Here is a 207,500-nt window from a genome sequence, read left to right on the forward strand (position 1 = left end):
CCTGTAAAACAACACATTTACCTGTTCCAGGGCCACTGTGCTACTATGGCTGACCCTGTAAAACAACACATTTACCTGTTCCAGGGCCACTGATGCTACTATGGCTGACCCTGTAAAACAACACATTTACCTGTTCCAGGGCCACTGTGCTACTATGGCTGACCCTGTAAAACAACACATTTACCTGTTCCAGGGCCACTGTGCTACTATGGCTGACCCTGTAAAACAACACATTTACCTGTTCCAGGACCACTGTGCTACTATGGCTGACCCTGTAAACAACACATTTACCTGTTCCAGGGCCACTGTGCTACTATGGCTGACCCTGTAAAACAACACATTTACCTGTTCCAGGGCCACTGTTTTACTATGGCTGACCCTGTAAAACAACACATTTTACCTGTTCCAGGGCCTGACTGTGCTACTATGGCTGACCCTGTGCTAAACAAACACATTTACCTGTTCCAGGGCCACTGTGCTACTATGGCTGACCCTGTAAACAACACATTTACCTGTTCCAGGGCCACTGTGCTACTATGGCTGACCCTGTAAAACAACACATTTACCTGTTACCTGTTGTTCCAGGGCCATCTATGGCAGAGAGCAACACGTTTACCTGTTCAGGAACTACTATGGCTGACCCTGTAAAACAACACGTTTACTGTTCCAGGGCCACTGTGCTACTATGGCTGACCCTGTAAAACAACACATTTACCTGTTCCAGGGTTCCAGGGGCCACTGCCAGGACCACTGAGCTACTATGGCTGACCCTGTAAAACAACACATTTACCTGTTCCAGGGCCACTGTGCAACTATGGCTGACCCTGTAAAACAACACATTTACCTGTTCCAGGGCCACTGTGCTACTATGGCTGACCCTGTAAAACAACACATTTACCTGTTCCAGGGCCACTGTGCTACTATGGCTGACCCTGTAAACAACATTTACCTGTTCCGGGGCCACTGTGCTCACATTTACCTGTTCCAGGGCCACTGTGCTACTATGGCTGACCCTGTAAACACATTTACCTGTTCCAGGACCACTGTTTTCTCATGGCTGACCCTGTAAAACAACACATTTACCTGTTCCAGGGCCACTGAGCTACTATGGCTGACCCTGTAAAACAACACATTTACCTGTTCCAGGGCCACTGTGCTACTATGGCTGACCTGTAAAACAACACATTTACCTGTTCCAGGCCACTGAGCTACTATGGCTGACCCTGTAAACAACACATTTACCTGTTCCAGGCCACTGTGCTACTATGGCTGACCCTGTAAAACAACACATTTACCTGTTCCAGGGCCACTGTGCTACTATGGCTGACCCTGTAAAACAACACATTTACCTGTTCCAGGGCCACTGAGCTACTATGGCTGACCCAGTAAACCATACATTTACCTGTTCCAGGGCCACTGTGCAACTATGGCTGACCCTGTAAAAACAACACATTTACCTGTTCCAGGGCCACTGTGCTACTATGGCTGACCCTGTAAACAACACATTTACCTGTTCCAGGGCCACTGTGCTACTATGGCTGACCCTGTAAACAACACATTTACCTGTTCCAGGCTTACACTGTGCTACTATGGCTGACCCTGTAAAACAACACATTTACCTGTTCCAGGGCCACTGAGCTACTAAATGGCTGACCCAGTAAAACCATACATTTACCTGTTCCAGGGCCACTGTGCTACTATGGCTGACCCTGTAAAACAACACATTTACCTGTTCCAGGGCCACTGAGCTACTATGGCTGACCCTGTAAAACAACACATTTACCTGTTCCAGGGCCACTGTGCTACTATGGCTGACCCTGTAAAACAACACATTTACCTGTTCCAGGGCCACTGAGCTACTATGGCTGACCCTGTAAACAACACGTTACACATTTACCTGACCCTGTCGCGAGCAGCACGTTACCTGTTCCAGGCCACTGTGCTACTATGGCTGACCCTGTAAAACAACTACCACATTACCTGTTCCAGGGCCACGTGAGCTGTTTCATGGCTGACCCTGTTAAAACAACACATTTACCTGTTCCAGGGCCACTGTACTACTATGGCTGACCCTGTAAAACAACACATTTACCTGTTCCAGGGCCACTGTTTACTATGGCTGACCCTGTAAAACAACACATTTACCTGTTCCAGGGCCACTGAGCTACTATGGCTGACCCTGTAAAACAACACATTTACCTGTTCCAGGGCCACTGTGCTACTATGGCTGACCCTGTAAACAACACATTTACCTGTTCCAGGGCCACTGAGCTACTATGGCTGACCCTGTAAACAACACATTTACCTGTTCCAGGGCCACTGTGCTACTATGGCTGACCCTGTAAACAACACATTTACCTGTTCCAGGGCCACTGTACTACTATGGCTGACCCTGTAAAACAACACATTTACCTGTTCCAGGGCCACTGTGCTACTATGGCTGACCCTGTAAACAACACATTTACCTGTTCCAGGGCCACTGTGCTACTATGGCTGACCCTGTAAAACAACACATTTACCTGTTCCAGGCCACTGTGCTACTATGGCTGACCCAGTAAAACAACACATTTACCTGTTCCAGGGCCACTGTGCTACTATGGCTGACCCAGTAAAACAACACATTTACCTGTTCCAGGGCCACTGAGCTACTATGGCTGACCCTGTAAAACAACACATTTACCTGTTCCAGGGCCACTGAGCTACTATGGCTGACCCTGTAAAACAACACATTTACCTGTTCCAGGGCCACTGTGCTACTATGGCTGACCCTGTAAAACAACACATTTACCTGTTCCAGGGCCACTGAGCTACTATGGCTGACCCTGTAAAACAACACATTTACCTGTTCCAGGGCCACTGTGCTACTATGGCTGACCCTGTAAAACAACACATTTACCTGTTCCAGGGCCACTGAGCTACTATGGCTGACCCTGTAAAACAACACATTTACCTGTTCCAGGGCCACTGTGCTACTATGGCTGACCCTGTAAAACAACACATTTACCTGTTCCAGGGCCACTGTGCTACTATGGCTGACCCAGTAAAACAACACATTTACCTGTTCCAGGGCCACTGAGCTACTATGGCTGACCCTGTAAAACAACACATTTACCTGTTCAGGGCCACTGTGCTACTATGGCTGGCCATTTACCTGTTCCAGGGCCACTGAGCTACTATGGCTGACCCTGTAAAACAACACATTTACCTGTTCCAGGGCCACTGAGCTACTATGGCTGACCCTGTAAAACAACACATTTACCTGTTCCAGGGCCACTGAGCTACTATGGCTGACCCTGTAAAACAACACATTTACCTGTTCCAGGGCCACTGTGCTACTATGGCTGACCCTGTAAAACAACACATTTACCTGTTCCAGGGCCACTGAGCTACTATGGCTGACCCAGTAAACAACACATTTACCTGTTCCAGGGCCACTGAGCTACTATGGCTGACCCTGTAAAAACAACACATTTACCTGTTCCAGGGCCACTGTGCTACTATGGCTGACCCTGTAAAACAACACATTTACCTGTTCCAGGGCCACTGAGCTACTATGGCTGACCCTGTAAAACAACACATTTACCTGTTCCAGGGCCACTGTGCTACTATGGCTGACCCTGTAAAAACACATTTACCTGTTCCAGGGCCACTGTGCTACTATGGCTGTTAAAACAACACATTTACCTGTTCCAGGGCCACTGAGCTACTATGGCTGACCCTGTAAAACAACACATTTACCTGTTCCAGGGCCACTGTGCTACTATGGCTGACCCTGTAAAACAACACATTTACCTGTTCCAGGGCCACTGTACTACTGTGACCCTGTAAAACAACACATTTACCTGTTCCAGGGCCACTCAGCTACTATGGCTGACCCTGTAAAACAACACATTTACCTGTTCCAGGGCCACTGAGCTACTATGGCTGACCCTGTAAAACAACACATTTACCTGTTCCAGGCCACTGTGCTACTATGGCTGACCCTGTAAAACAACACATTTACCTGTTCCAGGGCCACTGAGCTACTATGGCTGACCCTGTAAAACAACACATTACCTGTTCCAGGGCCACTGAGCTACTATGGCTGACCCTGTAAAACAACACATTTACCTGTTCCAGGGCCACTGAGCTACTATGGCTGACCCTGTAAAACAACACATTTACCTGTTCCAGGGCCACTGAGCTACTATGGCTGACCCTGTAAAACAACACATTTACCTGTTCCAGGCCACTGTGCTACTATGGCTGACCCTGTAAAACAACACATTTACCTGTTCCAGGGCCACTGTGCTACTATGGCTGACCCTGTAAAACAACACATTTACCTGTTCCAGGGCCACTGTGCTACTATGGCTGACCCAGTAAAACAACACATTTACCTGTTCCAGGGCCACTGAGCTACTATGGCTGACCCTGTAAAACAACACATTTACCTGTTCCAGGGCCACTGTGCTACTATGGCTGACCCTGTAAAACAACACATTTACCTGTTCCAGGGCCACTGTGCTACTATGGCTGACCCTGTAAAACAACACATTTACCTGTTCCAGGGCCACTGAGCTACTATGGCTGACCCTGTAAAACAACACATTTACCTGTTCCAGGGCCACTGTGCTACTATGGCTGACCCTGTAAAACAACACATTTACCTGTTCCAGGGCCACTGAGCTACTATGGCTGACCCTGTAAAACAACACATTTACCTGTTCCAGGGCCACTGAGCTACTATGGCTGACCCTGTAAAACAACACATTTACCTGTTCCAGGGCCACTGAGCTACTATGGCTGACCCTGTAAAACAACACATTTACCTGTTCCAGGGCCACTGAGCTACTATGGCTGACCCTAAAACAACACATTTACCTGTTCCAGGGCCACTGTGCTACTATGGCTGACCCTGTAAAACAACACATTTACCTGTTCCAGGGCCACTGTGCTACTATGGCTGACCCTGTAAAACAACACATTTACCTGTTCCAGGGCCACTGTGCTACTATGGCTGACCCAGTAAAACAACACATTTACCTGTTCCAGGGCCACTGAGCTACTATGGCTGACCCTGTAAAACAACACATTTACCTGTTCCAGGGCCACTGTGCTACTATGGCTGACCCTGTAAAACAACACATTTACCTGTTCCAGGCCACTGTGCTACTATGGCTGACCCTGTAAAACAACACATTTACCTGTTCCAGGGCCACTGAGCTACTATGGCTGACCCTGTAAAACAACACATTTACCTGTTCCAGGGCCACTGTGCTACTATGGCTGACCCTGTAAAACAACACATTTACCTGTTCCAGGGCCACTGAGCTACTATGGCTGACCCAGTAAAACAACACATTTACCTGTTCCAGGGCCACTGAGCTACTATGGCTGACCCTGTAAAACAACACATTTACCTGTTCCAGGGCCACTGTGCTACTATGGCTGACCCTGTAAAACAACACATTTACCTGTTCCAGGGCCACTGAGCTACTATGGCTGACCCTGTAAAACAACACATTTACCTGTTCCAGGCCACTGTGCTACTATGGCTGACCCTGTAAACAACACATTTACCTGTTCCAGGCCACTGTGCTACTATGGCTGACCCAGTAAAACAACACATTTACCTGTTCCAGGGCCACTGAGCTACTATGGCTGACCCTGTAAAACAACACATTTACCTGTTCCAGGGCCACTGTGCTACTATGGCTGACCCTGTAAAACAACACATTTACCTGTTCCAGGGCCACTGAGCTACTATGGCTGACCCGTAAAACAACACATTTACCTGTTCCAGGGCCACTGTGCTACTATGGCTGACCCTGTAAAACAACACATTTACCTGTTCCAGGGCCACTGAGCTACTATGGCTGACCCTGTAAAACAACACATTTACCTGTTCCAGGGCCACTGTGCTACTATGGCTGACCCTGTAAAACAACACATTTACCTGTTCCAGGGCCACTGAGCTACTATGGCTGACCCAGTAAAACAACACATTTACCTGTTCCAGGGCCACTGAGCTACTATGGCTGACCCTGTAAAACAACACATTTACCTGTTCCAGGGCCACTGAGCTACTATGGCTGACCCTGTAAAACAACACATTTACCTGTTCCAGGGCCACTGAGCTACTATGGCTGACCCAGTAAAACAACACATTTACCTGTTCCAGGGCCACTGAGCTACTATGGCTGACCCTGTAAAACCATACATTTACCTGTTCCAGGGCCACTGAGCTACTATGGCTGACCCAGTAAAACAACACATTTACCTGTTCCAGGGCCACTGTGCTACTATGGCTGACCCAGTAAAACAACACATTTACCTGTTCCAGGGCCACTGTGCTACTATGGCTGACCCAGTAAAACAACACATTTACCTGTTCCAGGGCCACTGAGCTACTATGGCTGACCCTGTAAAACAACACATTTACCTGTTCCAGGGCCACTGTGCTACTATGGCTGACCCTGTAAAACAACACATTTACCTGTTCCAGGGCCACTGTGCTACTATGGCTGACCCTGTAAAACAACACATTTACCTGTTCCAGGGCCACTGAGCTACTATGGCTGACCCTGTAAAACAACACATTTACCTGTTCCAGGGCCACTGTGCTACTATGGCTGACCCTGTAAAACAACACATTTACCTGTTCCAGGGCCACTGTGCTACTATGGCTGACCCTGTAAAACAACACATTTACCTGTTCCAGGGCCACTGTGCTACTATGGCTGACCCTGTAAAACAACACATTTACCTGTTCCAGGGCCACTGTGCTACTATGGCTGACCCTGTAAAACAACACATTTACCTGTTCCAGGGCCACTGTGCTACTATGGCTGACCCTGTAAAACAACACATTTACCTGTTCCAGGGCCACTGTGCTACTATGGCTGACCCTGTAAAACAACACATTTACCTGTTCCAGGGCCACTGTGCTACTATGGCTGACCCTGTAAAACAACACATTTACCTGTTCCAGGGCCACTGTGCTACTATGGCTGACCCTGTAAAACAACACATTTACCTGTTCCAGGGCCACTGAGCTACTATGGCTGACCCTGTAAAACAACACATTTACCTGTTCCAGGGCCACTGTGCTACTATGGCTGACCCTGTAAAACAACACATTTACCTGTTCCAGGGCCACTGAGCTACTATGGCTGACCCTGTAAAACAACACATTTACCTGTTCCAGGGCCACTGTGCTACTATGGCTGACCCTGTAAAACAACACATTTACCTGTTCCAGGGCCACTGTGCTACTATGGCTGACCCTGTAAAACAACACATTTACCTGTTCCAGGGCCACTGTGCTACTATGGCTGACCCTGTAAAACAACACATTTACCTGTTCCAGGGCCACTGTGCTACTATGGCTGACCCTGTAAAACAACACATTTACCTGTTCCAGGGCCACTGTGCTACTATGGCTGACCCTGTAAAACAACACATTTACCTGTTCCAGGGCCACTGTGCTACTATGGCTGACCCTGTAAAACAACACATTTACCTGTTCCAGGGCCACTGTGCTACTATGGCTGACCCTGTAAAACAACACATTTACCTGTTCCAGGGCCACTGAGCTACTATGGCTGACCCAGTAAAACAACACATTTACCTGTTCCAGGGCCACTGAGCTACTATGGCTGACCCTGTAAAACAACACATTTACCTGTTCCAGGGCCACTGAGCTACTATGGCTGACCCTGTAAAACAACACATTTACCTGTTCCAGGGCCACTGTGCTACTATGGCTGACCCTGTAAAACAACACATTTACCTGTTCCAGGGCCACTGTGCTACTATGGCTGACCCTGTAAAACAACACATTTACCTGTTCCAGGGCCACTGTGCTACTATGGCTGACCCTGTAAAACAACACATTTACCTGTTCCAGGGCCACTGTGCTACTATGGCTGACCCTGTAAAACAACACATTTACCTGTTCCAGGGCCACTGTGCTACTATGGCTGACCCTGTAAAACAACACATTTACCTGTTCCAGGGCCACTGTGCTACTATGGCTGACCCTGTAAAACAACACATTTACCTGTTCCAGGGCCACTGTGCTACTATGGCTGACCCTGTAAAACAACACATTTACCTGTTCCAGGGCCACTGTGCTACTATGGCTGACCCTGTAAAACAACACATTTACCTGTTCCAGGGCCACTGTGCTACTATGGCTGACCCTGTAAACAACACATTTACCTGTTCCAGGGCCACTGTGCTACTATGGCTGACCCTGTAAAACAACACATTTACCTGTTCCAGGGCCACTGTGCTACTATGGCTGACCCTGTAAAACAACACATTTACCTGTTCCAGGGCCACTGTGCTACTATGGCTGACCCTGTAAAACAACACATTTACCTGTTCCAGGGCCACTGTGCTACTATGGCTGACCCTGTAAAACAACACATTTACCTGTTCCAGGGCCACTGTGCTACTATGGCTGACCCTGTAAAACAACACATTTACCTGTTCCAGGGCCACTGTGCTACTATGGCTGACCCTGTAAAACAACACATTTACCTGTTCCAGGGCCACTGTGCTACTATGGCTGACCCTGTAAAACAACACATTTACCTGTTCCAGGGCCACTGTGCTACTATGGCTGACCCTGTAAAACAACACATTTACCTGTTCCAGGGCCACTGTGCTACTATGGCTGACCCTGTAAAACAACACATTTACCTGTTCCAGGGCCACTGTGCTACTATGGCTGACCCTGTAAAACAACACATTTACCTGTTCCAGGGCCACTGTGCTACTATGGCTGACCCTGTAAAACAACACATTTACCTGTTCCAGGGCCACTGTGCTACTATGGCTGACCCTGTAAAACAACACATTTACCTGTTCCAGGGCCACTGTGCTACTATGGCTGACCCTGTAAAACAACACATTTACCTGTTCCAGGGCCACTGTGCTACCATGGCTGGTAAAACAACACATTTACCTGTTCCAGGGCCACTGAGCTACTATGGCTGACCCTGTAAAACAACACATTTACCTGTTCCAGGGCCACTGTGCTACTATGGCTGACCCTGTAAAACAACACATTTACCTGTTCCAGGGCCACTGTGCTACTATGGCTGACCCTGTAAAACAACACATTTACCTGTTCCAGGGCCACTGTGCTACTATGGCTGACCCTGTAAAACAACACATTTACCTGTTCCAGGGCCACTGTGCTACTATGGCTGACCCTGTAAAACAACACATTTACCTGTTCCAGGGCCACTGTGCTACTATGGCTGACCCTGTAAAACAACACATTTACCTGTTCCAGGGCCACTGTGCTACTATGGCTGACCCTGTAAAACAACACATTTACCTGTTCCAGGGCCACTGTGCTACTATGGCTGACCCTGTAAAACAACACATTTACCTGTTCCAGGGCCACTGTGCTACTATGGCTGACCCTGTAAAACAACACATTTACCTGTTCCAGGGCCACTGTGCTACTATGGCTGACCCTGTAAAACAACACATTTACCTGTTCCAGGGCCACTGAGCTACTATGGCTGACCCTGTAAAACAACACATTTACCTGTTCCAGGGCCACTGTGCTACTATGGCTGACCCTGTAAAACAACACATTTACCTGTTCCAGGGCCACTGTGCTACTATGGCTGACCCTGTAAAACAACACATTTACCTGTTCCAGGGCCACTGTGCTACTATGGCTGACCCTGTAAAACAACACATTTACCTGTTCCAGGGCCACTGTGCTACTATGGCTGACCCTGTAAAACAACACATTTACCTGTTCCAGGGCCACTGTGCTACTATGGCTGACCCTGTAAAACAACACATTTACCTGTTCCAGGGCCACTGTGCTACTATGGCTGACCCTGTAAACAACACATTTACCTGTTCCAGGGCCACTGTGCTACTATGGCTGACCCTGTAAAACAACACATTTACCTGTTCCAGGGCCACTGAGCTACTATGGCTGACCCTGTAAAACAACACATTTACCTGTTCCAGGGCCACTGTGCTACTATGGCTGACCCTGTAAAACAACACATTTACCTGTTCCAGGGCCACTGAGCTACTATGGCTGACCCTGTAAAACAACACATTTACCTGTTCCAGGGCCACTGTGCTACTATGGCTGACCCTGTAAAACAACACATTTACCTGTTCCAGGGCCACTGTGCTACTATGGCTGACCCTGTAAAACAACACATTTACCTGTTCCAGGGCCACTGTGCTACTATGGCTGACCCTGTAAAACAACACATTTACCTGTTCCAGGGCCACTGTGCTACTATGGCTGACCCTGTAAAACAACACATTTACCTGTTCCAGGGCCACTGTGCTACTATGGCTGACCCTGTAAAACAACACATTTACCTGTTCCAGGGCCACTGAGCTACTATGGCTGACCCTGTAAAACAACACATTTACCTGTTCCAGGGCCACTGTGCTACTATGGCTGACCCTGTAAAACAACACATTTACCTGTTCCAGGGCCACTGTGCTACTATGGCTGACCCTGTAAAACAACACATTTACCTGTTCCAGGGCCACTGTGCTACTATGGCTGACCCTGTAAAACAACACATTTACCTGTTCCAGGGCCACTGAGCTACTATGGCTGACCCTGTAAAACAACACATTTACCTGTTCCAGGGCCACTGAGCTACTATGGCTGACCCTGTAAAACAACACATTTACCTGTTCCAGGGCCACTGTGCTACTATGGCTGACCCTGTAAAACAACACATTTACCTGTTCCAGGGCCACTGTGCTACTATGGCTGACCCTGTAAAACAACACATTTACCTGTTCCAGGGCCACTGTGCTACTATGGCTGACCCTGTAAAACAACACATTTACCTGTTCCAGGGCCACTGTGCTACTATGGCTGACCCTGTAAAACAACACATTTACCTGTTCCAGGGCCACTGTGCTACTATGGCTGACCCTGTAAAACAACACATTTACCTGTTCCAGGGCCACTGTGCTACTATGGCTGACCCTGTAAAACAACACATTTACCTGTTCCAGGGCCACTGTGCTACTATGGCTGACCCTGTAAAACAACACATTTACCTGTTCCAGGGCCACTGAGCTACTATGGCTGACCCTGTAAAACAACACATTTACCTGTTCCAGGGCCACTGAGCTACTATGGCTGACCCTGTAAAACAACACATTTACCTGTTCCAGGGCCACTGTGCTACTATGGCTGACCCTGTAAAACAACACATTTACCTGTTCCAGGGCCACTGAGCTACTATGGCTGACCCTGTAAAACAACACATTTACCTGTTCCAGGGCCACTGTGCTACTATGGCTGACCCTGTAAAACAACACATTTACCTGTTCCAGGGCCACTGAGCTACTATGGCTGACCCTGTAAAACAACACATTTACCTGTTCCAGGGCCACTGTGCTACTATGGCTGACCCTGTAAAACAACACATTTACCTGTTCCAGGGCCACTGTGCTACTATGGCTGACCCTGTAAAACAACACATTTACCTGTTCCAGGGCCACTGTGCTACTATGGCTGGCACATTTACCTGTTCCAGGGCCACTGAGCTACTATGGCTGACCCTGTAAAACAACACATTTACCTGTTCCAGGGCCACTGTGCTACTATGGCTGACCCTGTAAAACAACACATTTACCTGTTCCAGGGCCACTGTGCTACTATGGCTGACCCTGTAAAACAACACATTTACCTGTTCCAGGGCCACTGTGCTACTATGGCTGACCCTGTAAAACAACACATTTACCTGTTCCAGGGCCACTGTGCTACTATGGCTGACCCTGTAAAACAACACATTTACCTGTTCCAGGGCCACTGAGCTACTATGGCTGACCCTGTAAAACAACACATTTACCTGTTCCAGGGCCACTGAGCTACTATGGCTGACCCTGTAAAACAACACATTTACCTGTTCCAGGGCCACTGTGCTACTATGGCTGACCCTGTAAAACAACACATTTACCTGTTCCAGGGCCACTGAGCTACTATGGCTGACCCTGTAAAACAACACATTTACCTGTTCCAGGGCCACTGTGCTACTATGGCTGACCCTGTAAAACAACACATTTACCTGTTCCAGGGCCACTGTGCTACTATGGCTGACCCAGTAAAACAACACATTTACCTGTTCCAGGGCCACTGAGCTACTATGGCTGACCCTGTAAAACAACACATTTACCTGTTCCAGGGCCACTGAGCTACTATGGCTGACCCTGTAAAACAACACATTTACCTGTTCCAGGGCCACTGAGCTACTATGGCTGACCCTGTAAAACAACACATTTACCTGTTCCAGGGCCACTGTGCTACTATGGCTGACCCTGTAAAACAACACATTTACCTGTTCCAGGGCCACTGAGCTACTATGGCTGACCCTGTAAAACAACACATTTACCTGTTCCAGGGCCACTGAGCTACTATGGCTGACCCTGTAAAACAACACATTTACCTGTTCCAGGGCCACTGTGCTACTATGGCTGACCCAGTAAAACAACACATTTACCTGTTCCAGGGCCACTGAGCTACTATGGCTGACCCTGTAAAACAACACATTTACCTGTTCCAGGGCCACTGTGCTACTATGGCTGACCCTGTAAAACAACACATTTACCTGTTCCAGGGCCACTGAGCTACTATGGCTGACCCTGTAAAACAACACATTTACCTGTTCCAGGGCCACTGAGCTACTATGGCTGACCCTGTAAAACAACACATTTACCTGTTCCAGGGCCACTGAGCTACTATGGCTGACCCTGTAAAACAACACATTTACCTGTTCCAGGGCCACTGTGCTACTATGGCTGACCCAGTAAAACAACACATTTACCTGTTCCAGGGCCACTGTGCTACTATGGCTGACCCTGTAAAACAACACATTTACCTGTTCCAGGGCCACTGAGCTACTATGGCTGACCCTGTAAAACAACACATTTACCTGTTCCAGGGCCACTGTGCTACTATGGCTGACCCTGTAAAACAACACATTTACCTGTTCCAGGGCCACTGTGCTACTATGGCTGACCCTGTAAAACAACACATTTACCTGTTCCAGGGCCACTGAGCTACTATGGCTGACCCTGTAAAACAACACATTTACCTGTTCCAGGGCCACTGTGCTACTATGGCTGACCCTGTAAAACAACACATTTACCTGTTCCAGGGCCACTGTGCTACTATGGCTGACCCTGTAAAACAACACATTTACCTGTTCCAGGGCCACTGAGCTACTATGGCTGACCCTGTAAAACAACACATTTACCTGTTCCAGGGCCACTGTGCTACTATGGCTGACCCTGTAAAACAACACATTTACCTGTTCCAGGGCCACTGTGCTACTATGGCTGACCCTGTAAAACAACACATTTACCTGTTCCAGGGCCACTGAGCTACTATGGCTGACCCTGTAAAACAACACATTTACCTGTTCCAGGGCCACTGAGCTACTATGGCTGACCCTGTAAAACAACACATTTACCTGTTCCAGGGCCACTGAGCTACTATGGCTGACCCTGTAAAACAACACATTTACCTGTTCCAGGGCCACTGTGCTACTATGGCTGACCCTGTAAAACAACACATTTACCTGTTCCAGGGCCACTGCTACTATGGCTGACCCTGTAAAACAACACATTTACCTGTTCCAGGGCCACTGAGCTACTATGGCTGACCCTGTAAAACAACACATTTACCTGTTCCAGGGCCACTGTGCTACTATGGCTGACCCTGTAAAACAACACATTTACCTGTTCCAGGGCCACTGTGCTACTATGGCTGACCCTGTAAAACAACACATTTACCTGTTCCAGGGCCACTGAGCTACTATGGCTGACCCTGTAAAACAACACATTTACCTGTTCCAGGGCCACTGTGCTACTATGGCTGACCCTGTAAAACAACACATTTACCTGTTCCAGGGCCACTGAGCTACTATGGCTGACCCTGTAAAACAACACATTTACCTGTTCCAGGGCCACTGAGCTACTATGGCTGACCCTGTAAAACAACACATTTACCTGTTCCAGGGCCACTGTGCTACTATGGCTGACCCTGTAAAACAACACATTTACCTGTTCCAGGGCCACTGAGCTACTATGGCTGACCCTGTAAAACAACACATTTACCTGTTCCAGGGCCACTGTGCTACTATGGCTGACCCTGTAAAACAACACATTTACCTGTTCCAGGGCCACTGTGCTACTATGGCTGACCCTGTAAAACAACACATTTACCTGTTCCAGGGCCACTGAGCTACTATGGCTGACCCAGTAAAACCATACATTTACCTGTTCCAGGGCCACTGTGCTACTATGGCTGACCCTGTAAAACAACACATTTACCTGTTCCAGGGCCACTGAGCTACTATGGCTGACCCTGTAAAACAACACATTTACCTGTTCCAGGGCCACTGTGCTACTATGGCTGACCCTGTAAAACAACACATTTACCTGTTCCAGGGCCACTGTGCTACTATGGCTGACCCTGTAAAACAACACATTTACCTGTTCCAGGGCCACTGAGCTACTATGGCTGACCCTGTAAAACAACACATTTACCTGTTCCAGGGCCACTGTGCTACTATGGCTGACCCTGTAAAACAACACATTTACCTGTTCCAGGGCCACTGAGCTACTATGGCTGACCCTGTAAAACAACACATTTACCTGTTCCAGGGCCACTGTGCTACTATGGCTGACCCTGTAAAACAACACATTTACCTGTTCCAGGGCCACTGTGCTACTATGGCTGACCCTGTAAAACAACACATTTACCTGTTCCAGGGCCACTGAGCTACTATGGCTGACCCTGTAAAACAACACATTTACCTGTTCCAGGGCCACTGAGCTACTATGGCTGACCCTGTAAAACAACACATTTACCTGTTCCAGGGCCACTGTGCTACTATGGCTGACCCTGTAAAACAACACATTTACCTGTTCCAGGGCCACTGTGCTACTATGGCTGACCCTGTAAAACAACACATTTACCTGTTCCAGGGCCACTGAGCTACTATGGCTGACCCTGTAAAACAACACATTTACCTGTTCCAGGGCCACTGTGCTACTATGGCTGACCCTGTAAAACAACACATTTACCTGTTCCAGGGCCACTGTGCTACTATGGCTGACCCTGTAAAACAACACATTTACCTGTTCCAGGGCCACTGTGCTACTATGGCTGACCCTGTAAAACAACACATTTACCTGTTCCAGGGCCACTGTGCTACTATGGCTGACCCTGTAAAACAACACATTTACCTGTTCCAGGGCCACTGAGCTACTATGGCTGACCCTGTAAAACAACACATTTACCTGTTCCAGGGCCACTGTGCTACTATGGCTGACCCTGTAAAACAACACATTTACCTGTTCCAGGGCCACTGTGCTACTATGGCTGACCCTGTAAAACAACACATTTACCTGTTCCAGGGCCACTGTGCTACTATGGCTGACCCTGTAAAACAACACATTTACCTGTTCCAGGGCCACTGAGCTACTATGGCTGACCCTGTAAAACAACACATTTACCTGTTCCAGGGCCACTGTGCTACTATGGCTGACCCTGTAAAACAACACATTTACCTGTTCCAGGGCCACTGTGCTACTATGGCTGACCCTGTAAAACAACACATTTACCTGTTCCAGGGCCACTGTGCTACTATGGCTGACCCTGTAAAACAACACATTTACCTGTTCCAGGGCCACTGTGCTACTATGGCTGACCCTGTAAAACAACACATTTACCTGTTCCAGGGCCACTGAGCTACTATGGCTGACCCTGTAAAACAACACATTTACCTGTTCCAGGGCCACTGAGCTACTATGGCTGACCCTGTAAAACAACACATTTACCTGTTCCAGGGCCACTGTGCTACTATGGCTGACCCTGTAAAACAACACATTTACCTGTTCCAGGGCCACTGTGCTACTATGGCTGACCCTGTAAAACAACACATTTACCTGTTCCAGGGCCACTGTGCTACTATGGCTGACCCTGTAAAACAACACATTTACCTGTTCCAGGGCCACTGTGCTACTATGGCTGACCCTGTAAAACAACACATTTACCTGTTCCAGGGCCACTGTGCTACTATGGCTGACCCTGTAAAACAACACATTTACCTGTTCCAGGGCCACTGTGCTACTATGGCTGACCCAGTAAAACAACACATTTACCTGTTCCAGGGCCACTGTGCTACTATGGCTGACCCTGTAAAACAACACATTTACCTGTTCCAGGGCCACTGTGCTACTATGGCTGACCCTGTAAAACAACACATTTACCTGTTCCAGGGCCACTGTGCTACTATGGCTGACCCTGTAAAACAACACATTTACCTGTTCCAGGGCCACTGTGCTACTATGGCTGACCCTGTAAAACAACACATTTACCTGTTCCAGGGCCACTGAGCTACTATGGCTGACCCTGTAAAACAACACATTTACCTGTTCCAGGGCCACTGAGCTACTATGGCTGACCCTGTAAAACAACACATTTACCTGTTCCAGGGCCACTGAGCTACTATGGCTGACCCTGTAAAACAACACATTTACCTGTTCCAGGGCCACTGTGCTACTATGGCTGACCCTGTAAAACAACACATTTACCTGTTCCAGGGCCACTGAGCTACTATGGCTGACCCTGTAAAACAACACATTTACCTGTTCCAGGGCCACTGTGCTACTATGGCTGACCCTGTAAAACAACACATTTACCTGTTCCAGGGCCACTGTGCTACTATGGCTGACCCTGTAAAACAACACATTTACCTGTTCCAGGGCCACTGAGCTACTATGGCTGACCCTGTAAAACAACACATTTACCTGTTCCAGGGCCACTGTGCTACTATGGCTGACCCTGTAAAACAACACATTTACCTGTTCCAGGGCCACTGTGCTACTATGGCTGACCCTGTAAAACAACACATTTACCTGTTCCAGGGCCACTGTGCTACTATGGCTGACCCTGTAAAACAACACATTTACCTGTTCCAGGGCCACTGTGCTACTATGGCTGACCCTGTAAAACAACACATTTACCTGTTCCAGGGCCACTGTGCTACTATGGCTGACCCTGTAAAACAACACATTTACCTGTTCCAGGGCCACTGTGCTACTATGGCTGACCCTGTAAAACAACACATTTACCTGTTCCAGGGCCACTGTGCTACTATGGCTGACCCTGTAAAACAACACATTTACCTGTTCCAGGGCCACTGAGCTACTATGGCTGACCCTGTAAAACAACACATTTACCTGTTCCAGGGCCACTGTGCTACTATGGCTGACCCTGTAAAACAACACATTTACCTGTTCCAGGGCCACTGTGCTACTATGGCTGACCCTGTAAAACAACACATTTACCTGTTCCAGGGCCACTGTGCTACTATGGCTGACCCTGTAAAACAACACATTTACCTGTTCCAGGGCCACTGTGCTACACGTTTATGGCTGACCCTGTAAAACAACACATTTACCTGTTCCAGGGCCACTGTGCTACTATGGCTGACCCTGTAAAACAACACATTTACCTGTTCCAGGGCCACTGTGCTACTATGGCTGACCCTGTAAAACAACACATTTACCTGTTCCAGGGCCACTGTGCTACTATGGCTGACCCTGTAAAACAACACATTTACCTGTTCCAGGGCCACTGTGCTACTATGGCTGACCCTGTAAAACAACACATTTACCTGTTCCAGGGCCACTGAGCTACTATGGCTGACCCTGTAAAACAACACATTTACCTGTTCCAGGGCCACTGTGCTACTATGGCTGACCCTGTAAAACAACACATTTACCTGTTCCAGGGCCACTGTTGCTACTATGGCTGACCCTGTAAAACAACACATTTACCTGTTCCAGGGCCACTGTGCTACTATGGCTGACCCTGTAAAACAACACATTTACCTGTTCCAGGGCCACTGTGCTACTATGGCTGACCCTGTAAAACAACACATTTACCTGTTCCAGGGCCACTGTGCTACTATGGCTGACCCTGTAAAACAACACATTTACCTGTTCCAGGGCCACTGTGCTACTATGGCTGACCCTGTAAAACAACACATTTACCTGTTCCAGGGCCACTGAGCTACTATGGCTGACCCTGTAAAACAACACATTTACCTGTTCCAGGGCCACTGAGCTACTATGGCTGACCCTGTAAAACAACACATTTACCTGTTCCAGGGCCACTGAGCTACTATGGCTGACCCTGTAAAACAACACATTTACCTGTTCCAGGGCTACTATGGCTGACCCTGTAAAACAACACATTTACCTGTTCCAGGGCCACTGTGCTACTATGGCTGACCCTGTAAAACAACACATTTACCTGTTCCAGGGCCACTGTGCTACTATGGCTGACCCTGTAAAACAACACATTTACCTGTTCCAGGGCCACTGTGCTACTATGGCTGACCCTGTAAAACAACACATTTACCTGTTCCAGGGCCACTGTGCTACTATGGCTGACCCTGTAAAACAACACATTTACCTGTTCCAGGGCCACTGTGCTACTATGGCTGACCCAGTAAAACAACACATTTACCTGTTCCAGGGCCACTGTGCTACTATGGCTGACCCAGTAAAACAACACATTTACCTGTTCCAGGGCCACTGAGCTACTATGGCTGACCCTGTAAAACAACACATTTACCTGTTCCAGGGCCACTGAGCTACTATGGCTGACCCTGTAAAACAACACATTTACCTGTTCCAGGGCCACTGTACTACTATGGCTGACCCTGTAAAACAACACATTTACCTGTTCCAGGGCCACTGAGCTACTATGGCTGACCCTGTAAAACAACACATTTACCTGTTCCAGGGCCACTGAGCTACTATGGCTGACCCTGTAAAACAACACATTTACCTGTTCCAGGGCCACTGAGCTACTATGGCTGACCCAGTAAAACAACACATTTACCTGTTCCAGGGCCACTGAGCTACTATGGCTGACCCTGTAAAACAACACATTTACCTGTTCCAGGGCCACTGTGCTACTATGGCTGACCCAGTAAAACAACACATTTACCTGTTCCAGGGCCACTGAGCTACTATGGCTGACCCTGTAAAACAACACATTTACCTGTTCCAGGGCCACTGTGCTACTATGGCTGACCCTGTAAAACAACACATTTACCTGTTCCAGGGCCACTGTGCTACTATGGCTGACCCTGTAAAACAACACATTTACCTGTTCCAGGGCCACTGAGCTACTATGGCTGACCCTGTAAAACAACACATTTACCTGTTCCAGGGCCACTGTGCTACTATGGCTGACCCTGTAAAACAACACATTTACCTGTTCCAGGGCCACTGAGCTACTATGGCTGACCCTGTAAAACAACACATTTACCTGTTCCAGGGCCACTGAGCTACTATGGCTGACCCTGTAAAACAACACATTTACCTGTTCCAGGGCCACTGTGCTACTATGGCTGACCCTGTAAAACAACACATTTACCTGTTCCAGGGCCACTGAGCTACTATGGCTGACCCTGTAAAACAACACATTTACCTGTTCCAGGGCCACTGTGCTACTATGGCTGACCCTGTAAAACAACACATTTACCTGTTCCAGGGCCACTGTGCTACTATGGCTGACCCTGTAAAACAACACATTTACCTGTTCCAGGGCCACTGAGCTACTATGGCTGACCCTGTAAAACAACACATTTACCTGTTCCAGGGCCACTGTGCTACTATGGCTGACCCTGTAAAACAACACATTTACCTGTTCCAGGGCCACTGTGCTACTATGGCTGACCCTGTAAAACAACACATTTACCTGTTCCAGGGCCACTGAGCTACTATGGCTGACCCTGTAAAACAACACATTTACCTGTTCCAGGGCCACTGAGCTACTATGGCTGACCCTGTAAAACAACACATTTACCTGTTCCAGGGCCACTGAGCTACTATGGCTGACCCTGTAAAACAACACATTTACCTGTTCCAGGGCCACTGAGCTACTATGGCTGACCCAGTAAAACAACACATTTACCTGTTCCAGGGCCACTGAGCTACTATGGCTGACCCTGTAAAACCATACATTTACCTGTTCCAGGGCCACTGAGCTACTATGGCTGACCCAGTAAAACAACACATTTACCTGTTCCAGGGCCACTGTGCTACTATGGCTGACCCAGTAAAACAACACATTTACCTGTTCCAGGGCCACTGTGCTACTATGGCTGACCCTGTAAAACAACACATTTACCTGTTCCAGGGCCACTGTGCTACTATGGCTGACCCAGTAAAACAACACATTTACCTGTTCCAGGGCCACTGAGCTACTATGGCTGACCCTGTAAAACAACACATTTACCTGTTCCAGGGCCACTGTGCTACTATGGCTGACCCTGTAAAACAACACATTTACCTGTTCCAGGGCCACTGTGCTACTATGGCTGACCCTGTAAAACAACACATTTACCTGTTCCAGGGCCACTGAGCTACTATGGCTGACCCTGTAAAACAACACATTTACCTGTTCCAGGGCCACTGTGCTACTATGGCTGACCCTGTAAAACAACACATTTACCTGTTCCAGGGCCACTGAGCTACTATGGCTGACCCAGTAAAACAACACATTTACCTGTTCCAGGGCCACTGTGCTACTATGGCTGACCCTGTAAAACAACACATTTACCTGTTCCAGGGCCACTGTGCTACTATGGCTGACCCTGTAAAACAACACATTTACCTGTTCCAGGCTGTGCTACTATGGCTGACCCTGTAAAACAACACATTTACCTGTTCCAGGGCCACTGTGCTACTATGGCTGACCCTGTAAAACAACACATTGGCTGTTGACTGTAAAACAACCTGTAAAACAACACATTTACCTGTTCCAGGGCCACTGTGCTACTATGGCTGACCCTGTAAAACAACACATTTACCTGTTCCAGGGCCACTGAGCTACTATGGCTGACCCTGTAAAACAACACATTTACCTGTTCCAGGGCCACTGTGCTACTATGGCTGACCCTGTAAAACAACACATTTACCTGTTCCAGGGCCACTGAGCTACTATGGCTGACCCTGTAAAACAACACATTTACCTGTTCCAGGGCCACTGAGCTACTATGGCTGACCCTGTAAAACAACACATTTACCTGTTCCAGGGCCACTGAGCTACTATGGCTGACCCTGTAAAACAACACATTTACCTGTTCCAGGGCCACTGAGCTACTATGGCTGACCCTGTAAAACAACACATTTACCTGTTCCAGGGCCACTGAGCTACTATGGCTGACCCTGTAAAACAACACATTTACCTGTTCCAGGGCCACTGAGCTACTATGGCTGACCCAGTAAAACAACACATTTACCTGTTCCAGGGCCACTGAGCTACTATGGCTGACCCTGTAAAACAACACATTTACCTGTTCCAGGGCCACTGAGCTACTATGGCTGACCCTGTAAAACAACACATTTACCTGTTCCAGGGCCACTGAGCTACTATGGCTGACCCAGTAAAACAACACATTTACCTGTTCCAGGGCCACTGTGCTACTATGGCTGACCCAGTAAAACAACACATTTACCTGTTCCAGGGCCACTGAGCTACTATGGCTGACCCTGTAAAACAACACATTTACCTGTTCCAGGGCCACTGTGCTACTATGGCTGACCCTGTAAAACAACACATTTACCTGTTCCAGGGCCACTGTGCTACTATGGCTGACCCTGTAAAACAACACATTTACCTGTTCCAGGGCCACTGTGCTACTATGGCTGACCCTGTAAAACAACACATTTACCTGTTCCAGGGCCACTGTGCTACTATGGCTGACCCTGTAAAACAACACATTTACCTGTTCCAGGGCCACTGTGCTACTATGGCTGACCCTGTAAAACAACACATTTACCTGTTCCAGGGCCACTGTGCTACTATGGCTGACCCTGTAAAACAACACATTTACCTGTTCCAGGGCCACTGTGCTACTATGGCTGACCCTGTAAAACAACACATTTACCTGTTCCAGGGCCACTGTGCTACTATGGCTGACCCTGTAAAACAACACATTTACCTGTTCCAGGGCCACTGTGCTACTATGGCTGACCCTGTAAAACAACACATTTACCTGTTCCAGGGCCACTGAGCTACTATGGCTGACCCTGTAAAACAACACATTTACCTGTTCCAGGGCCACTGAGCTACTATGGCTGACCCTGTAAAACAACACATTTACCTGTTCCAGGGCCACTGAGCTACTATGGCTGACCCAGTAAAACAACACATTTACCTGTTCCAGGGCCACTGAGCTACTATGGCTGACCCTGTAAAACAACACATTTACCTGTTCCAGGGCCACTGTAAAACAACACATTTACCTGTTCCAGGGCCACTGAGCTACTATGGCTGACCCTGTAAAACAACACATTTACCTGTTCCAGGGCCACTGTGCTACTATGGCTGACCCTGTAAAACAACACATTTACCTGTTCCAGGGCCACTGTGCTACTATGGCTGACCCTGTAAAACAACACATTTACCTGTTCCAGGGCCACTGTGCTACTATGGCTGACCCTGTAAAACAACACATTTACCTGTTCCAGGGCCACTGTGCTACTATGGCTGACCCTGTAAAACAACACATTTACCTGTTCCAGGGCCACTGTGCTACTATGGCTGACCCTGTAAAACAACACATTTACCTGTTCCAGGGCCACTGTGCTACTATGGCTGACCCTGTAAAACAACACATTTACCTGTTCCAGGGCCACTGTGCTACTATGGCTGACCCTGTAAAACAACACATTTACCTGTTCCAGGGCCACTGTGCTACTATGGCTGACCCTGTAAAACAACACATTTACCTGTTCCAGGGCCACTGAGCTACTATGGCTGACCCTGTAAAACAACACATTTACCTGTTCCAGGGCCACTGTGCTACTATGGCTGACCCTGTAAAACAACACATTTACCTGTTCCAGGGCCACTGTGCTACTATGGCTGACCCTGTAAAACAACACATTTACCTGTTCCAGGGCCACTGTGCTACTATGGCTGACCCTGTAAAACAACACATTTACCTGTTCCAGGGCCACTGTGCTACTATGGCTGACCCTGTAAAACAACACATTTACCTGTTCCAGGGCCACTGTGCTACTATGGCTGACCCTGTAAAACAACACATTTACCTGTTCCAGGGCCACTGTGCTACTATGGCTGACCCTGTAAAACAACACATTTACCTGTTCCAGGGCCACTGTGCTACTATGGCTGACCCTGTAAAACAACACATTTACCTGTTCCAGGGCCACTGTGCTACTATGGCTGACCCTGTAAAACAACACATTTACCTGTTCCAGGGCCACTGTGCTACTATGGCTGACCCTGTAAAACAACACATTTACCTGTTCCAGGGCCACTGTGCTACTATGGCTGACCCTGTAAAACAACACATTTACCTGTTCAGGGCCACTGTGCTACTATGGCTGACCCTGTAAAACAACACATTTACCTGTTCCAGGGCCACTGTGCTACTATGGCTGACCCTGTAAAACAACACATTTACCTGTTCCAGGGCCACTGTGCTACTATGGCTGACCCTGTAAAACAACACATTTACCTGTTCCAGGGCCACTGTGCTACTATGGCTGACCCTGTAAAACAACACATTTACCTGTTCAGGACCACTGTGCTACAGGGCCACTGTGCTACTATGGCTGACCCTGTAAAACAACACATTTACCTGTTCCAGGGCCACTGTGCTACTATGGCTGACCCTGTAAAACAACACATTTACCTGTTCCAGGGCCACTGTGCTACTATGGCTGACCCTGTAAAACAACACATTTACCTGTTCCAGGGCCACTGTGCTACTATGGCTGACCCTGTAAACAACACATTTACCTGTTCCAGGGCCACTGTGCTACTATGGCTGACCCTGTAAAACAACACATTTACCTGTTCCAGGGCCACTGTGCTACTATGGCTGACCCTGTAAAACAACACATTTACCTGTTCCAGGGCCACTGTGCTACTATGGCTGACCCTGTAAAACAACACATTTACCTGTTCCAGGGCCACTGTGCTACTATGGCTGACCCTGTAAAACAACACATTTACCTGTTCCAGGGCCACTGTGCTACTATGGCTGACCCTGTAAAACAACACATTTACCTGTTCCAGGGCCACTGTGCTACTATGGCTGACCCTGTAAAACAACACATTTACCTGTTCCAGGGCCACTGTGCTACTATGGCTGACCCTGTAAAACAACACATTTACCTGTTCCAGGGCCACTGTGCTACTATGGCTGACCCTGTAAAACAACACATTTACCTGTTCCAGGGCCACTGTGCTACTATGGCTGACCCTGTAAAACAACACATTTACCTGTTCCAGGGCCACTGTGCTACTATGGCTGACCCTGTAAAACAACACATTTACCTGTTCCAGGGCCACTGTGCTACTATGGCTGACCCTGTAAAACAACACATTTACCTGTTCCAGGGCCACTGTGCTACTATGGCTGACCCTGTAAAACAACACATTTACCTGTTCCAGGGCCACTGTGCTACTATGGCTGACCCTGTAAAACAACACATTTACCTGTTCCAGGGCCACTGTGCTACTATGGCTGACCCTGTAAAACAACACATTTACCTGTTCCAGGGCCACTGTGCTACTATGGCTGACCCTGTAAAACAACACATTTACCTGTTCCAGGGCCACTGTGCTACTATGGCTGACCCTGTAAAACAACACATTTACCTGTTCAGGGCCACTGTGCTACTATGGCTGCCTGTAAAACAACACATTTACCTGTTCCAGGGCCACTGTGCTACTATGGCTGACCCTGTAAAACAACACATTTACCTGTTCCAGGGCCACTGTGCTACTATGGCTGACCCTGTAAAACAACACATTTACCTGTTCCAGGGCCACTGAGCTACTATGGCTGACCCTGTAAAACAACACATTTACCTGTTCCAGGGCCACTGTGCTACTATGGCTGACCCTGTAAAACAACACATTTACCTGTTCCAGGGCCACTGTGCTACTATGGCTGACCCTGTAAAACAACATTTACCTGTTCCATTTGGCTGACCCTGTAAAACAACACATTTACCTGTTCCAGGGCCACTGTGCTACTATGGCTGACCCTGTAAAACAACACATTTACCTGTTCCAGGGCCACTGTGCTACTATGGCTGACCCTGTAAAACAACACATTTACCTGTTCCAGGGCCACTGTGCTACTATGGCTGACCCTGTAAAACAACACATTTACCTGTTCCAGGGCCACTGTGCTACTATGGCTGACCCTGTAAAACAACACATTTACCTGTTCCAGGGCCACTGTGCTACTATGGCTGACCCTGTAAAACAACACATTTACCTGTTCCAGGGCCACTGTGCTACTATGGCTGACCCTGTAAAACAACACATTTACCTGTTCCAGGGCCACTGTGCTACTATGGCTGACCCTGTAAAACAACACATTTACCTGTTCCAGGGCCACTGTGCTACTATGGCTGACCCTGTAAAACAACACATTTACCTGTTCCAGGGCCACTGTGCTACTATGGCTGACCCTGTAAAACAACACATTTACCTGTTCCAGGGCCACTGTGCTACTATGGCTGACCCTGTAAAACAACACATTTACCTGTTCCAGGGCCACTGTGCTACTATGGCTGACCCTGTAAAACAACACATTTACCTGTTCCAGGGCCACTGTGCTACTATGGCTGACCCTGTAAAACAACACATTTACCTGTTCAGGGCCACTGTGCTACTATGGCTGACCCTGTAAAACAACACATTTACCTGTTCCAGGGCCACTGTGCTACTATGGCTGACCCTGTAAAACAACACATTTACCTGTTCCAGGGCCACTGTGCTACTATGGCTGACCCTGTAAAACAACACATTTACCTGTTCCAGGGCCACTGTGCTACTATGGCTGACCCTGTAAAACAACACATTTACCTGTTCCAGGGCCACTGTGCTACTATGGCTGACCCTGTAAAACAACACATTTACCTGTTCCAGGGCCACTGTGCTACTATGGCTGACCCTGTAAAACAACACATTTACCTGTTCCAGGGCCACTGTGCTACTATGGCTGACCCTGTAAAACAACACATTTACCTGTTCCAGGGCCACTGAGCTACTATGGCTGACCCTGTAAAACAACACATTTACCTGTTCCAGGGCCACTGTGCTACTATGGCTGACCCTGTAAAACAACACATTTACCTGTTCCAGGGCCACTGTGCTACTATGGCTGACCCTGTAAAACAACACATTTACCTGTTCCAGGGCCACTGTGCTACTATGGCTGACCCTGTAAAACAACATTTACCTGTTCCAGGGCCACTGTGCTACTATGGCTGACCCTGTAAAACAACACATTTACCTGTTCCAGGGCCACTGTGCTACTATGGCTGACCCTGTAAAACAACACATTTACCTGTTCCAGGGCCACTTGCTACTATGGCTGACCCTGTAAAACAACACATTTACCTGTTCCAGGGCCACTGTGCTACTATGGCTGACCCTGTAAAACAACACATTTACCTGTTCCAGGGCCACTGTGCTACTATGGCTGACCCTGTAAAACAACACATTTACCTGTTCCAGGGCCACTGTGCTACTATGGCTGACCCTGTAAAACAACACATTTACCTGTTCCAGGGCCACTGTGCTACTATGGCTGACCCTGTAAAACAACACATTTACCTGTTCCAGGGCCACTGTGCTACTATGGCTGACCCTGTAAAACAACACATTTACCTGTTCCAGGGCCACTGTGCTACTATGGCTGACCCTGTAAAACAACACATTTACCTGTTCCAGGGCCACTGTGCTACTATGGCTGACCCTGTAAAACAACACATTTACCTGTTCCAGGGCCACTGTGCTACTATGGCTGACCCTGTAAAACAACACATTTACCTGTTCCAGGGCCACTGAGCTACTATGGCTGACCCTGTAAAACAACACATTTACCTGTTCCAGGGCCACTGTGCTACTATGGCTGACCCTGTAAAACAACACATTTACCTGTTCCAGGGCCACTGTGCTACTATGGCTGACCCTGTAAAACAACACATTTACCTGTTCCAGGGCCACTGTGCTACTATGGCTGACCCTGTAAAACAACACATTTACCTGTTCCAGGGCCACTGTGCTACTATGGCTGACCCTGTAAAACAACACATTTACCTGTTCCAGGGCCACTGTGCTACTATGGCTGACCCTGTAAAACAACACATTTACCTGTTCCAGGGCCACTGTGCTACTATGGCTGACCCTGTAAAACAACACATTTACCTGTTCCAGGGCCACTGTGCTACTATGGCTGACCCTGTAAAACAACACATTTACCTGTTCCAGGGCCACTGTGCTACTATGGCTGACCCTGTAAAACAACACATTTACCTGTTCCAGGGCCACTGTGCTACTATGGCTGCTACTATGTTCCAGGACCCTGTAAAACAACACATTTACCTGTTCCAGGGCCACTGTGCTACTATGGCTGACCCTGTAAAACAACACATTTACCTGTTCCAGGGCCACTGTGCTACTATGGCTGACCCTGTAAAACAACACATTTACCTGTTCCAGGGCCACTGTGCTACTATGGCTGACCCTGTAAAACAACACATTTACCTGTTCCAGGGCCACTGTGCTACTATGGCTGACCCTGTAAAACAACACATTTACCTGTTCCAGGGCCACTGTGCTACTATGGCTGACCCTGTAAAACAACACATTTACCTGTTCCAGGGCCACTGTGCTACTATGGCTGACCCTGTAAAACAACACATTTACCTGTTCCAGGGCCACTGTGCTACTATGGCTGACCCTGTAAAACAACACATTTACCTGTTCCAGGGCCACTGTGCTACTATGGCTGACCCTGTAAAACAACACATTTACCTGTTCCAGGGCCACTGTGCTACTATGGCTGACCCTGTAAAACAACACATTTACCTGTTCCAGGGCCACTGTGCTACTATGGCTGACCCTGTAAAACAACACATTTACCTGTTCCAGGGCCACTGTGCTACTATGGCTGACCCTGTAAAACAACACATTTACCTGTTCCAGGGCCACTGTGCTACTATGGCTGACCCTGTAAAACAACACATTTACCTGTTCCAGGGCCACTGTGCTACTATGGCTGACCCTGTAAAACAACACATTTACCTGTTCCAGGGCCACTGTGCTACTATGGCTGACCCTGTAAAACAACACATTTACCTGTTCCAGGGCCACTGTGCTACTATGGCTGACCCTGTAAAACAACACATTTACCTGTTCCAGGGCCACTGTGCTACTATGGCTGACCCTGTAAAACAACACATTTACCTGTTCCAGGGCCACTGTGCTACTATGGCTGACCCTGTAAAACAACACATTTACCTGTTCCAGGGCCACTGTGCTACTATGGCTGACCCTGTAAAACAACACATTTACCTGTTCCAGGGCCACTGTGCTACTATGGCTGACCCTGTAAAACAACACATTTACCTGTTCCAGGGCCACTGTGCTACTATGGCTGACCCTGTAAAACAACACATTTACCTGTTCCAGGGCCACTGAGCTACTATGGCTGACCCTGTAAAACAACACATTTACCTGTTCCAGGGCCACTGAGCTACTATGGCTGACCCTGTAAAACAACACATTTACCTGTTCCAGGGCCACTGTGCTACTATGGCTGACCCTGTAAAACAACACATTTACCTGTTCCAGGGCCACTGTGCTACTATGGCTGACCCTGTAAAACAACACATTTACCTGTTCCAGGGCCACTGTGCTACTACTGACCCTGTAAAACAACACATTTACCTGTTCCAGGGCCACAGCTACTATGGCTGACCCTGTAAAACAACACATTTACCTGTTCCAGGGCCACTGTGCTACTATGGCTGACCCTGTAAAACAACACATTTACCTGTTCCAGGGCCACTGTGCTACTATGGCTGACCCTGTAAAACAACACATTTACCTGTTCCAGGGCCACTGTGCTACTATGGCTGACCCTGTAAAACAACACATTTACCTGTTCCAGGGCCACTGTGCTACTATGGCTGACCCTGTAAAACAACACATTTACCTGTTCCAGGGCCACTGTGCTACTATGGCTGACCCTGTAAAACAACACATTTACCTGTTCCAGGGCCACTGTGCTACTATGGCTGACCCTGTAAAACAACACATTTACCTGTTCCAGGGCCACTGTGCTACTATGGCTGACCCTGTAAAACAACACATTTACCTGTTCCAGGGCCACTGTACTACTATGGCTGACCCTGTAAAACAACACATTTACCTGTTCCAGGGCCACTGTGCTACTATGGCTGACCCTGTAAAACAACACATTTACCTGTTCCAGGGCCACTGTGCTACTATGGCTGACCCTGTAAAACAACACATTTACCTGTTCCAGGGCCACTGTGCTACTATGGCTGACCCTGTAAAACAACACATTTACCTGTTCCAGGGCCACTGTGCTACTATGGCTGACCCTGTAAAACAACACATTTACCTGTTCCAGGGCCACTGTGCTACTATGGCTGACCCTGTAAAACAACACATTTACCTGTTCCAGGGCCACTGTGCTACTATGGCTGACCCTGTAAAACAACACATTTACCTGTTCCAGGGCCACTGTACTACTATGGCTGACCCTGTAAAACAACACATTTACCTGTTCCAGGGCCACTGTGCTACTATGGCTGACCCTGTAAAACAACACATTTACCTGTTCCAGGGCCACTGTGCTACTATGGCTGACCCTGTAAAACAACACATTTACCTGTTCCAGGGCCACTGTGCTACTATGGCTGACCCTGTAAAACAACACATTTACCTGTTCCAGGGCCACTGTGCTACTATGGCTGACCCTGTAAAACAACACATTTACCTGTTCCAGGGCCACTGTGCTACTATGGCTGACCCTGTAAAACAACACATTTACCTGTTCCAGGGCCACTGTACTACTATGGCTGACCCAGTAAAACAACACATTTACCTGTTCCAGGGCCACTGAGCTACTATGGCTGACCCTGTAAAACAACACATTTACCTGTTCCAGGGCCACTGTGCTACTATGGCTGACCCAGTAAAACAACACATTTACCTGTTCCAGGGCCACTGTACTACTATGGCTGACCCTGTAAAACAACACATTTACCTGTTCCAGGGCCACTGTGCTACTATGGCTGACCCTGTAAAACAACACATTTACCTGTTCCAGGGCCACTGAGCTACTATGGCTGACCCTGTAAAACAACACATTTACCTGTTCCAGGGCCACTGTACTACTATGGCTGACCCTGTAAAACAACACATTTACCTGTTCCAGGGCCACTGTGCTACTATGGCTGACCCTGTAAAACAACACATTTATGGCTACTATGGCTGACCCTGTAAAACAACACATTTACCTGTTCCAGGGCCACTGTGCTACTATGGCTGACCCTGTAAAACAACACATTTACCTGTTCCAGGGCCACTGTGCTACTATGGCTGACCCTGTAAAACAACACATTTACCTGTTCCAGGGCCCTACTATGGTGACCCTGTAAAACAACACATTTACCTGTTCCAGGGCCACTGTGCTACTATGGCTGACCCTGTAAAACAACACATTTACCTGTTCCAGGGCCACTGAGCTACTATGGCTGACCCTGTAAAACAACACATTTACCTGTTCCAGGGCCACTGTGCTACTATGGCTGACCCTGTAAAACAACACATTTACCTGTTCCAGGGCCACTGAGCTACTATGGCTGACCCTGTAAAACAACACATTTACCTGTTCCAGGGCCACTGTGCTACTATGGCTGACCCTGTAAAACAACACATTTACCTGTTCCAGGGCCACTGTAAAACAACACATTTACCTGTTCCAGGGCCACTGTGCTACTATGGCTGACCCTGTAAAACAACACATTTACCTGTTCCAGGGCCACTGAGCTACTATGGCTGACCCTGTAAAACAACACATTTACCTGTTCCAGGGCCACTGTGCTACTATGGCTGACCCTGTAAAACAACACATTTACCTGTTCCAGGGCCACTGTGCTACTATGGCTGACCCTGTAAAACAACACATTTACCTGTTCCAGGGCCACTGTGCTACTATGGCTGACCCTGTAAAACAACACATTTACCTGTTCCAGGGCCACTGAGCTACTATGGCTGACCCTGTAAAACAACACATTTACCTGTTCCAGGGCCACTGTGCTACTATGGCTGACCCTGTAAAACAACACATTTACCTGTTCCAGGGCCACTGTGCTACTATGGCTGACCCTGTAAAACAACACATTTACCTGTTCCAGGGCCACTGTGCTACTATGGCTGACCCTGTAAAACAACACATTTACCTGTTCCAGGGCCACTGAGCTACTATGGCTGACCCTGTAAAACAACACATTTACCTGTTCCAGGGCCACTGTGCTACTATGGCTGACCCTGTAAAACAACACATTTACCTGTTCCAGGGCCACTGAGCTACTATGGCTGACCCTGTAAAACAACACATTTACCTGTTCCAGGGCCACTGTACTACTATGGCTGACCCAGTAAAACAACACATTTACCTGTTCCAGGGCCACTGAGCTACTATGGCTGACCCTGTAAAACAACACATTTACCTGTTCCAGGGCCACTGTGCTACTATGGCTGACCCTGTAAAACAACACATTTACCTGTTCCAGGGCCACTGTGCTACTATGGCTGACCCTGTAAAACAACACATTTACCTGTTCCAGGGCCACTGAGCTACTATGGCTGACCCTGTAAAACAACACATTTAATAACTGCAAGTAAGTCACTTGCATTTGAATTCAAGCATGGTTTAATATCATTGGGGGTAATATCTGCATTCTGCATCACACTATGCATATCTCTATCGTAGGATGAGAAGTGAGCAGACACTGTGTCAATCAATTTGCAAAAGGCATGGAGCTGCAGTGTGTGTGAAGAAGACGTGAAGGGAAAGATTGGAGTTGGGTCTCGTTCGTGTACTGTACTCGTCTCCCACACCAGACTCCCAGTTGAGTGGACATCTGCATGGAGTATCATTTATGACACAGAATATTATTCAAGGATGTCAACAACTGCTGTGTGCCATGCTCCAGTTGGCATTATGACAGGCTTATTACTCCTGTTCTACTGTATGTCCCAGCACTTCCAGACGGGAGGGTTAGCTTCTGCCTCCTGTCAATGTAGAGACACAGCTGCCTAGAGGTGCCAGGGTTCTGAGCTCTGCCATGGGACTCTGCCCTGCTCTAACCCTGTATCCCCCTTCTATCCATGTGGATGTGTTGCGTTCAATGGCTTTCCCTGTCGCCTCACACTTTTCCCTTTGATGCTGTCACAGCCTATCAGAGCACATTCCAGTGAATGTGACAGGCTGTTAAGTTGGACTTAATACTGAATGATAGCCAGACTCGTTTGAAGAGATTCAAGATTATTCCCCTCAGCCAACGCTGTGGCTTCAGCTTACATTTTTCTGTCGTTCACACCCTGAGAAGGAGTGGGTTTGTCATTTGGCAGGCTCTGCAAAGCACACCGACTTTGCTACGGCGAGAATATCCAGACATTCGCCAACCTTGAACGCAATAACACATATTACATTTGTAATTCCTGAGCACATTGTGTAATACGTCTCTAAACAGTTCAACTTCTTAAGCAAAGGCAGTTTTTTGTCATCCTTATCCCCCAAGGATAACATCTATCAAATATTTTGTGTGACACTTATTAGATTTCTCTCCCACAGCCCTGGACCAACAAGGCCTTATAATCCGTGTTAATTCCCCCACTATTCCAAGGAATACAGATTATTACTGTGCCTAAAAAAATGTACAAAGCCTATGTGGTGCCCCCAATAGTGGAGAGAACAGGGCAATAGGCCTGGGATGTGGAGGGAGAGGGGACCTATCAACCAGAATAAAAGGGTTTTCCTATGTAGGTCGAGTCTCAGGCACTTTTATGATTTATAATTGCAGATCCTTCACATATAAAGCGGCAATCAGCAGTTGAAACAATAACAAAGCGGTTTCCCCATCACTGTTTTGCTAAAAGGAAGAGAGATGGGACTGGAGAAATGTAGCCACTCTCAAATTCACAGACAGAGCTATGGATGCAAGGACGGACTATCCATCATATCACACTCATAGTGTTTGAGGCTATACAGTGTTTGTTTACATTTACTTTGTTTGTAAACAAGCTTATATTTTGGGTTCTGATGGGCTATAACAGTTGAACTAAGCTCATGAGGCATTCCTAAAGTATATTCTTCAATAATCAATGTGTACATATAACTATAACTTTTTAAGGCATCCACTCCGTGAATGGTGGTGTGTGAGAGACACAATTAAGGGTTGGCTCTTAGTTTTTTTACTAATACATGTTTTATAATGATTGCATCAAATTTCTTTCTCGTTAATCTGCAGACTCAGTGGGTATCGTCTATTAACTTCCCACAGCCAGAGGCTGGGAGCATTGCAGTAAGAGAGGTGTCTTTGAAGGGTGTAACTCGTGTTAAAGGTCCAATACAGCCGTTTTTATCTCAATATCAAATCATTTCTGGGTAACAACGTAATACCTTACTGAGATTGTTTTTCGATTAAAATGGTCAAAAATGTACAAAAATAGCTTCTTAGCATAGAGCAATTTCTCAAGCAAGAATTTTGCTAGGACTGTCTGGGAGTGGTCTGAGTGGGGGAGGGGGGGGGGGGACTAAAAACTAGCTGTTAGAGCTTTGGATCTCACTTTCTTATGAGTCTATTAACTGATTTACTGCCTGATGATGTCACCAGGCAGGTCAAAACTATTCCACCAAAACAGACTGAAATTTCAGGTTGTCTTTTCAAACAGCTCTTACACTAATAGGGCATTATCATAATTTTCACATGTATAAAACACAGGAATATCACATTTTGGACCACACTGGGCCTTTCAATATATTTGCCCTTTCACAGTGTGATGACTCATCGAGTGGTCTTCTACCTTGTCTGATAGATACCCTATACGTGTACGCAATGTTTCTTATTATATAGCTAAATAATTATTCAGACATTTTATCTCAGCGTAATACCCCCTTTTAATGGAGAGGCACGTGGAAAAATGTTATAAAACAAATACACTTCAATGCTAAGAAAAGTTTATCAGATTATTCACGAAAGAAAGCTTTTTCATTCTTCTTATTCTTCAATATTCATCAATTGTCGATAGACATTAGTCCTTGCATAGAATCACATGCATTAAATGTATCATGGCCAGGTCGCAGTTGCAAATGAGAACTTGTTCTCAACTAGCCTACCTGGTTAAATAAAGGTTAAATAAAAAAAATAAAAAAATAAAAAAAACATATTTACATGTAACACTAGATAAGTTGGGTTAAAACTTCTTAAGGCTGCAATCCCGTTAACGGGATGATATGACAACAGCCAGTGAAAGTGCAGGGCTCCAAATTCAAACAACAGAAATCTCATAATTAAAATTCCTCAAACATACATGTATCTTATACCGTTTTAAAGGTAATCTTGTGGTTAATCCCACCACAGTGTCCAATTTCAAATAGACTTTACAGCGAAAGCACCACAAACGATTATGTTAGGTGACCACCAACTCACAGAAAAACCCTGCCATTTTCCAGCCAAAGAGAGGAGTCACAAAAAGCATAAATAGAGATAAAATTCATCACTAACCTTTGATGATCTTCATCAGTGTCACGTTCTGACCTTTATTTCCTTTGTTTTGTCTTAATTCAGTATGGTCAGGGCGTGAGTTGGGGTGGGCAGTCTATGTGTGTTTTTCTATGTTGGGATTTTGAATTCAGCCTAGTATGGTTTTCAATCAGAGGCAGGTGTCGTTAGTTGTCTCTGATTGAACATCATACTTAGGTAACCTGGGTTTCACTTTTGAGTTGTGGGTGTTTGTTTCCGTGTGAGTGTTTGTTGCCACACGGTACTGTTTCGGTTTCGTTCATGTTCACGTTTATTGTTTTGTATTTCATAGTGTTCAGTTTATGTCTTAAAATATACGTTATGGACACTTAACACGCTGCGCATTGGTCCTCCGATCCTTCTCGCTACTCCTCCTCAGAAGAGGAGGAAGAATGACGTTACAATCAGATGACACTCATATGACTTCATGTTACACAATACATGTATGTTTTGTTTGATAAAGTTCATATTTATATAAAAAAATCTCAGTATACATTGGCGCGTTACATTCACTAGTTCCAAAAACATCCGGTGATATTGCAGAGAGCCACATCATTTTACAGAAATACTCATTATAAATGTCGATAAATACAATTGTTAGACATGGAAATATCGATATTCCTCTCCTTAATGCAACCGCTGTGTCAGATTTTTTTTTTAAAGCAAACCATGCAATAATCTGAGACGGCGCTCAGAAAATAAATAAAATTATCCGCCATGTTGGAGTCAACAGAAATCAGAAATTACATTATAATTATTCCCTTACCTTTGACAATCTTCATCAGAATGCACTCCCAGGAATCCTAGTTCCACAATAAATGCTTGATTTGTTCGATAATGTCCATTATTTATGTCCAAGTAGCTACTTTTGTTAGAGCGTTTAGTACACAAATTCAAACGCTCGTGCAGGTCCATCCGAACGTCAGACGAAAACTTCAAAAAGTTATATTACAGGTCGAAGAAACTTGTCAAACTAAGTATAGAATCAATCTTTAGGATGTTGTTATCATAAATCTTCAATAAAGTTCCAACCGGAGAATTCCTATGCCTGTAGAGAAGGCATGGAACGCAGGTCGCTAATAATCATGTGAAATGTGCATGACCAGGACCTGGCTCTCTGCCAGACCACTGACTCAAAGAGCTCCCATCCGGCTCCACAACACAGTAGAAGCTTCATTCAAGTTTCTAAAGACGGTTGACATCTTGTGGAAGTGCAACTTCATCCATATCCCACTGTGTATTCAATAGGAGCTGGGTTGAAAATCGACAACCCTCAGATTTCCCACTTCTTGTTTGGAGTTCTTCTCAGGTTTTTGCCTGCCATATGAGTTATGTTATACTCACAGACATAATTCAAACAGTTTTAGAAACTTCAGAGTGTTTTCTATCCAATACTAATGATAATATGCATATATTAGCAACTGGGACTGAGGAGCAGGCCATTTACTCAGGGCACCTCTGGGCACCTTTCATCCAAGCTACTCAATACTTCCCCTGCAGTTAACCTTTTACTGCAGTGGGCTAAGTCAGGGTCACACAGAGTGTTTCTTGGTAGTCTTAACCAAATCTAATATCAATGAAACAACAGTATACACACATAGTTATGGACTTAAAAAATGAAAACAGCTGTATAATGTCAGATATAGAGTTGACATGTATTTTGAGTTTACATCCCAATATTACACTTTATATGCATCACAGATGACTGAAATATAACAAAACCGTTTGACATAGAAACACATTCAGCAAAAAAAAAGAAAGTGTACTAATTCTGAAATTATAAAAAATATTATGAGGCCACTAGATGGCGCTTTGGTCATTAGACAGCAGGAAAGGGCTACTACATCACTTTTGCCTGAGGCTTTGTAAACCACAGAAATTAGATCCAATTATAAATACTCTATGTCTGGCATGGGAATTAACTCATTTCTGTGCTAGATCAAAGTTTCAGGGCTTAACCTTGCATTAGAATCTGGACATCATAGAAAAAAGATAGGTACTAAAAAAAACTAATGATTTTGTCTTCCATTTCATTGATTCATTACCTCATCTCTACATTACCATAAATTAAGATATAGCAGGCCCATATGTTACCTGCCCAATAAGCGTGCATACCGACTCAAACGCTTAGGTCGACTGATTATCGGTATTGAGAAAATCTTAACTACTCTTTGCTTTTGCTAAATATTCCAAAGCCAATGAAACTTCACAGCTGGTTTCCTTCCCATATCTTCTCTCCTTCATAGGCTTGCTAGATCTGATGGAAATGGATAGGCCAGCAAAATGGTTTGTGAGGTCTTCAGAGAGAGAGAGAGGAGATATACGTTAGGATGTAACCTTACCTCTATGTGAATGTTCATCAAAAATGGCCTCATCTCTACTGTACTGTGTGAGTGAAGGCCATGCTGTAGAGGACTGTGGAAACTACCATTACTATATCCATCAGTTCAATAATGGAACACCTGCGCTGTTCAGAAAGTGTGTGTGTGTGTGTGAGCATGTGTGCGTGCTCGACAAGCATGGAAGTAATCTGCCCATGCACCTGATTCCACGAATGTATTGACTTTTGTGTTTGTTTTCCAATGTTTTCCAATGGCTAATTGATGGTACTGTGAAATAATAACAACAAGAATGAAAGACACCTACTTGCTGCTCAGATAGAACTGACAGAATGTCGCAACTGCCATTTTGTCTTGGTCAAATATGCAATGGTTGTGTAATGAAGAAGGATGACAACACAATAACAAATGACAACTTTTCTGTCTGCCGTCCTGTCTGCTTTTTTACTTCTCAAAGCGGGCAAAAAAAGTTTGATAGTTGGGATGAAAAATTATCTGAAAAATAGTCTAGTTGGTCCTTTTTTAAGTGATTCAATGATTTTGTTGCAGTATATAGATGCGTAATGACGTTGGCAAATTAGTACAATTAATCAGGAGTGCAAACGCGTTTCAAAAGGAAAACATTACATTCTGGCGTTCTAGTGAGACGGCCATGAATCATGACAAAATGACCACATTGTTTACTTTACATTCCATGACTAATTCAGAATCAATTAACCATTATGTAATCATTTATTCATACATAACTGATCATAGCATGCCTCACCGAGAAAAAGTCAATTCTCGATTATGAATGTTTGCTTCAATGAAGACAAATGTGCTTTGCTTTATTGAATGTTAATATATCACGGTCACATAACCCACATAATAACGTCCATATTAAAATATCATGGCAATATGCACAGGTTCACGTATGAGATTTGCTTTTCCCATCATGGTTTCTATATAAGCACATTCTAGGAGGAGAGGAAATCTGAAATCTGTTTTATATTACGTTTAGAATGTTATGTAAGTGATCAACATCAAGGGACTGACACCCATAACTGTGAGAGAGGCATTACCACTGATGAGTTATGGACAACCATTGGGCGTTGATGATCTCAGTGCTGCAGAATATATCTTTTTTATAAAAATGTTAGATAGTTACAAACACAGGATAGTTGTAGTGAATTGTGTTTTTTTACAGGGTCCGCCATAGTAGTACGGCACCCCTTGAGCAAATTAGGGTTAAGTGCCTTGCTCAAGGGCACATAGACAGATGTTTTACCTCGAGTACTGGTCTAACACTCTAACCATGATATGCTCTATCAAAGTACTGAAGGGTAAAACAGACAGTAGAAATGCTTTAGTGCCATCTACTGGTAGATCTGGGAGGCACAGATTAAATTAATCAACATACTGTACTGTACCAATTAACAAACTGTTACAAAATTCAGGGGCCATGGATCCTAAAATTTGTATGAAATCTTCATGTATATAATGATGTTATACTGGATTTTATACTTTGTTATACATACTGTACTTTATTTGGATGGAAGTGATAGTTATGGCAGAGGACAATCATTGGACTTAGTAGTAAACAACATAGATGGTTTGTGTCCTCACTTGTCTGGGGATCATTATCAAATATGAAAACACTTGAATAAATTCAATCATGACATTGAGGTCTAGATTTTTCTTCCTAAATCTAATCACATTCTTACCCTCTCCTCTTTCACCTACTGAAAAGATGATTGTGACAGACATGTGCATGAATGAGCCTTAAGACTGCAAGGGTGGACCAGAATTGCTCACCAGGAACAGAATAAAAATGTATGTCCTGGTTTAAGGGAGTCTGTTATCCTCTAGCCACCAAGCTCATCATCTCTGTTAGGTTATGACAATCACATAATTATGCATAGTACTGGAATTATGTACAGACTGGTTTAAAGTTATATATGCCTACTATATACAGACTGGTTTAATGTTATATATGCCTACTATATACAGACTGGTTTAATGTTATTTATGCCTACTATATACAGGCTGGTTTAATGTTATATATGCCTACTATATACAGACTGGTTTAATGTTATATATGCCTACTATATACAGACTGTTTTAATGTTATATATGCCTACTATATACAGGCTGGTTTAATGTTATATATGCCTACTATATACAGGCTGGTTTAATGTTATATATGCCTACTATATACAGGCTGGTTTAATGTTATATATGCCTACTATATACAGACTGGTTTAATGTTATATATGCCTACTATATACAGGCTGGTTTAATGTTATTTATGCCTACTATATACAGACTGGTTTAATGTTATATATGCCTACTATATACAGACTGTTTTAATGTTATATATGCCTACTATATACAGGCTGGTTTAATGTTATATATGCCTACTATATACAGGCTGGTTTAATGTTATATATGCCTACTATATACAGACAGACTGGTTTAATGTTATATATGCCTACTATATACAGACTGGTTTAATGTTATATATGCCTACTATATACAGACTGGTTTAATGTTATATATGCCTACTATATACAGACTGGTTTAATGTTATATATGCCTACTATATACAGGCTGGTTTAATGTTATATATGCCTACTATATACAGGCTGGTTTAATGTTATATATGCCTACTATATACAGACTGGTTTAATGTTATATATGCCTACTATATACAGGCTGGTTTAATGTTATATATGCCTACTATATACAGACTGGTTTAATGTTATATATGCCTACTATATACAGACTGGTTTAATGTTATATATGCCTACTATATACAGGCTGGTTTAATGTTATATATGCCTACTATATACAGACTGGTTTAATGTTATATATGCCTACTATATACAGGCTGGTTTAATGTTATATATGCCTACTATATACAGACTGGTTTAATGTTATATATGCCTACTATATACAGACTGGTTTAATGTTATATACAGTATGCCTACTATTGTCATGGATTCCCCAGGTACTGCTGATTATTCCGTTCACCAGTTCCGGTGATCTACGTCACCGGCCTTCTGTCTTCACTGAACTGGATCATTACCACCAACCCTGGACTGTCTTGTCTCATTACGCACATCTGGTTCTCATTTCCTCCTGATTAAATCAAATCAAATTTATTTATATAGCCCTTCGTACATCAGCTGATCTCAAAGTGCTGTACAGAAACCCAGCCTAAAACCCCAAACAGCAAGCAATGCAGGTGTAGAAGCACGGTGGCTAGGAAAAACTCCCTAGAAAGGCCAAAACCTCTCCTGGCACTCCTGCGACCAACCCAGCAGTCTCCCCTCAGACCAGGAAACAACAGGGTTATGGCAACTCAACCAGGGGAGACCTAAAACAATGGGGTGCGTGGGGGTGTCTATAATCAAAACGGTGATCTGTTTTAAATGAGTGTCAGGAGTCAGCAGAGAAACGGGAACAGTGATGTGATGTACGATCCCTGTCCCTATTGGATGATTATCCTGGACTCGAACCGGAATGGGTGACTGTAGGGGAACCAAAGGAATGGTAATGTATTCAGGGAATTTAATGGAAAAACACACTGGTTGAGTTGACAGAAAAGGAAAGGAGATCTTGCATCCTCCCTGGGTTGGAGCTGGGGATGTCCCTGGCTTGTCCCCTCTCTGCCTATTAATGAATAGAGGGCAGGTCTGGGAGAAATGACTCTTTTCTCTACAATAGGAGCAGAGGCCCAGATTCCTCCTTCTCAAACGTGCAGAGCCCACCTCCATCAGCTCTGGCCACGGAGCAGGTGTTGCTATGAGCTCAGGAAAGCGCCCCGGGAGGGACAGGGTATCCTGCGTGCCGTCAAAGCGCCCCGGGAGGGACAGGGTATCCTGCGTGCCGTCAAAGCGCTCAGGGAGGGACAGGGTATCCTGCGTGCCGTCAAAGCGCTCAGGGAGGGACAGGGTATCCTGCGTGCCGTCAAAGCGCTCCGGGAGGGACAGGGTATCCTGCGTGCCGTCAAAGCGCTCCGGGAGGGACAGGGTATCCTGCGTGCCGTCAAAGCGCTCAGGGAGGGACAGGGTATCCTGCGTGCCGTCAAAGCGCTCCGGGAGGGACAGGGTATCCTGCGTGCCGTCAAAGCGCTCCGGGAGGGACAGGGTATCCTGCGTGCCGTCAAAGCGCTCAGGGAGGGACAGGGTATCCTGCGTGCCGTCAAAGCGCTCAGAGAGGGACAGGGTATCCTGCGTGCCGTCAAAGCGCTCCGGGAGGGACACGGTATCCTGCGTGCCGTCAAAGCGCCCCGGGGGGGACAGGGTATCCTGCGTGCCGTCAAAGCGCTCCGGGAGGGACAGGGTATCCTGCGTGCCGTCAAAGCGCTCCGGGAGGGACAGGGTATCCTGCGTGCCGTCAAAGCGCTCCGGGAGGGACAGGGTATCCTGCGTGCAGTCAAAGCGCTCCGGGAGGGACACGGTATCCTGCGTGCCGTCAAAGCGCTCAGGGAGGGACAGGGTATCCTGCGTGCCGTCAAAGCGCTCCGGGAGGGACAGGGTATCCTGCGTGCCGTCAAAGCGCTCCGGGAGGGACAGGGTATCCTGCGTGCCGTCAAAGCGCTCCGGAAGGGACAGGGTATCCCGCGGACTGGCTGAGAAGGGACGGAGGCAGGTAGTGGTGGTGTGGGTGCTGGAACCGGAACAGGTGCTGGAGACTGGAGGGACTGCACATTCCCCTCCAAACGCAGGATGGTTGCCAGTACGCTGTCCATGGTGTTGCCGAGTCTGGAGAGACAGTCCTCGTGATGCTGGACTGTCCCTACAATGGTCGCCAGCTCGGCCTTTCCCGCTGTCTCCATTAGATGGGTTGATTATTCTGTCACGTTGTATAATGATAGGAGACGCAGGAATGCGGAATAGTTTTTTACATTTCTCTACCAAAAATAGAGTACGTCATGAACATGACAGGGACGAAGCCCAAAACAAACACAGGACTGTAACCTGGCTGTAACCCAAACAAAGGGTGAGGTGTAAACATCTAATAAATACACAAGACGATACTAATCCAGTTTCAACTGTTCTGCCTTATTATTATTCGACCATGCTGGTCATTTATGAACATTTGAACATCTTGGCCATGTTCTGTTATAATCTCCACCCGGCACAGCCAGAAGAGGACTGGCCACCCCACATATGCTCTCTCTAATTCTCTCTTTCTTTCTCTCTCTCGGAGGACCTGAGCCCTAGGACCGTGCCCCAGGACTACCTGACATGATGACTCCTTGCTGTCCCCAGTCCACCTGACCGTGCTGCTGCTCCAGTTTCAACTGTTCTGCCTTATTATTATTCGACCATGCTGGTCATTTATGAACATTTGAACATCTTGGCCATGTTCTGTTATAATCTCCATCCGGCACAGCCAGAAGAGGACTGGCCACCCCACATAGCCTGGTTCCTCTCTAGGTTTCTTCCTAGGTTTTGGCCTTTCTAGGGAGTTTTTCCTAGCCACCGTGCTTCTACACCTGCATTGCTTGCTGTTTGGGGTTTTAGGCTGGGTTTCTGTACAGCACTTTGAGATATCAGCTGATGTACGAAGGGCTATATAAATACATTTGATTTGATTTGATTCATCATGGTGGTGGCGCCTCTTACCTCCCTGCTGAGAGGAGGTCCCCAGTGGCTTCATTGGACGGTAGAGGGGGAGAGGGCGTTCGAGATGCTGAAGGTAGTCTTCACCACTGCTCCTGTGCTGGCACATCCCGACCCTTCACTCCCCTTCATCGTCGAGGTGGATGCCTCCAGAAGTAGGAGTCGGGGAAGTGCTGTCCCTGTGCCTTCTAATCCAAGCAGCTGAGCTCCGCCCAGAGGAACTACAACGTAGGGGACCGGGAACTCTTGGCGGTCAAGAAGGCTCTGAAGGCGTAGAGACACTGGTTTGAGGGGTCCAAACATCCTTTCCTGGTGTGGATGAACCACCGCAACCTGGAGTACATCAGGGCAGTGAAGAGGCTTAAACCCAAGACAAGCCAGGCGCACTCTATTCTTCCCCAGGTTCCAATTCAGATTTCCTATAGGCCAGGCTCGAAAAATGTGAATGTGGATGCCCTGTCTTGCCTCTATGACGCAATGGAGAATCAGGGAGAGGAGACCCCCATCATCCCTCCGTTCCGTATCATTGCACCAGTGGTGTGGGACGTGAACACGTACGGAACCGTACGGAACCCTGCACAATGCCCGGAGAACCGCGCCTACATACCCACGGGTGTGCGGACCGCCTCCGTACCTGGGCGCACATGGCGCCAGTGTCGGGTAATCCTGGGATAGGCCATACTATCATCTGCCTGATTGATAAGTACTGGTGGCCCACCTTGGCAAGGGACGTCAGGGTCTCTTCCTGCTCCATCGGTGCCGTCTAAGACACCCAGACACTTCCCTTATGGAAAGCTCCTTCCGTTGCCGGTTCCACAATGAACCTGGTACGCACAGAATTTCCTTCGCCACTCCTCCGCTAACCTCATTCCTTTCTAGTGGGTGTTGGGGTATCAGCCGGCCCTGGCACCTTGGCATCCGAGCCAGACCGAAGCCCATGCGGTGGATGAGTGGTTTCAGCGTGCTGAGGAGATCTGGAACGCTGCGCACACTTGTCTCCAGCGGGCCATGCGTCGGCACATGGAACAAGCCGACAGCCACCGCAGTGAAGTGTCTGTATTCTCTCCAGGTGACTGGGTCTGGCTCTACATCCGGGACCTGCTCCTCCACCTGCCCTGCCGGAAGCTAAGCCCGTGGTTTGTCGGGCCATTTAAATTCCTGAGGAGGGTTAATGAGGTAACATAACATTTGCAACTCCCTGCTGATTACATCATTAACCCAACTTTTCATGCGTCTCTCCTCACGCTGAGGCTGGACCCAGTGACGCCCCGTCTCCTCCTCTGGACATCGAGGGAGGTCCGGCATACTTGGTCAGTGAAGTCCTGGATTCGAGGCATCTCCAGTACCTCATCGACTGGGAGGGGTACGGCCCAGAGGAGCGGTTCTGGTTTCCTGCAATGGCAATCCTGGTCGCTTCGCTGACCAGAGATTTTCAACGTCGACGCATGGACCGACCCGCACCTTGTCCCGGTGTCGTCCCACTGCTGGTACAGTGCGTCGGGGGTACTGTCATGGATTCCCCAGGAACTGCTGCTCATTCAGCTCACCAGCTCCTGAGGTCTATGTCACCTGCCTTCTAGGCTGGTTTAATGTTATATATGCCTACTATATACAGACTGGTTTAATGTTATATATGCCTACTATATACAGACTGGTTTAATGTTATATATGCCTACTATATACAGACTGGTTTAATGTTATATATGCCTACTATATACAGACTGGTTTAATGTTATATATGCCTACTATATACAGGCCAACACTGGAATTTCAATCAACCCTGCTGCCAGTGAACCAAGTCAGGCAAATGCCTGTGAATCTTAAGTGTGGCACGGACAGCTCCAGTGAACATGATGAATGGCCCTGTGCTGAGCTGCGTTCCACTGCTGTCACAGTTTGCCAGTTGGATGGCTGACCTGATGGACTAATAGGAACAGACAAAGTCTGGATTGTGGCTGTTAGCTACACTACAGCACAGCACAACTTTTGGTTAGGAGTTATAAAATATTCTACTCACATGTTCATCTCTTCAGGGGTACTGAATGGAGGGTAAACACAGAATTGATTACACCATGCACTACCTATTGTCAATGCTGGTGAGCATCAATCAGTTTTTTTAAGGGTATCAATCAGGTATTAAGAGGATCTTTCTATGTTTTCAAGGAGGAAGATAGAAAAAGATGGACACTGTCCTTATGCGAACACCAGTAGACAACTTTCTACGATGAGATTGTTTGCTCTGCTGTGCTTCTCTCGTGATCAGCTGCTGTGTTCACATACAGTAGTGCGTCTCTTTAGAAATATGTACAGCCCTTCCCTTCACATAAAGTCTACACATAATGGCTTGTTCCCATCTTTTGGCCACTGTGCTTCTAAGTTTGTTCAAAGCTCTGAAAATACATCTGTGAAATTCAACACTGCTCCAGCCTTTACACTTTCTTACCAGCTGTACTACCCTCATGAAAAAGTAATACTGAATTACTACACGAAGCCTATTGGCGCAGTAGTGACTATGTAGAGACTAGGGACTGTGAAGTGAATATGTAGTTTATGCCCTACTCAAGACACACAAGTAGAGTTGTGTAGTGCTCAGCAGGAAAACAGTGTTTCCATTAGTAAGCAGGTACTTGATGTTGGTAATAAATAAGTAGCCACAACACTACAGCCAGACAACACCAGAAGAAGTTGGTTGTTGTTTGCTAGCTACTGTTTTTGACAATCAGGAATGTAATCATGGTGATCTTCCAGCCATCATCAGGTCTTTCATAGCCCTTATGATGGCACCATCTATATGTTTAACTTTCCTTTATGTTTCATGAATATAAGTACTTTCATATTGTTCAGCCATGTAACCTCAGCAAAAAAAGAAATGTCCCTTTTTCAGGACCCTGTCTTTCAAAGATCATTTGTAAAAATCCAAACAACTTCCCAGATCTTCATTGTAAAGGGTTTAAACACTGTTTCCCATACTTGTTCAATGAACCATAAACAATTAATAAACATGCACCTGTGGAATGGTCGTTAAGACACTAACAGCTTACAGACGGTAGGCAATTAAGGTCAAAGTTGTGAAAACTTAGGACACTAAAGGGGTCGTTCTACTGACTCTGAAAAACACCAAAAGAAAGAAGCCCAGGGTCCCTGCTCATCTGCGTAAACGTACTTTAGGCATGCTGCAAGGAGGCATGAGGACTGCAGATGTGGCCTGGGCAATTCATTGCCATGTCCGTACTGTGAGACGCCTAAGACAGCGCTACAGGGAGACAGGATGGACAGCTGATCATCCTCGCAGTGGCAGACCACGTGTAACAACACCTGCACAGGATCGGTACATCCAAACATCACACCTGCGGAACAGGTACAGGATGGCAACAACAACTGCCCGAGTTACACCAGGAACGCACAATCCCTCCATCAGTGCTAAGACTGACCGCAATAGGCTGAGAGAGGCTGGACTGAAGGCTTGTAGGCCTGTTGTAAGGCAGGTCCTCACCAGACATCACCGGCAACAACATTGCCTATTGGCACAAACCCACCGTCGCTGGACCAGACAGGACAGGCAATGAGTGCTCTTCACTGACGAGTCGCGATTTTGTCTCACCAGGGGTGATGGTCGGATTCGCGTTACACCAAGGCCTGTACTCTGGAGCGTGATCGATTTGGAGTTGGAGGGTCCATCATGGTCTGGGGCAGTGTGTCACAGCATCATCGGACTGAGCTTGTTGTCATTGCAGGCAATCTCAACGCTGTGCGTTACAGCTGGCCATGGCAGAACACTGACATTCCTGTCTTGCAGGAAATGATGCACAGCATGAGCAGTATGGCTGGTGAAATTGTCATGCTGGAGGGTCATGTTAGGATGAGCCTGCAGGAAGGGTACCACATGAGGGAGGAGGATGTCGATCTCAATCCCATTGAGCACGTCTGGGACCTGTTGGATCAGAGGATGAGGGCTAGGGCCATTCCCCCCAAAAATGTTTGTGAACTTGCCTTTGGTGGAAGAGTGGGGTAACATCTTACAGCAAGAACTAGCAAATCTGGTGCAGTCCATGAGGAGGAGATGCACTGCGGTACTTAATGCAGCTGGTGGCCACACCAGATACTGACTGTTACTTTTGATTTTGAACCCCCCTTTGTTCAGGGACACATTATTCAATTTCTGTTAGTCACATGCGTGCGGCAGGGTAGCCTAGTGGTTAGAGCGTTGGACTAGTAACCGGAAGGTTGCAAGTTCAAACCCCTGAGCTGACAAGGTACAAATCTGTCGTTCCGCCCCTGAACAGGCAGTTAACCCACTGTTCCTAGGCAGTCATAGAAAATAAGAATTTGTTCTTAACTGACTTGCCTAGTTAAATAAAGGTACAATATATAAAAATGCCTGTGGAACTTGTTCAGTTTATGTCTCAGTTGTTGAATCTTGTTATCTTCATACAAATATTTAAACGTTAAGTTTGCTGAAAATAAACGCAGTAGATTGTGAGAGGAACTTTATTTTTTTGCTGACAAAATAGTCTTGGGTTAAGCCTAGCTGTTTTCTAACCCCATTGAAATGTAGCCTTTGTTTTCCTCATGCTAGCTAATACTGTAAGTATCTGTGTTTGTATGCAAATATACAGTACAGTATGTTCATATTGGTATACTTACCCATTCTACTTACCTCTTTTGACCTGTAGTCAAGGAGGCCCTCGACGTATGAAGATTGGAGGATTAACGTTGTTTATCAAATGTTTTTCAGTACCCAAAAAATATTCTGCAGTTACACACAACAGCTGAAATAGAGGGAATAGGCAGTTAAGTGCATTTCCCACTGCAGCAAAACGTAATCCCCTATGGAGAGGAGTGCATCACTGAGGAACTGCTGATTCATGGCCATTGGTTTGTAAGAGAACAACCTGAATGTTTGCAGACATATCTGCACCTCATCAGATATGTGGTTATGTGCCCAAGTCAATAGGCTTTTCAAAACTTTCCCACACAACATTTGTTCGTTATAATGTTGTCAAAGTGTTGTGTTGGTAACAATCAGAATTCAACAAATAATTACCTGTGTGTTCTACAGTATATACAAACCTCCCTCCCTCCACTCTCTACCCTCTATCTTCTAAACTAAAGAGCGACAGAACGCATCGATTCCTCATCTGTTTCTCTGTTGCTCATTAAAGATGCACTTGGCAGAAATCGCTCCACCATTTTCTGGTTGCTATAATTCTAATAGTTTGCCTAATTTCATGTTATGTGACAAAACAAGCAAGTATAGAGTAGATAATCATTGTACCATATAAACCTATGTGAAACATATTTTCCATAACCAAAAATATTGTATTTTCAGCTGTTCGAAGCTGGTGTACAAAACTGAAAATAAAAGACGGGGAAGCATAGAAATAGCGCATATGCTGTAGAATAGATCTACTGGTTCTTAGACTTGCTTTCAATGAGAATAACAGATCTATATCTTACATTCCTATGGAACTTTGGCCAGGTTGCTGAAAAATTAGCAAATTGCAGATTTAAGAAAAATGGGATTTCAGTCTTGGGGGTGTGATTCAATGTGGGAGTTGTTGATGTTTGTCCCCCATGAGACGGCATAGGAACAAAGCTAGTATTAATTCCTCAAAATTGTCAGAATGAATCTAAGATAAATTCATTTTGATGTTTTTGCAGAGGTTTTAGTTGCGCAATTTTACATATTGTTGTTTGGTGCAGCATTTCTCAAGTAAAAAAATATGTTGGACCGAATCAAATCAAATTCGAACAGTGAAATGCTTACAGTTGAAATCGGAAGTTTTACATACACTTAGGTTGGAGTCATTAAAACTCATTAAACCACTACACAAATTAATTGTTAACAAACTATAGTTTTGGCAAGTCGGTTAGGACATCTACTTTGTGCATGACACAAGGCATTTTTCCAACAATTGTTTACAGACAGATTATTTCACTTACAATTCACTGTGTTACAATTCCAGTGGGTCAGAAGTTTACATACACTAAGTTGACTGTGCCTTTAAACAGCTTGGAAAATTACAGAAAATGATGTCATGGCTTTAGAAGCTTCTGATAGACTAACTGACATAATTTGAGTCAATTGGAAATGGAAATGTGGATGTATTTCAAGGCCTACCTTCAAACTCAATGCCTCTTTGCTTGACATCATGGGAAAATCAAAAGAAATCAGCCAAGACCTCAGAAAGAAAATTGTAGACCTCCACAAGTCTGGTTCATCCTTGGGAGCGATTTCCAAATGCCTAAAGGAACCATGTTAATCTGTACAAACAATAGTACGCAAGTATAAACACCATGGGACCGCACAGCCATCATACCGCTCAGGAAGGAGACGCGTTCTGTCTCCTAGAGATGAACGTACTTTGGTGCGAAAAGTGCAAATCAATCCCAGAACAACAGCAAAGGACCTTGTGAAGATCCTGGAGGAAACTGGTAAAAATAACTATATCCACAGTAAAACGAGTCCTATATCGACATAACCTGAAAGGCCGCTCAGCAAGGAAGAAGCCACTGCTCCAAAACCGCCATTAAAAAAGCCAGACTACGGTTTGAAGCTGCACATGGGGACAAAGATCATACTTTTTTTATCCTCTGGTCTGATGAAACAAAAATAGAACTGTTTGGCTATAATGACCACCATTATGTTTGGAGGAAAAAGGGGGAGGCTTGCAAGCTGAAGAACACCATCCCAACCGTGAAGCACGGGGGTGGCAGCCTCATGTTGTGGGTGTGCTTTGCTGCAGGAGGGACTGATGCACTTCACAAAATAGATGACGTCATGAGATAGGAAAATTATGTGGATATAATGAAGCAACATCTCAAGACATCAGTCAGGGAGTCGCACATGGGTACTCCAAATGAACAATGACCCCAAGCATACTTCCAAAGTTGAGGCAAAATGGCTTAAGGAAAAGAAAGTCAAGGTATTGGAGTGGCCATCACAAAGCTCTGACCTCAATCCTATAGAACGTTTGTGGGCAGATCTGAAAAAGCGTGTGCGAGCAAGGAGGTCTACAAACCTGACTCAGTTACACCAACCCTGTCAGGAGGAATGGGCCAAAATTCACCCAACTTATTGAGGGAAGCTTGTGGAAGGCTACCTGAGACATTTGGCACAAGTTAAATCATTTAAAGGCAATGCTACCAAATACTAATTGAGTGTACATAAACTTCTTACCCACTGGAAATGTGATGAAAGAAATAAAAGCTGAAATAAATAATTCTCTCTACTATTATTCTGACATTTCACATTCTTAAAATAAATTGGTGATCCTAACTGACCTAAGACAAGGAATTCTTACTAGGATTAAGTGTCAGGAATTGGGCCCTTCCCAATAATGCAGAGAGAAAGAAAATATAAAATTTATAGAAAAGCAATAACACGTAATAATAAATACAATGAGTAACAGTAACTTGGCTATATACACAATGTACCAGTACTGAGTCGATGTGCAGGGACACAAGGTAATTGAAGTCAGTGGAGTAAAGTAATTAAGTCAAAACACTTGAAAGTACTATTTATTTTGTGGTTGGTATCTGTGTTTTACTTTACTAGTAATATTTTTGACAACGTTTACTTCATGACATTCCTAAAGAATATAATGTACTTTCTACTCATACATTTTCCCTGACACCCAAAATAACTTGTTACATTTTGAATGTTTAGCAGGACAGGAAAATTGTCAAATTCACGCACTTATCAAGAGAACACATGGTCATCCGTACTGCATCTAATCTGGCAGACTCACTAAACACAAGTGTATTGTTTGTAAATGTTGGAGTGCGCCCATGGCTATCCGTAAATGTTGGAGTGCGCCCATGGCTATCCGTAAATGTTGGAGTGCGCCCATGGCTATCCGTAAATGTTGGAGTGCGCCCATGGCTATCCGTAAATGTTCAAAACAAGACAATGGTCCCATCTGCTTTGCTTAATACAAGGAATTTGAAATAATTGATACTGTTACTTTGATACTTAAGTATATTTAAAACCAAATACTTTTAGGCTTTTACTCAATTAGAATTTTACTGGGTGACTTTCACTTTTACTTGAGTCATTTTCTATGAAGAGAACAGTCTATAACTTGGGTGGCTCTAGTCGTCGAAAAAAGCATGTTGTCTAAAAGACTCGTACATACCATAAATGGAACTTCTACAAGCACCTCTGTCCAACCACAAACCTCTTCCTGCAATACACACAATCAGAAGCACAACATTTTTTAGAGAAACAAAAGTGATTTTCAGTCTGCACCAAAGTGTGTGCAGCTAAATGGCAACAGCCATGGAATCAATCAGTTGTTCAATATGTCTGGATCTACTGAAGGATCCAGTCACTATTCCCTGTGAACACAGTTACTGTATGGGCTGTATTAAAGACTGCTGGGATCAGGATGATCAGAAGGGTGTCCTGATCAGCTGTCCCCAGTGCAGACAGACCTTCATCCCGAGGCCTGTTCTGAAGAAAAGCACCATTCTAGCAGAATTGGTGGAGAGCCTGAAGAAGACAGGACTCCAAGCTGCTCCTCCTGCTTACTATTATGCTGGACCTGGACCTGGAGATGTGGCATGTGATGTCTGCACTGGGAGAAAACTCAAAGCTGCCAAGTCCTGTCTGGTGTGTCTGGCCTCTTACTGTGAGTCTCACCTCCAGCCTCAATATTAATCTCCTGCCTTTAAGAAGCACAAGCTGGTCAAAGCCTCCACACAACTAGAGGAGAAGATCTGCTCTCGTCATGATTAACTACTGGAGATGTACTGCCGTACTGATCAGCAGTTTATCTGTTTATCTGTACCTGGACCACAGGACAGGAACTCTGTTTTTCTACAGTGTCTCTGACACAATGACCCTCCTCCACAGAGTCCAGACCACATTCACTCAGCCCCTCTATCCTGTTTTTATATCTTTCATGGATTTGTGAAGATACTGACACCGACACAGTGATTCACTTTGATAAGAATACAGACAGGCTATACATGACATGTTCAAGTAAGATTTTAAAATCACTGATCCATATTTAACATCCCAGTCCTCCTAAAATTTGGACCATAGACTCTGAGATTAGTCATGCAAGACATACTAGTAGGATTAACGTTTTGATTCTGATTTTGTCACTAAACATACACTACACTATTGGGGTCACTTAAAAATGACATAATGCAATTATGTTACCACAGCTGAAAAATGTTGTTCTGATTAAAGAAGCAATACAACTGGCCTTCTTTAGACTAGTTGGGTATCTGGAGCATCAGCATTTGTGGGTTCGATTACAGGCTCAAAATGGCCAGAAACAAAGCACTTTCTTCTGAAACTGGTCAGTCTATTCTTGTTCGGAGAAATGGAGGCTATTCTATGTGAGAAATTGCCAAGAAACTGAAGATCTCGTACGACGCTGTGAACTACTCCCTTCACAGAACAGCGCAAACTGGCTCTAACCAGAATTGAAAGAGGAGTGGGAGGCCCCAGTGCACAACTGAGCAAAAGGACAAGTATATTAGACTGTCTAGTTTGAGAAACAGACGCCTCACAAGTCCAACTGGCAGCTTCATTAAATAGTACCCACAAAACACCAGTCTCAATGTCAACAGTTGAAGAGGCGACTCCAGGATGCTGGCCTTCTAGGCAGAGGGGTGGGAGGCTTCAGGGGGTGTAGCCGTGGGGCTAGCGGAGAGGTCCAGGGCAAAGCCCCCAGGAAGACTTCCCGGGGCAGGCAAAGCTGACTACAGGCAATGAGTGTGGCAGAATGGTTTCGAGGCCACAATGGCACCAGTAGACCAGTCAATCGAGGGATTGTGTCGCTGGAGCCAAGAGAATCCCAATACCACGGGAACCTGTGGAGACTCAATTAACAGGAATTGGATCGTCTCGCTTTGGTTCCCTGATACTCGTAGGTTGATTGTGTGGTATGGTGGGTGACCCGGCCTATAGAGCGCCCGTCCAGCACTCTAACATTCATGGGAATGGAGAGAGGTTGAGTGGCTCCGAGTTGATGAGTATCTGGAGAGACTTGGACTGGTCCCCCCACAGCAAGGTGGCATGGAGAGGGGGGCGAGTAAGGGGAGAAGCAAAATTGTCCTTAAGACCCACCAGAGTACTCATTCCTACAAATGAGCTAGGTCTCCTGAAGGGACAGGTAGACACATAACGACTGGCAGCACTGCAATACAGACAACTCTGTGTCTGGGTCTGGGTGTTAAGTCTGCATACGCGTTTGGCTGTAGACCGCCTAGCCCTGCATCGGCTCGGGAAGAGGTAAATCGACAGTCTTGGAGGAACTTGGGTAAGATCGAATACTCTCTGGGATTTCCGGAGTTCATCAGATGCAGGGTGGGATCGTTGAGTGAGCGATTGGGACATCTTCTCCCTCCTACATTCCCGTAGACGTCCATTGATCTGGATGGTTAAGGCAATGAGTGATTCGAGATCCGTCGGTAGTTCCAGGGCTACAAGCGCGTCCTTTACTTCCTCCGATAATCATCGCAGGAGCGTGTTGAACAGCGCTTCCAGGTTCCAGGCACCCTACGCTGCTAGTGTGCGGAACTCCACTGCATAGTCTGTCACACTGAGGGAGTCCTGCCGAAGCTGGAGTAACTTCCGGGCAGCCTCTCTCCCTTACACCGGAGCCTCAAACTTTTGCGGAGCTGGTCCAAGTCTGGTCCATGTCTGCTGGGTCAAGCATGGCGAGTAAATACTATCATGTTTTAATGTATGACCCAGGTGCAGACAGTGTTGAAGAATTAAAATTTATACTTTAAACAGGGGCAGGCAAAAGACGGGTCAAGGCAGGCAGAGGTCAATAATTCAGAGATGGTATAAGGCACCGGAACAGCAGGCGGGCTCAGGGTCAGGTCAGGCAGAGGTCAATAATTCAGAGATGGTATAAGGCACCGGAACAGCAGGCGGGCTCAGGGTCAGGTCAGGCAGAGGTCAATAATTCAGAGATGGTATAAGGCACCGGAACAGCAGGCAGGCTCAGGGTCAGGTCAGGCAGAGGTGGGGAATCCAGAGTAGAGGCAAAGGTACAGGACGGCAGGAGGGCTCAGGGTCAGGGCAGGCAGGAAAGGTAAAAACATGGAAACTAGAAAACAGGGACAATAGCAAAGACAGGAGCAAGGGAAACCACTGGTAGATTTGACGAAGAAAATGAACTTGCAAAGGAACTCCTTGTTTCTTCAAGTAGAAAACACAGGTATAAGTACTCGGGGGATAATGGGGAAGATGGGCAACACCTGGAGGGGGGTGGAGACAAGCACAAGGACAGGTGGGACAGATCAGGGCATGACAAATGGCACATACATTAAAAAGCTCAGTCCCACTACCCCATTTGACATATAGCAACGAAAGTCTCTACTGTGTTTGTGAAAATCTAAGAATTTCGTCAAAAGATGACAGAGAAAATGTACATTTTGTAAAGACCAAAGTAAATGTTCCCACACCAAACCCAACTAAACCCAAACTACTTAACTTCTCTGTTATCCATCAAATTGATACTGATTGTGGAGCGGAAGGAAGGTTTACTCTGAAACATGTTGATATTTTCAAAAACATGGAAATAGGATGCAATTCTGTTAACAGTTATTTTAATTTATGCTAATATTTTCGGGCCAATGCCTCATGGGTCCAATATTAAATATTCGAATTCTAAATTAGAAGCCATTGTTGCTGCTTGCACATATATTTCAGTTCAGATTTGTGTTGAATGTTTAGTCCACCAGATGGCAAACCATGCCTAGTTTACAACAATATAGTAAGGCAGGCAGATCCCTCCAGTTACAATGTGTTTGTGTCGATCAAGGATTTAAACCTAATCTCATCTCTCATAATTTAAAGGTAATGATATACATTTACATTGGATTATCAGTTAGGGACATGCATACAACATGCAGAGTAGAGTGCTACTATAATTTGAGGACAGTAAAATACAGCAGATACTGTAGCCTAATTTTAAAAAAGATTAGTGGTTTAAACTCATACAAGTATTTGGAAGTATGGCTAGATGGTACACTGTCCTTCTCTCAGCACAACCGTGATTCAGATGACGCTCCTACCCATGCTAGATTACGGAGACGTAATTTATAGATCGACAGGTGAGGGGGTTCTCGAGCAGATGACGCTCCTACCCATGCTAGATTACGGAGACGTAATTTATAGATCGACAGGTAAGGGGGCTCTCGAGCGTCTAGATGTTTTTTACCATTCGGCCATAAGGTTTGCCACCAATGCTCCTTATAGGATACATCACTGCACTCTATATTCTGTAAACTGGTCATCTCTGTAATACCAGTTGCAAAACCCACTGTTTGATGCTAATTTATAAACCCCTCTTAGGCCTCACCCCCCCATTCTGAGATATCTACTGCAGCCCTCACCCTCCACATACCTCACCCGTTCTGCCAGTCACATTCTGTTAAAAGGTCCCCAAAGCGCACACATCCCTGAGTCGCTTGTCTTTTCAGTTTGCTGCAGCTAGCGACTGGAACGAGCTACAACAAACCCTCAAACTGGACAGTTTTATTTTTATCTCTTCATTCGAAGACTCAATCATGGACACTCTTACTGACAGTTATGGCTGCTTTGCGTGATGTATTGTTGTCTCTGACCTTCTTGTCCTTTGTTCTGCTGTCCAATAATGTTTATACCCTGTTTTGTGCTGCTACCCTGTTTTGTGCTGCTGCCATGTTGTGTTGCTATCATGTTGTTGTCATGTTGTGTTGCTACCATGCTGCGTTGTCATGTGTTGCTGCCTTGCTATGTTGTTGTCTTAGGTGTCTCTTTATGTAGTGTTGTGTCTCTTGTCGTGATGTGTGTTTTGTCCTTTATTTATTGCGAATGTATTTTTAATCCCAGCAGGAGGCCTTTTGCCTTCTGGTAGGCCGTCATTGTAAATAAGAATGTGTTCTTAACTGACTTGCTTAGTTAAATAAAATCAAAAACCTGATTAGGATTTATAAGTGATTCTTGGAAAAATATATATAATGGTAGCTATTCTTTTTCTGAACTTGAAGGTACTATTATTGACACCTGTGAAGATAATAGAGTGTGTTTTCAAATGGATGTTTAGAAGAGACAAGTGTCCACTCGTCAATGTTATGAAATGGCTCTCCAATGTACAGATGTCTGAAAAACTGAATAGATGTCTACTGATTTGCAAGCACCCACTGCCACTTAATGAATACAAACTTTATACGACATCTTTCTGAACTTACTAACTGCATGGCTTGGTCTCCTATGTGAATTAGTCACATGAATTAAATGTGAGGTACAACGCTGGAGATGAGAAGCAGGTACAGGGAGTGAACATTTAATTAACCACGGACATGGAACAGGACAGCATCTGGACAGGAACACACAACGACATGTATGCTGACACAGGGATCTAACCAAAGAAACAGACAGACATAGGAGGGGCAATAAACAAATTAAAGTTGTCCAGGTGAGTCCAATGATGCCCTGCTGTGCAAGATGGTGAGCAGTGATGAAGCGCAGGTGCACATAATGATGGTGACAGGTGTGTGCAATGAAGGCAGTCTGGCTCCCTCGAGTGCCAGAAAGGGAGAGCAGAAGTAGGCGTGACATTAAGCTAATCAACATCTGGAGATGTACTACCGTACTGATCAGCAGTTTATCTGTGTGTGGTGTGTGAACATAAAGGTCACGATACAGTCTCAGCTGAATCAGAAAGGACTGAGAGACAGGTAAGGATCATCTGTAATTGCTGCTCACTTCGAAAATACCATTCATTACTGAATATTAGTGACTACTGTACAATATAGCTTGGAAGTCAGCCAACACCCAATCATCTAGCTGTGCTAATATACACACTCACGTGATGTAACATTTACTGAGACCTAAAGAGTTGCATTGGCTCATTCAGTTAATACCTAGACTTTGGGTTAGCAGGCTAATGCACGTTTCTGGCATGCAGGAGACCCCGGATCGAACCCGATCTGTTACATGCATATAGACGCACACAGACACCTGCATTCCTTTTCCTCCATTATGCATAGACGGTGACCTATCATAAAGTTTGATATGTTTTAACTTAGATAGAATCACTTGCACAAATGAACCATAGATTGACATTTATATTTCATATAAAACACCCTAGTTCTCTAAAATATGGACCATAGACTCCGAGACAAACCCAGAACTGAATGGCCCATAGGTGACGCTACAATAAGCTGTCCCGTTTGTTTTCGAGCAACGCAAGACTATGCTTTGTTTGTAAAAAAAATTTAAAAAACATGAATTTCGTCAAAAGATGGCAATGTCAATTTTGTCAAAACAAAAGAAAATGCTCCCACCCCAATCCCAACTAAACCCAAACTACTCAACTTCTCTTTGATTTATCAAATTGATACTGATTGTGGGGCTTAAGGACACTACAAGCAAGGTTTATACTCAAAACATTATATTTTCAAAAACATGGAAACAAGATGCAATTCTGTTGTTAATTAACCTAAACTGTTAGCATTTATGCTAATTCATGCTATTATTTTTGTGTTATGAAATGGCTTTCCAATCTACAAATGGCTGGAAATCTGAAAAGACTACAACTACAGTAGATTCAGGGCCGGGCCTGGCTGTTCTGCCGCTCTAGGTGAAACAAAACCAATAGAACTGACAGAATATCTCAACTGCCATTATGTCTTGGTCAAATATGCAATGGTTGTGCAATGTATAACGATGACAACACTCAATAACAAATGACAACTTTTCTGTCAGTTGTCCTGTCTGCTTATGCACTTCCCAAAGTGGGCGACAAAAAAAGTTTGATAGTTGGGATGAAAAATGATCTGGAATCTAATCTAGTTGGTCCTTTTTAAAGTGATTCAATAGTTTTGTTGCAGTATATAGATGCGTAATGACGTTGGAAAATGAGTACAATTAATCAGGAGTGCAAACGACTTTCAAAAAGTAAACATTTCATTCCGGTGTGAATTAGGTGAGATGGCCATGAATCATGACAAAATTACCACCTTGTGACACCCCTTGAGCAAATTAGGGTTAAGTGCCTTGCTCAAGGGCACATCGACATATTTTTCATCTTGGGTACCGGGACAACGCTCAAACCATGATATGCTCCATCAAAGTACTGAGGAGTAAAACAGACAACTATAAATACTTTAGTGTCATCTAGTGGTAGATCTGGGATACACATTAAATTCATCAATACACTGTACCGTACAAACTAACAAACTGTTAGAAAATTCAACAATCATTGGACTTGCAGTAAACAACAGATGGTTTGTGTCCTCACTTGTCTGGGGATCATTATCAAATATGAAAATACTTGAATAAATTCAATCATGACATTGACGTCTAGATTTTTCTTCCTAAATCCAATCACATTCTTAATCTCTCCTCTTTCCCCTACTGAATAGATTATTGTGACAGACATGTGCAGGAATGAGCCTCAAGATGGCGAGGGTGGGCCAGAATGAATTGAATTGCTCACCAGGAACAGAATGAAAAATGCATGTCCTGGTTTAAGGGAGTCTGTCCTCTAGCCACCAAGCTCTCTGTTAGGCCATGACAACATCATCATTACATCCACTACTGGACATCAAAATGCTTTTCTTTGGCCACATATGTAAAATACCTAGGTGCCCTTCTGTAAGATCCATGAAGAGCAAATAAGGAAAGGAAATGATCTCATCTAAATAAACAAGTACTGTACATAGACTATCAATTTGTCTTTCACAATCTATATCACAAACACACACAGACACACACTCACGCACACACACTCTCTCATGCACATGACTCCATACACACATCCTTAAATCCAGCTCGCCTTGTTCTCTCTCTTTCCTCTTTCTCACGCCACGGTTTAATGTTCTATACAGTGGGGCAAAAAAGTATTTAGTCAGCCACCAATTGTGCAAGTTCTCCCACTTAAAAAGATGAGAGGCCTGTAATTTTCATCATAGGTACACTTCAACTATGACTGACAAAATGAGAGAAAAAAATCCAGAAAATCACATTGTAGGATTTTTAATGAAATTATTTGCAAGTTATTGTGGAAAATAAGTATTTGATCACCTACAAATAAGCAAGATTTCTGGCTCTCACAGACCTGTAACTTCTTCTTTAAGAGGCTCCTCTGTCCTCCACTCGTTACCTGTATTAATTGCACCTGTTTGAACGTGTTATCAGTATAAAAGACACCTTTCCACAACCTCAAACAGTCACACTCCAAACTCCACTATGCCCAAGACCAAAGAGCTGTCAAAGGACACCAGAAACACGATTGTAGACCTGCACCAGGCTGGGAAGACTGAATCTGCAATAGGTATACAGCTTGGTTTGAAGAAATCAACTGTGGGAGCAATTATTAGGAAATGGAAGACATACAAGACCACTGATAATCTCCCACGATCTGGGGCTCCACGCAAGATCTCACCCCGTGGGGTCAAAATGATCACAAGAACGGTGAGCAAAAATCCTAGAACCATACGGGGGGACCTAGTGAATGACCTGCAGAGAGCTGGGACCAAAGTAACAAAGCCTACCATCAGTAACACACTACGCTGCCAGGGACTCAAATCCTGCAGTGCCAGACGTGACCCCCTGCTTAAGCCAGTACATGTCCAGACCTGTCTGAAGTTTGCTAGAGAGCATTTGGATGATCCAGAAGAAGATTGGGAGAATGTCATATGGTCAGATGAAACCAAAATATAACTTTTTGGTAAAAACTCAACTCGTCGTATTTGGAGGACAAAGAATGCTGAGTTGCATCCAAAGAACACCATACCTACTGTGAAGCATGGGGGTGGGGCTGTTTTTCTGCAAAGGGACCAGGACGACTGATCCGTGTAAAGGAAAGAATGAATGGGGCCATGTATCGTGAGATTTTGAGTGAAAACCTCCTTCCATCAGCAAGGGCATTGAAGATGAAACGTGGCTGGGTCTTTCAGCATGACAATGATCCCAAACACACCGCCCGGGCAACAAAGGAGTGGCTTCGTAAGAAGCATTTCAAGGTCCTGGAGTGGCCTAGACAGTCTCTAGATCTCAACCCCATAGAAAATCTTTGGAGGAAGTCGAAAGTCTGTGTTGCCCAGCAACAGCCCCAAAACATCACTGCTCTAGAGGAGATCTGCATGGAGGAATGGGCCAAAATACCAGCAACAGTGTGTGAAAACCTTGTGAAGACATACAGAAAACGTTTGACCTCTGTCATTGCCAACAAAGGGTATATAACAAAGTATTGAGATACGTTTTGGTCAATAACAAAAGTTTATTTTCCACCATAATTTGCAAATAAATTCATTAAAAATCCTACAATGTGATTTTCTGAATTGTTTTTCTCATTTTGTCTGTCATAGTTGAAGTGTATCTATGATAAATTACAGGCCTCTCATCTTTTTAAGTGGGAGAACTTGCACAATTGGTGGTTGACTAAATACTTTTTTGCCCCACTGTATGCCTACCAGGGAGGTCGCTAGGCCTATTTTAGGGGGACTTTATCCCCCTAAAATATTCATTAGCCCCCCCTAAATAAATCAATATATCAGTCAACATATTTTCTCTCTGATTTTTTGCCGTCAACTGTTCCATCGCATCTTCAACTGTTCTATCGCATCTTAAACTTCTTACTGGGCGGACACTAGGACCTGGGGGAGGCTGCTGCTGCAGAGGCTGCTGCACACGCTAGTGACTGTCAGTCCTACTTGTAGCTCACATTTAGATTCTTCTGTGGCTTGAGACTGCTAACAGTAAATGGATAGGAAAAGGCTCAGACAGGACAGATTCATGCAGATAGGCTAAGATGTGAATGTGTGGTAAGTTAGAACAGAGAGAGAGAGAGAGAGAGTATTCACTACTGTAGACTTGGTTCATAATCAAAGCTTTGTTAACCAATAACTTTTTATGTGAGGCTGCCTGTAAGTTACAGTGTAACGGACGTTGTGAGCTAGCGAACGTTAACTTGTTGTTGAATTTAAAAGACACTGTTATGTGGCATTTAACTTTGTATTTAATGTAGTTTTGCTATCTGTGAGACAGATGACATAACATCATGCGCATATCTTTTCATACTCAATTGCTTTCATTCAGTAGGCCATTGGAAAACAATTATCAGTAGGTCATGTGTAGAAAAGGTGACATAGTGTTGATCACAGCTTTCTGCTTTGCATGTAGAGTTTTTGGAAAATCCATTCAATTTGATTATTTTGTCAGTAATGGCTGCAAAAATTTGAAAAAAAATATTTGTTTGTCTTGGTAAACATGAGATGGCACAAACACACAGAGACAGTGTTGTGGCATGGCAAAGCTACCAGGCAACTAGTAATCATGGGAACATTGCTCAGATTTTAACATCTGGCCATGCTAGTGATATTGCAGCGAGAAGAGAGTATCTGAGGAGAAGTGTTGCGGTCACCTCAATGTTAGGAAGACAGGGACTCTCCTTCCGTGCCAATGATGAATCTAGTAAAAGCACAAATAGAGGGAACTTTCTTGAATGTATGGAGCTTTTGAAGGAGTTTAACCCTTTCCTGCAAAGGTACAATACTCCATCAATGGACCGCATACCAGCTGCGGTCCATTAATGCAGTCGTGGACACTTTAACTGCTATTTTTGATTGTCTATCTGCCATTGGCTCCCCCATGGCTGTTGGTCTGAGAGTAAAGCTTCATAAGTTCTCCACTGTGTATTTGCTACTGATGTTTCAGTCCCTTCTTTCTATAACTGAGGGACGACACAAGTTCCTCCAGAAAGAGACTGTAGACCTGGCAGAAGCTTGTTTCGGCAAACAAGCTGTATGTGACACACAGCAAACGCACAGACTCATTTGCCACAGAACTTTATGACAGAACCAAAGCACTCACAAAGCACTCACAAAATTCACAATATTCCAGTGGCAGATGCCGCAAGAAAGTGCAAACAAAGGAAAATGGGAGATATTGTGGTGGAGACCTCCTTGGGTTGAGACACAGAATTGTCATGTTCCCAAACAATGAAAACAGGGTTGTTGCTCCCCTGCTTGGACATGATGGTTTGTGAGCTTGACCAGCGATTCTTAAGGTCTGCTCAAAGGCATACAGGCATGCAGTCCCAACTCAAAACTCTTCCTAGATACATCATGCTTAACTGAGTTTGCAAAGCACTACAGTATTGATGTTAAAACAGAAGAGATGTTGGTGGCAAGAAACGTTCTTGTCCGGAAAAGAGAGGCTGGACGTCCTTCCAAAGATATGGTTGCTGTGCATAACCTCCTGGATGATGATATGTTTCCTTCTCTGAAGGAAATCATTCAGGTTGCCCTCACAATCCCTGTGAGCAGCTGCTCCTGTGAAAAGTCCTTTAGTGCACTGCGCCGGCTGCACTCCTGGTTGCGGAAGACAATGGGTCAGAAAAGGCTTGCAAGTCTTGAGGGTGTCCATGTCCAGTGAGGATGAAGTGCTTGAGCCACTAAGCCACAATAGTGTCATTGATCGCTTTGCCACCTTTAAAAATAGGAGGTACACTTTGATGCATCCACCCACACAATAAGCATCAAAAGAAAGAAGCAGTAGGAGCAGTTCTGTAATATAGGTTGTAATATTTGTTTGGTATCGTTTAAAAAAAATCTGATTTGATTCCTAATTATTGTTCAGTGTTTTACATTTTATTTAGCTCATTAGTTGAATTTAGTTTTAGTCCCCATTGTGGATGATACTGTTTAATATGTTCCATGTGTCTGAATTATTGGGTTAATTTTGAGCAACAATTAACAGAATGAGTGAAATTTAAATAAAGATTTTTTTCTAATGGTATAATATGACCTGCATGTCTTCTCTCTCCTCTCGCTCTCTGTCTGTCTCTGTCTCAAAATAAAATCCCAAAAGTATTTGGGCAACGAAGTACAGCCATTTTTATGCCTTTTGCTGGTGTTGGATGGATGGGAACAGGGTGGACTTGAATTTCTTTATTTGGATAGAATTTAAGTGAGTTATATTAGATCAGTGTCTAACATAAACTATGAGACAGGTATACTTTTAGCCAACCTTGACCAAAAATGACCTTATTTTGATAGATTTTACACCCGTTGTTACACTAAAAATACATGATGAAAATACATTTTGAGGGCTTTAAAAAAAATCCAGGGAGAGAATGCCCAGACCCCCCTAAAAGAGGCTTAGCTCCCATATCCATGAATCTCTAGTGACGTCCCTGATGCCTACTATATACAGGCTGGTTTAATGTTATATATGCCTACTATATACAGGCTGGTTTAATGTTATATATGCCTACTATATACAGGCTGGTTTAATGTTATATATGCCGACTATATACAGGCTGGTTTAATGTTATATATGCCTACTATATACAGGCTGGTTTAATGTTATATATGCCTACTATTTACAGACTGGTTTAATGTTATATATGCCTACTATATACAGACTGGTTTAATGTTATATATGCCTACTATATACAGGCTGGTTTAATGTTATATATGCCTACTATATACAGGCTGGTTTAATGTTATATATGCCTACTATATACAGGCTGGTTTAATGTTATATATGCCTACTATATACAGACTGGTTTAATGTTATATATGCCTACTATATACAGACTGGTTTAATGTTATATATGCCTACTATATACACGCCAACACTGGAATTTCAATCAACCCTGCTGCCAGTGAACCAAGTCAGGCAAATGCCTGTGAATCTTAAGTGTGGCACGGACAGCTCCAGTGAACATGATGAATGGCCCTGTGCTGCGCTGCGTTTCACTGCTGTCACAGTTTGCCAGTTGGATGGCTGACCTGATGGACTAATAGGAACAGACAAAGTCTGGATTGTGGCTGTGTGTTTTCAAGGAGGAAGATTTTAAAAAGATAGACACTGTCCTTATGTGAACACAATAGACAACTTTCTATGATGAGATTGTTTGCTCTGCTGTGCTTCTCTCCTGATCAGCTGCTGTGTCCACGTACAGTAGTGCATCTCTTCAGAAATATTTACAAACCTTCCCTTCACATTAAAAGTCCACATGGAATGGCTTGTTCCCATCTTTTGGCCACTGTGCTTCTAAGTTTGTTCAAAGCTGAGAAAATACATGCCTGTGATTTTCACCATTACTCCAGCCATGACACTTTCTGACCAGCTAGACTACTGTGGTGGAATTATTGTAATCAAAAGGAGTGACTTTTAGATTTCTTAAAAACAATCAAACCTTTATTATTTAATAACTGCAGTAATGGAGGTGGTCAGTAATCAACCCCTGGAGGTGACCCCTGAGAACTCAACCAGCTGGTTTGAGCCACAGCATTTTATAGCAAAGTACATCCTCCTTCAGTCTACATAACACACAACAGATGTATGGAATAGGTCACAAGGTTAAGATTTGTATGAAAGATACACAACAGACAGTATCTGCTGTAAAAACAGTTTTCATTGTGTAGCGACCAGTGTCTGGCCCCCCAACTCCATACTGGAGCCATCTCCTCCTCGTACCACAGTACAGAAACATTTACTCATGCTCTGGACATCACAAAGACATCGTAAATCTCCTGTCAGTGTTATCTCCCAAAGGCCCACTTTCAGTTCACACAGACATAATAAAAATAACTCTCTATTCTGTTGCATAAAACAACCATTTTATGCAATAAAAGTATTATAACATAATTGTATAATTTCCACCATACTACCCCCATGAAAAAGTACTACTGAATTACTACACAAAACCTATTGGTGCAGTAGTGACATTGTAGAGACTGTAGGGACTGTGAAGTGAATATGTAGTTTATGCCCTACTCAAGACACACAAGTAGAGTTGTGTAGTGCTCAGCAGGAAAACAGTGTTTCCATTAGTAATCAGGTAGATTTTTACTACTTGATGTTGGTAATAAATAAGTAGCCACAACACTACAGTCAGACTACACTGGTTTTTGCATCCACAGAAGAAGACAAAGCAGGAACGGGGTGGCAGGTAGCCTAGTGGTTAGAGCGTTGGACTAGTAACTGAAAGGTTGCAAGATTGAATCCCAGAGCTGACAAGATAAAAATCTGTCATTCTGCCCCTGAACAAGGCAGTTAACCCACTGTTCCTAGGCTGTCATTGAAAATAAGAGTTTGTTCTTAACTGACTTGCCTAGCTAAATAAAGGTAAAAAAATAAAAAGGAAGTAGTTTGTTGTTAGCTAGCTACTGTTTCTGACAATCCCTAATGTGATCTTCCATCCATCGTCATCCTGTCTTTCATAACACTTATGCTGGCATCAAGTTTAACGTTCCTTTATGTTGTATACAGTGCCTTGCGAAAGTATTCGGCCCCCTTGAACTTTGCGACCTTTTGCCACATTTCAGGCTTCAAACATAAAGATATAAAACTGTATTTATTTGTGAAGAATCAACAACAAGTGGGACACAATCATGAAGTGGAACGACATTTATTGGATATTTCAAACTTTTTTTAACAAATCAAAAACTGAAAAATTGGGCGTGCAAAATTATTCAGCCCCTTTACTTTCAGTGCAGCAAACTCTCTCCAGAAGTTCAGTGAGGATCTCTGAATGATCCAATGTTGACCTAAATGACTAATGATGATAAATACAATCCACCTGTGTGTAATCAAGTCTCCGTATAAATGCACCTGCACTGTGATAGTCTCAGAGGTCCGTTAAAAGCGCAGAGAGCATCATGAAGAACAAGGAACACACCAGGCAGGTCCGAGATAATGTCGTGAAGAAGTTTAAAGCCGGATTTGGATACAAAAAGATTTCTCAAGCTTTAAACATCCCAAGGAGCACTGTGCAAGCGATAATATTGAAATGGAAGGAGTATCAGACCACTGCAAATCTACCAAGACCTGGCCGTCCCTCTAAACTTTCAGCTCATACAAGGAGAAGACTGATCAGAGACGCAGCCAAGAGGCCCATGATCACTCTGGATGAACTGCAGAGATCTACAGCTGAGGTGGGAGACTCTGTCCATAGGACAACAATCAGTCGTATATTGCACAAATCTGGCCTTTATAGAAGAGTGGCAAGAAGAAAGCCATTTCTTAAAGATATCCATAAAAAGTGTCGTTTAAAGTTTGCCACAAGCCACCTGGGAGACACACCAAACATGTGGAAGAAGGTGCTCTGGTCAGATGAAACCAAAATTGAACTTTTTGGCAACAATGCAAAACGTTATGTTTGGCGTAAAAGCAACACAGCTCATCACCCTGAACACCCATCCCCACTGTCAAACATGGTGGTGGCAGCATCATGGTTTGGGCCTGCTTTTCTTCAGCAGGGACAGGGAAGATGGATGGAGCCAAATACAGGACCATTCTGGAAGAAAACCTGATGGAGTCTGCAAAAGACCTGAGACTGGGACGGAGATTTGTCTTCTAACAAGACAATGATCCAAAACATAAAGCAAAATCTACAATGGAATGGTTCAAAAATAAACATATCCAGGTGTTAGAATGGCCAAGTCAAAGTCCAGACCTGAATCCAATCGAGAATCTGTGGAAAGAACTGAAAACTGCTGTTCACAAATGCTTTCCATCCAACCTCACTGAGCTTGAGCTGTTTTGCATTTTCAGTCTCTTGATGTGCAAAACTGATAGGAGACATACCCCAAGCGACTTACAGCTGTAATTGCAGCAAAAGGTGGCGCTACAAAGTATTAACTTAAAAATTAAGGGGGCTGAATAATTTTGCACGCCCAATCTTTCAGTTTTTGATTTGTTAAATATCCAATAAATGTCGTTCCACTTCATGATTGTGTCCCACTTGTTGTTGATTCTTCACAAAAAAATACAGTTTTATATCTTTATGTTTGAAGCCTGAAATGTGGCAAAAGGTCGCAAAGTTCAAGGGGGCCGAATACTTTCGCAAGGCACTGTATATACTTTCATGTCGTTGTTTAGACGTTTATATAACTCTTTACCAGATCAAGAAGATCGCAAGCCAAAACGGTCTTGTGTTTAGCCTAGCTGTTTGCTAGCCCCATTGAAATGTAGCTATGTAGTCTTTGTTTTGGTATACTAACTAATACTGTAAGTATGACTGAAGGCCATTGTTGGAAAGATGTAACATTTTATAAACATTGTTTTTCAGCACCTAAAGAATATTCTGCAATTTCAGACAACAGCTGAACTAGAGGGAATAGGCAGTTAAGTGCATTGCCAAGTGCAGCAAAATGTAATCCTCTATGGAGAGGAGTGCATCACTGAGGAACTGCTGATTCATGGCTTTGTAAAAGAAGAGCTTGAATATTTGCACCTCATCAGATATGTGGTTATGTGCCCAAGTCAATAGGCTTTTCATAACTTTCCCACACAATATGTGTACGTTATGTTGTCAAACTGTTGTGTTGGCAACAATCAGAATTCAACAAATAATTCCCTCTCTGTGCTACAGTATATACAAGCCTCCCTCACTTCTCCACCCTCTATCTATCTAACCTAACTTAAAGAGTGACTGAATGCATCGATTCCTCATGTTTCTCTGTCGCTCATTAAAGATGCACTCTGCCATTTCCTGGTCAATATATTTCTAATAGTTTGCCTAATTTCAGGTTGTGAGACAAAACAAGCATTTATAATTTAGAGAATCATTATACCATCTAAACCGTTGTGAAAATATTTTCCATAACCAAAAATATTATATTTTCAGCTGTTTGAATCTGGTGTACAAAACCGAAAGTAAACAGTGCAAAAACCAAACTTAAGACCGGGAAACATAGAAATAGCGCACATAAAATATATCTACCGCTTCTTAGACTTGCTTTCAATGCGAATAACAGATCTATATCTTACAGTATGTAGGATTACGGGCAACATCCGCACTGAGATAAAGGCTAGAGCTGCCGCTTTCAAGGAGCGGGACTCTAACCCGGAAGCTTCTAAGAAATCACGCTATGCCCTCTGACTAACCATCAAACAGGCAAAGCTTCAATACAGGACGAAGATCGAATCGTAATACACCGGCTCTGACGCTCGTCAGATGTGGCAGTGCTTGCAAACCATTACAGACTACAAAAGGAAGCACAGCCAAAAGCTGCCCAATGACACAAGCCTATCAGATGAGCTAAACTACTTCTATGCTCGCTTCGAGGCAAATAACACTGAAATATGCATGAGAGCACCAGCTGTTCCGGAAAACTGTGTGATCACGGTCTCCGCAGCCGATGTGAGTAAGACCTTTGACCTGTTAGTGATCCCTTCGCGCGTCAATCCCTTTAGCAGGATCGATTTGACAACATCCAGTGAAATTGCAGAGCGCCAAATTCAAACTACAGAAATATTAATATTCAAGATTCACAAAAATATACGTGTAATACATCAAAATAAAGTTTAACTTCTTGTTAATCCAGCCGCAGTGTCAGATTTCCAAAATGCTTTACGTCGAAAGCAGACCATGAGATTATCTGAGGACAGCACCCGCATACAAACACATGAAAATCGTTTTCAACCAGGCAGGTGGCGACAGAAAAGTCAGAAATAGTGATATAGGGGCCTCCCAGGTGGCGCAGTGGTTAAAGGCGCTGCACTGCAGCGCCAGCTGTGCCATCAGAGACTCTGGGTTTGCGCCCAGGCTCTGTCGTAACCGGCCGCGACCTGGGAGGTTCGTGGGGCGACACACAATTGGCCTTACGTCGTCCGGGTTAGGGAGGGTTTGGCCGGTAGGGATATCCTTGTCTCATCGCGCACCAGCGACTCCTGTGGTGGGCCGGGCGCAGTGCGCGCTAACCAAGGTTGCCAGGTGCACTTTGTTTCCTCCGACACATTGGTGCAGCTGGCTTCCGGGTTGGATACGCGCTGTATTAAGAAGCAGTGCGGCTTGGTGGGGTTGTGTATCGGATGACGCATGACTTTCAACCTTCGTCTCTCCCGAGCCCGTACGGGAGTTGTAGCAATGAGACAAGATAGTAGCTACTAAAACAATTGGATACCACGAATTTGGGGAGAAAAAGGGGTAAAAAAAATAATAATAATAATAATAATAATTTTAAAAATAGTGATATAATTCATGCCTTACCTTTCAAGATCTTCTTCTGATGGCACTCCAAAATGTCCCAGAAACATCACAAATGTTTGTTTTTTTAAATAAATTCCTTCTTTATATCCCCAAAATGTCAATTTAATTGTCGCGTTTGATTCAGAAATACACCGGTTCCAACTCGCCCAACATGACTACAAAGTATCTAATACGTTACCTGTAAACTTGGTCCAAACATTTCAAACAACATTCCTAATCCAACCTCTGGTATCCTAAAACGTAAAAAATCTATAAAATTTAAGACGGGATAAAAACTATGTGAAGCGCGTTCCAGTTCACGCGCACCAAACAATAGTCCAACAGGAGTCCACTTGGAGTGACACTTACAATGAAGAGCCCTACTTTTTCATTTCTCAAAAGAAAAACATCAACCAATTTCTAAAGACTGTTGACATCTAGTGGAATTGATAATCAACCGTAGCAACAGCATATGTGAGAAGTAATGTTCCCTATAATTATTTCAATGCTGAGAAAATTTCAGGTCTGCTGAGCGCAAACTTGAATGTTGTGAAAATTCTGTGCAACTTCCACCACCATTTACTGTGAATACTGAGTCTGTACACGCTTTAATTGACTGTTTACCAGTGGCCAAGTAAGCTACTGTAGCTATTTGATCGTAATATAGGCCTACCAGAGTGACCTACCATTGAAAACAATGGAGAAAATGCATCCCATACATAACATTTTAACATTTGAATAGCGGTTCTATCATTCAGCCTACAGTAGCAGCCAAAGTGTGGTGTTCAATGTAGGTCTACATTCCATGAGACTTTTGAAAAGAACATACAGGCCTTTGCATTAACCTGTTTATCCACTTGTCCCTCTGACAAGGAGGTGACTGAACATTTTGTTGCGTTGTTTGATGCAAGAAAACACTTTACAAAATAAAATACATTATTATTCCCATACAGTTTGATTGGGTTCAAATCCGGGCTCTGGCTGGGCCACGCAAGGACATTCAGAGACATATCCCGAAGCCACTCCTGCGTTGTATTGGCCATGTGCTTAGGATAGTTGTCCTGTTGGAAGGTGAACCTTCACTACAGTCTGAAGTCCTGAGCAGATTTTCATCAAGGATCTCTCCGTATTTTGCTCTGTTCAACTTTCCCTTGATCCTGACTAGTCTCCCAGTCCCTGCCGCTGAAAAACATCCCCACAGCATGATTCTGCCACCACCATGCTTCCCCGTAGGGATGGTGCCAGTGTCATGACTCCAAATAGGTCAGATCAGGTTTGCAATGAATAACTTCAATCAGACCCCTCTCCTACTAGAGGGGAAAGGAAATAACAGCTTGGGGTTAACAAATCCCACCTTGTTGTAAATCAAGGGAGAAGATTCAGGCCTGTGCTCTCAAGAGTCACCAAAGGAATGTTCTTAGTTTTGCTGAAACTCTAGCATGTTCAAAAGCGCATACTGGAACAATATTTCTAACGTGGAACGTGGGGAATGTTCAGAGGCGATCTATAGAACACGAATGGAATTTTATGTTATTTTGTGATGTCATTAAAAATGTTAAAGCAAATACTTTAACTTGGAAAGTATACCCACTACATAGTATATGAAGTTTCCATACTGTGCGTTGTGCATGTATTATTTTGTTTTTGCTAAGAGAGGGATGTGATTTGAGAAACTATAAGAGATAATTGTTTTACCTAACTTTGCACAATGAGCAGACACCACTCCAAAGTAAGGTCAGAGAGCATGTCAGTCTGCTGGAACCGCCCCTTTCGAGCATAATGTATTAATGATGGGCTAAGAAAAAACACGAGACCAGAAAAATGTGAAGCTGCAGCTGCACCATAAAGTGGTTTGAACTTTGAATCTCAACACAAGGTGGAGACGATAAACTCACCTCCGTGACAATCACTGGTAAGGCTGATTAGCTGCCCTATGTAAAGTATCTTTGAAAGTGAATTTAAGTAGGACCAACATGTTACTCTACTCTAACCACCGATACAGCTGGCTAGCCTATCTTCAAAGAAGCCTCTTCAAGAGTGAATGGAAGGAAAGTGAACTCTGTAGTTCTGTTCAGGAATACACAACAAGTCACTGGATACCGGACAACTACAAAGAAGGACAACAGTAGAAGACTTGTTGGAACCAGTTTGGACAATCAGAGCCTTATAAGCATGCTGTTAAAAGGCCCAACCCCCTTTTCCAAGGCTGCCCTGTTCACAGAGAGATCCCCGGCGAACCCAGGCATTTCACCTAAATATATTCACGATTTCTATATGGTTACTGTAGGTGAGAGTAGTTTCTGAATGTACCAATGTTAAGTGTCTCTGTCCCTCTCTCTCTCCCTCTCCATCTCTTCTTTAACAAGCAACCATGTTCTTGTCGCTAGGGATCTGTTTTCAGCATATTAAATCTCCAGTCAATAACCGGTGTAAAGTGTGTATGTTTATCCTGCGTTCCCATTTAACTAGCTAGTAAATACTTAATGAAACCAATTTGTGTAGTACTAAATCATAAGTAAGGCTCTGGTTTTTCCAGATGCAAGGAGGCTATGACTGTTCAGAATCATGATATGATACGAGGTTATGATTAATAAGTTGACTGTTTATAGATGTGATAGGTAAAGACCTTTTAGAGTTTAATTCGGGAGATGGTAACTCTTTAAAGAACTGCTCTCGTGGTGCCCCAGATCCTAATGAGTTAATTGTTACATGATTCATTTAATTGGGTAACAATTAAACATAGTTAGTTAATTATATAAATAACAGTCTTCTGATTAATGTTAAAGTTAAGTCACGACACTAGGTTTCCTCCAGACATGACCAGTGGGAACCCACCTGTTTTGAGCCCCACATCCTAGGCAAAAAAATAACAAATTATTTAAATATTTTAGATTTTTTTGGGCTTGCCTGTTTTGCATGTTAGTTTGGCATTAATGCGTGTCACATATCAGTTTGCAAACAATGTAAATATATATATATATATATATTTATATATATCTCATTCAGTTAATAAAGCTGCATACACACATGGTCTCTTTTTTTTCTTGAGTAAGGCAGCTCCAAAATGCAGGTGTTTCAGTCTAGCTCAGTGCTTTCTGTGGTAGTGGGGCGAGCCAGCAGAAAATATGGAGCGCAGTGCCGTGATTGGCTCAATGTTCTGTCACTCATGGGGACAGTACGTCATCGCCAAGTTTAAGTGCTTAGTAAAGGTAGACATCCCAAATTTCAGCCCTTTGGGTCCTGCCATAGAGTTATATTACAAGTGCCCTTCTAAGAAAGCTCAAGGTCATTGGCCACAGATAAAATGACGTCAAATCACGTTATATCTACAGTAGCTTTGATTGGACTTATCATGTCAAAATCTTACTTTCAAAGTCCTAGCTAGCAGTCATCACCATGAATCAAGTTGACAATCTACTTCCAAATCCTTTTTTTAATTATTGTCATATGAAGACAAATAATGAAGAGAAATTATAGATAAAACGTATCGGTGCTCATCGGCCATTGGACATAAAGATTACACAACAAATTGCAAATCGCAAATTCAACAATTAGTTATTTGGAAGGAATCAGTGGATAATTGCAAGTGTTGCAAAGAAACCACTAACGTTAGCCTGCTATTCAATGGAGTGACTGTGTTTTCTTTTTTTTTGAGTTCCCACCATAAATCCAAAGAATACGAGACTACGAGATTACAAAAATGACCGCTGCGTCACCTTCACAAAGTGAGTCCAACAATGTCTTGTATGCTGCTACATAAATGATCTAACATGCAAGGGAGATATGTATACTGTAGCTAAGAAAGTAATACTAAGTGTATGGTGTGTAGTAAGCTGTTAGTAGCCCATGTGCATCATCCTAATAATTTGGTCTATTTTCACCAACACGGTATTGTAAACCCATCGTTCGTGGCCGGTGTGTGCTTGTTTGCAACTTCTGTTGTACAGCTTTGACAGTGCTACCGATAGTAGTGGTGGCGCTTGGCTTGCACGTGCAAATTCAGCACGCACAACATTCTAGAATAGAATTGTATCATTTGACGTGTTAAATTAAAAGTTGATTTAACGCTTCAAATAGTGTTATATGACGTGTATCTTTTTTGACACGCAAAGACCCAAATGGCGTTCAATGTGCCTCACCCTGATAATTTGGTCTATTGTAAAGTCTTCTTGATATAATTACATGTTAGGGAGCTGTATATATCAATGATGTTGCTCTTGCTGCGGGCGATTCCCTGATCCACCTCTACGCAGACGACACCATTCTATATACTTCCGGCCCGTCCTTGGACACTGTGCTATCTAACCTCCAAACGAGCTTCAATGCCATCCTTCCGTGGCCTCCAACTGCTCTTAAACGCTAGTAAAACCAAATGCATGCTTTTCAACCGTTCGCTGCCTGCACCCGCAAGCCTGATCAGCATCACCACCCTGGATGGTTCCGACCTTGAATATGTGGACATCTATAAGTACCTAGGTGTCTGGCTAGACTGTAAACTCTCCTTCCAGACTCATATCAAACATCTCCAATCGAAAATCAAATCAAGAGTCGGCTTTCTATTCCGCAACAAAGCCTCCTTCACTCACGCCGCCAAACTTACCCTAGTAAAACTGACTATCCTACCGATCCTCGACTTCGGCGATGTCATCTACAAAATTGCTTCCAACACTCTACTCAGCAAACTGGATGCAGTTTATCACAGTGCCATCCGTTTTGTCACTAAAGCACCTTATACCACCCACCACTGCGACTTGTATGCTCTAGTCGGCTGGCCCTCGCTACATATTCGTCGCCAGACCCACTGGCTCCAGGTCATCTACAAGTCCATGCTAGGTAAAGCTCCGCCTTATCTCAGTTCACTGGTCACGATGGCAACACCCATCCGTAGCACGCGCTCCAGCAGGTGTATCTCACTGATCATCCCTAAAGCCAACACCTCATTGGCCGCCGTTCGTTCCAGTTCTCTGCTGCCTGTGACTGGAACGAATTGCAAAAATCGCTGAAGTTGGAGACTTTTATCTCCCTCACCAACTTCAAACATCTGCTATCTGCATTCTCCACGCATCGCGCCGACAGAAACAAACATCTTTCTGGTAAGAAGAGTGGCGGGGGCGTATGCCTCATGACTAACGAGACATGGTGTGATGAAGGAAACATACAGGAACTCAAATCCTTCTGTTCACCTGATTTAGAATTCCTCACAATCAAATGTAGACCGCATTATCTTCCAAGAGAATTCTCTTCGATTATAATCACAGCCGTATATATCCCCCCCAAGCAGACACATCGATGGCTCTGAACGAACTTTATTTAACTCTTTGCAAACTGGAAACCATTTATCCGGAGGCTGCATTCATTGTAGCTGGGGATTTTAACAAAGCTAATCTGAAAACAAGACTCCCTAAATTTTATCAGCATATCGATTGCGCAACCAGGGGTGGTAAAACCTTGGATCATTGTTACTCTAACTTCCGCGACGCATATAAGGCCCTGCCCCGCCCCCTTTCGGAAAAGCTGACCACGACTCCATTTTGCTGATCCCTGCCTACAGGCAGAAACTAAAACAAGAGGCTCCCACGCTGAGGTCTGTCCAACGCTGGTCAGACCAAGCTGACTCCACACTCCAAGACTGCTTCCATCACGTGGACTGGGACATGTTTCGTATTGCGTCAGATGGAAATATTGACGAATACGCTGATTCGGTGTGCGAGTTCATTAGAACGTGCGTCGAAGATGTCGTTCCCATAGCAACGATAAAAACATTCCCAAACCAGAAACCGTGGATTGATGGCAGCATTCGCGTGAAACTGAAAGCGCGAACCACAGCTTTTAATCAGGGCAAGGTGTCTGGTAACATGTCCGAATATAAACAATGCAGCTATTCCCTCCGCAAGGCTATTAAACAAGCTAAGCGTCAGTACAGAGACAAAGTGGAATCTCAATTCAATGGCTCAGACACAAGAGGCATGTGGCAGGGTCTACAGTCAATCACGGACTACAAGAAGAAACCCAGCCCAGTCACGGACCAGGATGTCTTGCTCCCAGGCAGACTAAATAACTTTTGCCCGCTTTGAGGACAATACAGTGCCACTGCCACGGCCTGCAACGAAAACATGCGGTCTCTCCTTCACTGCAGCCGAGGTGAGTAAGACATTTAAACGTGTTAACCCTCGCAAGGCTGCAGGCCCAGACGGCATCCCCAGCCGCGCCCTCAGAGCATGCGCAGACCAGCTGGCCGGTGTGTTTACGGACATATTCAATCAATCCCTATACCAGTCTGCTGTTCCCACATGCTTCAAGAGGGCCACCATTGTTCCTGTTCCCAAGAAAGCTAAGGTAACTGAGCTAAACGACTACCGCCCCGTAGCACTCACTTCCGTCATCATGAAGTGCTTTGAGAGACTAGTCAAGGACCATATCACCTCCACCCTACCTGACACCCTAGACCCACTCCAATTTGCTTACCGCCCAAATAGGTCCACAGACGATGCAATCTCAACCACACTGCACACTGCCCTAACCCACCTGGACAAGAGGAATACCTATGTGAGAATGCTGTTCATCGACTACAGCTCGGCATTCAACACTATAGTACCCTCCAAGCTCGTCATCAAGCTCGAGACCCTGGGTCTCGACCCCGCCCTGTGCAACTGGGTACTGGACTTCCTGACGGGCCGCCCCCAGGTGGTGAGGGTAGGCAACAACATCTCCTCCCCACTGATCCTCAACACGGGGGCCCCACAAGGGTGCGTTCTGAGCCTTCTCCTGTACTCCCTGTTCACCCACGACTGCGTGGCCACGCACGCCTCCAACTCAATCATCAAGTTTGCGGACGACACAACAGTGGTAGGCTTGATTACCAACAACGACGAGACGGCCTACAGGGAGGAGGTGAGGGCCCTCGGAGTGTGGTGTCAGGAAAATAACCTCACACTAAATTTCAACAAAACTAAGGAGATGATTGTGGACTTCAGGAAACAGCAGAGGGAACACCCCCCTATCCACATCGATGGAACAGTAGTGGAGAGGGTAGCAAGTTTTAAGTTCCTCGGCATACACATCACAGACAAACTGAATTGGTCCACTCACACTGACAGCGTCGTGAAGAAGGCGCAGCAGCGCCTCTTCAACCTCAGGAGGCTGAAGAAATTCGGCTTGTCACCAAAAGCACTCACAAACTTCTACAGATGCACAATCGAGAGCATCCTGGCGGGCTGTATCACCGCCTGGTACGGCAACTGCTCCGCCCTCAACCGTAAGGCTCTCCAGAGGGTAGTGAGGTCTGCACAACGCATCACCGGGGGCAAACTACCTGCCCTCCAGGACACCTACACCACCCGATGTTACAGGAAGGCCATAAAGATCATCAAGGACATCAACCACCCGAACCACTGCCTGTTCACCCCGCTATCATCCAGAAGGCGAGGTCAGTACAGGTGCATCAAAGCTGGGACCGAGAGACTGAAAAACAGCTTCTATCTCAAGGCCATCAGACTGTTAAACAGCCACCACTAACATTGAGTGGCTGCTGCCAACACACTGTCATTGACACTGACCCAACTCCAGCCACTTTAATAATGGGAATTGATGGGAAATGATGTAAATATATCACTAGCCACTTTAAACAATGCTACCTTATATAATGTTACTTACCCTACATTATTCATCTCATATGCATACGTATATACTGTACTCTACATCATCGACTGCATCCTTATGTAATACATGTATCACTAGCCACTTTAACTATGCCACTTTGTTTACTTTGTCTACATACTCATCTCATATGTATATACTGTACTCGATACCATCTACTGTATGCTGCTCTGTACCATCACTCATTCATATATCCTTATGTACATATTCCTTATCCCCTTACACTGTGTATAAGACAGTAGTTTTGGAATTGTTAGTTAGATTACTTGTTGGTTATCACTGCATTGTCGGAACTAGAAGCACAAGCATTTCGCTACACTCGCATTAACATCTGCTAACCATGTGTATGTGACAAATAAAATTTGATTTGATTTGATATCTGAGCAGCTAACCGATCGCTGCAGCTGTACATAGTCTATCGGTAAATAGCCCACCCATTTTTACCTACCTCATCCCCATACTGTTTTTATTTATTTACTTTTCTGCTCTTTTGCACACCAATATCTCTACCTGTACATGACCATCTGATCATTTATCACTCCAGTGTTAATCTGCAAAATTGTAATTATTTGCCTACCTCCTCATGCCTTTTGCACACAATGTATATAGACTCCCCTTTTTTTCTACTGTGTTATTGACTTGTTAATTGTTTACTCCATTCATCCTGGCCCTTTTAATAGTCCAAATTCATCCTGGAAGGAGAGGCGGCCAAAGAAATAATTGGTTCTGGGGGTAACCAGAGAGATATACCTGCTGGAGCGTGTGCTACAGGTGGGTGATGCTATGGTGACCAGCGAGCTGAGATAAGGGGGGACTTTACCTATCATGGTCTTGTAGATGACATGGAGCCAGTGGGTTTGGCGACAAGTATGAAGCGAGGGCCAGCCAACGAGAGTGTACAGGTCGCAATGGTGGGTAGTATATGGGGCTTTGGTGACAAAACGGATGGCACTGTGATAGACTGCATCCAATTTGTTGAGTAGGGTATTGGAGGCTATTTTGTAAATGACATCGCCGAAGTCGAGGATTGGTAGGATTGTCAGTTTTACAAGGGTATGTTTGGCTGCATGAGTGAAGGATGCTTTGTTGCGAAATAGGAAGCCAATTCTAGATTCAGCTTTGGATTGGAGATGTTTGATGTGGGTCTGGGAGATCGCAGGGATTTTTCAGTGCAAAAAAAGTGTCCCCTTTTTGGGCCCTCACCAGTTTGGATCCCTGCTTATGGATTAATAGTAGTAGCTAACTGTGTTGTGAGATCCTAACTAGAACAATAAGAAACTATTACTGCATATAGTCAATGGGATAGTTGTCAATAGCTTTGCATCGGAAGTGCCTGGGAGATCCCAATTACTTTTTATTTCGGTTGGATTGTCTTCGGATTTTCGCCTGCCATATCAATTCTGTTATACTCACAGACATTATTATTTTAACAGTTTTAGAGACGTCAAAGTGTTTCTATCCAATGCTACCAATTATATGCATATCCTAGCTTCTGGACCTGTGTATCAAGCAGTTTACTTTGGGCATGTCAGACAGGTGGGAATTCTGAAAAAGGGACCCTAGCCCAGAGAGGTTTGTCTAGGCTTTGGGTTAGCAGTCTAATGCACTTTTCTACCATGCAGGAGAGCTTTTATCATAAAGTTATATCTGTTTTCATTAAGACAGAATCACTTGTACAAAGGAGCCATGGATTGACATGTGTTTAACTGCAGAGCCAGCTGGGGGAGGAACAGCAGAAATCCAACCAGAGAATCCAGAGGAGAGAGAAAGAGATACAGGAGGTGAGACACTCAAGGTGAGTGTTGACCATTTATATGTATTCACTTAGCAGATAGTCCTTTCTAAATTGACTTACTCTTCCTAAACTAAACTTCAGTAAAACTGGAACCAGTGAGGAGTCCACTGCTGGGCCATGTTTCGATCACACTGAGCCCCACTTTGAGTAACAGGATGTATGGGGTCCCTCCTCTCTCTGATTGTTTCAACAGTACTCAGCACAAGCAGCAGTGGAAGAAGATCTCTACTAAGCTGATCCGCTACATTGAGAGAAGGTACTCTGGGGTGAAGGAGCAGATCAGAGCCCAGGAGAAGGCTGAAGTGAGTCGAGCTGAAAGACTCCTGAAGCAACTGGAGCAGGAGATGTCTGAGCTGAGGAGGAGAGAAGCTGAGCTGGAGCAGCTCTCACACACAGATGACAACATCACATTCCTCCAGGTGACATCACTGGATCTTTGTCCACAGCATCAGGTGTGTCTGATGAAAGTGAAATGTTTTTCTTCCTCAACAATAATATTTTCCCTGTTCTCTGATCTGTTACTGTAGAGTTTCCAGTCTCTCTGTGTCTCTCCTGGATCTGAGGCCTTACCCTGCATCACTGTCAACCAGCACATCTCATTTGAGGATGTTAAGAAATCAGTCTCTGGGCTGAAAAGTCAAGTTGAAAAGATCTGCTCTGGGGAAATTGCCAAAATCTCTGTAAAAAGTTGATAACATACACTATTTGGACCATGAAGCTCAAATGTGTCCATTTGGCTCTATACTCCAGCGTTTTGACTTTGAGATGCAATGTTTTATGAGGTGACAGTTCAGATTTTCACCATTTATTTTGGGATATATTCATACATACCTCTTTTAGAAATGAAAGCACTTTATGTATATAGTTAATTTTTTTATTTGGTTTATTTCACCTTTATTTAACCAGGTAGGCAAGTTGAGAACAAGTTCTACAAGTTTACAATTGCGACCTGGCCAAGATAAAGCAAAGCAGTTCGACACATACAACAACACAGAGTTACACATGGAGTAAAACAAGCATACAGTCAAGCATACAGTCAATAATAATCCAGGTAAGTATCACATTTTTCATTTCATTTCATTACAGTACAACGGCTTGATTTGTTTGATCGTAGCTAGCTACATAGCTAGCTACATAGCCGTCTTTGTATCAAAGATAATTGTGTAGTCTAGAGCGATTTCCTAGGTTAGCTAGCCAGCTATTGTCGTTCTTTTAACGCAACGTAACGTAATCAACACTGCTAGCTAGCCAGCTAGCCCCGAATAGCAGCACAGTAGAAACTATTACACTCAACGGAACGACTTGATTAGTGTAGTGTCAACAACGCAGCCACTGCCAGCTAGCCTACATAGTCAACAACGCAGCCTCTGCCAGCTAGCCTACTTCAGCAGTACTGTATCATTTTAATCATTTTAGTCAATAAGATTCTTGCTACGTAAGCTTAACTTTCTGAACACTCGAGACGTGTAGTCCACTTGTCATTCCAATCTCCTTTGCATTAGCGTAGCCTCTTGTGTAGCCTGTCAACTATGTGTCTGTCTATCCCTGTTCTCTCCTCTCTGCACAGACCATACAAACGCTCACACCGCGTGGCCGCGGCCACCCTAATCTGGTGGTCCCAGCGCGCACGACCCACGTGGAGTTCCAGGTCTCCGGTAGCCTCTGGAACTGCCGATCTGCGGCCAACAAGGCAGAGTTCATCTCAGCCTATGCCTCCCTCCAGTCCCTCGACTTCTTGGCACTGACGGAAACATGGATCACCACAGATAACACTGCTACTCCTACTGCTCTCTCTTCGTCCGCCCACGTGTTCTCGCACACCCCGAGAGCTTCTGGTCAGCGGGGTGGTGGCACCGTGATCCTCATCTCTCCCAAGTGGTCATTCTCTCTTTCTCCCCTTACCCATCTGTCTTTCGCCTCCTTTGAATTCCATGCTGTCACAGTTACCAGCCCTTTCAAGCTTAACATCCTTATCATTTATCGCCCTCCAGGTTCCCTCGGAGAGTTCATCAATGAGCTTGATGCCTTGATAAGCTCCTTTCCTGAGGACGGCTCACCTCTCACAGTTCTGGGCGACTTTAACCTCCCCACGTCTACCTTTGACTCATTCCTCTCTGCCTCCTTCTTTCCACTCCTCTCCTCTTTGACCTCACCCTCTCACCTTCCCCCTACTCACAAGGCAGGAAATACGCTCGACCTCATCTTTACTAGATGCTGTTCTTCCACTAACCTCATTGCAACTCCCCTCCAAGTCTCCGACCACTACCTTGTATCCTTTTCCCTCTCGCTCTCATCCAACACTTCCCACACTGCCCCTACTCGGATGGTATCGCGCCGTCCCAACCTTCGCTCTCTCTCCCCCGCTACTCTCTCCTCTTCCATCCTATCATCTCTTCCCTCTGCTCAAACCTTCTCCAACCTATCTCCTGATTCTGCCTCCTCAACCCTCCTCTCCTCCCTTTCTGCATCCTTTGACTCTCTATGTCCCCTATCCTCCAGGCCGGCTCGGTCCTCCCCTCCCGCTCCGTGGCTCGACAACTCATTGCGAGCTCACAGAACAGGGCTCCGGGCAGTCGAGCGGAAATGGAGGAAAACTCGCCTCCCTGCGGACCTGGCATCCTTTCACTCCCTCCTCTCTACATTTTCCTCTTCTCTCTCTGCTGCTAAAGCCACTTTCTACCACTCTAAATTCCAAGCATCTGCCTCTAACCCTAGGAAGCTCTTTGCCACCTTCTCCTCCCTCCTGAATCCTCCTCCCCCTCCCCCCCCCTCCTCCCTCTCTGCAGATGACTTCGTCAACCATTTTGAAAAGGTCGACGACATCCGATCCTCGTTTGCTAAGTCAAACGACACCGCTGGTTCTGCTCACACTGCCCTACCCTGTGCTCTGACCTCTTTCTCCCCTCTCTCTCCAGATGAAATCTCGCGTCTTGTGACGGCCGGCCGCCCAACAACCTGCCCGCTTGACCCTATCCCCTCCTCTCTTCTCCAGACCATTTCCGGAGACCTTCTCCCTTACCTCACCTCGCTCATCAACTCATCCCTGACCGCTGGCTACGTCCCTTCCGTCTTCAAGAGAGCGAGAGTTGCACCCCTTCTGAAAAAACCTACACTCGATCCCTCCGATGTCAACAACTACAGACCAGTATCCCTTCTTTCTTTTCTCTCCAAAACTCTTGAACGTGCCGTCCTTGGCCAGCTCTCCCGCTATCTCTCTCAGAATGACCTTCTTGATCCATATCAGTCAGGTTTCAAGACTAGTCATTCAACTGAGACTGCTCTTCTCTGTATCACGGAGGCGCTCCGCACTGCTAAAGCTAACTCTCTCTCCTCTGCTCTCATCCTTCTAGACCTATCGGCTGCCTTCGATACTGTGAACCATCAGATCCTCCTCTCCACACTCTCCGAGTTGGGCATCTCCGGCGCGGCCCACGCTTGAATTGCGTCCTACCTGACAGGTCGCTCCTACCAGGTGGCGTGGCGAGAATCCGTCTCCACACCACGTGCTCTCACCACTGGTGTCCCCCAGGGCTCTGTTCTAGGCCCTCTCCTATTCTCGCTATACACCAAGTCACTTGGCTCTGTCATAACCTCACATGGTCTCTCCTATCATTGCTATGCAGACGACACACAATTAATCTTCTCCTTTCCCCCTTCTGATGACCAGGTGGCGAATCGCATCTCTGCATGTCTGGCAGACATATCAGTGTGGATGACGGATCACCACCTCAAGCTGAACCTCGGCAAGACGGAGCTGCTCTTCCTCCCGGGAAGGACTGCCCGTTCCATGATCTCGCCATCACGGTTGACAACTCCATTGTGTCCTCCTCCCAGAGCGCTAAGAACCTTGGCGTGATCCTGGACAACACCCTGTCGTTCTCAACTAACATCAAGGCGGTGGCCCGTTCCTGTAGGTTCATGCTCTACAACATCCGCAGAGTACGACCCTGCCTCACACAGGAAGCGGCGCAGGTCCTAATCCAGGCACTTGTCATCTCCCGTCTGGATTACTGCAACTCGCTGTTGGCTGGGCTCCTGTCTGTGCCATTAAACCCCTACAACTCATCCAGAACGCCGCAGCCCGTCTGGTGTTCAACCTTCCCAAGTTCTCTCACGTCACCCCGCTCCTCCTCTCTCCACTGGCTTCCAGTTGAAGCTCGCATCCGCTACAAGACCATGGTGCTTGCCTACGGAGCTGTGAGGGGAACGGCACCTCAGTACCTCCAGGCTCTGATCAGGCCCTACACCCAAACAAGGGCACTGCGTTCATCCACCTCTGGCCTGCTCGCCTCCCTACCACTGAGGAAGTACAGTTCCCGCTCAGCCCAGTCAAAACTGTTCGCTGCTCTGGCCCCCCAATGGTGGAACAAACTCCCTCACGACGCCAGGACAGCGGAGTCAATCACCACCTTCCGGAGACACCTGAAACCCCACCTCTTTAAGGAATACCTAGGATAGGATCAAGTAATCACTCTCACCCCACCCCCCTTAAAAGATTTAGATGCACTACTGTTCCACTGGATGTCATAAGGTGAATGCACCAATTTGTAAGTCGCTCTGGATAAGAGCGTCTGCTAAATGACTTAAATGTAATGTAAATGTAATACAGTAGAAACAAGTCTATATACGATGTGAGCAAATGAGGTGAGATAAGGGAGGTAAAGGCAAAAAAAGGCCATGGTGGCAAAGTAAATATAATATAGCAAGTAAAACACTGGAATGGTAGATTTGCAGTGGAAGAATGTGCAAAGTAGAAATAAAAATAATGGGGTGCAAAGGAGCAAAATAAATCAAATAAATACAGTAGGGAAAGAGGTAGTTGTTTGGGCTAAATTATAGGTGGGCTATGTACAGGTGCAGTAATCTGTGAGCTGCTCTGAGAGCTGGTGCTTAAAGCTTGTGAGGGAGATAAGTGTTTCCAGTTTCAGACATTGTTGTAGTTCGTTCCAGTCATTGGCAGCAGAGAACTGGAAGGAGAGGCGGCCAAAGAAATAATTGGTTCTGGGGGTAACTAGAGAGATATACCTGCTGGAGCGTGTGCTACAGGTGGGTGATGCTATGGTGACCAGCGAGCTGAGATAAGGGGGGACTTTACCTAGCAGGGTCTTGTAGATGACATGGAGCCAGTGGGTTTGGCGACAAGTATGATGCGAGGGCCAGCCAACGAGAGTGTACAGGTCGCAATGGTGGGTAGTATATGGGGCTTTGGTGACAAAACGGAGGGCACTGTGATAGACTGCATCCAATTTGTTGAGTAGGGTATTGGAGGCTATTTTGTAAATGACATCGCCGAAGTCGAGGATTGGTAGGATTGTCAGTTTTACAAGGGTATGTTTGGCTGCATGAGTGAAGGATGCTTTGTTGCGAAATAGGAAGCCAATTCTAGATTTAACTTTGGATTGGAGATGTTTGATGTGGGTCTGGAAGGAGAGTTTACAGTCTAACCAGACATCTAGGTATTTGTAGTTGTCCACGTATTCTAAGTCAGAGCCGTCCAGAGTAGTTGTGTTGGACAGGCGGGCAGGTGCAGGCAACGATCGGTTGAAGAGCATGCATTTAGGTTTTACTTGTATTTAAGAGCAATTGGAGGCTACGGAAGGAGAGTTGTATGCCATTGAAGCTTGCCTGGAGGGTTGTTAACACAGTGTACAAAGAAGGGCCAGAATGGTGTCGTCTGCATAGAGATGGATCAGAGACTCACCAGCAGCAAGAGCGACATCATTGATGTATACAGAGAAGAGAGTCGGTCCAAGAATTGAACCCTGTAGCACCCCCATAGAGACTGCCAGAGGTCCGGACAACAGACCCTCCGATTTGACACACTGAACTCTATCAGAGAAGTAGTTGGTGAACCAGGCGAGGCAATCATTTGAGAAACCAAGGCTGTCGAGTCTGCCGATGAGGATGTGGTGATTGACAGAGTCGAAAGCCTTGGCCAGATCAATGAATACGTCTGCACTGTAATGTTTCTTATCGATGGCGGTTAAGATATCGTTTAGGACCTTGAACGTCATTGAGGTGCACCCATGACCAGCTCTGAAACCAGATTGCATAGAAGAGAGGGTATGGTGAGATTCGAAATGGTCGGTAATCTGTTTGTTGACTTGGCTTTCGAAGACCTTAGAAAAGGTAGGGTAGGATAGATATAGGTCTGTAGCAGTTTGGGTCAAGAGTGTCCCCCCCTTTGAAGAGGGGGATGACCGCAGCTGCGTTCCAATCTTTGGGAATCTCAGACGACACGAAAGAGAGGTTGAACAGGCTAGTAATAGGGGTGGCAAAAAAAAATGAAACTTTTAATCATTCGATGAACAACAGTCGTCACATGAACTAATACAACTTCACAACACAGGCATGTTGGAGCAATTGCACTATCGCTCAGCATTGGCCAGCAGAGCTAGGGTTGTTAATGATTCTACTAACACCGGTCACTTCTCTGGTTTAAATGTGGGTTCAAAACACTTTTGAATGATTTTTAAGCATTGCTAAGATAAAAATACTGAAACAGAACCATACATCCATATTGTTACATTGTAACCACTCCAACAAGTGGTTAGGAAATATTACCAAGTTAAATAAATGTATACATGAACGATCCTGACAGTCTTGTCCTTGTGCATTCTGTTATTAAGGATTCCATATACTAAAAGTCTTCCACAGTCATCATGAGCCCTCTACCAGACAGGAACACAGTGTCGTGTCTTTGGCTATGCCAGATTAAGTGATATGACATGCTATTCTATAAAATACTTTCTCTGTAATTAATATTACCTGATTGAGATAATCATGTAAATGTAATTAACTAGAAAGTCGGGGCACCAAGAAAGAGTGTTTATATAGCTGTTATCTTCCAAATAAACTCTTAAAGACCTAGTAATATTTTACATCAATAGCAGTCAATATTAATCATCATCTTATTTCAGTCTAATCTGAAAGTTGTAAATTCTTGGTTATCTTCACAATCCCTGGCTAACAAGTTGAATCAGCAATACAAAATTGGGTTCAATTATTTATTTACTAAATACCTAACTAATCACACAGAATTACATATACACAGAATGCAAATTATGTCATACAGAAAACGTCCCTGGTGGACAGAGCCGACATGACAGCTGGTTACACAAAGGAAAGGGGATTAGGTTTGAGTGAAAGAGCGGGAAGACTGAGGAACAAAGGGAGAAGCTATGCTATCGTAAATACAGAATCTTATTCATTCTAAATTATCACCCATTTGGAAAAGGAAAATGCAATAACTATTTTCTCTGAGCTGTGCTTTGGTATGTTGGTCGTAGATGCTGGCCGTGTTGGCCAACAGAGATCTTCCTGTCCTCGGAAAAATGTCTCTGTTGGTAAATTGGATACGTTGTAATATTGTCGTTGTGTGACAGACTGGATACGTCGTCCGTCTTTCCTAGCCCACGTTTACAGTGGCCACTGCTAACTCAATGGCTAGGGCGTATCGCTTCTGTAGTGAATAAGAGTTCAAAGTTCATACCATTCACAAGAAAAGCTCACGCTGAGGTTGGCTTCGTTCTGTAGTTATTATCTGAATCTTCTGATATCAGACATTTTCGTCAAGGGCTTATAGAGTGGAGGGAGAGAAGGGTGTGTTTCATAGTTTATAACCAATGTCTCTTCACAGGGGCGGGCCACTGATTGAGCAGAGCTCTAACCTTATGAAAACCCAATTCTCTCATTTGGAAGCTAAAATTACATTTAATCATTTCACAAATAGTTTCATATTTACACATTTAAATTGCACAACAATTCCATGTGTATCTGATAACTAGAATATGTAGACTTTCCCAGATACAGTTTATGTCGTCCTGTCATCAGTCATAATGTCTAGGATGACAACCGAACTGACATCATATTCATTAAGTACCAACGCATATTTTCCACTGGTTGGATTACCGAAATAGCCCCCCCCCCCCCCCCCGTTTGATGTTCCCAGACTCTCTATGTTTAACAAAGACTATTTAAGATTCCTTCAGTAGAGTCAAGAGAGAGAGGGAAGGGAGAAAGGTATTTATGGGGGTGGTCATAAACCTTACCCACAGGTCAACATCATGTCAACAGGCAGATACAGTTTGTAAAATAAAGACCTTGAATACAGTTGAATGGTTATATTGGAGGAGTAATTGGACTGTACAGGCTAGATATAGTTTAGTTAACTGTGATAAACTTTACAGCCAAATGGCTACTAGATCATTACTGTATAGTATAGTAGGTTATTTCCACTGACAGGTCATTGTCCTCCCAATGATGTGTTAATAATGCAAGTAGTCTGGGTAGCCATTTGATTAGCTGTTCAGGAGTCTTATGGCTTGGGGGTAGAAGCTATTTAGGAACGTCTTGGACCTAGACTTGGCGCTCCGATACCGCTTGCCATGCGGTAGCAGAGAGAACAGTCTATGACTAGAGTGGCTGGAGACTTTGACGATTTTTAGGGCCTTCCTCTGACACCGCTTGGTATAGAGCCCCTAGATGGCAGGAAGCTTAGCCCCAGTGATGTACTGGGCTGTACGCACTACCCTCTGTAGTGCCTTGTGTTCGGAGACCGAGCAGTTGCCATACCAGGCGGTGGTGCAACCCATCAGGATGCTCTCGATGGGGCAGCTGTAAAACCTTTTGAGGATCTTAGGACCCATGCCAAATCTTTTCAGTCTCCTGAGGGGGAATAGGTTTTGTTGTGCCCTCTTCACGGCTGTCTTGGTGTGCTTGGACCATGTTGGTTTGTTGGTGATGTGAACGCCAAGGAACTTGAAGCTCTCAACCTGCCCCACTACAGCCCCGTCAATGAGAATAGGGGCGTGCTCGATCCTCCTTTTCCTGTAGTCCACAATCATCTCCTTTGTGTTGATGACTCTGCAAATCTCCATCTGTATGCCGATGACACAATTATTTATTCTGGTGCATCTAATATTGAGAAGGCTTTTCAAGACTTACAGTTGGCATTTGATGTTATTCGAAGGTAGCTTTTTGAATTGAAACGTGTGCCTAATGCAAGCAAAACTACATTTATGCTTTTCTCTTCCCTTAAAGTAAACAGATGGAGTCACTTGCAGATTTTAACTATAAAAAGCGTCACCTACTATAAGTATCCTGGGATTTGGTTAGATGAAAATGTACATTTTAAGCACAGCACATTGATAATTTGACCAAGAAACTGAAGTTGAAATTGGGTTTCTATGTTTGGAATAAATCTTGCTTTTCAATGTTAGTCAGAAAGGATCTTGTTCAAAGCACCTTTTAAAAAAATCAGTGCTGGATTATGGTGATATTGCCTATATGTAGGCCTCAGCAAGTACCTTAAACTCTGGAAACAGTGTATCATGGTGCTTTAAGATCTATTATAAATGCTAGATCACTCACCCATCACTGTGATTTGTATGTTATGGTGCAATGGACCTCTCTCTCCACCAGGAGGCTAAAGCACTGGTACATTTTTGTGCACAAAGCATTGATAGGACAACTCCCTTTGTATCTCTGTTCCTTACTGACCAGAATAGTCACTAAATACCGTCTTCATTCACAGTCGCTGCTGTCCTTGTCTGTTCCTAAGGCTGGAACTGAGATGGGAAACAATATTTTTCCCATAATGCCCCTTCATCTTGGAACATGCTTCAAAAGATATTGAAGTTAGGGACTTAGCGTCCTTGCCTATTTTTAAGAATCTGATCGACAACACTGTTTGTGATAGCTGCAATTGTTTATAATATTCAATTGTATCCATAACTTGTATTTTTTTGTAATATTTTATGTACTGTACACGCTGCTATTTCCCTGTTTTGCTTTCTTGCCAGGTCGCCCTCGCAAAATAGGTTTTTAACCGCAATGTGTCTTACCTGGTTAAATAAAGGCTAAATAAAATTAAAGAAGATACGATTCTCGAATCCTTGGTAAATAAGCAATTTCGCTCTTTTTTTATCTGATTATGATATTTTGAATATAAATAAATCTGTGTATAGGCCAGGGCACAGCATCACAGCATCCATATTAGTTGTTAATGATATTGTCACTGCCGTAGATGCTAAAATGAATTGTGCTGCCTTGTTTGTGGACCTATTCATTCCTTTACATTGTGTGTATAAGGTAGTTGATGTGAAATTGTTAGATCACTCGTTAGATATTACTACACGGTCGGGACTAGAAGCACAAGCATTTCCTACACTCACATTAACATCTGCTAACCATGTGTATGTGAACAATCACATTTGATTTGATTGTTTTGTGAAAAATCATTGGATACAGTTGATTTTGCTATTTTATTGAACAAGTTGTCCTCGATTGGCCTGGGCTCTGACACCTGCTCTTGGTTTTATGATTATCTAAATGATAGAACTCAGGCCATAGTGATTGATGAGGTTAAGTCCGAATTCCTTGAAAAACATAAAGATGCTCTGCAGGGGTCGATTCCACAACCTGTTCTTTTCACTATTTATATAAATGCTGTTGGTCAATCTGTTAAAAGTTGTACATTTCATCTATATGCAGATTATACTATTATGGACGCAATTGCCCCAACTGCTGACCTGGATGTTACAGGACTACAGTCCAATTTTGTACAGTGTCATGACTTTCCCTCCTGGGTGAGGATCAAAGAGAGCCCCCCTCCCAGAGAGGAAGGGGGGTAAGTGGGCCGGTCTTATGACTTTAATGACCCAGCATAAACTCTCTCTCTGGACTTGCAGTTTTGAACAAAGGAAATTGATGTGTTTAGAGAGAATCTGCCACCAAAACTCCAACATGCAAAAGTGGATAATGAAATAATATTCCTAACATAAACAATGTGGGAAATGGTTGGTGGGGATCCAAACAATAAATCCTGTCAAAAGGTTATGGTTTTGTGATATCATTAAGGACGGTATAACTAAATAACTGTAACACTACAAATGTATATGTCCTGTTATCAGATTTACATCTAAATGTTGTAAAACTTATATGATAAAAAATGAAACTATGTGTGTGAAGATGAAATGGGATTTTAGCTTTCTAGATGATAATTGTTTTTCATGTAAGCTCTTGCCGAGTCCGTGACCACACCCACGTGAGCACAGACATTGTGGCAACATGATGGAACTGCCCTCCAAGGCGAGTGCTTAAATGGACCTGCTGAAGAATTAACATATCAGACTAGAAAGCTTGGAGCGGTGGCTACACGTTGAAATGGTTTAAAAATACAAGACCAGTATATGTGCAGCGCGAGCTGAATATGTTGAAAGGGTTTAAAACTATCAGACCAGAAAACGGTAACTCTCGAGTAAAGAAGTTAAAGACTACATTGGAACATTTAGTCTGCAGCTGTTTAAGTACCTCCGTCTAGTAAACTCGACGAAGACCACTGCGTGTGTACCTCTGATGTAACCAGTCTAACGAACACTCAGAGACAAAGAAGCCTATTACTACTACTACTGAGGATATTGTGACCTCTGGTGAACAACCAGAGACTTACATCGAACTACTCGCCATAGACGGATGCGTGTTTTCAACAGAGAGATGACAAAGGCATACAAGAGTAAATATATGTGTATCTTACCCCTCCCTTCCATTGGGTAACAAGTTGTCATATCGGGTTAGTCCACTAGAGAATGTTCATTGCATTATGTTAGTAATCAATTCAACGTGTACCGTGTGTGTGTTTATGTATTTCTGTGTGATTATTTAGTTTGTTAGTAAATAAATAATTAAGACAATTTGTGTATTGCTGAGTCATCATTTAGACTAGCGTTGTGCAGATATAAGAATTTTGCGACGTTTATTAATAAATTATAAGTTGTAATAAATGTAAATAATAATAATAATACATAATAAATTGGAGCTGCCTGGATAATGTCTTCCATAGCACCCATTGCTTTGTCACAGGTGACAAGTTTAATACTCACCACTGCGTCCTGTATCAAAAGGTTGGCTGGACCTCTTTAAAGTCATGTATATCACATCATTACACTCTTTTTGTTTACAAAACTCTGCTCCATAAGCTTCCAATTGACCTAACTTTACTGTTAAGATTTAAAATAGCAAGTTATCAAACCCGTTCACAGGGTTGGTTAACTCTGGAGATTTCTTTAGTAACTACAGATTTAGGTAAATCAACTTTTAACTTCCTTGCACCGTAAATTTGAAATAATCTCCAAAATACATTACGATTGGAAGCTTTGGTGTCCCAAAGGGCAATTAGACAGTTATTAGAGGATTTTTATAATGAAGGATGTGTTTGTTTTAATTGAATGTGTTTTGCATCCTAATGTGTATGTAATGTGTATAGTGTGTATATTTATGTTAATTGATGTGGTTTTTTTGTATTGTGCAGGGCTCATTTGCAAAAGAGACTCTAGTCTCAATATGACATTCCCTTTTGAAATTAAGGTAAATTATGTTGATTATGCCTAGAACCAGCCCTGGTTGTATGTGACCAAGTCAATAGGCTTTTCAAAACTTTCCCATGTTATAATGTTGCCACAGTGTTGTGTCAACAATAATAATTCAACAAAAAAATTGCTTGTGAAGTACAGTATGGAGAATAGGGTTTTACCATGTCTCCAGTGTTTGGAAGCCTCCCTCCTTTCTCCACCCTCTATCTTCTAACTAACCTGCTTGATAGGATCGGCTAAATAACTACACATGATCCCCTTGAACACATTGTCAGTCTATGATCATGGATTACCATTGATGCAGTACCAAGTGAAATGGAAGCCCAGTTCACATACTCCAGTGTCTCCCCCTGATCTTCCACCGTACCGCCTACTGAATTTGTTCTCTTGAATCGTCACTTCAGTGTTCCTCAATAAATGTTGTAATAACTATGTACTTGGAGGTGTGGTTTGTGTCTAGTGAATTGTCTATTGAGGAGTATACTTCCTCAACGACCTCTGTCCAGTCACAGCCACTATTTTCTGGTCTCTATCCAACGCCACACCCTGTATAAATACAGAGTACACACACAAAACCAGGAAATGTATCGACTCAGAAGCACAAACCATTCTAGAGAAACTATAGTCTGCACCAAAGTGTCTGCACCAAAGTGTGTGCACCAAAATGGCAGCAGCCATGCATTCAATCAGTTGTTCAATATGTCTGAATCTACTGAAGGATCCAGTCACTATTCCCTGTGAACACAGTTACTGTATGGGCTGTATTAAAGAATGCTGGGATCAGGATGATCAGAAGGGTGTCCTGATCAGCTGTCCCCAGTGCAGACAGACTTTCACCCAAAGGCCTGTTCTTAACAGAAACTCTATGTTTGCTGAATTGGTGGAGAATCTGAAAAAGACAGGACTCCCATCTACTCCCTCTGCTGACTATTATGCTGGACCTGGAGATGTGGCATGTGATTTCTGCACTGAGAGAAAACTCAAAGCTGTTAAGTCCTGTCTGGTGTGTCTGGCCTCTTAATGTGAGACTCACCTCCAGCCTCACTATGAATCTCCTGCCTTTAAGAAGCACAAGCTGGTCAAAGCCTGCACACAACTAGAGGAGAAGATCTACTCTCGTCATGACAAACTACTGGAGATGTACTGCCGTACTGATCAGCAGTTTAACTGTCTGCTGTGTGTGGTGTGTGAACATAAAGGTCACGATACAGTCTCAGCTGAATCAGAAAGGACTGAGAGACAGGTAAGGACAATCTGTAATTGCTGCTCTTTCAGAGTATCACTGTGAAAATACCATTCATAACTGAATATGAGTGATTACTGTGACAAATACAATTTGATTTGATTTGATAGCTTGGAAGTCAGCCAACCCCAAATCATCTAGCTGTGCTAATATTTACACTTCTGATGTAATATTTACTGAGACCTTAAGAGTTGCATTGCCTCCTTCAGTTAATGCCTAGGCTTTAGGTTTGCAGGCTAATGCACTTTTCTGGCATGCAGGAGACCCTGGATCGAACCCCGATCTGTTACATGCATATAGACGCACACAGGCACATGCATACCTTTTCCTCCATAATGTGTAGACTCTGACCTATCATAAAGTTTCATCTGTTTTAACTTAGGTAGAATCACTTGTACAAAGGAGCCATGGATTGACATGTGTTTAACTGCAGAGCCAGCTGGGGGAGGAACAGCAGAAATCCAACCAGAGAATCCAGAGGAGAGAGAAAGAGATACAGGAGGTGAGACACTCAAGGTGAGTGTTAACCATTTATCAATGGTGGAAAAAGTACCCTCTACTCATACTTGAGTAAAAGTAAAAATACCTTAATTGAAAATGACTCAAGTAAAAGTGACAGTCACCCAGAAAAATATAGTTTTAATAAAAGTCTAAATGTATTTGGTTTTAAATATACTTAAGTATCGAAAGTAAAAGTATAAATAATTTCAAATAACTTATATTAGGCAAACCAGATGGCACCATTTTCACCATCACCTGTTGATTTTTTCTCTCTTTCTGTTTGTCTTAACAGAACTCTGCACAAGCAGCAGTGGAGGACAGTGAGACGATCTTTACTGAGCTGATCCGCTCCATTGAGAGAAGGTACTCTGAGGTGAAGGAGCAGATCAGAGCCCAGGAGAAGGCTGAAGTGAGTCGAGCTGAAAGACTCCTGGAGCAACTGGAGCAGGAAATGTCGGAGCTGAGGAGGAGAGAAGCTGAGCTGGAGCAACTCTCACACACAGATTTTTTTTTAAATTTTAAAATCGTATTTTTATTAATATCAAATCAATACATAAAGCACATGAGGGAACACAAGCATACATAGATTACAAACAATAGACAATCGAGCTAGGGGGTACAATATCACATTACAATTACACAAGGACCTTAAGGGACATGCATATACTTACAATTCTAACAGCTTTTTTGTTAGTAGAGCATTTAACCGTCTTAAAACACAGATGACAACATCACATTCCTCCAGGTGACATCACTGGATCTTTGTCCACAGCATCAGGTGTTTCTGATGAAAGTGAAATGTGTTTCTTTCTCAACAATACTATTTTCCCTGTTTTCTGATCTGTTACTGTAGAGTTTCCAGTCTCTCTGTGTCTCTCCTGGATCTGAGGCCTTACCCTGCATCACTGTCAACCAGCACATCTCATTTGAGGATGTTAAGATATCAGTCTCTGGGCTGAAAAGTCAAGTTGAAAAGATCTGCTCTGGGGAAATTGCCGAAATCTCTGTAAACGGTTGGTAACATACACTTTTTGGACAGTGAAGCTAAAATGTGTAAATGTCTCTCTATAATCGAGCATTTGGGGTTTGAGATCAAATGTTTTATGAGGTGGCAGCTCAGAAATTTTAGGGCATTTTTATACATAGATGTTTCAGAAATGAAGGCACGTTATGTGTCTAGTCACCCATTTGATTTTTTTAAAAATCACAAGTATTTTGACAAATTCGCGATGAACACATCTTCAAGTAAGTTTTTAAAATACCTACAGCACATAGTTAGAAAATATTACCAAGTATAAATAAAGGTGTACCTGAATGAATCTTACTGACTAGTCCTTTCTTTAAAAAATATGTCATATAAAACACCCTAGTTCTCTAAATGTGGACCATAGACTCTGAGACTAGTCACGCAAGACATAGTGGTAAATTTACATTTTGATTATGGTTTTGTTACTAACCATACATTACAATATATTACTGTTGTATATTTAACTAATATAGATTTTCTTTCTCACAATTCTGTATTTAAACAAGCAACAATGAATATGAGCTGTAGAATTAAGGCTCCTAGACACATAGTGGCTGGTAACCTTATGGTTTGGGTTACAGTCTCCTTGCATGGGGCCAATATCTCAAGCCCAGATTGTCAAAAAGTTATACAAATATGCATACAAGCAGAACACCAATAGAGTCATTTTAGGGCTAAACCCTGAACTGAATGGCCCATAGGTGGCACTATAATAAGCACTTAAATTCAAAAGCTCAGCCCAGCCACATCATTTGACATATAGCAACTCAAGTCTATACTGTGTTTGTAAAAAGCTAAGAATTTTGTCAAAAGATGAGAGAAAATTTCAATTTTGTAAAAACGAGAGTAAATGTTCCCACCCCAAACCTAACTAAACCCAAACTACTCAACTTCTTGTTATCCATCCAATTGATACTGACTGTGAGAATTAAGGGCACTGCAAGTTAGGTTTATTCTGAAACATGTTGATATTTTCAAAAACATGGAAACAGGATGCAATTGTGGGGTGGCAGGTAGCCTGGCGGGTAGGAGCGTTGGGCCAGTAACTGAAAGGTTTCTAGATCGAATCCCAGAGTTGACAAGGTAAAAAATCTGTCGTTCTGCCCCTGAGCAAGGGAGTAAACCAACTGTTCCCCATTGCAGAAGTTGTGGACAACGATTAAGGCTGCCCTCCGCACCTCTCTGATTCAGAGTTGGGTTAAATGCGGAAGACACATTTCAGTTGAATGCATTCAGTTGTACAACTGACTAGGTATCCTCCTGTCTGTTGTGAACCTAAACTGTTGGCATATTTTGGGCCGATACCTCATGGGGCAATAATAAGTTATTAGAAATGTAATATATGTAGAACTCCCAGTGATTTTGTCATTCAAATTCAAATTATGTCGTGGCTAAGAGCCTTTGTTGCTGCTTGCAGCTACATTTCAGTTCAGATTTGTGTTGAATGTTTAGTCCACCAGATGGCAAACTATACATAGTTTACAACAATATAGTAAGGCAGGCAGAGCACTCCAGTTACAATGTTTTTGAAGTGCAGATCTAGGATTTAAACCTAAACCTAATCCCAATCTCATCCCTCATCATTTTAAAGGTAATGATATACATTTACATTGGATTATCAGTTAGTGACATGCATACAGCATGCAGAGTGCTGCTGAGCAGTAAGATACATTAGATAGCTGTGGCTTAATTTAAAAAAGATAAGTGGTTGAAACTGTGATTAGAATTTATAAGTGATTATTTGAAGAAAAAAATATATAATGGTAGCTAGTTTTTTTATGAATTTGAAGGTACAACTATTGACACTTGTGAAGATAATAGTGTAATGAGGTTTGTATGTAGCTTGTGTAGAGGAGTCAGGCGCAGGACAGCAGTAAATAAACGTAATTGACTCAAAATAGACAAATACACTACAATAGAGCGAGCCCACATAACAGACCGTATTACATACAAACAATTACTCCCAGACAAACATTGGGGAACAGAGGTTTAAATAATTAACGAGTAATTGGGGAATTGAAACCAGGTGTGTAAGACAAAGACAAAACAAATGGAAAATGAAAAGTGGATCGGTGATGGCTAGAAGGCCAGTGAAGTCGTCCGCTGAACGCCGCCCAAACAAGGAGAGGAACCGATTTCGGCGGAAGTCGTGACAAATAGTGTGTTTTCAAAATGATGTTTAGAAGAGACAATTGTCCACTAATCAATGTTATGAAATGGCTCTCCAATGTACAAATGGCTACTGATTTGCACCCACTGACAATTAATGAGTTCAAACTTTATATGACATCCTTCTGTACTCTTACAAGTAATGTTACAAGGTGCATTCCATGTTGGCACGATATGATTGTATCTGAAGTGATATAATGAAATCATGAGTGAAAAGGAAATGTTGAAGGGGTCTATAATCCATAATCATATAATTTTAGGGGCAACTTGATTGATCAACATTTCATAATAACTGATCAGAGATTCACATACAAGTGTCAGTAACGACAAATCTAACATATCCAAAACTGCTTAGAGTATCTTCTTTCACTGAATACTTCTACATCACATTACCTTACCTGACTACAGGAAACACAGGGAACAATGCAGGTAACATAGTGGTTAATAGCATTGAGCCAGAAATCAAAAGGTTGCTTGTTTGAATCCCCAAACCGACAAGTTGAAAAAGCTATTAATGTGCCCTTGAGCCAGGCACTTATCTCCAGTTGCTCTGGATAAGATTGACTGAAATGTAAATATATTGTAAAGCATGACAAGTTAACAAAACAATGACTACAAACCATATGGTATGTAGTAGCAGCAGCCATGCTTGCCTCAATTCCATAGGACCCCAAATGTTGTCACTTGTCTCTCTGGACACATTCAGTACATTCCTTTCCACTATGCCAGTTGCCTATTAAAGTAACTGCCAGTGCAGAGAAGGCTTGGGGGCATTGTTTCACAAAGAGGAATACATCACTATTGCAATGGCGCACCCCAATGCTTCATGTAATTGCATTCATGTTCTCAAGTGAGACAGTGGTTCTCATTCAGTCGATGTTAGATTATTTTTTATTTTTTTATTTAACCTTTATTTAACTAGGCAACTCAGTTAAAGAACAAATTCTTATTTCCAAAGATGGCCTACACCAGCCAAACCCGGACAACACTGGGCGTATTGTGCGCCGCCCTATGGGACTCCCAATAACGGCCGGTTGTGATACAACCAGGGTGTCTGTAGTGATGCCTCTAGCATTGAGATGTAGTGCCTTAGACCGCTGGGCCGCTCGAGAGCACACAATAGCTTTGTTGTGTCATGTTATTTAGTATTCTGCAACATGACTCTTTCTGTTAGGTTTCTTTTAGGCTTTCTAAGTCACCATCACTACTAGCTAGCGTGCGTGTGTGTGTATGTGTGTGTGTGTATGTGTGTGTGCACACACACATACACACACATCCATCTCAACAGTGTAGAAGAATTATGAACATGTATGGTGTAAGACAGAAAAAAATATGTTTGAAGGATTCTCTTCATGTGAGGAGCTATAGCCCAAACCAAGAGGTCAGGAGAGGACAGTAGTGAGGGTCTGTCGTTTGATATGGGTCAGTGAACTGGAGGTACGGTAGGGGATTTTATAGTATCAGTTCTGATTTTGTTCTGGAAATATGAGTTCTTTGTAACCATCATATTGATAATACATCTACCATATGAGAGTAAGGGCAGTACACCCTTACTTTAACATTGTTACCATACATTTTGATGTCTATTTGTTCTAAACATTTTGATGTTTATAATGTCTTATCATAGGCTTATCCTGTAACTACATGGTAATAATGTAGTATGTAGGCCTACTGTCCCTAGTTATTCCACTTTATGGGCTAGCTACTCTGTTATCACATATGTAATGTGTCAAATTGTGCAACATAAACAGATGACCATCATATCATCCTATGGCCATATGCCTTCACTTAATTAACATAATACAAGAAAAGCTTGAATGAGAGTGACGTAGCTAGAAGGAAGTACCTCCCTGAGTGGGAGTGTGTGGCTCGCCTACGAGGGAGTGGACGAGGGGAAAGCTGACGGCTACTGTAACTCAGAGGAGCGTCGCTGAAATCGTCTGAATACAATACACAAGTAACCTGCGCTTTTCTATCCGTATAAATCTTGGACCTTCTGTCTGGTGCTTCTGTTTGAGTTTTTTGTGCATTTCTCTGTGAAATAAGAGTAGGCTATTTCGAGAGCTGCCTTGCAAATCATTTCTCTTCCGTCTTTCTGGGACTTTGTAGTTCATGTCTGAGGATTCAACCCCAGAACGCAATAATGTAACGGAATCAAATACTTTTTCCCCCCGGGACAAATAGGCCTAGCTACACAGTGTTGATTGAAGCAACCGATTGAGACAGTCATACGCTCGTGTTCCAAGTGAGGATCAGCTCAAAGCATATCCAAAACGCATTACTGTTCTAATGGATTCCTGAAAAGGGGCGTACCATATGCAAGAACCAGACATTGCGGGCAGATCATTCTACTACATTCTGTACTGTAAAGTTGACTGGCTGCTGGAACTAGAAATGTATGTTAGAATAGCACCATTTCTTTGACCCGATTAAATATTTGAATGCGCATGTTTTTAAAAGAAAACACTGTTTCCACATGCTCTTTTTGGAATAGGTTATGTCATTTGGAAATACGATTTGATTACTTTGTATTATTTTTCTACCACGGCTGGAACAAGCGTTGCTATGCAGATCATGCACTGTTGGCCAATGTTAGCGATACATTTGATCGTCTGACACCATATCTCATTTTAGGGGATATCTTTTAGACTGTCTCAACCAACTATTGGAAATGTATTTTGCGTAAACAGCTTTTTGGATATTACAAAACCATGATGGCAAACGAGAATCCTTATAACAGTCGCTTTATTGTCGAAAAATACATCCATCACAAACTGTTGAAAATGGGATTTGTATGGACATTTCAAGGAGAAAACGATTCTCCAAATAATGGCTTTGGGGACCCCTCTACACCCAACTCCCCCTTAGTTTTTGCACGGAGGTCCCAGCCCACTGCCGCTGGAGAGGACACCGACTCTCCTTACCAAAACAGGAGTCCGCAACCTGACCCACATGCCAGGCTCCACAGGGTCCTGCGCGAGGCGGGTGGCGAGATTGAAAGAATGTATCAGCGGGACTTTGCAGAGATGTCGGGGCAGTTGCATTTTACACCCAGCACGGCACAGACAAGGTTTACCGCTGTAATAGATGAGCTCTTCAGCGACGGGGTAAACTGGGGTCGGATTGTGGCTTTCTTTGAGTTTGGAGGGACAATGTGCGTGGAGAGCGTCAACCGGGAGATGACGTCCCAAGTAAACAACATCGCTCGTTGGATGACGGAGTACTTGAACGGACCCCTACAGAACTGGATCCAGGAGAATGGTGGCTGGGTATGTTTGTTAATAAATCATTCCGCATTTGCTCAGCCTCTATCCACCTATTACACCTATAGGCATATATGCATCAGTTGCAAATGCATCAGTAGTAAGCACATAAACTTACAGTGGATCAATTCCTTCAGGGGAGCATGCACCTGACCCTACCATTACCTCTGTGTCAACAAATCAGACTACTACCATTGTCTAACATTTGGGTTCCAATGTCAGCCAACCCTGTTTTCACGATGGGGACAGTATAGGCCTACATGGATTGATAATTGTCTGTTTTTGCTGTCCCTATTCTCCTGGCTGATATTTCAGTCAGTCAAGGGAAACCCTACACCTAGTCTGACTGAAGGTCAATCACACACTGAATGAGCTTGACTGCATTTTACTCTGTAATTAGTTTGCCAGATGTTTGGAAACGGCTGACATAATTTCTCTCCCCCAACCTGTGTGCTTTGAGTTGAACTACTACACAGCATTATGTCTTCAAAGAGAAACTTGGCGTGTTTCCACCATTCCAGTTTGAATGAATGAACAGAGCGTTTCCCTATTTAGCTTCCACATCAAATGGAGAAAAAAAAGTCTCCCCTGTTTCAGTGTCTCCTCTTAGTTCTTTACATCCTGTCCGTCTGTTTTACTGCATCGCTCGAGCATTGAATAATTTATGGCTGAAATTAGAACAGGCACACCATGCTTTCATACACTCCCATCTTGGTGTAGTAGAATCTATGTCTAGGTTACCATAATCACGAATGCACTCCTCATTTGGTAGTTAATTCACCCTCTTTTTCTTTGATTGATAATTTGCATAATCACGGATGAGCAAATGAACTGCTCAAATAGAGAAGCAATGGTTACAGGGACATGATGACCAAATCAGTTCCATGGCTGCGACCCCGTGCACCATTATGCGCATGCTGATTTTATCTATCCTCACCAGGCGCATTCATGACACGCAGATTAAAACACCAAGACCAACTATGAACCAATAATATTAATTAAGGGAGAGGTCAAAACACATATGAAACATCCATGTACATTTAGATAACATTTAGCTAGCTTGCTGTTGCTAGCTAATTTGTTTCGGGTTGTTATTTTACCTGAAATGCATATGGTCCTTTTTTCCCCTGGATCTTTGTAGAATGTTGACCAATTTTGAGTCACACAAAATGTGTGTTTTCTACTCCGACAATTAATCCATGTATAAAAGTGCAAACCTAGTTAGTTTTAATTGTTTTCTTTGATTAATATTGCCTTGTACATTCTTATTCTATGGATTTTATATGGGGGTTGGCAACCAACTTTAAGGTGCATAACCGCCACCAACTGGACTGGAGTGGGGACCTCAGTTCATCTTTCAATCACCCACGTGTGTATATGCTGGTTTAAACCAATGAGTAGATGGGAGAGGTGGGACTTGCAGTGCGTCTAAAATATAACTATATTTTAGCGTCTGGCTGTGCAGTCGCCTGTTGGCGCGCTTGTTTCAATTAATTTATTGAATAACATGTATGTGTACATTTAGTTTGGTCAGCATGTTTACATTTGATTTAGAACTAAGTTTATTTAAATGTCATGATATTGATGAGGCAATATCTTTCATGTCCTCTTTACTTGACCTGTCGTCATGATTAATGTGGCATGTGTGGTTCCCAACACACAGGCAGATACTGTATGCATAGACTGCTGTGGAAAAGGAGAGTGGAGGTGGTAGCTGTCTGGACAGAGCAACAACTGGAGCAGAATAAATAGCAGGGGCCACACAATACAACCACCATCACCAGGGCTGCTAGGGAAATCACATTTTCATCATAAAGTTGCGTGTTATTTTGGCAGTTTCTTGGCGTTATTGAAGATGTGTGTGTGTGTGTGCATGCGTGTGTGCGTGTGTGTGTGTGTGCGTGAGCGTGTGCATGCGTGCGTGTACTTGTTCCATCAGAGGAAAATTAGGAAGCAATCAACACTGAGGTACTTTTTATTGGTTTGTATTATTCAGAAGGTTCCAGCACTCCCATCTCGAGCCAATCAATGATTCATTTATTTAATTTTGTCATCAAAATAACCATTTTGCATTTGTATTAAGACTATGTTCACAGAGGAAGACAAGTTCCAGTTAAAATATCATTTACACTCTTTGAATTTTCACCATGAATTACTCTTTCCAGTAACGTAAACTCACTCACTTTTGTACATCGCCTTGGTCCATACAATTGACCTTATTTTAGCGCCCCAAAAACGTAATACTTCCAGATCAACTGTAATGTCAATACCATTGTAAAGCACACTTTCTCCCCTTTCCAACAAAATAAATGACATGACCTAAACGATGCCCGTTTCTGCATGATTCAAGCAGGCAATGAACCCCGTCGGGTCTTTTTAAAAATGGCGGGTGGGGAAGCGAAACTAATGCGTGATAGTAAGAAGGAGAGATGTTGTGTGGGAAAATTGCATTTTTTCACTGGATCTGTCCAACTTATCACCTTATCGCCTCTAAAATGTAAATAAAACACTATAACGAGTTTATATAATGTGTGATTGCATTCCTATTTGAAGGTTTGTGTCGAATTTGAATCAGGTTTTTAGGACGGTGCTAAAGTTATTTTCAGAAGTAAACAGTTTTTTTGAGAGTCGTGATCGCTTGCAGTGACAAAGCAAAATATGACTAGGTATCCCCCCTTACCCGCGTCACTGTCCATTTCTTGTTTTTAAGTGATGAGAGAAGTGCTACAACTGGTGGAGAGAGATTGTAAGACGGAAGTAGTTGCTTTATGCGTGCTCTACGTTATGGCATGACACGTCACGATGTAACGGAGGGTCAGTTTTTTTCAACTTTTCTCCAACACTATAGAGCCCTTACCATGTCGATCAACGCTTGAATAGAAACGTAGTTCACACCCCCGGAATCGGTGCAGCAGGCTGGTTTCTTCACGCATCGCGCCGACAGAAACAAACATCTTTCTGGTAAGAAGAGGGACGGGGGCGTATGCTTTATGATTAACGAGACGTGGTGTGGTCACAACAACATACAGGAACTCAAGTCCTTCTGTTCACCTGATTTAGAATTCCTCACAATCAAATGTCAACCGCATTATCTACCAAGGGAATTCTCTTCGATTATAATCACAGCCGTATATATTCCCCCCCAAGCAGACACATCGATGGCTCTGAACGAACTTTATTTGACTCTATGTAAACTAGAAACCACATATCCTGAGGCTGCATTCATTGTAGCTGGGGATTTTAACAAGGCTAATCTGAAAACAAGACTCCCTAAATTGTATCAGCATATCGATTGCGCAACCAGGGCTGGTAAAACCTTGGATCATTGCTATTCTAACTTCCGCGACGCATATAAGGCCCTCCCCCACCCTCCTTTCGGAAAAGCTGACCACGACTCCATTTTGTTGCTCCCTGCCTACAGACAGAAGCTAAAACAAGAAGCTCCCGCGCTCAGGTCTGTTCAACGCTGGTCCGACCAATCTGATTCCACGCTCCAAGACTGCTTCCATCACATGGACTGGGGTATGTTCCGCACTGCGTCCAACAACAACATTGACGAATACGCTGATTCGGTGAGTGAGTTCCTTAGAAAGTGCATTGAAGATGTCGTTCCCATAGCAACAATTAAAACATTTCCAAACCAGAAACCGTGGAGTGATGGCAGCATTCGCATGAAACTGAAAGCGCGAACCATTGCTTTTGACCAGGGCAAGGTGACCGGAAACATGACCGAATACAAACAGTGTAGCTATTCCCTCCGCAAGGCAATCAAACAAGCTAAGCGTCAGTATAGAGACAAAGTAGAATCGCAATTCAACGGCTCAGACACAAGAGGTATGTGGCAGGGTCTACAGTCAATCACGGATTACAAAAAGAAAACCAGCCCCTTCACGGACCAGGATGTCTTGCTCCCAGACTAAATAACTTTTTTGCCCGCTTTGAGGACAATCCAGTGCCACTAACACGACCCGCAACCAAAACATGTGGACTCTCCTTCACTGCAGCCGACGTGAGTAAAACATTTAAACGTGTTAACCCTTGCAAGGCTGCAGGCCCAGACGGCATCCCCAGCCGCGCCCTCAGAGCATGCGCAGACCAGCTGGCTGGTGTGTTTAGGGACATATTCAATCAATCCTTATCCCAGTCTGCTGTTCCCACATGCTTCAAGAGGGCCACCATTGTCCCTGTTCCCAAGAAAGCTAAGGTAACGGAGCTAAACGACTAGATTACTCGTTGGTTATTGCTGCATTGTCGGAACTAGAAGCACAAGCATTTTGCTACACTCGCATTAACTTCCATCATCATGAAGTGCTTTGAGAGACTAGTCAAGGACCATATCACCTCCACCCTACCTGACACCCTAGACCCACTCCAATTTGCTTACCGCCCAAATAGGTCCACAGACGATGCAATCTCAACCACACTGCACACTGCCCTAACCCATCTGGACAAGAGGAATACCTATGTGAGAATGCTGTTCATCGACTACAGCTCAGCATTTAACACCATAGTACCCTCCAAACTCGTCATCAAGTTCGAGACCTTGGGTCTCGACCCCGCCCTGTGCAACTGGGTACTGGACTTCCTGACATGCCGCCCCCAGGTGGTGAGGGTAGGTAACAGCATCTCCACCCCGCTGATCCTCAACACTGGGGCCCCACAAGGGTGCGTTCTGAGCCCTCTCCTGTACTCCCTGTTCACCCATGACTGCGTGGCCATGCACGCCTCCAACTCGATCATCAAGTTTGCGGACGGCACTACAGTGGTAGGCTTGATTACAAACAACGACAGACGGCCTACAGGGAGGAGGTGAGGGCCCTCGGAGTGTGGTGTCAGGAAAATAACCTGACACTCAACGTCAACAAAACTAAGGAGATGATTGTGGACTTCAGGAAACAGCAGAGGGAGCACCCCCCCTATCCACATCGATGGGACAGTAGTGGAGAGGGTAGTAAGTTTTAAATTCCTCGGCGTACACATCACAGACAAACTGAATTGGTCCACCCACACAGACAGCATCGTGAAGAAGGCTGAAGAAATTCAGCTTGTCACCAAAAGCACTCACAAACTTCTACAGATGCACAATCGAGAGCATCCTGTCGGGCTGTATCCCCGCCTGGTACGGCAACTGCTCCGCCCACAACCGTAAGGCTCTCCAGAGTGTAGTGAGGTCTGCACAATGGATCTTGTACTTAATATAATGTTTACATCTCCTACATTATTCATCTCGTATGTATATGTATATACTGTACTCTATATCATCCAATTTGTAAGTCGCTCTGGATAAGAGCGTCTGCTAAATGACTTAAATGTAAATGTATATCATCTACTGCATCTTTATGTAATACATGTATCACTAGCCACTTTAAACTATGCCACTTTGTTTACATACCCTACATTACTCATCTCATATGTATATACTGTACTCGATACCTTCTACTGCATCTTGCCTATACCGTTCTGTACCATCACTCATTCATATATCTTTATGTACATATTCTTTATCCCTTTAAACTTGTGTGTATAAGGTAGTAGTTTTGGAATTGTTAGGTTAGATTACTCGTTGGTTATTACTGCATTGTCGGAACTAGAAGCACAAGCCTTTCGCTACACTCGCATTAACATCTGCTAACAATGTGTATGTGACAAATAAATTTGACTTGATTTGATTTTGAAGTCAACACAGTCGCTACAGTCCCATTCTTTTCTTTGTAGCCTCGTTTGAATGTCGCAGTTGCGCACATTTGTACGGAATGGGGTGAGTTTACGTCAGCTATTCATTATCATTAGCATTGTTCCAGCAAGATAAGATGTTATAAGTAGATTTATTATAGTTATTACTCATGCCTGTATACAATATACTGTATATTGTATTGCTGAGAGAGCTGGTAGTTAAATTTCATTTTCTATATTTGACACCTGTTCAAATATGTTGGGTGAGTCTTGTCTCAGTCTGGTTGGTAAATCAGTACATTGGAGATTTGTCCAAATGGGCATCTGGCCACTGGCCGTCTATTCCTAGATTTTGCATAACGTACAGGTACAGCTTGTTGTCATGCGAAGACAAGCTTGCATCATTCCACTAGTGTATGTATGTATGTGACAGTAAATGAGACAACTGAGTTTTTCTATGCTCTTGCACGGTCACCGTTGAAGCTTTAAAGGTCCAATGCAGTTGTTTTTATCTCAATATCAAATCATTTCTGGGTAACAATTAAGTACCTTACTGTGATGGTTTTCAAATTAAAATGGTCAAAAATAAACAAAAATAGCTTCTTAAAACAAAAGAGCAATTTCTCAAGCAATATTTTTGCTCGAACTGTCTGAGTGGGGATGGGGAATCTGAAAACTAGCTGTTATTGGCAGAGAGGTTTGGAACTCTCTTTCTTATTGGTCTATGAACTTATTTACCGCCTGGTGACATCACCGGGCAGGCCAAAACTCCATCCCACCACAACAGGTTCAAATTTCAGGTGGTCTTTTCAAACAGCTCTTATACTAAAAAGGCATTAACATCACAGGAGGTTGGTGGCACCTTAATTGGGGAGGACAGGCTCATGGTAATGGCTGGAGAAGAATAAGTGGAATGGTATCAAATGCACGTTTTCTATGTTTGATGCCATTCCATTTGCTCCGTTCCAGCCATTATTATGAGCCGTCCTCCCCTCAGCAGCCTCTACTGATTAACATCATTTTCACAATTTCACAGTAGTATCCCAACCTCATAGTGTGGTAATATACTTTTTATTTTTTACTTTGGTTTATTAAGTAAATGTTTTCTTAACTCTAATTCTTGAACTGCATTGTTGGTTAAGGGCTTGTAATTAAGCATTTCACAGTAACCTGTTGTATTCGGCGCACGTGACATACAATTTGTTTTGATATATACAAAACCCAGGCAAATGACATGTTTGACTACACTGGACCTTTAAATCTTGTTATCCAATTGCGAGGACGAGGAACATACTGTCTTGGGGGTGTTCCTTACATCTTGTCTGTTTCACTGTATGTACAGCACAGGAGGTTGGTGGCACCTTAACTGGGCAGAACGGGCTTGTGCTAATGGCTGGAGAAGATTCAGTGGAATGGTATCAAATACATCAAACACATTGGTTTCCAGGTTTTTGATGCCATTCCGTTTGCTCCGTTCTCGCCATCGATGTACAGGTCAGGTAATAGAGAAAGGTTGTTCACTATCACATTTTGAGCTGATCATGGTCTTTCCCACAATTCCTCTGATGTGTCCTCCTGGCACAAAGACATCTTGAAACGATGCGTTACAACCAAAGAATGGCCATGTCAGTCAGATGCACCCTCTAAATTGGTCAGATGGCTTAGCTTATTTGTCAAGAAGAATTGCCCTTTCCCCCTTATGGCTAAGCTGTACTTATTATCCTTTCTTTTGAATCCATGTGATTCATTAATCCTCGGATAAAGCCTGCCGAATAATTGCGCCGTCTGTGGAGAATACATGATTCAGCTGCGCTACCCTGTGCCTTTTCAGTACTACTGTTATTTCAGATCCCCTGCTGGGACAACCCTAGTTTACCAGCCTGTGATCAAGACCCTTTGTCTTGTATTAGCCCAATTAAATATCTGTTTTATTTTGAGTTTCTGAAGAATTGCCTTCATATCTTCTTTTGTATTTCGTCTACAGGTAACTGTTTGTGGTGACTTATTTTGTTGTTTATTCTGCAGGTTGACGTTTAGTCCCATGAGTCTTGGCCTGGAGGCAGAACTGAGCAATTAGATCGGGCAAATGCAAAATCAGAATTGGCTAAATATTATTTTTTGATGAAAATTTTGCATTTTGGTCTTAATTTAAGGCTAGGGTTAGGCATTAAGGTTAGCAGTGTGGTTAGGGTGAAAGTTAGGTTTAAAATGTGTCAGCTCGTGACCACCCTGCAGAGCTGCCTCCAGAACAAGAATCATGATGAAAAACGCTAACCTGCATTTATTGTTTATTACCCCAAGAAGAGTTTGACTTTGAATGCTATTTTTTTTGTTTTTGTTTTGAGAGCCTTTTTGTCTGGGGGATTCCAGCCCAAACAAGTCAGTGCTGATGACATCCTTAGTAAATAAGGTGGGGAACGGATGGGAATGTTTACAGACAGGAAAAGGTCACTTGACACCATGGTAAAGGGGTCATGCTTTGCCTTGTGGGTGGCTTGCGATCCAGTTTGTTCATTTCTATGACCCCTTTTCCAAAAAATTGTCCAGAGTTACATTCTAGTTATAATAACAACATATGTTATATACTGTAAGTAAGGCCTAGTATGGGCCACAATTATGAACTTCGATTCCCTTTCTCTGTTATTGCAGAATAGCCAGAGTATGCTCTGGGGGCCCATTACTGTCTCTTTTTGACCAACTTCTTCTATGCTGGGAAGATTTTCCATTTCTGCTTTGTGTGTCAGGAAAACTTTTAATCACAATAAGAGCTGCATATAGTTGCCTCCAATTAATTGGAAGACTTTGACATTCTTTAGGTCTTGGATTCAAGCTTTGTTCTTTGTTGATGTGAGGGTGTAGGGAGCCGACGTTGCTCTTTCATGTCGAAATGTTTTTTTTTTAAACGAACAAAAGCCTTCTCAAATTTAAAGTCACTCACTCTTTCGTACTCTGTAGTTAGGATTGTGTCAAGGTAGGACATGCCTGGCATGAAGATGATCACTATACCACATCATACTGTAGTTTACCCCAAATGGTCCAATGGTTAAAATCAGCAAACTGGAAATTTCAGTATCACCAACTTGATTTTTACACTTTTTTAGGGTATGCAAATGAGGACAGGTGAAGTGTGTCGTTTGCAATTGCCGGATTGCAGCTTGCCTAACGAGGTTTTCATTGTCTGCTTACTGCTAATCTCTAACTAATTTAATGTGTTTTTGTCATGCTACAAATTATAGTTGTTGGTTATCATAGTCACTGTACATGTTCCTAACTGCCTATCATGTGGAGGAGGGAGGAATTACATGAATTTAGGGGATTGAGCTGCTTGTTAATGTACTCCGCAGCTCATCCCTTTTGGCTCAGTTTGAGATGATTGCGGTTAGCCTGTTGCTATTAAAAACATTTGAAATAATTTCCATTCATTTGTCTGGACAGGGCATTTGAGCTCAATCAAATATAACGAGTGATAACAAATGACTGTGTTCGCAGGGCACAAATGTCTCTGCAAATTTAATAGCAAATGTATTTTGTATTTAATCACTCTGGGTTACATTCTCTGTATCAATAAGTTACCAACCTTTCATCATTTTGCTCTTTAGTTTGTGTGAGTAGGCTAGAGTCATTCAGGTGCTCAACCCACGCAGTGCATACCTGTGGCTCTTGGCATTTGTTTGTCTCGATGAAGGACGCTGATTGGCTATGTTTACTGTCAGGTGGAGCTCAATGAGGCATGTTTGACCTGCTTGGTATTACTGTGGTGGTAGTAGAGGAAGGGGCGTTGAAAGGGAAAGAAAGAGAAAAGTGCTTCAATCAGTGGAACGTCACTCAAGTATTCATTTCCCTGTATATGTGCCTCTTACCAAGAGCTTTCAACTGATATGGTTTATATAAGCGAACTCGACACAGAGCAGTATGTGAAAATCCCCAGAGATAAAGACAAGAAAGACCAAGCAGGAGCTTTTCTCTTTCTGATGTTTCCTACGAAATAATGGCTTCAAACGAACCCACTGCATATTGTGCAGTTGGTGTATCTACCCTCACCCCTCAGGCTATCAGGGCAGAGGAGAGAGAAGAGAGGAGAGAACAGAGGGACGGCAGTGGTAAGAAAGGGGTGTGGGCCGAAGAGAAGAGAAGAGAACCAGGAGCAGTTTGAAAGGAGAAGAGAGCAAAGCTGATTGCAGAGGTAGAGGGAGACAAGGAAAGGATGAGAAAGGGAAGTGTAGACGGATGGAGGAGATCCGTGGGTCAGCCGTCGCTGTGTGTCCGGCTTACGATGCAGGCTGCAATGTACGGGACCCATTAACCTAGATAATACCAGGATTTTAATGGAATACAAGGAACAGACACCTTTATAATATTTTGGGGAATTGTATCTCTGCATGACATCGTTATGGAGATGAGAAAGTAAAAAAAGATGAAAAGCACAAATCACAAACATCTGACAGAATTAATCACAGAGAAGCTCTGATATTTATTTTAAAGAAAGCATTTCTAAAAGAATTCAGAGTACCTACTTTTCAAGATCACAGAGAGGGAGGAACTGTGGAACTGTGCGCTACAGTAGGAGGTCTCAGTAGAAAGTTAAAACCGTAGGGGAAATACCAGAGTAACCTTGAACACACATCTAGAGATTAACAGAACATTTCACTTTTTAGCTTTGAGTCAGAAAATACCCTAAAAACCTTATTGTTGCCACCAAGTTCTTTGTGTTTTTATTAATCGGTCGTTCTGCAGAGCCGCCCTTTTCTGCTAAATGTAAATGTGGTCACATTTTGTTTAAGAAAGTTTTGTGTCTGGGTAAGCCCCTAACACATACAAATACACAATGATCTGCACACACCCCAAATTACTATTGATGTAAAAGGCCAAGCAGATCTGGGTTCAAATACTATTTCAGCATTTGTTATAGCCTGCCTGAAGTGCAAGATTGGTGGTGCTTACACTTTTGGGACTATTTTATTAGTTCCATTTTGCCAGGCAAGCTGAATCAAATCCAGCTAAAGTATTTGCAATGATTTCAAATAGTATTTGAACCCAGATCCGATTCCAAGTCCAATAAAGGTCTGTATACTGTAGTATACAGCAGGTTGGGCCCCTGTCAAAACTCCAGACTGGCTCACGGATCCTTTGTTGGCCAAAGCAGATTTGCCTTTTGTGAGGACTGTGGATATCTGTAATCTGGTCAGAATTGATTTATATCCCATTTTAAAGTAATGGGCTAGTCGTATGGGTGTTACAAGACTTTTGTCCATCTGCTGTGGCTCCACACCAGCTTACAATTGGTTGGTTTTCTTCCTCAGTTGGTTATCTGCCTGGTTGTGTCAGCTGGTAAACTCTTCGGAAAAAGGTTTCCAAAAGGGTTCTTCGGCTTTCCCCATATGGGAACCCTTTTTGTTTCCAGGTAGAACCCTTTTTGTTTGGGTTCCATGTAGAACTCTTTCCACAGAGGATTCTACATGGGACTCAAAAGGGTTCTATCTGGAACCAAAATGGTTCTACCTGGAACCAAAATGGGTTCTCCTATGGGGACAGCCGAAGAACCCTTTTGGAACCCTTTTCTCTAAGCGTGTATGACAAAAGGTGTCCAGCATGTGTTAGGTTCATACCAAAATTGAAAATGTAGTGAATGGGAAAGAGACTAAAAGTGAGAGATTAAGAGAGAGGATATGTACAACAACATACCTCACAAGGGTTGTCAACATACTGTATAAAGCCATAATTACAGTTGCTGGGACTGTGTTAGGATTCAGAAAGTGTTTACGAAAACATTTGTTTTTTCAAACTCTACACATTTCCAGACTCATTAGATTAATGACAAACCATCATCCACCTTGCCATTGGGGACCAAACTAGAAGGCTTTGCTCCGGTTTAACCCATGCTATATGGGACATCAACATCAAACCCTTTGCCCATCATCAACTATTGTTTGGAATGTAGCCTGAAGATAAACAGGGGTACATTTTGACCACAAGGTTTAAATAATGTCATCATTTTGAAACCTATTTTTAAATGAAAAATAATCTCTCTTTTGTATACTAGTTGTATACTAAACTGAAAACGTGGACTCAATAGTAAACTTTGTGATAAAGGACCAAATTTGGCACAGAGGTAGAGATGTATGTACCCTGAAAAAATATAGATATGGAGCAACCCCAGATTTGGCCATTGGGGGGAGGGCATGGCAGCCACTATAACTGAAAAATACAAATTGTAAATACATATTTAGCTTCCAGTCAATGTCTTTATACCAAGTTGAGTGTCATATTTCAGATGCAATTGGAACTGAGTTGATATCCTATAGCGTTCCGGAGTTCGAGCTAAAAGTCTGATGTGACCGGTGCCCATATCGCGCATATCGATCAAATTTGACTAAAATGTGTGAATTTGTTTAAAAATATGTTTATTTTAGGGTAATTTAAACAATTTACTTGTGTTACAAAAGGTTAATAAAAGAAAGTGTTAATGCTTGACAGACAGTGTCTCTTTGCAATCATTAATTGGCGTTATTGGCGTTTTTAGGGTTAACTGAAGATGTCAGATTCCTTTCGTAGAGTGTTATGTATTTCGGCAGCACTAAGGTATTCAACAACTGTCTCCATCTTGCATGGAGATAGGGACAAAGCACCCTGTCAAGTACATGTTTTCTTCCTCCTGTAGCTGTGGAGTCGTCTGTCCCCTGCACAAAAGGAAATCCGTTTTTGTTTGACAAAAAACCCCATGCCAGTACCATGCAATCCACCCCGCTTCCCGTCAAAACACGGTTCATTCAACCACCCACACAAAAGTTGTCAACGCTGACAGTTGGCACATAGGAGCATTTAACTGTAAATCCATGTCTCCCGCTCAGAGCGGGACAGACGTAGACGGTACACACACATACATATAAACAAACAAGTACAAAGACTCAACCGACTGGTATTTACACAAAAGGACATACACACATGAAAAGTACACAGACTTGCATAAGAACAGGGATTTAACATCGAATACTGAATACACACACACGGAGTTGAACAGGTCCACACATTGAAAATAGAAATGGGTTAAAGACACTCTCAGATGTTCAGAGGAATATAAACAGTGTGTTTGGTGTGCATTCTGCACCACGGTTCTGACATGTGGGAGGGTGTGTGGGCAGGTTTGTGTGGCTTGCTGTAATGGAATTAGTCTGGGAGAAGGGTACAGATTGCCTTGTTCCCTTAGATGTGTTGCTTTTAAACAGTCTCTCTCTCTCCCTACTGTTCTGCAATTGCCTCAGTCTCGATTCTGTGATTTGTTTATTTCCTCAATATACAACCAATATAAAAGTCTCTCTTACTTGTTCATGTAAATACTGGTTATCCACCACATTTTTTTTGTGTGCTATAGGCTACAGTATTGTGTGCTTCCTTTGTCTCTCTGTTTCTCTCTGGGCAGAAGCACTCATTTTGATTTATTATCCATGTCAATGTTATCTTGTCTTTGGATCTTTTTAAACACAAGGAGGTGTGCTAGTTGCTGGAAATGGAATGCACCTGTATATTGCAATTATGGAAAATATAATAGGATTTCTCAACTTTGCTCTGCACCAGTCAGGAAGAAACAAGAAACTCTCCTTATAAATCTAACTACCTACTGTTTTCATGAACATGTCATTACTGACCAATTTGTCACAGTGGGGGTCTTGTCAAAAGTGTGGTGGAGCACAGGCACCCATTCCAAGTCCATTATTCCCTTGGCTTATGTTGTCTAAAGGAAACAGATTCTGGGTGCCCTTAAAACAGTGTAGAGGGGCTGAAGCCAAGTGTTCCCCCTCTCTGGTACCGCCGGGTTGGGTTCTGGCTCTGTCGCTCGCCATCTGGTGTACCGTTTGCACCCGCCACCGCAGGGCCTGTGATCCCAAAAAAAGCATGCACACAAAAAATGACATTTCCTACAGGCGGTCCAACTGGAGCTCAGTACAGTCCTCAAAACATGAATCCCCCTCTTTCATATGTCCACAGTAAGCCTCTCCCTCTGGACTAGAGATAGCCAGAAGACCAGAAACTCGGCTCCCATTCACAACTGAAATGACTTTGGACAATAATAGGTCTGTTTCCTCATTGTGGTTTTGACATAATTTTGTGTGCGCTTTACACTGTTGTACCCTCTGTAAAACGCAGAGGGCAATACTCCAAAAAAACTATATTCTACCCAGGAGCCATTGCTCACTGCCCCTGTTGAATGCTAATAAGCCGTTATTAAAAAGATACGGCAAAGTTTAAGCAGCACTGATGTCAGATATGGCAGAATCAAAGCTTAGATAAGTCAACCAGTAATTATGTATTTTAGGTTCCCTCCGATGTGCAATGAATTATTCATCATGCCGGCGAAGGAGGCAGTCTTTTCCTGTTAACATTAAACATACTGTCTTTTGAAAATTGAAGTCGCTCATTAACTAGCAATGATTACAATTCTTTTTCCCCTTGATCAAGTCTCTCTTGACTGGGTAATGCCTCTGGTCAGTCAATAGGGCTGAGATATTACCCGGTGCTTCAATGGTGTGTTATTTTTTTGGGGGGGACGGGGAGATAAAAGAAAGTGGTGCTTTGAGTTTGAGCCATTTAAAGCTCACATTTAGGTTTTGTCCCATTCCAGTAAAAGCTCCACAAATCAACAGGTGCATTTGGAACACAGCCTTTGAGTTTTTACTCATCTACCCTCCACTGACCTGCTCTTTGGCACATGGATGCATCATGATGAGTCTATTAGCTTCATGTAATCAGTAATTGATTTAAATGAATGATACTAAGGTTTCCATGAAAGCTGGTGGAAGTACAAGATCACTTGCAGGCTTCGGTCTTAAAAATATTGCATCACTACTCTCTTGCAGTCTGTCTGTCTGTCTGTCTGTCTGTCTGTCTGTCTGTCTGTCTGTCTGTCTGTCTGTCTGTCTGTCTGTCTGTCTGTCTGTCTGTTTCTCTCCTCCCTTTTTACTTCCCTCAACCCTTTCCTGTAAATTAATAATTCATAGTGATGCTAACATCCAACCCTAAATGGGCCACCCTCACAACAAGAGGGCCATGTCCTACTCTCTGCCACACGGTCATGTTCTTGCATGAGGACGCAGCTGGAGCGAGGATGTGTCCACTCCTCACAGATACGTGTCATCACAAGACGTCATGCGGAGGGTTCATAGCAAGCATGCTGGGAATTTTTTTTGGGGGGCACGTGAGTCGGCGGTTGCTGAACGTCGAAACCCCAGCAGTGCAGTGTACACATCACGCAGGTCATATTCATGAATGTATTAACATGCAATGTACAGAAGGCCTCCTGCTTTGCTCTTATTGTCTGTCTGTAAATATAGGCTAATGAGGAAGCATCTGGTAATGCTCCGCTGATGTGGTAATGTTATAGAGCTTTAGGGGAAATGTTGAATACTTTGACTTAATGGAATCAATTGTATCTTCCATAGGAATTGGAAGTGAAAATACACTATTTTAAATCCTGGCTTAAAACTTTGTTACTCAACCTCAGCGACCACCAAGCTCTATCACACATGTGAAACTCAAGGCCCGCAGGGTTTTAAGAATTTAATTTGAGTTGTTTTTGGGGGGGTGATCTCAATCGACATTGACGTTACTAAAATCAAATTCGAAACTGGGTAGAAATGATAATGAACCTACATTTATAGTCTCTTCACTCTGTCCAGCTTGCTGAGCATCGAACATTTCCAAAGCAAATTTTGACAGTGAGGAAAAAGTATACATTTTAAGTGCAGCCCTACGGACCTTGGTGAAGACCGAATTCGGCCCACAGGGAAATTTGTTTGACACCTCTATAAGTAGTGTCCACTCGTAAGACTGAGGACATGTCAACCCAACCTCACCCTACCCTCAATCTTCATTGTGTCAGGGGATTATAGAGGGATTTCCTGGATCATGCTGAAGCCATGGTCGGTGCCGTCTGCTGGATTAGTGAGAGGCGCTCGCCAGGGTCGTTAGTTGGCCCCGGCTGCATTCGCATACCACCATGGGTATTATCCCAACAATTTGGAAACTGTGTCGTAATGGGGTCAAGCCTTGGCCACAAGTAGAATATAATAGGAAGAGGCTGTATGGGGCGCCACTATGTCTTCCTCCTATAGCCTCCAGGTTACCCCCGCCTTGGGCAACACATTTTCACCATCCATGCCACAGCTGAGGCTTCAGAAAGGCTACAGTAGGCCGTCTAAAAATAGACATGACTGGCAGCTTCAATTAAAGTGTTTCCCCCGTCCTGTTTGGTATATTTTTTAAAGCAATGACATCATCACCAAGAGACAAGTGACTTCATAAAGATGCTGGTATGATCAAATAAAAATGATGATCAAGATTCATTATGGCTACTAAAAAAGACCATTCTCATTTAATGCCTCTGTAAAATACACTACTGTATATATACAAAAGTATGTGGACACCCCTTCAAATTAGTGGATTCAGCTATTTCAGCCACACACGTTGCTGACCAGTGTATAAAATCGAACACACGGCCATACAATCGCCATAGGCAAATTTTGGCAGTAGAATGGCCTTACTGAAGAGCTCAGTGGCATTCAACATGGCACCGTCATAGGATGCCACCTTTCCAACAAGTCAGTTCGTCAAATTTCTGCCCTGCTAGTGCTGCCCCCGTCAACTGTAGTGTAAGTGCTGTTATTTCAAATCGGAAATTTCTAGGAGCAACAACAGCTCAGCCACACAAGCTCACAGAACGGGGCCGCCGAGTGCTAAAGCGCGTAGCGTGTAAATATTGTCTGTCCTCGGTTGTAACACTCACTACCGAGCTCCAAACTGCCCCTGGAAGGAACGTCAGCACAATAACTGTTCGTCTGGAGCTTCATGAAATGGGTTTCCATGGCCGGGCAGCCGTACACAAGCATAAGATCACCATGCGCAATGCCAATGCCTACCTGCCCCAATGCATATAGCGTCAACTGTAAAGTTTGGTGGATAAGGAATAATGGTCTGTGGTTGTTTTTCATGGTTCCGGCTAGGCACTTTAGTTCCATTGAAGGGAAAACTTAATGCTACAGTATACAATGCTATTCTAGACGTTTCTGTGCTTCCAACTTTGTGGCAACAGTTTGGGGGAGGCCATTTCCTGTTTCAGCATGACAATGCCCCAGTGCACAAAATGAGGTCCATACAGACATTTTTTGCTGAGATTGGTGTGGAATAACTTGACTGGCCTGAACAGAGCCCTGACCTCAACCCCATCAAACAACTTTGGGAAGAATTGGGACACCGACTGTGACAGCAGCATGGATGGACCAACTCCATATTAATGCCCATGATTTTGGAGTGAGATGTTCAATGATCAGGTGTCCACATACTTTTGGTCATGTACTGGAAGAGCGTGAAGCAAAACATTGTCCATCCCATATTTATTCTGCAGCGGGCATCTTTGAGAGTAGAGGTATTACAGTCGGTATTCAGTCAGACAAGGGCTTTCTAGAGAGATAGGAGGAAGGCAGGATCTACCTTCTGATTCCTGGGCAGCATCATGATTGATAATCTCCTTTTAGGTTGGCAAATAGTGCGGGTGGTGGTGGTGCTGACAGCAGTGGTGCTGGTGGTGATGCTGATGGCAGCGGAGGTGGTGGCAGCAGATTGGAGTTCTCTCAGAGGCTGACTTGGGCTCCCCCCACGGCTTTTGATGGAAGCTGATGGGGTTTGAAGTGCCAGGGAGGGGCGGGGATGGGGATGGGGAAAAGGGGGTATACCAGAGTGATGAAGGGAGATGAAAGCAAGGGAACTGTCACATTCCAATGTATTGGGATGTAGTTGAGGGAAGACAAACTTTCTCACAGGCTTGCAAACGTAAACGCACACACACACACACACACACACACACACACAATGATGGAGCATGTATCATTAACATGACACAGATCCTTGCATGCACCCAAATACATGTATAGGTGCGTATAACAACATACAAGAACATGTACAGTTCAAGTCGGAAGTTTACATACACTTAGGTTGGAGTCATTAAAACTTGTTTTTCAACCACTCCACACATTTCTTGTTAACTATAGTCTTGGCACGTCAGTTAGGACATCTACTTTGTGCATGACACAAGTCATTTTTCCAACAATTGTTTACAAACATATTATTTCACTTATAATTCACTGTATCACAAACCCAGTGGGTCAGAAGTTTACATACACTAAATTGACTGTGCCTTTAAACAGCTTAGAAAATTCCAGAAAATGACCCACTGGGAATGTGATGAAAGAAATAAAAGCTGAAATAAATAATTCTCTCTACTATTATTCTGACATTTCACATTCTTAAAATAAAGTGGTGATCATAACTGACCTAAGACAGGGCATCTTTACTTGGATTAAATGTCAGGATTTGTGAAAAACTGAGTTTAAATGTATTTGGCTAAGGTTTATGTAAACTTCTGACTTCAACTGTATGTACTCACACATACACTCATACACATTTGTACTTTGCTGTCAAGCGGACACCTCACACTCATCCTCGTGTTTGTTTGGCAGAGAACACTCTTGGAATCGTTGAGAAATGAATTCCTCCCACTAGCTGCTTTCTGGTTGTTCTGCCCAGCTTAGCTTCAGAAACAAAATCTGTCTGGATAAACTTCACCATCCCTGATGCTATTGGCTTCTAGTGAGCTGGCTCTACCCTAGGCCTAATTGTACTAATGCATTATGAATGTAGCGATAGCTTTTATGTTTTTCATGGACTGTCATAATGCACAGAGGGCCTGAATACTTACTGGAAATGTGCGCATTTAACTCATGCAGTGATTTCAATGGAAGATGTGTGTACACATTTCAAGTTATGATTCAGGCCCAAGAGTATGTAATAAAATGCTGTATACTGGTCCCCAGGAGTTGCTCCCGAGTGGCACAGCGTTTGAAGGCACTGCATCTCTGTGCTAGAAGTGTCACTAAAGACCCTGGTTTGATCCTGGGCTGTATCACAACCGGATGGGATTGGGAGTCCCATAGGGCGGCGCACAATTGGCCCAACGTCGTACGGGTTAGTGGAGGGTTTGGCTGGGGTAGGCCGTCATTGTAAATAAGAATTTGTCCTTAACTTACTTGCCTAATTAAATTAAGGTTAAATTTAAAAAACATATATTTCTTGTTTGAATGCCATTCCACTTGAGCTGAAAAGTATACAGTGAATACCAACAGCGAGCGTGAGCCAAACTACAGTGGTTAGGTCGACATATTAAAGTATCATCATTTTTATGGAGGGGCACGCCTTCAATCTGAAGATTTAACTCATGTGGTGTGTTTCGGGTTCACTTCCTGGGATTTTCCTCGAGCGAGTGCATTCTGGGAAAATGAAGCATAGAGTTGTCTAGACATGGTTCCATGGTATAATAAAGACCAGGGCTAAGTGGAATTAAAAATGTATCCATGGTGTTTTAAATGGGACCTATAACGTTTTGTCACTGGGTGACATTATAGCATTAACTTCAACGTGTAGGATGGATCGGTGGAGGCAAATGTCTGCGTTTTAACCACAGACTGTGTGGTGGAGACATTTTGTGTGGAAGTGTTTCTGTTTGTTTTGATAGTCTATTCATTTCACTGGCATACACTCTTAGAAAAAGGTTATTCTATAAGGACAGCCGAAGAACCCTTTAAGGTTCTAGATAGCACCTTTTTTTTCCTAAGAGTGAAGCACACAGTCATCTCACACATGAAGGCAGTTCAGCACCTCTGTGAGAGTGATGGAAAGTAACAGTCAATCACAAGTGGCTAGAACTATTGATGCTGTTGACAACGGCACAACACAAGCTGGGAATAATATGCCGATACACACACACAAAATACCAGTGCACACATACACCTAGTGTACAAAACATTAAGGACACCTTCTCTTTCCATGACATAGACTGACCAGGTGAATCCAGGTGAAAGATATTGATCCCTTATTGATGTCTCTTGCTAAATCCACTTGAATCAGTGTAGATAAGAAGGTTAAAGAAGTATTTTTAAGCCTTGAGACAGTTGAGACATGGATGTGTGCCATTCAGAGGGTGAATGGGCAAGACAAAAGATTTAAGTGCTTTTGAACGGGGTATAGTAGTAGCTGCCAGGCACACCAGTTTGTGTCAAGAACTGCAACGCTGCTGGGTTTTTCACACTCAACGGTTTCCCATGTGTATTAAGAATGGTCCACCACCCAAAGGACATCCAGCCAACTTGACACAACTGTGGGAAGCATTGGAGTCAACATGGGCCAGCGTCCCTGTGGAACGCTTTCGACACCTTGTAGAGTCCATGCCCCGACGAATTGAGGCTGTTCTGAGGGAAAAAGGGGGTGCAACTCAATATTAGGAAGATGTTCTTAATGTTTCGTTTTGTATGCTGCTTACACATCCTCTCTCATGCAAACTGACTTGTTTTATTCAAACTCAAACACACACACACACACATATTCTGTAGAGGAGATTGTACAGGTAGCTGCCTAAATAAAGGAAACACCAACATAAAGTGTCTTAATAGGGTGTTGGACAACCACGAGCCAGAACAGCTTCAATCCACCTTGACATAGATTCTACAAGTGTCTGGAAATCTATTGGAGGGATGCGACACCATTCTTCATCAAGAAATTTCCATAATTTTGTGTTTTGCTGATGGTGGTAGAATACACTGTTTCAGGCATCGCACCAGAATCTCCCATGAGTGTTCAATTGGGTTGAGATCTGGTGACTGAGACACGCACACACACACACACACACACACACACACACACACACACACACACACACACACACACACACACACACACACACACACACACACACACACACACACACACACACCCTTTTGGCCCCCTATGCTCCTTTGAAACCTCTCTGTCAAAACCACTGAGATCTCTTCTTCTAGCCATGGTAGCCAAAATAATGGGTAACTGGGCGTTTTATACATGACCCTAAGCATGACGGGATGTTAATTGCTTAATTAAGTCAGGAACCACACCTGTGTGGAAGCTACTGCTTTCAATATACTTTGTATCCCTCATTTACTCAAGCGTTTCCTTTATTCTGGCAGTTACCTGTAGCTCCACAGGGGCAAGGGACATAAGGGGAACACAGTGGCAGATGGGTGATTTAGCATTCAGGGAGCCCAGAGGGGCGCCCTACAACCTAAGACTGGATACAGACGAGATGCATAGCAACACACTCTCTCCTCTCTGCTTAATACACCATCGTCTGTGTTTTTGTTTGTATTCCTTTCAAGGGTTGTTGTTTTCATCACATTGCTCTGTGATCCCCCTCATCAGACCCTGGAGGTCCAATCTGTCATACTACGCTTTGGAATATGTGCTTTTCTGGGGTTGGTTTACAAAGCGCTTTGGGAGCTCCAATAGATAGCTGGTTAGTTGGGGGGGTGCTGCGTAGTTTGGGGGGTGCTGGGTGGTTTGGGGGTGATTATATGGTTCAGTGAGGGGAGAGAGTGTGGAGTGTGGGTGTCTAAGTAATGAGCGTTAGCGCCGTGACTTGATGCCCCCAGGGCTGCCACTGAAGAAGACCAGACTAAAAGGCTAACAACGCAATGGATATTGGATATTTGACGGCAGGATAGTGGTTGCATTAGCACTATGGCTTCAGTGACAGTGCTATACACACAGAGATGGAGAGAGAGACCTTGAGAATGGAGAGCTGACATCAGTTTGGAGACCTTGACCCCTCAGACGTTAACGGTACCTGTGGTTCCACCCTGATTCCTTGTATTAAACACACCAGACGGACTATTGTGGCTTTGGCAGGATATCTGCGAGCATCATATTGCTTTGGCTGGACCACATTGTCCATGTCAACCTTTCCTAGCAGATGTACAATGCATTGTGAAGGATTATTAGCACGGTACAATTTGTTTTACCTTTATTTAACGAGGCAAGTCAGTTAAGAACAAATTCTTATTTACAGTGACGGCCTACCCCGGCCAAACCTGGATGACATTGGGCCAATTGTGCGTCGCCCTATGGGACCCCCAATCCCAATCACAGGATTGTGAATGAGAGGTCATCAGATGCTAAACAAATATTAGCATGGTACAATGCATTGTGAATGAGAGGTCATCAAATACTAACCAAATATTAGCATGGTACAATGCATTGTGAATGAGAGGTCATCAGATGCTAACCAAATATTAGCATGGTACAATGCATTGTGAATGAAAGGTCATCAAATGCTAACCAAATATTAGCACGGTACAATGCGACAGAGATGATTTTGATTGTTTTTTTTCTTGTTTTTTTTTCTTTAATTGCCTCCGTTTGAAAGAACCAGTTGGCTCTTGCGGTGAATCGAAAACAAGTTTTGAGTCTCAAAACTGTATTTCAAATTGAAACACAGAGAAAGGGCCCAACTATCCTGTTTTGACGCGAATGCAAATATATGCAAAGGTGGAAAATCCCCATTTTATCAGGCATTATCTCTGTTCTGTTTACCATCTTGTTCACCTGACAGAAATTGAAAGTCCCCTTGGTATTCCCCCCTGCAAAAGGAGAACAAACTCAAACATCATAATAGAAACCCTGGGGGTTAAGATGCTCAGTTCTAAGGGCCATAAAGCTGGCAATAGGTCATTAAGCCGCTATAATGCTATAAGACATGCGTGAATAAGCTTTAATATTATTTTGAATATGAATTAAACATTTTATGACACCACTAATGAAGTGTTACAATATTTTCACATTTCAAATGGACATTCTCATTGTTGCAAATGGTACATGTCAGTAAACGCTGAAATATTATGCACAAAAAAAGACAGAATTATATTGTGAAATGTATTTTTTATTGGATCTTAATACAATGCGTGTTTTTGAATGCAGCCTTTGAACAGAAATATCTCTTCAACAAGCAACAGTCATTCAAACCAACAGTATACACCAATCCTACATCCAAGATATGATAGTCCCATTTGACTCTCAGGTGAAGTCATGTTTTCACAGCACTCATCGCATGGTAAAACCTCTCCCTGATATAACACCAGACAGTTTGCCTCATAGGGGGAAATAGTTTGTTCCACACTTTTATCTGGTGATGAGGTCCCTGGCTCCAGCATTGCTCTTTGTGTTTTGTAAAAAGCTGCTTTCTCAAGGATTACGCTCACACAAACTGGGCCTCGCAGCAGAAACATGTAACCGGAGCGTGGGTCGGCCTGAACCGCGGATCCTCATTGTTCTGTTTGGAGAGCGATAACTGGGGAGAAAATAACATCATTCTGTGCTAATTGGCAACTCTGGCTTTCTGTCAACTTTTGTTTGAAGGTCCAGATGGAGGTGGAGCCCATGCTGGCCATGTTTTCTCAACGCTTGATACAGTATTGATAGAGAAGATCTTGCCTCTAATGAGGACAATAGAAGAGAAGAGTTAAGGTGAAGACTAATTAAATGCAAAGTTGTGATTCACCTTGCATTTCAAGTGGAAGAGAAACTTCTCTGAAGCATTGAAGATCAAGGGATCCTCAAAAGTTATTTCACATACACAAGAATCAAAAAGTTCTACATTTCGTAGAGTTTGAAGCAATTGTTCAGGTGTCTGAAAAAGCTCAACGTTTGACAGAGACAGCATCTTGGTGTCTGATTTGAGAGTTGTGGTATCCCAGTCGGTATTCAGTCTGTACTGTTGATTGAGTAGTGTTGCTCTTTTGGTTCAATAATGGATGGCCCCTGTTTTGGGTATCCATTGTTCCGTTGATCAGGGAAGCCTCTTATGTACGTTAGAAGAGATTTGGTGCTGAAGAGCTTGAGGAGAGGATGATGTAGTGGGTGAGGATCATCTCAGATTCTCTTCTTGCGCTCACTTTCTTCATCTCTCTATGTGCTACCCAAGCCTATTAGCCTGAGTACCAGTCATTCCACTCCTTGCCACTCCTGTCATGTCATAATGAAACAGAGTACAAGGAGTGTTAGTTAAACAGACTGGTACTCAGCTACAAGCTTATTGCACAGAAAGCAAAACAAAGACAGATTGTCTCACTCACCCTTACATCAATGCTTTCCTCTCATTCCTTTACATGGCCAGAATGAGCTCAGCTGATACCCCAAAAAACACGCAGAACGAATAAGAGAGAGTTAAGAGAGGTCATTGAACTTTTCCTTGGTTTCCAGCCCCAGACAAAGAGGGAGGAAGGAGTGGGTGTTGGCGGATGGTGGAGTCAGTCAGGGGGAGGTGTGCGTGGGTGTCAGGGGAAGTTGGGGGTGGCGGGGGTGGAAGAGACCAGTCTGGTTGTGAGCTTTGCTTACATCGTGGTTGGGGGCATAGTTGGCGCGTCCATAAAGCTTCCCTTAAAGTAAATTTAATTAAATTGCCAAAATGATATAGCCTCGTTAGCCTACTCCTATCTATTAACAAACAAATCCTTCAAAATAGGCACCTACACCAGAAAGCATATGATTTGGCCACAAAGGATCATGAGCTTCTTAAAAAGTCATCTGTGGATTGTTTTCCATCACATTGCCTAAAGATGGCCATTTGAGCAGCGCTCACTGCAAATACCAAATAGATGATTGTTCAGATGTGACTTTCAGTGAAAAGTAGAGAGGCCAAGCCAGGCATATCGCAATATTTCAAAATTCAATCGAGGGAAAACATAGTTTGGAAAGAAAATGGCTATTGCTGTAAGGAGAAGACAATGAAAAGACTCTCATCTGTCTTTTAGTTATCCAAATTCTCAACTTAATTGTAGGTCTATAGCCTTATGGAGAGCAACAATGGAGAGAGCATCGGTAATATCCCCGGTGAGTGCGCATAGTCACTCTTTATCATTTTTAGGTCAGTGCCACTTGAAAGGTTGTTTTTGGACAATAATTTCCTCCTCCAGGTTAGAAGGATATCATATTGTAATTGTGTCTCCACTTCTCGTAGGCCTAATATATGCATCAGACAACGTTATTTTCATTGATCTGTTTGTCAGTATCAGCAGAGTGGGCTACCCTGTAATTTGTCGTATTAAAAAATCTTCTGCTAATGTCTCCAGTCATAAACTCAGCAAAAAAAGAAACGTCCCTTTTTCAGGACCCTGTCTTTCAAAGATCATTCGTAAAAATCCAAATAACTTCACAGATCTTCATTGTAAAGGGTTTAAACACTGTTTCCCATGCTTGTTCAATGAACCATAAACAATTAATGAACATGCACCTGTGGAATGGTCGTTAAGACACTAACAGCGTACAGACGGTAGGCAATTAAGGCCCAGGGTCCCTGCTCATCTGCGTGAACGTGCCTTAGGCATGCAGCAAGGAGGCATGAGGACTGCAGATGTGGCCAGGGAAATACATTGCAATGTCCGTACTGTGAGACACCTAAGACAGCGCTACAGGGAGACAGGACGGACAGCTGATCGTCCTCGCAGTGGCAGACCACGTGTAACAACACCTGCACAGGATCGGTACACCCGAACATCACACCTGCGGGACAGGTACAGGATGGCAACAACAACTGCTCGAGTTACACCAGGAATGCACAATCCCTCCATCAGTGCTCAGACTGTCCGCAATAGGCTGAGAGAGGCTGGACTGAAGGCTTCTAGGCCTGTTGTAAGGCAGGCCCTCACTTGACATCAGACATCATCTTGTTATGTTCATACAAATATTTACACATGTTAAGTTTGCTGAAAATAAACGCAGTTGACAGTGAGAGAACTATTCTTTTTTTGCTAAGTTTATAAAGTGTAGTAGAATTGCATGAAATGTGTTTATAAAAGTCCAAATTCTTCCCTTGCAAAGAAAGGAGAAGAAACAAATTATTTATAATTATGTTGCAGCCCCCTGACCATCCATTCAAGAAAGAATCGGACTGTGGCTGAATGTAGTTGATGATCCCTGGCCTTTAGCCTATAGCCAAGGTCTACTCTACGCTATACGCGCTCAGCCATGCATTGAACAGTCTTTTTTTGCGAACAGTGATTCAAATCAAATCAAATTTATTTATATAGCCCTTCGTACATCAGCTGATATCTCAAAGTGCTGTACAGAAACCCAGCCTAAAACCCCAAACAGCAAGCAATGCAGGTGTAGAAACACGGTGGCTAGGAAAAACTCCCTAGAAAGGCCAAAACCTAGGAAGAAACCTAGAGAGGAACCAGGCTATGTGGGGTGGCCAGTCCTCTTCTGGCTGTGCCGGGTGGAGAGTATAACAGAACATGGCCAAGATGTTCAAATGTTCATAAATGACCAGCATGGTCGAATAATAATAAGGCAGAACAGTTGAAACTGGAGCAGCAGCACGGTCAGGTGGACTGGGGACAGCAAGGAGTCATCATGTCAGGTAGTCCTGGGGCATGGTCCTAGGGCTCAGGTCAGTTGAAACTGGAGCAGCAGCACGGCCAGGTGGACTGGGGACAGCAAGTAGTCATCCTGTCAGGTAGTCCTGGGGCATGGTCCTAGGGCTCAGGTCCTCCGAGAGAGAGAAAGAAAGAGAGAAGGAGAGAATTAGAGAACGCACACTTAGATTCACACAGGACACCAAATAGGACAGGAGAAGTACTCCAGATATAACAAACTGACCCTAGCCCCCCGACACATAAACTACTGCAGCATAAATACTGGAGGCTGAGACAGGAGGGGTCAGGATTGAGGTACATTATTAGCTTAAATTAGGACTATCCAATCAACTCATCAGATTAGGAATAGTACAGTAGGCTCACATAAATTGTATCACAACCGGCTGTGATTGGGCGTCCCATATTGCGTCGCACAATTGGCCCAGCGTCGTCCGGGTTTGGACGATGTAGGCCGTCATTGTAAATAAGAATTTGTTCTTAACTGACTTGCCTTGTTAAATAAAGGTTACATAAAGGTTACATTCAAAAATGTATAATAAGTCTGCACATGCGATGATGGTGTGTTTTTATGGTGAAAATGATCTTCCCCAAACTTGAAACTCACGCGCAGCCTATGGTTGGGGGAAAACACGAGATGAGGTCCCAGATTGAAGCATTTCCAGCAGTAGCCCCCTAACAATCCCCCTTTACCGAGCTAATGCTGGAAAAGTGTTTTCTCTTTCTACTGGCTAGGGGAATCTTTCTATCCTATCTGGGCCTCCACGTGGTCTTTTCCATCCTATCTGGGCCTCCACGTGGTCTGGTCACCGCCCCCACAAAGTCTCTCTTTCCATCCTATCTGGGCCTCCACGTGGTCTTTTCCATCCTATCTGGGCCTCCACGTGGTCTGGTCACCGCCCCCACAAAGTCTCTCTTTCCATCCTATCTGGGCCTCCACGTGGTCTGGTCACCCCCCCCACAAAGTCTCTCTTTCCATCCTATCTGGGCCTCCACGTGGTCTGGTCACCGCCCCCACAAAGTCTCTCTTTCCATCCTATCTGGGCCTCCACGTGGTCTGGTCACCGCCCCCCACAAAGTCTCTCTTTCCATCCTATCTGGGCCTCCACGTGGTCTGGTCACCACCCCCACAAAGTCTCTCTTTCCATCCTATCTGGGCCTCCACGTGGTCTGGTCACCACCCCCACAAAGTCTCTCTTTCCATCCTATCTGGGCCTCCACGTGGTCTGGTCACCGCCCCCCACAAAGTCTCTCTTTCCATCCTATCTGGGCCTCCACGTGGTCTAGTCACCGCCCCCCACAAAGTCTCTCTTTCCATCCTATCTGGGCCTCCACGTGGTCTGGTCACCACCCCCACAAAGTCTCTCTTTCCATCCTATCTGGGCCTCCACGTGGTCTGGTCACCGCCCCCACAAAGTCTCTCTTTCCATCCTATCTGGGCCTCCACGTGGTCTGGTCACCGCCCCCCACAAAGTCTCTCTTTCCATCCTATCTGGGCCTCCACGTGGTCTGGTCACCGCCCCCACAAAGTCTCTCTTTCCATCCTATCTGGGCCTCCACGTGGTCTGGTCACCGCCCCCCACAAAGTCTCTCTTTCCTTCCTATCTGGGCCTCCACGTGGTCTGGTCACCGCCCCCACAAAGTCTCTTTTTCCATCCTATCTGGGCCTCCACGTGGTCTGGTCACCGCCCCCCACAAAGTCTCTCTTTCCATCCTATCTGGGCCTCCACGTGGTCTGGTCACCGCCCCCCACAAAGTCTCCCTTTCCATCCTATCTGGGCCTCCACGTGGTCTGGTCACCGCCCCCCACAAAGTCTCTCTTTCCATCCTATCTGGGCCTCCACGTGGTCTGGTCACCGCCCCCACAAAGTCTCTCTTTCCATCCTATCTGGGCCTCCACGTGGTCTGGTCACCGCCCCCACAAAGTCTCTCTTTCCATCCTATCTGGGCCTCCACGTGGTCTGGTCACCGCCCCACAAAGTCTCTCTTTCCATCCTATCTGGGCCTCCACGTGGTCTGGTCACCGCCCCCACAAAGTCTCTCTTTCCATCCTATCTGGGCCTCCACGTGGTCTGGTCACCGCCCCCACAAAGTCTCTCTTTCCATCCTATCTGGGCCTCCACGTGGTCTGGTCACCGCCCCCCACAAAGTCTCTCTTTCCATCCTATCTGGGCCTCCACGTGGTCTGGTCACTGCCCCCCACAAAGTCTCTCTTTCCATCCTATCTGGGCCTCCATGTGGTCTGGTCACCGCCCCCCACAAAGTCTCTCTTTCCATCCTATCTGGGCCTCCACGTGGTCTTTTCCATCCTATCTGGGCCTCCACGTGGTCTGGTCACCGCCCCCCACAAAGTCTCTCTTTCCATCCTATCTGGGCCTCCACGTGGTCTTTTCCATCCTATCTGGGCCTCCACGTGGTCTGGTCACCGCCCCCCACAAAGTCTTTCTCTCGCTTTCATAATTGTTCTTTCTAGTTGTCTCTTTCCATCTCTCGTTCTGTCTTCCGTTCCTCTTCTTCCGTTTGCTCTTCTCTTTCTTTTTTCTTTCTTTTCTCTCTTTCCTTCTCCCTCTCTTTCTTTCTTTCTCTTTCTTTCATTTTTTTATTTTCTTTCTCTCTGTCTTTCTTTTCTCTCTCTCTCTCTTCCTTCCTCTCTTTTTTTTCTTTCTTTCTTTCTTTCTTTCTTTCTTTCTTTCTTTCTTTCTTTCTTTCTTTCTTTCTTTCTTTCTTTCTTTCTTTCTTTACTATCCTCCATGTATTTTTGTCTATTCCGCAGTTGGAAGTTGCTGTTCACCACAGAGATGTATAAAATCAGATGAATGTGAAACAACATGAAAGAATGTAACCCTGTGCAGGCGTGTGTATTCCCAGGCTTGAGGAAAAGGCTATGGTGGTGAGCGTAGGCAGGAAGTGGACTTCCCTGGTGGTAAAAGCAAAAGTTCCTTTTTTGTTTTCAACATAACAGTCTGTCTTCGTTTATTTTTTGGGTGATTATTTGTATCCTTGATCCTATGGAATAGAGTAGACTCTGCTGAGAGAAAATGCCTTTTTCTGTGCATTTGGATCATCTTCACTAATTGAAATGCCTGCAAAGTAATGTCTACAGAAGTTGATTATATTATCATAGCTGTTGTTATTGAAGATGTATGAGGCAAATGTATTAAGGCAAATGTATTTAAATATTGGTCCTTGTTAAATTTTTCCCGTACTGTCCAATTCGAGCCTCCGATGTCTCATCTGAAGTCCATTAACCTTGAAAAGCACAACAGCATTCCCCTGCATTGTTTTCATTATCAGTGATGTAATCCCCTCCCTTTCCCCCTATAACAAATGGGACAGAAATATGCTCATCCTACATTGCTGGCTATTACATAAATCTCTATATAATGAAAATATGTTAAACCAAGGGGTAAAAACACAGCATTTCGCAAAAGTCTGCCCCACGCGCTTGTGTGTCTCTGTGTGTGTGTGTGTGTGTGTGTGTGTGTGTGTGTGTGTGTGTGCGTGCGTGCGTGCGTGCGTGCGTGCGTGCGTGCGTGCGTGCGTGCGTGCGTGTGCTGGAGCAGATCCCCACCAGCTGCAATCTGTTCCATAATCAAGACCTCTACATATACTCAGTCCTGCCAGATCGTAATCTCTGCTCAGTGTGTGTGAGCGCATGTCTGCGTAGAAACAACCATAGATGGATGCATTAGTGGGTAACATGGTATGAAACTGGACTTCCCAGCACTGCAACGTGTTCAAGCACCAAGATAACATCAACATCCACTTAAGGACACTTCCATTCTTAGAATGAACTGGTTGAATTCTTGGAATTACCTGGGGCCTCACGATACGATATTATGATGATACTTAGGTGCCAATACGACATGTATTGCGATACTCATGATTCTCACAATTCTATATGTATTGCAATTCGATACAACAATTTTTTTTGTGATTTGATGTTCCAAACATATTGCTCACTACATGTCTGCTGCAGAGAGACGTGTGATCCTGCGAAAATTTGTTTTGATCAGTCATGGAAATAAAAGTTCTGAAAACATGTTGGCTCACTATTTAAAAAGAAGATGGAGAACAAGCTATAGGATGAACAATACCGGCATTTTGGCGCAAGTACAGCTGTCTAGCGCTAGCTAACGCTACCTACTTTTTCATTTAATTGTTACTTGGAGTCAAAGTATCGATATAATATCTTCCAAAATAATGTTGCGATATGTAACTGTATCGATGTTTTCCCCTAGTGGTTATTCATTCCCACTCGTGCTCTCCTGTTTAAGATGAAAAGACATTTCAGTCTCTATTTATGTGGCTCGGTGAAGGGGACATTCCCCTTATTTGCACTGGCTGACTCATAGCAACACACTAGGGGATAAGGTTGCCATTTCTGGAGCACATGATTTAAAAGGAGGGGGAAAGCGGAAAACATATGATTTGAAGCGTGTGTTTGTGTTTTTGTATTCTTTTTCCCTAAGCATTATGGTCTATCGGTATGACGCAGTCTTCTCGACGTTGTGGGTTCACTGTGAACTTTACATGATACCACAATGCTAACTCTTGAGTTTCACTCAGTGGGGTTTGCCATTATAGGGAATATGAAACTGGTTTATTCGAGCCAAATTACTTGAATGAGAAAATCCCCCCTTTGAAGCCAAGGTGTAAAAAGTGATGATAATGTATCTTAGCTGAGCTGGCGCAACACGCATCGCTTTATTGGTCAAAGTCTGAGTGGATCCAGAATGCTTTGTTCACCTGCTATGTATTTTGGAGTGAATCAGTCTACCCACTTGAAAGCCAGGCCCATAGTTCTCCTGAAACACATAATTGTTACAGCTCCCATTAATGGCTATGGGAGTTTCACAAACAACTCAACCACAGTGTATTAAACTGCTCGGCCCCTCCATTTGTGGCTTTTTAATTAGCAGAAACCTCAATGTGAGAAAATCAAACATCAAAAGGTTGTGGAGATAATGCGTTCTATATCATGAAGACTTGGATGCAAGGGCGAAGACTGCTTTGAAATCATTAGATGTTTTAAAGTAGCAAGAAGGGAATCCGGTCTGCTTAGGTAGATATTACATAAGTGTCATGGTTAGGGAAGTGGTCATGGTTCGGTTTTTTATATTATTGCAGACTAACATGAGGGAAAAGTTAAGTATTTTCAGATTGATTTGTACTGTACTGCATTAACACCTTTTATTGCAGTGGGCTAAATCAGAGTTACACAGAGTGCTTCTTGGTAGTCGGAAACAGATCTACTTTGAAACAAAGTATACACCTCACACACATAGTTATGGGCTTAAACAAAGAAGACACCTGTACCAAAGCGGACTTCCGGGTTGGAGCGAGCGGTCGCATCTGCACTCGGTCCGCAGGTAGTATTACATTTCATTACATTTCATTATAGTACAACGGTTTGATTTGTCTAATCTTAGCAATTTCTTCTTAGCTAGCTACATAGCCGTCTTTGTATCATAGATAATTGCGTAATTATCGTATTTCGTCATCCTAACGCAGTCTACACTGCCCTGCAGCTAGCCAGCTAGCTAACGTCCACCGTTAGCTAGTCCACCGTCTACCGATTAGCAGCACAACTATTACACTCAACTGAACGACTTGATTAGTGTAGTGTTAGCTAGCTACATAGTTGTCTTTGCTGTCTTCGTATCCAAGATAATTGTGTAGTTTAGAGTGTGTAGTTTTAGAGTGATTATCTTAATTTACCGAGGTTAGCTAGCCAGCTATTTGTCGTCCTTAACGTAGGAGACACTGCTAGCTAGCCAACAGCTAGCCAACGTCTACCGAACAGAACTTCCGCACTCAACAATCCGGTCGCATTTCGCTTCGCTCCACAGGTAGTATCACATTTTTCATTTCATTTCATTACAGTACAACGGCTTGATTTGTTTGATCGTAGCTAGCTACATAGCTAGCTACATAGCCGTCTTTGTATCAAAGATAATTGTGTAGTCTAGAGCGATTTCCTAGGTTAGCTAGCCAGCTATTGTCGTTCTTTTAACGCAACGTAACGTAATCAACACTGCTAGCTAGCCAGCTAGCCCCGAATAGCAGCACAGTAGAAACTATTACACTCAACGGAACGACTTGATTAGTGTAGTGTCAACAACGCAGCCACTGCCAGCAAGCCTACATAGTCAACAACGCAGCCTCTGCCAGCTAGCCTACTTCAGCAGTACTGTATCATTTTAATCATTTTAGTCAATAAGATTCTTGCTACGTAAGCTTAACTTTCTGAACACTCGAGACGTGTAGTCCACTTGTCATTCCAATCTCCTTTGCATTAGCGTAGCCTCTTGTGTAGCCTGTCAACTATGTGTCTGTCTATCCCTGTTCTCTCCTCTCTGCACAGACCATACAAACGCTCCACACCTCGTGGCCGCGGCCACCCTAATCTGGTGGTCCCAGCGCGCACGACCCACGTGGAGTTCCAGGTCTCCGGTAGCCTCTGGAACTGCCGATCTGCGGCCAACAAGGCAGAGTTCATCTCAGCCTATGCCTCCCTCCAGTCCCTCGACTTCTTGGCACTGACGGAAACATGGATCACCACAGACAACACTGCTACTCCTACTGCTCTCTCTTCGTCTGCCCACGTGTTCTCGCACACCCCGAGAGCTTCTGGTCAGCGGGGTGGTGGCACCGGGATCCTCATCTCTCCCAAGTGGTCATTCTCTCTTTCTCCCCTTACCCATCTGTCTATCGCCTCCTTTGAATTCCATGCTGTCACAGTTACCAGCCCTTTCAAGCTTAACATCCTTATCATTTATCGCCCTCCAGGTTCCCTCGGAGAGTTCATCAATGAGCTTGATGCCTTGATAAGCTCCTTTCCTGAGGACGGCTCACCTCTCACAGTTCTGGGCGACTTTAACCTCCCCACGTCTACCTTTGACTCATTCCTCTCTGCCTCCTTCTTTCCACTCCTCTCCTCTTTTGACCTCACCCTCTCACCTTCCCCCTACTCACAAGGCAGGAAATACGCTCAACCTCATCTTTACTAGATGCTGTTCTTCCACTAACCTCATTGCAACTCCCCTCCAAGTCTCCGACCACTACCTTGTATCCTTTTCCCTCTCGCTCTCATCCAACACTTCCCACACTGCCCCTACTCGGATGGTATCGCGCCGTCCCAACCTTCGCTCTCTCTCCCCCGCTACTCTCTCCTCTTCCATCCTATCATCTCTTCCCTCTGCTCAAACCTTCTCCAACCTATCTCCTGATTCTGCCTCCTCAACCCTCCTCTCCTCCCTTTCCTTTGACTCTCTATGTCCCCTATCCTCCAGGCCGGCTCGGTCCTCCCCTCCCGCTCCGTGGCTCGACGACTCATTGCGAGCTCACAGAACAGGGCTCCGGGCAGCCGAGCGGAAATGGAGGAAAACTCGCCTCCCTGCGGACCTGACATCCTTTCACTCCCTCCTCTCTACATTTTCCTCTTCTCTCTCTGCTGCTAAAGCCACTTTCTACCACTCTAAATTCCAAGCATCTGCCTCTAACCCTAGGAAGCTCTTTGCAACCTTCTCCTCCCTCCTGAATCCTCCTCCCCCCCCTCCTCCCTCTCTGCAGATGACTTCGTCAACCATTTTGAAAAGAAGGTCGACGACATCCGATCCTCGTTTGCTAAGTCAAACGACACCGCTGGTTCTGCTCACACTGCCCTACCCTGTGCTCTGACCTCTTTCTCCCTCTCTCTCCAGATGAAATCTCGCGTCTTGTGACGGCCGGCCGCCCAACAACCTGCCCGCTTGACCCTATCCCCTCCTCTCTTCTCCAGACCATTTCCGGAGACCTTCTCCCTTACCTCACCTCGCTCATCAACTCATCCCTGACCGCTGGCTACGTCCCTTCCGTCTTCAAGAGAGCGAGAGTTGCACCCCTTCTGAAAAAACCTACACTCGATCCCTCCGATGTCAACAACTACAGACCAGTATCCCTTCTTTCTTTTCTCTCCAAAACTCTTGAACGTGCCGTCCTTGGCCAGCTCTCCCGCTATCTCTCTCAGAATGACCTTCTTGATCCAAATCAGTCAGGTTTCAAGACTAGTCATTCAACTGAGACTGCTCTTCTCTGTATCACGGAGGCGCTCCGCACTGCTAAAGCTAACTCTCTCTCCTCTGCTCTCATCCTTCTAGACCTATCGGCTGCCTTCGATACTGTGAACCATCAGATCCTCCTCTCCACCCTCTCCGAGTTGGGCATCTCCGGCGCGGCCCACGCTTGGATTGCGTCCTACCTGACAGGTCGCTCCTACCAGGTGGCGTGGCGAGAATCCGTCTCCACACCACGTGCTCTCACCACTGGTGTCCCCCAGGGCTCTGTTCTAGGCCCTCTCCTATTCTCGCTATACACCAAGTCACTTGGCTCTGTCATAACCTCACATGGTCTCTCCTATCATTGCTATGCAGACGACACACATTTAATCTTCTCCTTTCCCCCTTCTGATGACCAGGTGGCGAATCGCATCTCTGCATGTCTGGCAGACATATCAGTGTGGATGACGGATCACCACCTCAAGCTGAACCTCGGCAAGACGGAGCTGCTCTTCCTCCCGGGGAAGGACTGCCCGTTCCATGATCTCGCCATCCATTGTGTCCTCCTCCCAGAGCGCTAAGAACCTTGGCGTGATCCTGGACAACACCCTGTCGTTCTCAACTAACATCAAGGCGGTGGCCCGTTCCTGTAGGTTCATGCTCTACAACATCCGCAGAGTACGACCCTGCCTCACACAGGAAGCGGCGCAGGTCCTAATCCAGGCACTTGTCATCTCCCGTCTGGATTACTGCAACTCGCTGTTGGCTGGGCTCCCTGCCTGTGCCATTAAACCCCTACAACTCATCCAGAACGCCGCAGCCCGTCTGGTGTTCAACCTTCCCAAGTTCTCTCACTTCACCCCGCTCCTCCGCTCTCTCCACTGGCTTCCAGTTGAAGCCCGCATCCGCTACAAGACCATGGTGCTTGCCTACGGAGCTGTGAGGGGAACGGCACCTCAGTACCTCCAAGCTCTGATCAGGCCCTACACCCAAACAAGGGCACTGTGTTCATCCACCTCTGGCCTGCTCGCCTCCCTACCACTGAGGAAGTACAGTTCCCGCTCAGCCCAGTCAAAACTGTTCGCTGCTCTGGCCCCCCAATGGTGGAACAAACTCCCTCACGACGCCAGGACAGCGGAGTCAATCACCACCTTCCAGAGACACCTGAAACCCCACCTCTTTAAGGAATACCTAGGATAGGATAAAGTAATCCCTCTCACCCCCCCCCTTAAAAGATTTAGATGCACTACTGTTCCACTGGATGTCATAAGGTGAATGCACCAATTTGTAAGTCGCTCTGGATAAGAGCGTCTGCTAAATGACTTAAATGTAATGTAACTGCACCATGTCAGATTAGGAGTTTAAATGTATTAAAGTTTGAGTTTGCATCCCAATATTATGCTTTATATACATCACAGAAGACATATAAAAAAAACATCAGTTTTTCAGCTGTTTAAAAAAAATATATATTTATTTATAATGAAATTATTTAAAAAATATATGAATAACCTTCCACCCATGAGGCCACTAGAGGGAGATTTGGGCTTTTGACTGCTGGAAATAGCTCCTTACTATTCAACACTTTGGTCGACCAGCGACTGAAACCTGATTACATGTATTGTGATGAACATCAACATTTGAACATCTTGGCCATGTTCTGTTATAATCTCCACCCGGCACAGCCAGAAGAGGACTGGCCACCCCACATAGCCTGGTTCCTCTCTAGGTTTCTTCCTAGGTTTTGGCCTTTCTAGGGAGTTTTTCCTAGCCACCGTGCTTCTACACCTGCCTTGCTTGCTGTTTGGGGTTTTAGGCTGGGTTTCTGTACAGCACTTTGAGATATCAGCTGATGTACGAAGGGCTATATAAATACATTTGATTTGATTTGATGGAACGTCCATCTTCAACTGAATGATTAAACACATGTATTAAGAAGCTACATAGGCCTACAACAGATCATATTGATATTGTTTTGAAATTATTTTATTTCTGGGCATGGATGTGTCACATTTCAATAACTAGCCATTTAGCTAAGTACTAGTTGACTTAGCGACCAGAAATAAAATGTTACTTCGTTAACTAAACCTTGGGATCACTTTGCAGACCAAATGGAACAACTATAAATCTGTATAGACCAAATCGAATTAAAAGGAAGTCAAAAACTTTTGCTTTCTTTTCTATTTTTTTTTCTCTCTCTCTCTTGGTTTGTGGTTCAGCCCAGTTTTTATCTTAATTAGAACTCTGTGTGTATTTGGTAATACCCAGAAAACCCTTTCCAGGTAATCGCTGAGCTTCCATTTCCGGCTTCGAGCTTCAATCAGCTGAGCTGTGGTGTGAACGCCTCTTCAAAAGGTCAACCCACAGGATTGCTGATACAATGATTCCCAAGTTTCTACCAGCTTAGTTCTGTTGAAATCACGTGCTTGTATGTCTTTGCTATTGAGCACATTAACAAAGGTTGAGTGAATTCTGAAAGATTAAAGTGTTAATGTAGGGGTTGTTTAAGTGTGTATCATATGTTGTGTTTGAAGAAATTAAATGTGTTTGTCAGTATGAGTTTGAAAATGAACATGTTTTGACCACTTGATTTAAGTAGTGCAGGCCATTCACAAAACAATGTAAACGCCATTTTAGGAAGCAGTTTCTCAATGCCATTTCATTTCAGGAAATTATTACTGGACAACTGGCACCAGGGGAATAGAAAAAAGCTGAATGGCGGATGGATATGAATCAACAAGAATGTCAAAGGCCGTAGCATATCAGCAGCCTAAATACTTGTATGTATGTAAATGTGTGTGTGTGTGTGTGTGTGTGTGTGTGTGCGTGCGTGCGTGTGAGAGTGTGTGTGTGTGCGTGCGTGCGTGTGTGCGTGTGTGTGTGCGTGTGTGCGTGCGAGTGCTTGAGAGAGAGAAGGAACCAGTTGATTCACGACGTTATACTCCCCCAACCTCAAACACCTCTATCAGAGAATTTCTTGAGAAATGATTACGACACTTTAGCTGTATGTATGTCTACATCTGCTTGGCTTGTAGGGCAACAAAGCCATAGCCTTTAGGCTACATGGTATGAAATGCATCTCTGCATCTTTCTGCTACACTATAAAAAGACATAGCAGAAAGAAATTAGTGCACAGAGCTTGCACTGCATTCCAAATTTATACCAAGCGATATATTCAGTCCATAGGGCCTGGTATTTGCCCTAACTCTAAGAATACCGGTTGTGGTGATTCTCTTCCATTCTCAGAACTGGGGTGAGGCTTGCTACAGAATAGAGGAGGATGACTTTTGTGAAGATAAAGACAGATCCAAACCAAAGGGAGTTGACGTGTTAATGGTGTGATGTCAAAAAAATAAACAAACCTCCCAGGCTCACAGAAATGGTAGCCTCTGTACATTTCAGCTCACTGTTCTATTAATTAAATGTGACTTATTTTATAGATTTAACCTTAACGATAAATTTAATTTTGAGTATTGTGCAGGCATTGGCAGTTTTGGTTCAAATCAAATTTAGGTCATGTACAACTATTCCGAATGATAGTAACATAAATTACAATGTCATGTAGATATGGCCACCTCGCTTACAGTGTACTACCATTAACATGGCAACGCTTGTGACAAGGCTCTGAGGATTATTTCATGGTTTTCAGGTGAACAGACTTTTTTATCTGGAGAGAAAAAGGACACAAGTGTCAGGAGCAGTATTGCTCCGCCCACCTTTCTTTAATATGATGGAGTAATCCCCTGAGATCTGCAGGGCGACTGCACAAAGATGACACGGAATGCCCCCGTATGGTTTTTGAGAAAATGAATCTGATGGGCACGGATTCCATGTTTGGTGTTTAGATATTCCAGAAAGGACCTTTTAAGACCTATAATAACATGCAATTATGATCTAAAGATATGACTAGACCACATTTTTCCTTATCCTTTCATCCAAGGTCTATACATTTGTTTGTTGGTTACCATAGTTACTTGGACTCAGAAAAAAGGGGAAAGCACCATAAAACTAAACCACAACACTGCAATTACGGTACTTACAACTGCAATGTGGGCCCCAGCATTGAGTCGGCAGCCTTGGTAAAGCTGCCAAAACAGCAATGTGTTATTTTGTACCGTTTACCTAGATTGAAGTGCACTCCGCTGAATATGCACGAGTGCTGAAATCATTCATGGGACCATGAAGGAGACTATGGATTCTTATGTATTTACATTCAGGTTCCCTCTCTCTCTCTCCCCTCTCTCTCTATATATATATACAGTGGGGTAAAAAAGTATTTAGTCAGCCACCAATTGTGCAAGTTCTCCCACTTTAAAAAAATTATGGTGGAAAATAAGTATTTGGTCAATAACAAAAGTTTACCTCAATACTTTGTTATATACCCTTTGTTGGCAATGACAGAGGTCAAACGTTTTCTGTAAGTCTTCACAAGGTTTTCACACACTGTTGCTGGTATTTTGGCCCATTCCTCCATGCCGATCTCCTCTAGCACAGTGATGTTTTGGGGCTGTTGCTGGGCAACACGGACTTTCAACTCCCTCCAAAGATTTTCTATGGGGTTGAGATATGGAGACTGGCTAGGCCACTCCAGGACCTTGAAATGCTTCTTACAAAGCCACTCCTTTTTTGCCCGGGCGGTGTGTTTGGGATCATTTTCATGCTGAAAGACCCAGCCACGTTTCATCTTCAATGCCCTTGCTGATGGAAGGAGGTTTTCACTCAAAATCTCACGATACATGGCCCCATTCATTCTTTCCTTTACACGGATCAGTCATCCTGGTCCCTTTGCAGAAAAACAGCCCCAAAGCATGATGTTTCCACCCCCATGCTTCACAGTAGGTATGGTGTTCTTTGGATGCAACTCAGCATTCTTTGTCCTCCAAACACGACGAGTTGAGTTTTTACCAAAAAGTTATATTTTGGTTTCATCTGACCATATGACATTCTCCCAATCTTCTTCTGGATCATCCAAATGCTCTCTAGCAAACTTCAGACGGGTCTGGACATGTACTGGCTTAAGCAGGGGGGTCACGTCTGGCACTGCAGGATTTGAGTCCCTGGCGGCGTAGTGTGTTACTGATGGTAGGCTTTGTTACTTTGGTCCCAGCTTTCTTAACCTCTTACCTCTACCTGGGACGCTTGCGTCCCAACTAGAGCTCTGGAAATGCAAATGCGCTACGCTAAATGCTAATAGTATTAGTTAAAACTCAAAAGTTCATTAAAATACACATGCAGGGTATCAAATTAAAGCTACACTCGTTGTGAATCCAGGCAACAAGTCAGATTTTTAAAATGCTTTTCGGCGACAGCATGAGAAGCTATTATCTGATAGCATGCACCAATACACTACAACAGAAAAGCACAGCAGGGGACGTAAACAAAATAATTAGCATTTCGGCGTTACACAAACCGCACAATAAAAAAGAAAACAGTCATTACCTTTCACCATCTTCTTTGTTGGCACTCCTAGATGTCCCATAAACACTATTGGGTCTTTATTTCGATTAAATCGGGCCATATAAAGCCAAGATATCGTTATATGTAGACTGTGTGATAAACGAAAAAAACAGCGATTTCACAACGTAACGTCATTTTTTAAAATTCAAAAAGTAGACGATAAACTTTCACAAAACACTTCGAAATACGTTTGTAATGCTACTTTAGGTATTAGTAAACGTTAATAAGCGATAAAAATCATCCGTAGGCGATGTACATATCATTAGCTGTCGTCTTGGAAAAAATTTCAGGAGAGAGCTCTTCCGGAATGATCTGGGCGGAGACCGGAGGTACGTCGTGCCCCTCTTTCGGTTCAACCAAGAATCAAAGAGGATTAAATTCACAAGATACTCGACTACATGGGGATGCTGTGGGAGTTGAATGCTCAGTCTTATCTAATTCGGCTCACTGTTAACAATTGCTGGAAGTGGCGCAAGGATATTTATTTCCATTTTCTGTGATCAGGTTTTCCTGCGCTTTCCGATGTAACGCACGTTATGTAATAGCCACAGTCGTGATTTAACCAGTTTTAAAAACGTCCGAGGGTTTCCTATACACACATTCTAACCATATGAACGTACTATATTCCTGGCATGAGTAGCAGGGCGCTGAAATGTTGCGCGATTTTTAACAAAATGTTCAAAAAAGTAGAGGGTAGGAGCAACTAGTTAAATAAATGAAAATCTCTCTCTGTGTCTCTTTGTCTCTCTCTATCCCGATATGTAGCTGGATCGATTTTCCCCCCATCACTAATGTGTATATATATATAAAGTACATTTTTGATTGAACTGTAGTCATTATAACAGTTCTCGGTGAGAGCATTCTTAAATGCTCCCTGAAGGGCCTCCTCATTTCAGCCGTTCTCAGCGGCAAGGGTGCGAAACTCGATCGCCATCTATGCGACACTATGGGAGCCTTGACGGAGGGACAGGAGTCCCTTGGCGGCATCCTTACCGCAGACAGGGTGGTCAAAGACTCTCCTCATCTCCTCCGTGAAGCTGGAGTAGGAGGAGCAGACGGGGGACTGTTTCTCCCACACAGCCGTGGCCCAAGAAAGCGCTGCTCCACAGAGGCTGCCAATCAGGAAGGAAATCTTGGCCCGTTCGCTAGCGAACATTGTAACAAAAAGGATCTGCAAGCTCCGAGGTTGCCGTCGTAACGCTCAGGGGCTGGAACAAACGGCTCACGGAGCAGAGGAGGCGACCTATGGGCTGGTTGCGAGCTCTGGGTGAAGGTTCGGCCCTGTAGGTCAGACAGGCTCCGTGAAAACTCCTTGATGTGCACCAGAAGGGTTTTCAGGGCTTGGTCATGTTGCTCGAGCAGGGCGCATTGGCCAGCGAGGGTTTGGTGGAGAGGATCTGAGTCTGCTGGGTTCATGTCTTTGGCCAGATCGTACTGTCACGCGGAGTGGAACAGCTGGACCCAAGAATAAACTCAGACAAGGAGACTGGGAAGTTCGGGCGGGTTGCCGGAAACCAAGTGTTGGGACAGGGTAAGCAAGTCTGGAGGGGAATCCAAGGGAGCGTGGAGTGGGGAATCCAGGACAGAGTAGCAGGACTGACAAGAAGTAAGACTGGACACATGGACCAGAGTCATAGCGGGCAGAATTGTAGGGGAGAGGAAAACAGCGTCAGGCAAGGGAAAACAGGCACAACGGGAACAAACGGCTAGAAACATGGTCTGACTGAGCAGAGATTACGATCTGGCAGGACTGAGTATATGTAGAGGTCTTGATTATGGAACAGATTTCAGCTGGTGGGGATCTGCTCTGACTCCAGCACACTTTCCACACACACACACACAGAGAGTGAGATAGAGCGAGCACTGGGGGAGTGGCAGGCACTTGTTGGCAGGCACTTAGAGTACCTTAGAAAACACACACAATTGCTTCCATGTTATGGTCTCAGAGAATACTTAAAGAGTTATCCTGGTCACCAAATGTAATGTTTTTTAATTGCCTGCAAGCCTTTGTTCCATCAGGATAGTTTTAAAGCAATCTACCTCTTACCTATACGGGTTAAATGCAACAGTCAATCTTTCACAGATTTAAACTCAGTCTCCCATTTCAATAAAATCATCTTGATCTATAAAGAGAGATGCAGAAAATGTGAACTTACATACTTCTGTCGTACTGGTAAATACTGGTAAATTTGTCATAACATCTCATGAGCAACCCAACTCATCTTTCACAAAGAAGCATCTCAATAAATGTGTTAGAAAATTGATAGATTTAGACTTCCATGTGTCATGACAAAGAAAGCAGTTATATTGTACCATAGTATTTGATACGGAGTGGCTGCGGTTCCGGATTTTCTGGAAACCCGATTTGTTAATAAGATAAAGAGATTTCTGTGCATGTGCTGCATTTTTTTGACGTAGCTGCTGCTCACTCAGCTGCATAGGTAGCTGCTGCTCACTCAGCTGCATAGGTAGCTGCTGCTCACTCAGCTGCATAGGTAGCTGCTGCTCACTCAGCTGCATAGGTAGCTGCTGCTCACTCAGCTGCATAGGTAGCTGCTGCTCACTCAGCTGCATAGGTAGCTGCTGCTCACTCAGCTGCATAGGTAGCTGCTGCCCAGTGCTCCAATGCCACTTCCCACTCCTTGATCAGCGATGAACACCATTGTCTAGGGTAGCCTACAAACGGCATGTTGTACACAAAGGACATGGTTGACATGTTTTAACTACTGCATTGCATGCCTCAGAAGGTTATTAAGCATAAGCACGATTTCATGTTCTTTTTTCAGTAGGAGAGTTAGGCTAAATGGAGCTATTGTTGTACACTAAAGACATGATCAATACAAGCAAGACACAGACACACAGTCTAATTCACAATTGAATGTTATTTTTAAATCATCATTGCAAACATTGACTAAGCAGGAGCCAGACAGTAGTAGGGCAGTGACGATACCAGTATTTTTTCAATGGCAAAAATAAAAACGCGAACAAGACCTACTTTTATGGGTCCTTTAAAAACCTGCTGTTTGTAAAATGTTGTGTGCTTATAGCTTGGAAAATAAACACATGTGACTCTGGAGGACAACCTAATGATGTTTGTTTCCAACATCAGGGCTGTTTACCTAAAGAAGTTAAATCCGCTTCATGTTTTGTTTCCTTGCCACAATAATAATGAGTATCACGATACTGGTATCACGTCTCTAGCAGACAGGCAATCAAAGTAGTAGTGTTCTTTTTCAGCAACTCTGACTAGTGGCTAAGATATGGCAACAACAGACAGAGAAGTGCAGAGAAGGATTGTAGCCTTCATAAAGGCCTTGAATGTTCATTCAAATCGCTGCTGGGTTTTTATTTCAGCTATTCGGAAATATGAGGCAGAGACATAGGCTACATCATCATGGTTCAGAAGAGGGTGAGCAACAGTTACTTAGAACAAAACGTGTGCGTAAATTAACACGTGCAGAACGTGATCAGGATCCGTAGCTTTTTGAAAGAGACTTTCCAGAGGGGCGGGGCCAGGTGGTGTTTCTACTTTTATAACAATTGTTATTACATATCTCAATGTTGTGAGAGATAGAATAGTTGAATGTTAAGTGTCATCACCCTTTCTTGCTATTGAAACATGTAGCCTCATGACCCTTGGGGCTAAGCCTGATACCCTGACTACACCGCTCACGTCGCGTGCGCGAGCGTTGCAAAATAAATTTAGGAATATATGTTATTCAATTATTGCACCCACACTGCTCACGCGCGCCAACGAACGTCTGCGTTGCCAAGGGCTAAAATATAAGTCATTTCTATTTCTGACGCAGATCGCGCTGCAAGTCCTGCCTCTCCTATCTCCTCACTGGTTTATAGAAGCAGGTACCCAAGTGCCATCTCCTTATTGGGTATACCCACGTGGGTGATTGAAAGACAAACTGTTTTGCCGGCTGTCGTGGTAATACTATGAAAGTGTAGATGCCAATCAGCATATACGTTCAAAGATGAAAAAGTCTGGAAGGAGAAGAGATGACTAGAAACGATTCGGTTGACCGTTTTATGTCTGGATTAATTGTCGGAGTAGAGGACCTTGTGCATTTCAGGTAAAATAACAACTCAAGGTAGCAACAGCAAGCTAGCTAAATAGGACAAATTAGCTAGTAAGTGCAAGCTAATTAGCTAAATTGCCATACATGTTTAATGCTTTTCGACCTGTCCCCAAATGAATGTCATTGGTTCAAAGTTTGTTTTGATATTTTAACCTGCATGTCGTGATCGCGTTTGGTGTAGGGGGACAAAATAAATTTATGCACGATAGTGCACGCACGCAGCCGGTTTGGGTTCCGTGTGAGAACTTTCACCAAATGCCACACCTCAGGGCTTTTTAAAAGATTCAGTCTGCTGACTATGACCCTGCGGCCTGAGCTAGTTGGAGGTTGTTAAACCCACAGCAAGGCTATGCATCCTCGGTGCAATGGCTTCTCCCCTTTGAATGCTTGGAATATTCAGTCGCCCACTGGTTCCCCCTCTTCTCCTTAAGAAATGGTTTCTTCCAAGCCTGGGTTGGCTCCCGAGATTCTGAGCTAAAGTAATGCAAATGCTTTCACTGGTTTCAGAGGCTAAATGGTTAGCGTAGCCCTTAGCCTGCAGGGTCCTTACATTGCATTATTTATGAATTACAGTACTCAGCAATCCGGATTCCTCATCCATTATTACATATTCTCACTTGAAAGTGGACATTTTGCCCATCAATTAGTTGTTGAATTCAATATATTTGACTTGGGATTCAGATGGATCAAGATCAATGGCAGAGAGACCAGTGAAAGTGTGGTAGAACTTTGTGTCGTAGAGACTTTTCGGTCCTAACAGGTCTTAACAGATCTCAGGGGGGGTTGAGTTGAGTTAAACTGGTTTATACCAACCTTTAAAGCAATGAGAAGGAACACCAACAGAAACTCTGTATGTTGACTAATACTGGGAGATTTGGAAGGGCACATTGTGACTCTCAGGATGGAGGCAAAGCACTTGTTTCCTTTCCACTGTACGTGAGAGATATGTACATGTGCCAATCCCAGAGAGACTGCAGCCAAAATCGCCTTCGCACCACCGCCTCTTACCGCCATCACGACTCTCTCTCATGCATTCCAATGTCACACATTGACTGCACATTCAAAACAGCTCTATTGCCAGTGAAAGAGGCCATGTAGCCGAAGCAGAGACAGCATTATTATAGACTAAATGTTTCTGCAGTATGTTTGCATTTTGGGTATATTACTTCTTCAATGCTAACGTAACATCTCCCTGTCTTTAGAGGTCACTCAACTTTGTTGCCCAACTGTAGCCTGAATGTTCCGGAACAATAGTCATTGTTTGAAGTTCTATCGTGAAGTGAATTATTTGTTTGTTAGAAGCACATTTTCCAGTCTGATCTGATGTTTTCTTGTGTGTATTTAACAGCAATAATGAGAGTCCAGGGTGTAGTATTTTATATTGTTTGAACCGCAGATTTCTCCTTTTGAGAGAGGATAACACATGTTATCGATGGGGATATTCTGTTCCTCAGAAGAAGTACAAACTGTTAAACTGGAGGTGGATGAAGTCTGGCTGGAAATGTCATACTGGAGATTGTGTGTCATGTACAGTCAAGCAGCTGCGGCTGTTTTTGTCTCTTTTTGCCCTTTTAACCTTCTATGGGGAAGTGTATCTGTATGTAACTGTATGCCCCTCTGTGTTCGGTCCCCCCTAGCCTCTTTGTTCCAGTGAGAGATTCTCTTCTCCTCGCTCTCATTTCTGGGCAGTCCACACATAGGCTATCGCTGATTCATCATTTCAGGGAAATGCGAACAAGAGATTAATTGCTATTTCCGGCAGTTTTATGGTGTTATTTGTTGCAATAGAAAGACATTTGTTTGGCATTGTTTCAATTTGGGGAATGAGTTGATGCTAGAGAGGTTAGTCATTGACATGTCAAATTGATACCGTTGTCGTGCTCTAGCAAGCACATCTAACTAGAAATGACTGTAATTACAATAAATAGTCCATTAGATCAAGAAGCCCTTGTCTGTTGTTGAGCAAAAATGCCAACGTGCTGATTACTGATGTCCTCTACCATTCTGATCAAGGATCAGTCATGTCATAATCAAGGATGGCAAAGGCTTCTAATACTGATCAGTTTTCTGTATGGTATAGCAGTGGAGGCTGCTGATGGGAGAACCTGGAAACCAGTGTGTTTGATGTATTTGATACCATTCCACTGATTCCGCTCCAGCCATTACCACGAACCCACCCTCCCAATAAAGGTGCCGCCAACCTCCTGTGTGATATCGTGTCTATATTAGGGATGCACGATTTATTGGTGAACATATCGGAATCGGATGATATTAGATAAAAATGCCAACATCAGTATCGGTATCGATGTGCAAACCTGATGTCAAAGCTGACGTGCATACCTATATAACGTAGGTACGTGACGTAATAGCTAGCCATCTACTTAACTTCTTGCGTCGAGCCATCCCGGATCCGGTATCGTGACTACAGCCTCAAGCTCATTACCATAACGCAACGTTAACTATTCATGAAAATCGCAAATGAAATTAAATGAATCTATTTGCTCTCAAGCTTAGCCTTTTGTTAACAACACTGTCATCTCAGATTTTCAAAAATATGCTTCTCTACCATAGCAAACTAGCATTTAGCATTTAGCGTTAGCATTTAGCGTTAGCATTTAGCATTAGCATTTAGCGTTAGCATTAGCAGGCCACATTTTCACAAAAACCAGCAAAAACATTCAATAAATAATTTACCTTTGAAGAACTTCGGATGTTTTCAATGAGGAGACTCTCAGTTAGATAGCAAATGTTCCGTTTTTCCTGAAAGATTTTTTGTGCAGGAGAAATCGGTCAGTTTGGTGCATCACATTTGGCTACCAAAAAAAAAAAAAGATTCAGTCAGTTTTTTCCAAATTAACTTCATAATATCGACTGAAACATGGTAAACGTTGTTTAGAATCAATCCTCAAGGTGTTTTTCACATATCTCTTCGATGAGATTGCGCACCAATTTTGACGCAGGACACTGGGCGGACACCTGGTAAATGTAGTCTCTTATGGCCAATCTTCCAATGATATGCCTACAAATACGCCACAATGCTGCAGACATCTTGGATGAACGGCAGAGCACATAAGCTCGTTCCCAGCATATTCACAGCCGTATAAGGAGATGTTAGTAAACACAGCGTCAAAAATCCTGTTCATTTCCTGTTAGAAGTTGCATCTTGGTTTCGCCTGTAGCATTAGTTCTGGGCCACTCACAGATAATATCTTTGCAGTTTTGGAGACGTCAGAGTTTTGTCTTTCCAAGGCTGTCAATTCCATGCATAGTCGAGCATCTTTTCGTGACAAAATATTGCGCTTAAAACGGGCATGTCTTTTTATCCAATAATGACATAGCGCACCCATAGATTGAAGAGGTTAAACCTGTTGCCCAAAGCTAACGTTATAAGCAGCCAGCTAGCTTCATCTGGCTTGTGAGGCTCGACAGGACCGGGTTGTGTGTGTGAAGCTAGCCACAATAAGGATAAGGCACAATAGTGGAATTTGTGGTTTGCCTTCAAAATAAAAGTATGTCATTGACAGTGATGCAAATGAATACAATTAGTAGAATTATGCCATACTTTTATTTTGAAGGCTAACCGCAAAGTCCGCTGTTGTGGCTAATCCTTATTGTGGCTAGCTTCACATAGATGGGTCCGGCCACCATTAATCAAATAAGAACTGTGTTATAAATTAGGGTTATTTAAGATGATGACACCTAGTTGTAAAGTTAGCTAGCTAACTATAGCTACTGAAACAGGTTATGTTGTTTTGCTATGTTTTTGGGGAAGAACATTGTTTGCATACATGAGCTAGCTAGCTTTTTTTAATGACCAGCACACCAAGGAACTTGAAGCTCTCAACCTGCTCTACTGCAGCCCCGTCAATGAGAATGTGACCTTACTCGATCCTCTTTTTCCTGTAGTCCACAATGGTCTCCTTTGTCTTGATCACGTTGAGGGAGAGGTTGTTGTCCTGAACACCACATGGCCAAGTTTCTGACATCCTCCCTATAGGCTGTCTCGTTGTTCTCTGTGATCAGGCCTGCCACTGTTGTGTCATCAGCAAATTTAATGATGGTGTTGGAGTCGTGCCTGGCCGTGCAGTCATGAGTGAACAGGGAGTACAGGAGGGGACTGAGCACGCACACATGAGGGGCCCCTGTGTTGAGGATCAGCGTGGCGGATGTGTTGTTACCTACACTTACCACCTGGGGGCGGCCCGTCAGAAAGTCCAGGATCCAGTTGCAGAGGGAGGTGTTTAGATGCTGTTGAATGCTGAGCTGTAGTCAATGAATAGCATTCATACATAGGTGTTCCTTTTGTCCATGTGGGAAAGGGCAATGTGGAGTGCAATAGAGATGGCATCATTTGTGGATCTGTTGGGGCGGTATGCAAATTGGAGTGGGTCTAGTGTTTCTGGGATGATGGTGTTGATGCCTTTCAAAGCACTTCATGGCTACAGACTTGAGTGCTACGGGTCGGTAGTCATTTAGGCAGGTTATCTTAGTGTTCTTGGGTACATGCACTATGGTGGTCTGTTTAAAACATGTTGGTATTACAGACTCGGACAGGGAGAGGTTGAAAATGTCAGTAAAGACACTTGCCAGCTGGTCAGCACATGCTCGCAGTACACATCCTGGTAATACGTCTGGCCCTATGGCCTTGTGAATGTTGACCTGTTTAAAGGTCTTACTCATATTGGCTGCGGAGAGCGTGATCACAGTCTTCCTGGAACAGCTGGTGGTCTCATGCATGTTTCAGTGTTATTTTCCTCGAAGTGAGTATAAAAGTTGTTTAGCTCATCTGGTAGGCTTGTCACTGGGCAGCTCTCGCCTGTGCTTCCCTTTGAGGTCTGTAATGGTTTGCAAGCCCTGCCACATCTGACGAGCGTCAGAGCCGGTGTAGTACGATTCGATCTTAGTCCTGTATTGAAGCTTTGTCTGTTTGAAGCTTTGCCTGTACGGTCACTGTGGAGACGATGTCATCAATGCACTTATTGATGAAGCCAATGACTTATGTGGTGTACTCCTCAATTCCATCGGAGGAATCCTGGAACATATTCCAGTCTGTGCTAGCAAAATAGTCCTGTAGCTTAGCATCTCTTTCATCTGACCAATTTTTTATCTAGTCACAGGTGCTTCCTGCTTTTATTTTAGCTTGTAAGCAGGAATCGGGAAGATAGAATTATGGTCAGATTTGCCAAATGGGGGGCGAGGGGGAGCTTTGTATGTGTCTCTGTGTGTGGAGTATAGGTGGTCCAGAGTTCTTTATCCTCTGGTTGCACATGTAACCTGTTGCGACGAGCAATCCCGAATCCGGGAGCGTAATTATAGCCTCAAGCTCATTACCATAACACAACGTTAACTATTCATGAAAATCGCAAATGAAATTAAATAAATATATAGGCTCACAAGCTTAGCCTTTTGTTAACAACACTGTCATCTCAGATGTTCAAAAAATGCTTTTCAACCATAGCTACACAAGCATTTGTGTAAGAGTATTGATAGCTAGCATAGCATTAAGCCTAGAATTCAGCAGGCAACATTTTCACAAAAACAAGAAAAGCATTCAAATAAAATCATTTACCTTTGAAGAACTTCGGATGTTTTCAATGAGGAGACTCTCAGTTAGATAGCAAATGTTCAGTTTTTCCAAAAAGATTATTTGTGTAGGAGAAATCGCTCCGTTTTGTTCATCATGTTTGGCTGAGAAAAAAAAAAAAAATTAAGTCATTACAACGCAAACTTTTTTCCAAATGAACTCCATAATATCGACAGAAACATGGCAAACGTTGTTTAGAATCAATCCTCAAGGTGTTTTTCACGTATCTATTCGATGATAAGTCACTCGTGGCAGTTTGGTTTCTCCTCTGTTCAAAATGGGAAAATGCGCGCACCTGGAGATTACGCAATAGTTTTGACGGAGGACACCGAGCGGACACCTGGTAAATGTAGTCTCTTATGGTCAATTTTCCAATGATATGCCTACAAATACGTCACAATGCTGCAAACACCTTGGGGAAACGACAGAAAGTGTAGGCTCTCTCCTTGCGCATTCACAGCCATATAAGGAGACATTGGAACACAGCGCCTCAAAAATCTGGCTCACTTCCTGTATGATATTTCATCTTGGTTTCGCCTGTAGCATTAGTTCTGTGGCACTCACAGACAATATCTTTGCAGTTTTGGAAACATCAAAGCTGTCAATTATATGCATAGTCGAGCATCTTTTCGTGACAAAATATCTTGTTTAAAACGGGAACGTTTTTCATCCAAAAATGAAATACTGCCCCCAGAGGTTCAAGAGGTTAACATGCTGATAGAAATTTGGTAAAACAGATGTAAGTTTCACTGCATTAAAGTCCCCGGCTACTAGGAGTGCCGCCTCTGGGTGAGCATTTTCTTGTTTGCTTATGGCGGAATACAGCTTATTCAATTAAAACTCTCTCGTAGGTAGAGTGGTCTACAGCTTATCATGAGATACTCAACCTCAGGCGAGCAATAGCTCGAGATTTCCTTAGATATCGTGCATCAGCTGTTATGTACAAAAATACATAGTCCGCTGCCCATTGTCCTACCTGCCGGTACATTGTATAACCAGCAAGGTGTATGTTGATATTGCATGTTTGCTAGCAGAATGGAGGGAAGTGGGGGTTTATTTGATCGCCTACCAATTCTCAAAAGGCAGCCCGCCCTTCGGCCCCTCTTTCTCCACCAACTCTTCACGCAGATCATGGGGATCAGGGCCTGTTCCCGAAGAAGCAGTATATCCTTCGCGTCGGGCCCATCAGAGTCATGAAAGGATAAAAAGGATTCTGCTAGTCCGTGATGAGTACTCACAGTCCTGATGTCTAGAAGTTATTTTTGGTCACAAGAGACAATAGCGGCAACATTATGTATGAAATAAGTACAAAAATAAGTTACAAACAACGCAAAGAAACAAACCAAAAACACATTTGACTGGAGGGCATGTAAAACATCTGCCTTCTTCTCCATCACCATCGGTTATCGGTATCTTTTTTTGGGGCACGGAAATATCAGATATCGGTATTGGACATAAATGTCATATTGGTGTATCACTAGTATGTACTGTATAAATACCACTGGTCTCGTAGGCCTTGGGCCCCTTAAACATGTAAGCAATGCTAAGCCATTAGAGTTAGAGGGCCTAGATCTATTGCATTACCAATTTCCTTGAAATTAGCATTAGCAATGCTAATAACACAATAATGTATTTTGCTCTCCAAAGCCCCTACCCTCCATGCCTGCTGGGATGTCTCTACCGACTGGCAAACCAACATATAGAAACCTCAGAAGATGACGGCAGTCAAATGCAACCGCCGGTTGGTTGAACCGACGAACGGTAGATGAACGCGCCGAATGAACGGCAGATGAACAGAAGATGAACGGCAGATGAATGGTTAACAGACAGTCCGTGTGGTGTGTGTGATCTCAGCATGAGATGGGTGGGTGGTATGGGGAAGGATGGTGGTTACTGATCGTAACCCTGAGCAAGGCGGCCCAGGTGGGCTGCTGGGGTGGAACTTACTAGCTAGCACATCCTGTCTGCTGGTGCCAGTCATTCAGTGATGACTCAGTCTGCCAGTTACTCTACAGTGTCACCCCCTTTCCCCTTAATGGGCCATCTTTGTTTAAAGATTAAGTACTTTTATAGAGCGTCACACACTCTGCTACGGGTCTGTTTATTTTTTAGCATTAGCAGCACGTATTGTACACTAGAGGTCTTTGATAGCGTTGAAGACCAGGACTCAAAGACTCTTTCTTTGACACCTTATATAAACAATTGTTCAATAATTGTACTGTGTAATAATTGTACTTTCCATGACATAGACTGGCCAGGTGAATCCAGGAAAAATTATGATCCCTTATTGATGTCACTTGTTAAATCCACTTCAATCAGTGTAGATGAAGGGGAGGAGACAGGTTAAATAAGGAATTTTAAGCCTTGAGACAATTGAGACATGGATTATGTGTGTGTCATTCAGAGGGTGAATGGGCAAGACAAAAGATTGAAGTGCCGGTTTGTGTCAAGAACTGCAACACTGCTGGGTTTTTCACGCTCAACAGTTTCCCGTGTGTCTCAACAATGGTCCCCCAACCAAAGGACATCTAGCCAACTTGGCACAACTGTGAGAAGCATTGGAGTCAACATTGGCCAGCATCCCTGTGGAACGCTTTCGACCATTGAGGCTCTTCTTAGCGCACAAGGGGGTGCAACTCAATATTAAGGTGTTCCTAATGTTTTGTACACTTTGTATATCATACCTGGAAAATCAGAAAGAGGCATTCTCCCTCTCCCACCTATTTCTTCTCCCAAAATCAGAGAGTCATTATCTATGCATAGATGTGCAATTTCCACATTATGGATCACTGTCTGGAAGAAGAGTCATTTTTGTTATGTCCAGGAGTATCATTAATTCAGTAAGTGTGCATTCTGCCTTACCGGAAGACGAGCCTTGAGTGGGTTCTGCCTGATACATATGATGTATTGCATGTAACACCATCTTAATCCCTTGTTGGATGAATATTTGATGCCCCAGTCATAATAAAGGACTATGTATTTACAACAGTCATCAAGCTGCTAAATTATGCATGAACATTGAATTGATAGACATCAGGTATGGTTTTGTGAATGGACAGTCAGGGCTTTTAGAGAGACCAATAATCTTCTAGGGAAAACTTTAGAGGATGATTCTTTCTCAGCTTCTCTGCAGGATGGAAGTTACTTTATGGCAGATTATTGAATTGGATGCTTTGATTATTCCTCCCAAACCATCAAGGTTATGGTACCGTGGAGCATCTGGAAAGAGTGAGCCAGGATACTGCTATGTCTATCCTAATGTGGAAACAGAATCAATGTGTAAGTCTCATTTTTTGTGTGTGTGTGTGTGTGTGTGTGTGTGTGTGTGTGTGTGTGTGTGTGTGTGTGTGTGTGTGTGTGTGTGTGTGTGTGTGGGTGTGTGTGGGTGTGTGTGTGTGTGTGTGGGTGTGTGTGGGTGTTCGGGATAATGTTCCCTTGGATACTCTCAAATTGTAATTATGAAGTGCGATGAGACAAAAAGTTTAAAAGCCTTAAATAAAGACTTCTGGGTGAATGTCTCCTCATACCTGATAGGCCCACCTCTCTATCCCAATTTACCTAGTTTCACTCTCTGTAATAAACTACTAATACCAGTAATGCTCATGTTAACAGATGGTAATAAACTGTTGTTTATAATGGGATAACAGAAACCAAGGAGATAAAAATCCTGATATTCAATCATTTAATCAAGTCCTGGTTTGGAGTAGTGAGCGATTAGTGATTTTTGAGGTCGGTTCAGTTCCAGTTAGATTATTAAAAAATCATCACGGTTTTTGATTTTGAGAATTTTTGTAAACATTAAATGCAATATGCATTATGTGGGTAGAATGCTGTAACAACACAGAATATAACAATTAATAAAAGTCCCATGATGGTAGTGACTGCCCATTACTGCTTATCACTTATTAACCATCATTTATTCACATTACTTTACTAAAATATTTCAGTTGTGTGTATTACATTTGCTTTATTTGATGACTAAATTATTTAATTCCAAGTCATCACCTCATCTCTATACAACTGCTGCCTATGTTTTCTGGCAAAATCACTATTTTAGTAGTTCTTCAATGTAAATAAGGCATACTTTTATGACTGCTGAATACCAACGATCAATCACTTAGATCAGGTATTTTCAGGTAGTGATACCTTAGGAATAAACTTCTCTCTATCCCTCTTGATCACACATTCTTGTCTCTTTTTCCCCTAGACACGTCTGCCTCACACTAACCTAATATAGCAGGCGTAAGAGAAACACACAGACCGGACAAGTAGGCACACAATGGATTATGGTCATTGTAGTTAATTACCACGTTTTCTGCGCTAAACTATGTTGAATAGTTGGAAGCTATAACTCCCTACTGCATTGCACAGTTATCTCTAGAAAAACTGCATTGAGCATCAAGCTCACAAAAAAAAAAAAAAATGAATATAAAATATTTGAACAAACATACACTACCGGTCAAAAGTTTTAGAACACCTACTCATTCAAGAGTTTTTCATTATTTTTACTATTTTCTACATTGTATAACAGTAGTGAAGACATCAAAACTATGAAATAACACATGTAATCATGTAGTAACCAAAAAAAGTGTTAAACAAATCAAAATATATTTTATATTTGAGAATCTTCAAATAGCCACCATTTGCTTTGATGACAGCTTTGCACAGTCTTGGCATTCTCTCAACCAGCTTCATGAGGTAGTCACCTGGAATGCATTTTAATTAACAGGTCTGCCTTCTTAAAAGTACATTTCTGGAATGTATTTTCTTAATGTGTTTGAGCCAATCAGTTGTGCTGTGACAAGGTTGGGGGAGGGGGGGGGGGGCGGGGTATACAGAAGATAGCCCTATCTGGTAAAAAAAACAAGTAAATATTATGGCAAGAACAGCTCAAATAATCAAAGAGAAATGACAGTCCATCATCACTTTAAGACATGAAGGTTAGTCAATACAGAACATTTCAAACATTGAAAGTTTCTTCAAGTGCATCAAGCGCTATAATGAAACTGGCTCTTTTGAGGACAACCACAGGAATGGAAGACCCAGAGTTACCACTGCTGCAGAGGATAAGTTCATTAGTTACCAGCCTCAGAAATTGCAGCCCAAATAAATGCTTCACAGAGTTCAAGTCAAAGACACATCTCAAAAACAACTGTTCAGAGGAGACTGTGTGAATCAGGCCTTCATGGTCGAATTGCTGCAAAGAAACCACTGCTAAAGGACACCAATAATAAGAAGAGACCTTCTTGGGCCAAGAAACACGAGCAATGGACATTAGACCGGTGGAAATGTATCCTTTGGTCTGGAGTCCAAATTGGAGATTTTTGACTCCAACCGCGGTGTCTTTGTGAGACAGTGTGGGTGAATGGATAATCTCTGAAAGTATATTTCTCACCGTAAAGCATGGAGGAGGTGGTGTTATGGTGTGGGGGTGGTTTGCTGGTGAGACTGTCTGTGATTTATTTAGAATTCAAGGCACACTTAATCAGCATGGCTACCACAGCATTCTGCAGTGATATGTCATCCCATCTGGTTTGTGCTTAGTGGGAGTATCATTTGTTTTTCAACAGGACAATGACTCAACACACCTCCAGGCTGTGTAAGGGCTATTTTACCAAGAAGGAGCGTGATGGAGTGTTGTATCAGATGACCTGGACTCCACAATCCCCCGACTTCAAACAAACTGAGATGGTATGGGATGAGTCGGACCACAGATTGAAGGAAAAGCAGCCAACAAGTGCTCAGCATATGTGGAAACTCCATCAAGACTGTTGAGAAAGCATTCCAGGTGAAGCTGGTTGAGAGAATGCCAAGAGTGTGCAAAGCTGTCATCATGGTAAAGGGTGGCTATTTGAAGAATCTCAGGATTCCATATTTGTTATTTCATAGTTTTGATGTCTTCACTATTATTCTACAATGCAGAAAATAGTCAAAATAAAGAAAAACCCTTGAATGAGTAGCAGTGTCCAAACTTTTGACCGGTAGTGTAGATCAATTTTTTGTTTCGTAACTAACCGAAAAATAAGCAACATTTTGGTTAATCGCTCCTCTACCAGTTTAAAAGGCTGATAGAGGAGCCTGATAGAGGAGCCTCTATGAAAGGCCTCAACGTGATATGGAGCCAGCCATACAAACAGAAAAGTTGGCTGAAACCAGGCTTGGACTAAACAGAAAATATATATAAAGATATCTTGAAATTCATCGAAACTTGACAGTGTCAAGTGAAATTAAATGTTGTGCTTTCTCTTTGCCCATTTTGTCACTTTGACATTTCGATGCTAATACTAAGTGTTTGTTGGCACTTTTCTTGTTAAGATACTTAAAAGTGTGCAGCAGGTCTTCAGTTAAGGCAGTCTTGCTGAAGAAAATATTTATTGTTGCTTCTGACAACATTTCGGAAGAACCTTGAACATCCTCTGACATTGACCTATGCATCCGAAGGATTTACATGATATCAGTGCTTCAACAATCCAACCACTACAATCAATCTGTAGATGCCTCATCGAGCAACACTATGATGTCATGTGACGTAATGCTATAGTCTCTGTCATGCAATAAGGCAGTGTCAATATGTACATTATACCTCACCAAATAGTTTGGGGTTTAGTTTTAGGTTCTTTTCATCTCTTTTTGCCTCTACTTTTGGGTAGAGATCGAGTTGCTGCTCTCACAGCGAACTTGAGCTGCCATGGGAAAGCAGGGCACTGGTGGGGGGACTAGATTCTGTGGCTCCAACATCAAACAACCTCAGTGCCATTGTATGACCAGCCACACACACACACACACACATTCCCCCCTGTGATCGTGTCTTGCTGTTCTGAAAGCTGATACAAAATCCTACCCCTGTTTAAAGCCAGCAAGCTGGATGTGTGTGGTTGAAATGTGAAGGAGAGGTTGAAGAGAGAATGGACTGAGGAAGGGATATATAATGTACCCCACATCATCAGGGGAACCGAAAGGGCAGGTTGAGGGAGACAGTATGTACCCAACATCATCAGGGGAACAGAAAGGTCAGGTTGAGGGATACGGTACGTACCCCACATCATCAGGGGAACAGAAAGGGCAGGTTGAGGGATACGGTACGTACCCCACATCATCAGGGGAACAGAAAGGGCAGGTTGAGGGATACGGTACGTACCCCACATCATCAGGGGAACAGAAAGGGCAGGTTGAGGGATACGGTACGTACCCCACATCATCAGTGGAACAGAAGGGTCAGGTTGAGGGATACGGTAAGTACCCCACATCATCAGGGGAACAGAAAGGGCAGGTTGAGGGATACGGTACATACCCCACATCATCAGGGGAACAGAAAGGGCAGGTTGAGGGATACGGTACGTACCCCACATCATCAGGGGAACAGAAAGGGCAGGTTGAGGGATACAGTATGTACCCAACATCATCAGTGGAACAGAAAGGGCAGGTTGAGGGATACGGTACGTACCCCACATCATCAGGGGAACAGAAAGGGCAGGTTGAGGGATACGGTACGTACCCCACATCATCAGGCGAACAGAAAGGGCAGGTTGAGGGATACGGTACGTACCCCACATCATCAGGGGAACAGAAAGGGCAGGTTGAGGGATACGGTAAGTACCCCACATCATCAGGGGAACAGAAAGGGCAGGTTGAGGGATACGGTACGTACCCCACATCATCAGGGGAACAGAAAGGGCAGGTTGAGGGATACGGTACGTACCCCACATCATCAGGGGAACAGAAAGGGCAGGTTGAGGGATACGGTACGTACCCCACATCATCAGGGGAACAGAAAGGGCAGGTTGAGGGATACGGTACGGGAGGAGGATGGTGAGGTTGAGAATGTCTCGCCTTCCAAAGACCCAACTGAAAGTTAGCAGCAATTTTATTGTATTTATCCTGTATTTGGAACCCTTTCACTAATACAAGGTTTTAAGTAGCACCTTTTTCACCACCAAAGGGTTCTACCTGGAACCAAAAAGGGTTATTCTATGGGGACATGACCTTGGCAGTGTGTATCAGAGTCAGCACTTTACACCTCGCCCCATGACAAAGACAATGGGTGCGTCAACCTTTGCCATTCCGTCGATAGATTCTTCTTGGAACGCCGTGTTTTTTCACAGGTTTGCAGGTACTGGGCTGGCGGTAGAGTCTGTCTCACTTCTAGACACTGCAGGGATTTCACCTCATGCTAATGAATAGCGAGCTTTAAATGTGAGTCAGATTCTCTACTGCTGTGGCCCTTTACACACACAAACAAACACATACACACACACATATACAGGAACATTTGTTTAAAATGGGTTTCCTAAATACTAAAGCTTCCTAATCATAGTCAGCTTCTTATGACTTCCTGTGATTTAGTATACTGCAACTGTTCATTCTGAAAAATATAATGCCTAAGTTACCAAGCCAAGGCAGCCTCAAGTCTGTATCCAAGCTCATGGACTGTTTCGCAAAGCTTTTCCATCCCAATCATGAGGAAACATGCCTCTAGATCAGTTTCTTTCCCCTGACATGTTTTAAACAGTCAGAGCAGATTAATTATCAGGCCACGTTAACAACAGCTAACTGCACTTACCACAGACGCTAAAGGCCAAGCAGGTCTTCACTGCTCTCTGGTGTAGTGGTGTCAAACATACAGAACAGCCTGTAAACCTGGGATGGCTCTGTGGTGGAAGGGGCCAACGGTTCCTTCAGCCATTAATACATCAGATTATAAATAACCTCCAGCACCTTTTAGAGAAGAAAGAAAGAGTCCTGGTGAAGGGGGAGACTCAATGCCTCCACAGACTGAATGGCCTCCTGACTCTGTTGTGGTCAGTGTGTTCCATCCTAATAAGGACGGTGACAGTTGTCAGAGACAGAAGGTTGGATTTCAGAGTGACATATTCATCGTTTCCTCGGATGTCCTGGGCGGCCTTGCTTGGCGCTAAGCCAAGAGATGACCTCACCTAACCTCCCCCTCAGAGTTAACAGTATGAACACAGCAACTCTAGACAAGGAACTGAGACACTCTTCGTCCTTAGTCATATTTAAAATCTTTGTCTAAAAGAGAACGGGGTTGATGTTGAGGATGGGACATGTCTGTTCACGCTAAAGGTTCATTTTTAATATGTGTTGATTTGTTTCATCAAAGTACACCGGTGACATGCTTTCTCTGATCTTAATCAACGCCTTGTTTCATACATTTTAGATGTGCCCCCAACCCCTCTGTCTTTGCTTCCTCCCTCATACATCATTCACTTTGACTAGCGTACACACAGAACACACCCACGCCCACTCATTACCATACAGTAATGTTCCAACAATGGTGAGCATTTTACAAACTAAAGGTTACTTAAGGTTCTTACAGCTTTGAACTATTATTCAATGTGTTCATTCTCACTTCATCTGCCTCTGTTCAAGAACAAGCATTTCGTCACTAAATAATAAACTCTTCTTTTTTTTCATTAGCTAATATAAGTTTCTGCATGTGACACAATTTATACTCTTCCTGGGAGGGATTTTTTGCGTAAATCCCTGTTGCCTTACATTTTGGGCATTGGATATGGGGACAGAGAGACAAGGGGAAGGGGAGACAGCTGGACGGGGGGGACGGGGGGTAATTCTATTTCTTTTCCCCCACTCTTCTTGTACCCTAATTGGCTCTCTAGGATCCTTTGGCAGAGTGGTGAATGAAACCAGATCGGTGGAACCCATTGGCCGGGAGTAGTTTCACCCCCCCCATCCCTCTATTTCCACTTTCTGTCCAGTGCATCTGTTGAAGATAGCTATGCTCAGCCATGAACAGGACATGCAATAGGGTTGAATGGCGGGAACCTGGTTACCAAGATTGGCCGGGATTTTGCCAACCAAAAACACTCCCCGTTCCCGTGAAAAATAACTGAGAAAAATGTCAATTATAATAAATTATTTATATGAATAGCATGGCGTGAAATGGAACTGCTAAATTATATGTGATTAAATCTGGCTAAATCTGGCTTCTCTACAGCCTCTGCATGATGAATCAACGCTCAGGGTGGGGACAGACAGCCCATCTCAATATGGAGTGCAGTTCACAATGCATGTAGACATATCATCTCATCATGGTAACTTTTTTTCTTGTGACAGGTAGGTCTTCACTTGCTGCAGCATAGCCTCTGCTACAGTAATATAAAGACCGAATGCGCGTCTAATTCACCCATCTCCATCTGGCTGTCGTGGGTCACGTTTTTTTATTGTAAAGATTATTGCACACTCAAATGACCATTGTGACGGTCAATTTAGACCAAAGCCAAAAGCATGCGTTGAGGAATAACACATTCAACATGGCTGTTTTTAGCAGAAACAAACAAACATGCATAGTGACAGATGGGAGATAGAAAGACACAGTATCTCTTTGTCTTCCTTACAAATTAGGACATAGGTTACTAGGGATGTGTGTGATACCATGATCATGCACTGTCAATCTCCCCTAAGATGCCATTCTAAGCAGATCTAAGCTTTATTCCCTATTACAACAACATACAATGGGGGAGAGTGGGGTAAGTTGAGCCACCCTTGTTTCTAGGAAACCATGCACAAAATGAATCATTTGACCAAATATTTAGGTAGAGGTCATCATTTCATGGAGTCTGTGAAGGAAGAAAAAATGGAAAGCAAGTTAGATCCTAAAAACAGATTTTCACCAGGTCAAATTTGTTTATTGTGTTAGAGGTTTCATGATGCTTGTATCTAAACCAAAGTAGATCATTTAAAGATTGTTGGGGTCTCTATAAGCTTCAATATGATAAGTCTGAAACACAGCATAAGTTAAGCTAATAGTTGAGCCAATGGCAAGTTGAGCACAATTAAGTGTTTTCTTCCCAGGCATAATGCAAGGCATTATCGCTGGGCTATGAGGTAACAACAGGGCCTGACCTGTTAATAAAATTAGATTTGATTTGAAATTCTTTAAAACAGTACAAAGTGTTTGTTAGGTGTTAAGCCTGTGTTAAAATATGATTAAAATTATTAAAGGACAAAAAAGCGATTGTGATTGTGTTGAATTGTGTTTGGGAAATGAAGATACATGGTTTTGAAAAGGTAGTGGTAATATTTCATTCAGTACAGACATTTGTAGGTGGCTAAACTCACCATGTCCCGTGGCTCAACTTACCCCATTCCCGGTAAGTTGTGCCAAGAGACCACTTTTTTAAGACAAGTATGATTATTTCCAGGGATACACAACATTCTGAAATATACTAAGTATACCAATCATTAGGAACACCTTCCTAATATTGAGTTGTACCCCCCTTTTTGCCTTCAGAACAGACTCGATTTGAGGGGCATGGACGACAAGGTGTCGAATGCATTCCACAGGGATGCTGGCCCATGTTGACTCCAATGCTTCCCACAGTAGTGTCAAGTTGGCTGGATGAACTGTTGATTATGAAAAACGCCGCAGCATTGCAGTTCTTGACACAAACTGGCAACTACTACCATAGTTGCCAGTTCAAAGGCACTTACATTTTTTGTCTAGCCCATTCCTCTCTGAATGGCACACATACACAATCGTTGACTCAGTTATGTCAAGGCTTAAAAATCCTTCTTTAACCTGTCTCCTCCCCTTCAACTACACTGATTGAAGTGGATTTAACAAGTGATGTCAATAAGTGATCATAGTTTTCACCTGGATTCACCTGGTCAGTCTTTGTCATGGAAAGAGCAGGTGTTTTAAATGTTTTGTACACTCAGTGTATATGTAGATATCTTTGTTAGAAAAAATACTACATTTCCCTTGAAGGAGTGATATTGAATGTAAAAAAAATGGCTCAATTTACCCTACTGTCCCCTAGAGAATTATTCCAAACCAAAACACGGTCAAGGGGAGGAGAGGACAAAGGGACTAAATAAAACCCCATCAAGTAAAGTGGAGATGGGGTGGGGGGACATGCCCCAACCCTCCAAGAAAGAGGACTTTCCAAGGTGGCCAATCTCATTACCCATAAGGCTCTCCCGAAAGAGCAAGAGTGTGACCCTCCTCTTGGTTCAGTTTCTGGTGCCATGTTACACACTTCAAACCCTCCTAAACCTCAATCCTCTCATGTCAGTGTGGCGCTGCCCGCCATGGGTCACAGGGGTCAATGCCATAAAAGAAGAAATAGAAGCAGAGTGGGGAAACACAGAAGGGAGGGGGGATTGAACCTTGACCTCGTAATCCAATGCATCCTAAAAAAAAGGTAATTGTTTTCAGTTTAAACTCCTGACTCTGGTACAGAGCAACAGACAAAATATAAATCTCTCTCCAGGCTTCGTACATTTAACACCATTATTCATGTCTCATGCCTCTTACTCTTGCCAAAAGTATTGTTAGGCCTTAAAGCACAACACTGAAATTGTGTTTCATCATTCAATTAAGGATATTCTCAGAGGTATAAAGTGTGAGAAAATAATGATATTAGGTCTTGACTAAGCTGCAGATTTCTATGTGCTACCGCAAGTTAGTTACCGCTTCATGAGAATGTCACCGTATGTTTTTTGCATTAAACACACGATAACATAACAAAATAAAATATATGAAACTGGGTCGACAAGACGCTAAGAGCAAAGACATTTTCTAGACAAGTTAATGTTTCCTCTATGGAAAATAAAAACCATCACAAAGGGACAACATCTGCCCCAAGCTACTTCATCTAAACAAAATGATTTCCTGCTTTCTGCGTTACGCTTGCCCGGCCGTGGGGTGCATACAGTGGAAGGTGCATCTGGAGCTAACGTTCAGGCCCTGTGGTTACTACATCAAAGCGGACACAATCCCCTTTCCCCACCGCTACTCTCTCTCTCTACCACACACACATTCACATGCTCACACACACACCCTGGTCTACACACTGATTGGATAGAACTGGGAGGATGTGTGCTTTTTAATTTCCGTTTTTATCTGTGATGCTGACCCCCTGATGGAAGGTACCCTGGGAAGGGCCACAGGGGCCCCTGAAGTCAGGGGTGTGTCAACCTGTGCACAGTAGGGGGTCTGTCTTCACCTCCACTGCATTGCCTTAATGACTGGAATCTCGTTATCTCAAGGAGAAAAAAATGCTTGTAAGACCTCATTAGTCCCCAGCGGGTCCATGATAGTGAGCTGTAAGAAGAGGAAGTGTTGCTAGGGTAACAGCTAAAAGGAAAGTTCTGAGAAATAAACACATTTCGTTTTAGTGTCGTGGTCTGGGGCACTAGGAGCATAGTTTTTTTGTGTCAGATATCAATTTCCCCCGGTAGTCACTCTACGTTGTTTTAATTTAAAGTCGACGTGATACACTGAACAGTACATTGTATAACACAACACCGGTGTAGTTATTTCTGTGTTTGATGTGTATGAATCGTTCTAAAACATTGAAACGTTGTTGTTTGTAAATCCCAGCATGCATCTGTTCCAACAGTAACACACCATGACCTAGTTACCGAGTCATGATTGCAATCAAATTCCACTTGACCGTTTAGTCATGGTAACTAGTCTCCTCCAAGACTGTACTCTGATGCCCCTGATGGTCATTAGTAGCCTATGAAAGTGGCTAACTGCCAGTCACTAATGGCTTGGTACTCAGCGCTCTATTGTCCCTCTAATCACTCTGACATCAATGCAAATATACCCCAGGTGTATGATAATGGTCCATTCTCAATCAAAACTAATTTCACATGTATATTATTTAGTATATGTAAAAACAAGATTGAGAATTGAGAATAGTCTAATGGGTGACAACATTGTCACATGTGACTGATGCATTATTACCACCTGTGAATGATGTCCAGCGTGTGCAGTCTAAGGCAAGAAACAGCACATGCCTTTATTTGGACTTTTTCAAATCATAGTCACACACATCATGTAGCCTTGCCCATAGGCCTATATGTTTTGATAAGGTTTGGATCACAACTAAAGTGTCCAAATAACTCCAAACTGAGCCTATAAATCCTCGGACCCCTGGAACATAGTTGGAGAACACATAGCCTACAGAGCCTACATAGACTACAGAGCCTACATAGACTACAGAGCCTACATAGACTACAGAGCCTACATAGCCTACAGAGCCTACATAGACTACAGAGCCTACAGATCCTACATAGCCTACAGAGCCTACATAGACTACAGATCCTACAGAGCCTACATAGACTACAGAGCCTACATAGACTACAGAGCCTACATATCCTACAGAGCCTACATAGACTACAGAGCCTACAGAGCCTAGTGAAACGTGTTCTTATAAGTCCAGTCATTGCGCAATCATGTATGAAAACAGAGTTTTGACTGGCCCAGTTTGTTTCGTGCTACGATATTTCTTGCTTAATTCTTAAAATTAAGCACATTAATTCGCTTTACATCCAGTGTAGCATACATAGGTGGCACGTGTGTTTCAAGTTTGTGGAAGATAATTTTCTCCATAAAAATTCACCTTTAAAAAACTTCTTGTACACAGAAAAAAGTCAATTTTGTTCTGTGTACAATCCCAGTTTCGTCAATTGAGGTCACAACCAAACGCTCCAAGGCAATACGATTTACTATCTTTCCTTGAATTTACAACAATGAATCAAAGGGCCTGGCTTTTGATGCAAATAACAGGTCAACTCTCATCTGTCAATATACAATAAAGAATTCCATGCATCATTGCATTTACAGACTTATGTAAAATACCATACTATACCTTATGTGATGATTGGATAGTCGTAATTTTGGCTGATAATATAACTGCAAAATGGCTGTTCAATGGCAGAGCGCATATAACGTAGAGTGTCCAAAACACTTTTAAGTGGTACTGACCCAACAATGATAAATAGTGAATATGCAAAGTGCGCACTCACCGGAGATATTGACGATGCTCTCCACTGGTGCCAATAAAATAGGTTATAGGCCTACTGTTGTCCGCTCAATTAAGTTTAGAATTTGGATAACTAAAAGACACAGACATTTGGCATAGCCAGATCAGGGCCTAACATAAGGACAACTCAGAATATGCTATTCTGTACTTCTGAAATATGCAACATTTTCTTCATGTCATGTTTCTTTAGACCTGTCTAAAATAAATAATGGAGTGATTGTGATGGTGTAGGCTATTACGTTGATTTATTCAACCGTTTTAGAATGTAGATGTTCCAAGGGTCTGCATCAGTGGCTTGTAGGCTATGCGTGGAAGCCACGAGATGCTAAATGTGTTTTATGTTCATTAACGGTCAATTAAAGTGAGACTGGCAGATGTTTGCATGACGATCACCGCCACAGCTCTACACACTCCTCTTCTTAGGCAGTGCCGTGTTAATCGTGCCTTGTTCCCTTTCCCATGGTGCATTTATATCTGTGGCCAGCTAATTAATCCGCTCTGATGGCTGAAAACATGACGGGGGGAAACCTTACCCAGAGTCATGCTTCCACGTGATTGGATGGATGTAGACATTCGTGTTCAGCTCTGGGGTTATGTGAGACCTGAAGCCTTTTTAGCTGTATGGTACAGTTGTCAGTTGGGACGGGTTGACTCAGGTTAAATGGCTGTGTGAAAGGATGTCATAATGTGTTAGGGTAAGGTTCATAGGAGGCCTGTGAGCCAAAAACACAGTGCATCATGGGATAGGCAGCAAGTAATTGCATTCTTGAATTCAGGAGTGGGTGATTGTCTGAGCTCATAATTGTCCAGGACTGACTACACTTGACATGTGACGTGACAAAGCCAAAGACCTGGAGGCCATGACATGAACTAAGGCCTTGTTTTCTCTGTAAGAGACTCAAATGAACAGAAACACACACACACACACAGTCAACGTTATTATGTGTACAATCCCAGCATTGTCAATTGAGGCCACAACCAAAAGCTCCAAGGCAATACGATTTACATTCTTTCCTTGAACTTACAACAATGAATCAAAGGATCTGGCTTTTGATGCAAATAACAGGTCAACTGTCATTTGACACAGTGGGTAGGCCTGAATCGGAAGCCTCCCCATTTTCAGAGAGTTTTGCTTCCTTTCTCCTCTATTGCGGCATCCTTCTGGCAATCTAAAACCGTTAAACTATTTTTTTTATGCCTGCCAGAAAAGAGGCCCTCTTAATAAAATCTGTGTGAGGGGTTGAGGGGAGGAGTTGAGGGGAGGAGGTTGGGGTCAGTGGAGGTTTTTCAGCACAAATGAGAGGCAGGGGGGGATGTGTTGTTGCCAACATGTGACAGGTGCCTGAGCAGGGCAAAGCCCTCAACGTTCCTATTCTCATTCTCAACTCCCTGCCTGACAAGAATCCAAGAGGTAGTCCTTTGTTGGAACTTTGGGAATAACCAATCTCTTTTTGTTTTACACTAAGAACAACCAGGGATTTTTCTCAGTCCTTCCACATTAAGAAGACTACCTCACCTGGAATTGGAGCACCTACGTCATTTGATCAAAGACGATTACCTGGTATAGACTCTGGTTATACACTACCAGTCAAAAGTTTTAGAACACCTACTCATTCAAGGGTTTTTCTTTATTTGGACTATTTTATACATTACAGAATAATAGTGAAGACATCAAAACTATGAAATAAAATATGGAATCGTGGTAACCAAAACAAGTCTAAATAATTTGCCTTGATGACAGCTTTGCACACTCTTGCTATTCTCTCAACCAGCTTCATGAGCTAGTCACCTGGAATGCATTTCAATTAACAGGTGTTCTTTGTTAAAAGTTCATTTGTGGAATTTATTTCCTTCTTAATGAGTTAGATCAGTTGTGTTGCGACAAGGTAGGGGTGGAATAAAGAAGATAGCCCTATTTGGAATAAGGATGTAACGTAACAAAATGTGGTAAAAGTTAAGGGGTCTGAATACTTTCCGAATGCACTGTAAATATATATATATATATATATATATGTATGTATATTTATATGTCCTAGTTAGTGTATGTAAGTAGAGAGAGGTGGAGTGAGAGACAGAGGGCTCGATTAAATCCATAGCGCTGAAGACCTGTACTACCACGCAATAAATTTGAAAGCAATGTTCCCGCGGAGACTGCATTCACACTAAACGCTGTGTATGTTGGCTCAATTGGAAATTCACTTTAAATTTAAACCGTGCTGCAGCGCAGAACTTCAGCGCTATGGATTGAATCAAGCCCAGAGACAGAGATAAAGAACAAACAGAGAGGGATGTGTATGATAGAGGTGAGAGATCCAGGGATATGGATATGAGAGAGAGGAAAGAGACCCAGGGATAAGGAAATGAGAGAGAGGATAGAGACCCAGGGATAACGAAATGAGAGAGAGGAAAGAGACCCAGGGATAAGGAAATGAGAGAGAAAAGAGACACGGGAATAAGGAAATGAGAGAGAGGATAGAGATCCAGGGATAAAGAAATGAGAGAGAGGAAAGAGACCCAGGGATAAGGAAATGAGAGAGAAAAGAGACCCGGGAATAAGGAAATGAGAGAGAGGATAGAGACCCAGGAATAAGGAAATGAGAGAGAGGAAAGAGACCCAGGGATAAGGAAATGAGAGAGAAAAGAGACACGGGAATAAGGAAATGAGAGAGAGGATAGAGACCCAGGGATGAGGAAATGAGAGAGAGGAAAGAGACCCAGGGATAAGGAAATGAGAGAGAAAAGAGACCCGGGAATAAGGAAATGAGAGAGAGGAAAGAGAAAGAGAGCACTTATGAGTTTGATCGTCTCTCCACAGTGAGCCATCCCATCATGCTGAACCCCCAGTGAACCGGCAGAGGAAACTCCCCAGATAAAGCATTCCTCCATTACCCAGTCGGATGCCCTAATCAGCATCTCATGCAAATCCGTCTAAATCCCATCCATTTGGCTTATCCCTCTGGATTAAACGACCTCAAACCCTAATAACCCATGTGTGGGTACAGTGAGAGCCTGTCACATTTGGCTGGCTTTGTTACATTACCTGGTCTCTGATCCAATCCATTAGGGAAAACTCTGGGAAAGGGCTTGGTTGGCTGTTTTTAGGTAGTATTGCTATTGATATTCCAAGGAAGTCAGTTATCATTGCGCTAATCAGGTTGTTGAAGAATAGGTACACTGATGGGTCAAATCAAAATAATTATTGGTCACATACAGGTGTTTGGCAGATGTTATTGCGGGTGTAGCGAAATGCTTGTGCTTCTAGCTCTGACAGTGCAGTAATATCTAACAAGTACAGTGCAGTAATATCTAACAAGTAATATCTAACAATTACTCAACATATACCCAATAAACACAAATCTAGTAACTGAATGGAATTAAGAATATAAATATATATGGACGAGCAATGTCAGAGCAGCATAGAATAAGATACAGTAGAATAGTATAGGAAACAGTTTATACATATGAGATGGGTAATGCAAGATATGTAGACATTATTAAAGTGACTAGTGTTCCATTTATTAAAGTGGCCAGTGATTTCATGTCTAGGCAGCAGCCTCTATGTGCTTGTGATGGCTATTTAACAGTCTGATGGCCTTGAGATAAAAGCTGTTTTTCAGTCTCTCGGTCCCAGCTTTGATGCTCTTGTACTGACCTCGCCTTCTGGATGATAACAGGCAGTGGCTCGGGTAGATAACAACATCTACACCCCGCTGATCCTCAACACTGGGGTCCCACAAGGGTGCGTTCTGAGCCTGTACTTCCTGTTCACCCATGACTTTGTGGCCATGCACACCTCCAACTCAATCATCAAGTTTGCAGATGACACTACAGTGGTAGGCTTGTTTACCAACAACGACGAGACGGCCTACAGGGAGGAGTTGCAGTGTATTCGTCAATGTTATTCTCAGAAGCTACCCGGAACATATCCCACATCAACTTTATTATCCAGAGACTGAACATTAGCGAGTAATATACTCGGAAGCGGTGGGTGCTGTGTGCGTCTCCTAAATCGGACTAGAAGACCACTCCGAGTACCTCTCCTTCACCGCCATTGTTTTGGGTCAGCTTCTGGAATCAGTTCAATTGCCCTGGGGGGTGCGAAAAAATAATTTGTTTGGGGAAAGTTTTATTCCTGGTCGTGATGCTGGTAGTGCTGGTGAGTTCCTGCCTCTCTGATATCCAATCATTCTTCCCGAGTTCTGGGCTAAAAATATAAGAAATAATACATAAAAAAAACAAAATAATGCAAAGTTTCCTAAGAGCAAGAAGCGAGGCAGCCCTCCCTGTTGGCGCCATTTTCAGGTTGAGTAAATGTCATCGTTTTGTTTGTAAAGAGATGTCAGTAACACTACTTCTTAGAATGCATATAAAGCTTCTGCAAAGTCTGCATAACAAAGAATGACATCTGTTTATATAGCAATAGTCAGATGTGACATTCGGAAGATTCACAACTTACCCTTTACTAATATTTACTGACATCTTTACATAGTGGACACTTTTTTCAGTCACCTCGCTCTTTGCATTAACATTACGTAAGCCCAAACAAGTAGGCTAGTATATCCTGGTGGCCATGACAGCACTGGTGAAGCAAGTGGGTTTACTCTGCCCAAAAATCTGTCCACAAAATAAGACCAGGAAGTGAGGAATTTTTGTATGGAGGTCAATGAGAGAATGTCGAATTTGGTCAACATAAAATGTAATTATTAATTTGCTACATTAGGCTTATTTGATTGAATATAAGTTTTGTAATGGCTAGGTTGTTACAAATGCACTGATAATAAGTGGACACGTGGCATTTCTGCAAAAATGTTCACACGCGTATCTGCCCTTTCATTGGCTAGAATGGTCCCACCTGATCTCGCCTGCTCTCGCGTTCCATCTTTGAGAACATGTATTTCCATTGTTTAGACCGGTCACTGGTCCATCTTGTCAATATAACAGATCATCTTTGACTCAGCTAGCTAGCTCAGCTGCTCCATCTAAAAGTCAGAGCTGCGTTCAGAGGCTATTAGTACTGGCCTTGGGCAAACAGAGCCGGTCTGTTCAAACACACGCCGGAAGCTTGCCGAGTGACAATGTTTGCTGAGGTGGGGGGAAAAACGTAAAGCAAACAGGGATGGAGGTAGCCAACCTGTCAACATGTTGGAAATCCAAGGGGCCCTGTCTGTCACCGACCCTCTGGCTAGCAAACAGGGTAGCTGCTAAGAAAGGTTTACTCCAAATTAAAGTCATTGCATTCCTTGGGGACCTGCTCTTGTATTTGTGAGAGCAAAACATTAGACGAGGAGGAATGGAAGCCATTGGAGAGGACAGCACCATAAAGTAACCTGAAGGGAAAGAGAGATAGAGGAGGAGAGAGAGGGGACAGAGTGTGTGTGTATCAGGTGATCAACAAAGCAGCTGTTGTTGCAGGTGTAAACACCTAATAGCCCTTGCTTGTGTGTCATAATGAAATACACACTGCACGTCTGCTCTATCTGGCCAGAGGGGGAACAAACGAGTCGAGAGAATGGAATAAACCATGACATCAAACCAGCGTTGGTATCTTTGGACTGACGTATGTCTATGTTTTGTACAGCTCTCTTGTCAGTGCTAGTGTATATCCCCATACTGTGGAAGCACGACAGTGGAAACAACTGTGAAAACAGGGAACCAGTGTGACATCTACTCTTTACAGTACATCCACAGGGTTGTTAACGCTGGATATGCATGATCAACTCATCTGGACAACTGTTCCCCCAGCTGGAATCGATACATGTAATTAGCCGTGATAGGACACGTTTAGGAATAAGCTAATGAGACAAGTAGAGGCAGTTCCTATTGGGATGCTCTCATGCCTCTGTATGACCAGACTGAGCAATCAAGGAATTTCCCATGATGTCATCAATCTCTTTTTTTGCTGAGTGGTGGAAATGTAGAGAATTTGTTCTCGTAATTGAACACTTTTGAATGATGCACTTTTCAATTGATCACCTTTACTACAGTAAGCAACGTGGGTGAATATTGGAAGTGGGAAGGATGGCTATAAACATGATATTTCTGGAAGAGAGGGGATTAAGTACATGATATGATGCAGTGCTCATCATACAAGACACAGGATATTGACCCGTGGCTGTCAGAGAAAAGATCCATGACATGCTTTTTCCTCAGTGACATTTAGTGTAGAATTTTTTAAATGTTATTTTACCTTTATTTAACCAGGCAAGTCAGTTAAGAACAAATTCTTATTTTCAATGACGGCCTAGGAACAGTGGGTTAACTGCCTGTTCAGGGGCAGAACGACAGATTTGTACCTTGTCAGCTCGGGGGTTTGAACTTGCAACCTTACGGTTACTAGTCCAACGCTCTAACCACTAGGCTACCCTGCGGTAAGGTATGTGTGTATGGGAAATTGTGATTACTCCAAGACTTAAATCCAACTTCGTTGGCCTATCCATTCTAACTAGAGGAGGATTCTGGACTATGAAGAACGACTTGTGTGAGCTACACCTCTGGATAAATGGTACTGAATATTGCATCAGCGCTCTGACTTGAGCTAGCTCTTCTTTTCTCTCTGTCTCTCCTCTTCCCTCCACGTCTCATCTGCTCTAACTGGTTTTGATGTGTGGCGGTTGTGGGTTAACCTTCTTCTATGCAGCACGTTGGGGAAGCTTCCTTTTTGCAGTCTGTTACCCTCCTCCCAGGCAGCACGTTGTGGAACGCTGAACTCAGATGACGGGTTTGAGCTGCAGATGAGAGTCTGTGCCAAGTGTAATATGGTTCAAGTACGCTGCAATAAAAACAATGTGGCTTTACTTATTAAGCAGACTACTCCTCTGCGTATGGGGAGGTGGGGAAGAAATCGAAGGCATACTAGTATTCAATCTAGTTTCAAGTTTGAATGTCACATGCACAAGTACAGTGAAATGCCTTACAATCTACCAACCAACCAACCAACCACACACACACACGCACACACGCACACACACACACACACACACACACACACACACACACTAGGATCTAGGGTTCTGGCCATAGAGTTCTGGCTGTAAAAAAGAAACACACATTTGTGAATACAGTATTACATACCCAGCTCTTACTGCACAGCCTGGGGTCACAGGTCACAGGTCACAACCACACACAGTAACAGTGTTTACAGTGATAAAACAGTTTTCGATGTCGACCAAAATACCTCAAACACTGGAGGCAGTCTAGCACCTGAGGCAGTATTACATCCTCTTAAACTAACTTTGGAAAGATTCCATCTAGAGGAGCTGCAGTGGGATTATATTGCATCAGATTACATTTTTTCCAACTAGTTATAAAAAGCTAAGTATTACCAGGAACAGAGATTCATGTCCCCTTGCTTATCATATTACAATTACACTACACTGAACAAGCAAGGGGAAGAACCTGAACATTTCCTTGTAACCGGTCCAGTGGACTCATTTGGGGAAGAACCTGTTGTAAACCAAGATATGCTGAGATACATTTACATGTGGTTCATAGTCTTGTGGAATTTGATGTTTTGGTCTTACTATGCCTGGTATGCAAAGAAGGAGCGTAAATGTGTGTGTGTGTGTGTGTGTATGTGTGTGTGTGTGTGTGTGTGGGAGGCATTAAACTGAGTCTCTTTCTTACTGAGAGGTTGGCTGTGAGACATGGTCGTCTGTTCCTGTCTTTTGTCCCTATGTGTACCACAGACAGAGGAGGCTCAGGAGTAGAGCCACAGCGATCTGGGCCACATGCAGCCATTGTCATTGAGACCTTGCTGGACCAAGGCCCAGGGGGGGTTTGGGTTTCCTGATGCCTAGTGCCTATACATACACTGAGTGGACAAAACATTTCCATGACATAGACTGACCAGGTGAATCAGGTGAAAGCTATGATCCCTTATTGATGTCACTTGTGAAATCCACTTCAATCAGTGTAGATGAAGGGAAGGAGACAGGTTAAAGAAGGATTTTTAAGCCTTGAGACAATTGAGACATGGATTGTGTATGTGTGCCATTCAGAGGGTGAATGGGCAAAACAAAATATTTAAGTGCATTTAAATGGGGCATGGTAGGAGTTGCCGGGCGCACCGGTTTGTGTCAAGAACTGCAATGCTGCTGGGTTTTTCACGCTCAACAGTTTCCCGTGTGTATCAAGAATGATCCCAAACCCAAAGGACATTCAGCCAACTTGACACAACTGTGGGGAGTATTGGAGACAAATTGAGGCTATTCTGAGGGCAAAATGGGTTGCAACACAATATTAGGAAGGCGTTCCTAATGTCTTGTATACTCGGGGCTTGATGGGACAAACTGATAATGTAACAAAGACACATACACAGCAGGTGAATGTTCAGTAAGCAGAAAAAAGAACAGATGTAATGTTAAAGGGGGGCTTTGATGATGGTGATACTAACCTCTCTCTCTCTCCCCGTCTCTCTCCCCGTCTCTCTCCCCGTCTCTCTCTCTCCCAGGACGCCTTTGTGGAGATCTATGAGCAGCAGAGGATCTCTCACTCCTGGCCGTACTTAAAGACAGTGTTTGGCCTGGCCGCCCTGGGAGCCGCCGGAGTCACCATCGGAGCCTTGTTCACCCAGAAGTGATCCAAAAGGCCCCAGAAGACCCCCCCCCCCTCGTCAATCGCCTGCTACCAGATGAAGGCTCCTTACCCAGTAGCCCCCCCCAAAAGGCCCACAGCAAGTTTTCTTTCCAAAACCTGGCAGCCTATAACTTTGCTGTGCACAGACTACAATATTTCGTCTCTCGTTCCCATCACCTTATTTTTTCCTCATGTATCTTTGAAAGCACCTCACAGCTAAGCACTGCCCAGCCTGGGCCTGTAGCCTGGTTCTATCCCAGAGCTCCCGGCTCTTCAAATGAAACTGCACAACTCTGTTACTCCCCAACAGTTCTTTCATACTCTATGACCCATCCTCCTGCGAAATGAAAAGTACAGCCTTGTATATGCACACACACACACAGGTAGATGCACCCATGCATATTCTATACTACTGTAGGAGCTTAACAACAAGGAATATCTGTGGAAAGATTGCATACATACTTGTTGGATAATTATACACTCATACATAGACACACCAACAGACACAATGAATATTGCATTTTGGAGGTGAACATATTCACACCTTCTCAAGCGTGCGTTCTCACAACCAAATTACTTGTATGATATATGGTTAATGAACATAACACAACAAGTGATTGTTTATCCATAAACTGAAAAACAAACTGTTTTTTTTTAGATAACTGTTTTCAGCATGATTCTGTGGTACATTGTAACATTGTAACATTGACACTGACGAAAGGTAAAACAAAAACAAACAAAAAACATCCCAAATGTACAGTACACACCCAGCTTCCATCGCCAGCATGTGTGGTGAAGGTGGCCATTTTTGCCAGTGTCCATGTATGCATGATGATTTTTGATGACATGGAGCACGTTTGGCAGAATGATTGGTTCGGACAAAGTCAGGGTTGTGTTCAGTGGGCCCGAAATGGAAGAGAACGGCCCAAAACCAGGAGTTACAATTCAAACTTGACCAATAAGAAATGCTCCTTTTTGTTTTTCGGCCTATTAAACACAGCCTAGGTGTTTTTCTCTGTGTTTGGTTGGTGAAAGCTCACTGTACACAAACCCCCCAAGGGAACTTCAATCAACAGATGAATTCCTTATTAAAGCGCTGATTCATCTTCCCTGTTTCTCTCTTTGTGGAACTAATGTTGACAAGGAATGAAGGAATATTCTCCAGAGTTTCTCTCACTTATGTTCTGAGGGTAGGAGGCCCTTTTCAAGCACGCCTGAATGTATTTAGCCGGTCCCTACCCCTTGACCCAAACCCTTCAATGGGCCGTGCATCCTGTTTTGTGTGAGCAGAGGGTGTTGAGAGAACCTAGATAAGGATCATGTGGAGCATCATGACTTTCGCTGACCCACCTGGGAAAGGCCTTTCTCCCATTGGATGCTCCACAGAGAAAAGACTGTTAATCCCAAGCCCAAGCAGCTGTTTTGTGTGTGTGTGTGTGTGTGTGTGTGTGTGTGTGTGTGTGTGTGTGTGTGTGTGTGTGTGTGTGTGTGTGTGTGTGTGTGTGTGTGTGTTAACAGAGGAGCTACTGAAGCTGCTATGGGAAATCAAGGTTGATAGGGCTTTGGTTTAGTGATGGTCCAGAATCCCCTCCACCTCCCAACCAAGGTCACATGTTGGTGCATTCCACAGGAGTGCTTCTGCTGTTACTATTCTGCTATTACACTCACCCTCTTAGCTACAGCATCTGCTCTTCTCTCTCAACTTATTGTCTTTTTATCGCCCCCTTTTCTTCACTTTTTCTCTGTCTCACACACACACACACGCACGCACGCAGATAGACAGACACACACACGCATACACGACTCATTCTCTCACACATACGGCTCATTCTCTCTCTCTCTCTCTCACACACACACACGCACATATGACTCATTCTCTCTCTCTCTCTCTCACACACACACGGCTCATTCTCTCTCTCTCTCTCTCATTCTCTCTCATACATACACACAAATCATTATTTCTCTCTCTCTCACACTCACGGCTCATTCTCTCTCTCTGACACACACTCACGGCTTATTCTCTCTCACACACACGCACGCACACACACACACAACTCATTCTCTCTCTCTCTCTCACATATGCTCATTCTCTCTCTCATACACACACACGACTCATTCTCTCTCTCACACACACACACGGCTCATTCTCTCTCCATCTCTTTGTCACTATCTCTATCCCACTCTCTCACCCCCTCGTTTCCTGGCTTGTAATTCTTAATTGGCTAAAGCTAAGCCCAGACAAACAAACATATGGTACAGTGATAATGGCACATTACAGTGATAATGTTTTTGTTTTTTAAATGTTTTTTTTAACCAAATCTGTCTGCTGCCACTTCCACCCAAGAGAGAGACGCATCGATCACCTGGTATCATATAACAACCCAATGATGGGAGGGTTGATTTCCCATCAGTGGAGGCAAAGACACTGAGGCACCACTCTTCCCATCAGGGAGACATTTAATTTTTAAAGCCTCTTATTGGACAGAGCTGGTGTTCCATGGCCTCTGGTTGGTTACTTCCGATGTCTACTGTAACTGCTGTCATTGGACCTTCTGAATTGCTATGTCCTGAAAAGCAGGGGTCGGTTCAGAAGGGTACAAGGCTAGGATTAAGATAGAAATGTATTGTGTATCTTGAGTTGAGATGAATTAGACTGCAACCCTGAAAGTCCAGTTGCAATGTCATTACAAATAATGCAGTGTAGTTTGCATATAGTATATTAACTACAGGTTGTAGGATACACCATAGGGTAAATCTTTTGACTGTTTCTGACGATTGTGTGATAAGACTGTTGAAGCTGAACATACAAAGGACGCTCCAAAAAAGTCTTGTTTGGCAGCTTTTTGTTTTCCCACTGCTCCCTCTCTTATCTGGCTCGACAGATCAGGTCATTCATTTTCCCACTGCTCCCTCTCTTATCTGGCTCGACAGATCAGGTCATTCATTTTCCCACTGCTCCCTCTCTTATCTGGCTCAACAGATCAGGTCATTCATTTTCCCACTGCTCCCTCTCTTATCTGGCTCGACAGATCAGGTCGTTCATTTTCCCACTGCTCCGTCTCTTATCTGGCTCGACAGATCAGGTCATTCATTTTCCCACTGCTCCCTCTCTTATCTTTCTCGACAGATCAGGTCGTTCATTTTCCCACTGCTCCCTCTCTTATCTGGCTCGACAGATCAGGTCGTTCATTTTCCCACTGCTCCCTCTCTTATCTGGCTCGACAGATCAGGTCGTTCATTTTCATTTGAACTTCCATTGTCTTTTTTTTGTTTCGATCCTCAGTTTTCACAGTTTACCTTGCTACTCTGTAGGCTACGTGATAAAATTGCAAAGCTGGGGAAATCCTATAACACTGATCATAGCTACATTTTCATTTGCTTTTACTCATTAGACCACAGAGGTCCATGAGACGTCTTCCTAAAGCTGAGATTGGAGTGAGTAAAAATAGCAAAAATATAACAGACACAAAATAATTTATGAATCATGATTTCCATGTGGAAATATCAAAATATATAAAGACAGACTTAAATACGATGCACATGCGTCTCGAGTATGGCAGTATCAGTGATAGCAATACTATACTGCAGTTCATGGTCTTGTATCATCAGGAAAATGTCTGCAATGCAGAGTGGTGTGATGAGATCCATCAAGATCTCCAACTGCACTGAAGATCACAAATATGTTATTGAACTAACGTTTTTTTAGTTTTTCCTCTCTTCAGAAGGAAACAAAATAAGATTTGAACAGCACATAGGGATTGATTAGTTACTGGATATTGATCTGAACAAAAAACATGAAGAGGTGATAGTCAGCCTACCAATCGTACCAAAACATGAGTGAGGGCTAGGTCTACAAACCACGGTTTGTGTTTAATTGATATTTACGTGTTTAATTGATATTTCACTGCCAAGGCAGGAGTAGTTTTGATAATCTGTACACAGAGCTGCTAGTATTTGATTGTTCCACATTGTATTATGTCTATGTTGAAGAAGCCACATGAGAATTACTGAGGTGAGATGAAATTAAAGAGAGTCAGATATGGAAATAAACAAGAGAAAATGTTATCTTGTTTTGTGTATTCTTGGAGTCGAAGGACCTGTTTTGCATCTGTTGTTGACTAAAACTGAAACACGTAGGACAAACAGAAGAAAAGAAGATAGTTCTGTATCTTTTTTGACCTTCTGTTGTTGACTTCTTAGCAAACCAACTTTCTCAGTGAAATCTTAATAGATACACACATAAAAAGGTTTACAATTAAGTTATTTGAATGATAATTCTGTATTTAGGCTACGCCTCTAGTCTCCATGGTAGTATCACATTGTATAGCCATGCTATTTTCATTATGAATGACGATAACACTTTAATCTCTCACTCTTTTAAACTTGTCATATCTTTGATAGTAGTTCAAGCATGACTATCTGCTTATTTCTTTTTTTTTTACGGTTTTGAAGAAAAAAGCAACGCTTGGGATCGGAGTATGCCATGACACAAGCATTCATGGGTATTTTTTCAATATGTTGTGTTCTTCTGACTAAAATATCTGTTTGATATGTATGCTTTGAAAGGAATTGGTAGCCTATCTCACTGACTTGGTTGAAAGTACTTTGGCTTTGTTTACACAGACAGACCAATTCCGATCTTTTGCCCAGTTCTTGGTCTTTTGATCAGAGTCAGATCTTTTTCCAGTAATTGGGCAAAAATAGCAGTATTGGCCTGCCTGGGTTTAACACAGCCTTTGAGACGAATTGGGCATGAAATTTAAAAACATGCTAATATCCGGTACATTGACTTGCATCGGTTGTTGGATAGACAACTGTGTGTGTGTGTGTGTGTGTGTGTGCGTGCGTGCGTGCGTGCGTGCGTGCGTGCGTGCGTACTGGGTACTAAAGCTTCTGTGCGCACACAGACACACTTCAGGGTGGTATTTATCATAGCTTCCCCATTGCAGTATTACAGTAATAGTCACCTGAGGGAAGGAACAAAGCTGTGAAGTGTGACAATGACTCGTCGGGAGGTCGCTGGCATCAAAATGCACCCAGGTTTATGCCTGTACCAAATGGCAACCTCTGCTATCTATTTTACCTGCCTATCTACTGCTGTTGCAGCTGCTACAGAGGACGATGGTGATGATGATGGTAGTCATCGTTGATTACACTATGATCAGCCCTATGATTAAGATGATGATCTGTATTCATCCAACTGTGCCAGGGCAAGGCACAGTTTAATTACTATGTCTCCCTGGATAACCAGCTTCGGGCTCCAAATGAAGGCTGCTTTGACCCGTCTCCGCATCCCACACCCACAGGATTTAACCCCGTCCTCAGAATTCTAGTGTGGGAGCTACATCCTGCCAAGAACTAGGGAATTCATTTAATTTGAATCCAGAGTTATCACTGTTAAGAAGAAACTGTATGTAACACTTGAGCTACATAGGAGGAGAAGAAAGAGAATTTAAAATCATGTGGAAAAAATAAGTTGTGTTTTTTTAGTTAGCAGTTTCGCTTGCGGGGTAGTTAGTTGTGTGGATAGCAAGATAATTGCTGGCATCGAGGCCTGTTTTTTGCAAATTTTTCGGGCATCAAAAATGATGACGATCACAGAATTTAAGACTGTGTTTAATTTCAGGGTTGGAACTGAATGTGGCGAACACGAGTATGTTTAGTTTAGCTTTTTCAGAGACAAAAAGGAATGCAATTCCAGAAACGTGCTTAAAAACTCAGAAATGTTGCAGCAGCTTATCATCAGTTCCACAGAGATTTTGCAAGATGAACAAAATCTGACCTTTAAAGGAAATTGGTCACAGTATATGTTTATTTGGTTTATAGAATTAATCCATCTTAAAATAACAATAGATGTTCAGCCCTGAAAGTGAGAGCAATGTTACTGAGGCACTTAAAAGGATAGTTCACTCGAAATACAAATGAACATGATTTCCCACTAACCTTTTAACGACAACCAAGGGAACTGGCAAAATCATGTTCATTTGTATTTAGAGTGAACTAACGTGACAAAAACGGCTCATATACACACAAGTTCCTATTTCCACTGCTTCTTCACGTAGTCCCAGTGATAGGCGAACCCACCGACGGGGTTTATCCTCATGTCAATCATTCTCTGGGTCTGCTTCTCCACCCATTCATCAGACAGAGTGTGAGGAACCTCGCCAAACACTGAGAAAGAGAGAAAGTGAGAGAGGGAGAGAGAGATAGGGAAAGGGAGAGTGAAAAATGTAGAGAGAGAAAGGGAGAGGGAAAAGGGAGAGAGAGAGAAAGACATGACTGTTGCATTAGACAATGTCAGTCTCAAGAGATAAAACGTGACTGTCTCCACACAATGGCAAAACTGTGTTGCAAGATGTTTTTGTGGATCATACAAGGACACAGAATGGATAAACATCATTTATAAGAATCAATTGTTTATTGTTTCAAGAATCTTCCAGTACACTCTTCTTGTAAAAACATTGTCTCCGTGAGGCAAACACTTTGGGCCTGTTTCCTGGACAGAGATTAAGCCTAGTCCAGGGTAAAACAACTGGCATCAATGGAGGTTCTCCACTTTTTAGCCGAGGACTAGTATTATTAAACTGTATCCTGGAAAACCTGTCCACAGTCAGGTGTTTTGTGTTGTCTTCCTCAGTGCATTGGATGAGACATTGCATGAGACCAAAAGGGCATTAGGGCCTGAGTTTCGTGAGAAACCATTCATATCACTTTCCACAGATATATAGTCATCTTGAGGTAGTTCGTCTTGAGTGTCAGGCCATGTACACCAGTCCGTGCATAAGCAGAAGTGAACTCAGCTTCACTCGAGCTGAAGTAAAGAATCTATTATTTTAGGTTCGATATTAAAAGCACTTATGTTTTGAGTCTGCATGCATGAAGCTATGAAGTCATTCTGCTTTAATTATTTTACAGAAGGTGCAAGGTGGTTCAACCATGAACCATGACAATTTGACCAACTCAATGATCACATTCGCCTTAAAGGGGATTGTTATTTCTACATCAAACAAATGTTCATTCCATTCAGTTACTAACTAACGGACACTCACTCAGCCACAAGACAGTTAACTTCACACATTAAAATAATGGCATAAACAAATGTAAAACAGTTGATTGTACAAAATCCCCCTTGATAGCCCCCCCAATCTAGTCTTCTTACTGCCGCTACACTGGAGGAAAAAGGGAAGGTAGTAATTAATCATGGCACCAGAGCGTACAGCAGACAGAAAAGTGCCAAATGCCCTTCTGTCACGTTATCTTCAGTAGTAGAGTGATTACACAATAAATAAATGAGTGTTAGTGAATTCCAGGGGCAGCATATTGTCTGAGAGTGAGCCCAGAGAGAGTGCAAAACATACAACCAACAGTTGGTTAGCAAGCTAGCCTGCCTAAACTCAGAAAACTGAAAAGGGTTCTTTGGCTGTCCACATAGGAGAACCCTTTGAAGAACCCTTGTTGGTTCCAGGTAGAAACCTTTAAGAACCAAAAAGGCTTCTCATATGGGGACAGCTGAAGAACCCTTTTGGGACCCTTTTTTCTAAGAGTGTAGCATCAACCAACAGTTAGCTAGCCCTAGCCTACGTAGCATTAAACAACAGTTAGCTAGCCTTAATCTACCTAGCAACAACCAACAGTTAGCTAGCCCTAGCCTGCCAAGCATCAACCGACAGTAAGCAAGCCTTAGCCTACCTTGTATCAACCAACAATTCGCTAGCCCTAGTCTAAGTAGCATTAAGCAACAGTTAGCTAGCTCTAGCCTACCATTGCATCAACCAAGAGTTAGTTAGCCCTAGCCTGCCAAGCATCAACCGACAGTAAGCAAGCCTTAGCCTACCTTGTATCAACCAACAATTCGCTAGCCCTAGTCTAAGTAGCATTAAGCAACAGTTAGCTAGCTCTAGCCTACCATTGCATCAACCAACAGTTAGTTAGCCCTAGCCTACCTACAGTAGTATTAACCTTTTATCACAGTTTCTATAGATGACGGGTGTAGTGGAGAAATTGAGTGTGAAATGAATAGATTATTATGTTATGAAACAGATGATCCCTATCAACTGTTAACAATGCTACTGTAAATCACAGGAGGTTGGTGGCACCTTAACTGGGCAGAACGGGCTTGTGGTAAGGACTGGAGAAGATTCAGTGGAATGGTATCAAATACATCAAACACATTGGTTTCCAGGTGTTTGATGCCATTCCATTTGCTCTGTTCCGGCAAAGGGGAGCTGTCCACCCCTCAGCAGCTTACTGTGCTGTAAATACACCACACAGTGAGGAGGGTACTACTGTACTGTGCCAACTGAGAAGTAAAACACCTATACCCATGGGAGAATTTCAACCTTCAATATTCCAATGCCTAGAGAGCTACTCTAACATCACAACGCTCCAATATCAAAACCAACCTTTGTGACAAAGTGATGCTATTGCGCTGAGGCACTCAAAGGCACACAAAACCATCAACTACAAGGAATACCAAACATTCTTTAAGGGAGCATTCCCAAAATGGGAATTCTGTGGGAACGGTGAAAGCCACTTGTGTGTCGGAATATTCCGGAGGCGGGCGGGAGTGAACCTGTCCCCTGAGGGGAAGAGAGAGATTGGGAAAATCACCCTTGATCTTTATCCGCTCTCTTAGAAGAGTAGCGAGTGGTAAAGTCTATCCAGGAAGCAACTATTTTTTTCTCTAATTAGGTGGAGGGAGCCCCCTCAGCGTTGCATGCACCCTGCTTTTCAAGTCCCAACCTGAACTCCAAACTAAGGGAAATACCCCATCCTTAACTGAATTGGCTTCCCGTCTGTCTGTGGGTCTCCCTCTTTTTGTCTCTCTCTCTATCCGTGTATCAGTCTCTTAATTCCTCTTTCCTTTCAATTCCCTTTATCTCATTTGCTCATTGACACACTTCACGTCAACCTATTTTTCTTTTGCACTCTCCCTTTTCTTTCCTTTCTCCTTATTTCACTTGCCCTTTCTATCCCTTGCTTTGCTTCTAACTCCATCTCTTTCCCTCTCCCTACCTTTGTTCCTCACTCTTGTCCCGTGTGTCTCTCTCTCTCTGTTCTCTGCCTCTTTCTCTGTGTTGTGGTCCTATTCATTTCCAGGCTGGCTTTCTCCTGATATAGCATTTTACTTCCTCCCAGAACGCTATGAGGTTTCTCAAGGAGGAGATGGAGAGAGAGAGGGAATTTGTGCCAACAGATAGACACACGCACAACCTTGAAACTAGACCAGGTGCTCATCACCATCATTGTTAACAGGGTGTGTCTAGGGGAATTCCTCAACTGAAGCCCTGGCTCAAACACCAGAGTGTGTTGTGTATTCTCTCTCTCTCTCTCTCTCTCTCTCTCTCTCTCTCTCTCTCTCTCTCTCTCTCTCTCTCTCTCTCTCTCTCTCTCTCTCTCTCAGCATGATCCAATTATTCTAGCTTGTGGAGAGATTGAGTGAACTCTGTTAAACAGGGAGCGGGTGCTGCAGGTGAAGAGGCTGTGTCTACTGCAAGTCTGACACTGTGAATCTGAGATCTGCACTACAGTAGGCTAATAGAATACCAGAGTTGACCATTTTCTTCCTGGTTGACTGAATATACACTTATTTAATAATCCCTGATATAAAGTATAACATTTTGGATTTCAGCCAAGCCATAATATATGTTATTTTTTTCTTTAGCACATGGCCTATCGGTCTATAATAAAAATATATATATATATATTTTGTGATACAATGCTAATGTTATGATAATTAAATCAGATTCACTTGTACCGAGACCATTCTCTGTAACAACCCAACACTGCACCAAACTGTCTAGTGAAGTAACGTCTAGTAACACTTAGCTTAAACCCATTCCATTTCCTCTGCATTATTTCCACAGTATTACTGTGAGATGTCAGAAGAAGTCATTAAGAGCGAATGTATAAAATGACAGATATCAGCCGTATGCAATCTAACCAGGCCTTACTCTTTAGCTAGCTGACCATTAAACCAGGTCTAAGTAAAGTCAGTTGGCATAATCTGATATCAGTTATTATTACTCATGCTTATCATGTTATGTCATCATAATGAAAGCAGAAAGACAATTTATAATACATGAATAAAATAAGACTGGTCTAGAAATCCAACAATATAGCATCGAGTGTGTATTACAGGGACACTCAAGTGAGTCTACCTTTAAAGGCCCAGTGCAGTCACAATTCTGTGCCCTGTGTTTCATATCATATTATAAAATGTGTGGATCAAGCCCTGAATGCTGATTGGCTGAAAGCCGTGGTATACCACACCGTATACCACAGGTATGACAAAACATTATTTTTTATTGTTCTAATTACGTTGGTAACCAGTTTATAATAGCAATAAGGCACCTTAGATGTTTGTGGTATATGGCCAATATACCAGAGCTAATGGCTGTGTCCTAGCACTCCACGTTGCATCGTGCATAAGAACAGCCCTTAGCCGTGGTATATTGGCCATATACCACAGCCCTTCAGGCCTTATTGCTTAATTGTACAACAGCTGATAAACTTTTAATCAGTGATATTTCCTGATAGTTACTGGTTGAAAATACAATCTACACAAGACCTTCTAATCAGCAGGATTGCATGGGCAGGAGTGTCGGCTTTCCATGGTGACATCACCATGCGGTAAATTGGTTAATAGACCAACAACAAAGAGCGTTACAAACCTCTCTGCCAATAACAGGTTTCCTCTCCGCACTTAGACCACTCCCAGACAGTCCGAGCTAAATTCTTGCTTGAGAAATAGTTTTTTTGCTAAAAAGCTACTTTTGACCATTTTAATCTGCTAAATGACTTAAATGTAAAATGTAAATGTAATGGAAATCAATTACAGTACAGATTTTTTGTTTTTTAAATCTATTACAATACAGCTTTTTGGTTTTTTAAATCTATTACAGTACAGCTTTTTGTTTTTTAAAATCTATAACAGTACAGCTTTTTTGTTTTTTTATATCTATTACAGTAAGGTACTTAATTGTAACAAAGGAATGATTTGATATTGATAAATGATTTGACTTTGATATAAAAAATATAAAAAACAACTACAATGGGCTTTTAACTGGCCTAGGTTCAGCTCTCCCGATCCACTCTTTACCCACTATATAACAACAACTGAAATAATGACAAAGTGACAGGGAGACCCACCAAAGATCCTCTGCCACCAGACCAGCATGCCAGAGAAGCCCAGGAAGATGAAGACCCCTCCCAGTACCGTCTTCCACTCACTGGAGCCTCTCCTCATCTCAGGGTAGGTCAGCTCATGGGCCAGACGGTACACTGTCAGACAACAGGAGGGATGGAGGGACATGAAGAGAGAACGAGAGAGACAGAGAAAGAGAGAAAGTTCATCAGGATTGCATATCAATGTTGAAATATTTTTTTGTAACTATCTGATAGAAAATGAAGAGGGTTTGATACATTATGTAATTCAAAGTATTTCTTTGCATAATTGCTTGATCCAAATCATATTTCATATTTAATTCTGATCAAAATTCAGGAGTCACTGTCTTCATTGTGAGAAGACAACATCTCCTTTGATTACAATATTATATGCAATATTATTGTAGCTTATTATCAAACTGGTAAATAATATCTCTGAGTTGCCATCTCATATGGGCAGCCTAGAATCTGTTCAGAACAATGCACCATGAGAAACAACTCTTGCATAAAGTGAGTTTATATTGCCACCTTGTGTTTGAACTACACATTGTCAATATTCAAGTGATGTTCATGCAGATTCAACAGTAACAGTGATCTTTCACCTATTTATGAATGTTGGTGGTCAGTATTACACCTTCACACATAACGTCCTAATCCTACGAAAAAAATACAATTCCAAATCTAATCAAACTAATGTGGTCATAAAACAAGATAGGAAAATGGCACCACGTTTATACTGCATTAGAAGATTCCAACGTTAAACGCTCACACTGAATCTATTGAGAGCTGTATCACTTGACAGCTGAATCTATTGAGAGCTGGATCTATTGAGAGCTGAATCTATTGAGAGTTGAATCTATTGAGAGCTAAATCTATTGAGAGCTAAATCTATTGAGAGCTGAATCTATTGAGATGAATCTATTGACGGCTGAATCTATTGACGGCTGAATCTATTGAGATGAATCTATTGACGGCTGAATCTATTGACGGCTGAATCTATTGACGGCTGAATCTATTGACGGCTGAATCTATTGACAGCTGAATCTATTGAGAGATGAATCTATTGAGAGCTGAATCTATTGAGAGCTGAATCTATTGAGATGAATCTATTGACGGCTGAATCTATTGACGGCTGAATCTATTGAGAGATGAATCTATTGACAGCTGAATCTATTGGCGGCTGAATCTATTCTACCTTTGAAGCACTTACAGAATATGTTTTTCAAAAGATTATTCCTACCCATTCACCTGCTATAAATCCAGTGTAGCCCAGTGCACCATACTGTAGGTGTGTCTCTGAACTAAAGATGCACTATTACCCAGTGAGGGATTCAAAAGAACTGTATACAGCCCTTTCCAACATAAAGGGAGAGCTTTCTTATCATGTACCAAACACCTGGGGCCAAAGTCCATCATTGTATTGCATGAGGAAATGTGATTGTAATTTGTATTTGACACTGTCAAACATTTAGAAATAGTTCAATTCCTTCGTCTTTGTTTTCATATGAATGGATATTTGTTGACCCACCGAGGTCATTTTCATTAGGCACCAAACGGAAGCAAACTAACTGAAACAGGGGGTAACTACATGGACTTGCCCAACAAGAAACTGCAATTGTCATTTTCCATTAAAAAACCATTTAAAGCAGTTTCTGTTGTGTGCCCTGATGAACATAATCCAGTTTTGAATGTGATTTGATCACTAGGATTTACATGCAATTTTCTCCTCCTTGGTGAGCTTGGTCCAGGGTTCCTTCTCCTTCTCCTTGAGCTGCCTCTGCTCTGAGTTGAGGTTCCTAACGAATGGAACGTCCGAGAGAGGAGTGTCTAGGCGGTTGTTGTACTGTGGCACTGAGGGGTCAAGCACATCAGGGCTCATATCTATATATTCGGACACAAAAACAGAGACAGACAGTGACATCAATGATGTTTGGTAAACTGATTGGAAACTGTCTTTATTTGTAATGTTTGTGATATAATGTATTTCAAAGATTCAATCAAATTTAGCCTACGTTAACTCACACAGGACAGTCAATGATGTTATCACTCCCTCTACTGGCAGAATAGTGCGTAGTCCAGCGCCATACAGCACTCCCAATGACCTTGTGACATGGTTGGCGCAAAGACCAGACCTTGTGGAATGTGATATCCATAGTGTGTGCCTTAACTGTCTGAGTGGCTCCAAAGCAAGTGGCACTTGACAGCTTAATCATTATACTATGCCAGTCTTGTCTGAAGCACAATTTGCGCGGATTGACAGTTTAATCATTATCCTATGCCAGTCTTGTCCTAAACTCAATTTGCGAGGACACCCTTATACTTACCAATTTCCACCCTGCTTATATCATGAAAACTAAACACTGTTTTAATATGTGGCCAATGTGCATTGTGTAGCGGTTTAGGCAAGCGCGTATAAAAGTATGAGCGCGCGTATTTACAAAGGTATTTGCTTAGGGGTAACCTATCAAATCAGACCTCGGGAGATTACCACTCTCTAATGTAGCCTAAACTGTGGGACATGAGATTTATAGGAAGAGTTTACCTTTTCCATGAGCAGCCTGCACGCTGCTGGTAGATGAAAGTGGTCTCCAAAACCCGCTCTTCAGCCCGCGCACGAGTGCTCGAGAGGTCAACATCTGGACAGATACAAAGCTATGGTAAGGTCACTTTATACAAAGCAGTTGCAGTTATGGTAGGACATTTTACTCTTAACAGTTGCATAAAATACATAAACTCAGTTTCCACGTACGGTATTAATTTGGGGTGAAATGGTAAAATATTCAAATATAATTTTGAAGTTGATTTGGACGTTGTCAAAATCACATTATGGATGGATTTCCAAAATGATTGTTTCCTATGCAACACCAATTGAGCGCATATACAGTTTTTGGGTCTGTTGAGTAAATCAATACACTATAAGCAGTAAACGACAGCAGACTGTGCCTCGTATTGAGCAGGTGTCGGGAAAACTAAAGAATGCTGCTAACTCGAGTGTGAATGTGTGCGCACCGACTGTCACGTAGTGCTTTGGGTGCTAAGGAGTTGCTACATTTACAACAAGGGGGCGCATGCATGAGATACTGTATGATGTTTTATTGTCAATTCTGCAAACCAAAAGGCATTTTATTGTGCATTTGCACGTCTTATAATGCCAGACATTTGCCCAATAGCCTACGATAAATCATATATAACAAAAAGAGCCAACAATCTCCTATGTTAGAATAATTTTGCTGACAATAAAATAGCCTATGCATTCAAAAACGACTTCACAAGCTTGCACTTGTAATTGATTGAAATCTATTCATAGCGACAAAACAATTCGTAGGCTACATTTAATTAATTAATTAATCAAGGTAGCCAATAAATACAACTATTTGGGTTTTAAGACAAAGAACAAAATATTATCCAAGTATTACAGGTGGTCTATAGGTATAGATATATCTGAATGTTGCACACTTGTTGCGTAAACATGAGTGTCCATACAGTTCCTGTGGCATGAATAACAATAGAAGGCTTTATAATAATCATCATTTCTAAAAGAATTACCTTTAAATAGGGATTTTATTCAGCTCTCTCTGTCTGTCCGATGTGCCTACGTGCTATCTCTATGGGAGTGTATGGACAATTTATAATGTCTATGTAGAGTTTTTAGTCAGGTGTCCCTCACTATCAGTAGAAACAACCAATGAGATGCTTTCAGGAAGCGCTCCAACTGAAGTTATACCTACTTTATTCCAAGCGTGAAGCGCCTGCCGTGTGACAGTCACTTGGACCATACCAGGATTGTGTCTACGTGAGGTTGATCAGAATCACATTCGAATAGCTCATATCAATAGGCTGTGTACTGCCTAGTATATCTAGTGTACTTTTTAGCACATATCATAGGCTAATACGCACACATCTGTGCTCGGAAAGACAGCGCGCGCTCACAAACCACTTTCGGAAGTGATACTTCCTGCACATTTATCTCACGCTTTCATTTTGAATTTGTTCAAAATAACTTTCTTACATTGATTTGCCATACAGAACTGACATACAGAATTCAATAACTGAATTGTCTGTTATTGATAAGAACCATTTTGCCAATCAGCTTGGCCATTATGCGTTCCAATCACCACGGATATTTTTATTGCAACTAACATTGAAATTAGGCTGTGTTTAAAGTGGAGCAGTAAGCTAATAGTTGGCTTACTTTGTTTTCAGTGGCACTTAATAGCATTAACCCATCTTGTATTCTAGTAGCTTATTCATTTACATAACTAGGCATAGCCTGACCTTTCTCCCGCTCGTATTATTCTCCCGCTCTTTTAAATGTGTCTGAGTTTCCTTCTTGTTGCGGTCAGGGCAGGTAAAAATGTTTGAATGGTCAGGCAGATTTGAAAACCCATCAATTTCCCTGCCCCCAGTTTTTCAAAAGTTATATCGGATTTCAGCAATCAGATAGGATTAAATGTAACAATTGGGTTTTGCAAAACTGAAAAATGTGTTTCTGATCCTCCAGATAGGGATTCAGATTGGTCCTTTTCAAAGGTGATTAGGATAGTATTGATCCCACTGGAATGGTGGATTCGGGGTGGAATTAGGATCGTGAATGGCACTACAAACAAGAAATGTCAATATACCTAAGGTGAGTGACAAGGTTTAAAAAAACGTTCTTACATCTGACAACCAAAGCTTCATTATGTTAAAATGACAGCAGTAGGCTATAGATGGGCTCAGTTGTTATATTGTGTCAAATACAGTGAGGAAAACAAGTATTTGATAACCTGCAAACTCGGCAGTGTTTCCTACTTACAATGCATGTAGGTCTGTAATTTTTATCATAGATACACTTCAACTGTGAGAGACGGAATCTAAAACAAAAATCCACAAAATCACATTTTATGATTTTTAAGTAATTCATTTGTATTTTATTGCATGACATAAGTATTTGATACATCAGAAAAGCAGAACTTAATATTTGGTACAGAAACATTTGTTTGCAATTACAGAGATCACACGTTTCCTGTAGTTCTTGACCAGGTTTGCACACACTGCAGCAGGGATTTTGGCCCACGCCTCCATACAGACCTTCTCCAGATCCTTCAGGTTTCGGGGCTGTCGCTGGGCAATATGGACTTTCAGCTCCCTCCAAAGATTTTCTATTGGGTTCAGGTCTGGAGACTGGCTAGGCCACTCCAGGACCTTGAGATGCTTCTTACGGAGCCACTCCTTAGTTGCCCTGGCTGTGTGTTTCAGGTCGTGGTCATGCTGGAAGACCCAGCCACGACCCATCTTCAATGCTCTTACTTAGGGAAGGAGGTTGTTCGCCAAGATCTCACGATACATGGCCCCATCCATCCTCCCCTCAATACGGTGCAGTCATCCTGTCCCCTTTGCAGAAAAGCTTCCCCAAAGAATAATGTTTCCACCTCCATACTTCACAGTTGGGATGGTGTTCTTGGGGTTGTACTCATCCTTCTTCTTCCTCCAAACACAGCAAGTAGAATTTAGACCAAAAAGCTCTATTTTTGTCTCATCAGACCACATGACCTTCTCCCATTCCTCCTCTGGATCATCCAGATGGTCATTGGCAAACTTCAGACAGGCCTGGACATGCGCTGGCTTGAGCAGGGGGACCTTGCGTGCGCTGCAGGATTTTAATCCATGACGGCGTAGTGTGTTACTAATGGTTTTCTTTGAGACTGTGGTCCCAGCTCTCTTCAGGTCATTGACCAGGTCCTGCCGTGTAGTTCTTGGCTGATCCCTCACCTTCCTCATGATCATTGATGCCCCACGAGGTGAGATCTTGCATGGATCCCCAGACCGAGGGTGATTGACCATCATCTTGAACTTCTTCCATTTCTTAATAATTGCGCCAACAGTTGTTGCCTTCTCACCAAGCTGCTTACCCATTGTCCTGTAGCCCATCCCAGCCTTGCACAGGTCTACAATTTTACCCCTGATGTCCTTACACAGCTCTCTGGTCTTGGCCATTGTGGAGAGGTTGGAGTCTGTTTGATTGAGTGTGTGGACAGGTGTCTTTTATACAGGTAACAAGTTCAAACAGGTGCAGTTAATACAGGTAATGAGTGGAGAACAGGAGGGCTTCTTAAAGAAAAACTAACAGGCCTGTGAGAGCCAGAATTCTTACTGGTTGGTAGGTGATCAAATACTTGTCATGCAATAAAATGCAAATTAATTACTTAAAAATCATACGTGATTTTCTGCATTTTTGTTTTAGATTCCATCTCTCACAATTGAAGTGTACCTATGATAATAATTACAGACCTCTACATGCTTTGTAAGTAGGAAACATGCAGAATCGGCAGTGTGTCAAATACTTGTTCTCCCCACTGTAAATGTGTGTACTTAAGTGATATGCAGGCTCTTACCTTTATATAGTTTACACATCGGTTTCCTTTTGCCTTAACAGACTTACTTTGGTTACCTCTCATGGATGTTCAGTCTGAAAGAAGTCTGCTTAAAAAAGATGAAAGTAAAAATTATATATACACTCTTTTTTTTGCATTTTTGCAGCATTGATGGTTCGGTCGCTTGTATTTTCAATCTCCCGAGGCATTGAACTTGATGCACAATATGGAAATAGCCAAATTTAACCCAACATAGTCGACTGAGGCGAGTTCTCGCAATCAGCGTGAAGGGTTTGTGGAATATGCCAGCTGATCACATGGGACAATATTCTGTCTGTGGTTCGGCTTTGCAATATTTTGGAAGTGTTTTTTGCGTGCGAAAAATATATATAAACAGACCCTCGACTGAAGGTCAGGTCGAGAATGCTTTCCTGTGGATATTTTGTCTCAGATTACCTCCAACATTGGGCCAAAATCAGCAGACAACAGGTAAAGTCATTTGAAATTAAGTTCATTCAACTTTCTGACTTGTAAAGGGACTGTTCTGGAATTCTGAGCCTACATGTTGATATTTTTAGAATCCGAGAGGGAAATTCTTACAAAGCCTTTTTCCCGCAGTGTAGCAGTACTAGCATACTGACAAGGTGTAGACCTGTTTAAAACACTGAAAATACACATTCTTTGATTTTGATACTGTGGTATCTAGATAAAATATTCCAGATTTTTTTGTTGAAAATAAAGATGAAATATAAACAGCTAAATGGATCTGATCCTGGATTGCAAAAGAGGATTACAGAATCCAGAATTCTTTTTATAGCAACTGGGCTCTGATGATCTGGATCTTCTCTTGGTTTGCGGCAGGTAGCATAGCGGTTAAGAGTATTGGGCCAGTAACCAAAAGGTTTCTGGTTCAAATCCCTGAGCCGAACAGGTAAAACAATCTGTTGATGTGCCCTTGAGCAAGGCACTTAAACCGAATTGCTCCTGTAAATTGCTAAATGTGTAGCCGAGTTCAATGTGTCATTTGCACAATTGTGCCACTAGGTGGTGTCATAATACTTCAATTAAATACCACAATCATACACACAAGACAAAAAGATTTCAGTAGTATGTTTTATTACTTTTTTTTTAAACAGCAAAAGAAAACTTTAAATAACAGAAACATGTATTATGTCATGACACATCTGTTCATTTTCAATAGATAAACCACTCATCTGAGTCTATCAACAATATAACTTCAAAATTTGAATGACAAGAAAATGATCAGTAAATATTACAAAAAGAGCATGATCTTACAATATTGACTAAAGAGAAAAAATATATAACTGTCCTTTCTCTGGCACTTAAAGTTTCCTCAGTAGCAAAGGTTTCTCTATATTTCCAGTATGATCGATACAGAGTACAAGATGTATCTTGCATGCCTCTAAGTAACTGGAGAAATGTAAATACATATTGGATATATTGTATATAGGCAGCTGCTGCTTCTTGAATTGCATTGAGCAACAAAGTCGTCATACCATCACCTCTTTCGCTCTCTTTCAAAAATACTTTTAAAAAAAAATCTCTCGAAAGGCACCAAAGACGTTAAAGACAGGACAGCAAGCTCCGCCCACTGTCACAGGGACATCATAAGTAGCAGGGGGAATGGGTGTAGTTTTCAGAGAGCCACCGACATCCCTTGTTTCCATTCACAAAACCTTGTGCAAATAAAGAAAAAAACAACTCAATACTCTTTCCCTGAAGGAGAGCAGACAAGATTATGATTCAAATGGAAAATAACCAGCAACTAAAAACAAGCTTATAATAACTCAAACCACCTTGAGGGCTTCTGATAGGCTAGCTGGAATACTAGCCATGTTGCTAATACCTTTCCACTCATGTCAAGTGTAAATGAGGGCCTAGGGGGTAGGGGTTATTTATGGAACATCCAGGGGGTAAAAGTAGAGGGGAGTGATGATGCACAATCTTGAGGGGGGAGAAGAGGAGGCACCACCGCCAAACCCTCTAGTAAAATAATTCCAGGATGGTCAGCCCGAGTCAGTCACCCATGTGACCACGTCTCCCCTATCACAGCAAATTACCCATCAGGGCCCTGGTTACCCAGAGGGTCACTTTGACTGTACCACCCATCCCACCAGTCAGATCCAACCCTTTTCTCAGCCCAGACAATGCATCAGTCTGGGGGTTCAACTTCCATCAGTCTTCCGAGTCAACTTCCTCTCACAGGAATGTCCCGTGTCACGGCAGATCAGTCACACACAGCACATACGCCGCCTTTCCCTCAGCATCTTTTGGTCCAGCTTCAGTCTCTACCTTCACCACTGCCTCAGTCTTTGCCACGGCTTCAGCGTTCTCCATCTCAGTCTCAACTTCAGACTTAACCCCCACTACCTCATTCTCGGTCTCAGCTTCAGTTTCCAGCCCCTGCTACCTCTGCCTCTACCAATGTTTCTGGTGGTGCCTCTACCAATGTTTCTGGTGGTGCCTCTACCAATGTTTCTGGTGGTGCCTCTACCAATGTTTCTGGTGGTGCCTCTACCAATGTTTCTGGTGGTGCCTCTGCCTCTACCAATGTTTCTGGTGGTGCCTCTGCTTTTGATTGTGCTTGGCTGCTCTTCCTGCCGATGCCTAGAGAGAGAAAGAGCGAGAAGAGAGTTTAGAGTTTATTAGAGTTTATTAGAGTATTAGAGTTTGGTTGGTATGGAAGCGTCTCAGAGGCTCTTGTCCATGCTCATGCAGCTGCATTCAGAGAAGTGGAAATCTATTTTTGTTGTTCTCATTAAGTGTAATTAGCTGCATACCCATTCGAACTTAAGTCTTGGGTTTCCTGATTAGATAAGATAACCTAAATTAAGCATGAGGCGAAATCTATTTGTCCATAAATGGCTGATCTCGCATCGTGTCTCTAATCAAGAAAAAATATTTGTGATTCAATTATTGCTGCTGCTCAGTAGAGGCCACCTAGTGGTTTGTTGGTGCAATCTCTGTGTGAGTTCTTATATTTAAAAAAAAGTCTTATCCTCAGAAATGTAAGGTTTTTGCATTTCTGTTTTAAGACTGTTAACATTCACCACACTTCCTCAAGCGCCAGGCAAGCTCAATCAAGCAAAGCTGATTATTTTAAAGAAAATTACTATTTAAACCAATGCTGGATGGTTATCACAGGGGGGAGTTGTTGACATGTAGAAATGAGAGAGCCTGTCTGATGGATGGAGGAGAGAAAGAGAGGGAACGGGGAATGGGGAGGAGGGAACGGGGAATGGGGAGGAGGGAACGGGGAATGGGGAGGAGGAAACGGGGAATGGGGAGGAGGAACGGGGAATGGGGAGGAGGGAACGGGAATGGGGAGGAGGGAACGGGGAATGGGGAGGAGGGAACGGGGAATGGGGAGGAGGGAACGGGGAATGGGGAGGAGGAAACGGGGAATGGGGAGGAGGGAAAGAGGAAAGAGGAGAGTTGAGGGGAAGTAGTAGAGAAGCAATCCATCAGGGAGGAGATAGAGAGGAGAGGGTGGGGCATGAACACATGTAGTGTCAGGATAAATAGAGGGGCCTGCTCCTCATTCATCATTATTAGCCTTCATGACGTGGCACACACACACACACACTGAAGGAACATTGTCACTCTTGCTAGAACATGTACTTGAATACAACAGAAACAGACACAGCCTTAGCCACAAACGATACTAAATACACACGCTTGCTGACCCAGACTAGCCCAAGCCATACCGGTCTACAGTGGCCTACAGTGGGGGGTGGAGACAGAACAGGACAGGGTGGAGTGGGGGGGGGGGGGGGGTTAGGAGGAACGCTGGGCGTTTATACCTGCAGGGGTGAGCACCAGGGCCTGCAGGATGTCCGACAGGGAAACGATGCCCACGATGTGGGCGTTGTCGCCCACCACCACCAGCCTGTGGACCTGGAGACGAGAGAGGGGAGAAAGAGGGAAGAGGAGTGGGGAAGAAGAAGAGGATTTAATGGAAATGGGAGAGAAAAAAAAAAGAAAGATGTTATTAGCCATCATGTCAGACTGACAGGAGAGGGTTCAGGTCAGGTGTGTGTCTCAATCTCACCTCTGCTTTGACTATCCTGTCCACGATGGTCTCCAGTGTCTCGAGCCGGTTGCACTTCATCACGCCCTCAAAGTACTGCGAGCGATGCCTCAGAGCCTGGGTCACCGTGATGTCCAGGTTGTTGTAGGTCTTCTCAGCAGCAAGGTTCTACACACAGCAAAGACTAACAACTAGTTGGTCCATCTTGGAATGTTTCACCGTACACTTATGAGGAATATTCATTAACAACAAGTTAGTAATATTCCTAAAAGGGTGCTCCATGAAGTGTTAACTAAAGGGATTACTTACAATGACATCAAACTTGGAATAAATATCCACGACTTTCCCTGAACAGAGCAAAACCAAAGAAATTCAGAATCCAACTTCACAAAAATAATACATTGGCAAAGACATATAGTCTGACACACACACACCTGACTCGTCCACCACTGGCATAGACATACAGTCTGACACACACACATACCTGACTCATCCACCACTGGCAGAGACATATAGTCTGACACACACACATACCTGACTCATCCACCACTGGCAGAGACATATAGTCTGACACACACATACCCGACTCATCCACCACTGGCATAGACATACAGTCTGACACACACACATACCTGACTCATCCACCACTGGCAGAGACATACAGTCTGACACACACACATACCTGACTCGTCCACCACTGGCAGAGACATATAGTCTGACACACACACACACCTGACTCGTCCACCACTGGCAAAGACATATAGTCTGACACACACACACACCTGACTCGTCCACCACTGGCAAAGACATATAGTCTGACACACACACACACATACCTGACTCGTCCACCACTGGCAGGGCGGACACCCTCCGGACCACGAAGATGTTCAGGGCCTTGATGATGGGTGTGTCGGGGTGGATGAAGGCGATGTTGTGGTAGGTGCCGATGGTCAGCTCCTCCAGGGTCTGCTTCATAAAGGCAGGCTTTGGCATCTCACACACCTGGGATATCAAATCAAAGTTTATTTGTCACGTGCGACAAATACAACAGGTGTAAACCTTACAGTGACGTTTACTTACAGGCTCAAACCAAGTGTGAAAAAAAGGTGTGTGTGTGTGTAGGTAAGTAAAGAAATAAAACAGACATATATTCAGAAGAGAGATTGGGGGGGCGTTAGAAAACAGACTGAAACCAGGTAGAAGTACCTGGACATAGCCAATGAGAAACACTCAATTTTGTTTTCTGTTTAGAAATGTTGCAAAAGTTTGTTGCGAGCCCTAATGAGGACATTTGAGTATCAACTAAACTGGTTTCATCTCCATTTGACCGTCCAATGTAGTGTCAGCTGACTTTCTAGCAGTGTACATGTCCCATTTGATATTGTCCATGTCGGTCTGTCTGTCCTTCTCATATAACTAATGAAAGTGTCTTTTTTCCAATCTGTCTCATATTCTCTGTCCGTGTGTGCAGTCACCTATGGTCTATCATTTCGTCTAGCCCAGGACAGACGGATGTCCTTTGGTCAAGTGGGTTCATGTTTCCAAACTTCTTTCCTGCTGTCCATTTCATTATGGAGAGGTGGTTTACATTTCACTCTCACTTCAACACGTAAGACACCTTATATTTAGACAATACTGCTTCTCTAGCCGGCAGAATGCGACAGTACCTACCTGTTAACATGGTCAATTCAGGAAATCTAACAATGGAATATAGTTCACAGGAATTCAAGGAATCCTCATTGGACTCCAACTCCCAAATTCATCTCCTGAATGAATGGATTTGAAACGGGTGAACTACAATGTATAGTCACCATATTCTCTCCTCTAGACTGGTGAGGTCGTCATCCCAGACGATCAGATAGATTAAACTAATCCTCTACTGAATCAGGACAGCTCTCTAGGCTCTGTTGCCATCCTTTCATCACCCTGCTTTTCTGTTTCCCTTTCGTCAGATGGGGCGGCAGGTAGCCTAGCGGTTGCGAGCATTGGGCCATCAATCGAAAGGTCACTGTTTTGAATCCCAGAGCAGTCTAGGTGTAACATCTGTCGATGTGCCCTTGAGCAAGGCACTCAACCCTAATTGATCATGTAAGTCTCTCCGGATAAGAATGTATGCTAAATGACTAAAATGTCATCTTTAATTCCATGGAGATCCAACAGGGGGCAGCATGCTCTTACATTCCAATCCACTGTTTGCTTACATAAGAGAGCCCATGCTTCATCAATCCACTGTTTGCTTACATAAGAGAGCCCATGCTTCATCAATCCACTGTTTGCTTACATAAGAGAGCCCATGCTTCATCAATCCACTGTTTTCTTATATAAGAGAGCCCATGCTTCATCAATCCACTGTTTGCTTATATAAGAGAGCCCATGCTTCATCAATCCACTGTTTGCTTACATAAGAGAGCCCATGCTTCATCAATCTACTGTTTGCTTACATAAGAGAGCCCATGCTTCATCAATCCAGTGCTAGGCCTACTTACAAAGAGCTGGAGGAACTTGAGGATTCTCTTGTGTGTGAGGATATAAAGTGCGTTTCCGCTGACTGGGTCGATGACGGGCAGCCGGTGGATCTTGTTCTTGATGAGTGAGTATACTGCGTCAAATATACTGAGAGACGGGGGGGGGGGCGGGGGGGGGTAAGATAGAAGATCAAGTTAAAATAACAGACAACTTGTTGTTGCCAATAAAGTTAGAGACAGAGGGTGTTGATACATTGACTCTTCATCAATCAATAGTCTACATCTTTAAAACAGCACATGCTATGGTGGAGTCTTCTACAAAAGAACAGGTTCAAAGTCCAAGTTACCTTTAAGTGCCATCATTCATCCTACTTAGTCAATCTGATGTTAAGAGCATAGAACAATAACAGTGAGTGTGCTGCAAGAGAGCTCTTCTATTGAATTAAAGTGATAGTGAATAGTTGAGAAAAAGCACACAGAGTATACAAAACATTAAGAACAGCTCATTCCATGACAGACTGGTCAGTTGACTCAAGGTGAAAGCTATGATCCCTTATTGATGTCACCTGTTAAATCAGTGTAGATGAAGGGGAGGAGAAAGGTTAAAATTATTTTTCATCCTTGACAGATTGTGTGTGTGCCATTCAGAAGGTGAATGGGAAAGAAAATATTTAAGTTCCTTTGAACGGGGTATAGTAGTAGGTGCCAGGCACATGGTTTGAGTGTGTCAAGAACTGCAACGCTGCAGGGTTTTTCACGCTCAACATTTTCCCGTGTGTATCAAAGAATGGTCCACCACCCAAAGGACATCCAGCCAACTTGACAACTGTGGGAAGTATGAGTCAACATGGGCGAGCATCCCTGTGGAACACTTGACACGTTGTAGTTCATGCCCCGAAGAATTGAGGCTGTTCGGAATGCCAAAGGGGGCGCAACTCAATATTAGGAAGATGTTCCTAATGTTTGGTACACTGAGTGTATATCCTGAAGGTCTGACCATAACTAAACTATGGTGAGTTTTCAGAAAGCCTCATAGCTAACTTAGCACATTATTTCTCCGAACAACCCTGGCAGATAGCCATGAGAGAGTAACAACTCTAAAACCGATGTTTGACGGCCAATCTCCATGGAATCAAAGATGTCATTTTGCAGCAGATCTTATTTAGGGGCTTCATAGCAAAGGGGGTGAATACACATGCACGCACCACTTTTCTGTTTTTTATTTGTTAGCATTTTACCAATTTGGACTATTTTGTGCATGTCCAATACAAGAAATCCAAATTAAAAATACATTTAAAATGACAGGTTGTAATGCAACAAAATAGGAAAAACACCAAGGGGAATGAAAACTTTTGCAAGGTACTATGTGTCTTTCAGAGGGGTTGGGTTCAAAGCAAAGGTCACATTTTGGCTGGCAATTGACCAATAAAGTGAGCATATTCTTGATTTAGTAAAGAGCTGAAGCAAATTGACCAGATGTGCACACACAAAGCATCCATGCGTGTTAAACCAGAAACCATACAGGAAGTCATCAGAAACAAGGGACTATCCGGGATGGCCCAACAGTCAGTCTGTTTATCTCTCCCTTAAAACAAATACACTAGAGTACATAATCAGAAAACCTGGCAATGGACAGCTGAATCAGTCAGTAAGACCTGGCCATGAAGACAGCTGAATCAGTCACTAAGCAATTAAATGACGCTGGTGTTCTACCAAAAGGAGCCAGAAAATGCCCATAACCAAACCAGAGACTTGAGTTGATTAACCTGGGATGATGGAGAAGTTGAGTAGTATTTTAAGCAAAGTTTTTTTTAAATGAAAGAGTCTGGCCAATACGTCTTTTCACAAAATGGACCTTGAATTATTCAGAATGAGGAAAATAAACTATGCTCCCAATCAAAAGAACATGGAAAAGGGTGCAGAAATACAAGGGGAAAGTACCAGACCTTCCCAGGGGAAATGTAGGGAATGGACAACAAATATAAAACTCCACATGGGAGAGTATTGACAGTAAATTACTCTACCTATAAATTCAAGTGGAGTGAGACTTATTTACTGTGTTTATGACCATATAATTATATTTATATGTGGGGTGGGAAGTAGGGAAAATTATTAGATTTAACATTTTAATTCTCAATCAACTATGAGATGATTATAGATTGTTCGTATAAACAGATTAAACCCAAAGGAAGCTCCTCTACGTAATGAGCAAAGAGCTCTGAGTGGGTCGCACACTAAGTCAATCATGAATGGATCATTATCCTATTCATGGTCTGCAGTTTCATTTCCCTCCATCATAACTGTTATTTAAACGACATAAAATAAAGACAAATAGGAAATGCAGGTGTCATGTATAACAGGCTTACCTTGCATCAGGTGATATGTTCACTAACGGCTTAAAGGTTTCTTGTAGGTAGAGCTCTTCAAAAAAACAACATCATCAAACTACAAAATAAATTGCTTTATTATTTGTTGAACTGATAAAAATGTTGTTTTTGAAATGGGAAAGTTGCTGTAAAATAGCTGGAAAGTCCCCATACCTCTCCACGTTTCAATTTTATGCTCCTCCAGCTCATATATTTGTACCTAAAATAGAGAGAACATTCAACAATTAGTGATATTTAACATTCATTCCATGATTTGAACGTGGCAGACATTACATTTGCAACGTTTTATTTTGTAAAAAGAAGATTGATAGAAATAGCAACTTAATGAAACAGAAAAATATATAAAATTACAGCAATTTTCTCTGGAGAAGAAAAACAAACTACATGTAAGTGCTGGCATCATGAAAAACCTAACCGGTTCCCTAGAGGGTCTCAATCAGGTCCACGTCAGCCCTCTCAGACATAAGACAGTTATGAGGACCGCTGCTAATAAATAACCACAGCACGAGGAAAGGACAGAGTAGTAGGTCCTCGAATTCATTACAAAAACAAAGGCAATTTCTACAGCACCCACGGCTACATTGAGCTCATTATCATGAACAGCTGGGGACGTGCCATTTCCTAGGTCATGCGTGTTGAAGGACTGGGGACGTGCCATTTCCTAGGTCATGTGTGTTGAAGGACTGGGGACGTGCCATTTCCTAGGTCATGTGTGTTGAAGGACTGGGGAAAGGCCATTTCCTAGGTCATGTGTGTTGAAGGACTGGGGACAGGCCATTTCCTAGGTCATGTGTGTTGAAGGACTGGGGACAGGCCATTTCCTAGGTCATGTGTGTTGAAGGACTGGGGACAGGCCATTTCCTAGGTCATGTGTGTTGAAGGACTGGGGACAGGCCATTTCCTAGGTCATGTGTGTTGAAGGACCTTTTTTCCCTGTAGAGTGGTTGCAGTGTTTCCCCTATACACAGTAATAAGCACCACCGCTGCTAAAAAAATGATAATGTAGATGTATGCCCCAGAAAGGACCCCCCGATAATACAATAGCAAACATGAGGCCTTTTCCAGTTTCCTGTAAACAGAAGCTACATCAATCATTAAATGACTGATCCAGGAGTGAGTGAGTGAGTGTTAGATAAAAATGCATGGTTTTTTGGCTAGCCCACTCATCATAGTCAGTCCAAACTAAAGGAAGAGCAACTAAGGTTGCAAAATACAAGTATCGTTCTGTAAATGTCGAAGTTTTCCAGAAATCCCAGCTGAATGATTCCAGATTTGCAGCATATTGAATCTTCCAACCGGGATCTCTGAAAAACCTGTGAATTTGGGGAAAGTGACCAGAACTTGGCCACCATATCTCGGAGTTAACTCCCGAGATTAGAGGCACCGACTCCAGTTCTGCATGACTATACAGGAGTCTGATATGGAAGGATTAGTGAACGCTTTCACTGCACTGGTGGTTCTCTAGACGATGGATTAACTCTAACAGGCATTAGGATAACAACAAACTATGTCACTGTCTCCTGACCTAATAAATACCTGTGTGTATTTGGGCCAGTGGAAATCCCAAGAGGACTAGCCTCACTAGCTTGGCTCTCTATGATGGGTGTAGCATACAGGTGACTACTCGGGTAACAATGGGACACCGTAACTCACCACTGACAACACTTCCACTGAGTCAAATGAGATTATGATTGAGGTTTTTATTTTCAAATGTTTTGTATAACCTGCTGTGTTAGGGAGGACTCCTAGAAAACAGCCTACACGGACGTGGCTCTCATCACACAACAGCAGAGCAGGCTATTATATTATACTCTACAGACTACTGTAGTCTAATGGCTGGCACATCTTGCTGTAGTGAGTGCGTGTTATACTTGACTATAAATCAGTGTGTATTATACTTAAGCAATAAGGCCCGAGGGGGTGTGGTACATTACCACAATCCCGAGGTGCCTTACTGCTATTATAAACTGGTTACCAATGTAATTAGAGCAGTACAAATAAATGTATTGTCATACCCGTGGTATGCGAGTATAACAGAACCTATTTGGCAGGCGAAACCTCGAGGACAAACCATCCAGATTTGTTTTATTTTTTATTAGGTGACAGGGTTTTCAATGTGTATCTAGATTTATAAGGCACTTGCTTGCAGTTCCTATTGCTTCCACTAGATGTCAACAGTCTTTAGAAATTGGTTGATGTTTCTCTTTAGAGAAACTAAGAAGTACGGCAGTTTAGAACGAGGGTCCCTCCTAGTGCACTAATGTTTTGATGTGCGCTCCAGGTCACACGCTTCACGTTGTTTATTTCGCGTATTGAACACAGTTTATCCCGTCTTAAATTGTATCAATTATTTATGTTAAAAAATACCTAGTTGTATTAGGAAAGTTGTTTCAAATGTTTGGACAGCGTTTACAGGTAACGTATTAGATATTTTGTAGTCATGCTGGGCGAGTTGGAACCGGTGTTTTTCTGAAACAATCGCGCCAAATAAATGGACATTTTGGAGATAACGCCGGAATTAATCGAACAAAAAAGGACCCTTTGTGATGTTTATGGGACATATTGGAGTGCCAACAGAAGAAGTTCTTCAAAAGTAAGGCATGAATTAAATCGTTATTTCTGACTTTTGTGTTGCGCCTGGCGGGAGGAAATCTGATTTTCATGTGTTGGTACTGTCCTAAGATAACTGCATGGTTTGCTTTTGCCATAAAGCCTTTTTTGAAATCTGAAATCTGAGAAGTTAAGCTTAAATTTCATGTGTTGTACTTGTGAATGTATGAAAGTTAAATATTTGTAATATTTATTTAGCGCTCTGCCATGTCACTGAATGTTGAGCCAAAAGAAGTTAAAGCCCCATGACACAGCACATACGGTGCCCCATGACACAGCACATACGGTGCCCCATGACACAGCACATACGGTGCCCCATGACACAGCACATACGGTGCCCCATGACACAGCACATACGGTGCCCCATGACACAGCACATACGGTGCCTGAGATGGAGGCTGGATAAGCCCCCCACTATATATCGCTGCAGTTTAGTCAGTCCACATCACTGGCCTTGGTGACAATAGGACGCTGAAGCCATACAGCCAAACCATTTCAAACTAGGGTCTTGTTCAATATTATGGACTGAATCAGGGGAGGAACAACTTGGACTTCTTCAATTGGAGACTCATTTTAGTTTACCATGGCTAAATATTTTTGTTCTAATGCAAGCCCTAATGAACACAACCCAGGACTCATTTGTATCTGTTTGATGAGAGGTCACGTACCATGGGAGACTTGTAGTATCTGTGGAGGATGTTGATGAAGTCTGTGATGGTTAACATTCCTAGAGAGAGACAGAGAGAAAGGCCTTGTTGAGTGATTATTCACATTGCATAGGTGTTGGATTTGACCTAGCACATACACACTGGTACTGAGGATAGTACTAAAAAAAATAAGATAGGAGCAGCGTGGAGGTGGGTACAGGTAGAACAGAAGGAGCAGCGTGAGGGAGGTGGGTACAGGTAGAACAGAAGGAGCAGGGGGGAGGGAGGTGGGTACAGGTAGAACAGAAGGAGCAGCGGGAGGGAGGGAGGTGGGTACAGGTAGAACAGAAGGAGCAGCGGGAGGGAGGGAGGTGGGTACAGGTAGAACAGAAGGAGCAGCGGGAGGGAGGGAGGTGGGTACAGGTAGAACAGAAGGAGCAGCGGGGAGGGAGGGAGGTGGGTACAGGTAGAACATAAGGAGCAGCGGGGAGGGAGGGAGGTGGGTACAGGTAGAACATAAGGAGCAGCGGGGAGGGAGGGAGGTGGGTGGTACAGGTAGAACAGAAGGAGCAGCGGGGAGGGAGGTGGGTACAGGTAGAACAGAAGGAGCAGCGGGGAGGGAGGTGGGTACAGGTAGAACAGAAGGAGCAGCGTGGAGGTGGGAGGTGGGTACAGGTAGAACAGAAGGAGCAGCAGGGAGGGAGGGAGGTGGGGGGTACAGGTAGAACAGAAGGAGCAGCGGGGAGGGAGGGAGGTGGGTACAGGTAGAACAGAAGGAGCAGCGGGGAGGGAGGGAGGTGGGTACAGGTAGAACAGAAGGAGCAGCGGGGAGGGAGGTGGGTACAGGTAGAACAGAAGGAGCAGCGGGGAGGGAGGTGGGGGGTACAGGTAGAACAGAAGGAGCAGCGGGGAGGGAGGTGGGTACAGGTAGAACAGAAGGAGCAGCGGGGAGGGAGGTGGGTACAGGTAGAACAGAAGGAGCAGCGGGGAGGGAGGTGGGTACAGGTAGAACAGAAGGAGCAGCGGGGAGGGAGGTGGGTACAGGTAGAACAGAAGGAGCAGCGTGGAGGTGGGAGGTGGGTACAGGTAGAACAGAAGGAGCAGCAGGGAGGGAGGGAGGTGGGGGGTACAGGTAGAACAGAAGGAGCAGCGGGGAGGGAGGGAGGTGGGTACAGGTAGAACAGAAGGAGCAGCGGGGGAGGGAGGGAGGTGGGTACAGGTAGAACAGAAGGAGCAGCGGGGAGGGAGGTGGGTACAGGTAGAACAGAAGGAGCAGCGGGGAGGGAGGTGGGGGTACAGGTAGAACAGAAGGAGCAGCGGGGAGGGAGGTGGGTACAGGTAGAACAGAAGGAGCAGCGGGGAGGGAGGTGGGTACAGGTAGAACAGAAGGAGCAGCGGGGTAGGGAGGGAGGTGGGTACAGGTAGAACAGAAGGAGCAGCGGGGAGGGAGGGAGGTGGGTACAGGTAGAACAGAAGGAGCAGCGGGGAGGGAGGGAGGTGGGTACAGGTAGAACAGAAGGAGCAGCGGGGAGGGAGGTGGGTACAGGTAGAACAGAAGGAGCAGCGGGAGGGAGGTGGGTACAGGTAGAACAGAAGGAGCAGCGGGGAGGGAGGTGGGTACAGGTAGAACAGAAGGAGCAGGGGGAGGGAGGTGGGTACAGGTAGAACAGAAGGAGCAGCGGGGAGGGAGGTGGGTACAGGTAGAACAGAAGGAGCAGCGGGGAGGGAGGTGGGTACAGGTAGAACAGAAGGAGCAGCGGGAGGGAGGTGGGTACAGGTAGAACAGAAGGAGCAGCGGGGAGGGAGGTGGGTACAGGTAGAACAGAAGGAGCAGCGGGGAGGGAGGGAGGTGGGTACAGGTAGAACAGAAGGAGCAGCGGGGAGGGAGGGAGGTGGGTACAGGTAGAACAGAAGGAGCAGGGGGAGGGAGGTGGGTACAGGTAGAACAGAAGGAGCAGGGGGGGGAGGTGGGTACAGGTAGAACAGAAGGAGCAGCGGGGAGGGAGGTGGGTACAGGTAGAACAGAAGGAGCAGCGGGGAGGGAGGGAGGTGGGTACAGGTAGAACAGAAGGAGCAGGGGGAGGGAGGTGGGTACAGGTAGAACAGAAGGAGCAGGGGGAGGGAGGTGGGTACAGGTAGAACAGAAGGAGCAGGGGGAGGGAGGTGGGTACAGGTAGAACAGAAGGAGCAGGGGGAGGGAGGTGGGTACAGGTAGAACAGAAGGAGCAGGGGGGAGGTGGGTACAGGTAGAACAGAAGGAGCAGCGGGGAGGGAGGTGGGTACAGGTAGAACAGAAGGAGCAGCGGGGAGGGAGGGAGGTGGGTACAGGTAGAACAGAAGGAGCAGGGGGAGGGAGGTGGGTACAGGTAGAACAGAAGGAGCAGGGGGGGAGGGAGGTGGGTACAGGTAGAACAGAAGGAGCAGGGGGAGGGAGGTGGGTACAGGTAGAACAGAAGGAGCAGGGGGAGGGAGGTGGGTACAGGTAGAACAGAAGGAGCAGCGGGGAGGGAGGTGGGTACAGGTAGAACAGAAGGAGCAGCGGGGAGGGAGGTGGGTACAGGTAGAACAGAAGGAGCAGCGGGGAGGGAGGTGGGTACAGGTAGAACAGAAGGAGCAGCGGGGAGGGAGGTGGGTACAGGTAGAACAGAAGGAGCAGCGGGGAGGGAGGGAGGTGGGTACAGGTAGAACAGAAGGAGCAGCGGGGAGGGAGGGAGGTGGGGGTACAGGTAGAACAGAAGGAGCAGAAGGGAGGGAGGGAGGTGGGTACAGGTAGAACAGAAGGAGCAGCGGGGAGGGAGGTGGGTACAGGTAGAACAGAAGGAGCAGCGGGGAGGGAGGTGGGTACAGGTAGAACAGAAGGAGCAGCGGGGAGGGAGGTGGGTACAGGTAGAACAGAAGGAGCAGCAGGGAGGGAGGGAGGTGGGTACAGGTAGAACAGAAGGAGCAGCGGGGAGGGAGGTGGGTACAGGTAGAACAGAAGGAGCAGCGGGTAGGGAGGGAGGTGGGTACAGGTAGAACAGAAGGAGCAGCGGGGAGGGAGGTGGGTACAGGTAGAACAGAAGGAGCAGCGGGGAGGGAGGTGGGTACAGGTAGAACAGAAGGAGCAGCGGGGAGGGAGGTGGGTACAGGTAGAACAGAAGGAGCAGCGGGGAGGGAGGTGGGTACAGGTAGAACAGAAGGAGCAGCGGGGAGGGAGGTGGGTACAGGTAGAACAGAAGGAGCAGCGGGGAGGGAGGTAGGTACAGGTAGAACAGAAGGAGCAGCGGGTAGGGAGGGAGGTGGGTACAGGTAGAACAGAAGGAGCAGCAGGGAGGGAGGGAGGTGGGGGGGGGTACAGGTAGAACAGAAGGAGCAGCGGGGAGGGAGGGAGGGAGGTACAGGTAGAACAGAAGGAGCAGCGGGGGGGGAGGGAGGGAGGGAGGTACAGGTAGAACAGAAGGAGCAGCGGGGAGGGAGGGAGGTACAGGTAGAACAGAAGGAGCAGCGGGGAGGGAGGGAGGTACAGGTAGAACAGAAGGAATTGCGGGGAGGGAGGTGGGTACAGCTAGAACAGAAGGAATAGCGGGGAGGGAGGAGGGGGGTACAGGTAGAACAGAAGGAATAGCGGGGAGGGAGGTGGGGGGTACAGGTAGAACAGAAGGAGCAGCAGGGAGGGAGGTGGGTACAGGTAGAACAGAAGGAATAGCGGGGGGAGGGAGGTGGGGGGTACAGGTAGAACAGAAGGAATAGCGGAGAGGGAGGTGGGGGTACAGGTAGAACAGAAGGAATAGCGGGGAGGGAGGTGGGGGGTACAGGTAGAACAGAAGGAATAGCGGGAGGGAGGTGGGGGGTACAGGTAGAACAGAAGGAATTAGCGGAGAGGGAGGTGGGGGTACAGGTAGAACAGAAGGAATAGCGGGGGAGGGAGGTGGGGGGGTACAGGTAGAACAGAAGGAATAGCGGGGAGGGAGGTGGGGGGGTACAGGTAGAACAGAAGAGACATTCGGGAGATACGAGACCAGGGCCTATTTATGTGACACTATTTCACACACAGACGTGCGCACACTCACTCCTCGTTGACATCAGTATCGCCTAGAGGTGAGAAGGAACAGTAATGGAAGGGCTTGATTCTCAGTAAAGCCCATCTGTGCGTCTCGCTCTATTGGACAAGTGGGCTTGATATCTGATGCGTGGAAGGTTGCAGGGAGACGTCAGGCTCTACACTCACATCATTTTGTTGCAGCCGGGACAGCTACACAAGATGGGTGTCCCCTAACCATACGTGGGCACATTGCTATATTGTTCAACCAATTGTTGAAAAACAGAGCAATTACAGTAAAAACACACTATTGTGTCTGTATTTCTGTTCTCAGACGGCGAGAGAACAGTATTATATCTGTCTCCATTACCCTGGCCCAGATACGAGTAGAGGAGAGAACAGTATTATATCTGACTCCATTACCCTGGCCCAGATACGAGGAGAGAACAGTATTATAACTGTCTCCATTAACCTGGCCCAGATACAAGGAGAGAACAGTATTATATCTGTCTCCATTACCCTGGCCCAGATACGAGGAGAGAACAGTATTATATCTGTCTCCATTACCCTGGCCCAGATACGAGGAGAGAACAGTATTATAACCGTCTCCATTACCCTGGCCCAGATACGAGGAGAGAACAGTATTATATCCGTCTCCATTACCCTGGCCCAGATACGAGGAGAGAACAGTATTATATCTGTCTCTATTACCCTGGCCCAGATACAAGTAGAGGAGAGAACAGTATTATAACAGTCTCCATTAACCTGGCCCAGATACAAGGAGAGAACAGTATTATATCTGTCTCCATTACCCTGGCCCAGATACGAGGAGAGAACAGTATTATATCTGTCTCCATTACCCTGGCCCAGATACGAGGAGAGAACAGTATTATATCTGTCTCCATTACCCTGGCCCAGATACGAGTAGAGGAGAGAACAGTACTATATCCGTCTCCATTAAAATGGCCCTGATACGAGGAGAGTAGAGGAGAGAACAGTATTATATCTGTCTCCATTACCCTGGCTACCCTAGAGGGGAGCCCAGTATTATAACAGTCTCCAATAACCTGGCCCAGATACGAGGAGAGAACAGTATTATATCAGTCTCCATTACCCTGGCCCAGATACGAGGAGAGGGGAGAACAGTATTATAACCGTCTCCATTAACCTGGCCCAGATACGAGGAGAGAACAGTATTATATCTGTCTCCATTACCCTGGCCCAGATACGAGGAGAGAACAGTATTATATCCGTCTCCATTACCCTGGCCCAGATACGAGGAGAGAACAGTATTATAACCGTCTCCATTACCCTGGCCCAGATACGAGGAGAGAACAGTATTATATCCGTCTCCATTACCCTGGCCCAGATACGAGGAGAGAACAGTATTATATCTGTCTCTATTACCCTGGCCCAGATACAAGTAGAGGAGAGAACAGTATTATAACAGTCTCCATTAACCTGGCCCAGATACAAGGAGAGAACAGTATTATATCTGTCTCCATTACCCTGGCCCAGATACGAGGAGAGAACAGTATTATATCTGTCTCCATTACCCTGGCTCAGATACGAGTAGAGGGGAGAACAGTATTATAACAGTCTCCATTAACCTGGCCCAGATACGAGGAGAGAACAGTATTATATCAGTCTCCATTACCCTGGCCCAGATACGAGGAGAGAACAGTATTATATCTGTCTCCATTACCCTGGCCCAGATACGAGTAGAGGAGAGAACAGTATTATAACAGTCTCCATTAACCTGGCCCAGATACGAGGAGAGAACAGTATTATATCTGTCTCCATTACCCTGGCCCAGATACGAGTAGAGGAGAGAACAGTACTATATCCGTCTCCATTAAAATGGCCCTGATATGAGGAGAGTAGAGGAGAGAACAGTATTATATCTGTCTCCATTACCCTGGCTCAGATACGAGTAGAGGGGAGAACAGTATTATAACAGTCTCCATTAACCTGGCCCAGATACGAGGAGAGAACAGTATTATATCTGTCTCCATTACCCTGGCCCAGATACGAGTAGAGGAGAGAACAGTACTATATCCGTCTCCATTAAAATGGCCCTGATACGAGGAGAGTAGAGGAGAGAACAGTACTATATTTTTCTCCATTACCCTGGCCCAGATACGAGTAGAGGAGAGAACAGTATTATATCCGTCTCCATTAAAATGGCCCAGATACGAGGAGAGTAGAGGAGAGAACAGTACTATATCTGTCTCCATTACCCTGGCCCAGATACGAGGAGAGAACAGTATTATATCTGTCTGCATTACGCTGGCCGGTTTCAAGGGGGAGCGAGGGAAAGACCGGATGAAGGAGGGAAGAGAGCCGACAGAAAGGATGGAGAGAAAGGAAGCAATGCATTGTTTAAAGAAGGTTAAGGATGTGGAGTAGAGGTCGACCAATTAAATCAGGGCCGACTTAAAGTTGTCATAACAATCTGTATTCTGCCTTTTTGGACACAGATTACATTGCAATCCATGAGAAAACTGCGTGGCAGGCTGACCTGTTACGCAAGTGCAGCGTCAAAAGATACTTGTGGCTGCAATGAGCCAAGGTAAGTCAAGGTAAGTTGCTAGCTAGCACTAAACTTATAAAAAACAATCTTCACATAAATCACAAGTTAACTACACATGGTTGATG

General features: G+C 43.9%; 3 protein-coding genes, 1 long non-coding RNA gene and 2 pseudogenes across 9 annotated transcripts in view; 3 read left to right on the plus strand and 3 right to left on the minus strand.

Moving 5' to 3' along the window:
- The first annotated feature begins 50,919 nt into the window (after positions 1 to 50,919).
- LOC135563748 (E3 ubiquitin/ISG15 ligase TRIM25-like) lies at positions 50,920 to 53,781 on the plus strand (annotated as a pseudogene).
- Positions 53,782 to 91,102: 37,321 nt separating this feature from the next.
- Positions 91,103 to 93,203, plus strand: LOC115104487 (E3 ubiquitin/ISG15 ligase TRIM25-like; annotated as a pseudogene).
- A 4,042-nt stretch (positions 93,204 to 97,245) lies between these two features.
- Positions 97,246 to 171,224, plus strand: LOC115104895 (apoptosis regulator Bcl-2-like). 2 transcript variants are annotated; one of them, XM_065006977.1, is made up of 3 exons: positions 97,246 to 98,647; positions 102,063 to 102,163; positions 171,021 to 171,109. In XM_065006977.1, exons 1-2 carry the CDS (start codon positions 98,090 to 98,092, stop codon positions 102,123 to 102,125), a joined length of 621 nt encoding a protein of 206 aa, XP_064863049.1. In that variant the 5' UTR covers positions 97,246 to 98,089; the 3' UTR covers positions 102,126 to 102,163; positions 171,021 to 171,109. The 2 variants fall into 2 exon arrangements, with proteins under 2 accessions (XP_064863049.1, XP_029482144.1); XM_029626284.2 differs by lacking the exon at positions 102,063 to 102,163 and having other exon boundaries at positions 171,021 to 171,224.
- LOC115104896 (uncharacterized) lies at positions 121,083 to 126,485 on the minus strand. Its single transcript, XR_003859821.2, has 2 exons — positions 122,296 to 126,485; positions 121,083 to 122,185 (listed from the first exon to the last, which is right to left on the minus strand). It is a non-coding gene; the product is annotated as an uncharacterized LOC115104896 (long non-coding RNA).
- Positions 171,225 to 176,939: 5,715 nt separating the features above from the next.
- LOC115104897 (cytochrome c oxidase subunit 4 isoform 1, mitochondrial) lies at positions 176,940 to 185,961 on the minus strand. Of its 2 annotated transcripts, none has more exons than XM_029626287.2 (5): positions 185,858 to 185,961; positions 184,854 to 184,947; positions 184,025 to 184,162; positions 182,297 to 182,428; positions 176,940 to 177,316 (listed from the first exon to the last, which is right to left on the minus strand). In XM_029626287.2, the coding sequence occupies exons 2-5, from the start codon at positions 184,945 to 184,947 to the stop codon at positions 177,183 to 177,185; spliced, it is 498 nt and encodes a 165-aa protein (XP_029482147.1). In that variant the 5' UTR covers positions 185,858 to 185,961; the 3' UTR covers positions 176,940 to 177,182. The 2 variants fall into 2 exon arrangements, with proteins under 2 accessions (XP_029482147.1, XP_029482145.1); XM_029626285.2 differs by having other exon boundaries at positions 184,025 to 184,192.
- A 3,802-nt stretch (positions 185,962 to 189,763) lies between these two features.
- The window catches only part of LOC115104898 (5'-AMP-activated protein kinase subunit gamma-1-like), a 126,809-nt gene continuing 109,072 nt past the window's right edge, over positions 189,764 to 207,500 (minus strand). For 3 of the 4 annotated variants that reach the window (XM_029626288.2, XM_029626296.2, XM_029626297.2), the window contains 9 exons: positions 200,846 to 200,904; positions 197,721 to 197,766; positions 197,547 to 197,601; positions 195,202 to 195,328; positions 193,552 to 193,717; positions 193,025 to 193,062; positions 192,737 to 192,883; positions 192,489 to 192,582; positions 189,764 to 191,292 (listed from right to left, as the gene is read on the minus strand). In XM_029626288.2, coding sequence (XP_029482148.2) covers positions 191,075 to 191,292; positions 192,489 to 192,582; positions 192,737 to 192,883; positions 193,025 to 193,062; positions 193,552 to 193,717; positions 195,202 to 195,328; positions 197,547 to 197,601; positions 197,721 to 197,766; positions 200,846 to 200,904 — 950 coding nt within the window. In that variant the 3' untranslated portion in view covers positions 189,764 to 191,074. The remainder of the gene's footprint in view (positions 191,293 to 192,488; positions 192,583 to 192,736; positions 192,884 to 193,024; positions 193,063 to 193,551; positions 193,718 to 195,201; positions 195,329 to 197,546; positions 197,602 to 197,720; positions 197,767 to 200,845; positions 200,905 to 207,500) is intronic. The other variant, XM_065006979.1, reaches the window with a different exon arrangement.

The sequence above is a fragment of the Oncorhynchus nerka genome, linkage group LG22 (genome assembly GCF_034236695.1).
Source record: "Oncorhynchus nerka isolate Pitt River linkage group LG22, Oner_Uvic_2.0, whole genome shotgun sequence".
NCBI lineage: Eukaryota > Metazoa > Chordata > Actinopteri > Salmoniformes > Salmonidae > Oncorhynchus > Oncorhynchus nerka.

Coding starts and splice junctions, on each gene's coding strand:
- LOC115104895 (XM_029626284.2), top strand. CDS start 98,090: ATGATGGCAAACGAGAATCCTTATAACAGTCGCTTTATTGTCGAAAAA. Junction 98,648..171,020: donor TCCAGGAGAATGGTGGCTGG/GTATGTTTGTTA, acceptor TCTCTCTCCCAG/GACGCCTTTGTGGAGATCTA.
- LOC115104897 (XM_029626285.2), bottom strand. CDS start 184,947: ATGTTGACCTCTCGAGCACTCGTGCGCGGGCTGAAGAGCGGGTTTTGG. Junction 182,429..184,024: donor CAAGGAGGAGAAAATTGCAT/GTAAATCCTAGT, acceptor GTTGTCTGACAG/TGTACCGTCTGGCCCATGAG. Junction 177,317..182,296: donor CTGGTGGCAGAGGATCTTTG/GTGGGTCTCCCT, acceptor TCTCTTTCTCAG/TGTTTGGCGAGGTTCCTCAC.